Here is a 267,453-nt window from a genome sequence, read left to right on the forward strand (position 1 = left end):
TCGTGTGTCATAACTGCATGAAAACATTCGTGAGCATGTGATTAAATGCATTTTTTTTTTCACCTTAATGAAACCCCAAGTATGATATTTTTTTTTTTCCTTACCACGATCTTGAAATGAAAAGCCTGCTGTGTTTTGTATGTTCTGTTTGGTCCATCAGATGGCAGCAAACACAAGACAATGCTCTTGACGTGACTCTACTGCCACCAAGAGGACAAATGTGAAAATGAAAGGAGTTCTCTTGATTTCAGACACAGTTTGACTTCAGAATAGCAAATAAACTCAGGCTGCCAAAACCCTAATAAATGAAACTAAATTCTAAACTAAATAATATCACAATTTAAAACAGTTACCAGAATTAAGAAAAGACCAGAACCACATTTTTCACGTCATAGTATATGAATATATTTATAAGAAATAAAGGTACACTCTTGTTATCCCTCAGTCAGAGGTGGTTCATGTGCTGGAGCTGTTGTCCCATCCTGCATAAGCAGTTGAAGATGCATGTATGTATTTTTAAGAAATAACAATTCTTTGTAGTACTAGCAGAATTTATTTGTTTTGGACTTTAAGTCCAAAAAGTTACAAAGTGCTCAACATAATAAAACAACTAAATAAAATTCTGCATCCATGAAAACAGTTCAAATTATCTGTCCATTGCAGATAAAACTTCATGCCTGCAAAACTCACAGTAGCTCTAAGTCAAATAAGATAAAACTCCAAATTAATTATAAACAGCAAAAAATAAACACGTTTTTAATATTAACGTTAAACAATCCAAGTAGGAACATGGTAGGCAAATACCCTTGATTATAAATTGTGAACTGAAATGTGTGGTGTGTTTTATAGTGTTCCATGGTCACCTGCCTAAATAAATACACGGGTGTCAAAGTCCAATCTCTTGTCCATGTTGGGACACCTGGGAAACAAATCAAGTAGGGGATTGCCTGTTGGGGTGAAATACAGTGGGAACCTTGGGTGCCTTGTGGATGCGAAAGTAACCATGAAAGCCCAGTGTGAACCCTGAACACAAGACAGCTAACTGGGCAGAGGAGGTGATGGCTCATCCATGTTGGGACACCTAGGTAACAAGTCAAGTAGGGGATTGCCTGTTGGGGTGAAAAACGGTGGGAACCTTGGGTGCCTTGTGGACGCGAAAGTAACCATGAAGGCCCAGCGTGAACCCTGAACACAAGACGGCTAACTGGGCAGAGGAGGTGATGGCTGTGACTCAACGGTTGTGAAGGCGGATGAAGGCTGCAGCAGGTCCTCAGACCCCGGCTGTCTGAGATTTCCCAACCATCAGCCCCAGGACAATGATCTGCCAAGGGCCATGTGTTTGTCAGCGTGTAGCAACATTCCCGTTTTAAACAAACACACACACAGCCGTCTCTAGATCAACCTCGATCAAGAGACAATCGTACTCGCAATGGCAAAATAAATACACACACGTCCATTGTTTCACATGTGATTCACCATGTGTGCAAAAAAATTCCTATTTCAGCATCACGTGCTGACATTTAAATGTGTTCTCTTGGGTGTAGAGGAAAGGCCTTGTCTCATTAGAAATGGGAACTAAAGTTGGTTTTAAGTGGAAATCTGATTTAGCCTAAAAGCTTCAGAAAAATATCCTTTCTGACCTGAGTGCTTTATTCTGAGGGAGAGTACATTTGGCAGAGTATAGACTGAAGAGCATTCAAACCGAGAGCTTTTAGTTCATTTGGTTTTAAGAGGCCTTTCTCCTCCAACGCTTCCACCTATTCTATCAGCATGCATGAAAATGTCTGTGACCTCCACTCAAATGGCTGCTCGTGTTTTCTTAGGAAATACACAATCCTCCACTCTGTGGGTGAACTTAAACCCTCTCACTCATCCAACTCTCTCTAGTTTACTGTGACCCTTAAACCCTTCTCTCGCACAGCGCTGAAGCCACAGAACAGATAGAGAAATGAAAAGCCTCTAAGTGTGAAAAATAAATAAATAAAATATTTTGATGAGTGACAATGGACTTCAGGGAGCTGAATAGTGTATGTGAGTGAGTTATCGAAGAAGAGGAGAAAATCGTGTCTCTCTTTTTAGAAGGAATTTTGTAGAATCTCCAGGAAAGTAAAAAAAAAAAAAAAAAAAAATGCATCCAGAATTGCATTAATTCCCTGATTTTGACAGTGATGTTAGCTTGCTTTAGATTCCAAAGTGAGGTGTTTTAGGATGTTTCCAATTCGTAATTGTAGAAAAAAAAAATGTTTTTCCACGTAAATTAGCATCATGCTAACCGCTAGCACACTCTCACAAGCACAACTAGCTTAGCTTATGACAAGCTAAAAGTGGACGCTCTCGTTATGGCCGAACAACTATTCAGTTTCTGGGTATTCTGTGTTAGTACGCGCCCGCAGCCAATGTGCTTGATGAATTCCTACGCAAAAAGTAGTTCCCAGATAATTGTGATATATACCTGTGAGATAATGAGTATATCTCATCTAAATCAATTCTAAAATTTACCAGTAATAAAGATAACTGAAGTTTTAAAAGTAGCTGTAATAAATATTTAAGAAACTTTAAAGTTTATGAGCAACTTCACCTGTTATTGCTCAAGCACACTGTAAACATTGACACGATGGAGTTTGATGCGGAAGAGTTCAGAAAGATACGATTGGACTGGTTTGATTACCATTTAGAGTTGAAAATGAAAGACTTGGGTGTTAACTTCGTGTTAAAGTCAGAACAAGAAGCTGGACTGAAAGAGATCTATCTGGGAAGAGACACATTCTGTGTGTTGTCGCTCCAACGAGATCAGCTCACTGAGCAGTAGAGGTGGGCAGATCAATCCTAATATCAGTAATATCGATACCAACGCTGGTATTGATATTGAACAATCCTCGTGTAAAAAGATCGATACTCAAGCTTTTTTTCTCTCCTGCACGCACTGACTGCTGCGCACGCAGATTCATCAAAGTCTTCTCTCTGTCTGTAAGAGCAGCACTGCACTGTGTCACACAACACGGAGCAGCGCACCCTTGTATTGTGGTTTGTCAGCCCTCTACCTCAGGAGATTTTGTTTTAAGTTGTGCTGAGTATTTTTTTTTTAAACAAAAATGTTGATTGTGATAATAAAGTATTTTGTTTTCACGTACAATGTTTGGCAAAATTCTATCCTAGGTCTTTTGGATCCTTTGGATCTATGAAGCTTAAATATGAAAAAGTATGGGTATCTGTATCAGTGATACTGGGCCTGTATTTACTTGGTATTGGATCAATACCAAAGTTCCCGTATTGCCCACCTCTTCTGAGCAGGGTGGCAAAAGTAGTCCGGCGACCTCAATCTTTGGGCGCGAGCTATCCCACAATGCCAAAATAGCAGTGATGTCGCTCCAATGAGAGCGACACCCTGAGCAGGGTGAACTGCTAGCTAATGCAATCATTTGAGGTTCTAGCTAATGCTAGGCTACTTCTATAAATATTCATCATTTAGGTACATTGTGTATGTTCTAATTTTTTTCCAGCATGATTGTAAAATGCATTGCTTTTTCGTTGTGTTTCACAGTTTTACAGTCATTCCAGTAAATTTCACCAAAACAGCAAGAGGCTTCCTGGGTTTTTACTGGAGACTGTTAGCTATCTGCAAAGCTGGTTCTTAAACACTAGTAAAGGCAGAATAATGACACTTCTGGATGATCTTCAGAATGCCCTCAGATATAAAACCTCCTCTAACAATACCGGATGAATTCCCAAGATGAGGGTCGCTGAAACACTGTCAAATTCCATGTGGGTCACCCCTTGCCATCTGCAATCAGTCCAACCAGATCACGTGCAAACTCCCACGAAACAGTCCGATCTCGAAGTCGAGCTTGATTTAATCTTGGACCCTTTGCAGATGGGAGTCTGTGAGATTTCAACTGAATCCTTCAGGAATGTACAACAAGTTTGTGGTCAGAATCCACAAAGTGGGCACTTGTACAGACCCTGCAGTCTGCAGAAGTCACTGTGAGAATGACAACAATGATCCATACAATGAATTAACTCTGTTAGAGTAGATTAACTAGCTTCAGCACTTTGATAGAATTTATTGGCTGTCAGAGTTGACTACCTTCTGAGTTGATCGCACATTACTTGGACTGCCATCATAGTCATCACCATTTCAATAGTGCATCACGATATGAATTATGTAATATTGTGAACATGAGAAATCAGCTTTTTTTCCCTATGATAGTACAGGCCCGCAGGCCGGAAATACCTTATTTTTTTAAGGTGGTAGTTTAAAATAACACTGACAAAATAATAAAAAACAACACTACGAGGGCTGTCCGTAAAGTATAGGTCCTTTTTATTTTTTTCAGAAACTATATGGATTTCATTCATATGTTTTTACGTCAGACATGCTTGAACCCTCGTGCGCATGCGTGAGTTTTTCCACGCCTGTCGGTGACGTCATTCGCCTGTAAGCACTCCTTGTGGGAGGAGTCGTCCAGCCCCTCGTCGGAATTCCTTTGTCTGAGAAGTTGCTGAGAGACTGGTGCTTTGTTTGATCAAAATTTTTTCTAAACCTGTGAGACACATCGGAGTGGACATGATTCGAAAAATTAAGCTGGTTTTCAGTTAAAATTTTAACAGCTGATGAGAGATTTTGAGGTCATTCTGTCGCTTTAAGGACTTTTCACGGTGCGAGACGTCGTGCAGCGCTCTCAGGCGGCGTCATCAGCCTGTTTCAAGCTTAAAACCTCCACATTTCAGGCTCTATTGATCCAGGACGTCGTGAGAGAACAGAGAAGTTTCAGAAGAAGTCGGTTTCAGCATTTTATCCGGATATTCCACTGTTAAAGGAGATTTTTTTAATGAAAGACGTGCAGACGGTCCGCGCGTCGGGACGCAGCCGGCGCGGCGGCACAGGAAAAACACCTCCGTGTTGATAACCATTTGTTAAAATCCAGTTGGCTTTTGATGGCTTTCAGTGGAGTGAGTATATGAGAAATTGTTTATCAGCTGGAGATGTGCCAACTTGTCCTCAAGGCTTCCAACAGAGGTGTTTTTCCTGTGACGGAGCGTCGCGGCGGCTGCGAGCCGACGCTGCAATCCGCCCGCAATCACCTCAAAATCTCTCATCAGCTGTTAAAATTTTCACTGAAGACCAGCTTAATTTTCCGAACCATGTCCACTTCGATGTGTCTCACAGGTTTAGAAAAAATTTTGATCAAACAAAGCACCACTCTCTCAGCAACTTCTCAGACAAAGGAATTCCGACGAGGGGCTGGATGACTCCTCCCACAAGGAGTGCTCACAGGCGAATGACGTCACCGACAGGCGTGGAAAAACTCACGCATGCGCACGAGGGTTCAAGCATGTCTGACGTAAAAACATATGAATGAAATCCATATAGTTTTTGAAAAAAATAAAAAGGACCTATACTTTACGGACAGACCTCATAAATATTTTTTTTATTTTGGAAGGGGTTGTGGCCAAGTGGTTCATGCACTTGGCTGCAGTGTGGAAGGTTCCCTGTTCAAACCCTGCCACATTTCTCCGTGTAATGTGGAGTTGTGTCGGTAAGGGCATCTGGCGTAAAAGTTGTGCCAATTCAACATATAGATCTGCTGTGGTGACTCTGAGTCCAAAAAAGAAACAAACACAAGGAAGCACCTTAAGAGACTAATTTCTTTATGTTTTATTTTGGAACTCCATTATCATTTGAGCAGCGCTGAGTCTGTGGTGATCTGAGTTTGATTTATTTCCTGTTCCGCGTACCTTCACAAACGACACGAGTCAAAATACTAGAGGTGGGTGGATCAATCCTAATATCGATAATATCGATACTAATGCTGGTATTGATATTGAATGATCTTTATGTAAAAAGATTGATACTCAAGCTTTTTTTCTCTCCCGCATGCACTGACTGCTGCGCACGCAGATTCATCAAAGTCTACTCTCTGTCTGTAAGAGCAGCGCTGTGCTGTGTCACACAACACGGAGCAGCACACCCTTCCCCCTCTGGTCTTTTGTTGTTGCATAGTCACGTGGCTCAGCGGCGCCAGCCAATTTTGTTGTGGTGTGTTAATTTTGTTGTATTGTGGTTTGTCAGCCCTCTACCCCAGGAGAGTTTGTTTTAAGTTGTGTTGAGTGATATTTTTTTTAAACAAAAATGTTGATTGTGATAATAAAACATATTGTTGTCGCGTACAATGTTTGGCGAAATTCTATCTTTTCTTTTGGATCCTTTGGATCTGTTGAAGCTTAAATATGGAAAAGTATCGGTATTGGTATCGCCGATACTGGGCCTGTATTTACTTGGTATCGGATCAATACCAAAATTCCCGGTATCCCCCACCTCTACAAAATACCTGTTGAAGACTTTTTCTTATAGCTATAACCAACTATAAAGTCTTGAACATATGAAACTATAAGTAACTGTCAGAATGCTCGTAGCACGGGCCGGGGCGGAGGATTAGCAGCAATCTTCCATTCCAGCTTATTAATTAATCAAAAACCTAGACAGAGCTTTAATTCATTTGAAAGCTTGTCTCTTAGTCTTGTCCATCCAAATTGGAAGTCCCAAAAACCAGTTTTATTTGTTATTATCTATCGTCCACCTGGTCGTTACTGTGAGTTTCTCTGTGAATTTTCAGACCTTTTGTCTGACTTAGTGCTTAGCTCAGATAAGATAATTATAGTGGGCGATTTTAACATCCACACAGATGCTGAGAATGACAGCCTCAACACTGCATTTAATCTATTATTAGACTCTATCGGCTTTGCTCAAAAAGTAAATGAGTCCACCCACCACTTTAATCATATTTTAGATCTTGTTCTGACTTATGGTATGGAAATAGAAGACTTAACAGTATTCCCTGAAAACTCCCTTTTGTCTGATCATTTTTTAATAACATTTACATTTACCCTGATGGACTACCCTGCAGTGGGGAATAAGTTTCATTACACTAGAAGTCTTTCAGAAAGCGCTGTAACTAGGTTTAAGGATATGATTCCTTCTTTATGTTCTCTAATGTCATATACCAACACAGAGCAGAGTAGCTACCTAAACTCTGTAAGGGAGTTAGAGTATCTTGTCAGTAGTTTTACATCCTCATTGAAGACAACTTTGGATGCTGTAGCTCCTCTGAAAAAGAGAGCTTTAAATCAGAAGTGTCTGACTCCGTGGTATAACTCACAAACTCGTAGCTTAAAGCAGATAACCCGTAAGTTGGAGAGGAAATGGCGTCTCACTAATTTAGAAGATCTTCACTTAGCCTGGAAAAAGAGTTTGTTGCTCTATAAGAAAGCCCTTCGTGAAGCTAGGACATCTTTCTACTCATCACTAATTGAAGAAAATAAGAACAACCCCAGGTTTCTTTTCAGCACTGTAGCCAGGCTGACAAAGAGTCAGAGCTCTATTGAGCTGAGTATTCCATTAACTTTAACTAGTAATGACTTCATGACTTTCTTTGCTAACAAAATTTTGACTATTAGAGAAAAAATTACTCATAACCATCCCAAAGATGTATCGTTATCTTTGGCTGCTTTCAGTGATGCCGGTATTTGGTTAGACTCTTTCTCTCCGATTGTTCTGTCTGAGTTATTTTCATTAGTTACTTCATCCAAACCATCAACATGCTTATTAGACCCCATTCCTGCCAGGCTGCTCAAGGAAGTCCTACCATTATTTAATGCTTCAATCTTAAATATGATCAATCTATCTTTGTTAGTTGGTTATGTACCACAGGCCTTTAAGGTGGCAGTAATTAAACCATTACTTAAAAAGCCATCACTTGACCCAGCTATCTTAGCTAATTATAGGCCAATCTCCAACCTTCCTTTTCTCTCAAAGATTCTTGAGAGGGTAGTTGTAAAACAGCTAACTGATCACCTGCAGAGGAATGGTCTATTTGAAGAGTTTCAGTCAGGTTTTAGAATTCATCATAGTACAGAAACAGCATTAGTGAAGGTTACAAATGATCTTCTTATGGCTTCGGACAGCGGACTTATCTCTGTGCTTGTTCTGTTGGACCTCAGTGCTGCTTTTGATACTGTTGACCATAAAATTTTATTACAGAGATTAGAGCATGTCATAGGTATTAAAGGCATTGCGCTGCGGTGGTTTGAATCATATTTGTCTAATAGATTACAGTTTGTTCATGTAAATGGGGAATCTTCTTCACAGACTAAAGTTAATTATGGAGTTCCACAAGGTTCTGTGCTAGGACCAATTTTATTCACTTTATACATGCTTCCCTTGGGCAGTATTATTAGACGGTATTGCTTAAATTTTCATTGTTACGCAGATGATACCCAGCTTTATCTATCCATGAAGCCAGAGGATACGCACCAATTAGCTAAACTGCAGGATTGTCTTACAGACATAAAGACATGGATGACCTCTAATTTCCTGCTTTTAAACTCAGATAAAACTGAAGTTATTGTACTTGGCCCCACAAATCTTAGAAGCATGGTGTCTAACCAGATCGTTACTCTGGATGGCATTTCCCTGATCTCTAGTAATACTGTGAGAAATCTTGGAGTTATTTTTGATCAGGATATGTCATTCAAAGCGCATATTAAACAAATATGTAGGACTGCCTTTTTGCATTTACGCAATATCTCTAAAATCAGAAAGGTCTTGTCTCAGAGTGATGCTGAAAAACTAATTCATGCATTTATTTCCTCTAGGCTGGACTATTGTAATTCATTATTATCAGGTTGTCCTAAAAGTTCCCTAAAAAGCCTTCAGTTGGTTCAGAATGCTGCAGCTAGAGTACTGACGGGGACTAGCAGGAGAGAGCATATCTCACCCGTGTTGGCCTCCCTTCATTGGCTTCCTGTTAATGCTAGAATATAATTTAAAATTCTTCTTCTTACTTATAAGGTTTTGAATAATCAGGTCCCATCTTATCTTAGGGACCTCGTAGTACCATATTACCCCATTAGAGCGCTTCGCTCTCAGACTGCGGGCTTACTTGTAGTTCCTAGGGTTTGTAAGAGTAGAATGGGAGGCAGAGCCTTCAGCTTTCAGGCTCCTCTCCTGTGGAACCAGCTCCCAATTCAGATCAGGGAGACAGATACCCTCTCTACTTTTAAGATTAGGCTTAAAACTTTCCTTTTCGCTAAGGCTTATAGTTAGGGCTGGATCGGGTGACCCTGGACCATCCCTTGGTTATGTTGCTTTAGACGTAGACTGTGTTTCATAATTATTGTATGGCCTTGCCTTGCAATGTGGAGCGCCTTGGGGCAACTGTTTGTTGTGATTTGGCGCTATACAAGAAAAAAGTTGATTGATTGATTGATTGATAAGTTAATAGTAATGGAAATATGGTTAAACTGTGATTCTGTAGTGTGAACCAGCAGAATTTTGAGGTGCAAGCTCGTCTTAGTCTTAACAAGCCTTAGTTAAAGACAGCCATGGATGTGTTCAACATTTCAGTTTCCATTCAGATTTTAGTTTTGAATGAGCAGACTGATAATCAGAATAGCCCAGGTTAAACTTTTGCGCAGTAGTAGTTTTATCTACCTGTTACAGTTTCATGTCTTTGAGGTTTAATATTAAACATCTCCAATATCCCACAATTCTATGAGTATTTTCACAGACATTCTCCAGCTTGTTTGAGACCTTTGTAACATATGTAACAGTAACAGTAGAGCCTAAATGCTTGAATTTTGCCTGATATTGTTAAAAGACTACTTTTCACAGTGTTGAGAAGGTATAACATTTTCCCGTGTCTTTCAATTGGCAAAAACAAATTCCATGTAATTAATATATTATCAAATGTTTATGAAAAAAGGAATAAAGGAATGGGACATGCTACTCCTCCCAAAGCTTGGAAAAAACATAATATTGTGATATGCAGTCACCTGCCACTTTATTAGGTACACCTTGCTCGCACCGGGTTGGACCCCCTTTTGCCTTCCGAACTGCCTCAATTCTTTTAGTGGGGCGGCAAAGCAAAACAAATGTGCATTCTTGGATAAAAGCATCAAATTTGGCACACATATTCTAAATTAACTAATGTTTATTTTCAAATATGGGGCCATTCTGGAGCTGACCTCTAATGAGCTACAGGGGTCAAAAAAGTACTACACAAGGGTCAAATTTTTAAAATGCTTCAATCATATTGAAAACTATACCACATTATTTGTCCAATCATAACAATTCCAAAAAGGTATAGCTTTGACTATCTATCTATCTTTGACTATCCATCTATGATGGAATGTTCTGGAGTTATGGGATAAAAACAGCAAAAATGGTGACAGAGGTCAGTTTCAGTTTGTACAGGGGTCAAAAGTTAAAATTGCTTAAATTTTGGTAAAAAGTGATGCAAATTATTGGTTGAAATAAAAGGATTACAAAAAATGTATAGTTTTGACTGTGTTGAATGTTTGGTCTCCAAAGTAAAGGTCAAACAAGGTTGATGTCCATTGGATTCTATGACATGTGATATATGTTACCCCATAACATGATAACTAAGCATGACAGATGGTGCAAACTATTCCTTTTTAAAATGCTATTAACTCAACCAATAATTTGCATCATTTTTTACCAAAATTGGAGCAACTTTAAGTTTTGACCCCTGTACAAATTGAAACTGACGTTTGTCACCATATTTTCTGTTTTTGCCTCATAACTCCAGAACATTCAGTCATAGATAGTCCAAACTATACCTTTTTGGAATTGTTATGATCAGACAAATAAGATGGTATAGTTTTCAACATGATTGGAGCATTTTAAAATTCTGACCCCTGTGTATTTCTTTATTGACCCCTGTAGCTCATTAGAGGTCAGCTCCAGGATGGCTTTATATCTGAAAATAAACATTAGTTCATTTAGAATATGTGTGCCAAATTTGATGCTTTTACCACAAAATGCACAATTGTTCTGGAAATTGTAGTTAAGCTGCTTCACTATTGTGGCATAGATTCAACAAGGTGTTGGAAACATTCCTCAGAAATGTGTGTTCATAGTGACATGATAGCATCATACAGTCACCCATTCAACTAGTCTGTCTGTTCATCTCTGACATCAACAAGGCATTTTCATCCACACAACTGCCACTCAGTGGATATCTTGTTTTTCAGACCATTCTCTGTAAACCCTAGAGATGGTTGTGTGTGAAAATCCCAGTAGATCAGCAGTTTGTGTAATACTCAGACTATCCCGTCTGGCAACCACACAACTGACAACCATACCATGTTCAAAGTAGGGATAGGCCGATTATCAGTGATAATCGGTAATATTCGGCCCAGCCGATTATCGGTCCATCATATTGGATGTGATGGACCAGCTCCAACCGATACTAGATCTATCCCTAATTTAAAGTCACTTAAACCCCATTTCTTCCCCATTCTGATGCTTGGTTTGAACTTCAGCAAGTCGTCTTCACCACGTCTAGATGCCTAAATGCATTGAGTTGCTGCCATGTGATTGGCTGATTAGCTATTTGTGTTAACAAGCAATTGAACAGGTGTACCTAATATAAGTGGCTGGTGAGTGTTGTACTACTTGGAGTGGGATCTCATAGCAAAGTCATTTTAACTGCAAATTTCACTCTATGTCCTCCATGATATTCACCCCTGTTTTGTACATTCCCATCCACTGCCTCAAAAGTCAGCAAAGAAAGGACGGTTGTGATTTGCCTTTGATGCAAATTCACTTGTCCATGTCCACGAAGTTTAATTTGACTCTAACCGCTCGCATTAATTAACATTAGTGGTGGCTCAATAACCTGCAGGGCAAAATCAGGCTGAATACACGGATCACACCAATCTACAATCATTATTACTAATTAAAATTTAACCTGAAGTTCTGATACCAAAATGCAAGTTGTGTTTTTGTTGTAAAACTGCTTTGATTTGCAAACTGAATCCAGCTCTGTTTAGTTCCACAGGCTCTTTCAGATCATGTTTTTAGATCATCCTCTTTAATCTGGTTTACAAAAGACAGAAAGACACACTGTTATTTAATTGTAATTCATCTCATTTAAAGTTTTTTTTTTGACTGTATGCAAAAATTTTGCTTTATCTTCACTCACTCACTCATTCACTCCATGTCATTGTACAATCTGAAAAGACATGTCTCATCTTTGCCTCTTTGGAAAGAGATAATGATGCTCGTTTCACAGCTCAAAGAAGTCATTAATGTGTGACACAGCCTTGAATGTGAGATATCAAAGCGCTCCATCGAGCAGCCCGCCCTCCCTGCCACCCTCCCACTAATGGGCACAACCTAGTTAAGATGGCAGAGACATGAATTAATCATCAGTCCACCCTGTAACACGGCAGGAAATTGTGAGCAGCATCAGTTGTTTGGAGAAAGATCCCTTTTAATCGCTCAAAAGTCGAAAGCGCCTTTCAAATCTTTCAACTCATTACAGGATCACCATCAAATTGACTCCACCAGATAAGATGATGGAGGTGTTCTCCCCCTGTGCCTTCATTCAGCCGGCATTTTGCAAAGATATGATATGACTGCCAAGGTGACAAATGGGGAGATGAAAATTAGTAGCTCAGCTGTGACAAGGGTGAGTTGTAATGCAATTGAAAGCCTTTAACAAGGAATACTATCAGATTTAGGCTTATTAAAAATGCACCATAGTTCAACTTGCATGCACAGGATAATCTGTTAACTGCCAAATTTGATCTAGTATTTTCTGCTTTAACAGGGGTTGGATACATTTTGCTTCAGTGGGAGTATCATAAAAAAATGAGCTTTTGTTATTGTGGACAGGTGCAGAAAAAAATGTGACAAACCCACAAAAATGCCATATTGAGTTATTGTCTTGCTTTTCGTTTTTGAAAGTCTGTTGGAGCATGTTTTCTTCTGTATTTCTATTACACACTTTATTATGACGCAAAAACAGAATTTGGTCCAAGCGGCATCCTCCGGTGTTGAGAAATGAAGCCAATGTGGATAGTGGCAAATCGTGCAGTTCATAGAGTGGCTACTTGAGGTTGGAGAGTCACTCCCCACAGACTCCCATGAAACAATAGCAAACTTTACCTAAAAAATAAACATGCTCATACTCTGGAAATAATAAAATAAATAAATAAAAATAAGAAACTTTTGATTTCAGTTGGTTTTGTTGATAAATAGCTCACCAGTTTAAGCTCTTTTTAAAAGCCATAAAGTTATGAAAACGTCACCTGTAAGCCAAAGTCTAGGTCCGGCTAGCAGAAACTGCTAGCTGCTGTAGATCTGACCTGCAGACCTTGACTGTTTGTCCTTTCTGGGCATTTTATTAAAAATATATGAGATAATATGAATTGATGTGGGATTAATTATACAAATGGACAATTAAAGAAGTCTGTGTTCCAGTATTTCCATTGAGTGAAACCTGAGTATTATTTTCTATGCTTATTTTTAACCAGAAAAAAAATAGCACTGCAATTAAAATCTCTTTTTTAAGAGTGGTTTGGCCAAGGTGAGCAGCATACAAGCATTCTTTTTCACCCTTGGCTTAGTGGTTACCACTGCTGCCTCACAGCGAGAATGTCATGGGTTGCTTCTTGCTCTGTGCGGAGTTTGTAGTTGAGCCAGTCATCAATTTTGACCTAATCGGTACCGCTGAAAGTGACTAAACGACACTTAGAATCCAGCCTCAGTGTACCATGGCCTACACAAAAATGTATGATAGCCATCCCAGGGTGGTAGCTGTAGCCAGGTAGGAGTCAATGAAGAATTACAGAGGTCAAAATTTAAAAATGCTCCAATCATGTTGAAACAATGTCATATTGCTTGTCTGATCATAACAATTCCAAAAATGTATAGTTTGGACTATCTATTATGGAATGTTCTGGAGTTACAGGGTAAAAACAGCAAAAATGGTGACAAAGGTCAATTTCAGTTTGTACAGGGGTCAAAAGTTAAAGTTGCTCCAATTTCAGTAAAAAATGATGCAAATTATTGGTTGAAATAAAAGGATTAATAAATGGAATACTTTTGACTGTGTTGACTGTTTGGTCTCCAAAGTAAAGGTCAAACAAGGTCGTCGTTTATTGGATTCTATGACAGGTGACATATGTTACCCTGTAATGTGATAACTAAGCATGACCATTAGTGCAAACTATTCCTTATTAGAACCCTATTAGAAACTCAAACAATAATTTGCACACTTTTTTTTACTGAAATTGGAGTAACTTTAACTTTTGACTCCTGTACAAACTGAAATTGACCTTTGTCACCATTTTTGCTTTTTTTACCCCATAACTCCAGAACATTCCATCATAGATAGTCCAAACTATATATTTTTGGAATTGTTATGATAAGACAAATAATGTGATATAGTTTTCAATGTGATTGTAGCATTTTTAAATTTTGACCTTTGTGTAATTCTTCATTGACCCCTACCTGGCTACAGCTACCACCCTGGGATGGCTATTATACATTTTTGTGTAGGCCATGGTACACTGAGGCTGGATTCTAAGTGTCATTTAGTCACCTCTTAAGTGGTACCGAAAACCTGCTTGGCCCATGGACTATTGCAAGTTCTCTCTGTGTCTGCATAGGTTTCCTCCCACAATCAAAAAACATACTTATTTAGGTTCTGCTCCTTTCTGCCCCTAACCAAGGCAGCTTCTCAATATGTGGAGTTGGTCCCTGGGCACCTGACTGTGGTTGCCTTACTGCTCCCCATGGCTGGATTGTGTCTAACTGTAATTACACTCACAGAAATATTTAACCCTAACTTTTAAGATTTATGTAATTTTATTACATGACAAATTCCCATTTACTTTTTAATAGATAATTTTAATACTTATGTTACCTATGCCATTTATCTTGTATAGGTAACATAATTATTATACAATTCAGACAATATACTTTATGTATTTTAAATAAATACTGTCGTTATTATTGATTTAGACTAATTATATTTTATTAATACTAAATACATAAAGCTGAGGATTATGCATTTCAAATAAATAGGATTTATTACAGTAATGAATATGCATCATGTAAGGTTTATTTGGTAGGTTTGTATTAAAATTATCTAAAAAAGTAAATGGGAATTTGTCATGTAATAAAATTACATAAATCTTAAAAGTTAGGGTTAAATATTTCTGTGTGTACGATGGGTTAAATGCATAGGATAAATATTGGTGTTTGTATGTACAATGACAATAAAGGTTCTTCTTTTACAAACAAACATCATTATTCAGAACATATTTAATTTATATGTTAGTGTCAGGTTAACTAGTAGCTTGGTGACATTAGGTCCACTGATGGTGCAGCAGCTCCAAAGTCAACATGCGGTCTATACGGTATAATAACCTCACCCAGCCACAGCACAGTTCACATAAATAGGTGCTAATGAAACAACTGAACCAAAGTCAGCTAGTGAGCTTTAGATGCTTCAGGCATGTTTGAGTTTCGTTCTTCCTGCCCAAGTCACGCTAATCTTGTCCATGCTTCATCTTTTGATGGTTGCCCAGAGAAACAAGCTGCATCAGTCAGTGCATCAGTGTCTGTTCTGATGCTAAACCAGTTACAAAGACAGGAGAGTTCCAAAAGCCCACTCCAAAACAGCAGGACCCTATGGTCTTTGTACCTATTGATCTTTAGAGATGATGTGTACCACTGAAAGGACGACCATTAAATTTAAATTCAGCTGAGGTCTATAATCAAAGCACAGCCACTGTGGAAAATATGCAATACTCTGCCAAGTTCTGAAGCACCCTAGTGTTTTTGTAGAAATGTGACAATGTTTAGCTTCTTTACCCTGTCAGTAGAAGGCCAATTTTGCAAGAGAAATAAATAAAAGATTGAAACCAATTATTATTAATTTTTTTCTGATTAGGACAGTGAAAAAGAAAGTAACTAACAGAAAGTAACAGACATTTAAACATTAATTAAAGATCTGATTAACCAGCATGATACTTTTAAAACCATGGAGTAGTTTAACCAAATCAATTAAAAAGGTTAGTCAAATGAAATGCTTGTATAGTTTATTCTTTAATGCTTAGCATGCTTCGTCTTAAAACTTTTGTGTAGTTTCTTCTTTTGTCAGCATCTGGGAATAACATATTTGCACCTAACATTTGCGCACAGTACTGTATTCTTTTTGGTAACCTTTCCATGCCTGTTGTTAAGGCTTTTTGTTTTTGCTGAGAATATCCTGATGCTGTACTGCTGCTCAGCTGTCCTGCTCTGAATAAAATGGCTCAAACCTCATCATGATTTAATTTATGTCCCATAACAGTCATAAATTTAAAATTTGGATTGGTTTGCTGATGGGCACTAATTACTTTTTAGCTCAAAGGCAATGGGCTACCAATGTATAGATCTCTGTTTGATTGTTGGATACAAGTCATACAACCTCTTATCTGAGCATAGGTACCAGCACTAGTAGACCTCAGGGTCTATGTAGGACTATCTCAGGACATTCCTTACTAGTAGGGAGGGGTGTTATTTCAAAAAAATTGGAAATCTATAAATGTTTGCATGGAATATGGAAATATACACAGAATAAACCATAGCAGGATAAATTTTGGGTCATTTGGTTCCAAAAACCCATATGGATGGAGCCAGTGAAGATATCGGGTTCAAAAATCGCCAAAAATATCAACGAAAATGTCATATCTTGAGAACCGCTGCACCTAGAGACTTGAAATTTGGCTCAGAATGTTGCCTGACCCCAAGTTTATATTCAACTTCTATAGTAACAATAAGCCTATCCGGTGTTTTTTAAGAGTAATTGACAAAAAACCTAATTTCAGTACATATGTTATGATCAATTTTAACAAAAAAAATCTATGTAGGTTTTATTTTAGGAACATCAGTTGAGTATAATCACCACATGTAAAGAATGACATGGCCACAATGAACTAATTATAAGCAAAAGAGTGGTTTTCTACGTCAACAGCACATATACGACACACGCGTCACTTGAAATTTTCAAACGCTCCGTCCACATGGGTTATGACCCAACATTTATCCTGCTATGGTTTATTCCATGTATATTTCCATATTCCATGCAAACATTTATAGATTTGTTGGGAAAGTGTAGTGACACGGACCCACAACAGGGGGCGTAAATGAACGGACAATGGAAGGAGTCAAATTATAACACTTTACTGTTGTGAATGTCACAACCAAACACAGCAGATTCAGAATGTGCAACAGTCAATTAATAAAGGTGTCGTGTGGGCAGGCTCGACGATAGGAGACGCCCGTCTGGAAACGAACCGGAACCACACGATTTCCACCGCCACCTGAACCCGAGGAATACTGGAGCCGCCAAGTCCCGGAGTCCCCAGGTGGCCACCTTCCCGGCGTGTCGGATCTGGTACTGCTGGCAGAAAGCAAAAGACAGTCAAAGGGTGGGTGTGTGAACACCCAGTAACAATGGTGGGAATGCCACCTCCACCTCTCACTCAACACGTTGCAGCGGTCTCAGATGAAAAGGAGCGCCGTCTTGCACAGCCTCCGCAAAAACGACCGGTTCTCCTGCAAACACTCACAATAACAGATTTATAAATCTCACAAAAAGGGCTGAGAGTATTACCTCCAGATGAAGATGATATCTCGGCAGTTTGGTGGAGGTGTCTTCCTGCTTTTATACCAGATGTGTTGATTAGTGACAGCTGTCACGGATGATGGGTGACAGCTGTCACCACGGCTTGTTCCTGAGGCGGCAGCGCCCTCTCGTGCCTGAAGCCCGCACTTCAGGCAGGGCGCCTTCTGGTAGTGGGCCAGCAGTACCTCCTCTTCAGCGGCCCACACAACAGGACCCCCCCCCTCAACGGGCGCCTCCGGGTGGCGACGATAGAAATCGGCCAGGATGGCCGGGTCCAGGATGAAGCTCCTCTTCACCCAGGAGCGTTCTTCGGGTCCATACCCCTCCCAGTCCACCAAATACTGGAAACCCCGGCCCATTCGACGGACGTCCAAGAGCCGGCGAACTGTCCAAGCCGGCTCCCCGTCGATAATACGGGCAGGAGGCGGCGCTGGACCGGGTGCACAGAGGGGCGAGGTGTGATGCGGTTTTATCCTGGAGACACGAAAGACCGGATGGATCCGCAGTGAGGCCGGGAGTTGGAGCCTCACTGCGGTAGGACTGAGGACCTTGAGGATGGGGAAGGGTCCAATGAATCGGTCTTTCAACTTGGGGGACTCGACCTGGAGTGGAATGTCCTTGGTGGAAAGCCACACCTCCTGCCCGGGCTGGTAAGTAGGGGCCGGGGTCTGCATGGGCTTTAGCCCTCGTCCGGGCCCTCAACAAGGCCGAACAGGCGGTGCGCCACACCCGACGGCATCTCCGCAGGTGGGCCTGGACCGAGGGCACACCGACCTCTCCCTCCACCAAAGGAAACAAAGGGGGCTGGTACCCCAGACACACCTCGAACGGGGAGAGGCCGGTGGCAGAGGACACCTGGCTGTTATGAGCGTACTCGATCCAGGCCAGATGTTCACTCCAAGCCGTCGGGTGTGCGGAGGTCGTGCACCTGAGGGCCTGCTCCAACTCCTGGTTGGCCCGTTCGACCTGTCCGTTAGTCTGCGGGTGATACCCAGACGAGAGGCTTACAGTGGCCCCCAGTTCCCGGCAGAAACTTCTCCACACCTGCGAGGAGAACTGGGGACCGCGATCCGAAACAATGTCTGTTGGTATCCCATGCAGCCGGACAACATGGTGGACGAGGAGATCCGCCGTCTCCTGGGCCGACGGGAGCTTCGGGAGGGCCACGAAGTGGGCCGCCTTGGAGAAACGGTCCAAGGCACTGACGCTCCCTCCAGCAGGTGTCTCCACTCCTCAAGGGCCTCTTTCACCGCAAGGAGCTCTCGATTGCCCACGTCATAGTTCCGCTCTGCTGGGGTCAACCTGCGGGAAAAATAGGCACACGGGTGAAGAACCTTATCGGTTTCTCCGCTCTGGGATAGCACGGCTCCTATCCCTGAGTAAGAGGCGTCCACTTCAACCACAAACTGGTGACCAGGATCGGGCTGCACCAAGACCGGTGCAGTCGAGAACCAGCGTTTCAACTCCCTAAACACAGCTTCGCACCGATCCGACCAGGTGAAGGGAACTTTTGGTGAGGTCAGTGCCGTCAGGGGGCTAACAACCTGACTATACCCCTTAATGAACCTCCTGTAGAAATTTGCGAAGCCGAGGAACTGTTGCAGCTTCCTACAGCTTGTAGGTTGGGGCCAGTCTCTCACCGCTGCGACCTTGGCCGGATCTGGGGCGACGGAGTTGGAGGAGATGATAAACCCCAGGAAGGACAAAGAAGTGCGGTGAAACTCACACTTCTCGCCCTTCACAAACAACCGGTTCTCCAACAACCGCTGCAGGACCTGACGTACATGCCATACATGGGTCTCAGGGTCCGGAGAAAAGATGAGTATATCATCCAGATATACGAAGACGAATCGGTGCAGGAAGTCCCGCAAGACGTCATTAACCAAAGCTTGGAACGTTGCGGGGGCGTTAGTGAGGCCGAACGGCATGACCAGGTACTCAAAATGACCTAACGGGGTGTTAAATGCCGTCTTCCATTCGTCTCCCTTCCGGATCCGAACTAGGTGGTATGCGTTCCTAAGATCCAACTTTGTGAAGATTTTGGCTCCATGCAGGGGGGTGAACACTGAATCCAACAAAGGCAACGGGTATCGGTTGCGAACCGTGATCTCGTTCAGCCCCCGATAATCAATGCATGGACGAAGACCGCCATCTTTTTTTCCCACAAAAAAGAAACCCGCTCCCATCGGAGAGGTGGAGTTACGGATCAGCCCGGCAGCTAAGGAGTCCCGGATGTAGGTCTCCATCGATTCGCGCTCAGGTCGGGAGAGGTTGTACAGTCTGCTGGACGGGAACTCCACGCCTGGCAACAAATCGATGGCACAATCATATGGACGGTGCGGGGGAAGAGTGAGTGCCCGATCCTTGCTAAAAACGTCAGCAAGATCGTGGTACTCAACCGGCACCGCCGACAGATTGGGGGGAACTTGGACCTGCTCCTTAGCCTGGGAACCGGGAGGAACCGAGGATCCCAAACACACCCGATGGCAGGTTTCGCTCCACTGTACCACCACCCCGGACGGCCAATCAATCCGGGGATTGTGTTTCAACATCCAGGGGAACCCCAGAATCACACGGGAGGTAGAAGGAGTCACAAAAAACTCAATCTCCTCCCTATGATTCCCTGACACTACCAGAGTTACTGGTGGTGTCTTGTGTGTGAGTAAAGGGAGTAGGGTGCCATCTAGAGCTCGCACCTGCAATGGTGTAGGTAGCGCCACCAGAGGGAGCCCTACCTCCCTGGCCCATCTGCTGTCTAACAGATTCCCTTCTGACCCTGTGTCTACCAGTGCTGGGGCCTGAAGGGTTAAATCCCCAGTAAGGATTGTAACTGGGAGTCGTGCGGCAATATGTGTGTGTCCCACGTGATTTTTTGGCCCACCCTAAGCCCAGTCTCTAGGGGCGGGCGTTGGTGTTTAACCGTTCGGGGCAATCGCTCAATTGATGCTCCATTGAGCCACAAACAAAACACGCCCCGCGTGGAAACCTCCTCTGTCTATTAGGTGGCCTAAATGTGGCCCTGCTCGTGTCCATAGCTTCGTCAGCAGGGGGAGCTGTCGCCTCACGGGACGTAGAGGCCAGGGAGCGTGGGAAGGGCGAACCTTTCTCGGACCCGGAAGGAAGAGGGACGGCGCGCCCCCGGCCACGTCCTTCGTCTCGTTCCCGACGGCGTTCCTCCAACCGATTGTCTAACCGTATAACGAGATCAATAAGCCCATCTAATTCCCGCGGTTCATCCTTGGCCACTAGGTGCTCCTTTAGGACTGACGACAGTCAGTTTACAAAGGCGGCGCGGAGCGCAGCGTTATTCCAGCCGGACCTCGCAGCCGCGATGCGGAAGTCGACTGCATAAGCGGCTGCGCTCCGGCATCCCTGTCTCATCGACAGCAGCACGGTTGAAGCGGTCTCTCCCCTGTTAGGGTGATCATTTACGCAATATCTCTAAAATCAGAAAGGTCTTGTCTCAGAGTGATGCTGAAAAACTAATTCATGCATTTATTTCCTCTAGGCTGGACTATTGTAATTCATTATTATCAGGTTGTCCTAAAAGTTCCCTAAAAAGCCTTCAGTTAATTCAAAATGCTGCAGCTAGAGTACTGACGGGGACTAGAAGGAGAGAGCATATCAATCAATCAATCAATCAATCAATTTTTTTATATAGCGCCAAATCACAACAAACAGTTGCCCCAAGGCGCTTTATATTGTAAGGCAAGGCCATACAATAATTATGTAAAACCCCAACGGTCAAAACGGTCATATCTCACCCATATTGGCCTCTCTTCATTGGCTTCCTGTTAATTCTAGAATAGAATTTAAAATTCTTCTTCTTACTTATAAGGTTTTGAATAATCAGGTCCCATCTTATCTTAGGGACCTCATAGTACCATATCACCCCAATAGAACGCTTCGCTCTCAGACTGCAGGCTTACTTGTAGTTCCTAGGGTTTGTAAGAGTAGAATGGGAGGCAGAGCCTTCAGCTTTCAGGCTCCTTTCCTGTGGAACCAGCTCCCAATTCAGATCAGGGAGACAGACACCCTCTCTACTTTTAAGATTAGGCTTAAAACTTTCCTTTTTGCTAAAGCTTATAGTTAGGGCTGGATCAGGTGACCCTGAACCATCCCTTAGTTATGCTGCTATAGACGTAGACTGCTGGGGGGTTCCCATGATGCACTGTTTCTTTCTCTTTTTGCTCTGTATGCACCACTCTGCATTTAATCATTAGTGATCGATCTCTGCTCCCCTCCACAGCATGTCTTTTTCCTGGTTCTCTGCCTCAGCCCCAACCAGTCCCAGCAGAGGACTGCCCCTCCCTGAGCCTGGTTCTGCTGGAGGTTTCTTCCTGTTAAAAGGGAGTTTTTCCTTCCCACTGTAGCCAAGTGCTTGCTCACAGGGGGTCATTTTGACCGTTGGGGTTTTACATAATTATTGTATGGCCTTGCCTTACAATATAAAGCGCCTTGGGGCAACTGTTTGTTGTGATTTGGCGCTATATAAAAAATTGATTGATTGATTGATATTGAATGATCGTATAAAAAAGATCAATACTCAAGCTTTGTTTATCTCCCGCACCGCATGCACTGACTGCTGGGCACGCAGATTCATCAAAGTCTACTCTGTCTGTAAGCACTGCGCTGTCACACAACATGGAGCAGCATACCCTCCCCACTCTGGTCTTTTGTTGTTGCGCCATCACGTGGCTCAGCAGCACCAGCCAACAGCCATGCAGGTAGGCTAAGCCTGGCCCGCCCAATCAGCACTCTCCTCGAGTCAACATGAGTGACACTGTGAACATGATACTGTTCTTAAAAAAAACCTCTAATCCTTTGTTCTCAATTAGGGATGGGTATCAAGAACCGGTTCCTTTCAGGTATCGTTAAGAAATGATTCGATCCACGGACATCAATAAGCTTTGTGCTTAACAATTCTGTTATCAGTCCTTCAGAGTGGCCGTTGTTTTGGGGGGTGTTTGTCAGGAAAATTATAATTTCTCTACATTGATTACAGACCCTGCAGCGGGTCCGTAATCAACTTTTCTGCAGCGCGGATTTGCTTTGAACCTTGAACCAATCAAAGCAGTGGTTCACAGATTGAAGCAATGCTTCGATCTATTGCTTTGTTTATTCTTTCTTTCTTTCACTTAATTTTCCCCCGCTAAAACCCTAAAGAGCATATGTCTGTGAGTATTATTTACCTTTTCTATGTTAAACCGACCTGTTATGGTCTTCTGAAACAGTTGATAGATGTATTTTATAGCTTAAAAATGGGAGCGATGCTAACACGTTAGCATGTCTATGGCATTTTCAATGTTAAAAGTTAGCATTAAGCAGTTGCAGCTGTCATCACGTTCGGGTGCATTTGTTTTCAAATTGTAATGTTTCTTAAATTTATTTTTGTTTATATATTAATAATCTAATGATTATTATATACAATTTTAGAGAAAGAGACAAAAAGAACCTGAATAGAAACACAACAGAAAATACAAAAGCAACTAACAATGAACATACATAAATAAATACATACAGAAATAAATAAATGTTTCCTGTGAACACCTAGTGACTGTTACACCTCCACTTCATCCCTGCAGTGTTGTCAGATAGGAAATATGCAACTATTGTACCAAAACCTCAAAAGTATCGTATTTTGGGAGAAATTATCGTACACAAACAAAACGCATACAGCGTAGCTATTTTAGCTTTTTTTTTTTTTTAATTTCCAAAGAATTTTATGTAACATTTTTTAAACAGTAATTCACAATATCCCTATAGTAATGGGGAAACTATGGCACAAAAAGAACACAAATGCACAAGCAAATGCACTACCAGACTAGAAAGATTTTTTTTTTTTCTTGAAGGGACATAAACATGTTAATTACCAGACTACAGTCTGGACCCAACACGTTGTTTCTATTGGACAGTGCGAAGCTTTGTCACAGTTCAGAGCGGCGAAAGTTGGATTGGGTTGAACTTTGACCATGTCAGCTTGTCGACAAGCAGGAATGTGCACACTCCCGGCAGAAGCGTTGGTTTAGCTCGGCTTTTGACGTGATGCTTCAGACGCCTCTAAAAAGCAATGCGTTTCTTGAAAATAATGCTTTTTAGACCGATTTGTGGCACCTCTGATGCTTCCAAAGCGTGTGGTGTGAAAGGCCCTTTACACAAATGGCAGTGGGTACATAGGATTAATCATTTTTGTCTGATCTGCTTTCACCTGTGTGGTATACCTCGCTGATAACTAACCTGAGAAAATTCTGGATAGGGGCCTGTCCAATAAGGTGTTGAGTTGAATACCAGTTATGACCATGCCGCTCAAATTATACAGTATCTGAACAGTAAAATATATATATAATTGCTTATGATTAATAATGGAAATTTTCAACTTGCAGCTCAAGAGTGCTAATGACAGACTTGATGGTGAGGACAAGGGAACCAGGCACCAGAGGAGTACCCTAATCAATACCTTAACTGCATACGCCCCTGGAATGGAACAAGGGAAGGATACAGTAACAATCATTGTCAGGGGCGGCTTGAACACTACAGCTCTTGTTTATCTTTGGCAGGCAGGACGTCAGGAACCGTCAAAGGCAGCCTTGTCAGGGACGTGCCACAAATTTACAGAGTTGTCATGGCGGCTGCAATAAATATCACATCAATGGACAGTACTACCATCATTTCTACAATTGTGCCATAATCTGAAGATGTCCTATCCAAGCAGAGTCAAAGAAGTATAGACGGGACCATCCTGAACTTTTTCCTGACCCACATTACAGGTTTGAAAAACTAACAATCTTGCAAATCTGTTTTTTTTTTGGGGGGGGGGGGGGGGGGGGGGGGTGACAGCCAGTCACAGTAGAGAGGCACCGTTACGTCTGGTCTCTCTCTGGCTTTGAATCCAACATGGCAGAATCCGCTCCAAAACAGCTTCATTTGTGTGTAAATCTAACATGCCCATCATATATTATGTAAAAGCTACTGAAAAACACTTTGAAAACACTGTAATCAGTCTTTGAGTGAGGAGTCGCCCACCCTCTCGTCGATTTTTTCATTGTTTAGGAATGGCTCAGAGACTGCTGCTTTGTTTGATCAAAATTTTTTCAAAACTGTAAGGTACAACTGAGTGGACACCATTCGATAAATTCAGCTGGTTTTTGGTAAAAATTTTAACGGCTGATGAGAGATTTTGGTCTGGTAGTGTCGCCGTAAGGACGGCCCACGGCGCCTGACGGCTATCTGCGCTTCGAGGCGGCAGCGTCTCGCCGTTTCAAGTTGAAAACTTCCACATTTCAGGCTCTGTTGACCCAGGAAGTCGTCAGAGAACAGAGAACTTTCAGAAGAAGTCGGCATGAGGAGTTTATTCGGACATTCCATTGTTAACCGACATTTTGTAATGAAAGAACGTGCGGGCAGAGTCGCATGTCGGGCCAGACCCGACCGCGGGGGGTCGCGACAGGAAAAACACCTCTGTTGGAAACCTTAACGGGCAAGTTGGAACATGCCCAAACTGTTAAACAATTTCTCAGTTACTCACTTGTTGAAAGCCATCAAAAGCCGCCTGAATTTTACAAATGGTTTTCAACACGGAGGTGTTTTTCCTGTCGCGGCGCACACAGATTTGCCGAGTCGTCACGGAAATGACTCGGCGAATTTGCGCGCATGTCTTTCATTAAAAAATGTCCTTAAACAGTGGAATGTCCGCATAAATTCCTCATGCCGGCCTCTTCTGAATCTTCTCTGTTCTCTCACGACGTCCTGGGTGAATTAAGCCTTAAATTAGGATGTTTTCAGGTCGAAACAGGCCGACGACGGCGCCTGGAAGCGCTGCAGGACATCCCGCTCTGTAGGAAGTCCTTACACCGACAGAAACACCCCATAATCTCTCATCAGCCGTTAAACTTTTCACCGAAAACCAGCTGAATTTCTCGAATAGTGTCCACTCGGATATTCCTCACAGGTCCAGAAAAAATTTTGATAAAGCAACGCGCGCCGTCTGGAGCAGCGTGTGAAACAAAGGAATTCAGCCGAGAGGGCGGGACCACATCTCACTCAAGGCCTGCCTACAGGGAAATGACGTCACCGACACGCGTGAAAAAACTCACGCATGCGCACGAGGGTTCAAGCATGATTGGTGGAATTGCACGTCATTCAAATCCATATAGTTAAAAAAAAAATAAAAGGGTCGGTTTATTGTCTAATAGACCTCGTATATATATATATATATTACACTTAGCACTGGGATACCAATTAAGTAATTATTAAGAAGACTGCACATACGGCTGAGGGTATTTTATATGATATGAGGGTGTTTATATTCTATAATATCAAAGCTTATGGGCAGATTAGCAGCAGCATTTAATTTGCATTGTACATGGAATATTTTTGATAAAATTTAATTTTACTTCCAAAGAAACTTTTTCTCTGGGGATCAAACATTAATTTAAATGAATCATTTTGTATTATTTTTGTATATTTTTTTCATCATATGAGTTTCCTCAGGAAATTTATTGAGAAATAAGTTTGTGTTAAACTGTTCAGTTTCGCTCTTAAAAATGATGTGTGTGTTCAATTGCATTGTCGTATATGACTGTCATACTGATTCTTCAAATCTATGTGATTAAAAACTTAGAATATTTTTTCATAGGAATGTTCTCAGTGAATTTATTGATAGTAATGTTTGTGTTAAAACTCCACAGTTTCGCTCTTAAATATGATGTTTTATTGTATGTAGATGTCTAAAAGATTGTTGTAGTTTTTGTTTCAAGTGGTGATTAAGTTGAATTTATTTTTGCTCCTAAAATGTGTATTACCAGTTGTATGTAGATCAATAGATGATTTTTTTTAAGGTTTCATTATTATTTCTAGAAGATTTATTCTTATTATGTCTAAACTTTTTTTTTTTTTTTGAGTAGCGTCTGTGGTTTACCGCTTAAGAAATCTTTTGTAAAGTTGAAAATTTTTCATTTTATGTGCTTTTTGAGCAATTATGTTTAATTCTGTAAAGATGAATTCCATCATTTAATCTGTTATCAATTAAGTGATTTCAAAAGTTTCTGCATTATTGATTTCATATGTGAATTCCACATTGCAAGTCACTATTGGAATAAAACCTATTGAATTTTAAAATATTTATAAAGTTTGTTTTACTTAATTTTTTTACTTCTCAATAGGAACAATCACAAAAATTGTAGGTAATTGAGCAAGAACATTGCACGAACATCATATGAACAAAGAATGAGGACAGGTAATGTTCACATTCGAACATTCTACAAATGTTCATTTAATGTTCTGCTGCAACTGTTCATATGATGTTTGTGAACATTTGTGAACATTTGTATAATGTTCATTGAGTGTTCACATGCAAACATTAACTGTCCTCATTCTTTGTTAATATGATGTTCATGCAGTGTTCATGCCACGTTTGCAAACGTTCTCATGCAAACGTTCAAAGAACATTCAAAGAACGTTCGGTTTCCGGGTGGGTGGCTGCTAGGCTCAAAAGTTGTGTGTGTGTGTAGTGATGGTGACGGGGGTGGGCTAAGCTACGTATGTGCACATGTGCAGCCAAAACAGTCTACATTACGGGTCAGTTGTCTCGGGCCCAGGGAGGGAGGGGCAGGGCCGAGAATTGGGAACTAATTACTTTGTATGGAGAGGGGGTGGGCTTTCAAAATCCCGAGCCGGCCAAAGCTAGCAGTAGCCCTGTGTGTGGTGTGTCTTTGATGCCGCCTGAGTGCAACGCCTGCAAAATGGTTCTTGGGCGTCAGAGAGAGATGCGTGTTTGGGCAACCAACTGAAATTATCGTACATTTTGGATTTTTTCCCATTATTGATCGTACATAGTACAGAGGGCAAAACTATCGTACAAATACGATAATTATCGTACATCTGGCAACGCTTCATTCCTGTCTTATTTAAGTTTAATGACAGTTTGTTTTGGTCAAACCATATTTTCAATGTGTTAATTTCCTCAGTGATTTCCTCCAGAACTATCTGCCAAACTAGAAAACTGCTGCATCCTAGCAAGAGCAGAATACTACTGGAATGAATTTGAATAAGGAAAATTGTTTTTTTTCTCACTAAATGGATGCTGCACTCACTGCAGTTTATCGTCTGGAATAGTTCCAGATTGCATTTCAGAGCTTCTAGAATTCAAACATTTTCGTGCAGGTGGTGTTGGGGGGTAATTTTGGGTTTCAGCTTTTTTTGTTTTTCACCACTTTCATCCCTGAATGTGTCAATCATGATTCACTTTTGTGCTGATTAAAGTTACTAACTGGGACTCCTGTCTTGTTGCGAGAAAGAAACGAGAATCATCCTCCGTTCTGTTCACACAGCTCCAAACGTTGCGCGGCTCTCTGACGAGTCAAGTTAGAACGATAGAATCCAGTCTGAATTAATAACTTCAAAGCGAAACAGTTTTGTTTATTTATGTCCAGAGATCAAGGATACAGTGACCAATTTCATATTTATTTACTTTAAGACTCAATGAAATACATAGAAAACCTGTAAAGCCTACTTTTAGTACAAAATTCACAAGAGGTACTAAGGGAATCGATAAGGAATCGGATCGATAAGCAGAATCGATAGTGGCATCGATATCGATAAAATCTTATCAATACCCATCCCTATTCTCAATAAGGGGACAGGGCCCACAGTATATGTATGGGCCCTTAAGGTATTCTTTCTTTATTTAATTTTCACTTATTGTTTTTATTTTGTTTAAAGCCAGAAGTGCACTGAAAGGAGGAAATTCCTTATTCTTTATTTTCTTGTATTGTTCGACTTGGAAAAAAAGAGCAAGTTTGAAACTGTTTACAATATTTATTGTGATGTGTTATTTTTTCTCTATTGTGGTTTGTCAGCTCTCTAACCTCAGAAGATTGTTTTAATTTGCTTTAAATTCTTTTTTTTTTTTTTTTTTTACACTCTTTATTTAAGAAACAATGTAGAGAAGTGCACTGAAGGGAAGAAATTCCTTATTTTTTATTATTTTATTGTATTGTTCAACTTGAAAAACAGAATAAGTTTGAAACTGTTTATGCTGTTCGATCAAAACTGTGGCAGATGCAAATTAATGTTCCCTGTGCAGCATTTCCGCAGCTAGATACACCAGAATCATGTGCACATGGAATTTAACTCCATCTTTGCTTATGTGGCCTGTTTATTTAATCCAATTTATGTGTCTGTCAGGAAAGTGGGCAATTTGCAGGCTCTAAGTACTCTTAATATGAAATGTTGAAGTAGGGTGGCTCATTCCCACGTTGCATTCCCACCTTTCTTCCTTCTCTTCCACTTTTGTCTGTTTGGAGTGCTGGCTGGAGAGCTGTAACAGGAGGCTCATTCACTGTAATGGTAGTGCGTCCTCCTCTGCAGCCCTCACTTAGATCACTCATTCCTCTTCAGTAGTCCAGCAGTGTGGATGAACAGCACGTTTATCACAGCAGCGTACACACCAGCTCACACTAAAACACTGGAATATTTGCTTCATCGTGTGAATATGTGGTAAAGGTCATTATTCATGTACAATATGATGTTTGGGGGGTATTAGGGGACTTTGGAGAAGCAAATTCTATATAAAGACTAAAAAATGTGTGTAATTCACCAAAAAAGGATGTTTGTAGTGTTTGAAGGAAGTGTGATCAACCAGCTTTGTCCATTTGTGTTAAGCCTGATAATAATATACAAATAATGTTTATGAGTTCAATGGTGCGAATATTTCATGAGGTGAAAGATGGAACATTCCAACTTTCACCAAATTAAATATTTATTCCATTGAAAGAATGTAAAAACATTCATTATTTGTTTCATATAATGGCTAAAATAGATCCTTGTCATTTGATATTTTATTAATTTATAAACAACAGAAAAGGGACTTACATTTTGGTGTGCATCACTGGTGCTTTGACATCAACAGTCCAACATGAAATTTAAATAGGAGTCCAAAAATGTTCTCAGTCAACTTGGAAAAACAGTTAAGAATATTGACGATGTAGTCTGTGATGCTGTGCACTGACTTTGTGTTCTCCCACCCCCCAAAAGACTTTGTGTACTTCCTCAGTCCATCGAAAAATCATGTCAGAAATTTGTCCAGTTCTTCATCCTAACAGCTCTTCATGCCTCCAGACGGCTTATGGCGTAGTGGATTTGTTTGTTTTGTGGGTGTTAGAAGAATTACCACAGTCAGTTAGCTTGTTCAAATCGTAGTTTGTCAGCAAAACAAACCCTGCCATGGTTAGCTAAACGCTGCCCCCACTAGTATGTGAGTGGGCGAGGTTCACAGCGTGCAATGGTACAAAACATATGGAACCAAATTTGCATGGTAAATGGAACCAAATTGGCATGCTAAATGCAATGCAACACAAATGGAACAAATAATCCATGTCACCTGACATACAAAACGTCAATCAAATGACAAGGATCCACTCAGCCATTATATAATACCCATAAGCACGGAGGCAGTGAGGACTATGGCAATCTGGCATTTTACTCCATTGAACTCATCCTTCCCTGAAATGACTCACCTTTGGCTGATTTTGTCTGGATAATTCTAGAATCCTCTTACGTATGTGCCATATTTGGGCCAAATTGGGTTGAAAATCCAATTGCTTGACCTTGACCTAGTTCTTTAAGGACAATGTCGGGGACAACATTCATTCACATAAAAAATAAAAAGGACCAACAAACAGAGGCAGACATAATTTTGACCGACCTTTAGCAAATTTGTGCTTGCTGGGCAATTCCAGAACTTACCTGTTTATGTGTGCTGTATTTTGCACAAATTGGAGAGAAAACTTAAATGTTGGCCTTGCTGAAACAGAGGGATTTATAGGCTTTGTAGATTTATTGGATTTATAGTTTTAGCAAGAAAATTCAATGGCATGTTTCGGAGACCTCAGAGGTCTATGTAAACCTACTGAATATGTAAGTTGTGTTTATAAAATTCATACTGAGCTGGACTGTATACTTGCATGTCATTTATCTTTCTTTCTCTGTATTATCAGCCATTTACCTGAGTAATTTAGTTTTGTTTAATTAGCTATTTGATTTGCACCAGCTGTAGTCTGCTCGTTTTTTAGTTGCATTGTTACCTCCAAAGTTTGATTTTATGTGAGAATTCTATCTGATTGTGTGCAAGATATCTCAAAGTGTAGATGACAGATTTTTCTCATGAGATGGTCTTTGAGTAAAGAAAACTTGGTCCAAGTCACAGTCAATTCACAGTCCCTAGCCGGGACTGTGAATTGCTGGAAGCTTATAGCCTAACTGTGACTCGGCGACAGTTTCCAGCTGGACCCTTGACTTCGCCGGAGCCTATCAGCCAGGTCTGCTGCAGCGGCAGAGGCTGCCATTTACATCGGCAGTTGTCGTCTCTACAGGAAAGTCGGGACATTTCAGGACAAGCTAAGCTAAGTCATGCTAAGCTAACTGAGCTAGCTGTGCTCAGCTTGGCTGATTATTTGTTGTGAATTTCATTTTATTGTTGTATTTAATTTGATTGCTTTATTAGTATTTTATTATTTTTTAGGAGTGGGTTAAATTCTGTGTTTTTGGTGTTTTAAATTTTTTTTATATGATGCTGGCAGAGAGGGTGGCTCTCTTGGAGAGCCGTGTTCGTACGTTGGAACAGCTTATTAGCCTTGTGGACATTGATGTTACGGGCATGGTTGATGTTAACCCAGCTGTTATGCCTACTGGCATTAGTAAAGAGGGGCCGGCCGGGGAGGATGGTTTTCGGACTGTCGTCGGGCAGAGGAAGTCACGTGGGGCTTGGTGGAAGTCATAGGGCGCCGTGCCCAGTTGTGGCACCCAAATTATATTCGCCTGTGCGAACTATGAACCGATTTTCTCCTCTGGATATGCCTGATGTCAGTCTTATGAGCCCATGGACTTCCACTCCTGTCCCCAGGCTGAAACGTCGGGTGTTAGTGATAGGGGATTCCATCACCCGTAAGGTTGAGTTGCAGACGCCAGCTGATATTCAGTGTTTTCCTGGGGCGAGAGCTCCTGACATTGCCTCTTACCTCAGGGTACTAACACTGCAAAATGGTAAACAGACCAAGAAACATGACATGAAATACAGTCATATATTTATTCATGTTGGCGCAATTGATGTTAAGATGAAGCAGTCAGAAATTACAAAAATGAATATAGGTCATGTCGGCATCGATTAATAGTTTCTGGTCCCCTCCCCTCCCCGGGTGGTGATGAAGTTTTTAGCAGGCTGTTATCGTTAAATAAGTGGCTGGCACAGTTTCGTACACAACACGGTTTTGGTTTTGTCGATAACTGGCCTTCGTTCTGGGGCCAGCGTGATCTGTTGATGCTGGATGGCTTTCACCCTACTAGAGAGGAAGCTGCCATCTTGTCTGCGAATATAGACAGGGCTCTGCAGGGAGGGTAACACTTGGAGTATACAGCAGGTCGCAGAATATGGGATGAATGTGGGTGTTGTGTGGGCCGCCAGAAGAGGAGGTACTGCTGGCCCACCACCAGAGGGCGCCCTGCCTGAAGTGCAGGCTTCAGGCACGAGAGGGCGCTGCAGCCATGGACACAGCCGGGGTTGACAGCTGTCACTCATCAACTCATGACAGCTGTCACCCATCTCCACTTCATCAATCCACTCCATAAAAGCCGGACGTCATCTCCACCTCACTGCCGAGATATCATCTACCTGTGAAGGTAATTTCTCTGCTGACTTAAACTTAAATAATAGTCTGAACTCTTTTGCAGCCGTTTTCCTGTGGTGTGCCTTATCAGATAGATTGGCGTTTGGTGTGAACAGCGACGGCTACGCTTCACACCCAATCCAGATAAGTGGTTTAACAGGAGCTGCACGAGTGTGTGATTAGAGGTGGAGGTGACTTTCCATCTTCTGACTGTTTTGTTACTGGGTGTGCACACCCACATCTCACTGTTTGTGCTCCTCGCCAGCAGTACCAGATCCGACAGTCGGGGACGGTGATCACCTGGGAATTCGGGACTTGGCGGCTCCAGTATTCACCGGGTTCTGTGGCGGTGGAAATCGTGTGGTTCCGGCTCTTCTCAGGACAGACGTCTTCTATCCTCGAGCCTGCCCACACGTCACCTTTGTGTATTGACTGCTATCAGATTCTGTGATTGTCTGTATAATCGTTGTGCACATTCACAACATTAAATTGTTACCTTTTGGCTCATCTATTGACCGTTCATTTGCGCCCCCTGTTGTGGGTCCGTGTCACTACACTTTCCCCAACAGGATATCTCGGCCAGCGTCATGGATCCCGAGGGGCGTCAACCATCTGTTGGACAGCCAATGGAAGAGCAGGGTGCACAGGCGTCGGCTGGAGGCGTGATTGGTGAGTTGCAACACATCCTCACCGCCTTTACCGCTCGGATGGACCTGATGACCGAGCAACACATCATCCTTAATCACAGGATGGAGGCTCTCACCGCGCAGGTGGAAGCGCGCGCTCAGGGCACTGCTGCAGCTCCTCCTCCTGCCGACCCGGTGCCGAATACAGACATTCCACTGGTTATTCAACGAACCCCCCCACCATCCCCTGAAGCATACATAAGCCCCCCAGAGCCGTACGGAGGTTGTGTGGAGACGTGCGCGGACTTTCTTATGCAGTGTTCGCTCGTCTTTGCACAACGTCCCGCGATGTACGCGTCTGACGCCAGTAAGGTGGCTTATGTGATTAATTTGCTTCGAGGTGAGGCACGAGCTTGGGCTACAGCGCTTTGGGAACAAAGTTCACGGCTCCTTGCCTCTTATACTGGGAGCTCAGAACTGTTTTTGATCACCCTAACAGAGGCGAAACCGCGTCTACCGTGCTGCTGTCAATGAGACAGGGGCGCCGGAGCGCAGCCGAATATGCAGTCGACTTCCGCATCACGGCTGCGAGATCCGGCTGGAATATGACTGCGCTCCACGCCGCCTTCATAAACGGACTGTCGTCGGTCCTGAAGGAGCACCTGGTGGCTAAGGAGGAACCGCGGGATTTGGCTGAGCTTATCGATTTGGTTATACAATTGGACAATCGGTTAGAAGAACGCCGACGAGAGCGAGGTGAAGGGCGTGGTCAGGCACAAGCCGCCCCTCTTCCTCCCGGGTCCGAAAGGGAGCCAGCTTCCCCACGCTCCACAGCCACAGCGCTCCGTGTGGCTACAGCTCCCCCTGCTGACAATGCTAGGAACACGAGCAGGGCCACATTCAGACAGAGGAGGCTGGTCCGCTGGGAGTGCTTTGTCTGCGGCTCGAGTGAGCATCAGCAGAGAGACTGCCTCAAACGATCAAAACACAAACGCCCGCCCTTAGAGACTGGGCTGAGGGGGGGTCAGAACATTCACGTGGGTCATACACATCTTTCAACACGACTCCCAGTTACAATCCTAAGCGGGGATTTAACCCTTCAAGCCCCAGCACTGGTGGACACGGGGTCAGAAGGGAATCTGCAGGATAGCAGATGGGCAAGGGAGGTAGGGCTCCCTCTGGTGGCGCTTTCTTCGCCAGTGAAGGTGCGAGCACTAGATGGCACTCTTCTCCCTTTTATCACCCACAAGACACTACCTGTAACCCTGGTAGTGTCTGGGAATCACCGGGAGGAGATTGAGTTTTTTGTAACTCCTTCTACCTCCCGCGTGATTTTGGGCTTCCCATGGATGATTAAACACAATCCCCGGATTGATTGGCCATCTGGAGTTGTGGCTCAGTGGAGCGAAACCTGCCACCGGAATTGTTTAGGATCCTCAGTTCCTCCCAGTGTAAATGCTAATGAGCAGGTTAAAGTCCCTCCCAATCTGACGGCGGTGCCGGTTGAGTACCACGATCTTGCTGACGTCTTCAGCAAGGATCTGGTGCTCACCCTTCCCCTGCACCGTCCGTACGATTGTGCCATTGATTTGGTCCCGGGCGTTGAGTTCCCGTTCAGCAGGCTGTACAATCTCTCACGTCCTGAGCGCAAATCAATGGAGACCTACATCCGGGACTCATTAGCTGCCGGGCTGATCCGGAATTCCACCTCCCCGATGGGTGCAGGTTTCTTCTTTGTGGGCAAGAAAGATGGCGGACTCCGTCCAGGCATTGATTACAGGGGGCTGAACGACATAACGGTTCGTAATCGATACCCTTTACCCCTGTTGTATTCAGTGTTCACGCCCCTGCATGGAGCCCAAATTTTCACCAAACTGGACCTTAGGAATGCGTACCACCTGGTTCAGATCCTGAAGGGAGACAAATGGAAGACGGCATTCAACACCCCATTAGGTCATTTTGAGTACCTGGTCATGCCGTTCGGCCTCACTAATGCCCCCGCGACGTTCCAAGCATTGGTAAACGACGTCTTGCGGGACTTCCTGCACTGATTCGTCTTCGTATATCTGGATGACATACTCATCTTTTCCCCGGACCCTGAGACTCATGTCCAGCATGTACGTCAGGTCCTGCAGCGGTTGTTGGAGAACCGGCTGTTTGTGAAGGGCGAGAAGTGTGAGTTTCACCGCACCTCTTTGTCCTTCCTGGGGTTCATCATCTTCTCCAATTCAGTCGCCCCTGATCCGGCCAAGGTTGCAGCGGTGAGAGATTGGCCCCAACCAACAAGCCGTAGGAAGCTGCAACAGTTCCTCTGCTTTGCAAATTTCTACAGGAGGTTCATTAAGGGCTACAGTCAGGTAGTTAGCCCCCTGACAGCCCTGACCTCTCCAAAAGTCCCCTTCACCTGGTCGGATCGGTGCGAAGTCGCGTTCAAGGAGTTGAAACGCCGGTTCTCGTCTGCACCAATTCTGGTGCAGCCCGACCCTAGCCGCCAGTTTGTGGTTGAAGTGGACGCCTCTGACTCAGGGATAGGAGCCGTGCTATCCCAGAGCGGAGAGACCGATAAGGTTCTTCACCCGTGTGCCTACTTTTCTCGCAGGTTGACCCCAGCTGAACGGAACTATGACGTCGGCAATCGAGAACTCCTTGCGGTGAAAGAGGCTCGAGGAGTAGAGACACCTGTTGGAGGGAGCGTCTGTGCCGTTCACGGTTTTCACTGACCATCGGAACCTGGAGTATATCAGGACCGCCAAGCGGCTGAACCCCAGGCAAGCCCGCTGGTCACTGTTCTTCGGGCGTTTTGACTTCCGGATCACCTATCGCCCCGGGACCAAGAACCAGAGATCGGATGCCTTGTCCCAGGTACACGAAGATGAAGTCAAGACGGAGCTGTCGGATCCACCGGAGTCCATCATTCCTGAGTCCACTATCATGGCCACCCTCACCTGGGACGTGGAGAAGACCGTCCGGGAGGCCCTGGCACGGAGCCCGGACCCAGGAACCGGTCCAAAGAACCGTTTATACGTCCCACCAGAGGCCAGAGCTGTGGTCTTGGACTTCAGTCACGATTCCAAGCTCTCCTGTCATCCGGGGCTGCGAAGGACCGTGGCAGTTGTCCGAAAGTGCTTCTGGTGGGCGTCTATGGAGGCCAACGTCTGGGAGTATGTCCAGGCCTGTACCACCTGTGCCAGGGGCAAGGCAGACCACACGAAGACACAAGGACTTCTGTAGCCTCTACCGGTGCCTCGTCGCCCCTGGTCCCACATTGGCCTGGATTTTGTCACGGGTCTCCCACCGTCCCAGGGCATGACGACCATCTTCACGATAGTGGACCGATTCTCCAAGGCGGCCCACTTCGTGGCCCTCCAGAAGCTCCCAACGGCCCAGGAGACAGCAGACCTCCTGGTCCGCCACGTCGTGCGTCTGCATGGGATACCAGCGGACATCGTCTCGGACCGTGGTCCTCAGTTCTCCTCACAGGTGTGGAGGAGTTTCTGCAGGGAACTGGGGGCCAGCGTGAGCCTCTCATCTGGGTATCATCCTCAGACGAATGGACAGGCAGAGCGGGCCAACCAAGAACTTGAACAAGCTCTCCGCTGCGTCACGTCCGCGCACCCGTCGGCCTGGAGTAACCTTCTGGCCTGGATCGAGTACGCCCATAACAGCCAGGTGTCCTCTGCCACCGGCCTCTCCCCATTCGAAGTGTGTCTGGGGTATCAGCCCCCACTGTTCCCCGTAGTGGAGGGAGAGGTCGGTGTGCCCTCGGTCCAGGCCCACCTGCGAAGATGCCGACGAGTGTGGCGTACCACCCGCTCTGCCTTGTTGAAGGCCCGGACGAGGGCTAAGGCCCATGCAGGCCGCCGGCGTTCCCCGGCCCCTGCTTACCAGCCCGGGCAGGAGGTATGGCTGTCAACGAAGGACATCCCCTTACAAGTGGACTCCCCTAAGCTGAAGGAACATTACATTGGACCATTCCAGATCCTCAAAGTCATCAGTCCGGCCGTAGTGAAGCTGAAGCTACCAGCTTCACTGCGGATTCACCCGGTCTTTCATGTCTCACGTGTCAAGCCATACCACACCTCCACCCTCTGCACTCCTGGACCGGCGCCGCCTCCTGCCCGGATCATTGACGGGGAGCCTGCGTGGACAGTGCGCAGGCTCCTGGACGTCCGTCGTAAGGGCCGGGGGTTTCAGTATTTGGTGGACCCGGAGGGGTATGGACCAGAAGAACGCTCCTGGGTGAAGAGGAGCTTCATCCTGGATCCGGCCCTCCTGGCCGATTTCTACCGTCGACACCCCGATAAACCTGGTCGGGCGCCAGGAGGCGCCCGTTGAGGGGGGGGTCCTGTTGTGTGGGCCGCCAGAAGAGGAGGTACTGCCGGCCCACCACCAGAGGGCGCCCTGCCTGAAGTGCGGGCTTCAGGCACGAGAGGGCGCTGCCGCCATGGACACAGCCGGGGTTGACAGCTGTCACTCATCAACTCATGACAGCTGTCACCCATCTCCACTTCATCAATCCACTCCATAAAAGCCGGACGTCATCTCCACCTCGCTGCCAAGATATCATCTACTGTGAAGGTAATTTCTCTGCTGACTTAAACTTAAATAATAGTCTGAACTCTTTTGCAGCCGTTTTCCTGTGGTGTGCCTTATCAGCTGGATTGGTGTTTGGTGTGAACAGCGACGGCTACGCTTCACACCCAATCCAGATAAGTGGTTTAACAGGAGCTGCATGAGTGTGAGGTGGAGGTGACTTTCCGGCTCTTCTCAGGACAGACGTCTTCTATCCTCGAGCCTGCCCACACGTCACCTTTGTGTATTGACTGCTATCAGATTCTGTGATTGTCTGTATAATCATTGTGCACATTCACAACATTAAATTGTTACCTTTTGGCTCATCTATTGACCGTTCATTTGCGCCCCCTGTTGTGGGTCCGTGTCACTACACTTTCCCCAATAGTGGGTGTGGGATCCACTAGTTTAGCGGGGAATTTAGTGTGGACAATCCAAGGTGCTGAAAGTGTTTTTTTGGGGAGGGAGGTTTATCAGATTGAGATTGTGGCCTGATCCTGTAGACATGTTCGTAGAATTTACAGGGGGATATGTTTTTCAAATTTAGTACCTATTACTACATTGGAGTCGAGGATGGCCAGCTGGTTGTTCCTGCTGTATTAAATATTTCATGTCTGATGCCTGCGATCCGTGTGGAGTGTGTCAGGCCTAAATCTATCTTTAAGTATCTTAGAAATGTTATTTTGGAACTACCCATAAACCCAAATAGTCCAATTGTCAACTCTGCCGAGGTCCTTAGTTTGGGTCTTATAAATGTTAGATCATTGTCTTCAAAATCTATGTTGATCAATGATTTAATTATGGATCACCATTTGGATATGATTGTTTGTGTGAAACCAGGCTTAAACCTACAGTTGTTCTTCCCCTGAATGAAGCGTGCCCACCGGCATACACATTTAGTCATGTTTCCCATGGTATGAAGCAGGGCTGGGGTATTGCTTTCATTTATAAGTCTAGGTTTACGTTAGTAACTGTTGGGGGTCACAGGTATGGATCGTTTGAGCATCTGATTCTCCGCTCTGCCCATGATGTTACATATTGTTCGGGGCAGAAGTATGGACATCAGTCGTGTTATTTTGTTATTGTTTATAGGCCCCCTGGCCCATATTCTGAATTCCTGGATGAATTTGGTGAGTTTATTTCTAACTTGTCAACTAATGCTGATAATATTTTGATTATGGGTTATTTTAACATTCATATAAATCGGCCTTCTGATCCCCTCTGTAAATCATTTATGGAGATTGTAGATGCATTGGGATTTCAGCAGTGTATACAGGGCTCGACACATATTAGTGGTAATACCCTGGATTTGGTTTTGGTACATGGTATTGCTGTCATGAATATTGGTATACTGCCCCTTGCCTCGGTGGTCTCTGACCATTCACTTATTAAGTTTACATTTACATTACAGCGTTTAGTGGAGCAACAACCTGGCCTATTACTGTGGCGATGCATTAAACCTTGAACTAGGACTGAACTTGAAGCCAGATTGCCTGGTCTTTTAGCGTCAACTTTGCAGAATGCTCAATCAGTGGACAGTCTGGTGGATGGTTTGAATTCAGTACTCAAAACTACACTTGATGAGATTGCGCCTCCTTTATTAAGGCCTTGCCTTCCAAAGGTGCAGTCACCTTGGTTTAATGGTTACTTGTGGGACCTCAGGCAGAAGGCTAGAGGTCTGGAACAGAAGTGGCGTAGCTCTAAATTAGAGGTGTTCCACTCTGCATGGCTTGATGCAGTTACCGAATATAACCATGCACTATGGACTACAAAGCGGGCTTACTATTCGGATTTGATCAATAAAAATAAGCACAACTCAAAATTTTCAACTCAAAATCACCTGTTAGTCCTTCTCTGTTTATAGCTCAAGACTTCTTGGAGTACTTTGAGAAGAAAATAGAAGACATTAGATTGAGCATATCTAAATATGCTTTGGCTCAATATCTGCACCCTGCTGTGGAGGTGGGTGTTAATAATGAGGTGACACTTATATTTACAGAATTTGATACTATTTCCCTAGACACACTAGCAAAGCTTGTGACGTCTACAAAAAGCACAACCTGCCTATTTGATCCTATACCAACAAAATTGTTTAAGGACCTGTTGTGAAAGTGTAGGTACACGGACCCACAACAGGGGGCGCAATGAACGGACAATGGAGAAAGGTGAATAACAAGTTTTACTGTTGTGAAACGAGCACAACCAATACAACAATCAATAATTTGGGGTTTAAGCCGAAATCTGCTGGTGTCGTGTGGGCAGGCTCGAAGGTAGGAGACGTCCGTCCTAGTCGAACCGGAACCACCCAGATCTCCTCTGCCACCGAACCCCAGAAGTACTGGAACCGCCAAGTCCCGAATTCCCAGGTGGCCACTGCCTCCGCTCGTCGGATCCGGTACTGCTGGCGGGAGAGAGCAACAAACACACAGGTGTGGATGCGACAGCACCCAGTAAACGGAGAGGGGAGAAGCCGCCTCCACCTCTTGTCACAATAAAGCAGGAAGGTGAGTACTTATCCAAGTAATTAGCTTTCAGTAGTCAGCTGTCCTGAAAAGGTTTAACAAGTTTTATCAGATTATACAGAATATGCTTGCAGAGAAGGTTACCTCAATCTTAAGGCGATATCTCGGCACTGAGGTGGAGACGCCGTCCTGCTGATATACCTCCGTGCTGAGTGGAACAGCTGTGTCCAGTGATGGGTGACAGCTGTCACCCTGGCTGCTCCCGTAAGGCGGCAGCGCCCTCTGGTGCCTGGAGCCCGCACTCCAGGCAGGGCGCCCTCTGGTGGTGGTGGGCCAGCAGTACCTCCTCTTCAGCGGCCCACACAACACCTGTAGCCCGTTCTTGGGCCGACTGTGCTGGAAATTGTTAATCTTTCATTAAGCTCTAGTTCTGGGCCTGGGTGTTTTAAATCTGCAGTGATTAAACCATTGCTTAAGAAATCTGGTCTTGACCCTGGTGTATTGAGTAATTACAGGCCGATATCAAATCTGTCATTCTGTTCTAAAATTCTGGAAAAAGTGGTCTCACGGCAGCTTGAGAATGATCTTTTTGAGCCACTTCAGTCTGCTTTCAGAAAACATGACTCCACAGAGACAACGCCTACCAGAGTGGTGAATGATTTTCTGTGTGCAATGGATTCGGACACCACAATGGTTTTAGTGCTCTTGGATCTTAGTGCTGCGTTTGATACTGTGGATCATCGTGTTTTACTTGATAGGCTGGAAAATGACTTTGGAATTACTGGAAGTGTTCTTGCTTGGCTGACGTCATACTTGTCCAGTTCTTATTGTGTTGTGTATAATAACACTACTTCTGGCCTTGGTAAAATGAAATTTGGGGTTCCACAGGGGTCTGTGTTAGGCCCCTTGCTTTTCTCACTTTATAAAGCGAGAAAAGCAAGGAGTGCAGAGGGTGGAGGTGTGGTATGGCTTGACACGTGAGACATGAAAGACCGGGTGGATCCGCAGTGAAGCTGGTAGCTTCAGCTTCACTGCGGCAGGACTGATGACTTTGAGGATCTGGAATGGTCCAATGTAACGTTCCTTCAGCTTAGGGGAGTCCACTTGTAAGGGGATGTCCTTCGTTGATAGCCATACCTCCTGCCCGGGCTGGTAAGCAGGGGCCGGGGAACGCCGGCGGTCTGCATGGGCCTTAGCCCTCGTCCGGGCCTTCAACAAGGCAGAGCGGGCGGTACGCCACACCCGTCGGCATCTTCGCAGGTGGGCCTGGACCGAGGGCACACCGACCTCTCCCTCCACCACGGGGAACAGTGGGGGCTGATACCCCAGACACACTTCGAACGGGGAGAGGCCGGTGGCAGAGGACACCTGGCTGGTATGGGCGTACTCGATCCAGGCCAGATGGTCACTCCAGGCCGACGGGTGCGCGGACGTGACGAATTTACAGGGGGATATGTTTTTCAAATTTGCGCATATTTTGCAGCATTACGGGATTGCCTTTCATTGTTATGCTGATGATACTCAATTGTACATGCCGGTAACTGCTGGTAATCTTGACCATATAAAAGCCTTGGAAGATTGCCTTGTATCTGTGAGAAGTTGGTTGTCTAGTAATTTCCTACTCTTGAATTCTGATAAGACTGAAATGATGGTTCTTGGTCCACAGCCAGACATCGGCATCATTTTGACCAGTTGGCGCTTAATTTTGGTTCGTGTGTTGTTCATCATACGGTCAAAGTGAGGAATCTTGGAGAACTTTTCGATACTACATTGTCTTTTGGCCCCCACATTAGAGACATTACGAGAACTTCCTTCTTTCATCTGCGAAATGTGGCGAGGATTTGTCCCATCCTGTCTATGGCTGATGCTGAGACTTTGATACATGCGTTTATTTCTTCCAGACTGGATTATTGTAATGTTTTATTTTCTGGCCTGCCGCAGTCTAGCATTCGAGGACTTCAGTTGGTACAGAATGCCGCTGCCAGACTTTTGACACAAAGTAGAAGGTTTGACCACATTACTCCCATTCTGGCATCCCTTCATTGGCTACCGGTTTCTGCCAGATCGGATTTTAAAGTTTTATTGTTGGTTTATAAAATTGTTCATGGACTGGTACCTTCCTACCTGGTGGACTTGCTTAAGCCCTACGTACCTGCATGGCCCTTGCGTTCACAGGGCAAAGGGCTTCTGTGTGTTCCGAGGATGAACAAGACGTCTGTGGGGTATAGAGCCTTCTCCTACCGTGGTCCGACTCTTTTGATCTACCTGCTGTTATTCGGCAGTCTGACACGGTGGAGACTTTTAATTCAAGACTGAAGACCCACTTTTTTTAGACTGTCTTGTCATTAATTTAATCTGTTTGTGTTTGCTTTGTAATTTCTTTTTATTCTACTGTGTTTTATCTTTTTATTGTGCTTTTCTTGCTTTTAATTTTGATTTTAGATTAATTTGTGTTGTGAATTGTGTGAAGCGCCTTGGGGCGACTGTCGTGAGATGGCACTATATAAATTCATAAATTGAAATTGAATTTTGTTTTGATGCTGATCCAGATTTCCCTCAGATTTATTAATTAATTTAATGAACATTGCATAATAGGCTTTAATTTATCCATATTATGAATATTCTGGATATGTGATGTCACAGAGACATGACTGGGATGGGTGGAAATATCAGAATTCTGGCAGCCCTTCTCTGTTGGTTGGTGTAGACAATAATGTGTTTGTTCTTTTAGTGCCATTTGAGTTAGGGAGTTGGTGGCCTGTTTTATCAGAATCCATGTTTCAGCTCTGTGCCCGAGCACGGGACCATTTTAAAATCGGTGCACCACACATTCCAGGACTAATGTCTTCTGTGGCTGCCCTTGATCTGCTGGTGTATATTCAGAAGAACTCCATCCAATTAAATTGAGCTTATTCAAGCCTTGAGCAAACATAACAAAGACCAGGTAAATTGCAACAAGTCCCAATTCATGCAGGAACCCAGTTAAAATACTCTGTGTTCTGTTGCTGATGACCCTTTAGTAGAAGGGAATCAAACAGCTGTCACTGACCTGACTCAGAGTTTCATCACACCCACATCGTTTCACTTTTTATCTCTGCTACAGACTAATGCTGTGTGGATACCCTTCAAAGAAACACAAATCCTCCGTTATCACACAGTGTCACACAATTACTCGTTTGGAAGAGGAATCAGGTCGTCTTAACTGCTGGTAACGTAAAGAAGATAATGTCAAATTAAATATTTTTTAGTTGATGCTTGAACACAAGCTGCTTCTTGAAATACAGTAATTGTTAATTTTTCAACAAAAAAATGGAAGCGTGGGGTTTTTGTACTTCCCAAAATGTACTTTCACTAATATCTCATTAAACCATAGCTGAATGCAAGAAATGTCACTTTAATTAAGTGCTAAATATTTTGTCATAACTTATTTAATTATATCATGCTATAACACCTATTATAATATGGCTATGATGCTACGTGTGCTCTGATTGGCTGATTTCCAGTCATACCAGACCGTTACCATGACAATCGGTCCGGATACGGCGTATCACATTCATTACAAACCAGAAAGCTAAAAACACCATTAGAAAAACTAAGTCGGACAGGAACATACTCAATATCTAAACGGCATCGGAAAAAAACACAGATTGAAAGTTTACCAGCTAACCTGACCATCATGGAGTTCTTCATGGAGGTGAAGCAAACAGGTCTGACTACAACCCCTGCAATAATTATGGAATCACCGGCCTCGGAGGATGTTCATTCAGTTGTTTAATTTTGTAGAAAAAAAGCAGATCACAGACATAACACAAAACTAAAGTAATTTCAAATGGCAACTTTCTGGCTTTAAGAAACACTATAAGAAATCAGGAAAAATAATTGTGGCAGTCAGTAACGGTTACTTTTTTAGACCAGGCAGAGGGAAAAAAATATGGACTCACTCAATTCTGAGGAATAAATTATGGAATCACCCTGTAAATTTTCATCCCCAAAACTAACACCTGCATCATATCAGATCTGCTCATTAGTCTGCATCTAAAAAGTAGTGATCACACCTTGGAGAGCTGTTGCACCAAGTGGACTGACATGAATCATGGCTCCAACATGAGAGATGTCAATTGAAACAAAGGAGAGGATTATCAAACTCTTAAAAGAGGGTAAATCATCATGCAATGTTGCAAAAGATGTTGGTTGTTCACAGTCAGCTGTGTCTAAACTCTGGACCAAATACAAACAACATGGGAAGGTTGTTAAAGGCAAACATACTGGTAGACCAAGGAAGACATCAAAGCGTCAAGACAGAAAAATTAAAGCAATATGTCTCAAAAATCGAAAATGCACAACAAAACAAATGAGAAACGAATGGGAGGAAACTGTAGTCAACGTCTGTGACCGAACTGTAAGAAACCGCCTAAAGGAAATGGGATTTACATACAGAAAAGCTAAACGAAAGCCGTCATTAACACCTAAACAGAAAAAAAAACAAGGTAACAATGGGCTAAGGAAAAGCAATCGTGGATTGTGGATGACTGGATGAAAGTCATATTCAGTGATGAATCTCGAATCTGCATTGGGCAAGGTGATGATGCTGGAACTTTTGTTTGGTGCCATTCCAATGAGATTTATAAAGATGACTGCCTGAAGAGAACATGCAAATTTCCACAGTCATTGATGATATGGGGCTGCATGTCAGGTAAAGGCACTAGGGAGATGGCTGTCATTACATCATCAATAAATGCACAAGTCTATGTTGATATTTTGGACACTTTTCTGATGTTTGGGGATGATGAAATCATTTTTCCAAGATGATAATGCATCTTGCCATAGAGCAAAAACTGTCAAAACATTCCTTGCAAAAAGACACATAGGGTCAGTTTCATGACATAGGGTCAATGTCAACGAGCAGATGTGATTTGATGCAGGTGTTAGTTTTGGGAATGAAAATTTACAGGGTGATTCCATAATTTATTCCTCAGAATTGAGTGAGTCCATATTTTTTTCCTCTGCTTGGTCTAAAAAAGTAACCGTTACTGACTGCCACAATCTTTTTTTCTTGATTTCTTATAGTGTTTCTTAAAGCCAGAAAGTTGCCATTTAAAATGACTTTAGTTTTGTGTCATGTCTGTGATCTGCTTTTTTTCTACAAAATTAAACAGAATGAACATCGTCCGAGGCCAGTGATTCCATAATTTTTGCCAGGGGTTGTACGAGCCCAAAACTATCAGCAACTTTCATATTCGGGCAATACCTTAAGTTGGCATGTTTATATATATATAAACATGCCATGTCATTAAAAAAAATCTCCTTTAACAGTGGAATATCCAGATAAAATGCTGAAACTGACTTCTTCTGAAACTTCTCTGTTCTCTCACGACGTCCTGGATCAATAGAGCCTGAAATGTGGAGGTTTTCAGCTTGAAACAGGCTGATGACGGCGCCTGAGAGCGCTGCACGACGTCTCGCACCGTGGGAAGTCCTTAAAGCGACAGTATCACCTCAAAATCTCTCATCAGCCCTTAACATTTTCACCAAAAACCAGCTTAATTTTTCGAACCGTGTCCACTTCGATGTGTCTCACAGGTTTAGAAAAAATTTTGATCAAACAAAGCACCAGTCTCTCAGCAACTTCTCAGACAAAGGAATTCCGACGAGGGGCTGGACGACTCCTCCCACAAGGAGTGCTCACAGGCGAATGACGTCACCGACAGGCGTGGAAAAACTCAAGCATGCGCACGAGGGTTCAAGCATGTCTGACGTAAAAACATATGAATGAAATCCATATAGTTTTTGAAAAAAATAAAAAGGACCTATACTTTATTGACAGCCCCCGTGTATATATATATATATATAATGAACAAATTATTAACCTCGCTTCCTCAGTCTGTGCAGGAATAACAAACGTAGGTGTTGCGAAAAACACACACACACATACATATATATACATATACATACATATATATACATATATATATATATATAATACAAATAATCAATGTTTATGAGTTCAATGGTACAAATATTTCATGAGGTGGAACTGGGCTTCGTTGAGTGGAACATTAAATACATTCCATTGATAGAATGTAAAAACTTTTATATATATATATATAATATATATATATATATATATATATATATATATAACGGCCAAAATAGATCCTTGTCATTTGATATACTAATGTATAAACAACACACAAACAACACATTTTGTTGTTTGTCACTGGTGCTTTGACATCAACAGTCCAACACAAACTTTAAATACGAGTCCAAAATTGTTCTCAATCTACTTGGAAAAACAGTTAGATGGTACATGACACTTCCACATCAGAATTTGTCCAGCTTTTCATCCTAACAGCTCTTCATGCCTCCAGATGGCTTATGGCGTAGTGGATTTGTGTTTTGTGTGTGTGTTACAAGAATTAGCACCGTCAGTTAGCTCGTTCAAATCATCATCCATCAGCAAAACAAACTCCGCTATGTTTAGCTAAACACCAACCCCATAATTTGTGCGTGGGCGGGGTTTGCAGCGTGCAATGGTACAAAATGTATGGAACCAAATCTGCACATTAAATGGAACCATAAATGCAATGTGACACAAATGGGACAAATAATCCCTGTCACATGACATACAAAGAACCAATCATGACAAGGATCCACTCAGCCGTTATATAAATAGATATGTGTGTTAATTTGCAAAAAAATCTAAAAAAACAAAAAAAAAAACAACAAAAAACCCCCCACTTTTTCACATTGTCATTATGGGTTATTGTGTGTAGAATTTTGCTGAAAAAAAGAAGAAATTATCCAATTTGGAATAAGTCTATATATATATATATATATATATATATATATATATATATATATGTGTGTGTGTGTGTGTGTGTGTGTGTGTGTGTTTGGTTTTATTGGGTTCAAAGGTCAGATTGCTGTAGCCCTGACTGTCCTCATATCCACAGAAATATTGCAAAGGTATTATTACTATGAGTTTGAAAAATGAATGAGTCACAGAATAAATACTTAACTACACATCATTTAATAAAATCCACCAGACTAGAAAAGAGAGCAAAGGCATTTTTGCACTGAAGAGGAAAAAAGCAAAACAGTCAATGAGAAGGTTTCTTGCCACTGTCAGGCTGAATGATTACTTTAAACGTATATATTCAAGAATTCTGTCAACACTCTAGAGTCATGTTAGCCAGCTAACGTTACTACAGTAACCAGGTGAGACGAGTAACGTTCACGTTTGACTTCATCACATACAGCTGAGTCGGTGCTGCTGGATTTTACAATTCATCCAAGAGAAGAAACAGTGCCGTGACGGTGAGGTGAATGAACCAGTCTTTTAATTCCAGTGACTGCAGCATGCAACAGAAATGTGTGGGAGCAATGACAAAAAATAACCTGTGTGACAAAACAAACCCTGCTCATTACACCATCGGATCTCTCAGTGTGGCGTCCCAGCAGTAAATCTTTCACTCTCAGGGGGCTTTTTTCCTCAACACACAACATGCTCTCATTTCAGCAACAGATGCTGATGTATATAACATGGATGACACATCCACCTACAGTACGTTTATGAAGAACGATCAACATTTACATCTTAAGATGTTGCAGGAAGGTTTAAGGCAGATTCGTACCGAGCATGAGCATTGCTTCTCTGCATGTTTTAAAAGTAAAACAGAGAAATAAACCACTAAAAATATTAGGCCTGGCCCATATTTAATCTATTTTAGGGCAAGAAGGACAAGTACTTGGTTGTTGTAGGTAGGAGTGATGGTGTAGTGGTTAAGTGTTGAGCTTGAGACCAGAGGATCCTCGGTTCAAACCCCAGCCTGACCAGAAAATCACTAAGGACCCTTGAGCAAGGTCCTTAATCCCAAAATTGCTCAAAGTGTGTAGTGAGGACTTTGCAGGGCAGCACCCTGACATCATTGTAAAGGACTTTGAGTTTCTTTTTCAGATGGAAAAGTGCTATATAAATGCAGTCCATTTACCATTTGTAGATTTTAATATACAAATTCAGTAAATTGCAAAAAATGAAAATATTTCACAGCTGATTTACATGCCAGTACATGTCACATGAACATTCTTATTGTCTATAAATAATATATACAGACAGAACATTAGAGGTAAATCTCTGGTTACTGCTAATTTATTTATTTATTTAATTAATTTACAAGCTGACCTTTTGTTGTTTTTGCTCTGTGAAAGTAAAGAAGTAAGACCCTTTGGCTGCTCCCTTCACTCAGGGCTGCCACAGCAAATCTGAAGTGGTTCTGCATGTTGAATTAGCACAAATTTTATGCCGTGTGACCAATATGGTGCAACTCCACATTACATGAACTAATGTGGCAGGGGTGGGGGTTTGAATCGGGGACCTTCCACACTGAAACCAAGTGCACTAACCACTCGGCCACCACCGCTGTCCTTTTGCTCTGTGAAAGTAGGAGATGAAAGTAAGAGCTGGAATTGTAAGAATGTATGGTCCGTAAGTATTTCAACAGCGATATGTTTGTAATTTGCATTAGCGATATGTATGCGCTGCGGTGGTTTGAATCATTTATCTAATAGATTACAATTTGTTCATGTAAATGGGGAATCTTCTTCACAGACTAAGGTTAATTATGGAGTTCCACAAGGTTCTGTGCTAGGACCAATTTTATTCACTTTATACGTTTCCCTTAGGCAGAATTATTAGAGGGCATTGCTTAAATTTTCATCGCGCCTTGGGGCAACTGTCTGTTGTGATTTGGCGCTATATAAATAAAATTGATTAATTGATTGTTACGCAGATGATACTCAGCTTTATCTATCCATGAAGCCAGAGGACACACACCAATTAGCTAAACTGCAGGATTGTCTTACAGACATAAAGACATGGATGACCTCTAATTTCCTGCTTTTAAACTCATAAAACTGAAGTTATTGTACTTGGCCCCACAAATCTTAGAAACATGGTGTCTAACCATATCCTTACTCTGGATGGCATTACCCTGACCTCTAGTAATACTGTGAGAAATCTTGGAGTCATTTTTGATCATATGTCATTCAATGCGCATATTAAACAAATATGTAGGACTGCTTTTTTGCATTTGCGCAATATCTCTAAAATTAGAAAGGTCTTGTCTCAGAGTGATGCTGAAAAACTAATTCATGCATTTATTTCCTCTAGGCTGGACTATTGTAATTCATTATTATCAGGTTGTCCTAAAAGTTCCCTGAAAAGCCTTCAGTTAATTCAAAATGCTGTAGCTAGAGTACTGACAGAGACTAGAAGGAGAGAGCATATCTCACCCATATTGGCCTCTCTTCATTGGCTTCCTGTTAATTCTAGAATAGAATTTAAAATTCTTCTTCTTACTTATAAGGTTTTGAATAATCAGGTCCTATCTTATCTTAGGGACCTCATAGTACCATATCACCCCAATAGAGCGCTTCGCTCTCAGACTGCAGGCTTACTTGTAGTTCCTAGGGTTTGTAAGAGTAGAATGGGAGGCAGAGCCTTCACCTTTCAGGCTCCTCTCCTGTGGAACCAGCTCACAATTCGGATCAGGGAGACAGACACCCTCTCTACTTTTAAGATTAGGCTTAAAACTTTCCTTTTTGCTAAAGGTTATAGTTGCTGGGGGGTTCCCATAATGCACTGAGTGTTTCTTTCTCTTTTTGCTCTGTATGCACCACTCTGCATTTAATCATTAGTGATTGATCTCTGCTCCCCTCCACAGCATGTCTTTTTCCTGGTTCTCTCCCTCAGCCCCAACCAGTCCCAGCAGAAGACTGCCCCTCCCTGAGCCTGGTTCTGCTGGAGGTTTCTTCCTATTAAAAGGGAGTTTTTCCTTCCCATTGTTGCCAAGTGCTTGCTCACAGGGGGTCGTTTTGACCGCTGGGATTTTTCCGTAATTATTGTATGGCTTTGCCTTACAATATAAAGCGCCTTGGGGCAACTGTTTGTTGTGATTTTGGCGCTATCTAAATAAAATTGATTTGATTGATTTGATTTAATTTTGACTTTGTACACCACAATGGAATTTGAAATAAAACAAAAAGTGTTTGCAGTGTAGACTTTTAATCAAAGTTGTCATGGGTGTCTTGCTGGCTTCTCTCACTTGTCTCCTTCTTGCACAGTTCCAACTCCAGACAGATTTACAACACAGTACTGTTTGTATTTCTCAATGATTGATGTAAATGGCATCTAAGAGACTTTCAGTGACTTGGAAATGTTCATGTATCCATCCCCTAACTTTTGCAATAAAAAAAAAAAATCTGGCTGTAAAAGTAATGCTATGCCCCTGAAAATAGAGGGATTATTTAAACAAAAGGCTGTATTTCCTAAAGGTTCATGTTATTTTTGTGTAAATCCTTGAATTACAATTAAATGTCTACACATCAAGCACATCTTGATTTTTTCATTTCAAACTCAATTGTAGTGGTGTACATAAGAAAAAGTACAAAATTGTTTCACTGTCTGAATACTTATGGACCCGACTGTACAAAAACCTGCCCTATCCTAAAGCATACAGCCAGTAAATTCTTGATCCCACTAAGACAGTGTTATAATCAGTTATATAACTCAGGAATATATTCAAACACTAGATGTGTTTTTATTAAAATTCCAAACTGTTGAGTTTAGTTGTACACTAGGAACTTTAGGTTAATATTAGCTGCTGCAAGGTCAGGCTAAATGAAGCAAGGGTAAAGGTCTAGAATGATTCTACAACGAACTTTAGGTTTAGGTTAATACCAGTGTGGCAGACCAAACGGTCCCCCTAAAAATTGGCCCCCCCGATGACGCGGTTCACGGATTAACACCTCGTTTCTGCTTCAAACTGCACACCAGTCATCATCTATCTCAGCGACAGATATCCAAAGCTTTTGTTCATCTATCATTTCCACATAAATTCAGCATTATTTCATAATAAAAGGCGGCAGAAGTGATCAGAGCGCCACGGCTAAACGAACTGCTAGCTGATGCGTTCACTGCATCTGACATTTCAAAGCGTCACGGAATTTCACCTCATTTCTGCTTAAAACTGACTTTAGAATGATTTAAGAGGTTTTACCTTGTCATCTGATGGTTAATAACGCCATTAATCCATTTGATTACTTTGGGTGAAGCGACTCCGTCTCAGATGTGCTGCTGTGGTCTGAAATGATGCATGCGCAGATGCAAAAGGCAGACCGATTTTTAGGGGTGGACCGTTAGGTCTGCGACACCAGTATTCAGGACGATTCCTGCGAGGTCAGGCTAATTGAAGGGTGACGATCTACAATGTAGGTAAATCCCATAAGTGTGTTGACAACCATAAAAGCTGGAGTGTTTTCAAATCTTTATGTCTTTCTGATACGTGAGTGCAGATGACCTATGGTGAACTGGGTAGTAAATACTAGCTGCCATTACAAGCAATAAATAATAGTTTACGAGTGTTGAAAACCAAAGCGTTTGTCTCTATAAAAACGTTTGAAAGACATATCGGTCGGGCTCTAGTTTTAAGAATCCAAAACAATGGAAAAGGTAAATTCATATAATAAAAGTGAGAGGTTCATGGTATCTCCAGTTAAGTATTTTAGAGGATTACCAGTTTAGCGTGATCACAGTTAACTTTTCAGTTGGCAGATTAGTGGTTATCAAAGCTAATTTTAAGGTTAGCTGCGCCCACCATGGGGAACTTCCCAAAATGAATTCCCTAATGTCCCATTCATGGTTACGGTCACAATACACTTGAGAACAAAAGCAAAAGTCCAACATGTTTTTGATTTTTGTGTGACAGAAAAGCCAGCAAGATGAAATGGAATAAGAAGCAGGGCAGCAAAAGGCACTGTTATTTCTACAAACCAACACAAATATAAGCCACCACGATGTGAACGTGCACCCCCTCCCCCCATCCCCAACCTTTCATTGAAATGCCCAAAAGTCCAAGCACACAATCCTGCCAGTGAATTCAGGCCAGGTCAACCTTACAGCTCCAATCAAACAAACTGTCGGAAAAGATCCAGTAGAGTCTGAACCGAGGGAGCACAACCGAGATCAAAAGTCAGTCAGCGATGAAGGCAACCTTGTTAGTTTGTTTCCTTGGTGCTCACGTCGCCAAAACATGCAGGCTCAAAATGTGTTGGAATTATCCACCCAAACAGAAAAATGAAATATATTAACAGACAAAATGATATACACCATGCTGGAGATCTTATGCACTGAAAGGACATAATCCACTGGCAGTTGTGTTGAAATCAATGTAACACATATTTTGTTGCAGTTGCAACTTTTACAAATCTTTATGTAAATGGAGTCACCCCCCACCCCCCCAATGTTTGGTTCTGCTTGTACATTTTTATCCCTACCAAGCCAAGAGGTCAAAAGGTCACAGTCCATGAAAGAAAGAGTTTGGTTTGTTCCATTCAAGTCATTTTTATACACATTAACATTTGTACATAGCTGACAGAGAAAGATGGGCCACCTAGTAGATGACCTCGTACACAGTCGCCTTCTTATCTCCTGAGCCGGTCACTATGTATTTGTCATCTATGGAGATGTCACAGCTCAGCACAGAAGACGACTCCTTTGACTGGAAGGACAAAAGCACATGAATGAAAATGTAAAAAAAACAAACAAAATAACAAAACCCATACATATAATGCATCCAGAAAGTATTCACAGCGCTTTGCTTTTCCACATTTTGTTGTTACAGCCTTATTCCAAAATGTATGAAATTAATTTTTTTCCCTCAAAATTCTACACACAATACCCCATAATGACAATGTGAAAAATCACATGTACATAAGTATTCACAGCCTTTGCCATGAAACTCAAAACTGAGCTCAGGTGCATCCTGTTTCCACTGATCATCCTTGAGATGTTTCTACTGCTTAATTGGAGTCCACCTGGGGTAAATTCAGTTGATTGGACATAATTTCGAAAGGCACACACCTGTCTACATATAAGGTCCCACAGTTGACAGTGCGTGTCAGAGAACAAACCAACCATGAAGTCAAAGGAATTGTCTGTAGACCTCTGAGACAGGATTGTCTCGAGGCACAAATTTGAGGAAGGTTACAGAAACATTTCTACTGCTTTGAAGGTCTCAATGAATGTAGTAGCCTCCATCATCTGTAAATGGAAGAAGTTCAGATCCACCAGGACTCTTCCTACAGCTGGCCACATGTTTAAACTGAGAGATCAGGGGAGAAGGGCCTTAGTTAGGGAGGTGACCAAGAACCCGATGGTCACTCTGCAATGCTCTAGCATTCCTCTGTGGAGAGAGGAGAACCTTCCAGAAGGACAACCACCTCTGCAGCAATTCACCAATCAGGCCTGTATGGTAGAGTGGCCAGAAGCCGGAAGCCACTCCTTGGTAAAAGGCACATGGCAGCTCACCTGGAGTTTGCCAAAAGGCAGCTGAAGGACTCTCAGACCATGAGAAACAAAATTCTCTGGTCTGACGAGACAAAGACTGAACTCTTTGGCGTGAATGCCAGGCATCATATTTGGAGGAAACCAGGCACCATCCCTACAGTGAAGTATGGTGGTGGCAGTATCATGCTGTGAGGATGTTTTTCAGCAGCAGGAACTGGGAGACTAGTCAGGACTGAGGGAAAGATGAATGCAGCAATGTACAGAGACATCCTTTCAGTAGGACAATGACCCTAAGCACACAGCCAAGATATCAAAGGAGTGGCTTCAGGACAACTCTGTGAATGTCCTTGAGTGGCCCAGCCAGAGCCCAGACCTGAATCCGATTGAACATCTCTGGAGAGATCTGAAAATGGCTGTGCACCAATGCTCCCCATCCAACCTGATGGAGCTTGAGAGGAATGGACAAAACTGCCCAAAGATACATGCACCAAGCTTGTGGCATCATATTCAAGAGGACTTGAGGCTGTAACTGCTGCCAAAGGTGCATCAACAAAGTACTGATGTGTGAATACTCATATGCATGTGATTTCTTAGTTTTTTTATTTTTTAAAAATCTGCAAAAAAAAACTTTTCATATTGTCATTATGGGGTGTTGAAGTAGAAGTTTGAGGGTAAGAATGAATTTACTCCATTTTGGAATCAGGCTGTAACATAAAATGTGGAAAAAGTGAAGTGCTGTGTATACTTTCTGGATGCACCGCATAAGAGAACACATACATTTATGTCACACTGAGAATATATGCGAGTGTTAAATAATGACTCGTTACTTCATATAATAGTATTCTGAAGCGGATGCTGGTGGTCATCCATGTTTGTTATTCCCCAGTTACCTGGAATATGCTGGCTCCATACGGGGTTCTCCATGCATTCAGCAGATTGTCCTTTCCTGTGCTCACAAACCACTTCCCTGCAGAGGACAGCAAACATTAGGCCATGCCAAGAACAATCTTCTGTTGTACATTTTAAGCATGTCTCTTCTGACTTAGTAATTTAGTTTTATTTTATACCAGCAGTATACCAGTGCATCAACACCCAGGGGTGAGATGAAATTTGTGATATACACCAAGCCCTAACCTCCACCTGCCAAAAATGAAGCCTTAACAGAAATGAAAATTCCAGTTCCCTTCATTTCCATGAATGAACTTGAGGCTGGCTCCAAAAAGAAGCACATTCCTATAGAAGCCCATGTTAAACTGTCTAACTTTAGAGGAGAAATAGATAGTTTCCACCTCCATGACAACTGTATGGGTGAGGGGGGTGAATTTATTTTATAACTCTTCACTTCACGATGTTTTACGCCATAAAGGTATGCATAATTAAGGGCACGGTCGCTTTGAGTGACAGTGTTTGCCATTAGCCAACTCCAGACTCCTAAGGTTCAACCAGCATTGACCAATGTATGGTTTATACAATACTGTAATCACATTACATTTGTCTGTAATGCAGTAATGTTAAGGTGTTACTGTTGCAACTTCAGCAATCACACTACAATTCCCAAGACCACACACAAAAATATAATTTCTCTTGAGCGCAGCATAAACAGCACTGCTACTGCTAACGATGATTAAGCTCACATTGATGTTAGAGCATGGGAGGACTTTGATGGTGTACGTTCCAATGGAAAGTTCAGTAGACAGTTATTTCATGTTTCCGTGGAATAAAAGTCATAAAGTTCCATTTAAATTTAACTTCAATTTATTTCATTCATATAGCGCCAAATCACAACAAAGCTGCCTCAGTGCACTTCACACAAGCAAGGTCTAAACTTACCAACCCCTAGAGCAAACATAGACGTGACAGTGGTAAGGAAAAACTCCCTCTGATAATATTGAGGAAGAAACCTCAAGCAGACCAGACACAGAGGGATGACCCACTGCTTTGGACTTTCTAACAGTTTCAAGGTTGTTACAAAGTATTACAAAGCTGAAGGAACAGAAAACAAGAAATCAAAACAACATAAAAAATATAACGCAATGCTAAAATACCATCAGCCATATGAGCATGAGGAGGTGATGGTCTAATGGTTAGGGCGTTGGGTTTGAGACCAGAAGATCCTTGGTTCAAATCCCAGCCTGACTGGAAAATCACTAAGGGCCCTTGGGCAAGGTGCTTAATCCCCTATTGCGCCCGGTGTGTAGTGGGCGCCTTGTATAAGATAAGATAAAACTTTACTGATCTCACAGAGGAGAAATTCACATCGGGGCGAATGTGAGTCTCATATATATACATACATACATATATATATACATACATATATATATATATATATATATATATATATATATATATATATATATATAAAATGATGCATTTATTGTTATTTACATTAATTATTAAGATTTTATTCTCTTATTTGCAATTTGTACATGTTCAATAAAGCCCTCTATCAATCATAAACAATATTTACATTTTAACGGCATCTGCAGGAGTGCATGCGTGTGTGTAGAAATGAGCTTTTGATGAGTGGAAGTTAGCTTTAAGTTAGCAGAAGTTAGTGTGCATGCTGACGTCCACAAAATGTCTTATAAATGACTACAAACGTATCAGGTTACAAAATCTGTGTTTTCAGTTTTAGAAGTGTTTACTTCTCACAAGCTTTTACATACAATCCCAATTCCAATGAAGTTGGGATGTTGTGTGAAATGTAAATAAAAACAGAATACAATAATTTGCAAATCCTCTTCAACCTATATTCAAGTGAATACACCACAAAGACAAGATATTTAATTAAGTGAAAAGCAGCTGGTGCAACACAGAAGTAAGTGCTGAGTAGGTTCAGCACCTATTTCTGTGATGCACCAGCTGCTTTATTGTTTTTGTGGAAATATTTGCTCATTTTGAAATGGATGCCTGCAACATGTTTCAAAAAAGCTGGGACAGTGGTATGTTTACCACTGTGTTACATCACCTTTCCTTCTAACAACACTCAGTGTTTGGGAATTGACCACTTTGTGAACAACTGCATGAAAATATAATCCAACAGTTTAAGAACAATGTTTCTCAATGTTCAATTGCAAGGAATTTAGGGATTCCATCATGTACAGTCCATAATATAATCAAAAGATTCAGAGAATCTGGAGCGCTTTCTACACGTAAGCGGCAAGGCCAAAAACCAACATTGAATGCCTGTGACCTTTGATCCCTCAGGCGGCACTGCATTAAAAACCGACATCATTGTGTAAAGGATCTTACCGCGTGGGCTCAGGAACCCTTCAGAAAATCATTGTCAGTTAACACAGTTCGTCGCTACATCTGCAAGTGCAAGTTAATACTCTACCATGCAAAGCGAAAGCCGTACATCAACAACATCCAGAAACACCGCTGCCTTCTCTGGGCCCGAGCTCATTTGAAATGGACAGACGCAAAGTGGAAAAGTGTGCTGTGGTCTGATGAGTCCACATTTCAAATTGTTTTTGGAAATCATGGACGCCGTATCCTCCAGAAAAAAAAAGGAAAAAGACCATCCAGATTGTTCCCAGCGCAAAGTTCAAAAGCCAGCATCTGTGATAGTATGGGTTAGGGTTAGTGCCCTTACCCATATGTTATGTGTGTTAGTGCCCATGGCATCTGTGATGGCACCATCAATGCTGAAAGGTACATCCAGGTTTTGGAGCAACACATGCTGCCATCCAAGCAACGTCTTTTTCAGGGACGTCCCTGCTTATTTCAGCAAGACAATGCCAAGCCGCATTCTGCACGTGTTACAACAGCGTGGCTTCGTAGTAAAAGAGTCCGGGTACTAGACTGGCCTGCCTGCAGTCCAGACCTGTCACCCACTGAAAATGTGTGGCAGATTAAGAAGCGCAAAATACGACAATGGAGACTCCGGACTGTTGAACAACTGAAGTTAGACATCAAGCAAGAATGGGAAAGAATTCCACCTACAAAACATCAACAATTAGTGTCCTCAGTTCCCAAACACTTGAGTGTTGTTAGAAGGAAAGGTGATGTAACACAGTGGTAAACATACCACTGTCCCAGCTTTTTTGAAACGTGTTGCAGACATCCATTTCAAAATGAGCAAATATTTGCACAAAAACAAAGTTTATCAGTTTGAACATTAAATATCTTGTCTTTGTGGTGTATTCAACTGAATATAGGTTGAAGAGGATTTGCAAATCATTGTATTCTGTTTATTTACATTTTACACAAAGTCCCAACTTCATTGGAATTGGGGTTGTAGTATATGACAAAGACGTTATATTTACACACAAATGAAAAGGAGTTTGCAACTACTTTGACCAGTCTGTGTGTGACGTCACCACACACACTAACATCCGAAAAATGTCATGAACATCAATTCAGAGGTGTTATCAGGTTCCAGAAGCAGCTTTTTCAGTTTAGAATGTTCCCTGTGAATTTGAAGACTCTGGCAGCAATAGGATTGGACTTATGCTGAGCACATACAGACAGACAAACGGACAGACACACAGACAGACAGTTGGCCAGCCGGAAGCAAAGTCTTCGCAATACCCGAAGGCCATATTTGATGGCCTCAGGTAACAAGGTGCAATTGTTGAGATGGCCACGCAAGCATGTACGCCGCATGCAGTGATCATTCAGTGCCCTGGGGTGCAGGGCCAGTGTTCATTGCTCATGCCATCAATGGGCCTGTCACCACGGCAACATTTATTCCAATGTCAAACTGCAGTGTGCTGCAGCAGCTTCAGGCATGGCATCTCATGGTCAGTTCAGCGTCTTGAGGTTTGCAGCTGTCAGTCTTGTGCAATGTCATCAGTACCTCAAGTAGAGAGAAAAAAGCAGAATCAGTCGACCAGAAAAAAACACAGCTAAGGTATAGTTCACCAGTAGTAAATTGACAGGGAAGCAGAGAGAATACTAAGGTAATCGTCGGTAGCTAGCCCTAAGCTTCACTAATAGACCCAGAATTTAGATAAAGGGGAGGGTCATTGAGGGCAGCAGAGAAGATTATTAGAGCCAGGCTGCCAACCATTGGTGAACTGACAGAACAGTGCTGCTTGTCCAGGGCGAGAAGGATAATCAGGGACACTTCACATCCCTTTAACAATCTTCCAGGGAGCATCTTCATATGCGTTATCCCATGTCCTTTGTTTATTTATTGGATGTGTATACACAGATACAGAGACAGTTATCAATAGGTTAAAAAAATATCACTATCACACAAATTGGACTTGTATTCTGTGCTTTATTCTATGTTTTTCTCTATTTCATTTCATTTCATTTATTTATTTATTTCATGCATTTAAAAGAAAAAAAAAAAAAAACAGAAAAGCAGAAATAAAGCATCTCCATTACCAGAATGAAAAGGAGCAGAGAGAAGAGCAAGTCTTATATTTTCTGCCCCCTTTTACAATACAATCTTTCAATATCCAGCGTCATTTTTCAACATTATTTAACAGATTGTATTTCTTTAACTTGTCACATACCACTGACTTATTTCATAATTATGACCATTATTAAATAGATTACATCTCTGACAGGTTACATTTTTAAACTTAAAACATTTTATACATTATTAACAAATTACTTTTTTTTTTTTTTTTTACTTCCTTACAGCCCACTAACTTATTTTATAGTTTCATACTTACTTAATACATCTAGTTTAATACGTTTTTTAAATAATTTAAGCGACCTTAATTCTTTAATTTCTTTGTTGAGATTGTTCCATAATTTTACACCATTTACTGCAATACTCCGTTCTTTTACTTTGGTTCTGTATCTTGGTTTTCTAAAGACTTCTATTCCTTTCAGTTTATAACTACTTACTCTTTTCTCAAACATATTTTGAATGTTTGTTGGTAAAGCATTTTTATTAGCTTGGTACATTGTTTGTAATATTTTCAAATCGACCAAATCACAAAATTTAAGTACCCTGTACTTAATGAACAATGGATTGGATGGATCTCTAAAACCACTGTTGCTAATCACCCTTAAAGCCCTTTTCTGCAGAATAAACAAAGGTTGTATATAAGTTGTATATGTTGATCCCCAGATTTCTATACAATAAGTAAAATATGGGAAAATCAATGAATTGTACAATGTTAATAAACCATAACTATTTAATGAATACTTTACTTTATGCAAAACAGCAATGGCTTTCGCTATTTTTCCTTTTATGTAATTTATGTGTGACTTCCATGTAAGATCTTCATCAATTATGACTCCTAAAAATTTCATTTCTTTTACCCTTTGTATATCCATTCCATCTATTTGTAATGACACATTATTTTTTTTTTTTGCTCTGTCATTAAACAATATGAAATTTGTCTTATTAATATTTAGTGACAGTCTGTTTATATCAAACCAATGCTTAAGCTTTTCCAATTCTGTTTTTATCACTTGTGCTACTTCCTGTATATCTGATCCAGAGTAAAACAGCGTTGTATCATCAGCAAATAAAATGCTACCAAGCACATTAGATACATTCACAAAATCATTGATATACAAAATAAACAGTTTGGTTCCAAGTACTGATCCTTGTGGTACTCCATAAGCAATATTACACAATTCTGATTTGATATTATTTATCTGAACAAACTGTTTTCTGTTTTCTAAGTAGCTTTTTACCCACTGATGTGCAATACCTCTTATTCCATATTGTTGTAACTTGTGAAGCAATCTTGAGTGGTCAATAACATCAAAAGCTTTTTTCAAGTCAATAAAAATACTTACAAAATAATCCTTATTTTCTATTGTTGTTGATATTTTCTCTATTAATTCCATAATTGCCATAGCTGTCGAATGTTTTGTTCTGAATCCATACTGAGCATTATTTAAAATATGTTTCTCAGTGAATTTATCCAACCTTGTCACAAAAACTTTTTCCATAATTTTAGAAAACTGTGGAAGCAATGATACTGGCCTGTAATTAGAGAATTTATGTTTGTCTCCATTTTTATATAATGGGACTACCTTGGCAATTTTCATTTCATCTGGAAAAATCCCTGTTGACAGAGACAGATTGCAAATATAAGTAAATGGTTCAATAACAGTTTCTATTATACTTTTTACAGTCATCATGTCTAAATCTTCATGGTCAGTTGATCTTTTGCTTACACAGTTTTTTACAATATTTCTTATTTCATCTTTTTCCACATTGTCCAGGAAAATACTATTGACCGTATTTACAAGTGTATGTAATGTATCTTCTACTATTGGTTTATTTCCCACCAGACTTGATCCTACATTTGAAAAATAATCATTAAACCCATTTGCCACTTCTTTTATGTCATATATCTCTTTATTTTCTTTGACAAAGTAATTTGGAAAAGTTGCTTTCGCTCCATCACTTTCAATCACACTTTTTATAATTCTCCATGTTGCCCTCATATTATCTTTACTCTTATTTAATTGTTCACTATAATAATCTTTTTTTTGTTTCCTAATTATTGTCAATAGTTTATTTTTATATTTTTTGTATCTGTGTTCTGTTTCCTTTGTTTGCATTTTTTAAAAGCACCTGTATAAATAGTTTTTCTTTGCACAAGCATTTTTTATTCTCTTTGTCAGCCATGGTTTATTTACTCTTTTCTTACTAATTTCTATTAATTTACAGTTTTATTATATGATTTCATCAATATTTTCATAAATGAGTTATATGCTACATTAACATCACTGACATAAACTTCTTCCCAATTTTGATTTTTAAGATCATATATTAATGCCTCTAAGGCTTTTACTGACTTGTCTCTTTTAAAGTTTATAACAGTTTTTTTTCTTGTACCTATTTTTATATTTAAATATTGAAAAAACTGGTAAATGATCACTAACATCTGTCATCAAGATCCCATTCCTGATAATTTCATCTGTTCTATTTGTAAATATATTGTCGATTACCGTTGCACTTTGCGATGTGATTCTGGTTGGTTTTGTTATCAAGTGGAATAACCCCAAACTATACATTGAATTCACAAAATCACTTATTCTTTGGCAACTGGAGCTCTCTATGTTAATGTTAAAGTCTCCACATATAAAAAGTGTTTTGTTTTTAATTTGATGGAATAACTCTATTATTCTATCTGTAAATTTCACAACACAAGTGTCTGGTGCTCTGTATACACAACTGATTAAAATATTTTTAGATGTTTCATGTACAAGTTTCACTGTTACAATTTCTATGATGTCATCCACAGTTGTCATTTCTTCTACAATTGTACATATCAGATCTGCCTTTATGTATAGAGCAACACCACCGCCCCTTTTATCTCTTCTGTTCACAAAATACAGCTCATATCCCTCTATTTGAACATCATTCATGCAGCACACCGATATTTCATTCTGTGACAGCATCTGTGATGGTTTTTAGTGAATGACAATAAAAACGAATCTAAGTCATAACGCTCCATCGGGTTTAACGGTGGTTAATTAAACAGCAACAGACCTCTTAAATGTTGTAAAAGTGCAAAAATGGAGAGAGAGAGAGAGACAGAGAGAAAACCCGGTAAGTTGTATGAACTTACCCTGACCTACAGATGGAGTTCTAATAGCTCTGAAAAATTTAGACAGGTACTAAACTCACCTGAACTGGACTGAAGAAATCACTAGTTTCAACAAAACGGCTCTCAGCATGACTGTGACATTTCAGAGGCCAGAATAAAAGGCTGAACTAATAAGAAAAACTAAAAAGAACTCAAAACATTCTAATTGCTTTGACGGTGAATGCCAGAGCATCCGAAAACAGGTGAGACATCTGTCATACCTAAAACATTATCAGCCTGAAGACACAGTCCTCGAAGCTAAATACCGTGAGACATTAAAAACCTTCAAGTGTACAATCAAGAGCAAGAAAATAAACCATAATAACCAAATTATACACCATACTGAAGACTCGAATAGCTTGAGCACAACCAAACACAAGAGTCACTCTGACCAATCCAAAATGGACTGAACTTCAAAAACATTTACAGTGAAATACAATTAAACCAAAAGCAGAATAATATAAGAAAAAACATCAAAACTTTGAAACAATTAAATACAACCAAAATCCTCCTGATTACCCCGTTTCAACAGCACAATTGCCACAAAAGTTAAAATCACTAAACCCAAAAGCATGTGGTGCCATCAACATCAGAGCTGAGATGTTGAAACACAGCAGCAGTCCTTCATTCATTCAAAAAAACAAAACTGTTCAATCTCATTCTTAGGTCTGGCTGTTTCCCTTACATCTGGAATCAAGGGATTATTACTCCAGTTTACAACAATGGAGACAAATTGGACCCTAATAGTTACAGCTGTATCTGTGCCAACAGTAATCAGGGGAAATTATTTAGCAGCACAAATCACAAATCACAGCAAAGCTGTCTCAAGATGCTTCACATGAGTACGGTCTAACCTTACCAACCCCCTGAGTAAGCACACAAGTGACAGTGGTAAGGAAAAACTCCCTCTGCTGATGTTGCGGAAGAAACCTCAAGCAGACCAAACTCAGAACGGTGACACACTGCTTAGGCTATTCTTACAGTTAGCTTTTTTTTTTTTTTTAATTTACCAAGCTGAAGAAACAAGAAAGAATAGCATAAAAACAAAGTGCATTATTGAAGTGAGCATGTAGTCTCTGGCCCCATAGGCTCTTGCAAAGTGGTGTAGGGGGCACAATCTTCCATATAATTAAATCTATGTACTCAAACTGTCAGACTTTGGTGTCTTCTGTTATGTTTTTTATTTATTTTATACATGCCCCCACCGCATGTATAAATTCCAGCCCAATCTTAACCACCAGGAAGGATTCAAAGAGTCACATCCAAAAACTATGAATTGTCAACAATCTTCTGCACTGACAAACTCCTCATCACTGACATGCAACAGCTGGAGGAGGAAACTCCTGGTGCAGGTTAATGGGGCTCACCTGTATACTTATCTTGGTCTCATCAGTACTTCATCAGGGAGTGTCTGCATGGCAGTGAACACTCAAAGAAAAAGCATGCAGAGGACAATGCTATAACAAGAAAACCTCACAATTACAATCTGATGCTAAATATTTGCCAGTATAATCCAGGCTATTGCACTATATGGAAGAGAGCCGTGGGGTCCACTCAGTATTTATGACTACATGAAGCGGGGCGAGCATCCAGCTGAAGTCCTTCATGCAGAATTCTGTCAAACTATACTGAAAATCCAATTGAAAACACTCAATAATGCATGTAGGGCAGAATTAAGTTATTTCTCATTGGCTTTAGCAATTTAAAGGAACATTAAAGGGACTCCACCTAAAGTAAAACTGTGTTCTCTCTCTCATACACACACACACACACCAATACCAGGGTGCTGCCATACAAGACCCTCAGAGTCAACAGGAGAGCTGCCTCCATGCTCAGAGGCCCTATCCCCACTCACAACAGACTGTTCACACCTTTGTCCTCAAGCCAGAGGTACAGAAGTGTGAAATACAGAACAAGACTAAAAAACTCTTTCTGCCCCTCTGTCATCAAACTCCTGAACAGATGACAGGAATCACAACCATGGACTATCTCATCACTATACATTTTGTACACACTTGCATTTTGCACAACTGTGTTGTACATTCCATTGTAGGCATCAGACACTTTGTATATACAGTTGTATGCAAAGGTTTGGGCACCCCTGATAATTTTCAGCTTCAGTTAAATATATCACATAGCAGACAAACAGTGATATTTGAGAAGTGAAACAAAGTTTATAGGATTTACAGAAAGTGTGAAATAATTATTTAAACAAAATTAGGCAGGTGCATAAATCTGGGCAACCCAACAGAAAAATTACATCAATATTTAGTAGATCCGCCTTTTGCAGAAATAACAGCCTCTAAATGCTTCCAATAGCTTCCAATGAGAGTCTGGATTCTGTTTTTTTGGACCATTCTTTACAAAACATCTCAGGATTGTTGGTTTCCGAGCATGGACAGCCCGCTTAAAATCACACCACAGATTTTCAATAATATTCAGGTTTGGGGACTGAGATGGCCATTCCAAAATGTTGCACTTGTTCCTCTGCATGAATGCCTTAGTAGATTTTGAGCAGTGTTTCTTTGTCGTTGTCTTGTTGAAAGATCCAACTTCAACTTTGTCACTGATTCATGAACATTGTTCTCAAGAATCTGATGATATTGATGAGAATCCATGTGACCCTCAACATTAACAAGATTCCCAGTACCTGCACTGGCCACACAGCCCCACAGCATGATGGAACCACCACCAAATTTTACTGTAGGTAGCAAGCATTTTCTTGGAATGCTGTTTTTTTTTCCAGCCATGCATACTGCCCCAATTTTAGTTTCATCAGTCCACAGCACCTTATTCCAAAATTAAGCTGGCTTGTCCAAATGTTCTTTAGCATACCTCAAGTGTTACTGTGTAGGCTCTCAGTTGTCCAGGTGGTTTCCATAGTAGAGAAGCTTGAATCTTCGACTGGACTGGGTTGCTTGACGCGAGGGCGTTTCGCTTCAAATCGCAGAAGCTTCCTCAGTTGAAATTCTTGCTCTGGTAGTCTGACTTCTGTCTGACCCTTGTCGAGAAGAATGGTCAGACAGAAGTCAGACTAACAGAGCAAAAATTTCAACTGAGGAAGCTTCTGCGATTTGAAGCGAAACATCCTCGCATCAAGCAACCCAGTCCAGTCGAAGATTCAAGCTTCTCTACTATCAATACCTCAAGCGACTCTGTTTGTGGCGTGTATGCAGAAAAGGCCTCCTCTGCATTACGGCATCATACAGCATCTCTGTGTAAAGTGCACTGTATAGTTAACATGCACAGAGACACTATCTGCAGCAATATCATGTTGTAGGTATTTGGAGCAGGTCTGTGGGTTGACTATGACTGTTCTCACCATCCTTTGCTTCAGGTTATCTGAGATTTTTCTTGTCCTGCCACTTTGGGCCTTAACTAGAACTGTGCCTGCACTCTTCCATTTCCTCACTATGTTCCTCACAGTGGAAACTGACAGCTGAAATCTCTGAGATAGTTTTTTTGTATCCTTCCCCTAAACCATGATGTTGAACAATCTTTGTTTTCCAGTCATTTGAGAGTTGTTTAGAGGCTCCCATGTTGCCACTCATTAGAAGAGATACAAAGAGGAGAAACATTTGTAAATGTGGCCACCTTAAATACCCTTTCTCAAGATTGGATTCACCTGTGTAAGGAGGTCAAGGGTCAATGAGCTTACCAAACCAATTTTGTGTTCCAAACATTAGTGCTAAATGTATTCAAATCAGTAAAATGACAAGGGTGCCCAAATTTATGCACCTGCCTAATTTTGTTTAAATAATTATTGCACACTTTCTGTAAATACTAGAAACTTCATTTCACTTCTCAAATATCAGTGTGTTCGTCTGCTATATGATATATTTAACTGAAATTTCTGATCCAGACAACCAATGATTTATAAAGGACAATCATGCAAATTATCATGGGTGCCCAAACTTTTGCATACAACTCTCAGATATTTTTAGTGATTTTTCAGACTGGCAGGGGTTTGAACCAAGGATTCTCTGGTCTCATGCTTAATGCTTAACCACTAGACCATTACCGCACCCAAAAATGTAATGCCTTACTTCTTTACTGTCTGTGAAAAGTAACTCATTACATTATTGGTTACTATTGTGTTAGTCAAAAACAGATTATAACCAAACCTGAAACCCATGTACACGACACACAAGCCAAGTTCATATTGTTATAAGGAAGTGCTGGTCTGTCTCTGTCTGTCTCTCTCTCTTGCTCTCTCAAATTCAAATGTGCTTTATTCGCACAATTTTGAGTACAGTGTTGCCAAAGTAAAACTGTTGTCCTTTTGACTGCTCCCATCTGTTTTTGTTCTTTTTTTTTTTCTTGTTAGGGGTCACCACAGCGGATACAGCCAGATCTGCATTGCTATTTGGCACAAGTTTTATGATGGACGTAACTCCAGTTTTACCTGGAGAAACACACACACAGGCGCTGGTGTTCCAAAGAGGTCTCCCATCCAAGTACTAACCAGATTCTGCAGTGATTAGCTTCTGAGATCTGACGGGATCAGGCTTACACTGGGCAGACCGGCTGCTAAAATAAACAGTAAATAAATAAATAAGCATCCAGGGTGTATCCTGCCTCGCGCTCTATGACTGCTGGAATAGGCTCCAGCCCCCACGACCCTTAATTGGACTAAGCGTTTGAAGATGAGTGTGAGCATGTATAAATAAATAAACTGGGCAAGTAAAAGAACAATACAATACAAATACAGCAATGTGAGTGTGGTGTCCCCAACACAAACAATGTTGGGGACATTTGATTACAAATATCTGGAAAAATAGCTTTGAACTTCAGCTCGTTTGTTAACTTTGAGATGGGGGCCTGTACGGGTTGCTGCCTAGGTCACGCAGGGTCTTGCCCATGCGCTACCTTCTTACCCATTTACACATTGGCTGAGACTTAGAGAAAGCACGGCCAAACTATTTATAGCCACAACATTGCTGCCACAGTTTAAACAATATGGAAGACAACTGTTAAATGTGCAATAAAATGGATTTTAAAAACGCCCCAGTAATCCAACCATCAACATGGCAAAATTATTGTAGACAGGATCAAAACTGTAAATTTCTATGAGCATCACACACACGCGCACACACGAAATTATTTTGATATTTCGAGTTTAGTTCCACTTAACAGAGCTCTTGTTTAGCGTGGACAGTCTGAGAGATTGACTACTTTGCATTCAAGACAACTGAAGCAGTTATTTTTTCCTAAACATCAATGATGCTCATCTCTTGACTCTGTTATTGTCTCCTCTGAGCAAATAGGCTCATTAATCAACTGAAAATTATTTAACATATAAAGTAATTCAGTCCTCTGTATGCAAAGATAAAGTCTGCTGAAGATATAATTTGATGCATACTGATACACAGCTCCTTGCTGTTTTGAAATGTCTGTGTGTGTCTGTGTGTGCATAAGTTGTGTTTTCATCATTTTACAATTTATATATATGTATATATACAACCCCTGGCAAAAAATATGGAATCACCGGCCTCAGATGATGTTCATTCTGTTGTTTAATTTTGTAGAAAAAAAAAGCAGATCACAGACATGACACAAAACTAAAGTCACTTTAAATGGCAACTTTCTGGCTTTAAGAAACACTATAAGAAATCAAGAAAAAAAGATTGTGGCAGTCAGTAACGGTTACTTTTTTAGACCAAGCAGAGGAAAAAAATATGGACTCAATTCTGAGGAATAAATTATGGAATCACCCTGTACATTTTCATTCCCAAAACTAACACCTGCATCAAATCACATCTGCTTGTTGACACTGACCCTATATCATGAAATTGACCCTATGTGTCTTTTTGCAAGGAATGTTTTCAGTTTTTGTTCTATGGCAAGATGCATTATCATCTTGGAAAAATTTCATCATCCCCCAAACATCAGAAACGTGCCCAAAATATCAACATAGACTTGTGCATTTATTGATGATGTAATGACAGCCATCTCCCTAGTGCCTTTACCTGACATGCAGCCCCATATCATCAATGACTGTGGAAATTTACATGTTCTCTTCCGGCAGTCATCTTTATAAATCTCATTGGAATGGCACCAAACAAAAGTTCCAGCATCATCACCTTGCCCAATGCAGATTCGAGATTCATCACTGAATATGACTTTCATCCAGTCATCCACAGTCCACGATTGCTTTTCCTCAGCCCATTGTAACCTTGTTTTTTTTTCTGTTTAGGTGTTGATGGCTTTCGTTTAGCTTTTCTGTATGTAAATCCCATTTCCTTTAGGCGGTTTCTTACAGTTCGGTCACAGACGTTGACTACAGTTTCCTCCCATTCGTTCCTGATTTGTTTTGTTGTGCATTTTCGATTTTTGAGACATATTGCTTTAAGTTTTCTGTCTTGATGCTTTGATGTCTTCCTTGGTCTACCAGTATGTTTGCCTTTAACAACCTTCCCATGTTGTTTGTATTTGGTCCAGAGTTTAGACACAGCTGACTGTGAACAACCAACATCTTTTGCAACACTGCATGATGATTTACCCTCTTTTAAGCGTTTGATAATCCTCTCCTTTGTTTCAATTGACATCTCTCGTGTTGGAGCCATGATTCATGTCAGTCCACTTGGTGCAACAGCTCTCCAAGGTGTGATCACTACTTTTTAGATGCAGACTAACGAGCAGATCTGATATGATGCAGGTGTTAGTTTTGGGCATCAAAATTTATAGGGTGATTCCATAATTTATTCCTCAGAATTGAGTGAGTCCATATTTTTTTCCCTCTGCTTGGTCTAAAAAAGTAACCGTTACTGACTGCCACAATTATTTTTCCTGATTTCTTATAGTGTTTCTTAAAGCCAGAAAGTTGCCATTTGAAATTACTTTAGTTTTGTGTTATGTCTGTGATCTGCTTTTTTTCTACAAAATTAAACAACTGAATGAACATCCTCCGAGGCCGGTGATTCCATAATTATTGCCAGGGGTTGTATTACAATTTTATTTTTATCTCTATTTATTATTATTATTAGCAGCAGCAGCAATGCCCAATGCATTAGGTGAAAGGAGAAAAAAAAAATCCTGCGACCATATTATATTATTCAGAGAATGAACTGTTTGAATGTACTGTTGCTCAGCACTCTGCTGAAGCAAGCTGAAGAAATGAAAACATCATTGATCAAAATACATGTAAGATCAAAACCAGCGATATAATTAAAAGAATTATAATTGTCTTTCAGACCATCATCATCATGTTCATTCTCTTGTTCACTATCCAACAAAGCTCATACATTTGGGTCACAGCCGCTGTGAGTGAAAGCAAGTGTGTTGACAGTCTTTTTTACATTTAAAGACACACAGGTTAGGTGAATTGGAAACATTATAATTGTCCAGGTCTCCCTTGCAGAAGAGATCTCAATCTCAATGGGACTAACCTGGTTGAATAAAGGTGAAAAAAAAAAAAAAACCTTCCGCTAAGAATGTAATAAAGTCACCTGTGTTTATTTATTTGTCTGTCTGTTAGCAGGATCACATCAAAACTACTGCACGGATTTTGACGAATTTTTCAACACAGATACGTATTAGGCCATGGAAGACTCGAAGACTCCATTAAATTTGGGAAGTAATTTGGATCAGCATCCGGATTCGAGATCAAGATTTTACTTTATATAGGCTTTGAAGGATTACGTCAAAACTACTTCACGGATTCTCACATTTGCACCACGGACAGATATTAGGGCATGTACCTGATCCGGATCCACATTGGCAGATGTGAGAAATCTCGGATTCTAATCCAATTAGATTTGTTCTGATTGGTTAATTGTGTGATATTTCCGACCATAAAATATCGCATTGATGGTGGCAAAATATTCAACTGTTTCACATTTGATGTATTACTCGGCGCCCTGACCGCGTTGCTGCACAGATGACAATAATGGCGCAGTCAGCTGGAACAACGACAATGCAGAAATGGGTGGATTTAATCTATCATACAAAAGTATTGATGTGGACTCAATGCAGTTGATGAGATGGAGAAATCTGTGGGTCTGCTCACAGAATTTCCAGTTTGGCATGAAGACGCTGTTGCTACGATAGGCATCGCTGACTGAATTACTTACAGAAAACTAAAGCGTGCAAACGATGGAATTGGATTAGAATGGCTTGTTGTGTCTGATGATTTGTCGATGCTAATGCTGGATTTTACAGTCGCAAATGGGTTGCTGCTGACTTTACCCGAGCGCCCTCCAGTGGGCATTTTCGGCCGATGAAAACAGCGCCGAACGCAATACAAATACATGTAATTTGGTCACTTTTCAAAAGGACTCAGACTCGTCAGTAAAGTCAATTTAATGAATAATGGTTCATTTCAGCTCAGTCTGGTGTATAAATCTCATCGTTCCAGGCAATGAGAGCGATCGGCTGGCTGATAGAAGCAAGTTAGAGACAAAACAAAATCAGCTGATTTCAACAGACAATCAATGCAGCCTTAGCGCATTTTCATGGGGCAGCCAGTCGTGGAAGTACGAATTCTCGCCTTCGGATTCGCCACTTTGCCGGAAGTGACGTGTCTCCGCGGCAACCCATAGAGTTTTACCGGTGACGTGTTAGCTCTTGCTGCTTATGTGTTGATGCTGTGGTCAGTCAGACTATGCTATAAAGCTCAGTCTTTTTTTTTTAATGAATCTGTAATAATATGGGTTGTTGTGAGGTTAATCCTCTGTAAAGTTAATCTAAGACGTGTGCACTATTTGTGTTGAAGGACATTATTGTGACATAATTTTAAATGCTAACGGTGTTAGCATTTGTAGTGGTTAAGTATTAGTAGCTTCATGGTGTTAGGTCATTAATCCGCAATTACTGAGGAAATAAACAGGTCAGAATTTTTTAATGATCATACCGAAGCAGAACTATTATGACAACCACTGCTCAGTATCCAAAAATATGATTTAACTAGAAGCACTCGGAGAGTGCAACCTCCGCCAAGGCCATAGGGTCACTGACGTCACATGGAATACCCTGTGGCAGAGACTTATTCCACGTCGTTTCACGCATCTACCGTCATGTTTCAGATTCAGTGGTTAAACCCTTAGATCTTCAGCAAATGTATTTATAAAGAGAACCTGCATGAACTACACAAGTTTTTTTATTTTCTAAAAAGTTTATTCAATGAGGAGAAACAAATGTTAAATTATTGTTGTGTCGTAACTTCATTTTTGTTCAGCCTTTGTGACCCGGCTTCATGAAGTTAGATGCAAAAATGTTGAAATTGGCCCTATCCTGCAATGATAAAGAATCCTTAAAAAATTAGTGGATCCGGATCGTGTTCCGGATCACCAAAATTTAATGACTTCTAAGTTAGGCCAAGATACACCCCTGGTAAAAATTTCATTGAAATCCGTTGAGGATTTTTTGAGTAATCCTGCTAACCAACCAACCAACCAACGAACAAAGGGACGCGACTGAAGACATAACCTCCTTGTCGGAGGTAATGAACACCTGAACCGAGATTAACCTGTTAGCTGAGGTTGTCGGTGTTTGAGGGTGGATCCTAAAACCTGGACACATCTCAGAAACATTACATAAATATTATGCAGATTAATGCATTTTATGACATTTGTCTATAATTAAAAATGATATTATGCAAGATGTTTTAAAAGCAGTAATTTAGTCCATTTTAGGAAGGATATAGTGCAGTTTAAAAAAAAAATGTAGTCATTTTTGTTTTGCTGCTGACCGGGTTATGGCCGGAAGCAAAACGATTACTCCATTCTTAAAATTGCACTTTATTACCCAATTTAAAACATCTTCGACAATATTAGTTTTAATTATAGACAGACGCACCATAAAATGCATTAATCTGCATAACAAGTAATGTGTCCATTTCCAAGATGTTTCTGAGATGTCTCCGAATGTTTCTGGGTTTTAGGATCCACTGTTTGGGCTTCATTTGTTCTGGCCAAGTTATTCACAGTGTTACACATGCTTCACCTTTTTACCCATATATGGGCTGTGGACACACACACACACACACACACACACACACGTTAGGCACTTCATACACTCGCCGGCCACTTTATTAGCTACACCTTGCTAGTACTGGGTTACACCCCCTTTTGCCTTCAAATCTGCCTTAATTCTTCATTGCATAGATTCAACAAGGTGTTGGAAACAGTCCTCAGAGATGTTGGTCCATACTGACATGACAGCATCACACAATTGCCCATTCAACCAGTCTGTCCATTCTCCTCTGACCTCAACAAGGCACTTTCGTCCATACAACTGCCGCTCATTGGGTATCTTCTCTTTTTCAGACCATTCTCTGTAAACCCTAGAGATGGTTGTGTGTGAAAATCCCAGTAGAACAACAGTTTTTGTAATATTCATGTAACCCAAGTTCCATGTAGCTATAGTTATCTAGAGTGGGTAGTACAATGGGACCGGGCCTGAGTTCGTTGATGAACTGTTTTATGTTTTATTACCCTTTAATTTACCTCTTTTTGAGTTTTACCAAATCTTGATTTCTGAGTTTTCCTAATAAAATTAATAAGGACACCATACAACGGTACTTTAAATGCAATAATCCTTGTACAGGTATTTATTTACACAATTGAAGAAAGAAAAAAAATACATTTTTTTGTAAAATAAAAATATAAACAAAACTAAAAATGTTATAACTGAAAATGTGCAAGTTGAACTGAGGTTTCTTCTGCTTTCAAGTTTTTTCTCTTTAGTAAACAACAAAAAAATCTTTTACACTTTTATATGAAATAAAACTTTCTTTATGTTCTTGAGCTGCACCAAAATAAAGTGACCTGTCTTTTTATTAAAAAAAATAAGTATCTTGCAACTTTCTTTAAATAAAATAAAAAAAAGTACTCTTGAATTTTGGCTAGAACCCTAAAAATATATGCCAAAAAAAAAAACTCAATAACTCAAAATCATCAAAAAAAAAAAAAAAAAAAAGACGACACTCTGGCTCACGTCACTTGTTCTGCCCCTTTTTATGAAAAGACTTGGGATTGGCTGTTAATTCAGTAAAATCCAATAGCAATACTTAAAACAAACTGACTGACATTAAATTTGTAACAGGTTAGATTGCACAGACTTTTTGCTCAAACAAACTCATATTCTCCTAAATTCTGGATTTTAAAGGACCATTGCACATTTTTATAAATATGTAACTTAACTTTTAAACAGTACATATGTTATTTATGCAAATGTATCTAATGCACCTTTTAACCAGTTTTAATATCATGAACTTTTGGTGTGTCCTACATGTGTTACTGATTTTATGTACTGTAGTCAGTGATTTTAGACAGGACTACACCCTCCCCCTTCTGAATGTGTAGATGTCCTCATCACACCTTTTCTCACTTTGACGTGTGGCTCTTTCGTTCATTCCGACATCCTTTTGAACGTTTTAGGTTTTTGTCTCGGTTCAGGGCCAGTTTGATCTGGTGGGTTTAGCTTGAGTTGAATGACCATACCATGATGCATTATGGTCACTGGCTCACTAGATGGGTAACCAGGTTTGTCATAGGTCAAGCTCATGGCTATGTCAGGATATGTCATTCAAAGTGCATATTAAACAAATATGTAGGACTGCTTTTTTGCATTTACGCAATATCTCTAAAATTAGAAAGGTCTTGTCTCAGAGTGATGCTGAAAAACTAATTCATGCATTTATTTCCTCTAGGCTGGACTATTGTAATTCATTATTATCAGGTTGTCCTAAAAGTTCCCTAAAAAGCCTTCAGTTAATTCAAAATGCTGCAGCTAGAGTACTAACGGGGACTAGAAGGAGAGAGCATATCTCACCCATATTGGCCTCTCTTCATTGGCTTCCTGTTAACTCTAGAATAGAATTAAAAATTCTTCTTACTTATAAGGTTTTGAATAATCAGGTCCCATCTTATCTTAGGGACCTCGTAGTACCATATCACCCCAATAGAGCGCTTCGCTCTCAGACTGCAGGCTTACTTGTAGTTCCTAGGGTTTGTAAGAGTAGAATGGGAGGCAGAGCCTTCAGCTTTCAGGCTCCTCTCCTGTGGAACCAGCTCCCAATTCAGATCAGGGAGACAGACACCCTCTCTACTTTTAAGATTAGGCTTAAAACTTTCCATTTTGCTAAAGCTTATAGTTAGGGCTGGATCAGGTGACCCTGAACCATCCCTTAGTTATGCTGCTATAAACGTAGACTGCTGGGGGGTTCCCATGATGCACTGTTTCTTTCTCTTTTGCTCTGTATGCACCACTCTGCATTTAATCATTAGTGATCGATCTCTGCTCCCCTCCACAGCATGTCTTTTTCCTGGTTCTCTCCCTCAGCCCCAACCAGTCCCAGCAGAAGACTGCCCCTCCCTGAGCCTGGTTCTGCTGGAGGTTTCTTCCTGTTAAAAGGGAGTTTTTCCTTCCCACTGTAGCCAAGTGCTTGCTCACAGGGGGTCGTTTTGACCGTTGGGGTTTTACATAATTATTGTATGGCCTTGCCTTGCAGTATAAGGCGCCTTGGGGCAACTGTTTGTTGTGATTTGGCGCTATATAAAAAAAAATTGATTGATTGATTGATGGCTGGTTTTGGTTCTCTCTCAGATTTTCGGACAGTGGAGGACTTTTCACTCCCACTTCTTGCACTTTTAACTGATTTTTCACTTCTGACTCGGGTTGAAGAGGGTGAGCTTGCTCTCCCTTCTAAAACCTGATCTTCTACAGAATCATAATTTGTCTCTTGGGCATCAGAATCCATCACAGCAGATGTATCACCTATGGAAGATCCTTCACTCTCTGATTCTATAACTGGTTGAATTTCCTCCTCTTCAGAGCCTTCACCGTCTTCTTCAGAGCTTTCCTCCTCTTCAGAGCTTTTACGGTTCTCATTCTCTCGTGAATCTGGGTTTGGTGATGCATTTTGTTTCCTGATCTCATCCACAACAAAACCTTGAGGATTCTGGACAGTATCAAATTCTGTATCTGATGACACAGTGTCACTTTCTTCAACTGGATCAGTAGGCTTAGTTCTTGGACATGGCCGAGGATGTTGTGATCTGGTGACAGGTCTCTGAGTCAGTCCTGCAACATCTGGAGGGTTAGACTTCCTGACCAAGTAACCGATGGGCAATAGATGGTCTTGATGCAAGGTTTTGACTATACCTGGACCAAGTTCTGGTTTAACGTTGTACACTGGCAGGTTAGACAATTTCTCCACAACAACATACGGTGTCGATTTCCAACGATCTTGTAGTTTATGCTTGCCTTTTTGCCCCACATTCTGGACGAGGACTCTGTCACCTTTTTCCAAAGGTAAATCTCTCACTCGATGGTCATAGTAGGCTTTGTTTCGCAGATGACTTTTTTGTGGCAGCATCAGATGCCAATTGGTATGCTTTCTGTAACTCTTTCCTCATTCTGGCAACGTATTGCTGGTAGGAGGATTCACTTTCACCATTTGGTGAAATTCCAAAGCAGATGTCAATGGGGAGCCTTGCTTCTCTTCCAAACATGAGACAATATGGTGAGTATCCAGTGGCATCATTTTTTGTACAATTGTACGCATGTACAAGGTAGGTGATATGCTGACTCCAGCATTGTTTCTTTACTGTGTCCAGGGTACCAAGCATTGCCAGGAGAGTTCGATTGAATCTTTCTGGTTGTGCGTCACCTTGCGGGTGGTAGGGGGATGTTCGTGACTTTCGGACTCCCAGCATGGACAAAAGCTCCTTGATCAGTGACCCTCAAAGTCTCTGCCCTGATCAGAGTGTATCCGTGCAGGCAGACCGTAGTGCACAAAATACTTTTCCCACAGTACTTTTGCAACGGTGACAGCTCTTTGGTCCTTGGTAGGAAATGCCTGTGCATAACGTGTGTAGTGATCAGTCACTACTAACACATTAGCAACGCCTTTGGAATCTGGCTCTATCTGTAGAAAGTCAATACAGACTAGATCCAAGGGGCCATTACTGGTTATTTGGTTCAAGGGCGAGGCACGCTGAGGGAGTGTCTTTCTAGAAATACACCTCCCACAGGATTGAATGTACTGCGCTACCTCAGCTGCCAGCCGGGGCCAGTAAAATCGGTCTTTGATCAGTTCAGTACTTCTTTCCACTCCCAGGTGTCCACACTCATCATGCAAGGATCTTAGCACCATAGGTCGGTATCTTTTTGGCAAGACAAGCTGTCTGATTTGTTTTCCACATGGTCTTTCTTTTACTCTGTAGAGCAATCCATCCTTTGACTCCCGTTTGCTGCTTTCGCGGAGGAGCAGAACAGTCTCAGGTGAGTCATTCTTAGAGCGACTCAAACCTTTATTGCTTTCGATTGCTCTCTTTAAGGGTCCAATGGTTGGATCCATATCTTGTGAGGTCTGGATGTCCTTTGAGCTCAGTTGGTCAAAAGTGGTTATACTGAGGTTGACTGGGAACACATACACTTCAGGTATTACTGTGGCAGGAGCTCCTAACTGATCAACAAATCTGTCAGTTACAGTCAGTACAGGCTCGTTTGCAAAGGACTTTAATGCCAGCAGGTGGAACATTAATCCATTCTTTGTCCTCTTCTGGTGCATACTGTCGAGACAGCAAGTCCGCATTGATGTTGTGTCGACCAGGGCGATACTGGATGCTGAAATCATATGTGGCTAGAGCAGCGAGCCAGCGATGCCCAACTGCACTGAGCTTGGCTGAGGTCAACACATACGTTAATGGGTTGTTGTTAGTTCTTACAATAAACTTTGCACCGTACAAGTAATCATGGAATTTGTCCACAACTGCCCACTTTAATGCCAAAAATTCCAGTTGGTGGACTGGGTAGTTGTGCTCCGAGTCTTTAAGCTTTCGACTTGCAAAAGCTACTGGCCTAAGTCCCTCAGGGTACTCTTGGTTCAGGACAGCACCAAGGCCATTCATACTGGCGTCCACATGCAAGATGTACGTTTTTGTGGGGTCAGCAAATGCTAACAATGGGGCATTCATCAGACAGTCACGGATTCTCTCAAAAGCATGCTGACAGGCTTGTGTCCACCGTTCTCCAAAGGGCTCTGATGATTTTAGGTAGACTTTGTTTTGGCCCATGCTCTTCTTGGATTTGGGATCTTTCCAAGTGGGTTCATAACCTTTGGTGAGCTTGGAGAGGGGACGGACAATGGCAGAGTAGTTTGCAATAAACCTGCGGTAATAACTGCAGAATCCAAGGAATGACCTGAGAGGTTTCAAGTGAGTAGGTGCTTTCCAGTGTTTCACCACTTCCACTTTTCTCTGGATCAGTGGCTATACCATTCATGGAGACAATGTGGCCAACGTACTTCACTTGAGGCTGACAGAATTGGCATTTGTCAATGGAAACTTTCAAGGCGATCTCCTCTAATCTGTCCAACACCTTGAGGAGACGCTGCTCATGCTCTTCAAGTGTTTTGCCAAAGACGATGATATCATCCAAGTACACAATGACTTCCAGGAGATGCATGTCGCCAACAGCTTTCTCCATCAAGCGTTGAAATGTTGCAGGGGCTCCAGTAATTCCCTGTGGCATGTGTTCAAACTGATAGAACCCAAGGGGACAAATGAATGCTGTCTTTTCTTTGTCCTCTTCAGCCATCTGTATCTGGTAGTAGCCACTACGCAGATCTAATACAGAGAACCATTTACTGCCAGATAAAGAGTCCAAGGCATCATCAATGCGTGGCATTGTGTACTGGTCTGGTGTAGTGCGGTTGTTGAGTGTTCTGTAATCAATACAGATTCTTATAGTCCCATTCTTTTTCCGGACTACAACGATTGGTGAGGCATAGGGGCTACGGGACTCTGTTATAAGTCCAGCGGCCAGCAACTGTTGTACAACCCCTGGCAAAAATTATGGAATCACCGGCCTCAGAGGATGTTCATTCAGTTGTTTAATTTTGTAGAAAAAAAGCAGATCACAGACATGACACAAAACTAAAGTAATTTCAAATGGCAACTTTCTGGCTTTAAGAAACACTATAAGAAATCAAGAAAAAAAGATTGTGGCAGTCAGTAACGGTTACTTTTTTAGACCAAGCAGAGGAAAAAAAATATGGAATCACTCAATTCTGAGGAAAAAAAAAAATTATGGAATCACCCTGTAAATTTTCATCCCCCAAATTAACACGGGGATAGGGGAATCTCCCAAATCGAAGAGGCTTGGGTCTACAGTCTCAGCTATGCAGTCGGATGGTTGGATTGAGGTAACTGTGTCAACAGCATACATTTCAGCAATGACAGTTCCCACTGGTATGGAAGTTGTCTTTTTGGACTCATTCTGAATGAGCACAGTGAAACTGTTACTGTCTATGTCAGCATCTGGGAGCACTCCGGGCTGAACCAGCACACCTGCTGGGAGTGGCTGGGCAGTGGATGCGTCAATCAACACCAAATCTTTAGAGGGGGCTGCATGTCTGTCTAGTTTGCATGTTGCGTAATACTTTGCACCTGGAGGGATGGACAGCGGATCGGGTCCTTTCCAATTGATCTGACCCAGAACTTCCTCCTTTTCCAGCTTGTCTTTAGCTAGCTCCTCTTGTGCTCTGACTGGAGCATACAGACTGAATTCTCATTGAGTGAACGGTGTTCTTGTTGCTCTCTATCTTCACAAGTTCCCATAAACGACGGAACAGAGATGTATTGGTGCCAACAAGCACAGGGGTTTGCTGCGGGTAGTTGGGCTCACGACAGATCAAGGCGAGTACTTCTACTTTCCCAGACACGCCAGTGATCTCAGTAAACTCCATCTCTACCGCAACATAGCCTTTATAAGGAAATTCTGTGTCAGAGAGGTCCCAGAGTCCAAGTCTAGAGAAAGGTACTATTGGAACATCTGCCAAGTGCTCATTATACCAACTTTCAAAGATGATAGTCACATTGGACCCACTGTCAATGAGAGCATCGCAAAGTACATCATTCACTTTGATGGTATGAATGAATGAATTGACCCACAAGACCCTCAGGTAGGTCAGCGTCATTTTCTGGGACTTCAACCTTGCGGATTCTAGCCACACACTGCTCTTCTGCAGTGGGCTCTGGCTTCCCCTTGGTGGGATCAGGTGCTCCTCGCACCGAACGTATGAGCTTACTTATGACTTTCTGTGGGTTCTCTGGCCCAGTGCATCTCGTAGCTATATGACCATTTTCTCCACACCTGTAACAGAAATATTCATCGGAGTCTTTGGGAGAGGTTTCTTTGAACAGAGCAGGCTTGTTAACTGGGAGCTGATTTGTATTGGCTGGGCTGTGTCCTGTGTTCTCACGGGGGCGGGGGGGGGGTCGATGTGTATTTCACTGCCATTACACTCATTTTGCTTTCTAGTGCTTTCACTTGTTTTCTTAGGGACTGTAGTTCACCCTGTGACTCAGTTTTCAGTTTCTTTTTTTTCTTTTGGATTGCAATGAAAATCGGACAGAGACTGAGGTTGTGGATTGTTTCTTTCCTCCAACAGCGCTCTCAACTCTTTAACCTGAGCTCGTAGTTCATCCTTAGAGGCTGAATCAGGTTCTTTCTCCTTTTCTGCCTGAATGGTACGTACACGCTGATGGCGCATAGGTGTAATTTGACTGTCTAGCTGACTGCCAACTTTCCTCTTCAATCACTTCTCGCAGCAGATTCAAGAATGGGGTTATCTCTCCGCTCCCTAATTTTCAATTGAAGCAACATGAGGTCTGAGGTGGATCCTTTGATGAGCTGCTCTACTCGGGCTTTGTTAGCATCACTAACAGATAACCCACCTCTCTGCACAACTTTGACAAGAGACCTCTCCAATCTTCGCAGGAAATCAGACATGCACTCACCAGGCTGTTGGTGGAGAGCTCTGAATAACAAATAGAGTTCTTCTCCTGACTCTGCTGTACCAAAAATGCTATCTATGGCCTCTATGTAGTCATGGGGACTAGCATCAGGTTGAGTCATACGCACTGCTTGAATGATCTCCAAGGCGGGCCCTTTGAGACTTTCCAGTATTCGCCTTCGTTTCTCTTTATTAGAGCATTCACCTTCATCTACTACAAGTGAGGCTTGCTCCAGCCAGCTGTCTAGGGACTCCTCTCCAGTAGGGGTGGGACTGATACCAGAAAATGTCTTTAGACGTCTGTAAGAGTGGTTGTCGGGCGGTTTGTTCGTTCTGACCATTATATCACCAACTGCACGGATGATTGCTTCAGGGTTACTGTTCTCTTCTCTAGCAGTGCACAAACCCTGGATATCTTCTAAGGTTTTCCCTTCCTCCTGTAGAAATGCATGTAGCTTTTCTTCAAACTCATCCAGCTGGAGCTCAGTATAATACACTGCTTTCCATCCACTTCCACCACTTATCGGTGTTATCTCTGGGGGAATCTTGGTGGGGTCTACCACTTCACGACATTCACATAACACCATTACAGACTGTAATGAAGGCTTAAAAATTTTGCCCCTAAATACAACTTTTCCCAGGGCTTTGATAGTCTCTGCTCTTCTTTTGTTACACCTTCAGGCACTCCATATAACAGGAGGGCATGTCTTATGTCTACTGATTCTCCTTTGCACCAATTAACCAACCCATTTTGGGATGGACTGCTCATTTGGTTTGCCATTATTGCTATGGTTACAGTTCTTGCAGCACGTTATAACTGTATTATTGCTTTAAAGTTGTGGGGTTCAGTTACTTTTGACTGAAAAATATTTAATTTATTCTAATGCAATCCCAGCGGTGCCTCCATTTATGTAACCCAAGTCCCATGTAGCTATAGTTATCTAGAGTGGGTAGTACAATGGGACCGGGCCTGAGTTCGTTGATGAACTGTTTTATGTTTTATTACCCTTTAATTTACCTCTTTTTGAGTTTTACCAAATCTTGATTTCTGAGTTTTCCTAATAAAATTAATAAGGACACCATACAACGGTACTTTAAATGCAATAATCCTTGTACAGGTATTTATTTACACAATTGAAGAAAAAATAAATAAACTTTTGGTAAAATAAAAATAATATAAACAAAACTAAAAATGTTACAACTGAAAATGTGCAAGTTGAACTGAGGTTTCTTCTGCTTTCAAGTTTTTTCTCTTTAGTAAACAACAACAAAAAAAATCTTACACTTTTATATGAAATAAAATTATCTTTATGTTCTTGAGCTGCACCAAAATAAAGTGACCTGTCTTTTTACTAAAAAAAATAAGTATCTTGCGACTTTCTTTAAATAAAAAAAAAAAAAAAGTACTCTTGTACTTTGGCTAGAACCCTAAAAATATATGCAAAAAAACTCAATAACTCAAAATCATCTGTGGGCCCACACACACACTCAATTTTTACTCCTTAATCAAACGGTTACAGGCCTGAGTTGAAGCTAGGGTGCGATGGGGCCTAAAACTTTAATGGCCGCTTCACTCTGACATGAGCAGAACAAAAAGCACGTGCAGTTCAGTTGATTCAATTAATAATCACAAATCCCAAACAAATTGATAGGGGGGCTAACAGTCACCAGGGCAATGGCAGTAAGACCAGAGCAGCTAGTACCAGGAACCACAGGAGCTGTCTGGACCACAGGAACCACCAGGAAGAAGAAACACGAAACAACACCAGAAAACAGCAGAATCCATCCACTGGGAAGACTGGGAAAACCGCTCCGAACCTCTCTCTCTCTCTCCACGTCTCCTTTAAGCATATTAACTCAGTTGAGCCACAATACCAACACTTATTTCGTGATGAAATAACGTGAAATCTGTTTCAACTAGGAAGCATTACAATACTACAGGAACAGTATGGTATCAAGGCACATGTTCATGGTATGCTACGCTAATTAGCAGGCCGCTAACTAACACCACACATGAATTATCACTATAACTGTTCGTTACAGCACAGAACGGATGGCACACGTTTTTTCTTTACCTTTTAGGTTACAAACAAGTTATTATCAGGCCCACGAGTAGTCGACCGTGCAGATAAAACTTGAACGCTCTGTCACATACCGATTGACTCTTTTCCCTCAGAACTTCAGTACGTCTGCTCGAAAAAAAAAGACGACACTCTGGCTCACGTCACTTGTTCTGCCCCTTTTTATGAAAAGACTTGGGATTGGCTGTTAATTCAGTAAAATCCAATAGCAATACTTAAAACAAACTGACTGACATTAAATTGGTAACAGGTTAGATTGCACAGCTGATTACAGACTTTTCGCTCAAACAAACTCATATTCTCCTAAATTCTGGATTTTAAAGGACCATTACACATTTTTAGAAATATGTAACTTAACTTTTAAACAGTACATATGTTATTTATGCAACTGTATCTAATGCACCTTTTAACCAGTTTTAATATCATGAACTTTTGGTGTGTCCTACAACTATTTACATGTTGTGTTACTGATTTTATGTACTGTAGTCAGTGATTTTAGACAGGGCTACATTCAGAAAGGCTCCTCTGGTGCCAACAACCATGTCAGGTTCAAAGTCACTTAAATTTCCTTTCCTCCCCATTCTGATGCTCAGTTTGAAGTCATCTTCACCACATTTAGATGCCTAAATGCACTGAGTTGCTGTTAACAGGCATTTGAACAAGTGTATCTAATAAAGTGGCCAGTGTGTGTGTGTGTGTGTGTGTGTGTGTGTGTGTGTATATACATATATATATATATATATATATATATATATATATATATATATATATATATATATATGATTATTATTATTAAGCTCATTGATTTCTGAAGAAGTGCTATTTAAAGTGCTATTTAAATGATGCATATAATGGATTCAGGTACATGCGAGAGGTTTTTTTTTTAATGGGAATAGATTGCAATGGGGACATTTTTTGTCTGATGTGAGCGAAAATCTGTTAGATAAAATCTGGTATATACGGTGTTTATTATATGAAAAAACATACAACAGCATTGGGACTTTTGCTTTTGTCCGGTGAGTGCAAATATTCAGTTTATACGATGACGGTTTAGGTGAGTTTTACTGTATTATTATTATTATTATTATTATTATTATTATTATTATTATTATTAAATTTGTCAATTATTCTGCATAACCTGCCACTTTCGGGCAGATCTTTATATCTGTTAGAGTTACTTGCCATGCAGTATTTAACTTCCAAACAAACTGTTACATTTACAGATAAGCTGAAGAAAAAGCCAAACTAACAGAGTTGTTTCTTTATTATTATTATTATTATTATTATTATTATTATTATTTTAATCTTGTGTTAACTGAACCAGCCACACTGTCTGATATGACACTGTGATTCTACAAAAGTGACAGACAAATTCAATTTCTTACCACAGTGGGCAAATCTGAGCGACAGCACACAGCTCTCATGGAGGTGGAGCTGGTACTTATCAGGTTTGGTGACATGTAAAACCTCCACATTGCTGTTCTCCATCCCCACTGCCAGCCACTCGCCTGTGGGACAGTATCCCAGGGAGAAGATCTGAAACAAAGCACAACAGCACCTTTTCTAATGGCAGCTGTATCGGTTTTTAATGCATAAATATATTCTATATACGTAATTACCCCTTACAGCATTTTGGTGTTGTGCAGGAATTTTGAGTGCATGGAGGTTGTTTCTGTGGGGGTGGGTACAGAAATTAACATATCTATGGGGTTTGGCAAATGTCCCCTGTATCATTTTTAACACCATCATAAACACTGACAGCGTAATCTGTCGGAACAGATGGCCATTTCAGTGTCTTAAATCTTATTAAGTGAGCAACATTTCTGTTCGTACCGGCAGGAAGACAGTCCGTGAATTCAGGAAAGAGAGCGGGACTCAAGGATAATTAGTCCCACTAAATATAATAGGAGATGAAATCATGTGAAAAGAACAAAATGTGAAAAATACCTTTTGAAAAGAAGTTGCTATTCTGACAAATGTAGCAACCGCACTTTTTTTGTGCCAGGTTGGGTTAGTAAATGTACTGCATGCTGTAGATAATGAGTAAGCATAGGATCGTCTGTGTCTCTCGCTGCCTGTGCTGTTCTCTCTCTGTGCTCTCTATAATACAATCACCTCATCCTGCCAGATTGTGAAATGGGCCTTTTCTGGGAAATTGCAGTCATGGTCCATTACTGCTGCTCTTCTCCGTACCCAAAGAAAATGTTTTAAATTACAGCTGCTACTGTTATAGTCAGCGTCAACAATATCTGAGGACCATTGTTGGTTAACTGTTCAGAACTAGGATTTCAAATTGGTGTAATAAAGCAATCAATGTCTGTAATAAATGTGTTTACTGATGCACAGATTTCATAAATTATACATGTTACTGTAACAAACAAATAATACTCATTAACCTTTTTTTTTTTCATGCCGAACACCTGGAAGACCACTGTTTTTTTTTTTTTTGGAGCAGGTAGGGTAGTGGGATAGGAATTTGGGTAGCAATATGTAGACCTGGGTTTGATTCCCAGTTCTGCTACCTTCATCTGCTCTGTCCCAGTTCACCCAGCTAAACATTGGTACCAGCCTTAAGCCCCTTTCACACCGGGCCTGTGTAGAGTAGAGGTGGGCGATACCGGGAATTTTGGTATTGATCCGATACCAAGTAAATACAGGCCCAGTATCGCCGATATCGATACTTTTTCATATTTAAGCTTCATAGATCCAAAGGATCCAAAAGATCTAGGATAGAATTTCACGAAACATTGTACGTGACAACAAAATACTTTATTATCACAATCAACATTTTTGTTTTAAAAAATATCACTCAACACAACTTAAAACATAATCTCCTGAGGTAGAGGGCTGACAAACCACAATACAAGGGTGCGCTGCTCCGTGTTGTGTGACACAGCGCAGCGCTGCTCTTAAGAAGAGAGTAGATTTTGATGAATCTGCGTGTGCAGCAGTCAGTGCATGCGGGAGAGAAAAAAGCTTGACTATCGATCTTTATACACAAGGACTGTTCAATATCAATACTAGCATTGGTATCAATATTATCGATATTAGGATTGATCCGCGCACCTCTAGCATAGAGTTGCTTTGTGCTACAACGCAGGAATGACTGCGTTTGTTGCACGTAGGGGAAAAGCTTGGCCTGCCTCTTCTTCTTCTGTGGTTTTGAAGCTTTACTGCCAGCAAAGTTCATCAGAGTCCAGCGGAATGAATAAAATCTAACAATGCATGTATATACTGCTAAAAAACACAGCGCAGTGCTGCATAGACAAGCATAGAGCACTGCTGCTTAACCTCGCTGTAGGGCTGCATAAACTCGGCGTAAAGCTGCACAAATTCGGCATAGTTGGTATGGTACATTACACAACTCTACGATGGCTTGGTGTGAAAGGGGCTCTAGGGGACGTTCCATCCAGGGGGAGTCTGAGTCTCATGTGCATCATGTTATGGAGACCAGGAATAGGTGTTGGCAATAATTTAATAAACTATAATAAAATTTGAATTCCACTTGTAATGTAATCAATCTGTGTGCACAATGTTCATAATGGGTGCATGTTAGTGTAACATGCAATAATATCCACTGTACATACCTAAACCTTTTGATCACAGCCCTAACACATAGAAACCCATTACTTAAACATATACTAATGTTTCACAAGGTACTGGTGATGGCCACCATTGGCTTCCAGGCTATGGCAAATCTGTCATTTTCTTAAAGATGCAAATCAACCCATGTTTTTTCTGGCATTAGGACTAAAGTAGTGCTAGGAAGATTACCTCAAGCATACTGTAGTTATATTGGTAATGCCAGTGCTAGTACAGACAATAGAAGAGATATTACTGATAGCAGCATATTATGCAGTAGTCAGAGTACTGTGTACCTGGGAGGTGAAGTCATGCTGCTGCAGTTGACGTCCCTCTCTCAGATCCCAGGACCGGACGGTGTTATCCAGCCCTCCAGTCCACAGTTTGGTCCCATCATTGGAGATATCAATACAGCTGGCCCCATCGGTGTGGCCCTGGAACTGTCTGCAGAAAAATAATACAAAAGAGAAGTATGCAGTAAATCAGAGGCACTCATGTCAACATTTGGAGTTAAGTACTGTTTATCTCAAGCAAGAACACACACTTGTGCACAGAGTATTGCCTGCCCATGATTTGTATTGTGGAATTATATTGGCAGTGTTGGCTTGATCACTTTGGAATATATATTAGGAAATATTCATGATATAATTTAAGCGTTAATTAATTAAAGCGTTGGGCTTGAGACCAGAGGATCCTCGGTTCAAATCCTAGCCTGACTGGAAAATCACTAAGTGCCCTTGGGCAAGGTCTTTAATCCCCTAGTTGCTCCTGGTGTGTAGTGAGTGCCTTGTATGGCAGCACACTCACATCGGGGTGAATGTGAGGCATTATTGTAAAGAGCTTTGGGCGTCTGATACAGATGGAAAAGCGCTATATAAATGCAGTCCATTTAGTTTCATTTTGTTTTTTTTTAATGGAGAAAAGAAAAAGGAAAAGAAAAAAAAGGTGTTTAAAGTTAAGCTACCAATATGTAGACCTGGATTTGAGTCCTGGTCAAGCTACCTGTCTGGGTCCTTGGACAAGACAATTCATCGGCATTGTCCCAGACCACTCAGCTGGATGCTGGCACCAGTGCCAGCCTTAGCTGGGGAATTAACCTAAAATGCATTGGAGTCCCATTTGATGGGAGTTGTTCTCTCATTTGCTTCATACTTCATTATCTCGGGCTAAGCACCATTACCAGTGGGCCTCAAGAGTCTGGATTGAACTTCTTTCTGATGATGAAAGCTGAGACTGGATGATGTCAAATTCTGACATGACTCGTTTTCAGTTTTCAACCCACCCACAATGCTCATCAGCTTCATACCTAACCAAACTCTGGTTGTGAAGATCCCAGACGGCGATGTTGCCGTCAGAGCAGCAGGAGAAGCAGACCTTGGAGTCAGGACTGATGGCCAGAGCATAACATGCCGGTGCTGATGAAGTTAGTTCTGCCTTGATCCGTGGAGTTGGTGCAGCCAGATCCCAGATTGACAGTGTACTTGCCTCACCCCCAACAATGAGAGTCCGCCCATCCGGAAGTAGCCGGCAAGAACGAATGTAGTTGTCTCTGTTCTGAAGTGACATAAATGCATTTAATGAAAAATATATCTATTAAAAAGAATCAAGTGAGAATGTGTTGTATTTTAGCTATATACGATGTAACATTCTAGTATTCCAAATGCCAGGACTGAAGCACTGAACTCACAAGGCAGTCCAGCTGAGACACAGGAGTCTTGTTGCCAGGGTGACTGATGTCCCACACCTTGACACAGCCCTTGCCTCCGGTGTAAACATGGCGCGTAGGGTTACTGATGGTGACAGCACACACCACCTCCCCGTGGGTAAGAGTATTGATCTGCCTCGCATGGCGCGGGATGCCAGGGCCAATCAGCGCATCAGGAGGAAAAGGCACAGGCTGCATTTGTCCATCAGCGCTCACATGAAAGGAGTATGCTCTGGAGGAAAAGAAAAGGGCCACATGGATGTATTATATGTGACAAAAGGAGACAGAGGGAAATTTAAATACCATATAAAAAGAAGTGTGGATGTTTAGTAAGATTTAGGTTGAAAAACATACGGTTTTCCTCCAGGAATTCCTGACAGGTTGGGAGGAAGCCCAGGGACACGGATGTGATGATGAGGATCGAATCCCACCTAGAAAGCACAATAAGATGACAAAGTTTATTCATTAATTTTCTGAACCCACTTGGTCCTGTTAACCCCCCCATCCACATGTGTCCGGTTCGGTTGCAGTTGGATTCCCGATAGAAAAAACTGCAAATTGACAAACTCACGAGATAATTGCCAACCCCGCCGCAACCCATCTGCAAGCATACATGGTCATCCTGGAGCACACTGGCCACATGATTAGTGGGATAACTGGGAACAATATTTCGGACTGTTCAAAATTTCTACGCTGATAGAAGTCATCAGGAACCCAACCAGATCATCAGCAAACTAGCAGCAACTTAATCAGGCCATCTGCAACAATAAAATAAATATAGTATAGTAAAATAGCAGGGATGATCGGAGAGGAACAGCTGCTTCTGGAAGCCTGGCCACAGTTGCAGCAGACATCAGGACTCCTGTTCTGGAGTTCTGGACTTATGCATTTAATGTTATTTATTATTATTTATTTTTTTTTAATTAAGGAGCACAATTCTGCAGGAGCAGTGCAGAGCACTGTGTCATTTAATTTCATTTTTATCTGTATGGAGTAAGACAGCTGCCAAAAAGATTAGATAAGATAAGAAAAGCCTTTATTCATCCCTCAATGGGGAAATTTCAGTGTCACATCGCAGCATAGAACAGTAGGAATAGACAGAAGGGCATGCAATAAAACAAACAAGTATCTCTTAAAAAACAAAAACTAAAAAAGCACTGAGGCTACCACTGTTCAGTTCAATGCTGCACTGCTGGGATGATATACACTGTCGGGATGTGAAAATGATCAGATAAAGTGACTTCAGCGTGAAATGTACGATACGTTACTCTGATATTTACAATATGGACAGGTTAAAATATAGTAGGTAAGGGTGACTTGTGTTTGCACCATAAGTTAATTTATTGCACCTAATAAATACAGCAGGTATACATGATTATTGTAATGGTTGCTATGGTTACCACAGTACTAGCATTGTTCATTGTACAGTCTTACAGCAGCCAGGAGAAACGATCTGCGGAATCTCTCCCTCACACAGCGAGGGTGGATGAGTCTGTCACTGAAACTGCTCTCCAGAGAAGACAGAACGTGTGCAAAATTCTAACCATTCGTATTTGTACCTCTAATTTCTATGACTACGAAGTCTTCACTGTGAATACGAATTCAAGTTTATGGGTACGAGTAGAAAAGCACTGAAATGACGTCATGTAGGTCACAGGGGAAAGTAATCAAACTGCGATTTCTCCAAACACGCATGCGTCAAAACCAACAATGGTGGACATCAACAACAGTGGATCGGGTGGAGTTGCCGCCTCAGGTGAAGACTCATAGGTAAAGTCAATAATGTATATATCCAATATTTCTTTCATAAAATTGTACTATTTTAAATAATATACAGCATTGAATTTACATACTTACTGCTTTAGCTTGCAAGCTAACGATATGCCGCTGACGCTAAGATAGTGCTAGCATTGCTAGCATTAGAAGTTGGTGTGACGGACCTGTAAAATATGAAATAATTCATTTGAGACAGAACATTGATCAAAATACAGCTTTTACCAATTTATAAATTTCATAATTTAGTGTATAAATCCGTCCTATGCACACATCTTTTTGGCAGCTGTCTTACTCCATATATCTGGAGCTCTCTCTCTCTCTCTCTCTCTCTCTCTCTCTCTCTCTGAGGACTTGCGGTAGGAGTTCTTTGATGTTCCCGCTGTGAGGACAACACACAGTCAGGGAGGAAATATGACATCATGCTTTCATTAAACAGCATACTCCTTTAAAATCCAACTCTTCCACAGCGCACCCACATCTGTCATTAAACCGGGAAAATCTTTCTGGTAAATGCTGTCCAGTTGAAATGCGATGTCATCTGTCCATCAGCGCCAAAATACAGGAGGACAGAGCAGGAGGACATCTGAGACCTGCTGTGGAGACCCCAAATGAAAAAAACAAGGGAACAGCCTAATGGACTTGCAATGTTATTAAGGAATAAGTCAAATCAAATGAAAGGAGGCTCACTCCCAAAGCACTGCTGGACATTGCTGCGTCACAGAGCAGAGGCTGGTGGAGTGGGTGGACCTTGGAGCCAAGGACAAAAGGATCATATAAGTGGGGATTGTATACTGGACAGCAGGGACATTGTTCTGCAAGTTGTTGTATGTGCTGTACACTCCAGTACCCCCCCGTGGACCTATGCTACACTTTGTTATATTTCATTTTTACTATGTTATTATTTATTTTATTTTGTTATTACTGGGTATAGTCAGGGGAATTTCCACAGTCAATTCACATGGATAATAGCAAAACAATAAAAGCTGAACACTGTTTGCAAAACTGTTGTCATTTCAGCTGCGAGTGGTCACTTCAGTGAGATGCCAACTGCAAAACTGTTGCTCGTTCGCCTACTTGGTCGCTAATTCGTGTCTCCAACTGCTCTCCAACAGTTGCGCCCAGTGAGATACTGCCCTGAGGATCCTCGAGAGAGATGCTGCACCAAGGCATCTAATCCACACATTGGGACAGTGGGTGGGATATGCTGTAAGTCTCACAACAATGCAGTAGGACTGGAAGCACCAGGATCTTAAAAGAGTTGGACCTTCATCCTCGCCACCACTGACCAGCAAATTTATGACCCCATGAGGTCTTCCCTACTTTGTAGGCCAAAATCTCAGAGATATGAATATCAATGCTGAGATTAGTGAATCTCTTAAGACATATGATTCATGAAGACTGTGCTGGGATAAAGTGTAGGTTTGGAAGAATGCAGTACCTCAGTTCCTTTGTTAGCAGACTGAGGGTCACTAGACCACAAATGGTGCCACCTGCTCACAAATTCCTCCATTAAATACCTCCATGTCTAACCTCAGTGCCATCACAACCCAGATTATCATTACTATACCGCTATGAAATGCCACCAAGCTATGCACTGTAACTCCTCTGGATGATATTCAGAATGTCGTCTGACATAAAGCATCTCCTCCTGTGAACACTGGCAACACCAATACAATCTCTGGCAGCTTGCAGGGCCTTGTTACAAAAAAGACTAAATTCCATTCAGGTCATTAGTTGTGCTCATGTTTGTAAGCACATTTTGAAGTTTTAAAAAAGTTGATTTCTTTGTACGTAGGTGTACTGCCAGGTACACAACAACACAGATAGTACTCAGTGATCACTGAAAGAAAAAAAAAAAAACTGAAAAATGCACAAGATCAATTTTAAGACATTACATTTTAAGGTGAAACATGGTCACACATTTTACATATTTATATTCATTTACAGTATAAACAAGCAGTAGGTGTAAGTTCACATCACTAAGAGGAAGTCACTAAGTAGAGCAATCTCACTTCAAACTACATGCAACAACTGCTGACAGACATTTGAACTATCAAAACGTCATAATTTACTTCTTTGATTTAGAAGGAAACAGTATGTGTCTCTCACCGACAACCACACCTGCTCCTAATCCATCATCAATCCAGCATTCACTATCCATCCAGCAGGTGGCAGGCATGTTTATGGGATATTACATAGCCAAAACAAAGTTGCATTTTCAGTTGAACTGCTGCACCATAGTTCATGAAATGTGAAAGGCTTTGTCCTCAGTATATGGCTTGGAGTAATTTGACGAGTAACGAAATAATAGCATTGCATTACAGTGTTAATAACCTGGAGGGGGTGGACTCATCTATGTAGCTACCCAGAAAATATTTCTTCTTTGGTATGACATTAAGAAAACATCAGTTTTTGCTCACCATGATGTTACATAGTGGCGATGTCATGACATAATTGTATAGACTCTAAGCTATGTTGCAGCTACATCATGGAATGATGTTGTGTTGTAACCATTACACAACCAAACAGTGACACTGAGGTTTTGTAAGCTTCTCCCCCCTCAGGGCACAGGTTTCACATCAGATGCCCTTCTGGATGCAACTCCACATTACATGGAGAATGGGTACAGGTGGTCTTGAACTGTGAACCTTCTGCTTTGGAATTAAGGGCACAAACCACTTGGCCAGCACTTTGCCCACATAGTGACAGTGAAGATGATGTAATTGTGTAGACTCCCAACTTTCTATTCCAGCTCCGTACATTATAAAACTTCCCTTACAAGAACAGACCCCTGCATACTTATCTACAATATTCCTGCAAACAGATTCACCCTTTTTCCTCCTGGAATGATGCACTACGGGTGACATTTCCCTATGCCCTACCCTTTTTTTTTCCTTTGGCTAAATAAATACAGGACAACCAACCAATCTTGCAACATCTGCTTGATGTCATGTACAACTTTTGTGGAGCACTGTATATATCAGAGATACGGTGGATAGGCAGATAATTTGTGTGTCTGTACCACTTGTGTGCGCCCGTAAGCTGCCACAGCTGCAGCAGCCACCGCGCTCATCTGTGGTGAAATGTTGTGCAGACCGGTATAGGCCGTCCCCGCGCCAGCCAGCTCTCCGTTCATGCCTGGATGGGGCACCATTCCAAACGGACCTGGATATGAGCAGGGCACCGCCAGCGGTGTTCGGAGACCAGCAGCTATGAGACAAAATCAGAACGTTTTGTTTTCTTTTTCTTGTTTTATGAGGTACATCTGTAACATACAGTATCAGCTCAAACTCTCGCCAGCTTTCCACCACCCAAAAGGATGTGACCAGTTATCTTTTTCAGGATGCTTGCTGCGTCTTTAACAGCAAGTAAATCCTGAGTATTGAATCCACTTGTGTGACCAACCACTATTTATCCAGGCAGTAACAGATGAGCACATATTTTTATTTGTGCTATTTATGAAATACAGTATTTTTACGACCACAGATCGTGAAATGCTCCACCCGTCTCCAGTCACTCTCTGTGAAGACTGTAAAACATAAATATCTGGGTAGTGAATATTAGTATTCTGCACCATAAAAAAACCAAGTTTGTGCTTTCACACAGGAGCAATGATTCTGTCAGCTTCTCTTATACAAGCCAAAGGTCACAGGGTTATTGCTGCTCCTGCCTGATTAATGATGGTGCTGTTAAACAGTTTACTCAGCTATAACAACAGATGAAATATGTATATTAATTGCCGTGATTTCTAAATATAATGTTGATTGAAAATCTCATCGAAAATCTGCACTACACTCAAAAAATGGCTCTTTGGATGAACTCAATTCAATTAAGTGCAGGATTTCCATCTAATAAATATATGTAGCGCCAATGCAAATAAAATACATCCATGCAAGATAATGTAATTTAATTTAGTTGGTACTACATACGAGGTCTGTTAGAAAAGTATCCGACCTTTTTATTTTTTTCAAAAACCATATGGATTTGAATCACGTGTGATTGCATCAGCCAAGCTTGAACCTTCGTGCGCATGCGTGAGTTTTTTCACACCTGTCGGTTGCATCATTCGTCTGTGAGCAGGCTTTGTGTGAGCAGTGGTCCACCCCTCTCGTCGGATTTTTATTGCAAATAAATGTTTGAACGATTTGGAGCTTTGCTGCATCAAATTTTTCCAGAAACTGTGAGAGACCTCCAAGTGGACACCATTCAGAAAATTCAGATGGCTTTCAGGGACGATTTTATGGGGATTACACAGATTAAGGAGTGCTCCAGCCAGTTTAAAGACCGCCCACAGCGTCTGAGAGCGCGGCGCACTCCGAGCCCCGATCGACAGGCTGACACCCCGCTGAAACAACCAGATAATTTCCAATGTGAAGGCTTTGTTGATCCGGGATGTCGTCTGACTTCCACAAAAATGGCAGAAGACGTGGACATCAAGACTTTTTCGGCACATTCCACTGTTACAGGAGTTTTTTTCATGGAAAGAGAAGCGGAGGGATGCGCCATGGAGCCACTCATGGCGCGGGACAAAAGCACCTCCGTGTTGGTCTCACAGGACGGCTTTCAGACGGCTTTCGGTGGCTTTTCAGTCGTGTGACTATCCGAGAAATTGTGCATGAGCTGGACATGCCAGAACATGTCCTGTGAGGCTTCATCATGGCGTTGCTTTGTGCCATGTGGCTCCACCGTGACGCGCTGAATTCCTCCGCACGTCTGTCTCAATGTCTTCCACAATTCCTGTGGAAGTCAGACGACGTCCCGGATCAACACAGTGTCCAGTGTGGAAATGAACGGCACATTTCACTGTTACAGGATTTTTTGTCATGGAAAGAGGAGCAGAGGAATTCCGCGTGTCGCGGTGGAGCCGCATGGCGCAAAGCAACGCAGTGATGAAGCCTCACAGGACATGTTCTGGCATGTCCAGCTCATGCACAATTTCTCGGATAGTCACACAACTGAAAAGCCACCGAAAGCCATCTGAAAGCCATCTGAAAGCCACACTGTGGGTGGTCTTTAAACCGGCTGGAGCACTCCTTAATCTGTGTAATCCCCATAAAATCGTCCCTGAAAGCCATCTGAGTTTTCCGAATGGTGTCCACCTGGAGGTCTCTCACAGTTTCTGGAAAAAAATTGATGCAGCAAAGCTCCAAATCATTCAGACATTTATTCGCAATAAAAATCCGATGCGCACGAAGGTTCAAGCTTGGCTGATGCAATCACACGTGATTCAAATCCATATGGTTTTTGCAAAAAATAAAAAGGTCGGATACTTTTCTAACAGACCTCGTATATTTATTAGGTGGAATTCAATCCAACGAGTCAGTAAATAAATGACTCATTGGATGAACTCAATTCAATTATGAGCAGGAGTTCCATCTAATAAATATATGTAGTCACAGCTAAATTAAATTAAATGATCTTGCATGGATCCACTTTATTTAAGTTGGAGCTACATATATTTATTAGATGGAAATCCTGCTCATAATTGAATTGAGTTCATCCAATGTATTTGCAGTATATATTTATTTCAACTCTGTTGCGTTGGTGGAAAGAGTGAAAATGACAAAATGGGTCATTGTCCAATTACTTATGGACTTAACTGTATCTGATGATGATTTGTTCTGTGAACTCACCCAGACTCTCGACTCCTGGTGGTTTACCAGGTGCTGACCTTGGTGCCGGGGTGGACGTGCTGCTGGGGGTCGGGGCATCAGAACGGGATGTGGGAGTGCTGGATTTGGACACAGGTGTTGTGGGCTTCTCATTCTACAGCACAAAACAAGCCAAACAGAATATTCCTCACATCACCTGGACTAAAATTATGTTTATGAAGTTTAGATGAGTGTCCCTTTCAGGTGCTTTTATGTCTGTCTTGTTTGGTCCAGATATTCAGACTTTTCAGCTGAGTGCCAGCTAAAATAGGCATAAAAGCTGCCTTGGACCATAGTCTAAACCAAAGGACCTAAATTTGGTGTGACAGAAAGAGGTGGTCTTGATCTTGGTCAAAATGAACGATGTTCGTTTGCAGTGTGAAAAGACTTTCTGGACTCTTGGACCAATCACAGGAAGCTGAGGCAGGTTATCGCCTCCCATCAAACAGGGGAAGAAAAAAATAAATGAAAGTAGTAACAGTCCATTATTTACTGTAGCAGAAGAAGAAGAAGCAAAAGTGGTAAAAATGAGAAGTGGGTGCACCTGGAGAGTGGAGGAGACAAAGTCTTTCAATTTGGCAGCGCAGTCTCATTTGAGGACGGACGAAGAAGAGGAGGAGAACGTTTCCACAAACAGCTAGAGAAGAAGAAAACTAGAAGGGTGGAAATGAGAGTAGGGACTTTGAATGTTGGTAGTATGACAGGTAAAGGGAGAGAGCTGGCTGATATGATGGAGAGGAGAAAGGCAGACATATTGTGTGTGCAAGAGACCAAGTGGAAGGGAAGTAAGAGCAGGAGCATCGGTGGTGGGTACAAGTTGTTGTACCATGGTGAGGACAGGAAGAGAAATGGTGTTGGGTCATTTTAAAGGAAGAGTATGTTAAAAGTCTGTTGGAGGTTAAGCGAGTGTCTGACAGGGTGATGAGTGTGAAGTTGGAAACTGAAGGGGTGATGATGAATATCATCAGTGCATATGCCCGACAGGTAGGTTGTGAGATGAAGGAGAAAGAAGATTTCTGGAGTGTGTTAGATGAGGTGGTGGAGAGTGTGCCCAAACATGAAAGAGTGGTGATAGGAGCGGACTTCAATGGCCATGTTGGTGAACAGAGGGAACAGAGGTGATGAGGAAGTAATGGGTAGATATGGTATCAAGGATAGGAATGGGGAAGGAGAGATGGTAGTTGATTTTGCAAAAAGGATGGAAATGGCTGTGGTGAATACCTACTTTAAGAAAAGGGAGGAGCACAGGGTAACATATAAGAGTGGAGGAAGGTGCACACAGGTGGACTACATTCTTTATAGGAGGTGCAAGCTAAAAGAAATCAGAGACTGTAAGGTGGTGGCAGGAGAGAGTGTCGTTAGACAGCATAGGATGGTTGTTTGTAGGGTGAATTTAGAGGTAAAGAAGAAGACGAGAGTGAGAGCTCAACAAAGGATCAGATGGTGGAAGCTGAAGGAGGAAGACTGTTGTGTGAAATTTAGCGAGCAGGTTAAAGAAGCACTGGTTGGAGGGGAAGCAATTTTGGACAACTGGAAAAGTACTGCAGATGTGATGAGGGAGACAGCTAGGACAGTACTGTGTATGACATCGGGACAGTGGAAGGAAGACAAGGAGACTTGGTGGTGGAATGAAGAGGTCCAGGAAAGCATAAGGAGAAAGAGGTTGGCGAAAACATTTTGGGATAGTCGTAGAGATGAAGAAAGTAGACGGGAGTACAAGGAGATGCGGTGTAAGGCAAAAAGAGAAGTGGCAAAAGCGAAGGAAAAGGCATATTGCGAGCTGTACAAGAAGTTGAATAGTAAGGAAGGAGAAAAGGACTTGTACCGATTGGCCAGACAAAGGGACAGAGCTGGAAAGGATGTGCAGCAGGTTAGGGTGGTAAAAGATGCACATGGTAATGTGCTGACAAGTGAGGAGAGTGTGCTGAGAAGGTGGAGGAAATATTTTGAAGAGCTGATGAATAAAGAAAATGAGCGAGAGAAAAGGCTGGATGGTGCGGTGAGAGTAAATCAGGAAGTACAAGAGATTAGTAAGGAAGAAGTGAGGGCTGCTATGAAGAGGATGAAGAGTGGAAAGGCAGTTGGTCCAGATGATATTCCAGTGGAGGCATGGAAATGTCTAGGAGAGATGGCAGTAGAGTTCCTATCCAGATTGTTTAATAAAATCTTGGAAAGTGAGAGGATGCCTGAGGAGTGAAGACGAAGTGTGCTGGTTTCTATTTTCAAGAACAAGGGTGATGTGCAGAGCTGCAGTAACTTCAGAGGCATAAAATTGATCAGCCACAGCATGAAGTTATGGGAAAGAGTAGTAGAAGCTAGGCTTAGAAAACAGGTGAAGATCTGTGAGCAGCAATATGTTTTCATGTCGAGAAAGAGCACTACGATGCAATGTTTGCTCTGAGAATACTGTTGGAGAAGTACAGAGAAGGCCAGAAAGAGTTACATTGTGTGTTTGTGGACTTAGAAAAAGCTTATGATAGGGTGCCAAGAGAAGAGCTGTGGTATTGTATGAGGAAGTCTGGAGTGGCAGAGAAGTATGTTATGGTAGTGCAGGACATGTACAAGAATAGTGTGACAGCGGTGAGATGCGCAGCCGGAATCACAGACTCATTCAAGGTGGAGGTGGGATTACACCAAGGATCAGCTCTGAGTCCTTTCTTGTTTGCAGTGGTTATGGACAGGTTGACAGATGAGATCAGACAGGAGTCCCCATGGACTATGATGTTTGCAGATGACATTGTGATCTGTAGTGAGAGTAGAGAGCAAGTTGAGTCTAGTCTGGAGAGGTGGAGATGTGCTTTGGAGAGAAGGGGAATGAAAGACTGAGTACATGTGTGTGAATGAGAGGGAGCCCAGTGGAATAGTGCAGTTACAAGAAGTAGAAGTGGTGAAAGTAGATGAGTTTAAATATTTGGGGTCAACTGTTCAAAGTAATGGAGAGTGTGGTAAAGAGGTGAAAAAGAGAGTGCAGGCAGGGTGGAGTGGGTGGAGAAAGGTGGCAGGAGTGATTTGCGACCGAAGAATATCAGCAAGAGTGAAGGAGAAAGTTTACAAGTTAGTAGTGAGACCAGCTATGTTGTACGGCTTAGAGACGGTGGCACTAACAAAAAGACAGGAGGCAGAGCTGGAGGTGGCAGAGCTGAAGATGTTGAGATTCTCCTTGGGAGTAACAAGAATGGACAAGATTAGGAATGAACATATCAGAGGGACAGCTCAGGTGGGACAGTTTGGAGACAAAGTCAGAGAGGTGCGATTGAGATGGTTTGGACATGTGCAGAGGAGGGACCCAGGGTATATAGGGAGAAGGATGCTGAGGATGGAGCCACCAGGCAGGAGGAGAAGAGGGAGGCCAAAGAGGAGGTTTATGGATGTGTTGGTGGAGGACATGCAGGTGGTTGGTGTGACAGAGGAAGATATAGAGGACAGGGTGAGATGGAAACGATTGATCTGCTGTGGCGACCCCTAATGGGAACAGCCGAAAGACAAAGAAGAAGAGTCTCATTTAAGGACAGGCGTTAAAGGGGTAAAATATGATGCATATGATGTAATTTCTCTACTTCCGGGGACAGAAACATGGCACCTTCTCTGAGATTTTGGGCAAATTATATGCAAACAAAGTGAAAATGCAAAGAAAAAGTGACGATGCGGTGCAAAGTGGACATGTGTTGCAGCTTGTTCATGACCCGGAGCTCAAACGTGTCGAGGCGGTTGTGCAGGCGACAGAATGCAGCTACTCTGGTTATCTGTGTAGGCTAACACTTACCGACATGACCTCTCCCATTTGCCTCGTCTTCCCTTCTCCACTGGGAACCAAAACAAAAACCTGCACTTTTCGCAACTGCTTCAATAATTGCAGCCAAAAACAAAACAGTACACCATTTTCCCGTTAGAACTGACGCTGTTTGTGGGAAGAGATTAATCCCCGGGCGGATTGTGGGAGTGTTGGCACAAACCATTCAGGGGATGGGGGTTTCAGCGGAAGCCATTTAAACCGGCACGTCTTAAACCGGCAGGTCTGATAGGTGGAAGCAAGTATGCTTTTAAGTTTACCGAGCCGGGCTGAATGGTTTGCGCTGAAACTCCCACACTCCACCCGGGGATTAGTCTCTGCCGTGTTCATTCCGGCTGTCCCCAGATGTGGCCAAATCCTGCGATATCACGTAGGGGTTCAAACGAGACTGCACTGCTCTATTGTGATTTTGTCAGAAGAAGAAGTAAAAGTCAATGTGGAAAAAAATATGGATGAACATTTTCTCCATTCAATGGAAATGGAAACCACGTGCTAATCGTAAACACCAGAGCAGGTAGCTCAGTGTATAAGGAGCTGACCTGTCTATAGGTAGATGCGGGTTTGAATCTCACTCATGCCACCTGCCTGTGTCCTTGGACAAGACACTTAATCTGCATGGTCTCAGTCTATCCAGCTGTCATGGGTACCGGCCTTAGTGAGCCACAATTCTCCCTACTGCCTTAAAGAAAAATTGACCCAGAATGCTTTGTGCTGTCAACACCCGGATCTGTTTAGCCCATAAGCACATTTCTGGTAGCATTAATGCAGTGATGATTTTTGCTTAGCAGTGCCTGGCTCATATTTTATTTATTTTATTTAACCTTTACTTAACAAGGTTAGTGCCATTGAGATCAAGACCTCTTTTGGACAATTAGAAAGTTTCACCTATCCCACATGTCTTTAAATGTGGGAGGAAACCAAAGCACCCGGAGGAAACCCACGCAAACATGGGGAGACATGCAAAATTCACACAGAAATGCCACAGGTGGGAATCAAACCCATGACCTTCTTGCTGTGTGGCAACAGTGCTAACCACTAAGTCACCGTGCTGCCCACTGTAGCTGTGTGCAGTGGTGGAACGCACAGACAGTTGCTGCCCATATGCTTTATTTTGTAATTATTGTTTGTGTTTGTATACTGCTACTTTCACATGTGTTATCTCTAAGTCTGTCATCATTGAAGAGACCAAAAATTTCAGGAATTTGATGGTCCCACAGCTGAAAAAAAAAAGAGATCACTGTAAGGAATGTTGCCTGCAGTGGAAACCTATGGCGGGAGCTGGTGAGTATCGCGAAGAAAGCCGCACATTTATCCGATTTTTGAGAAGTATGACCACGAAGAGTCGGAGAGAAAGTGATGGAATGTGACGAAGGTGCATGGCTCTGTTCACGACCTCAACGGGTGAGCTTAGATGTGGACAACGGACTTAAAATGGCTACCAGCCAGTCGTTTGTGCTAGTGATGTGTGTACTAACCTGCTTTTTGACTGTGGACAGAGCAGCACAAACATGACGGCAGCTATCAGATGTTCCACAACATGACAGTCATGTGGAACTTGTAGAACTTGGAAAACACCTTTGTTTACATGCGAAGCTGTCTGAAACTGGAGCAGCACCAGACAGCAGAATGATATTCTACACGGCTGCTGTGTGCTAACACACATATGTCTACAAACCAGTCAGTGTCATGTATAATGACATCGTACTAAGTTCTTTAGTGCTAATGCAAAACTGTAATATGAAACCAAACTAACCAGATCAAAAATCTGAACCTTGGTACAGATCTTGTTCCAGAATTTTATGTGTGAAAACAGCCTTAAAGTGAAAACTTTACAAGAAATCTCCAAAACTTTGCACCAAATGCCATGGTCTTTTTTTCCATTGAGGCTTGTTCTTTTGGTTGTGTTTTTTTTTTTTTTTTGGTTGCAGATTTTTCTGCTACACAAACCACCTGTATGTCCTTTCTCACCACATCCATAAACCTCCTCTTTGACCTCCCTCTTCTCAACCTGCCTTACAGCTACATCCTCAGTATCCTTTTTCTATTCTGACCTTTTTTGTGTTTTATGCACAGAACCATCAATCTCCCCTGAACCATGTGTAAACTGAAAATATTGCGGCATTTATCTGGATGCCTAAAAATAAACACAACACCATGAGAAATGACTAAAAAAAAAGATCAGAAGACAAGTATTGCCCAAAAGACTCACCAAATTAATCTCTTTGGATTTGGATGATGGTGTGCTGCTGGAGGAGGCGATGGAGGAAGGACTCAGCGGTGCGTCCTTCTTTAGCAAGCGATTCTTGTCCAGCCCGTTCTCCCGAGGAGAATGGGCTGGGCTTCCTCGAGGAGACACTGGATCCTAATCAGATGAGATGAGATGGTGAATAGAAGTGTGTGTCTGGACAGATAACATGTAGCGTGATGTCATGATAATCATCTATGTTGTACCTCATTGGAGACATCCACCACCAAGTTATCATCGCTCTTCTCTCCATCACTTTCCTGGGATGTATAGCAAAGACACACAATTGGTGTTCACTGTGGTGAATACACCTCAGTTTGAGCACTAGATTAATACAGACCCATCGACTTTAACTGGAAATAAAAGAAAAGAAAATGAAGTAGTGCATTGCCCCGCGGGGATCCATGGGCTCTAGATTGGGTAGTGTTTATAAAATAGGTAGCTGACATTTTTCAAGGGTGGTAATAAATTATGAAAAGTTTCTATCATGATTTTGAATGACGTGTGAGTCCAGAATTTAATTATCAACATCCATTGTTCACTGTTGTTACGTAATATGTGTAATCGCTCCAAAAAAAAATTGTCTTATCAACGTTCCATTTTGGCAGCGTTCATCCTTGACCCAAAACACATAAGCATACAAACAGCAAATGTCAACACTCCCCTGTTTGTCCATGTTCGAAGGTACACACACGCATGCACTCACGCACGTTCATAGAAGCCACTTGGCTTTTAATATATGGATGATTTACCGCCCCCTGCTGGAATGGCGTGAGTCCAGAATGTCATTATCAACGTCCATTGTTCACTGTTGTTAGTTAATATCCCTAATTTCCCCAAAAATATTAGTCCTATCTAGGGATGGGTATCAGGAACCAGTTCTTTTCGGGTATTGTTAAGAAATGATTCGATCCATCGACATCAATAGCTTTTTTGCTTAACGATTCCCTTATCGGTCCTTCAGAGTGGCCATTGTTTTTGGGGGTGTTTGTCAGGAAAATGATCATTTCTCTACATTTATTACAGACCCTGCAGCGGGTCTGTAATCAGCCGTTTCTGCAGCACGGTTTTGCTTTGAATCTTGAATCAATGAAGCAGTGCTTCGATCTGCTGCTTTGTTAGTTCTTTGTTTTATTTCACTTTATCTTATTTTTTTCCCGCTGAAACCCCAAAGAGCATATGTCTGTGAGTAATATTTACCTTTTTTAGGCTAAACCGACTTGTTATGGTCTTCTGAAACAGTTGATAGATGTATTTTATAACTTGAAAACGGGACAGATGCTAACACGTTAGCATGTCTATGGCGTTTTCAATGTTAAAGTTAGCATTAAGTTGTTCGCATCTCAGCACGTTTGTGTGCATTTGTTTTCTGTATAATAATTAATTTCAGCGTTTCTTGTCATAAGAGTCAAATGCACTACAAATTGTAATATTTTTAAATTTATTTTTATTTATATATTCTTAATAATAATAGCAGCAACAACAACAAAAATAGTAATAAGAACTAATAATGCTACAACACAATTTTAGAGAAAGATAAAAAGAACCAGATAAAACAAAACACAACAGAAAAGATAAAACCAACTAACAATGAACAAAAATAAAGAAATATAGAAATAAACAACTGTTTCCTGTGAACACCTAGTGAAATAACTTTTTTTAAAAACAACTGATAAGTGAATTTTAAGGTATATGTAACTTCAAAACCACACATAATACAGTGAGAAACAGAGAGAAAGGAAAAAGTATCTGTTCTGCCTACATTCATACAACAATCTTTCTGTAGCATTGTGTGGGCTTGTGACTGTACTGAGTTTTAGAATGTATGTGCTATCAAATAATTTTGGCTAATTACTTTAACTTAGCTCTGAGTCCTTTCTTGTTTGCAGTGGTGATGGGCAGGTTGACAGATGAGATAAGACAGGAGTCCCCATGGACTATGATGTTTGCAGATGACATTGTGATCTGTAGTGAGAGTAGAGAGCAAGTTGAGTCTAGTCTGGAGAAGTGGAGATATGCTTTGGAGAGAAGGGGAATGAAAGTCAGTAGAAGCAAGACTGAGTACATGTGTGTGAATGAGAGGGAGCCCAGTGGAATAATGCAGTTACAAGGAGTAGAAGTGGTGAAAGTAGATGAGTTTAAATATTTGGGGTCAACTGTTCAAAGTAATGTGTGGTAGAGAGGTGAAGAAGAGAGTGCAGGCAGGGTGGAGTGGGTGGAGAAAGGTGGCAGGAGTGATTTGTGACCTAAGAATATCAGAGTGAAGGGGAAAGTTTACAAAACAGTAGTGAGACCAGCTATGTTGTATGGTTTAGAGACAGTGGCACGAACAAAAAGACAGGAGGCAGAGCTGGAGGTGGCAGAGCTGAAGATGTTGAGATTCTCTTTGGGAGTGACAAGAATGGACAAGATTAGGAATGAACATATCAGAGGGACAGCACAGATGGGACAGTTTGGAGACAAAGTCAGAGAGGCGAGATTGAGATGGTTTGGACATGTGCAGAGGAGGGACCCAGGGTATATAGGGAGAAGGATGCTGAGGATGGAGCCACCAGGCAGGAGGAGAAGAGGGAGACCAAAGAGGAGGTTCATGGATGTGCTGAGAGAGGACATGCAGGTGGTTGGTGTGACAGAGAAAGATACAGAGGACAGGGTGAGATGGAAACGACTGATCTGCTGTGGCGACCCCTAACGGGAACAGCCGAAAGACAAAGAAGACTTTAACTTAGCAAATATCTAGATGAAAACTGTCTGTGTCACTTTGTTTGTACCCTCCATAGCTCACGACCATATCTCTCACTTTCTTTTTGTGACAGTTTTACAAAATCCTTCCCACATGGTTGTGTGGAGATATGGTATTCAGTTTTTGAACTTAACCACTATAAGCCCAGGAACATGTTAACCTACTCTTCATATTGAATAGATGTGAGTAGACGTATATGCACTGTGACAAAAGTGGACATTTAAAATGAATAAACACATAAAAGTGTAAAATTGTCATGTTTCTGTCCTGTTTGGGTTCCAGTTTGGATTTTGTCCTCTTGTCTTCTTGTGTTCCTTCTGTTTGCTTTGATCTTGACTTTATAGTTTTTTTGTTGTTGTTGTTTTTTTGTCCTCTGGATTGTTCATTCTAGTTTCCGTTCATTCTAGTATTCCAGTTCTTGTATTATTCTGTGGTCCCTGGTTTTTGTTCTTTATTGTATTCTTGGTTCGCTGTTTTGCATTTTCAGTTCAGTCATTTATTGCCTTTCTTTCTGCTAGCTGTGGTCACTGGTTTCGTTCTGGGTTACCTTTTATTTTGTTAGTCATATTTGTATTGTTATCTTCAAGTGTAAGTATGCTTTAGTCACAGGTTTTGCTTATTATTTATCTTCAGTGCTTTGTATCTGATTATGTTCTGTTTGTGATTTATTGCATTCTTTGTTTATTAGTTATTTTGTATTGTCATTGTATTTATTATTATACTTTATTGTGTCAGTTCTGTTCCAGTTTTGTTTATTATTACTGATCGCCTAGTTTTCCACTTTATAGATTAGTCACGTTATTTCCTAGTTTCCCCCCTTTTGTTTTGCTCACTTTAATTATTGTCTGCCTTTAGCACGTCACATTTTCCACCATTAATTTTCCAGTCACTTAGTTCATTTGGTTTGTCTGCATTGCGTTTTTCTTCCTTCACTCTCTTGCATCTGTTCCTCATCTGTCAGCCACGCCCCCCTTTCCAAATCCTTCATCCTCACGTGCATCTTGTTTTCCTGTCACTGCCTTCCTTATTTAAACTGCGTCTGTTCACTCCCTCATTGCTCGTTTGTTGATTATCACTAACCAGCACCTTGTCTCCGTTCTGATTATGCCACGCCCTGTTTTGACTCTGCTCTGTGCACTGGATCCTGCTTTTTGCCTCAGCTCTAAAAATCCAGCTTGCTCATGTACCTACCCTACTTGTTTTTTGACCACGTCTCCTGTCTCGCCCCTGCCTAGCACTTTTGCTCTGCGGACTGCCTTCCTGTTTACCGAACCCCTGCTTGTAATAAAGACCTATATTTTACTCATACATCCTGCACTGAGAGCCTGCATTTGTGTTGAGCCTCTGTCTGTGCCTTACCTCCGCTCAACCTGACAAAAATGTTCAAACAGTATGTGTGTTGTATATATTTTAATGAGAAAAATTGAACAGCCACAAGAAAATTAATGCTTGTTAAATAATTCTGTAAACAAATTAGCCAGAGAGCAACTGTGTGGGCCAAGTTATGTAGTTAGCTAGTGCAGCAACTACACAATGAAAAATACATATTATAGTGGTACAGCTTAGCTAAAATTTCCATAAAAATTGTTCATTTTGTGATAAAAGCATGGAATTTGGCACACATATTCCAAATGAATTAATGTTTATTTTCAGATATGGAGCCATCCTGGAGCTCACTTCTAATGAGCTACAGGGGTCAATAAAGAATTACACAGGGGTCAAAATTTAAAAATGCTCCAATCATGTTGAAAACTATACCACATTATTTGTCTGATCACAACTATTCCTAAAAGGTACAGTCTGGACTGTCTATGACTGAATTCCATGGAGTTATGGGGTAGAGACAGCAAAAATGGTGACTCAGTTTCAGTTTGTACAGGGGTCAAAAGTTAAAGTTGTTCCAATTTTGGTAAACAATGATGCAAATTATTGGTTAAGTTAATAGCATTTTAAAAAGGACTACTTTGCGCCATCTGTCATGCTTAGTTATGTTACGGGGTAACATATGTCAAACTTCATAGAATCCAATGGATGTAGAGCTTGTTTGGCCTTTACTTTGGAGACCAAGCATTCAACACAGTCAAATCTATTCCATTTCTTAATCCTTTTATTTCATCCAATAATTTGCATCACTTTTGATCTTTGTCACCATTTTTGAACATATTACAAGAAGGACGTGCATTTGTCATTTCTGGTGTTGTCTTAAAACAAATTAGAAACTACACTAATGTCTTCTTTTTTTTTTTTTTTTTACTTTTTTAAGAGTTAGCACTTACATCGGGTACACTTTTCTAAATTCAGATTCTTTTGCATGGATCGTGAATATAACAGGCAACATTAGTGGACAGCTGCCTGTGTTACAGCTGCTCTCCTTGTCTTTGAGGTGACCGTGACACTACTTTCTTTTTTAAATCCCTGAAATAGATAACAGAACCTGAAATTTCATCCTGGTCTCATCCTCAAAATGTCAAATACCTACACTCTATCACGGCCACTTGATGTCAACATATACATACACTATCACTCAGCATCTCTATGTGGCACCCAGGGAACTGGCTTTCCTACATTGGAAGAAATACTGTGCTTGTCAAAGTTTTGTTGAAGTCACAAAACCTAACCACAAGCATAATCCTCCCTGCTAATCCTAAAGATCATCATAACCAAAAAAAGTGGAAAAGCACAAGCAGCATCACCAAAGAGTTTCATGGAAAACCCATTCTTGAATTTTCAAAATCACCCCAAAGACCTCAGACAAAGCAAAAGTGGCAATTATTGGAGTAGAATTGCATAAATAAAGTGTCCTGTACATTTATTCTTACTTCAAGAAGTAAAAATGTATCTTTTCTTCAAGCCAACTGTGTCTTAACTCACATAGCGTGTAGAAGACAGCTCCTTATCATCAGTCTTCGGTTTCTTGCTGTCTGACGAGTAATCGCTTGAGCTTCTATGTTTCTCTCCTGTCCGAAAACTGGCCGACGGAGAAACAGATGAGCTCTGGAACAAGTAAAGACAGTCAGTATATTCAAACAAGAAGAAAGATACTTCTTTGTGAGCTTGGCAGTTGTCTTTCATTGTCATGTCCTCTAGCTCTACCTTCTGCTCACTGTAGGTTGGTGTAGATTACATTACTGACAAAAGCCAAGTTAAGTTTTCAGACCTGTCCTGATGTAGATCAAAATCATTCACAGATTTTCTGCAATTGCTCGTGTCTGCCATGCAAAACAATCTGCAGCCAGCAGGTGTAGCCACTGAACATCTTAGTGGCTACCTCAGGACCAATCACACAGCATTCAAGAAACAGTGCAGGTTGTTAGTTTAGTAGAACCGGACGTCCTATTTGAGGATCTATTCTTCCAAGCAACACTGGGGTTTCTTCCAAGAGAGCTAATCACAGCATTCGCTAAAAAGATGAACAGTCCATTACTAAGCTACTATTCCAAGGTTCACCATCTCTGCTCCTGGAGATCACCTGCTCTGTGTGCTTTTCCATGCGTACCAGCTCGAAACAAAGCCATTTCATCAAGGCTGGTGTTTCCTGACTGTTGATTGGTTGAGCACAAATGAATCAGGTAATCAGCAGTGGGGAGAAGAGGAACAGTTGGAAACCATGCAGGGCTGGTGATCTCCAGGAGAAGGGTTGGTGACCTCTGTACTATACTAAAGCTTTAATTACTCAAGGAGAAGGTTACCAAATGAAACTGGTATTGATGGTGAACACTCATGATTGGAATATGACTGGATGTCCTGAGTTGGCTGACTTAGTAAATACAGATGAGCTTGATGATTTATGGAGGCAGAGAAGAAAGCACTGGACAAACTGCTGGACATTATGAACGATGCCAGTCACCCTCTGCACACCGTTATCAGCAACCAAAGGAGCCTCTTCAGCCACAGACTGCTCCTTCCCAAGTGCAAGACCAACAGGCTGAAAAACTCCTTTGTCCCTCAGACCATCAGACTGTACAACTCCTCACTCAGGGGGAGGAGGAGTAACAGGAAGACAGAGGATGGGAATGAGAGGAACAGTAGTAGCCAGTAAACCGGTAGTAATCACTATGTCTGGAATTCTGTGTGCTGCTATACAATGCTGCTGGAACCTCAATTTCCCTGAGGTAGTCTTCCCAAGGGAACAATAAAATTGTATCTAATCTAATCTAATGTAATGCAAAGAATGCCTGACCAAATGAACGGCACAATCAATGCCACTGATATTTGTAAAACACGGATGACACACCACTGCAGATCGTCTAACAAGCTGGAACTTTAATGTGCCGATTCAACACTTGATTTATTGCTGTGGACGAACTGTTTCATCTAAGACTGCCAAGTATTGCAAATCCACAGGAGTTTATGACCTCACTCAGTACTCTTCATACGTTACGTTTTGAGAATATCAAACTGAAATGTGATGAGAGACGGCCACAAATGGAAAAAACAAACATTGACAACGATGGACTAAACAGTTGTGACAGATCCTCCAAAGTGGATCTGCAGAGTGACTCAAGACAACACTTCAAAACTATTTCCACTTCTACGTCTTCTATATGTGTCTTTTTGAGTCATTTGGATGAATCTCGCGCTGTAGAAATAATGCTAATGATTAAACTACAAAAACCCTCCTGCCTGTAGAATAGAAATCGTTTGCAAGTCAGCAGTTTAGCAAGATAGGTGACACTTTGACTACAGCTTTCATGTTTTCAAATCAACTGGCATCTGTTGGAAGCTGCAGGGTGGGTGGGAGCTTGTCCCATTGATGTCTCTCTTTTCTTAATCAAATGTGGTATCTTTTAAATACCATTACTGAAGAATTAATCCTCTTTGAGCAGAAAAGATCAAAGTAAGGTCAAGGAAACACGGCCTCGCTTGGCTCATCAGTTCCTCCTGATCCATTTGTGTGTGTGTGTGTGTGTGTGTATGCATGTGTGTGTGTATGTGTGTGTGTGTGATTTGGAAGTACTCCTCAGCCAGCCAACAAGACGGCCGACAGAGAAAAGAAAAATAAAGCGGGACCTTTAACACGACCTTTCCACTAACTCACGCTTGTAACCTTTTCGCTGCCCTTTGCCGTGCTGCAAGTGTTGATGACAACGATTCTGTGGGGGAGGAGTAAGCGTGCATGTGTGCATGCACGTGCAAGTGTGTGTGTGTCCGTTTACATTTTAATGCTCCATATGTACAACCAGTGCACAAATGAGAGTGTGAGTGCAGGTGTGTGCACTTGTCTCAGTCTGAGTGAGTCGGAGCAGGTTAACCACCATCTCAGTGTCTCTCTCGCTTCCTCTCTCCACACTCATTAGATTAATTAGCCTGCAAATTAGCTCTTTCAGAAACATCAAGGCAAATTGATTTTTTGCTCTACAGACAAATGAAGGCTCCACAGGCAGTAGAAGCATCGTGAGTGTGAAGAAGTACGCAGTGTGACCGGATGAAAATATTCATTTACCACATCATCGTCAGATAATTGTATTTGCTTCCTATTTCAAATTGATTCTGTAAGTCTGTTTGTCTGTCTCCACAAAACACTGCAGAATGTTCAATTGCATCAAGAGGAAAACCCATTACTCATTGGTGTGTGTGTGTGTGTGTGTGTGTGTGTGTGTGTGTGTGTGTGTGTGTGTGTGTGTGTGTGTGTGTGTGTGTGTGTGTGTGTGTGTGTGTGTTATATATGACTATGCGTTGTCCCGTAGGGATCCACGGGCTCTAGATTTGGTAGTGTTTATAAAATAGGTAGCTGACATTTTTCAAGAGTGGTGATAAATTATGCAAAGTTTCTATAATGAGTCGGAATAGTGTGCGAGTCCAGAATGTAATTATCAATGCCCACTGTTCACTGTTGTTATGTAATATCCGTAATTTCTCCAAAAATATTAGTCCTATCAACATTCTGTTTTGGCGGCGTTCATCCTTGACCCAAAATACAAAAGCATACCAAACAGCAAATGTCAGCTCTCCCCAGTTTGTCCGTGGTCAAAGGTACACACATGCATGCACGCATACACCATACACAGAGAGGTTACTCTGCTTTTATATATAGATGATTTACCGTGGGGGAGGTGATGGTCTAGTGCAGGGGTGGGCAACCTGTTCCAGAAAGAGCCAAGAGGGTGCAGGTTTTCTTTGCAGCCACTGACTCCACCAGGTGATTTCACTGATTAACTGATTCCATCTGCTCAAAGTGATATTAATCAGTAAAATCACCTGGTGGAGTCAGTGGCTGCAAAGAAAACCTGCACCCTCTTGGCTCTTTCTGGAACAGGTTGCCCACCCCTGGTCTAGTGGTTAAGGTGTTGGGTTTGAGACCAGAAGATCCTCGGTTCAAATCCCCGCCTGACTGGAAAATCACTAAGGACCCTTGGGCAAGGTCTTTAATCCCCTATTGCTCCCGGTGTGTAGTGAGCGCCATGTATGGCAGCACCCTGACATCGGGGTGAATGTGAGGCATAATTGTAAAGTGCTTTGAGCGTCTGATGCAGATGGAAAAGTGCTATATAAATGCAGTCCATTTACCATTTACAGCCGCCTACTGGAATGGTGAGTGAGTGAGTCCAGAATGTAATTATCAATGTCTGTTGTTCACTGTTGTTAGCTAATATCCATAGTTTCTCCACAAATATTAGCCCTCTCAAAGTTCTGTTTTGGTGAATAACAGTAATTACTCCAGCTAACAAATCCATTGTTTCTACGGGCGGGCTTCTGGGTACAACTCAATATGGCATCATTTGCGTACGTCACAGCTGGCAGACGTCACAACACAAAGCATTATGGGACTGCTCTATTGACTGAATTGGATTGTAATCAACAATAAAGCGCCCATGTAAACGTGGCTGATGTTCCATTTGGGGGACGTTCATCGTTGACCCAAAATACATAAGTATAACAAACGACAAATGTCAGCTGTCCCCTTTTTGTATGTGTTTGAAGGTACACACATGCTCGCACACATGTGCCCGCCACAAGTGCGAGGGGCGGCTGGGTGTATAAATTACGGCCCAATCTGATCCGGTGGGAAGGATCTAAAGAGTTAGGTCACATCCAGATCTGTGAACGAAGAACTGTGACTCGTCCAGAATCGTCCTCACTTACAAAGCCCTGACTGCTGAAGTACAACAGCCCGAGGAGAAAGAAAAAGGTCCCGAACCCAATCCAGATGAAGAACTCATCACCACCCAGGAAGGAATCATGCTTCAAATGGTCAAAACTATTGTAATATGGCAATTTATGATGATTTTAAGTTTTTTTTTGGTCAACCTTATTAACTCATGGTTTCAGATAACTGTCGGCCCGATTTCGTGGACCCCGACTTGCGCGAGTTAACGAGGCTCACCTGTATCAGCAGACTAGATCCTTACCCACTAAACAATCTGAGATATTCAATCTGCTGTTTCAATGTCTTGAATCAATGCCATTTGCTGGTCAAGATCATAACTCAAGGTCAGATGTAAAGACCTTCCCCAGTCCTTTGCCACGCATTTCATATTCATATCCATTGCAGCTTTGGAACAGCTGTTTTAACAAAATACCATCCCTTCAAAATCACTTATCTCAACGTCCCAAATCAGCATCAGCTTGCAGGTCAAAGTCAAAATTAAGTTTGAGGTGTAAAACTACACTACTACTACTACATCTGTCGCCATTTGGAAGTTGTGTTGACAAGATTTCATGTTGGAATGATGGACGGACCCCAATCCTATAAAAATGAAGTAGGCATGGAAAACAGGCATCTTAACTCAACATTTGAAAGCCTTGCCAGATTTTCACTGTCTATTTTCAGCAGACAAGTTATTCCGACAAAAAGGAGCACAACCAGAGGAAGACCTATACCCCGCTGACTTTTCTCACTCACATTTAAGACACAGCGTGAACCTGCAGCTTGAGAACACAGAGTGCAGATGAGCTACACAAAGCTCCACAAGTTGTTGTTTTCTCAGACATTTTACTAGATGTAAGTTATACAAAGGAGACTTGTGAAATCTCTCCTGTGTATCTTCTCCCAGCAGCCACAGGGCATGAGCTCAGCAGACAGCTTTTCAATTATTTTTGGTCAATTAAAAAGGGCTATAATTTGATTTGGATGGAAGTGGATTTAGGATTTGGATTTCAAACATAAGATGCTGTGAAAGGTAACTGAGACAACAAAAATCAAATGTACCAAGTCCAAATTTACAGTATTTTGCAAAAGGTTTAGGCATCCTGTAAATTTGATGATTTTGTTTTCAAACAAAAATCAACACATAAAATAAAATGTCATGTCTTGAAACATCTAATAATGCCTACAAAGCAGAAAAATCAATGCCCCCCCCAAAAAAAATTGATAACAAAAAACTATTCAATTATAGTTATAAACCTCATTTTCAGAAAAAAAATTAAATTGAAAAGAAATGAAACTGTTTAAATACAAACTTTATCTGATGAATTGTACAATAAGTAAGTCCCTTCGGCTGCTCCCTTGTTTGCACTTGGGGTCGCCACAGCAAATCCAAGGTGGATCTGCATGTTGAATTGGCACAGGTTTTACGCTGGATGCCCTTCCTGACGCAACTCCACATTACATGGAGAAATGTGGCAGGGGTGGGATTTGAACCCGGAGCCTTCTGAACTGAAACCAAGCGCATTAACCACTTGGCCACCACCCCTGCTACAAATTATGTATTTTTCAAAGTGTGGTTACGTACTTATTTATAAGTCACATGTGTGCAATAATCATATTGGGTGGATTATCTTGACAAAAGTGAAGTGCTCACTAACATGGATTTCAACAAATGTGTGAACAAAATTTGAGGAAAAAAAAAACCTTTTGTGTGCACAGAAAAACTTAGATCTGTTATTTCAATGATTCAAAAATGGGAATAAAAAGTGTTTATCTGTCAGTCTATCTATATATCTATCTATACACACACATCAAAGCTCCAAAATTCTACTCACAACACCCCATAATGACAACATGAATTTTTTTTTACGAAATTTTTTGGAATAAAGCTGTAACATAACAAATTGTGGAATAAAGCTGAATCGTTGTGAATACTTTCTGGATGCACAGTGCCAAAAACTGAGCCAAATCAACACAGCAGATCTGAGATGGATCTGCTGTGTTGATTTGGCTCAAATTTTACGCTGGATGCCCGTCGTGATGCAACTCCATATTACATGAATAATGTGCACTGGTGCTCTTGAACTGGAAACGTTCTGTATTAAAAGAAAGTCCATTAAAAACCTAGCCGCCACATCCCATATACAGTCCTAAAATTGCAACTTTGTCTTTTTTTTCTGTACATTCAGTTTGTTTCCTCATCCAAAATGTCACGGTTAATCTTACCAGTTACCAGTCCATCCACATTATTAAGTGTTTGCTACTCTGAAATTCTGCTTTTTGTCTTGTGTTATAGCACAATAAATGACCCTGTGCAGACCAAAAATCTTCTAGTCAGCTTGCATCCTTTTTGTTTCTTACAGTATGTCTGGCTCAATTTATTTAATATTTATTTTGTAGTCACCACAGCCTCGGAAGCACATCCCAACATGAACAAAGAGAAGCCAGCTGGAGTTGAAGTCTCATTTAACACTGAATAAAACATAAAAGAACACACACGCACGCACACATGCACACATGCACGCAAACACACACACACACACACACACACACAAAAGACAAATGCAGAGGTCGCTACTCTTTTAATGATAACTTGCAACAATGTTTATTGTCAACAGGTGATTTATTATAAATCATGTCTTTTTACCTGCTTTGCAGAAGGCAGAGCAGGTCTACAAACTACATAACTCCTTGTATACTTCCGTGTGTCTGTCTGTGCTAGCGGTTAATGTGATTTTGTGATATCTTGACAAGAGATCACAAGGTTTCACAGACACAGCACCCTGGTGGCCCCAGTTAGAAACACAATGTGCCCAACACTGACCTTGTTCGAGGTCTTAGTGAGGCAACCTTGTGTACAGAGTTTCCCCTTGAAACACAAAGTATTTGTCAACATATGATACACAAAAGATTCTACAGACTCTGCCCCCTGGCAGCCACAGTTAAATGCACTCAATATTTAACTTGTCCAAGATATTAGTGAGGTGGCTTTGTGTACAAAGATTTCCCTGGATCCACAAAGTCTTTGCCAAGATATTGCATAGAAAATGTTGCAGAGACAGCAGCACAGTGGCTTTGTGGTTAGCAATGCTGCTGCACAGCAAGATGGTCCTGGCATTGCTTCCTGCCTGATCTTTTTTTCTTTTTGAGTTTTCTCCCTATCTTTGCATGGGTTCCTTCCAGGTACTCCAGCTTCCTTCCACTTCCAAAGACATGCAGGTTTGGTATATTGGAAACGTTAAATTGACTAAGTGTGAATGTGTCATGCATTAGAGTGGCATCTTGTCCAGGGAATGTTGCAGAAACTCGCTCTCCTGCTAGCCACAGTTGCAACGGCAATGTGCCGAATATCGAACTTCTCTGATGTCTTAGTAGGTGATCTTGCGTAAAGTTCCTCCCTTGATACACAAAGTATTTGTCAAGATCACATACACAGGGTTTCAGAGTCTCTTCGTGCCCACAACTGAAATCAAAACGCACCCAACATCAAATCTGTCTGAGGTGTTAGTGAGGGGGCTGAGTGCAGGTTTGACATTGGGCTCAGCAATGCAGCTTAGGGTCAGTAGAACCCCTGTTTTACAATAACTGATCAAACATGTAGACACTTTATTTAAATAATTTTGCAAGCAATTCAGACAATTTGTTTCCTGTAGGGTCTGGACACACAGCGATCGCTGGACAAAGGATTAAAAGTCAAAAAGTCACAAATCATTGAGAAAAGGTGGACAAAAACCAAACCAAAAGTAACAAAAGAAAAACAAAGCGAATGTTGACCTCGCCGCTTTAAATGAAATCAAAATGAAACATTCACAATAACGGGAAAGCGGGTATAAAACCGAGCACAGCCAGCCTTGCCATCATGTCCGCAGTACTTGCAGGTGTGGGATTTTGTTTATCTTCACAACAAGTGAGAGATTTTGTTTGTCTTCATAACAACAAGTTTTGTTTGTCTTCACATTCTGAGTTCTCGCGGCGTGTCTGTACCGTGTTGTACACTTTATTTGTACACTTCACTTTGTCTTGGCATCAGCCACGAGGAAATGTCTGTGTCAGACGACGGCTACTCCCGAAGACACGCACATGCAGGCCAGCCACAAACGACTGAAATGTGCGGAAATAGTTAAAGTAGTTGATAAAATGTAAATATTCTTCATTCCAAAAATGAACAATTCATTAGCGATACAAGGTTGTTTTGTTCAGCTCGTCAAAGTGTTAGTTATTGAATCATTCAGATATCGTTGTGTTCATCAACCTTCATTCAATAAGTCAGATTTGGGAGGTTGAACGAAGGTGAACGAAAGTCAAACTAAATGCTAACGTTACAAAAACTAAGCAAACAATCAGAAACCATCAAGAACGAAAGCAAAACAAAATTCAGACAAATTAAGGTTGTCGGCGGTATTCGTTCAGATTTTTCAACAGTTTAAAAATTCTGACAAAGCGCCAGCTGCAGGAACGAAGCTGAACGAAGGTTAAACGATGCCTCTGAAAGTCAACGAAAGTCCATAATTCTTGTTTCGTTTGGGCTTCGTTGTCCTTCGTTAGTGGCGTGTGACCCATGCTCCTCTGAAATAAAGTGGGCCATAATCCAGCTAAAGTGGTAACAATGCACAAAAATATCCCAGACGCAGAAATCGTTGGTTCTGACAGATGGACCAGTGATTAGCTATACTTCATAAGTGTGCTCACACCCGCCAAAAACAATCGACCTGAGGAGGTGCACTCCTTGAACACAGCAGGAATGCATAACAGCCTGCCCTCACAACAGCAGCCGTGCACACGGACGTACGCCGACACCTACATGCACCTTTATCAGCATGCGAGATGCTAAAATCAAGGACATTAAGGCACAGATGTGGATGCAATTCACACCCGCTGAACTGTGTGGACTGTTGCCAAGGCAACTGTAGACCACTGACAAGGGGCTTATTGGTTTCATGAAGTGACTGTTGGTCACCATGTCGAAGAGCAGCTCAGCGTGTGTGTGTTTTCTTGTGGGGCGCTAATGAAAAGCATTCATCATTCTGGTCTCTTCATCTTTTTCGCACCCGTTTCTGACGACCTCACAAACGTGCGCGCCTCTAATCGCTCCCATCGTGGCGCCTGCAGCTCCGAGCGTGTGTGCAGGAGGATATACGACATGGGAGGGCGAAGGCGGTGGCGGATGGGGGAGGGAGTGGGGGGGACAGGAGATAACATATTAAACATTGCACTTGTCTCCACCTACTGCAGAGCACACAGCCAGCGAAAGCCGTGCACGTCCGTGCGTGTACATGACAGGTTCACCAGTCAAGCGCGGCCTGCCAGAATAAAGAAATGCTAATCTGCTCATTGAGTATTCAACAAACCAAATGTTTGCCTTGGGGAAAAAAGCCACGCTTAAGGGACTAATTACTACAAGCACTGGATGTGCCGTTTCTCTCTGCCTCTTTTTGTTCCGTCCATCCTTCCTCTGCTAACCAGACCATTTTAAAGCTCATTTCAGGGTTTCCTTTTCAGCGGTGGCTTCTTTCTTCCTGTCTGCATGTTCACCTAATTAGGATTTTTATTGAACACAAATCAAACAAATACCTAAATGACGACTGAACCCAAAATTATTAATGGGATAGAGCAATATGAATCTGGGAGCAATGGGTGCAACTGGAAGCAATGACCAAACTAATTTTAAAATATTCATATTAATTATATTAACCCTCTGGGGTCCGAGGGCATTTTTTGGACAGTTCACTCGCCTGGCATAAATGATTTATTATTGCTGTTAACAGCTCTCCCTGCATCCCACAATCAAGTTTTATGTCTCTTTTTTTCAGGACAACTGTGCTTTCAGAATATATATGTTTTTGTTGTGTTTTATAAGTGTAATAAAGGTTTACAATCAAAAATAGGCAAGGAAAAAATAAAGCGAAAAATAATTTTCCACACACATTTATTCAAAACACACAGCAAACTATAATAAACAGCTGTTTTGACACTTTATAAAGGTAATTTGAGGTCTTGTGTGAAAGACTGTACAACAAAAAGGCTCAAACAATAAACACAAATGCATATTTTGAACAATATATACAAAATGGTCTATGCGTTTTGCTATTTTGATACGGTAAACAGTGCTTTACGCAGAGAAAGCAACAGAGTTATCCAGTAACATTCACATGCAAACTAGTGGAGCAATCCTGATACTTGCACACTCTTTGTTTGAGCATGTGAGATTGTCATCAGAGCCTCTCCGTGTGCTCCTGCTTTCATTGATCGCTGTGCGTAATGGCGCAGGGCACACTGAGTATGTACTAATAGTATGTACTCATTGGAGCACCCAGGGGGCTATTCAAACGGGCCAACTAGTAAGATATCACTCCTGAAAACGATCTTTGGCTTTTCATGTGAGGTAAATCTGCCCTACGATTGGATTTTGGAAAACCATGTGACGGTGAACCAATTCCGATTGGACACTTACATTGCGCACGTCATCACACAGCTTCTATGAGGAGTACAAAGTTGGCCCATGGCTGGCTCGAAAGTCTGCGGAGTTAATTTTTCAGCAAAAAAAAAAAGTAAGTTTCTAGCTCATATCATTAAAAAGTTATTTATAATTTAATAAAGCTTAGTCTTAGCCGTCATATACGACGGTGTCGGCCGCAGAGGGTTAAAAATATGTTAAAAGTTTTGTTGATATAATAAGGAATTATCGTATCCGTGTGCTGGACCACCCTGGGCCGAGCATCAGCCCACCCTGTTTTTGAAGAAAATTGGTTCAAGTCTAAATTTAAAACATATTTTATTAAAGTTTATTAAAATAAATGAATTTCATAACCCAACACATTGTAAAAAGCAAAAAATTAGTTTTCACAATGTTTTCCTTGTCTCATCCGCGTCTTACCTGTGACGATGTCATTCATTGTGGGGAGGTAATGGTCTAGTGGCTAAGCAGTGGGCGTGAGACCAGAGGATCCTCGGTTCAAATCCCCACCTGGCCGCAAAATCACTAAGGGCCCTTGGGCAAGGTCCTTAATTCCAGAGTTGGCCCCAGTGTGTAGTGAGCGCCTTGCATGGCAGCACCCTGACATCGGTGTGTGAGTGAACGGATGAATGCGAGGCATCACTGTAAAGCGTTTTGAGATTCTGATTCTGATGGAAACAACTCTATATAACTGCAGTCCAGTCCACCAGTGTGCCCTGGTAGCAGTCGCATGACAATGAAACACCGACTGCTTGTATGCACCGCTTCTGGACTCTGGATGTGAAAAGCCATTCATCAGTCCCTACCTCCAGTGGTAAAATTTCCCAAAATGGAAATACAAGAGCACAGACTTCCTAGATGGTCTCTTAGTAGAATTAAGCACACAGTGTGTTCTATTATGTAAGATATTTGTAATACAATACTCACAAAGGACAAACATTGTCAAGTTCCCAACAGCTAGCAGCCAGCAGGCAGTTGCTTTGACCCTATATCACTTAATAATAAAGTGTTATAGGGATGTTTGATGTTTTTCTTTCACCAAAACATCAATCTAGGCTTACATCTCAGATGTACCTTCTGGCAAGTTGTAGCCGAACTTTCAGGTTTTCTTTTTAAGAAAATCCTAATCTATACCACTTCTTCATGAAGCTGTATAACTGCTGATACAAAATGCAAAACATGCACTATGCACAATATCTCCAATCACAACCACAGAAGCCTATAACTTCTTCTGGGTTGTCTGGGTGTCTTGGTGGCTTTCCTCACTCTTCTTCTGGCACAGTCACTCAGTTTTTGAGAACAATCTACTCCATATAGAGTTACCATAGAGTGTCATACTGTTTGAATTTCTTCATAATTCATGTAAATAAAGTCCAAGACATATTCAGTGACTTGGGAATGTTCATGTATCCATCCCGTCTTGCCTGAAGAAAACTGGCAGTAAAACTGATTATTTACAGGTGTTATACCAAAGTGTTCCATTACTTATGCAACCCATCATCTTGGCTTTTATATTTTTAATTAATTTATATGAAATTGTAGAGATTTGTTTCAGTTTGAGTTTAAGGAAAATAATTTTCTATTTTTATATATATATATATATATATTGTTTGTTTTGTATTTGAAATGGCATAAATAAATGAAAATGTGTGAAATACCAAGAGTTACAATATTTTTTTGGGGGGGGAGGGGCACTGTACATCCATTCCTGCATTCCTGCAACACATTCCAATGCTAAAACATTGCACATGATAAAGCATTTACCAATGTGTAATGTTGCTGTTCCTTCTCACAACACTTAAGATATTTTGGCATTGGGGATACCAAACTATGAAGTGTTTCAGGTGCTATTTTGTCCCATTCTTCTTGCAAACACATCATGAGGGGTCATCATTGTTGCATTTTTCCTTTCAACATTCTCCCCACATTGTCTATTGGGGATAGGTCAGGACTGCAGGCAGGTAAGTTTAGTACTCATACTTTTTTGGTTTTGCATTGTCTTTTTGAGAAATGCATGGAAGTCTCTGGAAAAGATGCCGACTTGAAGGCAGCATATTTTGTTCTAAAATCTCAGTGTACTTTTCTGGATTAATGTTGCCATCACAGAAGTGGTAATTACTATACCAGACCCTGCCTTTGGTACTTGCTGATAACAGCTTGGATAGTCCTTTTTGTACTCTGTTTGAGCGCACTGCATCCATTTCTTCCAAAAAATAGTCTATAGAATACTGATTCATCTGACCACAATAAACCTTCCCACTATGTGACGGTCCAATGCAGATGCCTCCGAGCTCAGACAAGTCCATGCCACATCTGAACAACATCAAGCTTCTTTTTTAGCAAAGTAAAATTTGATGTGGTATTTGTGAATGTAACTCTGTATTGTAGCGCTCGACAAAAGTTTCCCAGAGTAATCCTTTGTCCATGTGGTTATATCAGCTATTGGTGAATGACCTGATGCAGTGCCATCTGAGCACCGTTGCCCTCTACACACTGAAATTCCACCAGATTCCTTGAATCATTTCATGATATTATGCACTGCAGAGAAAGAAATATGGAAATCGCTCCCCATCTTTCTTTTTTCACTTTTAAACATTTCAATACTTTTCTCATGAATTTGTTGAAAAACTGGAGATGCACTGCCCATCATTGCTCTGAAAAGATTGATTCTTTTGCAGATACTGATTTTGCACCAAATCAACATTATGACCATCTGATGACATCTCCTGTTTGAAATAACATCTATTATTTATTTTTTTAAGTAGGCAAGCTGTTAGTGCACTTGCTTTGAATTCAGAAGGTTCCTGGTTCAAGTCCATTCGTGTGCATTCTTGACTGGATAGTTAGTTATTTAAGCAACGGGTATCAGTGTGTACATATTAGTGGGACAGATTCTGAGCTCATGAAAATCACTTGTGAGGTGCGCCAGGGTTCAGTTCTGGGGCCATTGTTGTTTCTTCTGTACATTAATGACATATTTTTTTTGGTTGTCGAACTGTGTGCCAAATAAATTCATTCATTCATTCATGTAATGTGTGCAGGCATTCGGTGTAAAGCTTGTTCCAAACTCAACATGCTGATTCATATCATATCTGCTGTGGTGACTCGAAGCAAAAGGGAAGAAACCAAAAGAACATCCTTTTAAATTTCCCTGTTGCAACTTTTTTTGGCCCAACATGTGAAAACACATGAAAAGAGTGACCATTTAATAATTAAAATGATTGTAAAAATCTAAGTATTACAGCATATTTTCCATTTACACGACAATGGATTACTGTAAAGAAGGGATGCATTTTTGTCAACAACAGCAAAAAGAAGATACATTTAACATGAGAATGTGGGAAATTTTAGAAACAGCTGTTAATTCATTCATTTTCTACACCCATTTACTTCATTTAAAGGGCTGGAGCCTATCCCAGGGTGAGAGATGGGTACAACCTGGACGGGATGCCAGTCTATTGCAGGGCTACAAAACAGACAAACACATTCACACGCATAAAGTCAATTTAAAGTTCCCAATTCAACTAATCTGCAATCCCAGTGCTTACTGCTGTGAGGCAACAGTACAAACTACTAAGCCCAGAAATGAGCTAAATCTAAATTATTATTTGATATTCCATTGTAATTTATTATTTTAAAGTTATTCTATTATTATTTTGTGAATTATTTTGAAACATTAGTATTAATGTGCCAGTACTCAGTAAATAGACTATTCTATTCAATTCTAATGTGTCAGTATTCTATAGTTTATCTTCAAAAACAAGAACAGGTTTAACACACTATAACCTTCACAGAAACACAATCTTAAGATTTTGAGTACGTGTCTGCAATAAAAACAGCAAATCAAAGTGAAATTATAAATCAGTAGCTGATAGTGAAATGGGGTGTGGAACTTTACTTTTGCAATAAAATGGCTTGATTTAAATAAACTAAGATGAGGGAGTGGATATGTGGCTCAACAGCAAATATATGCAAAATAGAGCAATCACTTACCTTGACAGAGTCTCTGTCTGATGGCGCAGAGGGCAAGAGAGAGAGAAATAAATTCTGATTAAAGGATTTAATATCTCAGCAACATACAGCATGTTTTTTTTCTATATCAGAAAAAATATTTCCCTTGTAATCAGATCAATGTCATCTGTTTGTTGCATATGATATTGTTTCAGATAATATTATGTCATTAAAAAAACTAAGCAACATTGCAGTGGCAAATACAGTGATTCATCAGTTCATTCAGTGCATTATGAAGAACCAGTTAGCGCACAGACACATTCAGTACCACAGCAGCATGCACACAAGAGCTTTGTGCAAGATGTTTACAGGTTAGTGATCAACGTTGTGCTCCACTGTTCAAAAAACCGAAATGAAAGGTCCGTCTGAAATGACCTTGCCTCTGAGGGAAGGAAAAAGTTTTCCAGTTTCAGGGACTGTGCTTTCAAAAGGCACACAGCAACACTTAAAAGAACTAGAGCACTGCACTCGCAGAGTGCAAACCTCCTCCAACACGAGTTTCCAATTCCACAAAATATTACCTTGGAAAAATTTATCAAGGTCAAAGTCCTGTTAGAAGTGATTTTTCATAAACTAAATTAGATGTGATCAATTGTCACAGGAAGTCTTTTTCAGATAATTTTCACAGAACATGGTTATCTCTGCTATGCAAAATTTGTCATTGCTTTATGGCACTTGGTTTCCGACTGATAGGAAGATAGAAAAACAGGCATAAAATTAGAAGCTCCATCCAATATTGGTGGTGCAGGTAAATCCAACAGAAAATGAGAATGACTGAGGCACTTTTATTGAGATATAATGCAAAATGTACACCAAATGGGCTTTTCAATATTAAATTCAAATGTCCACAAAATCCACAATCAGATCCGGATCAAACTTTGTCAGGTGATAGTGAGTGCCAGTCTGCACCTCACCTTCAAATATGAGAGCAAGTGGGGCAACTGTTTGATTAACTTATAATGTAAATAAAATATATATTAAATGGGATTTCAATGTTACATTTAAATGGCCTCAAAATCTGTTATCTGGATCAGATCCGGATCAAACTTTGTCAGTCGATAAAGGATACCATCCTACATAATGCTCTCAAATATGAAAGAAATTTAATCTTTTGTGACAGAGTTATGAATTTAATATTAATTCATTCAATGTTAAGCATAGGGATTTTTCCAATTTTCCAAGATTTTTCTTGAGTTTGACCCTATGACCTTGAAAACGTAATCAGTTCTTGCCTGTTAGGATATGAATCTTCAGTAAAATTTTCATAATGATATATGAAACATTGTGGACTCCAGGCTGTTCACAAACAGACATACAAATGGGGTGAGAACAAAACCTCCTCCAACTTCAATGGCAGAGGTAAAAATAGTACAACATTCTGCATATTATTTGGTTCCATTTTTCACATCACATAAGTCACATTACACAAGCCTTTATGCACTTTCCTATTGCATAAACCGAGTGAGTGAGTGAGTGAGTGAGAGAGAGAGAGAGAGAGAGAGAGAGAGAGAGAGAGAGAGAGAGAGAGAGAGAGAGAGAGAGAGAGAGAGAGAGAGAGAGAGAACCATGATAAGGCAGCAGAATGGCAACTTTCATTTCAACATATTCTCTCAATAATAAAGTAGCTATAATTGACACTGTGCAAGAACAATTCCCAAAATTCATTTTCAACAAAAGCAAGTGAGTGCAGATCATAGGAAATCAACAAGCATGAATTTTGACTATAGTACGACGGGCAACAATCCAGTAGATCAGTTGGTAGAATAGATTGTTGCGTCACCACAGTATCAATGTTTCGCTTAGGGTTACTCTGATAAAGTGTCCTTCAGCGAGCGATTGAATTCTAATTAGCTCCCTATGCACCGCCGTAGAAATAAACACTAAACTAATGGTTGCTATATAGTAGTTGTTAAATTAGTGACAGATGTTAGCTTTGTAAAATGGAAATTAATTCATCCTCCATAAGTAAGAGAAGTTAACTGTACTTCCATGTTTACATCATTCAGCTGTCAAACATATTTAAATGGTTACACAGTTGTGCTTTTTTATGTGTGTGTAAGAATTACAGCGTATCCAGAAAGTATTCACAGGGCTTTACACTAAAGAGTTTTTTTGTTTCATCAGACCAGAGAATTTTGTTTCTCAAGGTCTGAGAGTCCTTCAGGTGCCTTTTGGCAAACTCCAGGTGGGCTGCCATGTTCCTTTTACTAAGGAGTGGCTTCCATCTGGCCACTCTACCATACAGGCCTGATTGGTGGATTGCTGCAGAAATGGTTATTCTTCTGGAAGGTTCTTCTTTCTCTACAGAGGAATGCTGGAGCTCTGACAGACTGATTATCAGGTTCTTAGTCACCTCCCTGACTAAGGCCCTTCAGCCCTGATTGCTCAGTTTAGATGGTCGGTCAGCTCTAGGAAGAGTCCTGGCAGAACCAAACTTCTTACAGTTGTGGATGATGGAGGCCACTGTGCTCATTGGGACCTTTCAAAGCAACAGAAATGTTTCTGTACCCTTCTCCAGATTTGTGCCTCGAGGCAATCCTGTCTTGGAGGTCTACCTATGATTCCTTTGACTTCATGTTTGGTTTGTACTCTGACATGCACTGTCAACTGTGGGACCTTATATGCAGACAGGTGTGTACCTTTCCAAATCATGTCCAGTCAACTGTGGACTCAGTTAAGCTGAAGAAACATCTCAAGGATGATCAGTGGAAACAGGATGCACCTGAACTCAATTTTGAGCTTCATGGAAAAAGCTGTGAATACTTACTGTATGTACAAGTGTCGTCTTTGTTTGTTTTTTAATAAGTTTGCAAAAAGCTAAAAAACAAACAAACTTTTTCCATAGTCATTATGGGGTACTGTGTGTAGAATTATGATACCAAATGAATTTCATCAATTTTGGAATAAGGCTTTAACGTAACAAAATGTGAAAAAAGTAAAGCGCCGTGAATACTTTCCAGATGCACTGCAGCGTCATCTAGTGCTGAGGTTGTATAACCCCATTTCCAATGAAGTTGGGACGTTGTGTAAAATGTAAATAAAAACAGAATACAATGATTTGCAAATCCTCTTCAACCTATATTCAATTTAATACACCACAAAGACAAGATATTTAATGTTCAAACTGATAAACTTTATTGTTTTTGTGCAACTATTTGCTCATTTTGAAATGATGCCTGCAACACGTTTCAAAAAAGCTGGGACAGTGGTATGTTTCCTTCTAACAACACTCAATAAGTGTTTGGGAACTGAGGACACTCATGATTGGGTATAAAAGGCGCATCCCCAAAAGGCTCAGCAACAAACAGTTCACAAACAAAGATGGGGTGAGGATTACCATTTTGTGAAGAACTGCATGAAAAAATAGTCCATCAGTTAAAAATTGTGTTTCTCAACATTCAACTGCAAGGAATTCAGAGATTCCATCATCTACAGTCCATAATATAATCAGAAGATTCAGAGAATCTGGAGAGCTTTCTACATGTAAGCGACAAGGCCGAAAACCAATATTGAATGCCTGTGACCTTCGATCCCTCAGGTGGCACTGCATTAAAAACCGACATCATTGTATAAAGGATCTTACCACGTGGGCTCAGGAACACTTCAGAAAACAGTCAGTTAACACAGTTCGTCGCTACATCTACAAGTGCAAGTTAAAGCAAAAGTCATACATCAACAACATCCAGAAACACCGCCGCCTGCTCTGGGCCCGAGCTCATTTGAAATGGACAGACGCAAAGTGGAAAATAATCTGTCAATCCAGATTGTTACCAGTGCTAAGTTCAAAAGCCAGCATCTGTAATGGTATGGGGGTGTGTTAGTGCCCATAGCATGGGCAACTTACACATCTGTGATGGCACCATCAATGCTGAAAGGTACATCCAAGTTTTCGAGCAACACATGCTGCCATCCAAGCAACGTCTTTTTCAGGGACGTCCCTGCTTATTTCAGCAAGACAATGCCAAGACACATTCTGCAAGTGTTACAACAGTGTGGCTTTGTAGTAAAAGAGTGAGGGTAATATTTGATTATATTATGGACTGTAGATGATGGAATCCCTGAATTCCTTGCAACTGAACATTGAGAAACATTGTTCTTAACTGTTGGATTATTTTTTCATGCAGTTCTTCACAAGGTGGTGATCCTCACCTCATCTTTGCTTGTGAATGGCTGAGCCTTTTGGGGATGCTCCTTTTATATCTAATCATGAGTGTCCTCAGTTCCCAAACACTTATTGAGTGTTGTTAGAAGGAAAGGTGATGTAACAGTGGTAAACATACCACTGTCCCAGCTTTTTAAAAATGTGTTGCAGGCATCCATTTCAAAATGAACAAATATTTGCACAAAAACAATAACGTTTATCAGTTTGAACATTAAATATCTTGTCTTTGTGGTGTAATCAATTGAATATAGGTTGAAGAGGATTTGCAAATCATTGTATTCTGTTTTATTTACATTTTACACAACGTCCCAACTTCATTGTAGACTGCATTAAGCCGTCACTGATCATGAGTTTATATCCCTTCATGTTTTGCCTTCTCTTGGGATAAGCAATATGATCTTCCATTATTCAAAAATTAAGGTTCTCTAACTTGTTAGCCTGCACTTGCAAGCAGTAGACAGTGTACAGGGGAGCAACCTCATTCCTGCTTCTTGTATCAGCAGATAAACCAAATTAATTAACGGGCTCAGACTAGAGCAGAGCCTAAAAAAGCAGTGAGGATATTCAAAGTTATTAATTGTCGTTTAAACGGCACTGGATGAAATCACCACAGTTCATCTCAGCATTCAGACTGCAGCACAGTTAAATCTGGATAAGCATTATTATTAATGTGTGCTTCCAAATGGGGATAAGTATTGCATGTGTTTGCAGCTATTCACTTTAATACAAGATAAGGTTAACTGCCAAAAGCCTTCAAAGGAAAGTGGAATAATTAAGGGTTGTTGCAAATCATTTCCATTGTACGAGTCTACGTTCTGTAATGAAATGCTTTAAAGTCAGCTTGAAGAAACACCAGAGTCATTCTATGCACAAGAGAAAAATAGTAGCATGTTGGTTACATATTTTGCTCCCTATTAGGCTAGGCTAATGAACTTATTAATGTATTACAACCTCAAATTAGAAAAGTTGGACGTACTGAAAATGCAACCAAATAAATAAATAAATGGCATTTCATATTTTGTATGACCAATTTCATTTGCTCAAAAAAAAGTTGGGTTACAGGCAATTTTGGGCTTGGAATGAGGTAAAAATAAATAAATAAAACATACAGATGATAATGTTATCTCAAACAGGTGATGTCAACAGCTGATTGTAATCATGAGTTGGTGCAAAAGCAGTATCCATTAAAGGCTGAGTCCTTGGGGAGCAAAGATGGGCAGAGAATGTCCAGCTTGTCACCAAGTGCATGAAAAAATTATTGAAATGTTCAGAAACAATGTTCCTCAAAGAAAGAAGGGAAGGGATTTGCATATTTTGTCTTCTACAGCATATGATATCATTATATAATTCAAGAAACTAGAAGGAATTTCAGTGCGTAAAGGGCAAGGGCACAAGCCTCAGCTGAACACCCATGAGCTCTGATCTCCCAGACAGCACAGTCAGCCATCAACAGCTGATTTAACCTCATGAGCACAAGATTACATTGGAAAGCCTTTGCAAAGCTCTACAGCAGGGGTAGGCAACCTGTTCCAGAAAGAGCCATGAGGGTGCAGGTTTTCTTTGCAGCCACTGACTCCACCAGGTGATTTCACTGATTAACTGATTCCATCTGCTCAAAGTGATATTAATCAGTAAAATCACCTGGTGGAGTCAGTGGCTACAAAGAAAACCTGCACCCTCATGGCTCTTTCTGGAACAGGTTGCCTACCCCTGCTCTACAGGATGGAGTCACATTCCCAAATGCACTTTAAACTTTACTGTGCAAAAGAAAAAAAGCCTTATTTTAACCTTGTCCATAAGTGCCTTTATCTTCTTTATACTTGAAGGCATCTAGGTTGTATCATCACAGAGTGGAAATGTGTATTGTGGTCAGACGAATTAGTATTCCAGATCTTTTCAGGAACACATTTACACTGTGTGGTCCAGACCACAGACTAAAATCCAGACAGTTATCAGCAACAAATCCATGGCCTGATATGAGATTGTGTCAGTGCCCTTGGCAAAGGTCATTTACATTTCTGTGATGGCAGCATTAATGCAGAAATGTACATTGAGATTTTAGAGCAACATAAACTGCCTTCAAGACAACAATGTGTCAAAACCACATTCCACACACACATTACAAAGGTGTGGCTGAAGGAGAAGAGCACAGAAGCTTGAGTACTAGACTGGCCTGTCTGCAGTCCTGACCTGTGCCCAATAAATAATGTCTGGATAAATTTTGAAACAAAAAAAAAAGCTACAATGATGATCCCGTATTGTTGCACACCTTAAGGGCCCCTTCACACATAACACGATTGAAGCAGAATGGCACACAAAGAAGGCATCAAATGCCACTCGTGAAAAATCGGAGCCACCTCAAATGCCTGGTACAGCTGTCGCTACAACCATTCGCGCACACCAGCGGCCAAAAGACAGCGAGTGCCCTGCGCGTGCCCATTCGACCCCACTCTCGGCAGGTGTCGGCCAAATTCCAGGTGCCACACACGTACATCCATCACTGCTCGCCCTCCAGACACGAGAGTAGAGAGCAGATGACCACATTCGAGCTGTTTGTGAAAACTAAGTGCCCCACGAGTGTGGCGTCACTCAGCTCAGTCTCACGTTTTTTTTTTTTTGTGCTCCCGTGGTGAATTGAGTCCAATTTTCATGACGGAGATTTTTTAACTCACTATTAATAACCCTACTCCTACACCTGACCCTAACCTTAACCATAACCTAATCTTACTCTTTCCCCCTCACCCTAACCATAACCACCCGACCCCCCCCCCCCCACTTCACTTTTAATTTCGTGCATCCATCACGGAATGAATTAGAACGAATTTGTGCTGCCATGACGAAAATGAGGCGCTTTTTGTCACAATATCACGAACCAATAGATTAATGTATATTTCGTGCTGCTGAATCACGACTTGCCGTGAGACCACGTTGCGTCACCAAGCAACACACATGGGTGTGGCTGTACCTAATCCCCCAACACATGTGGAGTACCAGTGTGTCATCACCTTCCCCCTCAAAACATGTGGCGTGCGTGTGTATCATGCTCCCCCACCACCCCCAGCACATGTGGCTTGCATGTGTATCACGCCCCCTGCTCACCCCAACACATGTGGCATGCATGTGTGTCGTGCCACCCCCGATCTCCCCCAACACATGTGGCGTGCCAGGGTGTTGGCTCCCCCCTCAACACATGAGGCATTCGGGGGGGGTCGAGGAGCAGACTTGCATGACATGCTGATATTTATGTACAGATAAGATCACGTGGGGACCAGCCAGCAACGTCCGAGTGTACACAGCACAGCAAGGTGCCTCTCAGCTGATCACCCGGCAGCACTCACTGACAGCTGGAAATGACGGCTCAGTGCACACGATGTGTTATGTTAAGAACACAGAGAACAGAGCCATGATAAGTATATACAAAAAATACTCCAATAACTACATACACAATTACATAACAAATAACTAAAGTAAATAATCACAGAACACAGAAGAAGAGAGCAACACTTTGTTCTGTGGGTTGAACGAACAGGTGGGCGTGGCCGCAAACAGCAGCAGCTGTTGAGATCTGTGGACCCACGAGTCACAGCTGGAGAACACGTAACGTGTTTTGAAGGACATGACATTACAACTCCACACTGTGTGGTGCATGTGTGTGCTTGCTGTCCTCATGTGGAAATACATAAAAACATATAACACTTTGGCCACGGGCTAGAGCGTGCACAAAGCACACCTCAGCAGGCTTTCCCACGTGAAAAGGACCGTCTGAGCATGTGTACACCCAGCTGGCGATCTGAATGTCATGTCACCCATGTGAGCTATGGTCCACATGACGTGGTGTCTGTCCTTCGATGCGCCACTCGCTAGACATGCACGTGAGGACGGCTGGACACACCAGGCCAGCAGATGTGGACATGATGAGAGCGCACTGCTTCATTCATGTCATTCATGACTATACGTCTATCACTATGGGTGATATACAGAGGAACAGAAGCATCATACTTGTATTGTCTGCTCAATAAGAGGGATTAAATATTAGAAATTGTAGTGTTTTTTTATGGTGTGTGGTTTTTATTTTTCTTCTCCACAGCAGCGACGCAATGTGGTGCCACATGCTCCAGCTGCTCGCACTGTGTTCGTGCACATGCAGAAGCTTTCACAAAACCGTCGCCACTGTATCGTGCATGCATGCCCGACCGTGTGTCCCTCCCAACAGCAGGTAGAATGTTTCACGGCTCCCCATTTCATTTTTTGTTTATGGATTTTCTTCCGGTTTCTGTTTCTTTCGCCCAACGTCGTGTTATGTGTGAAGGGGCCATAAGATGTGTTTGCAGGAAGAATGTGAGAAAGTGGCACAGGTTTTAGCATCCCATCTTTTTTTTATGTGTTGCAGGCCTAAAACTGCAGGAACTGATATAAACAAATGAAATGGAACTGACCACACAAAACATGAAATATGTTGGCTTCATATGGTCTGCAATGAAACAGAAGTGAAAGTAAATGTAAGAATCACAGCATTTCTCCCCTTTTTGTTTCTCCATACGATCCCAAATTTTTCTGATTTGTGGTTGTATTTTTAATACCGATATCAATAAAGAGCCATAATAGTCACACATCATTCACTCAGACACTGACACGATATTGTAGTTGGGTGTGTCTAAGATCTGTCAGCACGGTGCAGCCCATAATCAGTCAATGTATCAATACTGCATACTGAAAATTAAAAAAAAAAAGTTTATTTTGTATCATGTAAAAACTTGCAGCAATACATAATCAAACAAATACAATCAATCCAAGATTTGTGACGTCTGCCAACCCTGATCCGGATCACCTCCAAAATTCAGTGGAGTCTTCCATGCCTGTCTAGTTTTGACGTAATCCTTCAAAGGCTAAAAAAAGTGAAACTTGATCCAGAAACTGGATTCCGATCCAGATCACTTCCAAAATTTAATGGAGTCTTCCATGGCCTAATATGTATCTATGTTGAAAATTTAATCAAAATCCATGCAGTAGTTTTGATGTAATCCTGCTAACAGGCAGATAAATAAGTAAATAACCGTCAATGATTTTATTACGTCTTTGGTACGTAAGAAGCGATGTAAGTGCCCATACACATACAGACCCTGTGCTGACCGTACCCTTTAAATATGACATTCAAAAACAAAAACAGTGTGAACCAAGTTAATTCTCTTATGATTCAATATTTTTCCACACTAAATGAATAGCAACGTTTTGAAGCGTTTGGTTGTAATCAGTTGGTGACTGCAGTCTCATGTGACAAAGTGACAAGTGACAAAGTTTTTATTCGGCACACAAAATATTCAAATAGAAAAAAATGAACAATTCCACAAACAAACACAGACAAAACTAGTGAGTCCGAAAGGGTGTGGGCTGAAGCAAAGCTTATTAGCACCCACCCCTGCTCGTACAAGTCCAACAATTCTTATCAGTCATATTTACATAAATACAAATTCACTACTACATGTCGACACACAGACATACACATCAATACACTATTCACTTATAATTATATTTATATAGTACCAGATCACAAGAAAGTCGAATCAAGGCACTTTACGCCAGTAAGGACTAACCTTACCAACCCCCAGAGCAAGCACTAGGCAACTGTGGTGAGGAAAAACTCCCTATAAGGAAGAAACCTCAAGCAGACCAGGCTCTTGGGGGTGACCCTCTGCTTGGGCTGTGCCATATATACCTATATACTTTACAAACATAAATATATACATACATACATATACACAGTCACTTATATACATATACATATACACCTACCCATATCTATATATCTACATACGCATATACATACCCACACATTCAAATATACAATAAGTCCCACTTATAAATTGAACATTCCATATAAATCAAATTATATTTGCTTCTTTATGATACTTAGACATGATGTTCTTTTTGAGTAGTTTCTTAAATCTTACTAAGGTACTACTCATTCTAACCTCTGTTGAACATTTGTTCCATTTCCTCACCCCAACCACAGACACACAAAAACCCTTTACATTTGTTCTTACTGGTGGTTTCATAAAAATTGCACAACCTCTTAAACTATATCTGGATTCCCTCAATCGGAACAGACTCTGGACATGTCTCGGTAAGGCTTGGTTTTTCGCTCGAAATAAAGTTTGAATTGTAATATAATCGACCAAATCTATGAATTTTAATAAATTTAAAGACACAAATAAAGAATGAGTTGGTTCACGATATTGTTTATTGCAGATGATTCGTATGGCTCGTTTTTGCAAAAGGAATATTGGATTGGTATTTGATTTGTAAGTGTTTCCCCATGACTCAACACAATATGTCATATATGGTACCATCAGAGAATGATATAAAGTAAGTAACCCTTCTTGCGGCAGTAGGTCTTTGGCTTTATACAGAATGGCTATAGTTTTTGACAATTTTGATTTCACATAATTTATATGTGGTTTCCAGCTAAGTTTATTATCAATTATAACACCTAAAAATTTATTCTCTGTTACTAACTCAATTTCCTTATTGTTTATAGTTAAATTTTTACATTTGGGTGCCTGTTTATTTCCAAATATAATACATTTAGTTTTCCCAAGGTTGAGTGACAACTTATTAGCGTCAAACCAAACCTTAAATTTTTCCAGTTCTTTCTCCACTATGTCCAGAAGCTGTTCAAGATTTTCACCGCTACAGAACACAGTTGTATCATCCGCAAAAAGGACACATCTCAGTGAACTCGACACCCAACTTATATCATTTATATAGATTATAAACAACAAAGGACCCAGCATTGAACCCTGCGGCACCCCACATGTGACATCCCTGAGTTCAGAATTTGTATTATTGAATTAAACATACTGAAATCTGCCTTGTAAATAACTAGCTATCCATTCATATGCCAGACCTCTGATTCCATATTTCTGCAGTTTAATTAATAGTATTCCATGGTTAATTGTGTCAAACGCTTTCTGTAAATCAAAAAAAACACCTATTGTGTATTGTTTATTGTCAATTGCAGTTGCTATACTTTCCACAAAGTCCATCAAAGCATGTGATGTAGTTCGAGACCTTCTGAATCCATATTGTTCTTCACAAATGATGTTATGCTTCAGTAAATAATCATTTAATCTTTTAGCAAATATTTTTTCCAAAATTTTGGAAAATTGTGGCAGGAGTGATATAGGTCTATAATTAGAAAATGTGTGTTTGTCACCAGTTTTAAACAGAGGAATTACTTTGGCTATTTTCATTTGAGAAGGAAATTTACCAGTACTTAGTGACATATTGCAAATATAATTGAACGGTTTTACTATACAATCAATAACTTTTTTTAATAAAGCCATATCCAAATTATTAAAATCAGTCGATTTCTTACTTTTTGAACCATGAACCAGATCAAGTATTTCCCTTTCATGAGTACCACCAATGAACATTGAAACAGATTTGTTAAACGTTGAATTATTTACCCAGAAGTTATTAGTTGATGAGTCAATTTTACTGGCAAGATTTTTACCCACATTAACGAAGTATTCATTAAAGTGTTCAGCAATAGACTCGTCGTTATCAATCGTGATGTAGTTGTTACTCTGAAAAAATGAAGGATAATCTCTAGTTACTCTATTCTTTTTTACTATTTCATTTAATATGTTCCTTGTGTTTTTGATGTTATTTCTATTTTTGACAAGTAACTCATTATAATATATTTTTTTACTGAGTCTCATGATATTGATTAACTTATTCTTATATGTTTTATACTTACTTTCAGCTTCCTTAGTTCGTAGTTTTATGAAATGTTTATATAGTACGTTTTTCTTGTTACATGCCCTCTGAAGCCCCTTAGTTATCCATGGTTTGTTGCTATATTGATTTCTATATATTTTGTCAACAAATGGACAGTGTTTATTATACAAACTGGAAAAAATGGAGATGAAAGCATCATATGACCTGTCAACATCATCAACAAAAACATCTGACCAATTCTGACTTGATAAATCCTCCCTTAAATTATCAATTGTTTCAGGTGTTACTTTTCTACTCATGAATTTGATATTGCTTCGATACTTACAACAACCCTCCAATGCAAAGACTGAGAAAACTGGCAAGTGATCACTGATATCACTGACCAGTAGTCCCCCACTAAGATTACCGGATATAACGTTAGTTAAAATATTGTCAATGAGAGTTGTTGAGTCCATAGTTATTCTGTTAGGATGAATGATGGTTGGAAACAGTCCTAAACAATACAAGGTGTTTATAAATGAAGTGATTTGTGGATGATTGTGAGGGTTTAAAATGTTGCACAGCTTATGATGTCTTCCTGTTGATACAGCCTCCAAAATAACCAGGAGCATTGTTTTGATTTCACAGTCACTAATTTGTAGTAGCAACAAAATATTTTGGCACTATCTCCACTCCCACACTTCCTAACTGTGTAGTATTTGCCCCCGTAGTACTTAATGCTGACGAATTATACCTTAAAGGTAATTTTGCTGGCTGACTGATTCTGCGGCTGGTTACACATGCTGGGTTAGATGATTTCTGTAATGGACGTGGAACGGACTGCTGCAGAAACACATCCAATAACACACACACACACACACACACACACACACACACACACACACACACACACACACACACACACACACACACCAATGGTGGACTGGACGCCTGCATGGACTCTCATCAACTGTTGTTGTGTTGTGTTCTGTATTGAAAACCTTTTTGAGTCACAGTCAGTCAGAGCTGCGTGTCGTCAGAGCGAACTGCAAAAAGTTTGTACCTGAGTTTTCAGAGGTGGTGTTTGTAGTTGCCATCTGCCACGCCGGTGTTTGCCAACCCGGACAGTGGGAATACCACCTCAACCGGCAACTTAGCCCCGCGACTGGACAGCAACAACGTCCGAGGCCCGCCCAACGTGGTGAATTCACTGAGGCCGCGCGCTGCGTCATTAGAGCCGCGCGTCACGAGTGCCGCTTCCCCGAGGCCTCGTGCAGCCACCGCGGATCCATCAGCGCGGAAACACCGAGGCCGCGCGGCACCAGCGCAGTGCAGATCCATCCCGGTGACAAACAACGCAGGCTGTTAACATCGGCGATCGACAAGCTGCTCATAAGCCGACCATGGGGCCTAAGAAGGTTCTGACAGCGGAGGAAGGTGACGATATTAAAAAATGTCTGGACTTTCTGTCAGAGGAGATTTCTGTTGTGAAGCAGCAACAGAAATCAATCATGGATCTGGTGGAGGAGGTGAAGGCATTACGGCTCCAGAATGCCGAGAAAGACCGGCATCTGGTGCAGCTGGAAAATAGAGTGGCTGAATTGGAGCAGTACACCAGAATTAACGTCATCATCACAGGTCTTCATATCAAACCACGGTCCTACGCACGGGCGGTAACAGATGAGAGCGGAGGGGAGCCCAGTGAACAGGAGGTCAGCTCTGTGGAAAAACAGGTTGCTGATTTCCTCCTATCTAAAGGTATAGAAATGGATTTAAATAACATTGAAGCGTGCCACCCTCTGCCCCGGAGAAATGACGGTGATAAACGAACCGTCATCATGAGATTCATCAACAGAAAACACAAAACAGCACTGTTAAAACAAGGAAGAAAACTGAAAGGGACAAACGCATTCATCAATGAACATCTCACCAAACGGAATGCCGACATCGCCAGGAAAGCACGCTTCTTAAAGAAACAGGGAAAAATCCAGCACACATGGACTTCAAACTGTAAAATATTCATCAAACTGAACGGATCACCAGAACAAGCAAAAGTCATGGCAATAAGGAACATCGAGGAGCTGGACAAATATGAACAATAGTGTTTCTTAAAGCGAGGATCTGGACAAATATGACCAATAAGGTATGAGGACACAAACACATCACAACACCATGACACAGACCAGAGGAACCTATTCATCTACTACCTATTCATCTACATCTGGAGACAAGAAGGATATAACTCAAAGGATTGCTGATCATGGAAAAGTAGAACTGAGAACATTTAAATACACAGACCACAATGTACTGGACTTGGAGCACGATATAGACCCGGACAATAATTTCTTCTCAAATATCAATGACAGTTGTTGCTATTATACAGATGAACAGTTTAATCGGATCATTAAAACGGATAACAAATTATCAATAATCCATTTCAACAGCAGAAGTCTATATGCAAACTTTAACAACATTAAAGAATATTTAAGTCAGTTTAAAAAAATATTTAACATAATTGCTATATCAGAAACATGGATCAATGAAGATAAAGGAATGGATTTTGAACTGGATGGATATGAATTTAATTGTGTAAACAGAAAAAATAAGAGTGGAGGAGGAGTGGCTGTGTATGTGGATAAGAACATGGATTATAAAATAGTAGACAATATGACAACTGATTGATAACTTATTAGAATGTATAACTATTGAAATATGTGAAGAAAAAAGCAAAAATGTATTAGTCAGCTGTATATATAGAGCACCAGGATCTAGTATTGAAACATTCACTGACTGTATGGGAAAAATGTTCTCAAAAACTAATCAAAAAACTGTGTTCATTTGTGGTGACTTAAATATTGATCTGCTCAATCCAAATAAGCATAAAATAACAGATGAATTTATCAGTATAATGTACAGTATGAGTTTATATCCAAAAATCACCAGGCCAAGCAGAATTACATCCCATAGTGCCACCTTAATTGATAATATATTCAGCAATGATATTGAGAATAACACTGTGAGTGGATTATTAATCAATGACATTAGTGATCATCTACCAGTTTTCATCGTTTATAATAGAAACCATCGGCGGAATCAGCCAGAGGAGAAAATAAAATACAGGCGAGTGCGGACAGAGGAAAACATGAACACACTAAAGAAGGATTTACAGGAGCAAAACTGGGAAAAGGTATACAGTGAAAGTGATGTTGATAGTGCATATGAAACTTTTTTACAAATATTTACATCATTATATGATAAAAATTGTCCAATTAAACAAGACTACAGAAAACAAAAAATCCAAGCTCGACCATGGATGACGAAAGGGTTACGAAATGCATGTAATAAGAAAAATACACTGTATAGAGAATTCATAAAACTAAAGACTAAAGAGGCAGAAAATAGATATAAGAAATACAAAAATAGATTAACTAATATTATACGGGTATGTAGGAAGGAATATTATAGTAACATATTATATAATAACAAAAACAATATTAAAGGAATATGGGATATATTAAATAGCATTATCAAAAATGGTAATAAAAAACAGAGTTACCCTCAGTATTTCATTGATAATAATGTCAAGAAGGAAAATAAGGATGAGGTAGTCAACGGTTTTAATAATTTTTTTGTAAATATTGGACCAAGCTTGGCAGAAAAAATTCCCGATTCCCAACCTGAGGATTGGGATAATAATCTCATAGAAAGAAATCCCTGTTCAATGTTCCTCACAGCAGTGGATGGAAATGAAATTATAGACATTGTGAATAATTGTAAATATAAAACATCTACCGATTTAAATGAAATTGATATGGTGGTGGTAAAACAGGTCATTGAATGGATTGTAGAACCATTAACATACATCTGTAACTTATCATTTCAAACCGGTAAATTTCCCAATCAAATGAAAATAGCTAAGGTTGTGCCGCTGTATAAGACTGGGGATAGACACCACTTCACAAATTATAGACCTGTTTCTTTGCTTCCACAATTTTCCAAATTATTAGAAAAGTTATTCAATAATAGATTAGACAAATTCATAAATAAACATAAATTACTTACTGATAGTCAATATGGATTCAGAGCACATAGTTCAACATCACTTGCATTAATAGAATCAGTTGAGGAGATTACAAACGCCATAGACCACAAATTACATTCAGTTGGAATATTTATAGACCTTAAAAAGGCTTTTGATACAATTAATCATGACATATTAATCAATAAACTTGAACAGTATGGGATTAGGGGGTTGGTGTTGCACTGGGTGAGAAGCTACTTAAGTAACAGAAAACAGTTTGTGAAGTTGGGGGAATATACATCATCATGCTTGGACAATGCTTGTGGCGTCCCACAGGGGTCAGTATTGGGTCCAAAACAGTTTCTAATTTATATAAATGATATTGTCAATGTTTCCAAAATATTAAAATTAGTATTATTTGCAGATGACACAAGCATTTTTTGTTCAGGGGGGGATTTGCAGGAGTTACTGAGGAAGATCAGTATAGAAATGGGAAAATTGAAAATATGGTTTGACAGAAACAAATTATCATTAAACTTAAGTAAAACAAAATACATGTTATTTGGCTATTGTAATACAGACATACAGGTTCAGTTACAAGTCGAGGGGGTAGATATTGAAAGGGTACATGAAAATAAGTTTCTGGGGGTGATAATAGATGATAAGATAAACTGGAAGACTCATATAAAACATATACAAAGTAAACTGTCAAGAAGCATTTCAGTTCTAAACAAAGCGAAACATATTCTGGACCACAACTCACTCCGCATTCTTTACTGCTCACTGGTTTTACCATATTTACAGTACTGTGCAGAGGTATGGGGTAATACTTATAAAGGTACAACACAATCACTATCAGTAATGCAGAAAAGAGCTATAAGAATTATTCATAATACTGGCTATAGAGATCATACAAATCCACTATTTTTACAATCCAAATTCTTACAATTCACAGACTTGGTTCATTTTCAAACAGTACAAATTGTGTATAAAGCAATAAACAATTTACTTCCAGCAAATATTAAAAATATGTTTTTTAACAGATCAGGGGATTACAGTCTGAGGGGGAAATTTAATTTAAAGCATCAGTGGGCACGAACAACATTAAAAGGTTTCTGTATTTCTGTCTGTGGGGTGAGGATGTGGAACAGATTGGGAGTGGGGCTCAAGCAATGTCCAAGCATGAACCAGTTCAAACAGCGGTACAAAAATATGTTTTTTTCTGGGTATAGGGAGGAGGAAGGGTAATGAGGGTTAGGGTGTTTTTGTTTTTTGCTTCGGCTTGTAAATATATAGTATTTTGTATGTAAGTAGGTATGTGTAGGTGTATATTTATGTTTGTGTATATATGTGTGTATATATGTATATGTGTATATATGTGTATGTATATGTGTATGTATGTTGATGTGTGTATGTATATATGTATGTGTATGTGTATATATATGTATATATATATATATATATATATATATATATATATATATATATATATATATATATATATATATATATATATATTGATATCGGTTTAGGTGTGTAGGAATCTATGTGTATATGTGGCAAAGGGTATTACTGGTTGTGGGGAAGAAGGGGTAGAGATAAATAAGCTGATGCTTCACCCTACCCCTTTTCGGACATGTTGGGTACACAGTAGGAACTTTTTTGTTGTTGTCTTTACTGATCTATCTTGTAATTGTTGTTGTATCAAATTTTCGAAATAAACAGTTTTCATTCATTCATTCATTCATTGGTAGCATGGCCCAAGCAGTAGGTCACCCCTCTGAGTCTGGTCTGCTTGAGGTTTCTTCCTCAAATAATCAGATGGAGTTTTTCTTACCACTGTCCCCTGTGTTCTTGCTTTAGGGGTCGGTGAGGTTCGACCTTACTTGTGTGAAGCACCTTGAGGCACCCTTGTTGTGATTTGGCTCTATCTAAACTAAATAAATGAAATTAAATGATAGTCGCTTCATGTTTCTCCCATCTAACCTGGTAGCTGGGTGGACTGGCATGACATGCACGTGACTGTGTCAGGTTTTCAGAAAGGAACAAGTTTCAACCACAGCTATTTGTGATTTTAGACAATTTATCAAACATCTCCCAGTTATCTCTAACTTATTAGCTGATGCTCACTTCTATGGGATATTATACAGGCAAAGCAAAGTTTTTATTTTCATCAAGCTGGTGAATCAGGGTTCATTTTTGTTGTCCACAGCCTATGGTGTTACCAGTGCAGTGAAAATACATCTGTGTCATTTCATTATACTTACTTTTCAGTATTATTGTTCTTCCTGCTTTATTTTTATTGAATTGAACAAGGTAACAACCAAATCTGATTATTTAGCACATACACAGGGAATAACTATGAGTACCAGCACATACTATGCGCAAGCACGCAACCACACTTACCTCTGAGATGCTCACTGTTGCTGTCATGATGTTTCCTCTCGTCTTTGAGTGGCAGCTGGTGACTCAGAGCGGTGGACAGCGCCAGCAGGCTGGCGGTGCTGGCCCCGGGGGCCAGAGGGGGCTGCAGTCCCATCGGGTGGGGTGTGAGTGGGACGGGGAGGGCATGTCCGTGAGAGAGATGCTGAGCCTGGAGCTGCTGCTGCTGAACCATATAGAGAAACACTGATTAAAGCTGGATTTAAAGAGCTGCACGTGAGAAGGAAAACAAGGATTTAATATTTAATACTTGTGTATATTTGTAAAAATTTGCCAATGGTGATCCTTGCACTTTTAGTGTACTTAAATGTATAAATTAAGCTTAAAATAATGAATTTAATTAATTCATTTTAGTCTCATAACAGGTGCTATGAAACATTTCATGCATTTCTCTGTTAGATGAAGTGTAGCGGTGCACATTTGTTATTATCAGCAGTTATTGTTTAATTCTTGTCTTCTTTGCCTTTCTGTTCCTCTCTGTGCTATTTCTTCTGTGTGTGTGTTACACTCACTCCAATGATGGCGTTAAGTTCAGCCATGGTGACCTGTTTGGCCCGCTCCACGGCCTGCACAACCTGCTGCTGATGCTGAGACAAACACAGAAACGATGAGAGTGAGGGAGTGACAGCAAAAGAAGGAAAGAAATTTGTAAACACAAACATCTGGATTTAAATTACCATATCGGCAATTTTGATGTGTAAACGTACATAAGCCTGGCCTGCTTCCGTAGTCGTGTCATATCATAGAGGGATATGCTTTCCAAACTTAATACCCATTACTATATTGGATGATGTTGCAATTGAGGATGGCCCAGTGGTTGTTCCAGCAATAGTAAAGATGATGTGTCTGCTACCTACAACGTGTGTGGAATGTCTCAACTCTAAACCTACTTCTAGGCATCTTATACTCAACAAAAATATAAACGCAACACTTTTGGTTTTGCTCCCATTTTGTATGAGATGAACTCAAAGATCTAAAACTTTTTCCACATACACAATATCACCATTTCCCTCAAATATTGTTCACAAACCAGTCTAAATCTGTGATAGTGAGCACTTCTCCTTTGGTGAGATAATCCATCCCACCTCACAGGTGTGCCATATCAAGATGCTGATTAGACACCATGATTAGTGCACAGGTGTGCCTTAGACTGCCCACAATAAAAGGCCACTCTGAAAGGTGCAGTTTTGTTTTATTGGGGGGGGATACCAGTCAGTATCTGGTGTGTCCACCATTTGCCTCATGCAGTGCAACACATCTCCTTCGCATCATCCGTGAAGAGAACACCTCTCCAATGTGCCAAACGCCAGCGAATGTGAGCATTTGCCCACTCAAGTCGGTTACGACGGCGAACTGGAGTCAGGTCGAGACCCCGATGAGGACGACGAGCATGCAGATGAGCTTCCCTGAGACGATTTCTGACAGTTTGTGCAGAAATTCTTTGGTTATGCAAACCGACTGTTCCAGCAGCTGTCCGAGTGGCTGGTCTCAGATGATCTTGGAGGTGGACATGCTGGATGTGGAGGTCCTGGGTTGGTGTGGTTACACGTGGTCTGCGGTTGTGAGGCTGGTTGGATGTACTGCCAAATTCTCTGAAACGCCTTTGGAGACGGCTTATGGTAGAGAAATGAACATTCAATACACGAGCAACAGCTCTGGTTGACATTCCTGCTGTCAGCATGCCAATTGCACGCTCCCTCAAATCTTGTGACATCTGTGGCATTGTGCTGTGTGATAAAACTGCACCTTTCAGAGTGGCCTTTTATTGTGGGCAGTCTAAGGCACACCTGTGCACTAATCATGGTGTCTAATCAGCATCTTGGTATGGCACACCTGTGAGGTGGGATGGATTATCTCAGCAAAGGAGAAGTGCTCACTATCCACAAGTCTGTCTACTGACTGGGTATTTGTCAAATGTGAAGCTAAGACATCAGGCAGTCTAGCTTCGAGTTCAGTCTTAGTTGAGGAGTTGATGCATCGCTGTAATGATATATAAGGTTGTTGTTCCATTAATCATGGCAGCGAAACTGTAAACTTAATAAGTGGGTGATCAGACACTACTTAGAAAATAGAAAACAATTTGTTCAGATAAATAATACTAAATCAGAATTGTGTAATATTATGTGTGGAGTACCACAAGGGTCGGTACTTGGACCCAAACTGTTTATTTTGTATATCAATGATTTTGTGAATATATCTAATGTACTTGGTAGCATTTTATTTGCTGACGACACAACATTATTTTACTCTGGATCAGATATACAGGAAGTAGCACAAGTGATAAATACAGAGTTGGAAAAAGTGAAATATTGGTTTGATATAAACAGAATGTCACTTAATCTTAATAAAACAAATTTCATATTGTTTAATGACAGACTTAAAAAAAATTATGTGTCATTAAATACAGATGGAATGGACATTCAAAGGGTAAAAGAAACAAAATTTTTAGGAGTTATGATTGATGAAGATTTTACATGAAAGTCACACATAAATTACATAAAAGGAAAGATAGCGAAAGCCATTGCTGTTTTGCATAAAGTTAAATATTCATTAAATAGTTATGGATTATTAACACTGTACAATTCATTGATTGTTCCATATTTGACTTATTTTGTAGAAATCTGGGGATCAACATGTACAACTTATACACAACCTTTATTTATTTTGCAGAAAAGAGCTTTAAAAGTGATTGGCAACAGTCGATTTAGAGATCCATCTAATCCATTGTTTATTAAGTATAGGGTACTTAAATTTCATGATTTAGTTGATTTGAAATTACTACAAATAATGTACCAAGCGAATAACAATACCTTACCAATAAACATTCAAAATATGTTTGAAAAAAGAGTAAGTAGTTATAATTTGAAAGGCATAGAAGTCTTTAAAAAAAACAAGATTCAGAATCAAGATAAAGGAACGGAGTATTGCAGTGAATGGTGTAAAATTATGGAACAACCTCAACAAAGAAATCAAAGAATCAAGGTCGCTTAAATTATTTAAAAACGTATTAAACTTGATGTATTTCGTATGAAACGATGAAATAAGTCAGTGGGCTGTGACAAAGCCAAAAATGTAATCTGTTAAGAATGTTTAGAATGTTTGAAGTTTAAAATGTAATCTATTAGGGATGTAGTCTTTTAAATAATGGTTAAAATTAGGAAAGAAGTCGGTGGCATGTGACAAAGTCACAGAAATGCAATGATGTCAATTGATGATGCTTTGCAAGATTGTATTGTAAAAAAGGGGCAGAATATATGACTTGTTCTTCCAAACTGCTCCTTTTCATTCAATGGTTTGTAATGTTTTGTTAATTTTGCTTTTGCTTTTCTGTTTTTTCTTTTAAATGAATGAAATAAATCCTACTCAAAATATCTGCGTGACCTCAAGCATAAAGCAAGAGGTCTAGAACGGAAATGGCGTCGTTCAAAATTAGAAGTATTTCACCTTGCGTGGCGTGATGCTATCTTAGACTATAAGCATGCATTATTGGCTACAAAGCGGACTTACTACTCTGATTTGATCAACAAAAACAAGCATAACTCAAAGTTCTTGTTTGACATGGTGGCAACACTTTTGCATGGACAACCACCTGTAGGTCGCTCTCCTTTTACAGCACAAGATTTCCTGGATTACTTTGGGAAGAAAATAGAAGACATCAGGTTAAACATATCCCGGCATGCCTTAATCCAGCCACTACACCCTGCTATTGATGTGGACGCCACTACTGAGGTATTACCTAGATTTACAGAATTTGACAGTATCTCACGAGGCATGCTGATAAAACTCATAATGTCAACAAAAAGCACAACCTGTTTATTTGATCCTATACCAACAAAACTGTTTAAGGACCTGTGGCCCACTCTTGGGCCGACTGTGCTGGAAATTATTCATCTTTCTTTAACTTCTGGATCTGTTCCAAAATGTTTCAAATCTGCAGTGATTAAACCATTACTTAAGAAACTTAATCTTGACCCTAGTGTATTGACAAACTATCGGCCGATATCAAATCTATCATTTTTCTCTAAAATTCTGGAAAAAGTGGTGTCACGGCAGCTCGTAGACTATCTTACTGAGAATAATATCTTTGAGCCACTGCAGTCTGCTTTTAGAAAATATCATTCCACAGAGACGGCTCTCACTAAAGTGGTGAATGATCTTCTACTTACAATGGATTCGGACACCACTACGGTTCTGTTGCTGTTAGATCTCAGTGCTGCATTTGATACAGTGGATCATCATATTCTACTTGGTAGGCCGGAAAATAATTTTGGGATTACTGGGACTGCTCTTGCATGGCTGACATCATACTTGACCAGTCTTTCTCTAGCTTTGGAGGCCAGGCGGGGCGAATTGGAGACTCGGCTCCCCACCTTGGAAAATCCTACAGCTAGCCAGGCCCCTGTAGTCGGTGCGGACCAAGGTAGCTTAGCCGCCGTTAGCTGCCCCCCAGCAGATCCCGAGCAGCCGGGAAAGCAGGCCGGCTGGGTGACTGTGAGGAGGAAGCGTAGTCCTAAACAGAAGCCCCCTGTACACCACCAACCCGTTCACATCTCTAACCATTTTTCCCCACTCGGCGACACACCCGCCGAGGAACAAACTCTGGTTATTGGCGACTCTGCTTTGAGAAATGTGAAGTTAGCGACACCAGCGACCATAGTCAATTGTCTTCCAGGGGCCAGAGCAGGCAATATTGAAGGAAATTTGAAACTGCTGGCTAAGGCTAAGCGTAAATTCGGTAAGATTGTAATTCACGTTGGCAGTAATGACACCCGGTTACGCCAATCAGAGGTCACTAAAATTAACATTGATTCGGTGTGTAAATTTGCAAAAACAATGTCGGACTCTGTAGTTTTCTCTGGGCCCCTCCCCAATCGGACCGGGAGTGACATGTTTAGCCGCATGTTCTCCTTGAATTGCTGGCTGTCTGAGTGGTGTCCAAAAAATGAGGTGGGCTTCATAGATAATTGGCAAAGCTTCTGGGGAAACCTGGTCTTGTTAGGAGAGACGGCATCCATCCCACTTTGAATGGAGCAGCTCTCATTTCTAGAAATCTGGAAAATTTTATTAAACCCTCCAAACTGTGACTACCCAGGGTTGGGACCAGGAAGCAGAGTTGTAGTCTTACACACCTCTCTGCAGCTTCTCTCCCCCTGCCATCCCCCCAATACCCCATCCCCGTAGAGACGGTGCCTGCTCCCAGACCACCAACAACCAGTAAAAATCTATTTAAGCATAAAAATTCAAAAAGAAAAAATAATATAGCACCTTCAACTGCATCACAGACTAAAACAGTTAAATGTGGTTTATTAAACATTAGGTCTCTCTCTTCTAAGTCCCTGTTAGTAAATGATATAATAATTGATCAACATATTGATTTATTCTGCCTTACAGAAACCTGGTTACAGCAGGATGAATATGTTAGTTTAAATGAGTCAACACCACCGAGTCACACTAACTGTCAGAATGCTCGTAGCACAGGCCGAGGGGGAGGATTAGCAGCAATCTTCCACTCCAGCTTATTAATTAATCAAAAACCCAGACAGAGCTTTAATTCATTTGAAAGCTTGACTCTTAGACTTGTCCATCCAAATTGGAAGTCCCAAAAACCAGCTTTATTTGTTGTTATCTATCGTCCACCTGGTCGTTACTGTGAGTTTCTCTGTGAATTTTCAGACTTTTTGTCTGACTTAGTGCTTAGCTCAGATAAGATAATTATAGTGGGCGATTTTAACATCCACATAGATGCTGAGAATGACAGCCTCAACACTGCATTTAATCTATTATTAGACTCAACTGGCTTTGCTCAAAATGTAAATGAGTCCACCCACCACTTTAATCATACTTTAGATCTTGTTTTGACTTATGGTATGGAAATTGAAGACTTAACAGTATTCCCTGAAAACCCCCTTCTGTCTGATCATTTCTTAATAACATTTACATTTACTTTAATGGACTACCCAGCAGTGGGGAATAAGTTTCATTACAGTAGAAGTCTTTCGGAAAGCGCTGTAACTAGGTTTAAGGATATGATTCCTTCATTGTTATGTTCTCCAATGCCATATACCAACACAGTGCAGAGTAGCTACCTAAACTCTGTGAGTGAGATAGCTTATCTCGTCAATAGTTTTACATCCTCATTGAGCACAACTTTGGATGCTGTAGCTCCTCTGAAAAAAAGAGCCTTAAATCAGAAGTGCCTGACTCCGTGGTATAACTCACAAACTCGCAGCTTAAAGCAAATAACCCGTAAATTGGAGAGGAAATGGCGTCTCACTAATTTAGAAGATCTTCACTTAGCCTGGAAAAAGAGTCTGTTGCTCTATAAAAAAGCCCTCCGTAAAGCTAGGACATCTTACTACTCATCACTAATTGAAGAAAGTAAGAACAACCCCAGGTTTCTTTTCAGCACTGTAGCCAGGCTGACAAAGAGTCAGAGCTCTATTGAGCCGAGTATTCCTTTAACTTTAACTAGTAATTACTTCATGACTTTCTTTGCTTATAAAATTTTAACTATTAGAGAAAAAATTACTCATAGCCATCCCAAAGACATATCTTTATGTTCGACTGCTTTCAGTAATGCTGGTATTTGGTTAGACGCTTTCTCTCCGATTGTTCTGTCTGAGTTATTTTAAATATGATGATCAATCTATCTTTATTAGTTGGCTATGTACCACAGGCTTTTAAGGTGGCAGTAATTAAACCATTACTTAAAAAGCCATCACTTGACCCAGCTATCTTAGCCAATTATAGGCCAATCTCCAACCTTCCTTTTCTCTCAAAAATTCTTGGAAGGGTAGTTGTAAAACAGCTAACTGATCATCTGCAAAGGAATGGTCTATTTGAAGAGTTTCAGTCAGGTTTCAAAATTCATCATAGTACAGAAACAGCATTAGTGAAGGTTACAAATGATCTTCTTATGGCCTCAGACAGTGGACCCATCTCTGTGCTTGTCCTGTTAGACCTCAGTGCTGCTTTTGATACTGTTGACCATAAAATAAAATTTTATTACAGAGATTAGAGCATGCCATAGGTATTAAAGGCACTGCGCTGCGGTGGTTTGAATCATATTTATCTAATAGATTACAATTTGTTCATGTAAATGGGGAGTCTTCTTCACCGACTAAGGTTGGTTATGGAGTTCCACAAGGTTCTGTGCTAGGACCAATTTTATTCACTTTATACATGCTTCCCTCAGGCAGCATTATTAGATAGCATTGCTTAAATTTTCATTGTTACGCAGATGATACCCAGCTTTATCTATCCATGAAGCCAGAGGACACACACCAATGAGTTAAACTGCAGGAATGTCTTACAGACATAAAGACATGGATGACCTCTAATTTCCTGCTTTTAAATTCAGATAAAACTGAAGTTATTGTACTTCGCCCCACAAATCCTAGAAACATGGTGTCTAACCAGATCCTTACTCTGGATGGCATTACCCTGACCTCTAGTAATACTGTGAGAAATCTTGGAGTCATTTTTGATCAGGATATGTCCTTCAATGCGTATACTAAGCAAATATGTAGGACTGCTTTTTTACATTTGCGCAATATCTCTAAAATTAGAAAGGTCTTGTCTCAGACTGATGCTGAAAAACTAATTCATGCATTTATTTCCTCTAGGCTGTAGTTCCCTGAAAAGCCTTCAGTTAATTCAAAATGCTGCAGCTAGAGTACTGACAGGGACAAGAAGGAGAGAGCATATTTCACCCATATTGGCCTCTCTTCATTGGCTTTCTGTTAATTCTAGAATAGAATTTAAAATTATTCTTCTTATTTATAAGGTTTTGAATAATCAGGTCCCATCTTATCTTAGGGACCTCTTAGTACCATATCACCCCAATACAGCGCTTCGCTCTCAGACTGCAGGCTTACTTGTAGTTCCTAGGGTTTGTAAGAGTTGAATGGGAGGCAGAGCCTTCAGCTTTCAGGCTCCTCTCCTGTGGAACCAGCTCCCAATTCGGATCAGGGAGACAGACACCCTCTCTACTTTTAAGATTAGGCTTAAAACTTTCCTTTTTGCTAAAGCTTATAGTTAGGGCTGGATCAGGTGACCCTGAACCATCCCTTAGTTATGCTGCTATAGACTTAGACTGCTGGGGGGTTTCCCATGATGCACTGAGTGTTTCTTTCTCTTTTTGCTCTGTATGCAACACTCTGCATTTAATCATTAGTGATTGATATCTGCTCTCTTCCACAGCATGTCTTTTTCCTGATTCTCTCCCCTCAGCCCCAACCAGTCCCAGCAGAAGACTGCCCCTCCCTGAGCCTGGTTCTGCTGGAGGTTTCTTCCTGTTAAAAGGGAGTTTTTCCTTCCCACTGTCGCCAAGTGCTTGCTCATAGGGGGTCGTTTTGACCGTTGGGGTTTTTCTGTAATTATTGTATGGCTTTTGCCTTGCAATATAAAGCACCTTGGGGCAACTGTTGTTGTGATTTGGCGCTATATAAATAAAATTGATTTGATTTGATTTCTCAATGTGTTCTGTACAGTAACACTACCTCTAACCTTAGTGACTTGAAATTTGGGGTTCCACAGGGGTCTGTCTTAGGCCCCCTGCTTTTCTCCCTTTATATAGCACCCCTTGGGCACATATTGCGGCATTTTGGGATTACCTTTCACTGCTATGCAGATGATACTCAGTTATACATGCCGATAACTGCTGGTAATCTCATTCACATAAAATCCTTAGAAGATTGCCTTGCAGCAGTGAGAAATTGGATGTCTAGAAACTTCCTACTTTTAAACTCTGATAAGACTGAAATGATAGTTCTTGGTCCAGTGAGACATCGGCATCAATTTGACCAGTTAACGCTCAGCCTCGGCTCGTGTGTCATCACACTGACAAAGTGAGGAACCTTGGGGTAATTTTTGATCCTTCGTTGTCCTTTGGCCTCCACATTAGAAATATTACTAGGACTGCTTTCTTCCACCTGCGAAATATAGCGAAGATTCGTCCCATCCTGTCTATGGCTGATGCTGAGACCCTGATCCATCTATTTATCTCTTCCAGATTGGACTACTGCAATGTTCTATTTTCTGGTTTACCGCAGTCTAGCATGAGGGGTCTCCAATTGGTTCAAAATGCTGCAGCCAGACTTTTGACACGAAGAAGAAAGTTCGACCACATTACACCCATTTTGGCATCCCTTCACTGGCTTCCTGTCCCAGTGAGATCAGATTTTAAGGTTCTGCTACTAACCTATAAAATTATTCATGGACTGGCACCTCCCTACCTAGCTGACCTAATTAAACCTTATGTACCGGCCCGGGCTTTACGTTCTCAGGGTGCAGGACTACTTTGTGTCCCTAAGGTGAATAAGAAGTCTGTGGGTCACAGAGCTTTCTCTAATCGTGCCCCTGTTCTGTGGAATGATCTCCCTGCATCAATAAAAGTCAGATTCTGTGGAGACTTTCAAGTCCAGACTTAAGACGCACTTATTTTCCCCTTCATATGGCTAGCATACTGGTAGTTTTGTTTTATGCTTTTTACTCTTTTAATTCATTTTGTTAGTAATTGGAGCAGCCCGCGGCCTCAACTTTACTTAAATTCTGGGTCTTTTAGAGAAGTTTAGGGCTAGTGCCTGGCGATCACCTTAGTATTTCTCTGTTTTTCTTGTTGTTTAATGCTGACAAATTATACAGTATTTTTGGTGTTTCTGATGTTGGGAAGGTGTCGTAGCATGGACCCACAACAGGGGGCGCTAAAGAACGGACAATGAATTACCCAAAAAGTAACAATTTAATGTTGTGACAACACACAACTAAACACACAAAATCAGTAAAGTCAATTAACACCAGGTGACGTGTGGGCAGGCTCGAAGATAGAAGACCCCCGACGAGAGAAGAGCCGCGTCCCACACGGCTTCCACCACCAACGGTCTGAAGAACACTGGAGCCGCCACGTCCCGAATCCCCAGGTGGCTTCTGTCTTCGGCTGTCAATCCTGGTACTGCTGGCAGAAAACAAGGACAAGATGAATGAGTGTGAATCCGCACACTCAGTAATCCACAGTCTGCACTCAGTTAGGAGGGAGCACCTCCACCTCCAATCACACACTCGTGCAGCTCCTGTTTAACCACTTATCTTGGTTTGGGGTGTGAGGCGAAGCTGTCGCTGATCACACCAAACGCCAATCCCACAGATAAGGCAGAACACCACAGGATAACGGCTGCAAAAGAAGTTCAGATTATCACTCAACGATTTGAGTCAGCAGAGAATATTACCTCTTCGGTAGTTGATTTCTCGGCAGGGGAGGTGGAGTTGCAGTCCGGCTTATATAGTGGTGTAGATGAGTGACAGCTGGTGCGATGAGTGACAGCTGTCACTTCTTCTGGGTCTGGCGCCCTCTCGTGCTTGGAGCCCGCACTCCAAGCAGGGTGCCCTCTGGTGGTGGTGGGCCAGCAGTACCTCCTCTTCAGCGGCCCACATAACATCTGATGCCTGATTCTGTTTTTTCTCTCTGTTTAAGGTGCAGTTCCATCCAGAGATAGGAGTTGTGTTCGTGTTGGCAATCCTCCTGTCCTGTACGCCAATAGCATTTCTTGTATATTCGTCCATGAATCGTTCTGTGAATTGTTCTGTAATTTATGTTTTGTAGCATGGCCCAAGCAGAGGGTCACCCCTTTGAGTCTGGTCTGCTTGAGATTTCTTCCTCAGAGGGAGTTTTTCCTTACCACTGTTGCTCTGGGGGTTGGTAAGGTTAGACCTTACCTGTGTGAAGCACTTTGAGGCAACTCTGTTGTGATCTGGCGCCATATAAATGAAAATAAAATTGAAAATTGAAATTGAAAAAAGCGTGAAGCATTTTCTACGCCATACGATGCAAACACATTAGGCAACTTAAAAAGTACTTTCAAAAGAATTATTTCTTTGTGGATGTACTGCCAGGTACAATACAACTTAAATACAATTCCTAAAGGTCAATAAAATGATCATAAAAAACTAATTTTCATGTAAATTGCAGGTAGCCACAAAAAAACAATTTTTTTAAGTAAAAGGTGGACACACATTTTCATTATTCATAAGTATTTATAAATTATACATATTTTAGTGTTTTATCATTAAATGTTTTAGTTTTTTAATGTGCCTAAAACTCTGGCACAGTACTTTATCTTTCCTGAGTACCACAAAATTAACTTTATTTTAGTTAGGAATTAACATCAAGTCGCTGACACCTGAAACCTCCTTGGGTTAGATGAAAAATTCCAGTGTCTGGGTTTTTTAAATCATAAAACAACAACAACAACAACAATAACAAGAGCAATCTCAGATTTCTGATGTCCGCCAATCTGGATCTGGATCACCTCCAAAATTCATCGGAGTCTTCCATGCTCTAATATCTATCTGTGGTGCAAATTTGGTGAGTATCTGTGAAGTAGTTTTGACATAATCCTTCAAAGCCTATATAAAGTGAAATCTTGATCCAGATTCTGGATCCGGATCCAGATCACTTCCAAAATTTAATGGAGTCTTCCATGGCCTAATATGTATCAGTGGTAACAATTTGGTGAGAATCCGTGAAGTAGTTTTGACGGAATCCTTCAAAGCCGATATAAAGTACAACTTGATCCCGAATCCAGATTCAGATCATATCCAAAATTTAATGGAGTAATCCATGGCCTAATATCCACCTGTGGTGAAAATTTTATCAAAATCCATTCAGTAGTTTTGACGTACTTCTGCTAACAGTAATCCTTCAAAGCCTATATAAGTGAAACTTGATCAAGAATCCGGATCTGAATTCGGAACACCTCCAAAATTTCATGACCTATTATCTATCTGTGGTGAAAAATTTGTCAAAATCCATTCAGTAGTTTTAACATAATCCTGCTACAGAAAAATAAATTAACTCCGATGATTTTATTAGGTCCTTGGTGGAAGTAATAATAATAATAGTATTATTATTATTATTATTATTATTATTATCATGTTTTTCAGTGAAAACTTGCTCAGCAAAATCCCACAGTGTTTCATTTGTGATTCTGCTATAAAATTCTGACCAGATTCAGATTCTACTATGATGAAATTGTATTAGGAATAAACTGGATGACTTCTTCAGTGTTCAACTTCTTGGAGCCACAAGAAAGTTTCAAGTGTCTGAATTAATTAAGGCCAACTCAAAAATGACAGGATAAAGCATAATTAACATCTCCTCTTCAATTTTATGATTTGGCAGTAACATAGTGTGTGTGATAAGTCTATATATTGAGCTGAAACATACAAATAGCTGGTATGGTCCTGAAAGAAGTCTGTGGCATCCACATTAGGGAACTGTGACAACAAATGGAGGCAACATATCAAAAGATTGTGCTGCGTCAGAGAATCATTCCCAAATAGATCTGGGAAATTTGAAAGTCTCAGGGGACATATGAAAACAAAAGAAAAAAGAGCAGCTACTTACGGTGATTACGTGTAGCTCATCCGGTCCAGATGGGGATGAGATTTTGTTAGAATATAACTGGCAGTTTGTGGAACCATCAGTGTTTGAAAAATCAAACATCCGGAGTTCAGCTGTACCAGACTGATCCGCTACTCGAGATCTGTGTTTGTGACTATAAAGTGGTCTATGTGCATCTTCAGTATAATGTAATATCTGTACAAATAAGATCTGGCAGCTGGAAATAACAGCAAGCAACAATCTCAGAGTGTGAAACAACAGCGTATCAATTACAGAGGTAAAGAATACTGAATCTGAAAGATGGGTTAGAACAGGTGTCTTTAAAATGTGGTAACTGCCTTATTGCTTACATTTTCTGTTCAGATGTTCTACTGTAGGATGAGGTTGTGATTACAGATTTGTTGGATGAAGTCTAAAACCTGGGTGAAGATGTATGACAAGACAAATATCTGTTCAATCAGATTCAGGTCTGGTCTCTGGCTGGGCCACTCAAGGACCTTCAAAGGGTTGTACTGAAGTTACTCCTTTGATATCTTGGCTGTGTGCTTAGGGTCATTGTCCTGCTGAAAGATGAACCGTCACCCAGTCTGGGGTCAAGAGTGCTCTAGAACAGATTTTCATCTAGGATGTCTCTATACATTGCTGCATTCATCTTTCCCTCAATCCTGACTAGTCTCCCAGTTCCTGCAGCTGAAAAACATCCCCACAGCATGATGCTGCCACCACCATGCTTCACTGTAGGGATGGTGCCTGGTTTCCTCCAAACATGACGCCTGGCATTCATGCCAAAGAGTTCAATCTTTGTCTCATCAGACCAGAGAATTTTGTTTCTCATGGTCTGAGAGTCCTTCAGGTGCTTTTTGGCAAACTCCAGGTGGGCTTCCATGTGCCTTTTAGTAAAGAGTGGCTTGCCTCTGGCCACTCTACCACACAGGCCTGATTGGTGGATTGCTGTAGAGATGGTTGTCCTTCTAGATGATTCTCCTCTCTCCACAGAGGAATGCTGAAGATATGACAGAGTGACCATCGGGTTCTTGGTCACCTCCCTGACTAAGGTGCTTCTCCCCCGATCGTGCAGTTTAGATGGACAACCAACTCTAGGAAGAATCCTGGTGTATCTGAACTTCTTCCATTTATGGATGATAGAGGTCATTGGGCTCACTGGGACCTTTAAAGCAACAGAAATGTTTCTGTACTCTTCCCCAAATTTATGTCTCAAGACAATCCTGTCTTGGAGGTCTACACACAATTCCTCTGACTTTGTGTTTGGTTTGTGCTCTGACATGCACTGTCAACTGTGGGACCTTATATGTAGACAGGTGTGTGCCTTTCCAAATTATGTCCAATCAGCTGAATTTACCCCAGGTGGACTCCAACATAGCTGTAGAAACATCTCATGGATGATCAGTGGAAACAGGATGCACCTGAGCGCAAATTTGCGCTTCATGGCAAAGGCTGTGAATGCTTATGTACTTGTGATTTCTTAGTTTTTTTAAAATAAATTTGCAAGCAAGTCTCTTTGGCTGCTCCCTTGTTTTCACTCAGGGTTGCCACGGCAGATCCAAGGTGGATCTGCAGGTTGATTTGGCACAGGTTTTATGTCGGATGTCTTTCCTGACACAACTCCACATTTCATGGAGAAATGTGGCAGGGGTGGGGTTCAGACCAGGAACCTTCTGTACTAAAAGCAAGTGCACTAACCACTTGGCCAGCACCACCACTTTTAATAAATTTGCAAAAATAAAAAAGAAGCTTTTTTCACATTGTCATTATGGGGTACTGTGTGTAGAAGTTTGATGGAAAAAAAAATGAATTTAATCCATTTTGGAATAAAGCTGTAACATTAAAAAATGTGAAAAAAGTGAAGTGCTGTGAATACTTTCTGGACACACCGTATAAATTGAATACAGCACTGTCCAGAAGACAGAGCACCTCGCAATATCAGTCTGATACAAAACATACAGATGCACTGACACGGCATCCGATTTAATCATTTAAAATACACACAATTGGTTATTCTTAAAATTAATCTCCATCCTATCTGAAAAGAAAGAAAGAAATCTGAAGCAAGAGATGGACAGACAGACTGCTAACCAAGCAATGTCATCCAAAGGGTGAGAGAAAGTGAGTGAGCGAGAGCAGCGAGACTCATCTCCAAGGGCAAAACATCAAAGCAGTCCATAGATGAAAGAGTTCATCAGGTGTGAAAATGAACCTGACCACAGTTCGGCAACACCTCTGCAGGGTCCAATGCTGCCTACGGACACTGCTTTCAAACACAAGCAAAAGGAGCAACAAGTCTTCCAAGTACTGACCTGTAGCTTTTAAAGAATTGTGTCCACTAATTCCCATCATTGATGACATGGATGAACAGCATAAAAATGTTGAAGATATTTCCAAATAAAGAAAATTTGCTGCTCATTTTAGGCTTTTCATTTAAAATTCATAACAATATTGTTATTTCCGCACACTGGGCCTCATGTATCAATGTTGCGCACTTGTGGCGTAAATTTACGGCGTAAACTTGAAATACACCAAAGTCACCGTGACATGTATCAAGCAGTGCGCACCTGCCCATTTCTTGCGTACGCCTGACGTGATCTTGATAAATGCGGCGGGTGGAAACAATCGTAATTATAATAAACACACCCATAAATATTCAGACTCCGCTTCAGACACACCCTCATTTTACGACATGGAAGTCGGGAAGACGGCAAAGAAAAAGAACTCCACCAATCACGACGCGTGCCAATAGAGCGTCAAAAGCAGCTGTCGTATCAATTGTTTTGTAGTATACGAGGTCTGTCCATAAAGTATAGGTCCTTTTTATTTTTTTCAAAAACTATATGGATTTCATTCATATGTTTTTACGTCAGACATGCTTGAACTCTCGTGCGCATGCGTGAGTTTTTCCACGCCTGTCGGTGATGTAATTCGCCTGTGAGCACTCCTTGTGGGAGGAGTCATCCAGCCCCTCGTCGGAATTCCTTTGTCTGAGAAGTTGCTGAGAGACTGGCGCTTTGTTTGATCAAAATTTTTTCTAAACCTGTGAGACACATCGAAGTGGACATGGTTCGAAAAATTAAGCTGGTCTTCAGTGAAAATTTTAACAGCTGATGAGAGATTTTGAGGTGATTCTGTCGCTTTAAGGACTTTTCACGGTGCGAGACGTCACGCAGCGCTCTCAGGCAGCGTCATCAGCCTGTTTCAAGCTTAAAACCTCCACATTTCAGGCTCTGTTGATCCAGGACGTCGTGAGAGAACAGAGAAGTTTCAGAAGAAGTCGGTTTCAGCATTTTATCCGGATATTCCACTGTTAAAGGAGATTTTTTTAATGAAAGACGTGCAGACAGATTGCAGCGTCGGCTCGCAGCCGCCGCGACGCTCCGTCACAGGAAAAACACCTCTGTTGGAAGCCTTGAGGACAAGTTAGAACATGTCCAGCTGATAAACAATTTCTCATATACTCACTCCACTGAAAGCCATCAAACGCCAACTGGATTTTAACAAATGGTTATCAATACGGAGGTGTTTTTCCTGTGCTGCCGCGCCGCGTCGGCTGCGTCCCGACGCGCGGACCCGTCCGCACGTCTTTCATTAAAAAAATCTCCTTTAACAGTGGAATATCCGGATAAAATGCTGAAACCGACTTCTTCTGAAATGTCTCTGTTCTCTCACGACGTCCTGGATCAATAGAGCCTGAAATGTGGAGGTTTTAAACTTGAAACAGGCTGATGATGGTGCCTGAGAGCGCTGCACGACGTCTCGCACCGTGAAAAGTCCTTAAAGCGACAGAATCACCTCAAAATCTCTCATCAGCTGTTAAAATTTTCACTGAAAACCAGCTTAATTTTTCGAACCATGTCCACTTCGATGTGTCTCACAGGTTTAGAAAAAATTTTGATCAAACAAAGCGCCAGTCTCTCAGCAACTTCTCAGACAAAGGAATTCCGACGAGGGGCTGGACGACTCCTCCCACAAGGAGTGCTGACAGGCGAATGACGTCACCGACAGGCGTGGGAAAACTTGCACGAGGGTTCAAGCATGTCTGACGTAAAAACATATGAATGAAATCCATATAGTTTTTGAAAAAAATAAAAAGGACCTATACTTTACGGACAGCCCTCGTATAATCAATAAAGTGTTACAGTGGTCCCTCATTAATCGCTGGAGTTACGTTCTAAAAAATAGCCTGAAATACGCGAAACCGCGACGTAGTCAGGGTTATTTTTACAATTATTATAGACGTTTCAAAGCTGTAAAACCCCTCACTACACAGTTTATACACTTTCTCAATCAGGCATGAACATTTTCTCACTTTTCTCTCGTGTGTAAACACTCTCAAAGTTCAAACCTTAGTAGGAAAATAATACCAAACTGTTTTCAGGCCCAAACATTTGTTTGAGAAATAAAAATAGAACGTTTTCCTATAAATAATTATGATGGCATTTAGAACTAACAAATTAATTTTAACGATCAACGAACGAGGTCGGACACATAAGAAATTATTAATAGTGACTCACCAGTATTTCACAGATCGGGCCTCTGCGTCCTGATGCCGCGCCTTTTCCCACTCACATCTTGCTGCAGCAGGTGTATGTTTCCGTGTGACAAACACAGTTATGAGTAGTTGTTGGCGCTCTTTTCTCTTCTGGGCAACTCTTATAAACAGATACGCAGAACACAGAACACTGTAAAAAAAAAAAAGGCATGCAAAATTGGACTAAATACTCCGCGAGACTCCGAGGCCACGACAGGTGAACGGCGTTATAGCGAGGGACCACTGTATTCTCTTTTCACATGTCAATAATTCTTGACGTGGATATTTGCTCGCTCAATAAGACATGCCTAATCTGTCAGATTTCTTTATTTTTAAAATGTATTTCTGTATTTATTTTATTGTGACAACCGAATGGAGATGACAAAACCTGATTGCAGCACGGGCGAATTAAGGGAATGACGAAACTACAGTTGTTATTATCAATTTCATTGTCTAAAACGATCACACCACATAAAGTTAAGCTCAGCGCTGCTCTGGCTCCAGGCTCGAAGTCTGGAGAAAAACGCGAGCAGCGCTTTTCTTCCTGTCAGCGCTGTGACCACAGATCGTGCTCCATAACAATCCCTCAAAGGTGGGATTTGTATTGATTATTATGTAGTATAATCAGGAAAGTGTTATTTATGTAACATATGCGTTGATTTGTATAATGGCACTGTTTATCATGTTGATCATCTTCATTTTTATGTGGATTCCAGCGCTGGTTCATTTTGGTGTATAATTTACGCCACCTCTCGACCTGGTGTATATTTTCAGCGCAGCGTACGCCAACGACCACATTGATAAATGCCAAGTAGCGCAGCCGTTTTGGCGTACACCCCATATACGCTCAAATATCGCCGTACGCAACGTTGATACATGAGGCCCACTGAGACTTCACTGTCCCCTCACACTTTAAAGGGACATTTGCATTTTTTTTTCCTGCTGATGCACATCATTTTGTGATGGTAAATGTTTTGTTCTGTGGGGGAAAAAATACTGAATGATTGAGGTGTGATCCCAACACACATTACATAGGCAAAATATGGTCCTAGGCCACTCAGTGCATGCAAACAATGATGATCCCCACAAGCAGCTCTGATGTCATTCTGTCAGTGTCTGAAGGCTTGCGTCAGATAGTTTCTTCAGACTCTGACAGAGAAGATGGTATTATGGCTGTATTAGTCATCAGTCTGACAAGATTGAGCCAAATTAATCTGAAGCAGATGGAAAAAGGAGCAAATATAGTTCTTTTTAACAGGGAATTTCCACCCTTGTTCTTTAAATAAATCCCCTCCGTTCAAACAGGCGGCTGACGTGCATGGAGAGTAGACAGACTGAGGCCACTTCATCCTGTTCCAAGCGGGTGGCTCAGACCGGAACTCCGCCAGCCCGAGCAGCACACTCCATCTATCTTTGGCTCTCCGCGTGCACGGCACGGGCCCCGATTCTCATTTTCAATGCAGGTGCTTTGGAGGGCAGAGCCTTCTCAAGCGGCATAGCCCAGGACACGGCTGTAAGAGTGTGTGTATGTGTGTCTGCGTAATAATGTGTGTCTGGATCTGACCGCAATCCTTCTTCTTTATTTTTGTCCCCTCACCAGAACACATACAACATAAATAAAGAACATGGATCTGCAACAAAACATACTGTTCAAAAACTGAAAGATTTTCCCAAGACTTTTACTTTGCTGCTCTGGGACATTTTGCTGATATTTCACTTTATTATATGGCTGCTCTGATTGGCTGATTTGCAGTCTGATATTTTCCCATATCAGACCGGTTACCATGAGATCGTGGATCACATTCATTACAAGCCAGGAAGCTAAAAACACGATTAGAAAAACAAAGTCGGACATGAACATACTCCATAAATATCTAATTTGCTGGGCAGACACTGTATGATATTTTAATCGATGTACTCGGCTCCAGCTCAAAGTGAACGACAAAACCGCAGGGTGTAAAAGGTCAAAGCGCACGATTTATGTTCTCACACTATATGGCCCGATGCTCTGGTGCAAAATAAGACTTCTCACATTGTACATTAAAAAAAAACACACGTCAGACTCGTGTTTCCGGAAGCAAAACATAAACAGAAGCTGATCTCTCCCAAAGAGATGATCATTGTTTATGCTCTCTCCAATTCTGCATCGGGGTTTGCGCATGCACAGTGCGAGAGGTTGGGGTAAATCGGCTCATAGATGCTGGTAGCGCTGCACGATGCAGGATGCATGATTAAGCTGAAGCTCGGCGCGATCCAAAAAATTCTCGCATGAGTGAAAAATCTGCTCATAAAGGGTCAAAACTTGCATAGTGTAAATCCAACTTAAACAGCATAAAAAAACTCTCAGATCGAAATCTTACCAGCTGACGACTGGACCATCTGTTAGCAAGTTCTTCACCAAGGTGAAGCAAACAGGTCTGACTACGAGCCGTCAGCAGCTTCCATATTTGAGCGATACCAGATGTTTGCGTATTTATATATGTAATACCCATATAATAAACAAATTATTAAGATCGCTTGCTCAATCTGTACAGAAAAATATCAGACCAAGGTGTTAGCTAGGTTAACAGTTTGTTTATTATATGGCTATTATATAACGCTCACTCCATACTGTCAACACCTCTGTCTGATATTTTCCCGTACAGACTGACCAAGCGAGCATAATAATCCTTTAACCCTCTGGGGTCCGAGGGTATTTTTTGGACAGTTCACTCGCCTGGCATAAATGTTTTATTATTGCAGTTAACAGCTCTCCCTGCATCCCACAATCAAGTTTTATGTCTCTTTTTTCAGGAAAACCTGTGCTTTCAGAATATATATGTTTTTGTTGTGTTTTATAAGTGTAATAAAGGTTTACAATCAGAAATAAGAAAGAAAAAAATAAAGCAAAAAATAATTTTCCAAACACATTTATTCAAAACACACACCAAACTATAATAAACAACTGTTTTGACCCTTTATAAAGGTAATTTGAGGTCTTGTGTGAAAGACTGTACATCAAAAAGGTTCAAACAATAAACACAAATGCACATTTTGAACAATATATACAAAATGGTCTATGCGTTTTGTTTGTCTCATCTCAAAGCAATTTCTGTCTGCTATTACACAAAGATTACATCACAAACTTCTACTTCTACTGTGTTTTGGAGTGTTCTGTGCTGCTTCTAAAGCAGCTTTCATTCACACTTTGGCCCACTTTGGCTCCTTACAGTCTGAGGAGCAGCCCTCCCCCTCGCCCCATTGATATGGTAAACAGTGCTTTACTCCAGTAAACAGAGAAAGCAACAGAGTTATCCAGTAACATTCACATGCAAACTAGTGGAGCAATCCTGATAGTTACACACTCTTTGTTTGAGCACGTGAGATTGTCATCAGAGGCTCTCCATCTGCTCCGTCTGCTTTCACTTTCGCTGTGCGTAATGGCGCAGGGCGCATTGGAATAGTATGTACTCGTTGGAGCGCCCAGGGGGCTATTCAAATGGGCCAACTAGTAACATATCACTCCTGAAAACGATCTTTGGCTTTTCATGTGAGGTAAATCTGCCCTATGATTGGATTTTGGAAAACCATGTGACGGTGAAACAATTCCAATTGGACACTCACATTGCGCACGTCATCCCACAGCTTCTATGAGGCAGGGGTCGAAATACATTTTTTAACCTACTTGCACTGGTGCTAGTAACAAAAAAATTACTTGCAACAAAAAACTTACTTGCACAACCAAAAGTCAGTCTTATATCAACCATAAAACTCCTCCTCTGATGTGTCAGACTCTTCCTCTCTGAGAAGAGTTTGAGGGGAGAGCAGCAGCAGCAGCAGCGGCAGTTGTTTCATGTGCGCACGCAAACCAATCATCCGTGAAGATTATTTTATTTATTAACTACACAGATGTATAATAAAACAAATGGTGACTGGTTTATAACACAATTATGACAGAGTTTCAGGGGAGAGAGAGTGAGGAACTACGGAGCCCTAGAAGTGTCATCGCAAAATGTTTTGCATGTGGAGAGAATGTGTGCACGTTTTCTAAAATTGTGCACTCGTTTTATTATATTGAGCACACGTTTTATTATTTTGTGCACTCGTTTTATTATATTGTGCGCGCGTTTTATGATATTGTGCACAAGTTTTATTATATTGTGCGCTCGTTTTATTATATTGTGCGCACGTTTTATTATATTGTGCGCATGTTTTAAGCATCATTTGAGTAAAATAAGGGCACTATACTTAAACGTGGCCACAATTGGTAAAACGTGCACTCAATATTGTCTTGACACATAAATGTTGGCTATTAGCCAACAAACCAGCAGACAGTGTGACAGCATGGCATCATCAGCTACCCAGCATGGCATCATCTGGAGTTTAAGCATATTAAAAAGGATGCTGAGGGCGAAGCATCTCCCCATTGTGAGGATGACAGTTTAGGTGGTATTATGGAGTTCATTTTGAATGAAAGGAAAACGTGCACATGTTTTATTAATTCGGGGGCTCAATTAAAGGAATGAATTATCACAGCCAGGAAAACGTGCGCACATTTTATTAATTTGAGAGCACATTTTATTAATTCGTAGGCTCAATTAAAGGAAAACGTGCACAAATTATCATGGCCAGAAAAAAAAAAAAAAAATCACTTTAAGTGACGTCTCCTTGGGTTCCGTAAGGAATTGCAGCGACAGCCAGTTTTTTTTTTTCACGTGAGCGCATGAACTAATCGTCCGTGAGGATAAATTTATTAACTACACAGATGTATAATAAACCAAATGGTGACTGGTTTATAACACAATGATGACAGAGTTTGAGGGGGAGAGAGAGAGAGGAACTGCAGCCAGCCAGTTTTTTTTCTTTTCTTTGTTTACATGTGCGTGTGCAAACACAACAAATGGAGCACACCAAATCGCTCCGTGTGTGTGAGAGTCATAAAATGCAGGGAAGGACTGGAAATAGTTTTTTTCCTTATTTATTCCTTTATTGGTTCATTCTACTGGTGCCTGTAGTTGATAAAACTTGGATAAAGTTACTTGCACTGGTGCAAGTGCAGTATAAAATTACGTGTACCGCTCGAATAATACGTGCACAAACTAGCACTAGCAAACTATTTCGAGCCCTGATGAGGAGTACAAAGATGGCTGGCTTGAAAGTCCGCGGAGTTAACTTTTCAGCAAAAAAAAAAGTACATTTCTATCTCATATCATTAAAAAGTTATTTATAATTTAGTAAAGCTTGGTCTTAGCCATTGTATATGACGGCGTCGGCGCCCCAGAGCATTAATATCCCTCAAAATGCATATTTTCCTTTGTCTTTGTGAAAAATAGAAGGCATTGTTGCTGGCTTTCAACATGCATTTTTGGGTCATTCTCATTTCAGACAAACGCATGGGACCTTCCACAAAGCAATCCATAGACAAATGCGCTGCAAATAAAAATCTTTTTTCTGGCTGTCCACTTTTTTCGTTAGCTGCACACATTTTTTCAAGCTAAGACTGCTGACATTCTGCCCATCATCTCTCATTTATGAAGCATTTTTCCACACTGAATGGGACCTTTTATGCTCAGTCTCAGAACTGAAGTGTCTGTGCTTTCAAACGCGGAGCTAAGCTAACACTGTGTTGTCCATTCCTGGAGTGATGTCATTTGCACCTTCTGACTCTTTGGTAAATACTCTAGGTGGAATTGCATGGGGGAAATGTTAAATCTTATAAACTTGTCAAATTGTCTGTTTATAGCATGTTTTGTGTATTATTTGGGACTTAGTCCTTTCTGCACATATTGTTTTATGAAGCATCAAAAACCATGTTAGCTGCAGTTTAGACCTGTTGCCCATTTGAATTTGTTATGGTTTAAGTACTAAAAATAATTATCTTTCACCACTAGAAGTAGGGCCAGAAATAAAGAATTCACTATATATGTAGTGTATATATATAAATAAATATATATAATATATAAAAAAAAATTGATTTTTTTTAATAAATTATTTGTATGTTACTGCTGCAAATAAGTATAGTGAGAATTAATATTTGGTCCTTAGTTCCCCTGGCTGTGTGTTTGGAGTCATTGTCATGCTGGAAGACCCAGCCATGACCCATCTTCAATGCTCTTACTGAGGGAAGGAGGTTGTTTACCAAAATCTTGCAATACCTGACCCCATCCATCCTCCCTTCAATACGGTGCAGTCGTCCTGTCCCCTTTGGAGAAGAGCACCCCAGAGTATGATGTTTCCATCCCCATGCTTCATGGTTGGGATGGTTTTCTTGGGGTTGTTCTCATCCTCTAAACATGGTAAGTGGAGTTGATTCCAAAAAGCTCTATTCTGGTCTCATCTGACCACATGACCTTCTCCCATGCCTCCTCTGGATCATCCAGATGGTCACTGGTGAACTTCAAATGGGCCTGGACATGTGCTGGCTTGAGCAGGGGGACCTTGCTGCCCTGCAGGATTTTAAACCATGACAGCATCATGTGCTACTAATGTAATCTTTGTGACTGTGGTCCCAGCTCTCTTCAGGTCATTGACCAGGTCCTCCTGTGTAGTTCTGAGCTTTCTCAGAATCATCCTTACCCCACAAAGTGAGATCTTGCATGGAATCCCAAACCGAGGGAGATTGACAGTCATCTTATGTTTCTTCCACTTTCTAATAAATAATCATAACAGATGTTGTCTTCTACTAAGCTGCTTGCCTGTTGTCCTGTAGTCCATCCCAGCCTTGTGCATGTCTACAGTTTTGTCCCTGGTGTCCTTAGACAGTTCTTTGGTCTTGGCTATGGTGGACAGGTTGGAGTGTGATTGATTGACCTCATGTGAAATATGTCCAGATTTTGACATATTTCACATGAGGTTTTTGCTGGATATGTGCTTGACACACGATCCTCACTCACACATCTGCTGTGTCAGTTGGCAGCGCTACCATTTGTTGTAGTTATAAAGTTTTTAATGTTTGCGAAAATGATTCAGTGAGTAGACTATCGTTTTCTCAGGGCTTTAGTCAAAGTACTTTTCTAGCTGTAAGTCAGAAATTTTGAGTTCCCAGTTATTATCAAAGGCAGCATGAGCCTCGAACCTTGAACATGCACTTCCTCCTTCACGTCATCTGTTAAATCTCACAGAACAAATTCGCTATATTTGCCCTAGAATTCCTCTAATAATTTCAAACAATAAAATTAGCTGAAATTTTGTGAGGTACCACAGAAATAAATGTACTTTATAATAAGTTCAATATGCAGTATATTTTGTCAGCTTTATGAAAAATCAAATGGTTTTAGATGTTTAAATGTGATGTATTTTGTCCATGAAAAAACTTCTTAAAATACTGCTGTGTGGGAATCTGGGACTGTGTTAGTGGTTAGCACTGTTGCCTCACAGCAAGAAGGTCATGGAATCACATCCCGCCTGGTACTTTCTGTGTGGAGTTTGCATGTTCTCCCCGTGTGTGTGGGTTTCCTCCCGGTGTAGCCGACTGAACGGTCCCCCTAAAAATCGGTCCCCCCGATGACGCGGTTCACGGATTAACACCTTGTTTCTGGTTCAAACGTCACTCCAGTCATCATCTATCTCAGCGACAGATACCTGAAGCTTTGGTACGACAATCATTTCCACAGAAATTCAGCATTATTTCATCATAAAAGGCAGTGGAAGCGATCAGAGCACCACAGCTAAACGAGCTGCTAGCTGATGCGTTTACTGCGCGTTGGACATTTCAAAACATCACGGAATTTTGCCTTGTTTCTGCTTAAAATGGCCTTGTTTCTGCTTAAAACTGACTTTAGAATGATTTAAGAGGTTTTACCTTTATCATCTGATGGTTAATAATCCCATTAATCCATTTGATTGCTTTGGGTGAAGACACTCCGTCTCAGGCGTGCTGCTGTGGTCCGAAATTTTTAGGGGCGGTTGTTGCAATAGGCTCCAGACCCCCGTGACTCATGACTGGAGTAAGTGGATATAGAAAATGGATGGATATTGTAATCTGTGAAAGTTAATTCCTCAGGTTGGTTGGATACCCATTGGGTGAATTATTATACCAGTCCAATGATTAGTCAACAGTGAGCAAAATAAAAACAAAAAAAAGAACATTTTCATGAAAACAATGCCTACACAATGTAGTTACTGTATGAACACTAAATGATTGTGTTACATTTTGTCAAGCACAAAAACAAGATGCACAAAACATACACACATACAACATTAAAGGCTGTGCATTCAAAACAAAGCAGTAAAATCTGTTTGCTCTCGCTGCAGGCCTCGGGGCTGTGTAGCAGCACTGCAGTCTAATACCATTATTCCTAATCCACCTTAAACCCTCTTAATCCAGCGCTAATCTGGAGGAGAGCTTTGGAGTCCACGCTCACTCCATCCTGATGTTTTAACACACGCACACTTTCAATTCCTTTGGAGGAAGGATTTATCAACGGTGAACACACACACACACACACACACACACACACACACACACACCTAAAGATTCCACATCAAATATAAGAAACACACTTCTCATTCCCACTTATCTTTATTCCCACATTTATGGGAAAAAAAATCCTAAAACAAAATGAGCATGAAAGTGCACACACATACAAAAAGAATTTCCTCACACATGCTCAGCCTGCGGCTCGTGCATATGTTCGTGGGAGACATTTAATAAATTCAGAGCATATCTGCCTATCCCGAGCAGGGAGGATTAGCCTGGGATAATCTGTGTGTGTCTGTGTTAGCGTGCAGGCTTTGTGTGGCTGTGTCTGCTCGCTTTGCTACAAAATCCACCACACACTTCCTTTCACTGCTTTCCTCTCTCTCACCCACCACCATCTTCACTTAACAGCAGACGTTTGGCTCTTACCTCTTGAGAGAGGAAGGGGATGACTTGGGCACAGATGGCATTCAGACGTTTGACAATCTCTGCCTGTAAGACAGAGAGGTGGGCACAGAAAACAATCAAAATTCAAATTCACTAATACAGCTGGAAGTACTCACATCAAATCAGCACAACATCTGTTATATAACCTCCACCGAGTATACGGTTTTCACTCCCTGTGTGTGTGTGTGTGTGTGTGTGTGTGTGTGAGTTGGTTTTTCTTCGTGATTATTCAGAAATTCCTGTGACTTGATCCCAGATAAGCAGTTGAAGATGTATGTATGGATTATTCAGAAATTAGTGAATTGTGATGGGACATGGGCTCAAAGGGAACTCATTGAATGCAAGTGCTTATTTCAATTTTTTTTTTTAAATTTCAAGACAATCAACAGCAGCCTTAGTGACCACCAGGACCAGGCTTCATAATTAACTTGATTGGTCAAGTCAGGTCCAACTTGGGAGTACGCATTCCACACCTGATCGCGCGGGCTGGCTATGTGGTTGGCATGAAGCTGAACTCTCTGGTGACAGTGGCAGAGAAGAGAACACTGGACAAACTGCTGGACATTATGCACGATGCCAGTCACCCTCTGCACACCGTCATCAGCAACCAGAGGAGTTTTGGATGGAATGTTCCATGACGCTTGTCCTCAGGCCACTTGATGACTTGATGTTTTGTGTACATACCCGAAAATTGTCATCACTTGTGTACAATCTAAACTGATACTAAGGTCTTCGTATCTCCGTCTGGGACAATAGGCGTCATGAAATATTCTGTTCTTTGCTTATCATGCTAGCACAGACACAGGCAGCACAAAGTTTTGATATAACACATACCGTTCAGATGTAACAACGCAACACTCTTCATTCAATCACATAACTGTACTGATCCACGAAGCAGGGCAAGACCCACCCACCTGGGGGTTGGAAGAACACAGGCTTAAAACGTAGGCGGGGCGCAATGTCGGGGCTCTTGCTTACAACGTTGGGTGGGATGCTTGCTTCAAGACCTTAGCGCTGTCGTAATGACTCTCTGTTCATCCACTGAAGGTATCTTTTCAATACAATATCTGGTTTTTGAAGTCCATTTCCTGTCAGTCTGCGAGTCTTCAAGTTCGCTCACCACATAAAATTACCAGGAGGGAATCTGATGTCAGAAAATCCCCTATAGGAGCCTCTTCAGCCACAGCCTTCTCCGTCCCAAGTGCAGGACCAACAAACTGAGAAACTCCTTTGTCCCTCAGGCCATCAGGCTGTACAACTCCTCACTCAGGGGAAGGAGGAGTAACAGGAAGACAGAGGATGGGAAGGAGAGGAACAGTAGCAGCCAGTAAACTAGCGTTAATCATTATGTCTGGAATTTATATTTATATTTGCAAACTGTTTTTTTTTTTTTTTCAGTTTTGATACTCTGTATGCCTCTTACCCTGTGTGCTACTATACAATGCTGCTGTAACCTCAATTTTCCTGAAGGAGTCTTCCCAAGGGATGAATAAAGTTATATCCAATCTAATCTAATCTAACCATGTAACTGCCTCAGATCCTGGTCCATCCAGGTCCATCTCCACAGCTTGAAAGTAGCCATCTATCTGCTGCAGTCAGGTGTAATGTGTATGTGTGTCCTTATCTTTTTTCAGCCTCTGGGGTTCTCAACACTGCATCCTACTGTAGATCATACACCAGAGAAATGCAACACATGGCCAAAATGTCAGAGCTCATGCTCCCTCACAATGCAAGTGAGTCTTGCATCAGCACTGGTTTGACACAAGGTCAAAGTATTGTCATCCATTTGCCACCTTAGGTCACTAGTTTGTGGCCAAGACCTACAACCACATAGTAAGCAGTAAGACAGCAAGCACCAGGAGCCTTAAGATTTTGACTTTTGCTTGGTGATGCTGGTATCTTTGCAGGAGAACAAAGATGCATCTGTCTATCTATACTTTTCATTATGGCCATTTTGCATGTGAAAAGAGGGCCTAAAATAGGAGGTTCTTTAGTCCTCATCTGTATCTACTATATCACAACCCAAAATTTCAACGCTACATGTGCTGTAGTATTTACAGATTTACTGGCGATCCCACTGACTCCACTAATCCGATGTTTGTCCTGTTATTTGCAATGAACAAGGTACTGATCATTTTGGCAATTTGTCATTTATGTGTGAAGCTCAGTGTGCACTTATTTTTTTAGGTGAAACAGGTCCTTCAACACTGCATCCCACACCTTGGACCTATAAACCTCTATGAATTAGTCACAGCCACCTACAGGTAGCTCTTGTAAGTTTTAACTCATTGTCTCTGGATCTCTGGATCACTTACTCCAAATGAAAATATGAACACCTCGCTGCAGAAAATGTGGCCACTTTTGAGAGTAGACAAGGGACCGCTGGTCTGGCTGGGTAGTTGCCAAAGGGGATTCAAGACAGTTCCAAAAGGAAAGGGATGCAGCAAGGAACTGGTGTCAATAAACAGACCAAATAAAATCTCTAATGTGAATGTCGCATCAATTAAGTAGTGAAATAACAAAAGGAATTTTGCTAAAAACAGGAAGAGAACAAATTGGTGTCAGATTTGTCTTTTTGCCTCGAAATTTTCCACTTCAACTTTATTATTATCCTGAAGGAAATCAATGTGCAGCAGGCATCAAGACATCCCACATAAAACAAAGTATAAAACAAAATACAGAAATGTCAGCAACAAATAGACATATAATGCTCCTAGCATGCCGAACTAGAACTAAACAAAGATCACAAATGTGATTTCCGCTTATAGTTTCTATACAAATCTGCCAAGAAAATTAAAATCACACTTTCATTATAAAGACCACAACAGGTACTCAAAGAGCACAATGCCCCCACCATACATGTATGACATCACTTCAACCTAATTAAATTTGTGATTCTGTGATGCCTTAATATATGATTCTGTGTGATCTTGACATTTGATCAATTCTGTTTAAAGTGGAACCACTTAATCCTCAACTATGATACACTACCTTTCTTCCACCAGGTGAGCTCTGGAACCTTCCACCACACGATGGATCTTCCCTAGGTTCTAGATGGTAACCACCCAGACAAACAACCAGTCCATCCCTGTCTCTTAAAAGTAACCATTTATCTGCTGCAGGATCAAAATGCATAGAACACTACCATGTACTGGATGGGAGAGGTGTCCAACTATCACACAGTCGCTATGTGTTGCACTGCATCATACTTAAACAGAATTTGTAGTTTTACAAATGCCTTTTTTAACAAATGACATATTTACAAATACACATTTATTTGACACATTTATTCGTAAAAACCAACTTGTGTGTTGGTTTTTACAAATAAATAAAACAACCAACCAGTGATGCGCTCATTTTCCAATAATGCCTTTTGGCATTTGTGTGTATTCATGTGCAAACCTTCAGAATTAGTGTATTACTTTAAAATTAAAACATATGTGCAATATGTTTTCACTTTTTTCACTGTCCGGAATTACTTTGGTTTATAATCAAACCATAAATTCAAAACTGCTTTGCTTTTGATGCCTTCTGCCACACGTCTGTGCTGTTCTATGTTGAAAGTAAATGACTCTGCTTACATCAGTGGGCAGGGTGCTCAAAGACAGAAACTCTGACTCGTTGTTTGTGTTGGGTTTGTGATCGCCTTTGATTTTACTCAGAAGCGTCGGCGGTGCTTAAACTTAAAACTGGCTTGTCAGTAGCTGACAGTGTACCGGAGTCAATACTAAAAGTTAGCGGTCAGCAGTTAGCTGTAGCTTCCACTAAATTTTTTAGTGGTTTATCGGTTTAGCCTTACAAAAGTTAACTTTTCAGTTTGCGTATTAGTGGTTGTCAAAACTAAATTTTTGGTTAGCTGTGTCCACCAATATCAAAGTCTCACAACTACACAGTAAAACAGGAAGCATCAGGATGCTAAAGCTTAGGACCTTCCGTGTTGTGCTACCTTGGATTTGCTCTGCCCCCCTCCCCTCCTGCATCTCCAGGTGCCGATTCACGAAGCTGATTCATCGCACCTGTCAGCAATCACCACCACCTGTATTTAAACCCCAGTTATGCCTCGCTGCAATCACCAGAAACTCAGTTCTACCTGCATGGTATCTGGCCACTCTGTTCTCTGTGTTCTCTTGTAGTTTTTTTGTGTTTTCCTGGATAATATAACTGTTTGTTTTTTTTTCTTTTGTCATCAGCAATCCAGCCTCCAGTCAGCTCCAATCCAGACACCTTGTCCTGGTTCTGTGTACACCTGCCGTTTGGGAACTCCTCTGTCATCATTCTGGTCCGGTCAGCATCTCCCTCTACTGGGGTCTCCCTCCACGGATTTGTACAGTTATTTCATTGTTGCACAATAAAATTGTTTTTTCACTTTCTGGCTCCCTGCATTTTGGGAGCCTAACCTTGCATTTCTGGTCTCACCGTAACATTCAGTCTCCTCCAATGATACAGACACAAGTGTCGCTGTTCTGAAATCTTCATATAAATTGGAGCACCAAATTTCCACTTAAGGGGGTTTTTGGGTGGAAGGGAGGGAGGTTCAAATAATTTTGTCCACATTGGAGTTCATAATTTCCTACTTTTTCCATGTTTCGTGAATGCATCAATAGTATACTGAGAAGAAAACCAACAAACACTTGTCCTCCCTTGTAAGTCATTTGTATCAGATATACACAGTGAGGAGAGAATACCTAAAACCTGACAAAAAAAAAAAAAACAGATATAGAAGACAATAAAAACCCAAGAAACAGTTACATAGCACAAAGAAAAGAGACACATCCGTAGATGTACACATCTACATCTTCTCTGTATTCATTAGACGTACAGCATTTACTGAACCCATGGGTTTACGTTTACAGATTGCACAGCTCTCTCTCCTTCCCATGAAGTCGGATGTGTTTTAAATCGGAAGTTGGCTTATTCACTGTCCCAAAGGGAGTGCCGATAGTGCAGCTTAAATCCAATGCACATAAAAGTATAAAGCTTTATGAGAATACGCACACACACAAGGACGCACACCACCTGCCTTCCAAGTACTCCTATATACTACAACTGCATTAGTGAAAAGTTTCTGCTCTTCTGATTTACTCTGAGAAACACTTTATCATCACAGCCTGCAGTCAGATAATTTTTCTGATGTACTAATTATTGGCTCAGTGGCCTTTTATTGTAGGCAGTCTAAGGCACACCTGTGCACTAATCATGGTGTCTAATCAGCATCGTGATATGGCACACCTGTGAGGTGGGATGGATTATCTCAGCAAAGGAGAAGTGCTCACTATCACAGATTTAGACTGGTTTGTGAACAATATATGAGGGAAATGGTGATATTGTGTATGTGGAAAAAGTTTTAGATCTTTGAGTTCATCTCATACAAAATGGGACCAAAACCAAAAGTGTTGTGTTTATATTTTTGTTGAGTGTACTTTATCTCTACCTGCTCAGCAAAGCTGAATAACTTTTTTTTTGCTTTATTGATGATTTTACTCTTATGCTAGCTATATTTGCATATCTTATTATTTTATTTGTGAAGTACTGCATATAGACAATGTATTGCAATGTTTTCATATAGGGGAAAATTGTTGGTATTATTCATAGAGTGTATGCACACTGGATAAACCGTGTGTGATGTCATTCCAAGGTTTTCTGAAGAGCCAGGTTGAAGATCAGATGGCGCCATTCCACATCTTGGCACTGAGTCCAGTTAACTCCCGGCCAACCCTAAATGGGTAACGATGTGAAATGTGGGCAAGAACTTGGACAGGATGAAAGAAGCCCAAACGTGCCTCCCATCTTAGAGTTACAAAAGAGGCTAAAGCTAACAGGCTAACCTTGGGTTTTGGTGGTTTACTATCACATTTATTTTGTGGACTGGACAGTTGTATTCACAACAGTTGGCTTCGTATCGGTGTTGGTATTAAAAATTATGAACAGCATATTGTCTCATTAAACGTGGAGTAACAATGGAGATGACTTCAGCAAGATCTCAGTAATTGCTAATTAGTGCTAACAGTGCTCATACACATAATACTGAAATTTCACTCAGAACAAATGCTGGAGCCCAGATGTCTTAGATGGTCCATCAATTAGCAAGCCATATTATGTTATATATTTCTATATTTTTTTAAAAAAAAAGGGACAAACACAGTTGTGTTGACAGCAGCTAGCAGCCACAGCTAGCAGAGGCCTTTGCTAATGGGGCCCTGGGTGTGGCAGCTGTCACTCATTGTGACCACACTCCTAATTATTCAGAATTTTATGGCTTAAAATTGCTTAAACAGATGACATTTGATTGTTTTAACATTGAAAAGCCCTTTTGATCTATATTTTTGAATTATATTTTAGCTTATGAAAAGCCACTTCTAACAGGACATTGACCTTCATTTTTTTTCCAAGGTAAAAATTTGTGGAACTGGGAACTAGGATTGGAAGAGGTTTGAGCTCTATGGGCGCAGTGCTGTAGTTTTTATTGTGTTCCTAAGCATTTTTATGAAACAGTTCAAAAGTGACAGCACTCTCTGTGTGTCTGACTTAAAAGTGTTCTGCTGAAGAAGCTGCATCAGGTCAGACTGGATGCTGTTGAAAAGACGTTCTGACAGGAAGCCGTGCACTTAGCTACACAACAAAACTGAAAACCAGATAAAACCACTTCACGCTCAACCTCATTCAAGCTTCAGACAAATGAATTTGATTGCTAATGTGTTCCACTCAAAGCCTGCAGTGACTAATTCAGTCCTCACCTTGATGATTCATCGTCAGACAATCTGCCATTCACAGATTCTCATTGTAATTTTTATTAAACTGAATAACAGGAAACCAGTCAAATTTTTCCACAGTATGTACTTGTTGTGTGACAAGAAAGCTGTTGTAATAGATTTTTTTTGATTACTGAATGTGTAATAGCTCTCATTTTGACATCAGATTATTCTGCTCTGAATATAGTGCAGAAGATGGAAGTCAAAATTATGTCTTTAGACCTCAGAGTCTTGATGTTTGAGGAGGCGTCTTGAAGCGATGTGTTTGTATTCAAGGTTTTAGAGTATCCCAGAATCCTTTGCACACTGGGGAGGGAGGCTTGATAATGGCTCAGCTTAATGCTAACTTTAACACTGAAAATGCTATAGACATGCTAACGCATTAGCATTTGTCTTGTTTTTAGGTTATAAAATACATCTATCAACTATTGTAAAAGACCATAACAGGTCGGTTTAACATAAAAAAGGTAAATATTATTCACAGACATATGCTCCATAGGGTTTTAGTGGGGAAAATGAAGATAAAGCGAAATAAAACAAAGAACCAACAAAGCAGCAGATCAAAGATCGAAGCACTGCTTCATTTGTTCAAGGTTCAAAGCAAAGCCGCACTGCAGAAACGGTTGATTTTACAGACCTGCTGCAGGGTCTGTAATCAATGTAGAGAAATGATCATTTTCCTGACAAACATCCTCAAAAACAACGGCCACTCTGAAGGACCAATAAGGGAATCGTTAAGCAAAAAGGCGATTGATGTCGATGGATCAAATAATTTCTTAACGATACCTGAAAAGAACCCATTCCCGACACAACCCTAACAGCAACATGTTTTTTTGTTGTTGTTGTTTTTTTTTGTTTTTTTTTTTTATAAAACTCACATTAAAGACTCACGATTATCTTAGTTAAACACCTAAATACATATTTTGGTTGAACTCACCTCCATAATGATGCAATGTTGCAAACAAGTTGCTTGTTGTTTGTTCACTCCACCACCCACAAACCCTCAGGAAATTAGTATATAGACTACCGATAGCTCAAGAATAACAAAAGAGACATTGTTTTGGCAGTGATAATGTGGAACGTAACATTATTGAAACAGCAGGATTTTTTGAAACAACATTTGAAATCCATGATTAACCAACATCATTTGAAAAATAGTGTAAAATGTTAAAGCTGGGATTAAGAAACCTTTTCCTTTATTTCCTTTCCTTTATTTTCTTTTATATAGCGCCAAATCACAACAGAAACCTTTCCTGAGTTACAGAGTTGAACATTCAATTCTGCTGGCATGTTCTTTGACTTTTTTTCCAAGTTCCCAGTGAATGCAGCATTATTTCCATAAAAAAAAAAACCCATCTTCCTTCAGCATTACATCACCATAAATTGCAAGATAGGTATTAGATTTTTTTTTTTTATGTATTCCAGTAAGATTATCACTTAACTTTATTTTGCTGAACTGGTACCAAAGTATAGTGAGGAATAGTTTCACTGGGATCAAAGGTCAAATCCGGACTTTACAGTCAGCTTCAGAATACAAACACTTAATAGTGTTCAACAGAAACTTGAGCTGTTTGTGTAATTTAAGAAGCTCAGAGGCTACTGCAGGTCTGAGTGGGTGGTTTTTATTTATTTATTTCTATTACCGTGGTAATGCTTTAGTTTCTGATCAAGTGTTCCTGATTGATTATTTGTCAAAACATTTATTTTGCAAGTAATCTGATACCATCATTAACTTTAATATGACCGGCCCACCCTCTGATATGGCACAACTTTTACAGAAGAACAAACACACAACAGACAGGCTGAATATAACACACTCTTTAATTTTTTTCCTCAGTTGATGCTTTTTCAAATTTGTCCTATTCGTTGAATCATACATTAGTTGGATCGATACACAGTTGGTTCAATCAGCGTCCATGCAGACATGTTTCATCTACAGACTAACCTGTTGTGGCCTAAGGTTCACCTTACAGCTGTGAATACTGCAGCACTGCAGTTGCACACACAAAAGCATAAAATACTGACATTTTCATTTTACATTTAATGTTTATCCAGGGCAGCCATGCTGTGCACACATGCCCTTTTTCAGCTTGATTCTGATTCACATTCAAACACTTTGTCACACCTGGGAGTTGCCCAGTACATAATGGACTCAAAAATGCCCATAAAAACATGGTTCAGTGTGTTTAAAGTCTTTAAACTTTGTACCATGGACGGACATGTGGCCAAAATCCAGAAATAAGCAGTCAATGTCTAATTACCATGAACCTAAAGAATGTTTGTCCACCTAAATATGTCAATGTTCTTCAATGAAAATGTCAATAAAATGTTAAAATTTGACATAGGTAAGGTGTAATTGGATCAAAAACAAATGAAACAATGATTTTTAGATTGTAATCTATTAAAATGTGTTTTTTCACCACCAGTGAGCTTGTGTTACAACAAGTGTAAGCAAGGGGGGGGACATGAGTGGATTTTCACTGTCATTTGGACAAAGTGTGAAGTCCTGTGTGCTGAAGCAGCATGAAACAAATAGTTTTCCCTCATGCAATTTTATATTAAAAATGCCCACACTGCCCTCATTTTCCAATGCCCAATATTTATTAGGACAGATTTTGTCCCAATAAAGACAGCAGCGCAGTGATGTCACAGCAGCACAAGGATTCTGGGAAAACTGTAACATAAATAATTGCTTACTTATTCTGTTAATTGGACAGTTTTGTGCTGGTGGTCGGGTTCAGAAGGACGTATAGGCATTTTCACAAATAGTGCCATTGCTTGCTGTGTTTATTATTGTTTTTGTTACATCACAGCTGCATTTTGTTGCTCGTCTTCTTGGGGTAAAAACATACTTTGGGCTTCAAGTGCATGTTTGAATATTCATGAGGTGTTTTGCATTGACCAGTTGTGGTTGAACGTGGGTGTGATATGATGCAGATCCATCTGAGCACAATCCTAGGTAGTATGTGAATTCCACAGCCAAAAAGCACAGGTGAGGAGAACAGAGACAAAAGTGGACTGTGAAAGAGAAGGAGGGAGGATGCTTGAGTGCAAGCTTCCAAAATAAAGGCAAACAGACAAGGCTGTCTGGCTGAGACCCAGACACCTTTGCTTTGAGTTGTCACAGACGCTGCCGCTTCCTTCAAACAGTTTGTAGTCCAGTCGTTTCAGACATAAAGTTGTGTTTTTTAATGATTTATTTACAGTAGGTTCAATTCAAAAATAGACAACGAATGAAGGAAGCTTTTATTGAAGCAATGGCAACTCTGATGGAAATACCAGGCTGTAAAAGTGATGATTTAAATGTGTTAAATTAAACAGTATGTATAGGTCTCCTGAATTTAATTACACTGAGTTCCTTTAATTTGTGGTCTGTATTTTCAATATCACTCTTCATAAGAGGAAACACTCTACTCGTCAACTTAAACATAATGCAATTAGTCAGAGATGATACAGTTTTAAATCATTTGACATTTAAGTTATATTCCACAGGGGAGTACTCACCTCTGTTGCATACTGTAAATTAAAATGACATTTGAAGAAATTTCTATAGTAACGTTTAATTCGCAGATGTCCCAGTTATACCATGGATCAACCAAAGAAGGCAGTTGTCATGGGAATCATTTCTTAGGTGTGAAGTACTTAAAAATAATAAATGTCAAAAATGGGCATCTGACATCTTCATCACATAAAAACAACACTGTCTGCATAAGTATGAATAATTCAAGCATTTTCTTACTGTTTTTATTTTAAGAATCTCCATTTCTTCACTTTTCCCCTGACATTCCTAACACTGGCCTATTACATGGTCCAAAGTATCCACTATCAATTCTATAATTATTCTTCTTATCTATATAAAGAGAGTTATTATTATTAAAATAGCACTGCTATTATTGTAACATTATGGGGCATGGTGGATGATACACCTTGAGAAACCATATAAATCAACAAAACTGCTGTCAGTGAACAAAGACAGATGTTTTTGGTGGAGGAAATGCAAATATCTATAGTACTGTGCACTGGAAAAGATTACTACATCAGCTGGAAACGAGTGCTGGCTACAATCAACATCACCAATCACGGGGGGGGAATGTGACAACGGCTGGCTTTGAAACATTGAGACAAAAGTGTTTTGAGCCTATAAATCAGTTATAAAGATGCAGATCGACACTAACAGGTCTACAATGCAAGCCCTCGAGCCATTAATTTTGAAGCGTTGACCCTGAGATGGTCGCACAGAAATGGAAACAAAGGCGCTGAAGCGGAAATGGAAGTGGAGATGCTTTTCCAAAAGGCAAGGCAACCACTTTCAGGTGACATTTCACATCAATCACATACAATTGGGACTGTCAACTACAGTGCAAAGAAGTGACTGCGTACAGCTGGCACCCCCCAGCACGCTGCAGAGTCCAAAGCAAAACCGAGGCAGATTTTTTCCCCCACTCTCTCTCTGTAAAAGCGGCCCATGGTCTATTCTGAGCTGGCTGAATCTCTTTCTACACTGACCTGGTCGAGAGGACAACCTGGACCTGTCACAATCTTGACAGTGAATAAATAATCTGGGGGGGAGTACAGCAACAACTGGCTAGAATCCTTTCAGGCGAAGACCTGAATCAGATCAATCCACGGAACAAGATTAAGGACACTGTGGACAGATAAAGCCCAGTTCCCTCAGGAGGAAGATTATATGAAGAGAATTTAATAATGTCCATGTGTTTCTGGAGAAATGTTCTATCTCCTAAAAATAAAAGGTACACCACTGATAGATTATAAAATGTATTCCACCATTTTTTTTCCATCTACGTGATCATATCAGCAACACGCAAACGAGCTCATTAATGGTGCAAAATTTTACTGCCGCATTCTGTTGCAGCATGCTCCAAACCAACAGGTGGCAGCAACGAGCACCTACTCAGTGACAGCAATCTATGATAATCAAGACAGTTGTGGCAAGACTTTTTATATGCCTTTAAACACCTGTAAAATTTTAACTACTCATTTATTTGTGATTGCAGAAGACCTTTGACAACATTCGTATTAATAGAGGGGGGCAGAGTCTATCCCAGCAGTCCTAGGGTGTGAGGCGGGGTAGAGCGTGGACAGGACGGCAGGTTGTCGCAGGGCCACATATATACAAACAAACACATTCACACCTATGGACAATTTAAAGTGTTCGATCCACCTAACCTGCGTGTCTTTGGATGTGGGAGGAAGCCAGAGCACCCAGAAAGAACCCACACAAACACAGGGAGAACATGCAAACTCCACACAGAAAGGCCACAGGTCCGAATCGATCCCATGACATTTTTAATGTGATGCAACAGTGCTAACCACTAATCCACTGTGCTGCCCAGTAGGGTAGCATGCAAGAACAATTTACAAAGCTACAAACTAAAAATGTCAGGGCGGGGCACAAACCAGGTGGACACAAATGCAAACTCACAGCAGGTGCAGTTTGAATTAAGTTTAATTGTTGAAATAGGCAGGGATTCAGTTCATAGGTGGTCCAGCAATGAGGCAAAGTTACCGACAGATGTGAGACTGAGGCTTGGTCGAAAAAAACAGGCTGAGGTCAAAATACAACGCGTGGTGGGAATCAAAGGCAGAGACAAAAACGTGGTCAAGGACAAAACAAGGTCTAATACCGGACTGCTGAATATAAGACAAAATGAGGCAGGAAGTGAGAGCTGGAAAGTGAAAGACATTCAACAATCGAGCAAGGGACTGTGAGACTGTGAGGGCTTAAATAACTGGTGATGTAATTAGTGGAGGTGTCAGTGAAGGTTCTGGAAGGGGGCGTGACCAGGGAAGACAAAGGTAAGTGCAAGAGAGTGAAGGCAGGAAAACACAGTGGAGTGATAGACGTGAGCAAGTGCAAGAGCGGGAGTGAGTGGAAATACAAAGCAGACAGAAACAAAGTATGAGACAAAAACACAATGGCTGGTGCAGTGATATGGAGTGGGAACATACTTGGACAGGCAGGAAGGAAACATTGAACTATGAACAAAGCTAAAACAGAATAATATATTAACCAGACCTGACAGAACTAAGTAAGTGGCAGAAAACAAGGAAATCAATGATCTTAATCAAAACTAGAACCGGAGTGAGACGGATAAAAATATAATAGCGAATACAATAACCAATGGTGAGATGAAAGCATAAACTAAGACTAAATAATGAACAGAACAACAACAACCAGTGACTACTAAATAGTGCAATAAATAAAAGGAATTAACTGATAAGCAATAAATAACAAACAGAACATAATCAGATGAGACACTTGAAGATAAATAATGACCAATACCTGTGACTAAAGCGTAATACAAAAATGTGATAAACAGAACTAAGCTAAGAATACAAGATGCTCAAAAGAAAACCAAATTGGTGACCAAAGCATAATACAAGAAATGAAATGAACAGAATCAAACTAAGACGGAAGTGACAAATATAAAGAAGATGAACGGAAACAAAATCAGTGATACTTGAGCGTGACAAGACAGAAGAGTCAGAGCATGAACATGGATACAAGACCATAATTATGACAGAAGGCCCTAAAGGGCTGGACCAGGACAAAAAAAATGCGGTCATGTTGGAGCAATTGACTAGAAAACACCCAAGCAGCAAAAAGTCAATGTGGTTAAGGCAGAGCTAACTAGCTAAATTTATACTAGTTAGTTCATGTGGACCATGTTTAGGACAAATGGACTGTTTTATCAAAATGTATGTTTTACTTTGACATGCTATGATTTCTAATTGTGGTAGCAAGTGTCAATGTGTTCACCTTTGTGTGTTACTTTTGTGTGAAAACTCCGCCAGACCGAGTGTGGATTTCCATTGGATAGTGGATATCCCAAGCAGTGATGTGTCATTTCTCATTGAACAAATCTTAATCCCAAAATCTTCAAATGAATGTGAAATTCAGATTAACAGCATCTTCTGAGTCTATATGTTTCCTCCAAGTTTATAAAAACATTCACTGCTGTAGCATAGAGACTAGAAAGTCAGCACTGCATGCAGGTGCCAAATAAGACCATGCTTGGTAGCCGGTGTCATGATGCCTTTGTCCCAATTCAGAGGCTGTATTCAACCCCAATTCCAATGAAGTTAGGATGTTGTGTAAAACAGAATACAATGATTTGCAAATCCTCTTCAACTTATATTCAGTTGAATACACCACAAAGGCAAGATATTTAATATTCAAACTGATAAACTTTATTGTTTTTGTGCAATTATTTGCTCATTTTGAAATGGATACCTTCAGTGACAGCGGAGGCCAGAACAAACCTTTCTGAAATGTGACGCCCACAGAGCATTTTGCTATTTCGTCATTAGCATTTTCCACCCCTACCGTCTGGCAACCGTGACAGCTGCACACAACAAACTAGTATACGAGGTCTGTGAGAAAAGTATCCGACCTTTTTATTTTATGCAAAAAATATATGGATTTGATTCATATGTTTTTACGTCAGCCAAGCTTGAACCTTCGTGCGCATGCGTGAGTTTATTCACGCCTGTCGGTTGCGTCAATCGCCTGTGGGCAGGCTTTGAGTGAGCACTGGTCCACCCCTCTCGTCGTTTTTTCATTGCGAGGAAATGGTGGAATGATTTGGGCTTTGTTCCATCAGAATTTTTTCAGAAACTGTTAGAGACAGGCAGCTGGAAACCATTCGGAAAATTCACATTGCTTTCGGTGAAAATTTTATGGGCTTCACAGAGATTACGAAGTGTTCCTACCGCTTTAAGGACGGCCCACAATGGCACACGGCGCGCCGCGCTCCGAGCCGCGATCGACAGGCAGAAACCACAATTTCATTTCTAAACGGATGGCTGTGTCGATCTGGGACCATCGTGTGCAATTTCTCTGGTTATCAGAAGAGCTGGACATCAACCATTTTCCGGCAGATTTCACTTTTAACAAGAGATTTTGTCATGGAAAGCCGCGCGGAGGCTTCGCGCGTCACAACGGATTTGCTGATGGAGCGGGACAAAGAACACCTCCGTTTTGGAGTGTCAGAGGAGAAGTTGGGATATGCCTATCTTGGCTTTCAGTGGCTTACCAATCAAGTGAGTATAAGAGAAATTGTGGAGAGCTGGGCATGTCCCAACTTGTCCTCTGACACTCAAAAACGGAGGTGTTCTTTGTCTCGCTCCATCAGTGAATCCGTCATGACGCACGAAGCCTCCGCAAAGCTTTCCATGAAAAAATCTCTTGTTAAAAGTGAAATCTGCCGGAAAATGACTGATGTCCAGCTCTTGTGATAACCAGAGAAATTGCACACGACTGTCCTGGAGCCATACAGCGATCCATTTAGAAATGAAATGGTGGTTTCTGCCTGTCGATCGCAGTGCGCCGTGCCATTGTGGGCCGTCCTTAAAGCGGTAGGAACACTCCATAATCTCTGTGAAGCCCATAAAATTTTCACCGAAAGCCATGTGAATTTTCCGAATGGTTTCCAGCTGCCTGTCTCTAACAGTTTCTGAAAAAATTCTGATGGAACAAAGCCCAAATCATTCTGCCATTTCCTCGCAATGAAAAAACAATGACAGGGGTGGACCAGTGCTCACTCAAAGCCTGCCCACAGGCGAATGACGCAACCGACAGGCGTGAAAAAACTCATGCATGCGCGAAGGTTCAAGCTTGGCTGATGTAAAAACATATGAATCAAATCCATATATTTTTTGCATAAAATAAAAAGGTCGTATACTTTTCTCACAGACCTCATAGTGTATGTAATCTCACTCACTCACTCATCTTCAATCGCTTATTCCAATTCACGGGGGGCTGGAGCCTATCCCAGCAGTTATAGGGCGTGAGGTGGGGTACACTCTGGACAGGATGCCAGTCTGTCCCAGGGCCATGTATAGTCAAACAAACACATGCACACCTACAGACAATTTAGAGTTTCCAATCCACCCAACCTGCATGTCTTTGGATGTAGGAGGAAGCCGGAGCACCTGGAGAGAACCCACGCAAACACAGGGAAAACATGCAAACTCCACACAGAAAGGCCACAGGTGGGAATAATCCATGACCTTGTTGCTGTGAGGCAACAATGCTCACTAATCCACCATGCTGCCTAGTTTACTGATCTTTCAGTACTAATTTGCACAGTACTTATACTTATTCACATTTGTATACATGCAGGGGTGGTGGCCAAATGGTTAAGTGCGCTTGCCAGTTCAAGGCTACCCCTACCCATTCTCCATGCAATGTGGAGTTGCGTCAGGAAGGGCATCCGGAGTAAAACTTGTGCCAAATCAGTGTGCAGATCCACCTCAGATCTGCTGTGGTGACCTCGAGTGAAAAACAAGGGAGGAGCTGAAGGGACTTTTTTATTCACATTGGTTGTTTTGGGGGAAAGAATGTTGCATTCGGCAGCCACAATTGTGCCACTTTTGACATATGCGAATTGGGACACAGGCTCTGTTACCCGTATTTGTTTGTTCGTCTATCAGTGCAAAAAGTGAAACTGGGCCCACAAGTTGAACTCATTAAGACCTCCAGAAAGTTCAATGTTGAGCGCATTTTGATTCTAATTGTGGCCACCATGGGGCAAAGTCTCTGAAATGTCATGTACGCAATATCTTGACAAAAATGTCATGTATCCAGGTGAAACTTGTATACAAGGTCATCGAACAGCTTTAACACTGGGCTCTGTGACACAGATTAGGGAACATATTGCCCATGTTTTTACATAAATTATTAAATGTTTTTGCAAGTTAAGTTTATTCAAAGTTCAAAGTGCAGTGAAAATTAACTGCCCAATTACACGGTTAAGCAATGTGATTATTGTTAGTGACGGATCTTTATTTGGAGCATGAACTTTTACATAACATAAGCCATACTGTCACACAAACCCAAAGGACAGTTGCTGTGCAACTGTCTACTGAGTGGTTAAATGGTCTCTCGTTGCCATCAGTTCAAACTGCAACATCACTGCAAACATGCATGAACTCACACTGCGACACGCTTGGAATTTAATCTTCCCCACATCCACCTAGAGGAGCCAACTGTATTTGCCCGGGAAGGAGGGGGTGGGGGGGCAGGAAGTATTATCAACCATCCTTCATCTCCTTAGCAGGTTCATGGTGAGTTTACACAAAAAGACAACAAGTCACAAATGCTATGAAGTATACATTCTTGGCCGCTGATCACGAATGTGATGATTCGGGGCAGAGGGGTCAGGAACTGTTGCAACCTGTTAACACATGTGACGATTAATGGCAGCTATCACTGGTGAATTATCAGGAATCATTCCACACAGTCAATAATAATGTCCCGCACTGTTGCGCGCTATTGCGCGTAACAGTGCATCGTTACATTCTGTCATCTTGTAAATCAGTTGTCTCCACATACCCCCTATATTCATGCTTCCGTCAGCTACTAGTTCACATCGCTCCAGATGAATCCACAGTAGAAGAACTTTGTGAATGCATGCTTAGTTGGGCTCTGTGCCATGGAGTTGTGCAGAAAGGAGGAGGAGCAGACGGAGAGAGCCAGATGTCTGGCTGCACGTGGCTCTCCTCTGGCTCGTATTCCCAAACATCAAGCACGACAGCAGGTGGAACACCTGCAGGTGCGCGATGAGGAGCATCGGAACAAGACTTAGCCGACTTGGCATCACTGTCCTTCGGCATACTGCAGCAATGAAATCTGAATGCTGTGCAGCAGAGTTTAATTGTGCGCACGTGAGAGAAGTGATTCGTAGTGGTGCGTGGTGAAATGTGACACCACATTACAATGAATGTCAAATTCTTAATGATGCGTGACAGTTTGGGCTCCAAGAACCATCACAGGAAACACTACGAACGCGGTCACGCTCTGTTAAGGATCACCACTAATCAACATGCTCAGTTGTGAACTCCACGACATGAGGCGAAATGAGGGTGGTGCGTGACATTTGTGGCAGATTTTTTGACAGCCAAAAACATGCTCCATGAAGATCACAAATATCAAGCACCAACACGCACTACTAAGAAACCTATTCAGATGAGTTAAGAATGTCAGGAATGTGCCAAGAATGACAGAAACATGACATTCGTAACATGTCCTGCCTATGTGTAAACAGAGCAATAGGTGTATGCCACAGGGGGAGAGATGAGGTCAACACTTTCCCACTAAACAGTCTCAGTTTATGTCACTCTGGACTTTCAGAAATAAACTATTCTACAGGTTTTCTAAATGGGGTGCAGCCATCTATAGGATGAACACAAATAAACAAAAGCAAACAAACACTACAGTAATGGTCTCATACACCAACTGATGTCACCAAAAAAAAAAAAAAAAAAAAAAAAAAAAAAAAAATATATATATATATATATATATATATATATATATATATATATATATACACACACAGTAGTGGTCAGAATAATAGTAGTGCTATGTGACTAAAAAGATTAATCCAGGTTTTGAGTATATTTCTTATTGTTAGATGGGAAACAAGGTACCAGTAGATTCAGTAGATTCTCACAAATCCAACAAGACCAAGCATTCATGATATGCACACTCTTAAGGCTATGAAATTGGGCTATTAGTACAAAAAGTAGAAAAGGGGGTGTTCACAATAATAGTAGTGTGGCATTCAGTCAGTGAGTTCGGCAATTTTGTGGAACAAACAGGTGTGAATCAGGTGTCCCCTATTTAAGGATGAAGCCAGCACCTGTTGAACATGCTTTTCTCTTTGAAAGCCTGAAGAAAATGGGACGTTCAAGACATTGTTCAGAAGAACAGTGTAGTTTGATTAAAAAGTTGATTGGAGAGGGGAAAACTTATACGCAGGTGCAAAAAATTATAGGCTGTTCATCTACAATGATCTCCAATGCTTTAAAATGGACAAAAAAAACAGAGACGCGTGGAAGAAAACGGAAAACAACCATCAAAATGGATAGAAGAATAACCAGAATGGCAAAGGCTCACCCACTGATCAGCTCCAGGATGATCAAAGACAGTCTGGAGTTACCTGTAAGTGCTGTGACAGTTAGAAGACGCCTGTGTGAAGCTAATTTATTTGCAAGAATCCCCCGCAAAGTCCCTCTGTTAAATAAAAGACATGTACAGAAGAGGTTACAATTTGCCAAAGAACACATCAACTGGCCTAAAGAGAAATGGAGGAATATTTTGTGGACTGATGAGAGTAAAATTGTTCTTTTTGGGTCCAAGGGCCGCAGACAGTTGGTGAGACAACCCCCAAACTCTGAATTCAAGCCACAGTTCACAGTGAAGACAGTGAAACATGGTGGTGCAAGCATCATGATATGGGCATGTTTCTCCTACTATGGTGTTGGGCTTATATATCGCATTCCAGGTATCATGGATCAGTTTGGATATGTCAAAATACTTGAAGAGGTCATGTTGCCTTATGCTGAAGAGGACATGCCCTTGAAATGGGTGGTTCAACAAGACAATGACCCCAAGCACACTAGTAAACGAGCAAAATCTTGGTTCCAAACCAACAAAATTAATGCCTCGCAGATGTGAAGAAATCATGAAAAACTGTGGTTATACAACTAAATACTAGTTTAGTGATTCACAGGATTGCTAAAAATGCAGTTTGAACATAATAGTTTTGAGTTTGTAGCGTCAACAGCAGATGCTACTATTATTGTGAACACCCCCTTTTCTACTTTTTTTTACTAAGCCCAATTTCATAGTCTTAAGAGTGTGCATATCATGAATGCTGGGTCTTGTTGGATTTGTGAGAATCTACTGAATCTACTGGTACCTTGTTTCCCATGTAACAATAAGAAATATACTCAAAACCTGGATTAATCGTTTTAGTCACATACAACCCCTGGCAAAAATTATGGAATCACCGGCCTCGGAGGATGTTCATTCAGTTGTTTAATTTTGTAGAAAAAAAGCAGATCACAGACATGACACAAAACTAAAGTCATTTCAAATGGCAACTTTCTGGCTTTAAGAAACACTATAAGAAATCAAGAAAAAAGATTGTGGCAGTCAGTAATGGTTACTTTTTTAGACCAAGCAGAGGAAAAAAATATGGAATCACTCAATTCTGAGGAAAAAATTATGGAATCACCCTGTAAATTTTCATCCCCAAAACTAACACCTGCATCATATCAGATCTGCTCGTTAGTCTGCATCTAAAAAGGAGTGAACACACCTTGGAGAGCTGTTGCACCAAGTGGACTGACATGAATCATGGCTCCAACACGAGAGATGTCAATTGAAACAAAGGAGAGGATTATCAAACTCTTAAAAGAGAGTAAATCATCACGCAATGTTGCAAAAGATGTTGGTTGTTCACAGTCAGCTGTGTCTAAACTCTGGACCAAATACAAACAACATGGGAAGGTTGTTAAAGGCAAACATACTGGTAGACCAAGGAAGACATCAAAGCGTCAAGACAGAAAACTTAAAGCAATATGTCTCAAAAATCGAAAAATGTACAACAAATGAGGAACGAATGGGAGGAAACTGGAGTCAACGTCTGTGACCGAACTGTAAGAAACCGCCTAAAGGAAATGGGATTTACATACAGAAAAGCTAAACGAAAGGCATCATTAACACCTAAACAGAAAAAAACAAGGTTACAATGGGCTAAGCAAAAGCAACTGTGGACTGTGGATGACTGGATGAAAGTCATATTCAGTGATGAATCTCGAATCTGCATTGGGCAAGGTGATGATGCTGGAACTTTTGTTTGGTGCCTTTCCAATGAGATTTATAAAGATGACTGCCTGAAGAGAACATGTAAATTTCCACAGTCATTGATGATATGGGGCTGCATGTCAGGTAAAGGCACTGGGGAGATGGCTGTCATTACATCATCAATAAATGCACAAGTTTATGTTGATATTTTGGACAATTGAAAGGATGTTTGGGGATGATGAAATCATTTTTCAAGATGATAATGCATCTTGCCATAGAGCAAAAACTGCAAAAACATTCCTTGCAAAAAGACACATAGGGTCAATGTCATGGCATAGGGTCAATGTCAATGAGCAGATCTGATTTGATGCAGGTGTTAATTTGGGGGATGAAAATTTACAGGGTGATTCCATAATTTTTTCCTCAGAATTGAGTGATTCCATATTTTTTTCCTCTGCTTGGTTTAAAAAAGTAACCGTTACTGACTGCCACAATCTTTTTTTCTTGATTTCTTATAGTGTTTCTTAAAGCCAGAAAGTTGCCATTTGAAATGACTTTAGTTTTGTGTCATGTCTGTGATCTGCTTTTTTTCTACAAAATTAAACAACTGAATGAACATCCTCTGAGGCCGGTGATTCCATAATTTTTGCCAGGGGTTGTAGCACTACTATTATTCTGAACACTACTGTATATATATATATATATATATATAAGTGCTCAAACTTCAACTCCTAACAGCAGAGAAATTAGATCAGGTTGGAGCTCTGGAGTCAGATTGGGTCAAATAGAAGATCAAATGTCCATGTCCCCTGTGGAGCTTTGTAAGCACCACATCAGCACCACTTTTCAGCACCAGCTAATACACATAATGGAGCACCGCCGTATAAAGCCTGTATTCCTGTGGGTTCCTGCATCTATGTGGATGTTTGAAAAGAAAAGCAAAGCACACTATGCGACCAGTATCAAGCTGTAAGCCAACTCCTTACTTCAGAGATTCAGTTTGCTATGAGACTGATGAAGTTCTGAGAAGTGTCATGAAATTTTTCTTCACGCAATCAAAGCTGGAGTTCGTTCTTAGGTAACACAGCACATCCAGAGACTAGACAACTCAAATTTCGTGGTTCACCAGAAGCAAAAGTTGTCTCTCAGTCATCACTCATACTTGCAAATTACAACATGGAGTAAACTTATAACACCAGACATCTTCCATCCATCCGCCTTCTACATCTTTTACAGGTCCAGGTCACGGTGGCAGCAGACCAAGCAGCTCAGTCCACACTTCCCCATCCTCGGCCAAGTCCTGTAACTCTTCACAGGGGATCCTGAGGCGTTCCCAAGCCAGCAGGGAAATATAATACCTCCAGCGTCTTCCCTGGGGCCTCCTCTCAGTTGGCTATACCTGGAAGACCTACTCACTAGATACCAGGACAACCTCAGCTGAGCTGAGGACAACCTCACTGATTTTCACCTCGTTTCTGCTTAAAACTGACTTTAGAGTGATTTAATAGGTTTTATCTTGTCATCTGATGGTTAATAATCACATTAATCCATTTGATCGTTTTGGGTGACGAGAGTCTGTCTCAGAGGAGCTGCTGCGGTCGCAAATGACGCATGTGTAGTGGAGGCAGGGCGGAGCAATTTTGCAACGGTGGAGCTGTTTCACCCTATAATAGAGTGTATTTTACTCTATTTAAACTGGGACATATCTTGGCATAATATATTTTACTCAGCAAAATTTACTGTGTAGAATCAGAAAAGTATTTTGAATGCAGCATGCATTCATAAAGCTTGAGAACAATACAACTTTATAGGGCAGTTGGAATCACACACACACATTTTCGAGCGGTGGTAATATAGGAAATGATTATTTCACCATTTTTTTGCCCCTACTTTACATCGGTTGCTCCCAGTTCTTGATTTGCTTTACCTCTCTTTCAGCCTCCCTAATTTACAATTGATGAGTTGTCCTCTTGCAGCTCAGTTACATGCTCTATAGTCCTCATAACCCTCCTCCCCTCTTAATCCTCCACTATCCCCTACCTATCACCCTCCCATCTGCGAGTCAATTTCTCTTTAACAAGCGTTGGTACATTTCACTCCCTGGGCACCAGAGGCCTTCTGTGTAAATAAAACAGAGAACACAGCCAAAAATCAATACCCCTATTACCCTCACAAAATGCTTAACAAGCAATATTAGCAATTCTCCCGCTGGTGGAGGCTTTAATGTGACCGGAGGCCGACACCCACCCTCACTCACCACCACCCGTTCAATCTCCGCTTTCGCCCTGTGAGCCGTGCGTGTGGCATCGTCACATCAGATGCTGCAGATGGAAAAACCACATCAATGCCCCGCGTGCTACTGTGCGCACACAAATGAGCCCATGTCATTCTCTTCCGATAACTACAAACACACTCGGCCAGGCATGCACAGGCGCACTGCTGGCACTAATTTAGGATTTACACTCCAAAACTGTCTAACTGACACAAATCACTGGCTGTCCCGCCGAGCCACAGGCCACATTTTGTTTTTGCCCATTTGTCCTCCATATAAACACGCACACAAACACACAGTAGGATTTTTCATCCAAACCCAACATTAGTAAACAGAAACAACCATGCTGGTGTATAGTACAACCCCAATTCCAATGAAGTTGAGACGTTGTGTGAAATGTAAATAAAAACAGAATACAATGATTTGCAAATCCTTTTCAACCTATATTCAAATGAATACACCACAAAGACAAGATATTTAATCTTCATCTGATAAACTTTATTGTTTTTGTGCAAATATTTAATCATTTTTGAAATGGATGCCTGCAACACATTTCAAAAAGCTGGGACAGCGGCAACAACAGACTAGGAAAGTTGATGAATGCTCAAAGAACACCTGTTTGGAACATTCCACAGGTGAACAGGTTAATTGGAAACAGGTGAGTGTCATGACTGGGTATAAAAGGAGAGCCCCCAAAAGTCTCAGCCATTCACAAGCAACGATGGGGCGAGGATCACCACTTTGTGAACAACTGCGTGAAAAAATAGTCCAACAGTTTAAGAACAATGTTTCTCAACGTTCAATTCACCCTATTGACATTTCAAATCCTGCAAAACCTTGGAGAAGTCGCTGCGCTGTGAGATCTCAGTAACATTGAGAACTGCATTGAGACGCTCTGATCACGCTGCACTTTAACCGCTGCACACAGACAACACCATTAACATTGCAACATAAAACTATTTTTATATTGTGCCTAAAACTCTTATGAATATATTCTTTGGGTTTATAGACGTTGTTACTGTGTTTATTTTATGTAAATGTGAGAATCACAGGCTGTCTCTCCATTATTTTCAATAGGAGCTGCTGTGAGCTGCAATCGCTTCCTGATCATGTCATTCTGGGGGAAAGTGAAGTTTGCTCTTTAACGTCTTGATTATTGTTCTTTACAACACTGTTTGTCCTCTTTGTTCGAGACTAATATTACATGTCTGAAATTCGGTTTGCGTTTATTAAATTCCACCCAGATTAAACGTAACAGACACAGATTACTTGTTATAATTGTTTTAGCAAGTTTTCAGGGTATCATGCAGCAGTCTCTTATTAACATGACGAAAAGCATAAAAAATACATTTTTGTAGTATAATATTAATTTACAACTGTCATCGTGTTGATTATCTATATGTTGTTTGACTGCAGCGACTCTCTGGCATGCAAGGGATTATGGGATACGTCACTAGGGCGAATTGCAAGAAATTTAGGGATTCCATCATCTACAGTCCATAATCAGAAGATTCAGAAAATCTGGAAAACTTTCTACACGTAAGCGGCAAGGCCGAAACCCACCACTGAATGCTCGTGACCTTCGATCCCTCAGGCAGCACTGCATTAAAAACCAACATCATTGTGTAAAGGATCTTACTGCGTGGGCTCAGGAACACTTCAGAAAACCATTGTCAGTAAACACAGTTTGTCGCTACATCTACAAATGCAAGTTAAAACTCTACCATGCAAAGCAAAAGCCATACATCAACAACATCCAGAAACACCGCCACCTTCTCTGGGCCTGAGCTCATCCATTTCAAAATGAGTAAATATTTGCACAAAAACAATGAAGTTTATCAGTCTGAACATCAAATATCATGTCTTTGTGGTGTATTCAATTGAATATAGGTTGAAGAGGATTTGCAAATCACTGTACTGTTTTTATTTACATTTTACACAACGTCCCAACTTCACTGGAATTGGGGTTGTAGTAATTTCTATGTGCATGTGTACTTGGAAATACTCACAGTTTATGGTATATCACACAAAATGTGATATACCATCACTCACCTTCATAATTTGTACACACAACAACAAGTACAGTGTTAGCACTAAACAGGCTGTGCACATAAATTAAGAAAAACTCTGCAGCCAAACTGAAATTAATCCATTTGAATGTGGAAGTAAGTAGTTCTGACTAGTTTCAAACAGCTTCATTTAAACTGTTCTTTAATGACTTCTACAAGATTCTCTCTCACTGGATCTAAATGGCCTTAAAGTGAAAGTTAAACTCAATATGTCTGTGATCTATTAAAATTAGGAAAAAACACATTGTAAATGTAGATATTTGAATATTTGAATGAATGAATGATTTATTCGGCATACAAATTCAGCACAAAAAAACTCCTTATCAAAAAAAAAAGATTTTAGATTTTATAGTAGCACACGTGGCCAAAAGAAGCAAAAGCTTATATACACCCACCCCTTTACCATATACTGTATTGTGTGTGTGTGTATATATATATATATATATATATATATATATATATATCAATCAATCAATTTTTTTATATAGCGCCAAATCACAACAAACAGTTGCCCCAAGGCGCTTTATATTGTAAGGCAAGGCCATACAATAATTATGTAAAACCCCAACGGTCAAAACGACCCCCTGTGAGCAAGCACTTGGCTACAGTGGGAAGGAAAAACTCCCTTTTAACAGGAAGAAACCTCCAGCAGAACCAGGCTCAGGGAGGGGCAGTCTTCTGCTGGGACTGGTTGGGGCTGAGGGAGAGAACCAGGAAAAAGACATGCTGTGGAGGGGAGCAGAGATCGATCATTATATATATATATATATATATATATATATATATATATATATATATATATATATATATATATATATATATATATATATATATAATGCATCCTCATAACAACAAATATAAAAAGGAACAAATTACGGACATTTGAGATTAATCAATGAACTGAAATTTCTCATCACGACAAAATAAATAATAAGGCACAATCCAAAAGAAACAATACCAAATATTATTGCACTGTATATATTTCTGCACTGCATATTTTTTCTTTAATTGTCAGCTCAATAGCATTAGTTAATTTTCTGTTATTTAATGGTGCCGTTACATATACGATGACATTCCAAACTCTGTGATTTTGTTGTGCAAAATTCCCTGCCTATATGGTGGCTAGTTAACTTCAAATTACATCACTTCATTTTCAGTGTCTTTTAGATTTAGTTAGGGCCCCATCGCACATAACATGATTGAAGACAACTGGCACACAAAGGAAGAATCGCATGCCACTTGTGAAAAATGGGACCCTCCTCGAATGCCTCGTACAGCAGTTGTCCAAAACCATTCGTGCACAGGACATGCACTCTACATTCAGGTGCTGCTCGCACCTGTAACCCATTCCAACGGCAGGCAAGATGAGGTCACATTGTCAGCTGATTGTATTCATAGCATGTCATATGCAGGTCAGACATATCTTGCCGCGGCACGATATGCTGCATGAAATCATCGGCCATGTTGCACCACGGCTGAATGATACGATCGAGGCAGCCTTCACACCAGCGACTGAAACACAGCGAGTGCCCTGCAAGTGCCCATTCGACAGGTGTGACTGAGGTGGTTGGAGTGTGATCGCTGTTCAGCGCACATCTGGACAGCTGTAATGTCCAGCTACAACTATAATGTCTGCTGTGTACTCGCAACTCAGCTGGAGGACATATGTCATGCCATCAACAACATGAAAAACACTCCACTCAATGCACATGTGTGGGCGGGCTCTCATGTGCTCATCAGTTCCACCTGGCTCAGTGCATATGACGTGTTAAATTAAAAACACAGAGAACAGGACAATTAAATAAATACATACAGTAATTACATACATAATTACATAACAAATACTTGACATAAATAATCATATAACAAAGGAACAGAGAGTACCACCTGCCAGTGGAACTCTGAATATTTATAAGAAATCTTTCATCCCCTCCTCTCTAGTAGCCCTTAATAAGACCAGATAGACGCTTGTGCTGTCAATTTGTGTTGTCAATCAATTATTTATTTATTTATTTTTAAAGTTTTGTGTATTTTTATGTGTTTTTATGAGCCAGTTATTGAAGAAGAATTTCTGTGACCTTTGTGGGATAAACAATAAATTTTATTCTATTCTATTCCATTCTATTCTGTACGTTTGTTTGGTAAGGTGGCGTGTCTGCACCAGCCACTCCTGATAGGATCTATGAACCCGCAAGTCACAGCTGGAGAACACATACCGTGTTATGAAGAATATGACCTGACAACATTCCACTGTGAGATGTGTGCTTGAGTGTACTGTCCTCACGTGGAAATACATAAAACACTGTTAGGGTGATCAAACACAGTTCTGAACTCCCTCACAAACCCAGTGTACGTGTGAAGGAGCCGTGAATTTTGCTCCCAAAGCGCTGTAGCCCAAGCGCGTGCCTCTCCCCGAAGCAGAGTGATCACATAAGCTATTTTGCTTGCGTCTGACGCGTAAATGACGGGACGTTGTGCGAAGACGAGCGAACACTGCATAAGAAAGTCCGCGCACGTCTCCACACAACCTCCGTACGGCTCAGGAGGGCTTATGTATGCTTCAGGGGATGGTGGGAGGGGTTGTTGGACCACCACTGGAACATTAATATCTAGCACAGGATCAACAGGAGGAGGAGCTGCAGCAGCGCCCTGACCGCTCGCCGCCACTTGCGCGGAGAGAGCCTCCACCCTGCGGTTCAGGAGGATGTTTTGCTCGGCTATTTGATCCATTCGAGCCGTAAAGGCGGTGAGAATATGCTGTAGCTCACCAATCACGCCTCCTGCAGATGCCTGCGCTCCCTGCTCTCCCATTGGTTGTTCAACAACCTGGTGACGCCCCTCGGAGTCCATGACGCTGGCCGAGATATCCTGTTGGGAAAGTGTAGTGACACGGACCCACAACAGGGGGCGTAAATGAACGGACAATGGAAGGAGTCAAATTATAACACTTTACTGGTGTGAATGTCACAACCAAACACAGCAGAATCAGAATGTGCAACAGTCAATTAATAAAAGGTGCCGTGTGGGCAGGCTCGACGATAGGAGACGCCCGTCTGGAAACGAACCGGAACCACACCGAGGAATACTGGAGCCGCCAAGTCCCGGAGTCCCCAGGTGGCCACCTTCCCGGTGTGTTGGATCTGGTACTGCTGGCAGAAAGCAAAAGACAGTCAAAGGGTGGGTGTGTGAACACCCAGTAACACTGGTGGGAATGCCACCTCCACGTCTCACTCAGCGCGTTGCAGCGGTCTCAGCTGAAAAGGAGCGCCGTCTTGCACAGCCTCCTCAAAAACGACCGGTTCTCCTGCAAACACTCACAATAATAGATTTATCGATCTCACAAAAGGGGCTGAGAGTATTACCTCCAGATGAAGATGATAACTCGGCAGTTTGGTGGAGGTGTCTTCCTGCTTTTATACCAGATGTGTTGATAGTGACAGCTGTCACGGATGAGGGGGTGCAGCTGTCACCACGGCTTGTTCCTGAGGCGGCAGCGCCCTCTCGTGCCTGAAGCCCGCACTTCAGGCAGGGCGCCTTCTGGTGGTGGGCCAGCAGTACCTCCTCTTCTGGCAGCCCACACAACAAACACATTGCCTTTGCAATGAGCGGGAGCGACCATGTCAGTGCACACATCACCAGGCTGTACCATGTGAAAAAAAACAGTCTGATAATGTGGACACTCAGCTGGTGATCTGAATGTCACGTCACCCACGTGAGCTATGGTCCACATAATGTGGTGTCCTTCGGCGCACCGCTCGCTGGACATGCAGGGAAGGCTGGACACACAGCACCAGCAAATGTGGACATGATAGGAGCACATTCATGTAATTTCATGAGCGTACGTCTATGACCATAGGTCATATACAGAGGAACAGAAGGATCATACTTGTATTGTCCACTCAGTAAGAGAGATTAAATATTAGAAATTGCAGTGGTTTTTTTGGGGGGTGTGTGTGTGTGTGTGTGTGTGTGTGTTGTGTGTGTGTGTGTGTGTGTGTGTGTGTGTGTGTGTGTGTGTGTGTGTGTGTGTGTGTGTGTGTGTGTGTGTTTTTATTTCCCTCACAGCAGCGGCACTATGTGGTGTCACATGTTCCAGGTGCTCACACTGTGTTCGTGCGCACACACGAGCGTGCATGAAACCGTCACTGTCGTATTGTTCACGCCTGTCCAACATTGTGTCCTTTGTTTTTTGTGTTTTTTCGGCCGGTTTCTGCTTCCTTCTCCCAACTCTGTGTAATGTGTGAAGGCCATTAGTTTTTAGACAGCTTTATATTCTGTTAGAGTCCCTTACTTTTAGCTTTCATTATCTTCATATTCTGTGGGTTCATAATCACATTATTTTATATTCCATTATGTTTATATTAGATTCAGGTGGCTTTCAAACTGTTTTTTAATCCACTAATTTTATAGTCAGTGAATTTTTTTCTTCATTTCGCTTTAGCATCAGTCGGGGTACTTAGCATGATATTGTGTTTATATGTACTTTTTTTCATTTGGCGTTATAGTCGCTTAGCTTTGTATTCATTTGACTTATATTCACTTAACTATATATTCATTTGTAATTTCCATTAGCTTCAAATTATTTTACCTTAACTTTCAGTTAGTTTTACATTCAGGGACAGCTCAGGTTGGACAGTTTGGAGAAAAAGTCAGAGAGGCGAGATTGAAATGGTTTGGACATGTGCAGAGGAAGGACCCAGGGTATATAGGGAGAAGGATGCTGAGGATGGCGCCACCAGGCAGGAGGAGAAGAGGGAGGCCAAAGAGGAGGTTTATGGATGCACTTGTGCTGAGGGAGGACATGCAGGTGGTTAGTGTGACACAGGAGGGTTCAGAGGACAGGGTGAGACACGATTGATCTGCTGTGGTGACCCCTAACAGGAACAGCAGAAAGAAGAAGAAGAAGAAGCAATCCCAATACATTTTTTGCTTAAAGTAGACAATCAGTTTAGACGATAAATTACAATAAGCCCAGAATGGCATCACTTTTTTTTTTTTTTACACACATGCAGGACTAGGTGGAGAGATTATATCTCCAACTGGCCTGGGAATGCCTCGGGATCCCCCAGTCAGAGGTGGTCAATGTGGCCCGGTAAAGGGAAGTCTGGGGTCCCTGCTGGAGCTGGGAAAGCGGTTGAAGATGAGTGTGAGTGTGACATTCATGAAGAGGCACGGACCTCTTTCAGGTTTTTACTACTGAGCTGCAACACATATGGGCTGCATCTACTCCCCAAAAATTTTGTTCACCACTGGGGGCAGCACCAAATAAAGTAGCAAAAAGCACAACATATAAAAGTCCAAAAGAAGAAGCCAGCTGTTGTTAGCATAGCGTAACTGTCCTTTCAATGTAAACGCATCTCTTACTTTAAGAACCTTTTTTGATTAGTATCGGTTAATCTTTGCACCCCTAGGAGATACTATTCAGCATTATCAGCCAAAACCAAGATATAGCAAGGTTAGTCTTGAATTGTGGATTGTTGTGTCGTCATTCCCCCCATTTCAATTTCAATTTCAATTTATTTCATTTTACATAGCGCCAAATCACAACAAAGTTGCCTCAAGGCGCTTCACACAAGCAAGGTCTAAACTTACCAACCCGCAGAGCAAACACACAGGCCCTCATTTTGTTCACTAAAATAAATAGCAGTTCAATACTATAAAAAACTGGCTCTTCAATAAAACATATTTGTAGCCATGTGCAGTATACAGGCACGTGCACATACACACATGACAAATATAGTTATGCATACATGCAGCACTGATACACACAAACAGACACAAAGCACTTCTCAGCTCGGCGTGCACGCACACACCTCATTGCTCTGTAAATGAGTGTGTAGCTGGTTAGCTGTGGCCCATTTAGCCTGGCAGCTGATGTGTGGTTAATACACACATTTATGCTAATGACCTTCCAAAAGCAGCAGTCATGTAAAAGCTTGTTAAAGGCAAAACACCAATTTGCATGAGTAATTTTTCTGGGCATTTTCTTCTCCAATTAAACTGATTCTACCAAATGGAGACTGACATGAATTTCAAACATCAGATCTAATAAGAAACTAGAGCACCGCGCTCTCCACCGACACTAGTTTCCAATTCCACAATTTTTTTTTTTTTTACCTTGGAAAAAAATTTCAAGGTCAAAGTCCTGTTAGAAGTGACTTTTCATAAGCTAAAATATCATACAAAATACAGATCAAAAGGGCTTTTCAATGTTAAAATCAAATATCTGCTAAATCCGCAATACGGATGAGATGAGAATCAAACTATTCATTGAGAGCGCCAGTTTCCACCTCATTGTCACGAATGAGACTGGTTGAGGCACTTTTGATTGAGATACAATGCAAAATGCACATCAAATGGACTTTTCAACATTATATTCAAATGTCCACAAAATCCACAATCTGGATCAGATAGTGAGTGCCAGCCTGCACCTCATTTTCAAATATGAGTGACTGGGGCATGCTTGATTATGATATAATGTAAATTATACATTAAATGAGGTTTTCAATGTTAAATTTAAACGGCCGGAAAATCTGTAATGTGGACCAGAGCTAGATCAAACGTCAGTAGATAAAGGATACCATCGTACATAAGACTCTCAAATATGAAAGACATTCGATCTACTTTGACAAAGTTATGAATTTTTGAATATTTGTTCAATGTTAAAGATAGGACTTTTTCCATTTTTCCAAGATTTTACATCATGTTCTCATATATAAAGTCTAGATCCTGTAGTCAGTGTTGTGTACATGCTATCTACATGGTAACATTGACTATACAGTGAATATCAAAACAAAATTTCTGGATTATATACCCCTTTCTGTTGTGCTGTCGATAAAATTCAATATATGATTCTTGAAGAGAATTATGTGAGGAACACATTAAAAAAATTTGCATGATAGGACAAAAATTGAGGGAGATATGGACCAAAACATGACATTAATACATGTGGTACCGAAATTGTAGAGGTTCCGAGATCGTATGGTTCCGGGGTCTCCAGACACCTTTGAACCCAACCATTCCTAACAACCATCCATTCATGGTATCACATATTTCTTAATTTAGACATCACAATCTCTTATGGATAAAATTTAACAAGCTCACAACAAGAACAAGCATAAAACTGTCCAATTAACAGAATAAGTCTAGAATTATTTACAGTTTCCCAGAACCCTTTGCACTCCTGTGATGTCACCATGTTGTTTTATAGAAATAAAACTTCCCATATTAAAATTTGAGCAATGAAAATAACATGCGGCCATCTTTAATATAAAACAGCAGGAGGGAAACCATTTTCTCCATGCCTTGTAGTAGCAGGTGGTGACCACGGTGCTTGTTGGTGTTGTAGACTGTGATGTCAGTGAGACAACACATCTGTTTGTTACTCCACAATTATTGTGTAGCAGTAGCAATGCATTCTATTTGCATTTCCCCTGTCCTACCACTAGATGCTGCACATATGCACAGTCAGAGTATACTTGCACAGATTTTATAAGTCAAAATGAGGGTCCAGGGACCTTCTTCATGTTTTAACTCCTGTTCTGCAGCATATTGGCGTGGCCCTACTTGCCTTTTGTTCACCACGTACAGTAGAAGAAAGCGTATCGTAGAAGCCCATAAGAAGTAGCTATTTTTTGCCTGTTAGCATAGCATAAATTTCCAAATATATGCTATGCTAACAGCATAGCATAAATTTGACAGTGTCTTGTCAGTTTGTTAAATAAGTTAATATTCTGACATAGCAGTTTGTTAAATAAGTTAATATTCTGACATAGTGTCTTGAATCAGTTTTGCCTTCAGTGGTATTCTTAAGAAGCTAAGAATACCACTGAAATTTGTCTGCGTTTTTGACATTTGCATTCCTCAAATTACTTCTTCATTGTGGTATGATTCAAACCCTTTGTGCAGCAGTGACATGCAGCAGCATGGATTTTTTTAAGTGCATTTAACAAATACTTAGACATTTTGGTTCAGAATCCATGCTGACCTTTACTCTCTAAAAAGTAATTCAGTGGCTTTGTATATATCACAGTAAGAAACAGCGATACTGACTTAATAAAATCTCTGAAACACATTCAATTGATTGTTTGAGTTGGATATACCAAATGAAATGTCTAAAAATTTAAGTAAATTTTTTTCTTAACTTTACATTTATTATTTGAGTTTATTTCACTGAAATAAATTAGCATTTGAATAGAATAGAATAGAATGCCTTTTATTGTCATTATACAATGTACAATAAGATTAAAAGCCAACTCCAAAATCAGTGCAGGCAAGTAAGAAGAAAAGCAGCGATATCAAATAATATGTATCAAAAAAATATATGTACGATGTAAACATTAGAAGGTAAGGTGCACGGTCCTGGATGGTATGTACATTGCAGAATAAGTATGTTATTATTATTATTTGCTTAACAAATGATATTTTATGAAATATACTTAATTTGTTTGGTAAATTTCATTCAGAATATTTGGAAATGACTAATAATACACATAATATTTTTACTTAGATTTACCAAAATCATCAAGTATACTTAAATGATTTCACAGCTTTTTAATTTACTCAATATTTTTAAGTGTAAAAATGTTTCACCAAAAAAAAACTGAGTACGGCACAGTAACAGTTTTTAGCGATCGGGTTGCATGTACTAGACTACGAAGATGTAGATGTAGCAGCATAGCAGATTCACTCAAACAATTCATCATGTTAAAATCTGGCCACATTTAGTCATATGTTTTGCTTTAAAACTGTTTTCTAATTCATGTCAGCCAATTGTTACATGCAGACTAAAAAATATTTAATGATGAGATATTTGCCTCTTTAAATATTTTCGGAGCATTTTTTCAGCCTTTGCTTTAGAGACCATGAGGGGAAAAAAGGTCACCAAAATTGTGTCCTGTAGCATGAATTAGAACAACGAATTGTGTTTTTCTGAACACACACACAAATAAATGGAACTGAGAATGTGTATGGTGAAGCAGCAGCTGGGGGACATATTTCATTTAAAAATTGAAAGCAGTCATCAGCTGACTGAAGGTTTGTCATTCTAGACTCAGCCTTGTAGCATTTGTGACAGTAAATCAGTTACCTCCAAGTTCACAACGCTGTACACTAGCATCAATACACAAAAGTGCTGCAGACACAAATGTAACTATGGATTTAAAAATCAAAATATGAAAAAAGTGCTTATCTTACTGTATTTTCAATTTGTTCTCCTCTACCAATACAACACTTGAATCAGTTTTGCCGTATCGTCATCATCAGCATAATCAATCAGCAGTGGCAGCAGCAACAAATATTTCCTACCTGTTTGTGCATCTCGATGTTGAGTCCATATGACATCTCGTAATACTGAGGGAGGAGAGAAACACAGATCACAGTCAGGCCAGTGAAAGGTGTCCCATGTTGCTCTTTTTGTTCTCACAGAAACGCACACACAGTGACAACGTGCACATGACTCACCATGACATAGTGTCTCTGCATCTCTGTTTTCTCACTGGCCAGTTTCTCACACTCCAGTTTCAGACTGCAAACAGAAGGAAAACCATCACTAAGCTCTTACGGTGGCACCCCCCACCCCACCCCGCCTCCAGGGAGCTTTGGCATCGGGGGACACGACCAGTTGAACTTCGTTAAATGAGTCCTGCACAATTTGTTTCACCTCTGCAGTTATTAAATAATTATTCAATTATTCAAGTTTTCTTGTATGGAGTTTTTCAACGGCTTTTGGGTAATTTGGGGGGTGCTGAATCTGAATCTGGTGTTAGTTTTTGCCAATCACACATTTTTGAGATATGAAAACATATTTCTCATATCAAGCATTGAAGCAAAAGCCGCAGTCTCGCACACCTCTTTGGCACCATAAATGATATTACAGCTCTTGTTCACATTTGGCGAACGTGTTTAAAAACTATGCTTTTGAAACTGCTTTTGTGCAGGATTAGTGGCATCAAACTCGTGTGTGAATGAACTGAGCTCAGATTTGCATTCAGCACCCCAAAATTACCCTAAATCATTTCTCAAAGTCTATGAAAGAAAATGTATTTATTTATTAATTTATTGAGCAGTGAAATCAAAGATTACAAAATTTAACAAACTGACAATTTTTGGACACAAAACAAAGTTGGCACAACTGTGACACAGAACATCAAAATCAAAAATGCCATCATCTTATTCTGGGTTTCTCTTCTTACTGCTTGAAAAACATCTCAATTTTTTTTTTAATTGCCCCAAAACACTAATCTGAATCTTGATGGATTTGTTAGTGCACTTAATTAATTGATTACCGACTGACTGAAAATTCTTAACTGTTTTAATTAGTTTGACATCATAAAATTTATTAAAACTGTCTTGTTTTTGAACACCAATTATGAAACATAATGTTGCTTTTCTCTGTTGGAAATTTAAATTGTTCCTGCTTTGAAAAATATTTTACAGACAACACAACTAATTGCGTAAATAAGCAAAAAATTTAACAAAATCATTACTCATTACAGCCCTAATACTCCCTCCCTCTCTTACACACACACACACACACACACACACACACACACACACACACACACACACACACACACACACACACACACACACACACAAATGAAAAACAGTTTCTATCCAACTTTTGTTAGAGGTAAGAATACCACTGAAATAAAATAACCATGTCACATGGCCAACCCAGTCTCACAGATTGTCGTGATTCACCAGCACAAAATATACATTAATCTATTGGGTTGTCATATTGTCACAAAAAGTGCAAACTTTTCGTCATGGGAGCACGAATTCATTCCAGTTCATTCCGTGATGGCCGCACATAATTAAAAGTGAAGCGGGGCAGGGTGTTGGGGGTGGTTATGGCTAAGGTTAAGGGAAGGAGTAGGGTTAGGTTATGGTTTAGGTGAGGGTTGGGGGTAGGAGTAGGGTTAGTAATAGTGAGTTAAAAAAAAAAAACCCATCACGAAAATTTGAATCATTTCGTGACAGGAGCACGAAAAAAAACGTGAGACTCGGCTGCACGTGGCACACTGAAATAAGTACAATATTTGTATAAATAAGTATGTAATATCCACTGCCACTGTGAAATATCCACAATTTTGTACTTACTTTTCTCTCTCACACACACACACACATATATATATATATATATATATATATATATATAGCTCCTACGTACTTATAATGTTTTAATTCTTTTAACTTGCGCTTTGAACGTACCTTTTTCATTCTTATTAAAATTTCTGTTTATTTTCTTCTCTTCCTGAGACTTTTTAAGTCTGTATGTGACTTGCACAGGTTTATATTTGCATTGAAACACTTGCACCTTACTTTTCATTGTACCTGTTACAATGACAATAAAGAATCTGTATCTGTAAATCATGATTTCTCAAACATCACTTGTTTTACTGTAAGATTCACAGAAACACATGAAACTGCCAAAATCAATCTCAGCAGATTATTTAATGTAATCTGTTTTAAGTAATCTGTTATCAGGTGATTATTTAGTGAATAGAATGTCATAAAAATGCTTTTAAAAAATTACAATCTCAATTTCCGACAGACTAAAGGGGCGTCATAAAATTGTTTTGTCCAGCAAGCAATCAAGAAATAAGAAGTATTAAATTCATAGCAATAAAAAAGGAGGAAAAAAACAAGTCTTCATATTTACGAAGCAGCACGCTTTCAAAGTTTCACATTTGCTCTTAATAACTTGAAACAAGTTAATTATTAAAAGTTTCCTGTCAGCCGCAATCTCACTCATCGACTAACTGTTTTGCCACGTGAAAGTAGGATTTCTAAAATGTGAGTGCAACACATAAAGAAGACAGAGTGCTTTGTGACGCTTGGATCACACCGGTTTTCTCTACAGACACTTACTCAGCAGGTGCAGCTCTGTAATTAATGGATCAATAAACAACCACACAAACCTCATCATGTATACTTACAGGGCGAGTGGACACCCAAACTGCACCATCAACAAAAAGCAAACACATAATGAGGATCCATAAATCAACAGCGGTTTAGGAAAGAAAAACCTTTAACTTTGCCAAATGTCAGCGCTTCCTGCACTGCTTTTGCCAAAGCATCTGTCAGATAAGAACATCATCAAATGTGCCGTCAGATCCATGAAGGCAGGTAAATTTGATGTACTGACGTTCTGGATTTAATGCATTGCTTGCGTGCACGTCTGATTGTGTATACACACACAGAGACACACACATATATATATATATATATATATATATATATATATATATATATATATATATGAAAAAGTATCTCCAACTCTAATAATTATTTTGTTGCATTATGTATATTAAGTATATGCAAAAATGTAACCCATCCTTTTTTCTATTTTTTTTTTTTAAACCAAATCAGCAGTCCTTCAGTGAGGATTTTTCCCCTCTGGGATGGGGTTTGATCTGGTCTGCCAGAACATTACACATGCAGCAAACAGTTCAGGTCGTTCCTTTCCAGGATTGGACAGCAAACTGTGGGCTGCTGTTTCATCTCACTAGATGATTGGACAATAATTACAAGGTGGCCAGAGGTGGGTGATTATTATGCATTGGTATCGTGCTTATGGTTCAGCCTGCAGCAATGTATTTCACACTTCATCATGTCAGGTAAAATGCATTTCACACCACTTGCACTCGGGAGTGAGACATGCACACCAAGGTTGATGGGTTTACCTGAGGTTAGTCGCCACTGACAGATTGGTCTGAGACAAAAGACGACACTAGCTCTGAAGAGCGTTAAAATAACTTTTCTGGATTTTTTTTTTTTCTTTTACCACCAGTACCTGGTACTAAACTGTAGGATTCATTTTTATGTTTTATACCCATAACCAGCACAACAAACAAGACACCGCTTCAAAAGCAACACACCTCTGACAACACCCCACACATATCTTAGATACATTTTACCAGGTTTACGCAAAAACTGCTAAATTGGTTTTCTTGAAACTTGGTGTAAGGGTGGGGTATGTGCCAAGAAAAAAAAGTTTCTATTTTTGGAGTGGATCCAATGAAGAGTACAGATCCATCTCCCCCCCCACTTACTTTAACACTGCAAGATTGGCCATTTTCAATATTTTTGGTAATTTCTCAAGAGATAATGTAAATATTTGCACTCTATACACACACACACACACACTATATATATATATATATATATATATATATATATATATATATATATATATATATATATATATATATAAAAGATCTGTGCATTATCTCTTCAATAAAGTTGAAAAATAGCTTGCAAAGTTAAAAAATAAAATAAAATAATTCTGGATCCAACCCTTTAATTGGATCTGCTGCAAAAGGTAATGGTTTCTTTTTTGGCCTACACCCCATCCTTTCACCAACTTTCAAGAAAATCGGTTTTGCACCTGCTAAAAGTCAGACAAACTGCACCAAATACCTCAAACCAAAATTCCTGCTTTACATGTTTCTACTGGTGAGCTGTTTCAATGCGTGTCATCCGGTTACCTGTGATACTGGGCCTGCAGAAACTGAAACTCCTCCTTGATCCGGTCGCAGGACTCGGTGACCGTGAACTTGAACGGCTGTCCCGGCTGGTGGGGGACCTTCAGGGATCAGAAACAAAACAGAACAGAAGTCAGCCAACAAAGTTCTGCGCCACGACACAAACGCAATCGACTTTTGGCTCAATCAATCTCCTTGTGTGCGCGCGCGCACACGCACACACACACCCACGCACGTACAAATACATTAACCCTCGCATACGCGCACGCACAACTGCAGCCTGAAGCAGTTTAACAATGAGCGCATCTGTGCCATGTGAGCGCGCGGTGGAACGGATACTTGCTGTGATTGCGCATCAGGTGCACGCCTGTCCGCGCAGTTTTGACAGTCGGTACTCACCGGGTGCCGCGCCGGGGGGTACATCTTTGCCAGATCTCGAATCATTAAAAACGTAATTCAAAGTTCATCCAAATGAAACACAAAAACAAAGGCGCCGGCACCTCTCTCCCCCGTGCGTAAAAGCTGTGTGAGTGGTCAGCGGGCTCTGCGGATTCCGCTCACACTGGAAACGTCTTCGGACCTTTTACTGGCCGTCATTGTTGCAGACAGTGTTTTACAAGTCCTCTCAGTGCGACGATATTCTCCTACAACCTCCAACAAACTGAGTCTGTGCGCACACGGATGAATATTTATCCTGACAACTATCAGCGAGTCGTCTTTTTTCTCATTGATTCTCCTTCCAAAGCGTCGACCTCTGGCACATCGTGACCCTGTGTGTCCGCTGGCATCCCGTCATCACGCATTTATCGCTTCCCTCCGATAACGTTCACATCCCAGCGGAGCGACCACCCCACACACACTGTAGACCCCAACCTCCACTGAGCCAAATTTAGGCGCAGCCAGTCGCGTGGACACAATTCCAATTACGAGCGGTTCGCATCGTGACGTCGGGACGTGTAGTTTAATTCACACGAGTTTATAATAAGCACTACAGATGTGCGCCTGCTGTGAAAAACTACAACTTCCCTGCTCCTCCGCAGAGCCCGCGGAGCCAATGGCGCGCGTTCCGAAGGAGGAGCAGCTATTAAATCCAGCCAATTGCGACGCTCCAGTATACGTAAATCAGACCGTCCTCGTGCCAGTCACGGACATATTGGCCAACCACCTTCACCAGCAGACGATTTACGCAGACTCCCCACGTGGGGCCCCGTCTGGTACTAAAAGATGTCACAGGGATTACTGTGGAAATTATCTGTTGACTTATGTGTTTTCATATCGACTTCCAGGAAAAGGCAAAATATGGCACGTAGGTGTCTTATGTTCTCCTTATTTTATTTCACTTAATTGCCAATTAAATGGTCTGTTGCTAAATGCCTGCAGAATGCACTTACAAAAGTGCAATTAAATTCTCATTGAACCTGCTCACAGGGCCTCATTCAAAGGGCGCAGAGCATGAAAGTGGTGGAAAATGGTCTGTTACCAAACTTCACTGTAAAGGTGCATCACACCTGAAGTGCTTTCCCACAGTTATGATGTTGGGCACATCCATCCATCCAGCCATCTACATCCATCCACCCACATCCATCCATCCAGCCATCTACATCCATCCACCCACATCCAGCCATCTACATCCATCCACCTACATCCATCCATCCAGCCAGCCATCAACCCACATACATCCATCCAGCCATCCATCAACCCACATCCATCCATCCAGCCATCTACATCAATCCACCCACATCCATCCATCCAGCCATCTACATCCATCCACCCACATCCATCCATCCATCCAGCCATCTACATCAATCCACCCACATCCATCCATCCAGCCATTCATCTACATCCATCCACCCACATCCATCCATCCATCTAGCCAGCCAGCCATCTACATCCATCCATCCAGCCAGCCATCTACATCCATCCATCCATCCATCCATCCAGCCAGCCAGCCAGCCAGCCAGCCAGCCAGCCAGCCATCTACATCCATCCACCCACATCCATCCATCCATCCATCCAGCCAGCCAGCCAGCCAGCCAGCCAGCCAGCCATCTACATCCATCCACCCATATCCATCTATCCAGTCATCTACATCTACCCACCCACATCCATCTATCCATCCATCTACATCTACCCACCCACATCCATCCATCCAGCTATCTACATCCATCCACCCACATCCATCCATCCAGCCATCTACATCTACCCACCCACATTTATCCATCCAGCCATCTACATCTATCCACCCACATCCATCTATCCAGCCATCTATATCTACCCACCCACATTCATCCATCCAGCCATCTACATCCATCCACCCACATCCCTCTATCCAGCCACCTACATCTACCCACCCACATCCATCCAGCCAGCCATCCACATCTACCCATGCATATCCATCCATCCAGCCATCTACATCAACCACCCACATCCAGCCATCTACACCTATCCACCCACATCCATCCATCCATCCATCCATCCATCCATCCATCCATCCATCTACATCAATCCACCCACATCCATCCAACCAGCCAGCCACATACATACATACATACATTCAGCCAGCCATCTACATCTATCCACCCACATCCATCCAAACAGCCATCTACATCAATCCACCCACATCCATCCACCCAGCTAGCCATCAACATGGCACCCACATCCATCCAGCATTCTCATCTATCTATCCACCCACATCCATCCATCCACCCATCTACATACATACATACACACATCCAGCCAACCATCTACATCTATCCACCCACATCCATCCACCCAGCTAACCAACTATATCTATCTATCATCCATCCATCCATCCATCCACCCAGCTAGCCAACTATATCCATCCATCCATCCATCCATCCACACTGTAAATAAAAGGAAACATTGGGAAAATTTAAAAGAAATTAAGACATTTAGTTGCAGAGACACTTTGGTTTTACTCAGTTAATGGTAGCTATGGTTCTCTTGAATTAACAGTTTTATTTAAAGTTATATATGAAGTTTTACAAGCAAGAAAATTCTATTAAAATCAATTCACAATCTCAAGTTCAATATACTTCAAATAATGTTTGCTGAAAATAAATAAGTATTGACTCTATTAATTGCCTGAAAAGCAATTAATAGAGTCACATTATCAGTCAACAAACAGCACCAGATGTAGTGGAAATATTGCTGTCTGCATCAGCACAGTGTACACAGAAAAATAAAGGCACTACCTGGAACCAAAAAAAGCTTCTTCGGACTGAGAATCATATTAGGTTCTAGCAAGAACCTTTCAGTAAGATGTTCTTTGAAGAACCATTTTTTTCAAATGGTTCTTTAAAGGACTCCCAAAGGTGCCTATAAAAAGCAAAAAAATAATTGTTGTTTTGGGCACCATAAATGGTGCTCCAAAGAACTTCAGCAACAATTGGTCCTTTAAGGAACGTCTTTGAATAAAGATCTTTGTGAACCCAACTGGTTCAGTAAAGAACCTGTTTTAAAAGGATCTTCAGACGTTTAACAAAATAAATGGTTCTTCAACCATTTTAAATCAGACTTTTAAATGTCACTTAATATAATTGAATACTCATTTCCATCATGCATGAACATATGATACAACTCAAAGAAATCAAAAAGATATGATCTACATTTATTCATCATTATAATACTAGTGACCGTGTTTGCTATAAAGGTCTGATTGAAACTCCCACAGTGCACTTCCTCAGTATGATGTCCTTTTTAATAGACAGAAGAAAAACAGTAGTGGAAGATGGTGTCCACTGCTTTCACTTGTTGCAACAATATCTACAAACTAGTGAAAAGGTACAATGCAACCAGTGGTGGGTACAGTTCCGCTAATCCACTAACTGCTAATTATCAAAGCTAATGTTTTCATTAGCAGATTAGCTTTCCAGATAACTTTGAAAACTATCAGCAGACCAATTAGCTTCTGATAAATTTAGTTCAAATAACGTTTAGACCACTAACATATTTTTGTGGGCATAGTGAATAAAGCTTAACAGCTAAAAACATTTGTAAAGTCTGAAATCAAAGATTTTAGTGCCTACTTATTACATGTTATGCAGCAGACAGACAGCCATGAATGGTAGAGCTCTATCCTCTGCAGGCAGAATAAAAAGATAGTTTATCTTCACACCATACAGACATCACTAGAGTCATGCAAGGCAGACAGTTTTGACTTATGGTTATAATTTTAAACAAACTAATTCTGGACAAGTTATTGAAATTAACATCACATCTGTCATTTTACAGAGTGAAAATATTAGTTATATGTTTTAGTTTTAAAGTAATGCACTAATTTTGAAGGTCTCCAAAACTGTTCCAAAAATGAGCCTCGGTGCACAGCCATTTTCAGATCTCTAGAGATGTTCAATCAGATCCAGGTCTGGTCTCTGGCTGGGCCACTCAAGGACATTCACAGAGTTGTCCTGAAGCCAGTCCTTTGATATCTTGTGCTTAGGGTCATTGTCCCGCTGAAAGATGAACCATCGCCCCAATCAGAGATCAAGAGTGGTCTGGAGCAGGTTTTCATCCAGGATGTCTCTGTACATTGCTGCATTAATCTTTCTCTCAATCCTGAATAGTCTCCCAGTTCCTGCCCCTAAAAAACATTCCCACATCATTATGCTGCCACCACCATGATTAACTGTAGGGATGATGCCTGGTTTCATCCAAACATGACGCCTGGCATTCACACCAAAAAGTTGACCAGACCAGAGAATTTTGTTTCTTTTGGACTGAGGGACCTTCAGGTGCCTTTTGGCAAACTCCAGGTGGGTTGCCATGTGCCTTTTACTAAGGAGTGACTTCCGTCCGGCCACTCTACCATACAGGCCTGATTAGTGGATTGCTGCAAAGATGGTTCTCCTTCTGTCTTGGAGACCTACAAACAATTCCTTTGACTTCATGCTTGGTTTGTGTTTTGACATGCATTGTCAACTGTGGGACCTTATACTGTATATTGACAAGAGTGCATTTCCAAAATATAACCAGTCAACTGAATGTACCCCTGGTGGACTCCAGTTAAGCTGTAGAAACATCTCAAGGATGATCAGTGCAAACAGGATGCACCTGATGTTAAGCACAGGCTTTGAGGTGAAATACAACCCATATAACAGACTCCAAACAGATAAAGGTTCAACAAGGAGTTTATTGCCAAAAGTAAGGGGGTCCCCACAGTGAGCAGGGAAGGAGCCATGCACAGCCCGGCACACAGACCTGCACACAGAGACAGGGAAAACAGAGGGAGAGACAGGACAGAACCTAAAACCTGGGTTCACTTTGGAGCTTCACTGCAAAGCCTGTGAAAACTTATTTACATGTGGTTTCTTATTTATTTATATATATATATATATATATATATATATATATATATATATATATATATATATATATATATATATATAAATTTCCAAAAACGTTTTTCACATTATCATTATGGGGTACATTATCATTCGGCAGTCGGATACTGTGGAGACTTTTAAGTCACGTTTAAAGACTCATTTGTTTTCCCTGTTTTATCATTAGTGTTATGATGTGTTTTTATTCTTATATTCTTTTATGGTCGTCTTTTTATTGTGTTTTAAATTTTTAATTCAGTTTTTTGTTTGTTTGTTTGTTTTATGTTGTGTGAAGTGCCTTGAAACGATTTCATCGTGAATTGGCGCTATAGAAATTAATAAATTTGAATTTGAATTTGGGTATTGTGTGTAGAATTTTGAAGGAAAAAAATCAGTGTTGAAATAAGGCTGTAACATAACATAATGTGGAAAAAGTGAAGTGATGTGAATACTTTCCAGATGCACTGTACAACACCATTCCCTCTGTTTCCCTTTTCTGCAAAAGCTTATTGCTATCTATACCCCTAAGAAACTAGTGGACGTTGACACGGTCACCACCTACCACATTATTTACCACATTATTTTTTCCTGCCTTTCATTTATTGTACTTCTGCAGCAGAATAACAACGGGAGTTATAAGCCTTTTAAAACATTTATTTGATCTGTAGGTATTATCGATGTTACGTGTGAGAGCACAGGGCTACATTTTTTTTTGCCACTGTTTTTCTGCCAGTCTATTCAAAATATGATATACTGAGCTTGCACTTGAAATGGCAAAGGGGCTTATCCTCCATTATTGTTTAAATGAAGTGAAAGGAGCATTTGGTTTACTGTCTGCCATACACTGCAACATGCGTCTGCTCCACAAAGGTGAGTTCACATTATCACAGTCTTGTGTTCTGCGGACCACGGCAGTTCACATAAAGCAAAGCCCTCTGTCTTTGGTGTCAAATCTCACTGCCACTCCTCCGTTCACCCGAGCGTAGTGCACAGTGCTGTTAAAGATTCACCAATTTGAGTGTTTCTTGTTGTATGCCCCCCACGGTGTATGTTGCATACTTCTACACAAGACTGACACTCAAAATAACAGCTCAGAATTTCATTGTACATTGGAACACTGTGTTTTCACTGTGAATACAACAATAGAGACTTTTGATCTCTTGATGTTGAGATGCACAGAAAGTATGTTTCACCATATTAACATGGAACACACATTGATAGTAAAATTAAGTCCCTTTGGCTGCTCCCCTGTTTTCACTTGGGGTCGCCACAGCGGATCCAGTGAGGCTCTGCATGTTGATTTGGCACAGGTTTTACACTTGATGCCCTTCCTGACACAGCTCCACATTACATTCAGAAATGTGTCAGGGGTGCAGTTTGAATCAGGAACCTTCTGCACCAAAACCAAGCACTAACCACTTGGCCACCACCCCTTTGATACATACCTACTATAACCCCCACATTGCACCCCAGAGAGTGTATGCATGAATGGGTGAATGTGAGGTATCTCTGTAAAGAGCTTTGACCATGAAATTGCTATATGTTTTGTATGTGTGTGTGTTGGGTAATCTGTCGATTAAAAAGTTGGTGCATTGAAACTTGGCTATGTCAAAATGTTCTTGAGAAAGATGCCCCTGGACCCACGCTGATTTTTTTTTAGTTATTATTAATTATTATTATTATTATTATTATTGTTGTTGTTACTGCTGGGATAGATCCAAATATATAGCGCCAAATCACAACAAACAGTTGCCCCAAGGCACTTTATATTGTAAGGCAAGGCCATACAATAATTATGTAAAACCCCAACGGTCAAAACGACCAAGCACTTGTGAGCAAGCACTTGGCTACAGTGGGAAGGAAAAACTCCCTTTTAACAGGAAGAAACCTCCAGCAAAACCAGGCTCAGGGAGGGGCAGTCTTCTGCTGGGACTAGTTGGGGCTGAGGGAGAGAACCAGGAAAGGTAAGTGAGTATAGAAAATGGATGGATTATTATTATTATTAATTATTTTATTTTCACCAACACAAATTTTCAAGGAAACTGTATTTAAGTACATTGAACTTAAGATGGTGTGTTGAATTAAACTACAATTTTAAATTGAACAAATTTTGTGTAAGACAGCACAGTGGCTTCTTGTTTAGCACTATTCCCTCACAGCAAGAAGGTCATGGGATCGCGTTGCACTTCACTCTACATTTCATGCCCCATCACGAAATGAATTTGTGCACTTGTCACGAAAAGCGCCCCATTTTTATAACAATATCATAAACCCATAGATGAACTGACTTTTCGTAATGCCATCACAAAGTGCTGTGAGACTGTGTTGAGTTTGCATGTTCGCTCTGTATTCGCAAGGGTTCCCTCTTGGTGCTCTGGCCTCCTCCCAGTTTTAAAGACATGCAGGTTAGATCAAGTGGTGACTGAATTGGCTGAAGGTGTCTGTTTGTCTGTCTGTATGTATGTTGCTGTTATTTATTTATTTATTTATTTGCTTTTTACACATTCCATCAACACCTGATTATCCTGTTTGGGGCTGAAGGCTACTATTTGCCTCATGTACTGCAAAAACTGTCCCTCTCAAAATAAGACAAATAATCTGAAATCTAGCCAAATTGTCTTATATTAAGCAAAAAAAAAAAAAAAAATCTGCCAATGGGGTAACAAAAATTTACTTGGTTAGAATTCTCAAAACCACCAAAATGTCTGGGCACTGAATAATCAAAATGTGCCTTAAAACTAGGCAGAATTCCTATTTTAAGATTAGCCTCTGTCTTAAAATAAGGAAAACAATCTTGTTCCTTTGCTTGGATGATTTGAAATCCATTGTCTTTCGTTAGTACTGGTTGAATACAGCTTGATATTAGCTGGAAAAACTTAATAAGAAAAAGTGAGATATTTTTCCCAAAATAACACGTTTTTTTCTTATGTAAAAAAAAAATGCTTGAGAAGACTAGTTTTCTATTTAGACAAAAATTAAGTCAAATTTTCTTAAAACAAGTCTTTTTTACTTTCTTAGATATCAGTTTTTGCAGTGTGATTTTCCAGATTATTGTTGATGGCATAAGCGTTTTACTGATGCTGCTGTATTTTATTTTCTTCATGATTGTTGGCATATCAAAGTAGTGGCTGCTACTTATTAATGCAAAATACCCCAATTTGTTTCCTACTACATATGATCCACATCCCACACCCGACCCAACCAAAGCCTACTCAGATCATTTTGAATCTCACTGCTGTAAATTTGAGTTACAGTGCTGTTAAAAAAAAAAAAAAAAAAAAAAAAACCCTCTTCCTATTTAGAAATAATGATCATGACTAAGACTGGTGCCAGCTTGGGTGACTGTACTAACAATTGCCAGTTTTCTGCCGTGAGTTCAGGAGATGAAGTGCAATGTTGCTGCATCAGTAGCTCACTTAACCACTGTGTTCAGTCATTTAGCTGCACTAATTAACTGTGTCCAAAACCTTAATTATCTTGTGCTGCACATTCCATCTCTCCTCTCTGAATTTATTATCACCTGTCACAGCCCTCGGGTAATGCCATGCATTTATAAAAGTCTCGATTCTACATTAAAAGTGTTAATATGATAAACAAGGACATCTACCACTGTAACTGGTTGCTCCTTGTATTGTCTGTGCTCCTCAAATACACAGGAATAAAAATGGTAATCCACACTATGACACCACATCAATCCTCCCTCCAGGCCAGCCTGCCTGTCTGTCTGCGTCTCGGTCCTCCTCTCTGGATTGTGCACACATACGCACCAGCTCAGCCATTCAAATATGCGTCTCTATCTAGCACACATACAAACTAATATCTCAGGTAAGCACAGGGCCTAAAGTGACCGGCTGTCGTAGTGCGTGAATCCACTATGGCTCAGAAAAGGTAATATCATGCCCTCCCTCTCCCCCCACCTCTCCAAGTCTTGAGCCGTGATGTGGGCGAGCGGGGAAGGTGCCGGGCGGGAGGAGGGGGCAGGTGAGGAGGAATAAACAGATTTATTTGCCTGCACCCCTGTCTGATTATTTTGCCCCTGCCTTTTGTTCCAGACCTTATGAAACCCAAATGTCAAGTGAGGCGAGGGCCTCATATCAAGCCCTGTCAATCACAGTCCTCTGTGCACCTGAAGCTCTGATGCCGGATTATTGGCTTCAACACAAGCACTGCCTTCACTCGCAGCTGCGATGCCTCAGACGATTCAACAGACAAGGTTTTCTCTCTCTCTCTCTCTCTCTCTCTCTCTCTCACTGTAAGAGGAAGTTCATTTGCTAGCTGATGTGGGGGGAGATTGCACAGGGGCAGATTTTGAGGGTGGATGGTAGGATATGTGCATACGGTCGGACACAGTGCTTATCCAGGGAGGAGGAATTAATCGGGAGGAGGTAGGCTTGACGTGGGGATGTGATGGAGAGTGGGTGGCGAGGAAACGAGGCTTTAGCATCTTGCTGAGTGTGCTGATCCCTGTTGGCTATCTGCACATACAGTGCGTCTCCTAAATTTGCTGCACCTTGCTCTTTTCATTCCATGCGTCTTATCACTGTCTTTCACAAACATGAGTATGGCTTCCTGTGATCCTCCCTCACTGTTAGTAACTTACTCGTGCAGGCATGTGCACATAAAAAAACCCAAGCAGTGTTGGCTGCAGTATTTACATTCTCAGATGGGCTACACAAAAGACGATAGGACCACCGACCCGTCAATCAAATCCTTTGGTAATCTACTGTTGAATTAGAGAGAAGGACTTTAAAATTTAAAGCCTACCCGGAAGTGATGTAGTCAAGAAATGATGCTAAATTTTAGCCTGGAGGCTAGGTTGTGTTTTTGTTGTACAGTCTAAAATATAAAAGCCTATATTTACTTAATCCAATTATGTCAAGTGGTCCCACATGACTTGCAATTGTTGACATAGCAAATATAGGATTTCATTTCTTAGTGTGTATTCACTGTATATTGAGTTTGCATCACTGAAAAATGCTGTACTTGGTCTTAATTTGATCCAGAGAAGTAACCTTTCCACAGATATTCAGACATTTGCACTAATTGTGAGTGTCATGATTGGGTATAAAAGGAGCATCCCCAAAAGTCTCAACCGTTCACAAGCAAAGATGTGGCAAGGATCACCACTTTGTGAACAACCGTATGTAAAAATAGTCCAACAGTTTAAGAACAATGTTTCTCAACGCTCAGTTGCAAGGAATTTAGGGATTCCATCATCTACAGTCCATAACATAATCAGAAGATTCAGAGAATCTGGAGAACTTTCTACACGTAAGCGGCAAGGCCGAAAACCAACATTGAATGCCCGTGACCTTCGATCCCTCAGGCAACACTGCATTAAAAACCAACATCATTGTGTAAAGGATCTTACCGCGTGGGCTCAGTAACACTTCAGAAAACCATTGTCAGTTAACACAGTTTGCTGCTACGTCTACAAGTGCAAGTTAAAACTCTACCATGCAAATCAAAAGCCATACATCAACAACATCCAGAAATGTCGCTGCTTTCTCTGGGCCCAAGCTCATTTAAAATGGACAGACACAAAGTGGAAAAGTGTGCTGTGGTCTGATGAGTCCACATTTCAAACTGTTTTTGGAAATCATGGACGCCGTATCCTCCAGACAAAAGAGGAACAAGACCATCCAGATTGTTACCAGCGCAAAGTTCAAAAGCATCTGTGATGGTATGTTGTTGGGTATGGTATGTTGGGGTGTGTTAGTGCCCATGACATGGGCAACTTACACATCTGTGATGGCACCATCAATGCTGAAAGGTACATCCAGGATTTGGAGCAATACATGCTGCCATCCAAGCAATGTCTTTTTAGGGACGTCCCTGCTTATTTCAGGAAGACAATGCCAAGCCACATTCTGCACGTCACGCGTTACAACAGTGTGGCTTCGTAGTAAAAGAGTGCGGATACTAGACTGGCCTGCCTGCAGTCCAGACCTGTTGCACATTGAAAATGTGTGGCATATTATGAAGCGCAAAATATGACAATGGAGACCCTGGACTGTTGAACAGCTGAAGTCATACATCAAGCAAGAATGGGAAAAAATTCCACCTATAAAGCTTCAACAATTAGTGTCCTCAGTTCCCAAATGCTTATTGAGTGTTGTTAGAAGGAAAGGTGAACACAGTATACTCACAGTATAGTCTATTAGAAAAGTATCCGACCTTATTATTTTTTTCAAAAACCATATGGATTTGAATCACGTGTGATTACATCAGACGTGCTTGAACCCTCGCGGGCATGCGAGAGTTTTTTCACTCCTGTCGGTTACATCATTCGCCTGTGGGCAGTCTTTGAGTGAGGAGTGGCCCACCCTCTCGTCGATTTTTTCATTGTTTAGGAATGGCTCAGAGACTGCTGCTTTGTTTGATCAAAATTTTTTCAAAACTGTAAGGCACAACTGAGTGGACACCATTCGATAAATTCAGCTGGTTTTCGGTAAAAATTTTAATGGCTGATGAGAGATTTTGGTCTGGTAGTGTCGCCATAAGGACGGCCCACGGTGCCTGACGGTGATCTGCGCTTTGAGGTGGCAGCGTCTCGCCGTTTCAAGTTGAAAACGTCCACATTTCATGCTTTGTTGACCCAGGAAGTCGTCAGAGAACAGAGAACTTTCAGAAGAAGTAGGCATGAGGAGTTTATTCGGACATTCCATTGTTAACGGACATTTTGTAATGAAAGAACGTGCGGGCAGAGTTGCATGTTGGGCCGGACCCGACCGCGGGGGGTCGCGACAGGAAAAACACCTCCGTTGGAAACCTTAACGGGCAAGTTGGAACATGCCCAAGCTGTTAAACAATTTCTCAGTTACTCACTTGTTGAAAGCCATCAAAAGCCGCCTGAATTTTACAAATGGTTTTCAACACGGAGGTGTTTTTCCTGTCGCGGCGCACACAGATTCGCCAAGTCGTCACGGAAACGACTCGGCGAATTTGCGCGCACGTCTTTCATTAAAAAATGTCCTTAAACAGTGGAATGTCCACATAAAGTCCTCATGCCGGCCTCTTCTGAATCTTCTCTGTTCTCTCACGACGTCCTGGGTGAATTAAACCTTAAATTAGGATGTTTTCAGGTTGAAACAGGCCGACGATGGCGCCTGGAAGCGCTGCGCGATGTCCCGCTCCGTGGGAAGTCCTTACACCGACAGAAACACCCCATAATCTCTCATCAGCCATTAAACTTTTCACCAAAAACCAGCTTAATTTCTCGAATAGTGTCCACTCGGATATTCCTCACAGGTCCAGAAAAAATTTGATAAAGCAACGCGCGCCGTCTCGAGCAGCGTATGAAACAAAGGAATTCAGCCGAGAGGGCAGGACCATATCTCACTCAAGGCCTGCCCACAGGGAAATGACGTCACTGACACGTGTGAAAAAACTCACGCATGCGCACGAGGGTTCAAGCATGATTGGTGTAATCGCACGTCATTCAAATCCATATAGTTAAAAAAAATAAATAAAAGTGTCGGTTTCTTATCTAACAGACCTCGTACAAATAATGAATGTTTATGTTCACTCACTCACTCACTCATTTTCAACCGCTTAGTCCAGTCAAGGGTCGCGGAGGGCTAGACCCTATCCCAGCAGTCATACAGCGAGAGGCGTGTACACCCAGGACAGGATGCCAGTCTGTCGCAGGGCCACAAACAGACAAACAAACACATTCACACCCACTCGCACACCTATGGACAATTTAAAGTTTCCAATCCACCTAACCCGCATGTCTTTGGATGCGGGAGGAAACCGGAGCACCCGGAGGAAACCCACACAAACATGGGGAAGGCCACAGGTGGGAATTGAACCCAGGACCTTCTCACTGTGAGGCAACAGTGCTATCCACTAATCCACCATGTTGCCTGTTTATGAGTTCAGTGGTATGAATATTTCATGAGGTGAAAGCTGGAACATACCATTCAACGAGGCAAATAGTCCAGCTTTTGTTCTTTCTTCTTGCTAACAGCCTCTAAGCAGCACAGTGGATTTGTTTTGTGTGTGGGCGCGTGTGCATGTGCGTGTATGAGCATGTGTGGCATGCACGAGCACACACACGTATGCATGCGCAATCAAGTGTGCGCACGTGCACGGGGTATGCACGTGTGCACGTGAGAGTGCAATGGTACCAAATGTATGGAACCAAATTTGCACTCCAAATGGAACCAAGCCACACTCTAAATACAATGCAACACAAACTGGATAAATTAATCCATGTCATGTGACATACAAAGCATCAATCAAATGACAAGGATCCACTCAGTCGTTATGTAATGGTAAACATACCACTGTCCCAGCTTTTTTGAAACGTGTTGCAGGCATCCATTTCAAAATGAGCAAATATTTGCACAAAAACAATAAAGTTTATCAGTTTGAACATTAAAAATCTTGTCTTTGTGGTGTATTCAATTGAATGTAGGTTGAAGAGGATTTGTAAATCACTGTATTCTGTTTTTATTGACATTTTACACAACGTCCCAACTTCGCTGGACTTGGGGTTGTACGTGTATGCGCTTGTGCGTGCATGATTTTATTTAGTAAGTTCAATGTAAGTACATTAATTTTAAATAATTGTCAATACATTGCAGAGGGAGGATGAAGTCACTGTCAAGTCATTCTCAAGTCATCAATCTGCAAGTCCCAAGTCAAGTCTCAAGTCAGCTTGCAAACAATTGGTGATCATTATGACTTGGGACTTGACTTGGGACTTGCTGATTCATGATTTGAGAGTGACTTGATGGTGACTTCATCCCACCTCTGATACATTGTAATTGTAAATACATAAAAAATACATGGATGACACAAGAAAGTGAAAACACTCATTTACATTGTGGTCCATAATCAAATGACAAAATAGAAGTAACAATATAATTAAATAATAATAATATAATGATAATAATAATAGTGTATATATGATAAGAAGGAACCTAAATGATTTCTAAATACATTAAGACAGTAAACTAACATTAAAAAATTACATAATTAACAGGAAACAGAAGAGTTGGGTTTTTCTTCTGAAAGCTGTTGAGGTCTAAGGTTCTAAAACATTCTGGACTCACACACCATTCCAACTCATTATAGAACCTTTGCATAATTTATTACCACCACTGAAAAACGTCAGCTACCGATTTTATAAACACTACCCAATCTAGGACCCGTGGAGCCCCACAGGCAACGTGCTAGTATAACTGCATACACATACAAAATAATTCATATTTATGAGTGCAATGGTAAGAATCTTTTTACAAGTTGAAACGAAGAATACATCTTTCAATGAATGAAAATATTCTTTCCATTACATGAATGGAAAACATTCATTATTTATTTTATATAACACCTAAATAGATCTGCATAGTCAAGGCAATGTCCATGTACTATAAATGGCTTCTTCGTATCATGGACGCATTTTTAGAAAAAAAGGCAGTGGAGTCATTCAGTGGAGTAGAACATATGGAACAGAAATGAATGGTAAATAGAACTGAATTACGGTACACAAAAATAATGTGACTCATACAATGGAATATTTTTCTACACAATGAGACAAATAATCAATGCCATGTGACATACAATCTCTCAAGAAAATGACAAGGATCTATTTAGGTGTTATATAAAGTATGATCCACCATTATACTGTAATATTATAACACTGTAATGCTATGTTATAGTGTTGTAAAAACTACATGATCACATGAATAAGAATGTTTAGTTTGTGACAGTGTTCCGGAAAATGTTTGATGGTATAAGACAACAAGGTTACCGTGAACCAACATGGTGGGATTGTCCTTTAACCACGGGAGCTACAGGTTCATAACACCTGTCTGTCTGTGTGTGTGTTGGGGGATTGATGCCTAACCAATCATTCTTCACTGAACCCTAACCACTGGTTCTTCTACTTAAATCTTCTGTCCTTACAACAACCTGCATCTAAATCCCCCTCGGTCGCCCCTTTAACACGTCATTAATCCCAGGTGGCCGCCTCTTTGAACAAGGAACGTGTATGAAGGGATAAGCAGGCCTCCTCAGCCGCAGAGACAGTAAGGCGGAGGCAGCTGGATTTACTCCATGATCAGCAGGTTAATCCTGCCTCCACACTGAGTCAGAGAGGGAGTGGATGTGTGTGTGTGTGTGTGTGTGTGTGTGTGTGTGTGTGTGTGTGTGGTGTGTGTGTGTGTGTGTGTGTGTGTGTGTCTTTATTGGAGACTGTTAAGGATCGGCTCCATCACAGTAACGACTCTGGGGGAACATCAGCATCTGGTGCTCAAAGTCATCCAGTCCCCCAAAAGGAAAGTACAGATTGCTGCCATTTCTTTATTAGATTACAAATGGATGGATGTGAGCATTTGTACTGATAAAAAACAAAATAGCATAGAGCAAATGACAAACAGAGCAAGATGGTGACAGCAGAAAAACAAGACAGACCCAGATCAAGAACAATTCACTGACATGGAAGTGGTGACATGAAGACTGAAGAAGAAATCCAGACGGTCTGAATGAAGCCGCTAAACAGAGATAGACTTTACAAAAATATCACATTCTGCAGGAATTACAGCCATTTTTATACACATTTTCAGATGACATAAGTAGTAGGACAAACTAACCATTGTTATTACAACTATTAATAAACATCACTTTTACAGGCACTTTTCTTGAGACAAGTCAGGGGATGGACGCTACAAACATGTCCTCTATGCTAAATGACAAAAAAAAAAAAAATCACAGTTTCAGCACATGGACAGCTCCTGCCAGCCCAGTCTCATGTTTTTTCATGCCCCCGTCACGAAAAGTGCCAGATTTTCATTTTTTTTTTAAATTTGCTGTTTAGAATCTTCCCCTTCTCCAAATTCTAACCATAACCATAGCGTTAGTGTCTACCCTCTCCTAACCCCCATCACCCCACATTTCGTGCCCCTGTAACGAAATTAATTCGTTCCCTTGTTACAAACGCTTTGATTAATGTACTTTTAGTAACCCGGTCTCACGACAGTTCGTGAGATTGGGTTGCTCCTGCAGGGGTGGTGGCAAAAGGGAAGTCTTTTGTATTCCTGCCACATACACACAACCACCCCACAATAATGTTGCCACCATTGTGCAGTTGTGTGCCTTTTGTAAAAGAATATTATATATGTGACTAAATCCTTTCTTTTTTCCACAAAGTCTGTGATCATATTGTTGAGGACGCTGTGATGGACACTCTCAGTGACTTGCCTAAATCGCAGACAGTCTGGTCTCTGTGTAACTGGGGCTTTATCCACTCATCTACCTTCTTTATGCTGTGCATACATATGGTTGTAATTCCTAAATGGTAATGCGATATTTTGGCAAAACATATTTTGATGTCATATTTCACCTTATTTATTGGTGAACAGATGCAAAATTACAAAAACTGCATCACTGTCCAACCTGCTTATGAATTCATTGTAGATGACAGGAAACAGTGTGAGGTTCAGAGCAGAAGAAAATATAATGCTTCAAATTGCAGTGATTAATAGGCTTGCAAATTAATTTATTCAATATGAAAACTGCACAAGACCTCTTCTTATTATTCATGTGTGCACCATTGTAGGAAAACGATCTGAGGGCATGCATGTATTTAAAAAATAAAAACTCTATGGATATAAAACCACTAAATGTAATTATTATTATTCAATTTGGTGTTTTGCACCGTTATTCATACAAGACTCACAAAAATAAGAAACCAACATGTATCTTTTCTCTTGTATGTGAACACGCTTGTCTTTTGTGTGGTGGAGAGAACAGGCTAGCAAAGGCAGTTGGACTTTAACATTCCATCTCGTCTCTCGACTAAAAGACTAATTCAGCCACTCGGCAGGACTCTGGCTGCTAACCAGGACTAATTCTGCCTCCTGCTGGCTGGTGACACACATGGGGACAGCCATGATTGCTGTTTTAGCACCGGGGGGTACACCTCTGATTGTCTGCTTAGCATACTCTCCCCACTCTTTGCGATGACACATGCTCTCATCCTGCACAGCAGAATGCTAAGGATCCAGGAGAAAGGTATAACTTCAGTAGGTGAACTCTGAGATGTGTTTGCGTCTCAGAGTATGCACATGTTCCACATCACAGCCACAAGGGTGCGGTTGGGAAAGCAACAAAAAAAAGCCTAATTCCATCATCACCCAGTTCCTCCTCCTCCTCCTCCTCCTCCTTTCTCCTTTATTATTCCTCTTTCCCCCCTCTCTTCTTCACAGCCGCACCGATCAGCATAGAATGTCACCTCTACAAACTGCCGTGAGCTAATTAAGCTGTTAGCCATGTTGTGGTCTTGACGTGATGACAGGATCATTTACTCTGGTCTCCAGCTGCTCTGTTTGTTGGAGCCATCTCATTAGCATGGCAAATTAGTCCCGCTCAGTCAGGGTTCTACCTCGCCCAATGAGAGCTGATTTGAATGCAAATCAATCAAGAGGGCGGGTTACGAAAATCACTACATTTTTGCAGAGTGGGACACATTGCCGATGTATTCTTCAGCAAGTCCACTTGTTTCTGGAAATTAGAATTGGGAAAAGGTCAAGCTTGTGGAAACTGGCTGAATGGGTGATGGAAGCGGGGGCACGCATGCACGCACGCACCGGTTGTGCATACTATCAGAGGAAACGTGAGTTTCAGTGGAGAGCTGGTGCTGCATGTGACGGTAATTAATGTGAGAAATCAACTGCAAATTGTCAGAACATTATGCTGAATTTGTGAGTTTAATTCGCTTAAAAAGTCAGCCTCGTCTCTAATTCCAAAGCTAATAATTAATTAACAAACAGACATTTATCAAATCAATAACAGGCCAACCTGTAGCTCCATCTCTGACTGTTTCTCTGATGTAAACAAAGTAAATCGTTGTTTTTTTTTTTTTTTTTAAGTATCAATAAATAAACAATGCTGCTCAGCATATTAACAAGTGTTTGCCTGGCAAAGGAACATTGTTGTCATCATTGCTTTCTAATTCTGCTAAGTGAGCCATTAATACATTCACAGCGTAAAACAATCTCTTTAATTTAATATTCTGTCATCTGATTTTCTCTTCATCAGCAGGAAGCTATCGATCACACTCGAGGCTGCTTCACAACAACACAGCTGCTTTTTCTCGGCACGTCATTCAGCATCAGTGACGGGCTTTTAGATTATAATATTTCTTAGCCAAGAGTTGAGATGTTGAGTTGCATGAAACTATGAGGGTTTTTTTAAGCTCATCTCATTGCCACGTCATCACGCTGGGGCACTTCATAGGTGTATTGGTGTCTTTACACCAGCAAGGTTTGCCTTCCATGCAAGTATGGAATGAGTTGGGAAAGAGTCTGGTCATAGGTGGTGGGGGTGGGAGTAGGGTTGTAATACTGAGTTAAAAAAAAAACCCCGTCACCAAATTTGACTCATTTCGTGACGGGAGGATGAAAAAAATGTGAGACTGGGCTGGTAGTCCAGTAGCCCACTTGGACTTCACCTCATTATGTAGCACATGCATCAATCAGTGTTGATTGGTGGTGTGAATATGTTGCTGTAAGACAGGAGATCCTTGAATGAACCTTCACTGGGAGATGCCTTTGCTGTTGGAAAGCTGAGTATTCTGCTTTATCTTAACCCTCCCCCACTTCCAAAGACATGACAAAAACTAACCAAAGTCAGGTAGCTCTATATAAGCATTGTGGCCCCTGTGGTACCATCACTACACTGCCAACAGTCCAATTCAAGGTGTGTTTGCAGCCCTACATGAGGGTGCCACCCTTATCTGTCACCATAGTAGTGACTTGAACCCTGAAAAGGCATTCATTATTTAGTGATCCACAATGAGAACATGTCTGTTCTTTTCCAGTTTTCCAGAGTCCAAAGGGGTGCAGGATACACTGAATCCAAATGGACAGTAAGCATGACGGTGAGAGTGAATGACAGTGTGACTGTTTGCCCTCTGATGAGGTGTTAACCTGCGCAAGCTGTGCTGCACCTCTTGCCCAATACATTATAGACCACATCCCCATCATGATGATGGATGGATGGATTGATTTATCCTGCTGACAGAGGAGCAGGATGTTCACACTTTGATCTTTGAACCTACGCAGTGTTTTTCCAGCACAGTACAACAGACGACTGAGCCACCGGAGTATTCAAAGTACATTTATGTAGTCGGAGGCGCAGGAGGTCTCTGTCTTGTGCTGTCTTTTCTGTGTATGTTTTATTCCCTTCAAGTCAATCTCTGTGAAGCTGCCGCGATCTCCAGTTTCATTTGTCGACAGGCCTGGCAGCGCGGAGGGAGGGGGAGGCAGCAAGGAATGATGGAGGTGGAGAGTAGGAGGGGAGCAGTAATGTAAGAAAATTGGAGGATTAGACGGCGAGCCCTCTTCCTGTCTGCTCTAGCACTCCCTCCTCCTCTTCCTCCTCCTTCATGCCTCCATCCAACCCTCAGACTATAATAGCACAGCCTGACATGATGATGGCAAGCCTCCCTTCTTCTCTCCCTTATCCCTACCAGATCTGTCCTCTCCTTTCTCTCCCTTGTTTGTTTGCCTCCTCTTTCTGCTATCTGGAACGCTCTTTCTCAAATCAGGATGGCACTGCTGTCGTGTCACTCTCACCCGCTCTCAGTCACTGCAATTCTGCGTTACTTTGCTTGCCCACTTGGATGGCAGTGGTTCCATAAAGTCCTGGTTATCAAGGATTTGTAAGATCTGGAAGTTTGAGTCAGAGTTTCTTTTGCACATGAGGAGCAGAGAGTGCAGATTTGGTGTTGACACCGACACAGGGCGAAAGAGGTTGGGGAGGGAGTGAGGCAATGAGCAGGAGTTTCAGAGTGTACACGGAAGGGTCTGAAAGGGCCCTAAATGGATCTGCGATTGAACTCTCTGAGGTCGTCATCAGCCCAGATTGGAGGCCATTAGGGCCTATTTAAAAGAATTACTTCCAGATGCAATCAAAAACCCTGATAGGTAATCAATGGCAACTGGATCAAGGCACAAAGGCAGTCCATGCGTCTCAATCAGCCACCATTCAGCGGGACAGAGAGGATCACTACTGGCCAGATACTGCATTGCTTGTAATACATGCTCTTGTATACGTGCGCACAGCGGCACGCAATACGTGGCCATGATTACATGAAAAATGTGTATATATGCACGCACTGCCGTAAACGTGCACAGACAGCAGAAATACGGTACGGTTTGCCAGAATATCTACACAAGTGGATGTATGCGCATGCATGTGCATGCACGTGCACATAAAACAGTAAGCTGATCTGCAAGACTGCTATACGCTAACTCCGCTCTGCTCCCAGACAAGTGATTTATCAGGAGGCACATAATGCCTCCAACACCACCCCCTGAGCTTTAAAAGAAGAATTACAGGACATAAAGTCGAGAGATGGAGTGAGAGAGCGAGCGAGAGTGAGAGAGAGAGAGAGAGAGAGAGAGAGAGATTAGCTAGAAGGAGAGAGAAGGAGAACAGAGTAATGGGGAGAAAACAGTAAAAAGCGAAGGAAGGGAGGAGATTGTGGACAGATAGCTTGATTTATTAGACCTTCTGGTTAACGCAGCCCTCTGCGCAGACACACACTGCGCACGGAGTGAGCATGCGCGCACCTGCAGCCTCCAGTGGCCGTGATAAGTGGGGAGAGGCTGGTAATGCTGTTCAATGATGTGTGAGCCGTTTAGTTCAATCTGAGTGCGCCTGTGTCTCTCAACATGCGCGCTCGCAATATGGCCCAGCAGAGAGGCAGGCAGAGAAGGAGATAGAGCAGGACAGGCGCACGCCAAGGCCGCCAATTAGGTCAATATGCCTGCTTCATAAACAGAGCAGAACCTTCAAAGTGGCCCCGGTGCACTGAGGGACAAAATTAGCACCCACAGTTGTTGCAGCAAGGCCTCCTGGACCGTGCACAGGGTGCAACACGCATACATATGCAAACAGAAGTGGGCGCTCAAAATGTGCAATAACTCCATTTATTAGGTTATATACGCCAGTGCATATAAATGCAGAAACACATATACCAATAGCAACAATAATAGTCTTGACATGATAAAACCCCATCAGGATGGGGATATGAAACACACGGCGCCCCCTGCAATAAGATTACAGGCGATCAACCCTCAGTAGATTTGCCAGCGGGAGTCCCCAGTATAATAAAATCAGATTAAAGGACAATCATATTTATTTCTAGTATATACAATATATCAAGGTTGCTCAGTCGCTCTTATTATGATAGGCTGTGAAAAGGCGAGCCGCTGTGTACTTTCCTCTTCTAAGTTGACATTAGGCTATGTTTAATGAGCTTCAGGTGTCAAGGAGTCGGAGATGTAACAGGATATGTTGGTGCGGCTTATTGATTTATTGTTTTTCCGAGAAGTTTTAGTACTTTTGTTATTGCCTGGCTGTCACCGGTAATGTCATCTCACAATCATTTCAGATGAATAAAATTTGAGGGATGGTTACTCAATGTGGGTGTGCGGCAGCAGCTCTGAACTTGGAAAATATTAGAAATAAGACTCATGAAGGTTAATAAAACTTTTGCCAAACAGATTAGGGAAGTGTATGTGAATATACAAGTGGTTTTATTTATAGGGATTCCAAAAATTTGAACAAATCATAATACTATATAGAAATTATAGCAGACAGTGTCTTATAGTACCTTCATTACAGAAGATGAAAGGTAGAAACACTTTTAAAATAAACAAATTGGTAACAGAAGTTGTTTGTTGCTCGTCCTCCTGGGAAAGTCTTGCTGAAATTTTATATATTTTTCTTTACTTAAAAATAAGTAATTCTTCTCAGTCTTATTGCATTTTGTATGATTATTGAATATTAACCTTGGACAGAGCTGTGTAGTCTGCTGCCACCGTGACCTGGACCCGGATAAGTTTAGAAATGAATGAATGAACCTTTGTAATAAATTATGTAATACATTAAAAATTCATGACAGAGCAGCAGGCTTTTTGCTTCCTCCAGCAACCCACTTCGTCTTTCCTTCCTGTGTGAGCACTGTTACTTTTCAGTAGTACACAATTTATTTAAAACTAACATAATTTCAAACATGCATAGTAAGACCCTTCGGCTACTCCCTTATTTGCACTCGGGGTTGCCACAGCAAATCCGAACTGGATCTGCATGTTGATTTGGCACAAGTTTCACGCCGGATGGCCTTTCCTGACGCAACTCCACATTACATGGAGAAATGCGGCAGGGGTGGAGTTTGAACCGGGAACCTACCGCACTGAAACCAAGTGCACTAACCTCTTGGCCACCACTCCTGCAATTTCAAACATGCATGAGCAACATAAATGTTGTCAAACTGCACCATGCAATTCAAGGCCTAAAGGGGTCACTGTCTTTGTACAAGAGTAGAGTCCAAGCTGGATAGATTTCCAATGTTACAGACCGAGGTCAAAATTTTAACCCAGTACTTACAGTATATAAAGAGGAAGACCTACATATTTCTAGGAAATGGTTAGAGGGGAATTCTGGTATTTTTCAGATATTTGTGAAGTTATTTGGTGCAGTATTGATTTACAATGTAAACACAATGACAGCTAATTAATGCAATGATGTGGGGTAAGCGAAAAACAGTCACAGTAAACTACTTCTTCTTACCCCTGAATAGGCAAAAATGCAGTGCTAAGCACTACGTCTCCTCCAATATTTAAACTTCGCAAATAACACTGGTCTACAGCCAAAACGCTTCTGAAATAAAGATAGTCAAACTTTACTAATTTTGGGCCACGGAGAATGAAAATGTTGTTTGAAATTGTTGATTGGCTGTAGTTTTACGAAATGCTACTATTGTGCTACTAAGGATTAATATATAACTCTTTTGCTGATTTTTAAAGTGTTACAAAAAGAAAACAGGTGAAATATTTATACAAACAGTCAGAGAAACATTAAAAAAGACCTATGTTCATGAAAACTCTACTGTTAACACAATACATTAGACGCAAAATATAAAACCTTGGAAACAGTAGCCAATTAGCCATTGTTATTGTCATGTTTGAATTCAACGTGCCAAAATCCATACTATATAGCACATTTTATTTCTGAAGCAGACAACTTCTAAATATTTGTACACACAGCCCAGTCTCACGTTTTTTTTTTCTCCCGTCACGAAATGAGTCAAATTTTCGTGACTTTTTTTTTTTTAAAAACTCACTATTACTAATCCTACTTCTTCCCCCAACCCTAACCATGACCACCCCGACCCTCCAGCTTCACTTTTAATTTCATGCAGTCATCACGGAATGAATTAGAATGAATTTGTGCTGCTGTGACGAAAATGAGGCGCTTTTCATCACAATATCACAAACCAATAGATTAATGTATATTTCATGCTGCTTAATCACGACTTGCAGTGAGACCAGGTTGGTATACCAGTGTAGTCTTCATACGTGTCGGAACATGGGAGGCATCCTTATGGATTATGGATCAGCTATGGTTCCTTACTCCACTCCTCAAAATCAAGTATGGTTCTTACTTCAGGTTCTAAAAAAAAAAATGGATCTTGTCCTCTTATAGAGGATTATTATTCACTGGAAAAAAATAACCTGTTTCCCAATTTTGCAGCCTGCAGCATCACCAATATGCATTTATGAGACGCTGTGCCTAATAGTTGTTAAGTAGCAGCCTAAAAATGGAAAAGCGAGAGGCGCAGACTTTTCAGTAGCCTACTCGCCACATTCCTCGATGTCCCCTTTACTTAAATGCCACATAATTATGAGTTGTCTGGGCCTGGCGGGCCAATGCGGGTTGAGGTAGTTGAAGAGTGAGATTGAATGCGTGTCCGTGTGTGTTTGTTCACGTGTACATTGTGTGAACAAAGAAGTCATCTTATTTACCCGCCTTGGTGTTAGGGGTAGCCATCACCCGCCCAGCTAAATGCCATGCAAATGCTGCCGCTGCCGTCAAGCTGCCAATCACTGCCGCTGTTGGCATTCACGGCATGCCGCCGGAGCATTTATGGCGGCTGTGATCTTTACTAAATGAGAAATAACCCTAGCCTGTCCACGCCGGCCACTCTGCGTTTAAACAATGCCATAGCCAAATTCCCACTGGAGGAAATGCTGTGCGGTGAAGACATCATATTGTGTCATGGGAACGATAAAGAAAACAAAGGCCGTGGAGGGGAGGTGGGTGGATGTGTCTTACTCCGCAGTACAGCCTCATTATGATGATGTGATTTGCTGAAACGGCAGCAGCGACTCTCGTCACTAATACCAGCTCCCCAGAGCCAGGAAACAGCGTTTTATTAAACTTTAAGGAAGGCTTAGGTGTCCAATTTATGAGTGTGCCTGGTGAGAGCACGCAGTGACAGAGGAACGGTCGCACCGTCACATCAGAACAGATTACACGCCAAAGTTTCAGGCCTGACAGCGCTATTCTCTTGCCTTGCTTTCAAAGAAAGCAAACTCAAGGCTGATATAAATTGTTTTAATGCAATAACACAAAGATTCTTACCAACACAATTGTGGAAAGATTCACAATTCATTAAAAAATAACCTTTTTTCTTTTTTTTACTTCTTCATAGTACAAATCTTAGGGGGAAAAAACATAAAAATACCAAATTAAGCATGCTAATTCCCCCCCGCCTTGCTTGTCACCCTTTAATATAAGGCCATGGTGGGCCTTGTAACAGCTTCTATGGGTGAACTGTCCAAACAGGGTTTTTATAGTACTTTCACAGATTTCATTATAATTTTTTAGTGCCTTAAAAAATAAATTATGAAATATTTCAAACCAAGATGACAAGCCTGAAAGAGATTTTGTATTTTATTATTTTATTATTATTCATTTATTTATTTTTAATTCTGCACAAAGTATGAAGCAACCAGAACGGTCTGGATTTCTACCCAAGAGGTCAACATTCGACCCGATTCTTGTTCTGTGCTGCACTTTTTCGACATTTTGTTATGTTACAGACTTGTTTCAAAATGGAGTACATTAATTTTTTCCCCTTAAAATTCTACTCACAACACCTCATAATGACAACATGAAAAAATTTTTTTTAATTGTTGCAAATTTATTAAAAAAAAAAAAAAGTAAATCACATGCACATAAGTATTCACACAGCCTTTACTCACTAGTTTGTTGATGCACGTTTGGCAGCAATTACAGCCTCAAGTCTTCTTGATAATGCCACAAGCTTGGTGCACTTATCTCTGGGCAGTTTTGTCCATTCCTCTTTGCAGCACCTCTCAAGCTCCATCAGGTTGGAAAGGGAGCATCGGTGCACAGCCACTTTCAGATCTCTCCAGAGATGTTCAATCGGATTCAGGTCTGGGCTCTGGCTGGGCCACTCAAGGACATTCACAAAGTTGTCCTGAATCCACGCCTTTGATATCATCTTTCCCTCAATCCTGACTAGTCTCCCAGTTCCTGCTGCTGAAAAACATCCCCACAGTATGATGCTGCCACCACCATACTTCACTGTAGGGATGGTGCCTGGTTTCCTTCAAACATAACACCTGGCATTCATGCCAAAGAGTTCAATATTTGTCTCATCAGACCAGAGAATTTTGTTTCTCATGGTCTGAGAGTCCTTCAGTACCTTTCAGCAAACTCCAGGTGGGCTGCCATGTGTCTTTTACTAAGGAGTGTTTTCTGTCTGGCCACTCTACCATACAGGCCTGATTGGTGGATTGCTCCAGAGATGGTTGTCCTTTTGGAAGGTTCTCCTCTCTCCACAGAGGAATGCTGGAGCTCTGAAAGAGTGACCATCGGGTTCTTGGTCACCTCCCTGACTAAGGTCCTTCTCTCCGATCGCTCAGTTTAGACAGGCGGTCAGCTCTAGTTAGAGTCCTGGTGGATCTGAACTTCTTCCATTTATGGATGATGGAGGCCACTGTGCTCATTGGAACCTTCAAGGCAGAAGAACTATTTCTGTACCCTTCCCCAGATTTGTGCATCGAGACAACCCTGTCTCAGAGGTCTCCAGACAATTCCTTTGACTTCATGTTTGGTTTGTGCTCTGACATTTACTGTCAACTGTGGGACCTTATATGTAGGCAGGTGTGTGTCTTTCCAAATCATGTCCAATCAACTCAATTTCCCCCAGCTAGACTCCAATTAAGCTGTTGAAACATCTCAAGGATGATCAGTGGAAACAGGATGCACCTGAGCTTAATTTTGAGCTTTATGGCAAAGGCTGTGAATACTCTGGAAAGTATTCACAGCACTTTACTTTTTCCTCATTTTTTTTTTATATTACAGCCTTATTCCAAAATAGATAGAAAAAATAGAATAGAAATTCCTCTTTTCCTTTCAGATTAGACACACAATAGCCCATAATGACAATGTGAAAAAGGGTTGTTGTTTGTTTTAGGACTTTGCAAACTTATTACCAAAAAACAAACAAACTATGAAATCATATGTACATAAATATTTTATGTTGTCATTATGGGGTGTAATGAGTAGAATTTTGCGCAGCAAAAATGAATTTACTCCATATTGGAATAAGGCTGTAACATAACAAAATGTGGAAAAAGTGAAGTGCTGTGAATACTTTCCAAATGTACTGTACATGCAAATACTTGTTCTTGGGAATATTTATTTTTTTTATAAATTAGCAAAAATTTCATAAAAAATATTTTTGATACTGTTATTATTGATAATATTGATATTATTATGGGGTATTGCGTGGTGAATTTTCAATTTCAATTTTCAATTTATTTTCCTTTATATAACGCCAAATCACAACAGAGTTGCTGCAAGGCGCTTCACACAGGTAAGGTCTAACCTTACCAACCCCCAGAGCAACAGTGGTAAGGAAAAACTCCCTCTGAGGAAGAAACCTCAAGCAGACCAGACTCAAAGGGGTGACCCTCTGCTTGGGCCATGCTACAAACATAAATTACAGAAATAATTCACAGAACAATTCACAGACGAATATACAAGAATTGTTGTTGGTGCACAGGACAACACAACACACTCCCATCTCTGAATGGAGCTGCACCTTAAACAGAGAAAAAACAGAATCAGGCATCAGAAAAAAAAAAAAGTATAATTTGCCAGCATTAATCAACAAGAAAAACAGAAGAAATACTAAGGTGCTCGCCGGCTGCTAGCCCTAAGCTCCACGAAAAGACCAAGAATTTAGGTGAAGTTGAGGCCGCAGCCCGCTCCAATTACTAATAACATGAATTAAAAGAGTAAAAAGCGTAAAGCAAAACTGTACCAGTATGCTAGCCATATGAAAGGGAAAATAGTGCGTCTGAAGTCTGGACTTGAAAGTCTCCACAGAATCTGATTGTTTTATTGACACAGGGAGATCATTCCACAGAACAGGGGCACGATAAGAGAAAGCTCTGTGACCCGCAGACTTCTTATTCACCCTAGGGACACCAAGTAGTCCTGCACCCTGAGAATGTAAAGCCTGGGCCGGTACGTAAGGTTTAATTAGATCAGCTAGGTAGGGAGGTGCCAGTCCATGAATAATTTTATAGGTTAGTAGCAGAACCTTAAAATCTGATCTCACTGGGACAGGAAGCCAGTGAAGAGACGCCAAAATGGGTGTAATGTGGTCAAACTTTCTGCTTCGTGTCAAAAGTCTGGCTGCAGCATTTTGAACCAACTGGAGAGCCCTAATGCTAGACTGCGGTAAACCAGAAAGTAAATTTTGAGGAAAAAACTAATTTTATCCATTTTGGAATAAGGTTGTAACATAGAAATATATGGGAAAAGTGCAGCACTATGAATACTTTCCAGATGCATTATAAATCGTGATGATTGATGACCATAAGCAGAGGCTGATCCTGCTTTTGCAGAGTGCTCTCTAAAATGAGGTGCAGTATCTGGTACTCTTTAGACTCTGGATTATTTAGCATGCTAATGATGAATGGGAGTATCCATTCTGATGCATCATGGGAGCAGCGTTTGAGTAGAGGGATGCAGATCTCATTAAGTCACACACATTCCGTTATCACAGACACACACACAGGAACATGGGCTTTAAATATTAACTAAAGTGTTTACATTGGCAGATAAACATGCACATGTGCATACTCACGTCACGTGCACACAAGAACAGCTCCCCGGGCAGCATTTTATCTGGTCACATTAGAGCTTCCTTTCTCATTTTACCTTGCTGCAGGTGCAAATTAAATTTGTGTTAATGCACTGTCAGTGGTCACAGATCACTACAAATACATGTCAGGGTCATATAGAGACAAAGACGGCGCACGCTCACCTCCACATTTCACACCAAAAATCATAATTACACATCTTTTTGATAGTTCTCGCTGTGAAAGGCGGACTCTCAAGAAGAGAACAGCAGGGTTCTGAAAACAGTGTCGGATAATCAAGCACACAATTCAGCTGCAGTCTGCAACTGGGAAATGAAAGTTGTTAGATAAATGTGGAACACCGATGTAGTCAATATGCACTGCATTCTGTTCACAGGAACACATCAGCAGGATACATTGCTTTTAATTATAAAGTAATATTGTGAGGAATTGGCCTTATTTTAAAGGGTGTACAGCACAGAGCAGGATATAAAAATTGACTGAGGAGGTGATGGCCAAGAGCATAGAGATGGGGGTTCAATTCCACATTTGGAAAATCGCTAAGATACCCTTGAATGTGATCCTTAACGCCAATGTTGGTCCTTGCATGGTAGCACCCTGACATCAGTATGTATGAATGATTGAAAGCAAGGCATCACTGTAAAGTGCTTTAAACTTCTGACTGAGATGGAAAAGCGCTATATAAATTCCAGAAATATGATGATGATGGCTCGGTCTGCTTTCAGATTACCATCAAAATGTACGTTATTCTTCCTCTCATAAAAATATGCAATTCTGTGTCGTCTTGACATTTGGTCAATTCTGTCCAAAATTGAACCACATCATTGTTGAACATATAGCCCTTCCACCAAGTAACCTACACAAAGATGATGTTTGATTTTATGATTGTAACCATTGGTGTGTTTCTCACCAATCCCTCAAATCAGCCATTCTAGATAACCTTTATTAGCATTTGGGCCAAATTTTGACCTTGGCCTGTGACTTTGACTTTTGTTTGATTTTTGTCTAAATCAAATCATGACTGGTCCAAATGGAATCAAAAATCACCTAGTTGTTTGGGGTTCACACACAGATGGGTGGAAACACACATTATTTTGAATCATTTATCATGTACAAGCATATTCATACCTGGAATATTTCCAACATTCGTAAAGTGAACCATGCCATTTCTAAAAGGTAGTTGAACATCTTGTCTGTCCGCCTCATTCTCAACTTTGCAATATAATGTTAAAGATACTGTAGTATCGCGAGTACAATCGGCCGAGATGAGTTTCCTCTGCAGGGTGGCTGGGCGCTCCCTTAGAGATAGGGTGAGGAGCTCGGCCACTCGGGAGGAGCTCGGAGTCGAGCCGCTGTTCCTCCACGTCGAAAGGAGTCAGTTGAGGTGGCTCGGGCATCTTTTCCGGATGCCCCCTGGACGCCTCGCTGGAGAGGTGTTCACGTGGGCACGTCCCACTGGGAGGAGGCCCCGGGGAAGACCCAGGACACGCTAGAGGGACTACATCTCTCGGCTGGCTTGGGAACGTCTTGGGGTTCCCCCGGATTAGCTGGAGGAGGTGTGTGTGGATCGGGAGGTCTGGGCGGCTTTGCTTGAGCTGCTGCCCCCGCAACCCGACTCCGGATAAAGCGGAAGAAAATGGATGGATGGATGGATGGATGGGATGGATGGATGGATGGATGGATGGATGGATGGATGGATGGATGGATGGATGGATGGATGGATGGATGGATGGATGGATGGATACTGTAGTAGGTTAATGTAAGTAAGAAGTATGGAAGATGTAGCTGGCATAACACAAAATCTAATTCAGTGGCCCTGAATTAGATGTTGTCAAGTATCTACAGATGAATGCTAATGTTAGCTCATTTCTAACTTTTGTTTTAAGTTCCTGTATTTTCTGGCGTATTAGTCACGTTTTTTCCCCCTACTTTGGGAGGCCCTGTGACTCATAATCCGGTGTGACTTATATAATGAAAAATCACGCAATAATTGTGAACAATAATAACTGTAATGACTATTTATACAGGTCTTTCCCAGGAATCAAAGCATTAAAAACATAAACTCTAATAAAAGAATAATTGCCAATGATAAAAGGTACACAACAACAATGCACAAAAATCCCAAATTAAAGAGCTGATAACACAGAAAAAAAGGTGTGACTTATACAACTGAGTGATTTATGCTCCAGAAAATACAGTACAGGTTAACTAGCTGCTAGCTAAAAGAAAAAAAGTGTGACTTATATGTCGGAGTGACTTATGCTCCGGAAAATACAGTACAGGTTAACTAGCTGCTGGCTAGCTAACAGAAAAAGGTGTGACTTATATGCCGGAGTGACTTATGCTCCAGAAAATACAGTACAGATTAACTAGCTGCTAGCTAGCTAATAGATAAAAGGTGTGACTTATATGCCAGAGTGACTTATGCTCCGGAAAATACAGTACAGGTTAACTAGCTGCTAGCTAGCTAATAGAAAATGTGTGATTTATATGCCGGAGTAATTTATGCTCCGGAAAATACAGTACAGATTAACTAGCTGCTAGCTAGCTAACAGAAAAAGGTGTTACTTATATGCCAGAGTGACTTATGCTCTGGAAAATACAGTACAGGTTAACTAGCTGCTAGCTAGCTAATAGAAATGTGTGATTTATATGCCGGAGTGACGTAAACTCCAGAAAATACAGTACAGGTTAACTAGCTACTGGCTAGCTAATAGAAAAAAAGGTGTGGCTTATATGCCACAGTGACTTATGCTCCAGAAAATACAGTACAGGTTAACTAGCCGCTAGCTAGCTAATAGAAAAAGGTGTGACTTATATGTCGGAGTGACTTATGCTCTGGAAAATACAGTACAGGTTAACTAGCTGCTAGCTAGCTAATAGAAAAAGGAGTGACTTATGCTCCGGAAAATACAGTACAGGTTAACTAGCTGCTAGCTAGCTAGCTAATAGAAAAAGGTGTGACTTGTATGCCGGAGTGACTTAAACTCCGGAAATTACAGTACAGATTAACTAGCTGCTAGCTAGCTAATAGAAAAAAGGTGTGGCTTATATGCCAGAGTGACTTATGCTCCGGAAAATACAGTACAGGTTAACTAGCTGCTAGCTAGCTAATAGAAAAAGGTGTGACTTATATGCCAGAGTGACCTATGCTCAAGAAAATACAGTATAGGTTAACTAGCTGCTAGCTAGCTAATAGAAAAAGGTGTGACTTATATGCCGGAGTGACTTAAGCTTCAGAAAATACAGCACAGGTTAACTAGCTAAAGCTCACATTTCTTTATGCCACATTAGCTAACTAATTTTAGACAAGGACCCATTAATAGGTAAGGAACCCACAATTGTCACTGTATAATTCACACTCTGGCCCATCTTATCTCAAAGTGACTGGGATGTAGCCTACACGGTGCATGTTTTGGAAATACTGACTGGTTTCTCCGACTTATCGGACTCCTGCAGATCACAAAGACAAAGAGTGATATTGAAAGAATGGGTGTCAGCAGTGGCAAAATGACAACACACTCAAATCAATGGCCCTCTGCTGCTAATGAATGACAAGGCTAATTGTGAGAATGGCTTGTTGCTCTTTGGTTTAGATAAATACTCTGACAAGTGAAGTGCTTTAATTATCCCCAGTGTGTTTGTGCCTGTGCGCTGTCGCCACCGCTTCGCTCGAGATGCCTGCCGAATGAGACAAGCTAATTAGGAGTGATTTCCCCACTCTCCACTCATTAATAACACAGTGGCAATTAAGACGAGCTAGCGGAACATGGTGCTAACAAGATTAGCCTCGTGGAGAAACGCGTTTACTAGACACACACGTTCAACAGGAAAAAGTAAAGTGAGGAAAAAAGGGTGAGCGAGCTGGTGGATGGAGGAAAATACTGTAGCTACACAAATAAGGGAGCTGGAAAGAGTGATGAGAGAGGAAACAGCAAATTAGGCTTAATGAGGAAGAAGACGAGGGTGCAGACAAGCAGAAAGAAATAGACATGAGACAGAATAGCAAGCCAGAGCTAAATGCGTTCCAGTTTCAAGCAGAACCTTTTTTTGCTTTCATTTTCCTGCATGAATCATCAGAGTGGCCTTTAGATGAGTTGTTCTATAAAGGGACATTCACTTACAGGAGCCCAATGAATAATGACAGAAAGGAAGAAACACTCACCTCTGATTGTGAAGGCGTTTCATTACTAACAAAAGCTGAGCTCATATGAGAGGCCATGAATTTAAAATAAATAAATAAATAATTTTTAAAAATCCACACGTAAAAAGCCTCTATGGACTATAGAGGCACTATTTTATTCGACAAACACGCTGAATCTCATCTGATTCATAGCCCGCACTGGCTATACAACCAGTAAGGGCTGCTAAATGTCACGGTCTCACAGAGCGAGCAGGGACAATAAATGCCTGCATCTAAATATATACTATAGAATTTGAATATTTTATAGCCATAAGTGAGCAGTGTGCTACTCAAATGGCGATGATGCACATGGAAATCTTGATAATCAGTTCTTTAGCTCTAGCTCTCGACAGATGGAGATGGGACACATAAGCAGTGATAGACTTTATAGGGCTTCTTTCCAGATTAGGTCAGGTCTGGAACGTGAGCGAGTCATCGGCACATAGCACCACATATCTCCACACATCACCGCATACACCACATGACAGGACTGCCTTAGATCTTGCAGGTCAACCAAGCAGCATACAACTGTTTTATCCCTGCCTTTCAAAAGCAGCATCTATCTCCCACAGGCAACTGAAATGGAGGTGTCTGCTTGGTCATCTCCAGTAGCAAAGGTCCACATTTCATGCTGGATCATACCCAGAGAAACATGCCACATGGCCAAATGTCATACCTGACAGTCCCTCACAGGGAACGTGATACTTCTCATCTCACTTTCCCTATTTACCTGCTTGTTTGACACAAAGTCATTCCAACGGCAACCAAGGATCCGCCGATGAGACCCGCTAGTACCAGAGACATCTAGTCATCACTTTAGGTCACTGGTTAGCATCCAAGTCCTATACAGTAAGACAGGAAGGACCAGGATCTTAAACACCTTTGTCCTTTTGCAGAGGAACTGGTATTGTTAAGCACCTGTGACTCCATAAGCTGTTCTTAGGTGTCTTGATATCAAAGTCTGAAGTCTCAGAGACATGAGCATCACTGCAGATATAACTGAATATCTCTACAAGTTTGACACTTTCATCACATACAGATGCATTTCTGATGGTCGAGTCTAGGACATCAAGGAAAGCCTGGATCTTAGTCGTGATAAATAATATGATTATAATATGACTGAGGCTGATTGGTAGTTTCACAAATTTTTATGAGCACATAAAAACACAAATATAAGAAACATCCAGCTGCATATTTGTACCAGGTGACAGAACAACCTTAACCCTCAAACAACCGAGTGGAGTCAATTACAGCCCCAGGCATTTGTGCACCATTCCTCTAATTCAAATGGGCAAAAAGATTTCCTCCCACAAATTTGTCAGTCTGTTTGTCCTGCATGTGCTCATAGAATATTGCATGGATCGGCCGTTCCGTGTGGCAACTATAATCCAAGAGAGAGAATGATTGTTGACATTATAGCTTCAGATGGTATTGTAATTTGACTACTCAAATTATTATATGTTACTGTTTTGCAGGGAAGCATAGCCAACAGACCTTGAACAGCAAGATTTGCAGCTGCACAAGCATTGAAACTGATTCTTGATGCCCAGAGTGAGGGTGAAAATAGCTTCATTGATGGAGATGCGTGCTGTTCTGCGTGTTGGCCTCACACACTCACGCTCCGTAGCTCACACAAACATTTTTCCTGTGTCTCCATGTAATTTCCAGCCATCTATAGTATAATTTCTTTTCTGTGTTCATGTTGTCTGATGTGACGTCATGGGGAACTTCTGCTCAAAGGGCCTATTTACATAAAATTGCATATTTAAATGGGGCGTGGCCAGGGAGGAGTTTGGTTTCACACTCAGTTCCACATTCAGTGGGATGTACAAACGGAACGTGCATCAATTCATGCCTACACACACTTTCATACATCTGAATATTTTTGTGCTTACACCAGATTCAGGGTTTTGGTGTACGACAACTTTAGTAGAAAGTCCACATTAGTCATGTACATGAGGCCCCTGGTGTTGGGAAGGTGTCGTGACACGGACCCACAACAGGGGGCGTTAATGAACGGACAATGGATAAGCCAAAAAGTAACAGTTTAATGTTGTGAAGCGCACAACGAAGTACAGACAATAACAATAGTGCGGAATGTCAATCATACACAAGGTGGCGTGTGGGCAGGCTCGAAGATAGAAGACGTCTGGTGATAGAAGAGCCGGAACCCACACAGCTTCCACCACCAAAGGATCTGAAGAACACCGGAGCCGCCAAGCCCTGCGCCCCAGGTGGCCACTGTCTTCAGCAGTCAGACCCGGTACTGCTGGCAGAGAACAGAAACAGTTTGATGAGTGTAAGTACGCACACTCAGTAATCCCACAGTCTGTGTTCAGTTAGGAGGGAGCACCTCCACCTCCAATCACACACTCGTGCAGCTCCTGTTTAACCACTTATCTGGTTTGGGGTGTGAGGCGAAGCCGTTGCAGTCCACACCAAACGCCAATACCGCAGAATAAGGACACCGTCACAGGAAAACGGCTGCAAATGAGATCAGACTATTACACAAGGTTTTTAGATTCAGCAGAGAAGTACCTGTATGGTAGATGATTTCTCGGCGAGGAGGTGGAGTTGCAGTCCGGCCTTTATGGTGATGGATTGACTGAGTGACAGCTGGTGCTGATGAAGAGCGACAGCTATCACTCCCAGTGGCTCCGGCGCCCTCTTGTGCTTGAAGCCCGCACTCCAAGCAGGGCGCCATCTGGTAGTGGTGGGCCAGCAGTACCTCCTCTTCAGCGGCCCACACAACACCTGGAGCTCAAATATCTCGAGGCGGTTGTGGTGGCATCGATGAGAGACCGCAGCTACTCTGTCCAACTTCAACTCACACCGGACCGGGCTCTGTGTTCTCAGGGTGCAGGACTACTTTGTGTCCCTAGGGTGAATAAAAAGTCTGCGGGTCATAGAGCTTTCTCTTATCGTGCCCCTGTTCTGTGGAATGATCTCCCTGTGTCAATAAAACAGTCAGATTCTGTGGAGACTTTCAAGTCCAGATTTAAGACACACTTATTTTCCCTTTCGTATGGTTAGCATACTGGCATAGTATGTTACTGTGCTTTTTCCCCATTTTAATTCATTTTATTAGGAAACAGAGCGAGCTGCAGCCTCAACTTTATCTAAAGTCTGGGTCTTTTAGTGAAGCTTAGGGCTAGTGGCCGGCGATCACCTTAGTATTTCTTCTGTTTTTCTTGTTGCTTAATGCTGACAAATTATACCTTATTTGTTGTCTTTCTGATGCCTGATTCTGTTGTTTTTCTCTCTACGTGTAGCAAGGTGAAGTCCAGATTGAAAAGATGTTCCTGCTAGCTTGGCTAATGGGGAATTCCCCTTTGGCTGACCTGGTAGAGTTCTGGTCTTTAGTTTGAGCAGTCCAGTGTTCGATCCCACCGCCGTCCCAGCCACAAAGGTCCTCTAGTCACAATTGGCATTGTCGGCAGGATGTGGGTAGTCACAAAACATGCTTAAATGCACCCGTGACTTTGTGATGAAGTCAATCCCACCGCCGTTCTGACCACAAAGGTCCTCCGGTCACATATGTTTGAGGTGCAGCTCCATCCAGAAGGGCAGTGTTTGTGTTGCACAATGGCAGGCTGTCCCCGAAAGTGGTCAAATCCCACAATATCACACAGGGGTTCAAACGAGACTGTGCTGCCCCATTAGTCGCTAAAATAGCTTGGTCAGTTGAGGTTTAAGCAAGCTTGTGCCACATATTTTTAATCTTGTGCTTTCACTTAAACATCATTAAGTTGAATGAAAATTTCAGTGAAGTCTGGCGGAAAAAAGCATCTCTGTCCTCCTCAGGGTCTCTGTCCTTAACATTTCTTGTTTTGTCACTTCGGAACTCATTAAAAAGTTTCAAGATATCCTCAGTTGATTCAAACATCTGCTGCCACCTCATTACCACAGAAGTGAAGCAAATTTAATTTGTGAGGCTCTTGGTGTTAAAGAATATCGAATCCAAACAGCCACATGGTGTCTTTGCAGAAAAAATGGGTGATCTTAACATGACATTCCATTCATCCTTGTCATGTTGTGTTTGTTGTGGTCTTCAACCTCTCCTGATACTATTGTACAAACTCATGCAGATGCTCTCTGGTCGATTTCATGTTACTTTCAATATATTATTTCAAATACACAGAAATGCCACAGCATGTCTGGTCGGATTCCATTAATGAATGAATCCTTAACAGTCAACAGTCCACCTCATTCAAGAGGGTTGTTCACATGGGTCTGCACAAAACGTACAAATTAAAGAGCTCATAAAAAAGCTTGTTTGATTGCCTGAGACAAGTAAAGACTCATATCGGGTAAGACAATCAACTATTTTTTTACAGTTTTAGGAGTTGATTCTTACGCTTGCCCAATCAGGAAAGTGGAAAAAAAATCTTAAAACATACCAATAAGATGGAGCTGATGCACAGCTGATGAAAGTAAGCAGGAGTGAAACATCTTGCTACCTTCTTTTTATTAAGAGTTGCACATGCTCAGTTCCATTCTGGCAATGAAAAAATGGGAATGCTCAAAGTGCTGAAACCATAGACTGTAGATATACGGGACAAAGCCTGTGTGAGGTCACCCAGTGGTTTTCTGGAGACCCAGTGCCGCCTATCAAACAGTCCTGCTGCCTTCACTGCGCTTTCACTCACCATGCATCTTTTTGGAGCGTCAGCAGCAATTCACCGATTATCGCCTCAGCGATAGATATCTGAAGCTTTTGTACAACAATCATTTAAACATAAATTCAGCATTATTTCATAATAAAAGATGACTGATCACAGCGACACAGCAGTGCGTCCAAGTCTGACTCTGTACACCCAAAGCAGTCAAAGGGAATAATGTGATTATTAACCATCAGATGACAAAGTAAACTTTCTTAAATCATTCTAAAGTCAGTTTTAAGCAGAAATGAGGCTGTTTTAAGCAGAAACAAGGCGATAGTCAGTGAATCGCTGCTGATGCTCAGAAATGACACGTGCAGTGAAGCCAGGGCCTGACAAATTTTTAGGGCGACCATCCAGATATGAAGCCTTTGTCTGGGCATTGCCACGTTGACAGCAGCGGGATGATTATTTCATAAATGCATAAAGGGATGGAGTGTGGGTGGCTTAGTGTGTGACCAAAGTAGCCTGAAAACGCCCCTCCCTTAGAGTCTGAACCAACTAACAGGCTTGCCTCAGTTCCGGTGTTTATTCACTCATACTGACAGGGATTGTGCTGAGGTTCTCCTAACAATTCATTTTGGAGTAGACATTAAAAGTTATGAGCCGCTTATTTTCTCAGTAATTGGACATTAAGTGGACCTAATAGATGAAGCTCCCAACAACTGCTAAAAGAGCTTACACCATTAGTATACAAATAATGAATGTTTATGAGTCCAATAGTACAAATATTTCATGAGGTGAAAGACAGAATGTTCCATTCGAGACAAAGCCGAATTGAATATTCATTCCATTGAAAGAATGAAAAAAAGATTTGTTATTTCTTTTATATAACATCTAAAATAGATCCCTGATTTGATATTTTATTAATTTCTAAACAACAGAAAAGGGACTTACATATTGTTGTGCATCACTGGTGCTTTGACATCAACAGTCCAACACAAACTTTAAATAGGAGTCCAACATTGTTCTTAGTCAACTTGGAAAAACAATTAACGATGTAGTCCGTGATGCTGTGCACTGACTTTGTGTACTTCCCAAAAAATTGAAAAAATTAAAAATACTTTGTGTACTTCTTCAGTCCAGAGAAAAATTGTGTCAGAAATTTGTCAAGGTTTTCATCGTAACTTCATCCTTTTCATCCTAACTGTTCTTCATGCCTTCAGACGGCTTATGGCGTAGTGAATTTGTTTTTTTTTTTGTGTGTGTGTGTGTGTGTGTGTGCGTGCGTGCGTGTTAGAAGAATTAGCAACGTCAGTTAGCTCGTTCAAAGCGTTGTCAGTCAGCAAAACAAACTTCGCCATGTTTAGCTAAACACCGTGTGTGCGTGAGCGGTGGTTGCAGCGTGCAATGGTACAAAACATATGGAACCAAACTGCACGGTAAATGGAACCAAATTTGCACACTAAATGCAACACAACACAAATGGGACGAATAATCCATTTCACGTGACATACAAAGTACCAATCAAATGACAAGGATCCACAGTCGTTATATAACATACAATATTAAATCCAAGGAGAGTTTCACTCGGCACAAATATAGTAGAGATGTCTTAGATGATCACACAACAAGCCAGATTAGTTCAGATGTTTGTAATAAAATACTCCAAACTAACAGACATAGTAGCAAGTAGCCACTTCATGCGATCTCTGAGTTATGGTCGAACGCTAGGAGAGGCAGAGAGGCTCGGCTCAGCTGCTGTCACTCGCCCAAAATTATACTTTATGGCTTATCCTTTATGGCTTAAAACGTCTTAAACGAAGAAGGTAGAAAAAGTTCACCCCTTCTACAATTATTGTGGAGGAGGAAACTATCTTTGGAGACCAGAGCTGGTTTTTTTTTTTTTTTCCAGACTGTAAACATTTTTATTTATTTCCGCTCTAAAGATGGACATTTTAACACAGAGTCCTATGGGAATGGTCTCTGTTTTTGTGCCAACCTCATGCAGCGAGTCAAGGAACTGAAATATTTTTGATTTCCTGGAAGGCTTCATCCGACGCCATTGAAGTTTACTGCTTGGCTGAAACACAGGGGAGGATTTAAATGATTTGGGGAAAAGGTTTTATGAGGCTGTAGAGGAGGCAGGCGAAATGACAGTTATATTTTGTGTAGTTTGTCACAGGTCTGAGAGCAAAGCAAATCTTTTGTTTTTCACAAGAGGCAGATTTCTGCTGTGCACAGTATTTGCAGCTCTAATGTGCTTGACATAGAAATTTGCAGACATCAGGGTGACTTTTTCAGGCAAAGTGCTACATGAAAATGAGCTACTCTAATTATTAAGATAAATTATCCGAAAGCTGTAGTTTATAAACTTTCAGCATTATTAGACTGAGAAGTAGGATTTTTGAAGCACTTAATTTGAACATTTCTGAAGGTGGACTCTTTTCAGTTCTTGTTAAGTGTCATTTCAGACAGTTTTACAAAAGTTTTCTCCAATTCTTCAATGAGGTTTTCAAATGCAAAGCCCTGAATGGGTTTCAGATTCACTCAGTCAAGTCAAGGTTGATGAAATAAAGTGTGCTGATGTTTGATTTATTTGATGTGTCCTTTCTGAACAGAATAAACCTGCCAGCTAATGAATACCCTATGTTTCACTTTAGGCCACAATTGAATGTTTCACATTCATACTGTCCACAGAAAATGCCTCAAAGGTGTTTTAAACCATCTGATTAATGGATCTCCAGAAATAAAGTCATTTTGTGAATGCAGGCTTTGTTTGGGTCATTTCTTCCAGGGGCGGGACAGAATAGTTTTTTTTTGTTGTTGTTGTTTTTTTGATGTGGTGGTGTGGGGCACATTTAAATAATATGTAGAAAGTAAAATAAATAGTAATAAATAAATAAATAATACAGCTCGAGATTCTAAGTAATAGCAATGGTAATAAGCATTTGCCACCATAGTGGTATTTATACATCATTTCTTAAAACATATCAAAAGCTTTTTTTTTTGTATTTGGGACATTGAAAATGAACTGTGAGTACAAGTTAATGTAGTTAACTGTTGTACTGTGTTGTATGGCTGTGATTTAAAATAAAAAAATAGAATTTTTATTAAATGTTTTGAGAGAATTTTATATGAATTCATGAAAGCCAGTTATTTGTCTAAGTTCTGCCACGGTAATATTTAACAGTTTTTAGATCCATTTAACTTAAATCTGTAATTTGATAGCTGTTAATGAATAAAACAACTTATATTGGGGCAAAATATTTTGACTTTAAGGTTGACCCCTGAATTATATACAAACAAATCAAAGCATATCCTACTGATAATGTAATAAATTAAACCAAACTCATGAGGAGGAAACTGAACCATCATGACCACTGACTTAATTATTAAATAAAATGCACAACATTTTTAGTAAAAGAATTATGTAAAAGCATGTTAATTTAAAACTATTCAACTGAGCTTATCGTCTACTTTAATATTTGTTTTTTGTTTGAATTACTTGAAGTAACTAAACATAAATGCTTTAAGGGAGCTGGTTTCCTGAAACGTTTTGAGTTTATATAAATCATCAAGTTTTATATTGTTAGCAGGGTAACAGTTCACATGGTTAGTCAAACTGGAAAATTTAGACAAAAGGGTTAATATTTTAGCATTTTTCTGATTTTTACCCATCCATCCATCTGTCCGTCTGTTTGTGCTCAGCATATAAGTCCAGTCCTTTAACTCCCAGGGTCTTGAGATTCACAGAGGACATTCTTGGGACACAGACCTTGTGCAAGTTCAAAGATGGCTAACCTTGACGCATTCAGGTTAAAAAGTCACATTCTGTTCTTATTTTTATGGTATGATCTCGAGGACGTTAGCGTGGTGCCGCCACTTACTGGTGTTACTAGCTGCTAGCTTTGCTTTGTTTTGGGGTAAATATAACACCTATGTCATATATTAAGTAAAGGTTAGCAACAAATGAACACTTCTAAAACTGAAAATGCTGCTTTTGTAACCTGATAAAACCTCCGGAAGGATTTACAAGGCATTTCACAGACGTCAGTGTGCAGGCTAACTTCCGCTCTTGTCAAAAGCTCATGTACACTTACACACACTCCCTCCTACAGATGTTGTTAAAACTTATATATTGTTTATAATTGATTTATTAATTGATAGAGGGGATTTATTGAACATGTACAAATTATCCGTAAGACAACAGGATCTTAATAATTAATTAAACAACTGCAAATTATATAGAAGACAATGCTCATACGGCCAAGGGTATTTTAGCATTGGATTTATTTTCATACTGAACTATATACTTTAACGGTTCTATTACTGTGGAAAAGAATCTGTGGAATTGGTCACAATGGCTGCTTGGGTTTCTATAGAAAACATTTATTTTTCTCAACAATAAGCTAAATTAATGATCTTTAATGTTAACAACACAGATCTGAGGAAAATAAATAACCCAAAAAGTCAAAATTCAGCAATTTTCACTTTTGAAATACAGCCAATAATGTGTATGGCAAAGTGCCAGTGTGGAATGGAGTGTATAAAGGACATCAGGAACACTAACTTTTTATGCTGCAGGCACAGAGCACTTGACAAGAGACTCAATCAGCAGCACTAAAGCCAGCCTCTGCTTCCGCCACCCTACTCTGGTGTGGGCTAATCTCCACTGTAGGATGTAGAGGAGCCGTTTGATATTGTCTTCCCCGGTGTTTTTCATTATCACCGTCTTACTGCAGCCTGCCGGTGGCATTACCTTGACATTAGTGGGCTTGACAGAACGAGAATCACCACACAATCCTGTCACAACCTCCCATCTCTGCTGTAACCCTTCTCACATTTCAAAGCCCATCTCCCTCTTCTTATCTTTCACTTACATTTTTATTCTACCCTTTGAGGTGGAGAACAGAAGCTGAAAGGGACATTATTTTCGTGGAAAATTACTAAAAGGTTGCCTAGTTTTTCAAAATACAATCTGAATTCATGCAAAGAGGTAAAGGGCACATTTCACTCCAGTCAACACCATCTTATAAAAAAATTATATACCAGTTTATAAATCATTTCTTCCAAATCTTTAACTTGCATTGGCCCTGATAAAGATGATAAGAGTAAAATAATCCAGAGTGCCTTTGAAAAAATACATGACAGATTAATTGCCATTTTGACCCAGAATACAGATACAGATTCTTTATTGAATTGTAAAGTGTACAACGAAAGGTAAGGTGCAAGGCTTTCAGTGAGTAAACCACACACAGACTTGAAAGGTCTGGAGAAGAAAAGAAAAATAAACATAAAATTTAACGGAATGAAAGAGGTATGTCCAGAGTGCAAATTAAAAAAAGAAAAATATATACAAGAACATAGTAGCAAAAAAAGAGACTGCATTTAAAAAAGAGAAAGTAAGTACAAAACTGTGGATGTTTCAGTGGCAGTGGATATTGCACATCAACAAACACTGCACTCATTTGAAGTGTGGCATGTGACCTGGGTATTTGGCTCCAGTGGCATTCAAAGCTCTAACAGCAGTTGGGTAGAAACTGTTTTTCAGTCTATTTGTACTTGCTTTAATGGCACTGTGTCGCCTGCCTGATGGCAGCAGCTCAAACAGAGAGTGGCCAAGGTGGGATGAGTCTTTTAGGGGCCCTTCACACATAGTGCAAAGTTTGGACGAAGTGCACACTTAGTGCACATGACGCAGGAATCGTGTGCGAACTGTGTAATGTCATCCTTGCCTCCAACGCCTCATACACCTGTTGCTACAACTATGTGTGCACACAAGCGCCTGAAACACAAAGTGTGCGCTGTGCAAACCCATCGCACCCTTTCGTGACAGCTGACGGCCAAATTCCAGGTGACACGCACGAACATCAATCACAGCACTTAAAAAATGTGTGGCCAGTTGCACTCTTCACACGACAACAAACTGCAGACAACCACTGTCATACTGCTGTGAAATTTATCTAAGTTCCCCACTAGTGTGACTTTGCGAACACACACTGACACATGGGTGTGTGCGCTCCACTCACGGGAGGTGTGGCTTCCGATAAAAGCAGCTGTGGTGATCTGTCATGCTGGACATTCCAGCTAGACAACACCTACTGTGTTTGGACAGTTATGGACTAACAACTGTCCACTGTGAGGCACATGTTTCTGATTGCTGTATTTACGTGGATATATATCGCCGTGGTGGCGACAAGCTGCAGCAAGGAAGCACATGCACGGAGTGGACACTGATAACCCCCTAGGTTGAAACGGACCGTCAGATCAGAACATGCAGTGGGCGATCTGACCTTCGCGTCAACCCACGTGAGCTCTGTTCCACATGATACCACAATACCACTGATCCACAAGACACGCGTGTCAGGCAGAACACACACGCAGCCAACTGGATGCACCTGATGACCGGACATGATCAGAGCACACTGCTTCTCATTCATGTCATTTCATGACTGTATGTCTGTGACCATGGGTCATCACGGATCATATTTGTACTGCTCGCTTGATAAATGTGGTGTTTTTATATGGTGTGGGATTTTAACTTTTTTTTGTAGTACTTCCATGTCCTTCCTGATATGAGGCAGCTTCCTGCAAGCTTTCAAAGAACAGCTCTGTAGCTCAGTGGTAAAGTCTCTGACTGGGAATCAAAGGTTTTGAAAGTTCATGTCCCGAGTGGTGTGTGTGTTTTTTTTAACTATTCCACAAAAGCGGCGTGATGTGGTTCCACACATACCAGCTGGTTTTTATTTCCTCCACATAAGCGCCGCCATGTGCTGTACCTGGCACTGTTCCTGCTCAACGGACGCAAACTCACACCGGGTTTGTGCATGCCTGCCTGTTGGTGCGCGTTTCTTTCACTCTCTTTCGCCATTTTCATCCAAACACCGTTCAAACTTCGCACTATGTCGTAGCCTCACAAAATTTGGTACACATACACTATTTACCATGCTGGGACACACAAAAAAAGTCTGCTACCGTCATGGTGAAATGTCGACAGGAAGTCGGCCATTTTGATTTTAAGTTAAAATTTTGAGGTAATTTTTGCCATTTTTGGCCATTTCCACTACTTACATTTGAACAAACTCGTCCTAGGGATTTCATCCAATCGTCTTCAAATTTGGTACACATCATCATGACACCATGCTGATCAAATGTTATCAAAAGAATTTCTGTAGGTTAAAAGGCGTGGCTGCTAGGGTTCATCAAACTTTGGAGAGCGTTTCGGGGCACGCCATTTCACTTCGAATGGCTGTCACGCCCACATACTTAATCATACATCCTTCAAACTTGCTGGACATGATGAGGACTCCACCCTGGATGTCTGCATATATTAACTTCCCACCTCTGCCATAGTGCCCCCCGGTGGTAACAGGAAATGTCCTATTTTTGCTTTAACAGGTTCTGATGTCACATAGTTAATCCAATCAACTTCATTCCACTTCTAAAACATGCAGAACAAGTTGGTGAACATAGGCGATGATCGTCATGAAGTTATGAGTAACAGCGGCTGTGTGGCGGCATGCCGAATATCGACCCTTTGCCATGAAATTACATTCTTCGTTTTGCCTGCTTTAATTTTGTAATATCGTCATGAAAATTGATACACAGGTCAAGCACGACAACCTCTTACAATTCATAGGGGCGTTGCCCATGGGCGGGTTAAAATGCCTCGATAGCGCCCACCTGAAACTTTCAAAAACCCCTCCACGTAGGGTTTTTTTTTTTTTTTTTTTTTTTTGGAGTAGGGAGATGAAAATTGATACATATGTGTGACTTGCATAGACGTACAAAAAAGTCTCTTGCACCATTGGTCTACTCCAGCAGGAAGGCGGCCATTTTGAATTTCTGTGTCATTTTGGAGTGATTTCCACACGTTGTATTTGAACAAACTCCTTCTAGGGATTTTGTCCAATGCACTTCAAATTTCTTTCAGATCATCCAGAGACTATACTGATCAAAAGCTATCGAAAGCTTTTCTCTAAGTCAAAGGGTGTGGCCACTATAGCACCGCCATTTTGACCCTTCGCCATGGAACATCAAGTCAAGATAACGCCTTCATGCTTTTGCCTGATTGACTTGAAACTTCACGTGTGATGACGGTTGGCCCCTGAACACACATGGCCCCTCTGTTTGTGCTCTGAGAGCCCCCTAGTGGATGAACCATCAACTTGTCATAACTCCTTCATTCATTACCTGATTGACTTGAAACTTCACGTGTAATGAGGGTCAGCCCCTTAACACACCTAGCCACTCTGCACACTGAGCACCCCCTAGTGGATGAACCATCAACTTCTCATAACTCCTTCATGCATTGACTCATTTGCTTGAAACTTGAACTGTGTGATTATTGTCTGCCTCGTACACACCTGACCCTTGTATTTGTGCTCTGAGCGCACCCAACTGGATAACCCATCAACATGTCATAACTCCTTCATGCATTACCTGATTGAATTGAAACTTCACATGTGTGATGACGGTTGGCCCCTGAACACACCTGGCCCCTCTGTTTGTACATTGACCACCCCATAGTGGATGAACTATCAACTTGTCATAACTCCATGCATTGTGTGATTTGCTTGAAATTTGAACTGTGTGATGAGTGGTTGCCCCTCTATGCACATGCCCACATCTGATCACAAGTGGACGCGCTGGCCTGGGTAGGCGGTCGCACAGAACGAGGGCCCGTATATGACTGCTTGCAGTCCTAGTTTGGCTTGAATTTTCTTTCAACAAAACATCAAATCTAGGCTTGCATCTCAGATGTACCTTCTGTCAAATTGTAGCTGAACTTTTAGGTCTTTTTAAGAAAATCCCCCTCTGTACCACAAAATCATGAAGCTGCATAACTGGGGATACAAAATGCAAAACATGCATTATGCACAATTTCTCCAATCACAGCCAGAGAAGCCTATAACTTCTTCTGGGCTGTCTGGGTATCTTGGTGGCTTTCCTCACTCTTCTCTTTCTTGCACAGTCAGTTTTTGAGAATGGTCTACTTCATACAGATTTACCATAGAGTGCCATACTGTTTGTATTTCTTCATAATTATGTAAATAAAGTCCAAGACATATTCAGTGACTTGGAAATGGTTATGTATCCATCCACTGACTTTTCTGTAGAAAAGTGTTTTTTTTATGGCATAAACAAATTAAAATGTGTGAAATACCAAGTGTTCCAATACTTTTGGAGGGTGCTGTATGTACCACCTGTGGTTGGAAACAAAGACTATACCACATTTTACTTTAATTGCCTGCTGCTGGTAAAAGGAAGACAGAAATTCACCTCAGCACCAAGTGATTGCAAGTACAACATAATAGGAAATGCTACGGTCCTGCTGAGGGTGAGTATTACTTTTTATTCTAATCACATTTTTTCCGCAAATGTGATTGGTTAAGCGTGTGAGATTTCAGACCTTATAATATCGGGGTAATAAATTCGACCATTTCACATGCTGCTGTTAGCTGACAGCAAGAGAAAGTTGCGTACCGACACCGCCCCCAAAATGGGTATTGTTGTGGATTCTGATACAGAATTACCATTTCACATTTTATGGATTTTCACATTTGATGGATTACTCTGCACCCTGACCGCTGTTGGAGCAACGCTGCCTCAGCTCGACGGTAAGCCTCGACGACCAAATTACCTACAGAAAAATAAACCGTGCAAACTCTGGAATTGAATTAGAGTGTGAATAACCCCCTTGTGTCTGATAGTTTGCGGGTGTTCATGCTGTTATACGGTCGCAAATAGCCATAAAACTCCTTTGTACCGGTTCCACTTACACGTTGCCAGTAAAGCTCTATTTGTGACCATATAACCAGCATGAATGCACGCAAATCATCAGACACAACAGGGTTATTCCCTAATCACCATACATTATTATAAGGTAGGCAGCAGCTGTTTATTGTCATTGAAACAAATCCCATGCCCAGGCTTTCTCCAGGCTTGCATGGTCTGGGGTTCCATGCAAGATCTCACTTTGTGGGGTAAGGATGATTCTGAGAAAGCTCAGAACTACACAGGAGGACCTGGTCAATGACCTGAAGAGAGCTGGAACCACAGTCACAAAGATTACATTAGTAACACATGACGCTGTCATGGTTTAAAATCTTGCAGGGCAGCAAGGTCCACCTGCTCAAGCCAGCACATGTCCAGGCCTGTTTGAAGTTCACCAGTGATCATCTGGATGATCCAGAGGAGGCATGGGAGAAGGTCATGTGGTCAGATGAGACCAGAACAGAGCTTTTTTGGAATCAACTCCACTTACCATGTTTAGAGGATGAGAACAACCCCAAGAAAACCATCCCAACCGTGAAGCATGGGGGTGGAAACATCATACTCTGGGGGTGCTCTTCTGCAAAGGGGACAGGACAACTGCACTGTACAGAAGGGAGGATGGATGGGGTCATGTATTGCGAGATTTTGGTAAACAACCTCGTTCCCTCAGTAAGAGCCTTGAAGATGGGTCGTGGCTGGGTCTTCCAGCATGACAATGACCCCACACACACAGCCAGGGCAACTAAGGAGGGGCTCCGTAAGAAGCATTTCAAGGTCCTGGAGTGGCCTGGCCAGTCTCCAGACCTGAACTCAATAGAAAATCTTTGGAGGTAGCTGAAACTCCAAAACTCCTGAAAGATCTAGAGAAGATCTGTATGGAGGAGTGGAACAAAATCCCTGCTGCAGTGTGTGAAAACCTGGTGAAAAACTACAGGAAACATTTGACCTCTGTAATTGCAAACAAAGGCTACTGTACAAAATATTAACACTGATTTTCACAGGTGTTCAAATACTTATTTAGAGCAGTAACAAATAAATTATTTAAAAATCACACGTGATTTAAGGATTTTTTTTTTTTTAGATTATGTCTCTCACAGTGGACATGCACCTAAGATGAAAATTTCAGACTCCTCCATGATTTCTAAGTGGGAGAACTTGCAAAAATCACAGGGTGTTCAAATACTTATTTTCCTCACTGTATATGGACAGACTGCCAAAATGTCATGGTGCAAGGTCAAGCATGCACCCACTTGAGTCATGCAGTTTATTTATTACCGTGTTTTCTGGTTCCTTCTTGTGTTCTTTCTTTTATACGTAGTAGTAAATTCCCCTGTGCTCTACGATTCATTCTTCGGTAATTGGCATTTTCTGAGCATCTTCTATCCATCACAGCGATGTAGCTGCTTTGCTGTAGCCCACAAAGTAAATCCTTGTTGTTTGTATCATAGTCTGATGTCTATGCTTTTTAAAGTGTGAATTGAATAACGTATTCAGCCTCCGTGATATGGATTCCATTACATTATCTTTTCTCTGCAGTTCGGATCAAGTTTGGCACCCGATGACTTTGACACCTGGAAAAAACATTTATGCTGTATTGGTTCCCAAACCTGGTCCTCAGGGAACCCCTAACCTGCATATTTTCCATCACTCACTGCTTTTGGAACCATAAACAGCCAAGATTGGGTCCCTTGTGTCCTCTGATTTCTCCATGTTGCCAGGCAGAAATTAGTGAAAGTTCTTGCAGCCTTAAAAGAAAGATTTGTGATCATAAATGATCAATTAGAGCGTTACTGCATGTAAATGAGACTTTAAATTCACAAGCACAATATTTACAGCATGTTTGATTTATCTGGCCAAAATACATGCAACTGTCAAACCCATGTGTCTTCATTGTGTAGCAAAAACAAATATAATGGCTTTGTCATTCCAATGCTCTCAGAAGGGAGCGTGTATCATAAAAGAGCTCTGTCATTGTCACAGTGACAAACTCAATGAATCAGTTTCTCAAATAAGCAGCAGAGACAATGTGCTGTTTAGAGTAGGGAAATGCTACGTGTTAGCACTTTTATGATTACCTATAATTCTTCTGTATCACCCAGAGGTTGCAAATATGTGCAGTTGTGCAGAAATAAAAACCTGCATTAGAAACTTTTTAAGGAGAGTCCACATTTGGACTCCTGTTGGCAAACAGCAGTTCTTTTCCATTTAAAGCAACAGTCACAAAAGCATGCCGTTTCTTTATCTAAATATGTTTGACGCTTTTTTGGGAAGGATTTTGTTCCACTTAAATGGAAGAAACTATTTCATTTGTTCTTTGAGAACACTTGGTGAATAAAGGCTATTCTGGTTGATTCTGAGACAGATTACCGCTTCCTCTAGTGGCTAGCGCAGCTCACAATAGCTGAGCAGTTTCATAATTGCGACTTTTTATCATTTTCATGGGTCATTTATGATGTTTTACCCATCTCCTTTTAGGGATTTTTGATAGATGGTCACGTATTTCAGGTATATATATATATATACACATACATACACACACACACTGTAGTTTAGGAGGGTCTCCATCTGACTCAAAGCTGCTTTGAGCTCTACATGCATGCACACATTTTGCACAATTTTCCAATATCCAAACTTGTACTATCTGATCCTCAAGCAAAATCTCAGATCATCTAGTTTCTGTGCATTGTGACAGCAGAGCTTCTTTTCCTCGTGCCACAGGAGCTGCAAAAGAGGATGTACTGCAAGATAAAGCGGGAAGTCACTGTCCTCTTTGTTCTGGATATATGTGATTATGTATCTACAAAAATGATGTAAACAAAAAAGGATGTTTGTGTAAATAGCAGTGGATAGGATGTGCATATATCTGAAAACAAATATGTTATGTGTACAATAGCTATACATGGTCTGAACTGCTGGGACAAAGGGGGATTTAGGTACAAATGTTTATATAAGCAGACACTTTTATGTTTAATTTGCAGTTTTATTTCATTTTCAGATTTTCCCCATGTGTTTTCTTGTTTTTTGGTTTTGAGGAGAAGACGAATAAAAAAGTAAGTAAGACCCTTCAGCTGCTCCCTTGTTTATCACTTAGGGTCACCACAGCAGAGGCAAGGTGGACCTGCATGTTGATTTGACACTGGATGCCTTTCCTGACGCAATTCTCCAAATTACATGTTGAAATGGGGTTTGAACCATTAACCTTCTGCACTGAAACCAAGCACACTAACCAATTGTCTAACTAAGCCACAAAAAACAAAACAACAAAAAAGGAGACCAAAATACAAAGGTGCATCTCAAGAAATTACAATATCTTGTAAAAAAATATTTGTTGTCACTTATTTCGGAAAGTGAAAATTGTATATTAGAAAAAGGATCTCGAAATATTTGACTATTTTGTAAGATCAATAGAAATAAAAGATTTATAACAGAGAAATGTCAAACTTATGAAAAAATGTGTCCATTCATGCACTCAATATTTGGTAGTGGCTTCCTTTGAACTAATTACCGCATCACATGGAGGTGATCAGCCTGTGACACTGCTAAGTGTTATGGAAACCCCAGGTTGTTTTGACGTAGACTTTCAACACATCTGTATTGTTGGTCTTCTGTCTCTGTTTTCCTCTTGACAATACCTCACAGATTTTCTATGGGGTTCAGGTCAGGTGAGTTGACTGGTCAATAAATCAACATCTCCATAAAGCTGGTCAGCGGATGAAAGCATGAAGTGCTCTAAAATCTCTTGGTAGATGGCTGCATTGACCTTAGACTTGATAAATCAGAGCTGACCAACACCAGCAGATGAAATGGCACCCCAAATCATCACAGACTGTGGAAACTTCACACTGGACTTCTAGCAATTTAGATTCTGTGCCCGTCCACTCTTCCTCCAGAATCTGGGACCTTGATTGACAAATGAAATTCAGAATTTATTTTTATCTGGAAAGAGGACTTTGGACAACTCAGCAGTTGTTCTACTTAGCCCAGGTCTCTGGTTCAGGAGTGACTTCACACTTGAAATGGGACACTTATAGTTAATTTCCTGGACACGTCTGTGCATGGTGGATCTTGAGGCACTGACTCAGCTTCAGTCCACTCCTTGTGAAGCTCCCCTTGTGAAGTTTCTGAGTGGCTTTGCTTGCAAATCTCCCGTGCTTTCCTACCACACTTTACCCTTCCAGTCAACTTTCCATGAATGTACTTTGATACAGCACTTCGTGAACAGTAAGTCCTTTCAGTGTGGCTTCTGTGGCTTACCATCATTGTCAATGAGTGTCTTCTGGACAACTGTCAAGTCAGCAGTCTTCCTCATGATTGTGATTGTGTGTGCTGAAACATACTGACAGATTCATGTTGTTTACTGTGCATCTGGAAAGTATTCATAGCACTTCACTTTTTCCACATATTGGTTTGTTACAACCATATTCCAAAATGGAGAAAATTCATTTTTTCCCCTTCAAACTTCTACTTACAACCTATAATGACAACATGAAAAAAAGTTTTTGAATTTTTCACAAATTTATTAAAAATAAAAACTAAGAAATCACGTATACATAAGTATTCACACCCTTTGCTCAATACTTTGTTGATGCACCTCTGGTAGCAATTACAGCCTCAAGTGTTCTTGAATATGATGCCACAAGCTGGTGCACCTTTGGGCAGTTTTGCCCATTCCTCTTTGCAGCACCTCTCAAGCTCCATCGGGTTGGATGTTGAACACCGGTGCACAGCCATTTTCATAGCTCTCTAGAGATGTTCAATTAGATCCACGCCCGGGCTCTGTCTGGGCCACTCAAGGACATTCACAGAGTTGTCCTGAAGTCATTCCTTTGAATTCTTGGCTGTGTGCTTAGGGTCATTGTCCTGCTGAAAGATGAACCGTCGCTCCAATCAGAGGTTAAGAGCGCTCTGGAGCAGGTTTTCATCCAGGATGTCTCTGTACATTGCTGCATTCATCTTTCCCTCAATTCTGACTAGTCTCCCAGTTCCTGCTGCTGAAAAACATCCCCACAGCATGATACTGCCACCACCATGCTTCACTGTAGGGAAGTGCCTGGTTTCCTCCAAACATGATGCCCGGCATTCACACTAGAGTTCAATCTTAGTCTCATGAGACCAGAGAATTTTGTTTCTCATGGTCTGAGAGTCCTTCAGGTGCCTTTTGGCAAACTCCAGGCAGGCTGCCATACGCCGTTTTTCTAAGGCCACTCTACCAATAGGCCTGATTGGTGGATTGCAGCAGAGATGGTTGTCCTTCTGGAAGATCATCAGATTCTTGGTCACCTCCCAGACTAAGGCCCCTTTCCTCCGATAGCTCATTTTAAAAATGCTGTCAGCTCTAGGAAGCATCCTGGTGGATCCGAACGTCTTCCATTTAGGGATGATGGAGGACACTGTGCTCACTGAGACCCTCAAAGTAGCAGAAATGTTTCTGTTCCATTCCCAAGATTTCTGCATTGAGACAATCCTGTCTTGGAGGTCTACAGACAATTCCTTTGACTTCATGCTTGGTTTATGCTCTGACATGTACAACCCCAATTCCAATGAAGATGGCACATACCACTGTCCCAGCTTTTTTGAATCGTGTTCCAGGCATCCATTTCAAAATGAGCAAATATTTGCACAAAAACAATAAAGTTTATCAGTTTGAACATTAAATATCTTGTCTTTGTGGTGTATTCAATTGAATATAGGTTGAAGAGGATTTGCAAATCATTGCATTCTGTTTTTATTTACATTTTACACAACGTCCCAACTTCATTGGAATTGGGGTTGTACTGTTACCTGTGGCACCTTATATGTAGACAGGTGTGTGCCTTTCGAAATTATGTCCAATCAACTGAATTTACCCCAGGTGGACTCCAGTTAAGCTGTAGAAACATCTCAAGGATGATCAGTGGAAACAGGATGCACCTGAGATCAATTTTGAGCTTCATGGCAAAGGCTGTGAATATGTACATGTGATTTCTATTGTTTTATTATTATTATTATTTTTTTTTTTTAATAAATTTGCAAAAATCACAAAACAACATTTTTCCACATTGTCATTATGGGGTATTGTGTGTACAGTTTAGAGAAATAAAAATGAATTTCATCCGTTTTGGAATAAGGCTGTAACATAAAATATGGAAAAAGTGAAGCGCTGTGAATACTTTTTGGTCACACTGTATATTGCATACAGTAGTGTTCAGAATAATGGTAGTGCTATGTGACTAAAAAAATTAATCCAGGTTTTGAGTATATTTCTTATTGTTACATGGGAAACAAGGTACCAGTAGATTCAGTAGATTCTCACAAATCCAACAAGACCAAGCATTCATGATATGCACACTCTTAAGGCTATGAAATTGGGCTATTAGTAAAAAAAAAAAGTAGAAAGGGGGTGTTCACAATAATAGTAGTGTGTCATTCAGTCAGTGAGTTCGTCAAGTTTGTGGAACAAACAGGTGTGAATCAGGTGTCCCCTATGTAAGGATGAAGCCAGCACCTGTTGAACATGCTTTTCTCTTTGAAAGCCTGAGGAAAATGGGACATTCAAGACATTGTTCAGAAGAACAGCGTAGTTTGATTAAAAAGTTGATTGGAGAGGGGAAAACTTATACGCAGGTGCAAAAAATTATAGGCTGTTCATCTAAAATGATCTCCAATGCTTTAAAATGAATTTTAAAAAAAACAGAGACACGTGGAAGAAAATGGAAAATAACCATAAAAATGGATAGAAGAATAACCAGAATGGCAAAGGCTCACCCATTGATCAGCTCCAGGATGATCAAAGACAGTCTGGAGTTACCTGTAAGTGCTGTGACAGTTAGAAGATGCCTGTGTGAAGCTAATTTATTTGCAAGAATCCCCCGCAAAGTCCCTCTGTTAAATAAAAGACATGTGCAGAAGAGGTTACAATTTGCCAAAGAACAACTGGCCTAAAGAGAAATAGAAGAATATTTTGTGGACTGATGAGAGTAAAATTGTTCTTTTTGGGTCCAAGGGCCGCAGACAGTTTGTGAGACGACCCCCAAACTCTGAATTCAAGCCACAGTTCATAGTGAAGACAGTGAAGCATGGTGGTGCAAGCATCATGATATGGGCATGTTTCTCCTAAATCAAATCAAATTTATTAATTTATATAGCGCCAATTCACGACAAAATCGTCTCAAGGCGCTTCACAACATAAAAAACAAAAATTTAAAACAATAAAAACAACCATAAAAGAAAAACAGCAGTAAAAGAATACAAGATTAAAAACACATCATAACACTAATGATAAAACAGGGAAAATAAATGAGTCTTTAAACGTGATTTAAAGGTCTCCACAGTGTCCAACTGCCGAATGTGTGCCGGCAGATCGTTCCACAGAGCTGGGGCACGATAGGAAAAAGCTCTGTGACCGGCAGACTTTTTATTCACCCTGGGAACACACAGAAGTCCTGCACCCTGAGAACGCAGGGCCCAAGCTGGTACATAGGGGCTTATCAAGTCAGCCAGATAGGGAGGTGCAAGTCCATGAACAATTTTATAAACTAAAATCAGTACTTTAAAATCCGATCTTGCAGAAACAGGAAGCCAGTGCAGGGACACCAAGATTGGCGTAATGTGGTCAAACTTTCTTCGCTATATTTCGCAAATGGAAGAAGGCAGTCCTTGTAATGTCTCTAATGTGGAGATCAAAGGACAACGCAGGATCAAAAATTACTCCAAGGTTCCTCACTTTATCCGTATGATGTATAACACACGGACCTAAGCTAAATGCTAGCTGATCAAATTGATGCCGATATCTCGCTGGACCAAAAACCATAACTTCAGTCTTATCAGAATTTAAAAGTAGGAAGTTACTAGACATCCAACTTCTTACTGATGCAAGACAATCTTCCAAGGATTTTATGTGAGTAAGATTACCAGCAGTTATTGGCATATACAATTGAGTGTCATCAGCATAGCAATGAAAGGGAATCCCAAAACGCCGCAATATATTCCCGAGGGGTGCTACATAAAGAGAAAAAAGCAAGGGGCCCAAAACGGATCCCTGAGGAACCCAAACGTCATGTCTCTACGATTGGAGGAGGTTCCATTACACAATACACAGTAGGAACGACTGGACAGGTACGACGTCAACCATGCAAGAGCAGTTCCAGTAATCCCAAAGTGATTCTCCAGCCTACTGAGTAGAATATGGTAATCCACAGTATCAAATGCAGCACTAAGATCCAGCAGCACCAGGACCGTAGTGATATCCGAGTCCATTGCTCGCAAAAGGTCATTCACTACTTTAGTAAGTGCTGTCTCTGTGGAGTGAAATTTTCTAAAAGCAGACTGCAGTGGCTCAAAGAGATTATTCTCAGTGAGGTAGTCCACAAGCTGTCGCGAGACCACTTTTTCCAGGATTTTAGAACAAAATGACAGATTTGATATCGGTCTATAATTCTTCAATACACTAGGGTCGAGATTAGATTTTTTAAGTAATGGTTTGATCACTGCAGACTTAAAACACTTAGGAACAGATCCAGAAGTTAATGAGAGATTTATAATTTCCAGCACAGTTGGTCCAAGAATGGGCCACAGGTCCTTAAACAGTTTTGTTGGTATAGGATCAATTAAACAGGTTGTGCTTTTAGTAGACGTCACAAGCTTCGTCAGTGCGCCTAGCGAGATACCATCAAAATCTGTAAATCTGGATACCACCTCAGTGGGCGCATCCACTTCCACAGCAGTATGCAGTGGTTGGGCCAAAGCCTGCTGAGATATACTCAACCTAATATCCTCAATTTTCTTCTCGAAGTAATCCAAGAAGTCCTGTGCGGAGAAAGGAGAGTGAATAACAGGTGGCTGTCCATGAATAAGAAGTGCTACAGTTTCAAACAAAAACTTGGAATTATGCTTATTTTTATTAATCAAATCAGAATAATAGGCACGCTTTGTAGCCAGTAGTGCCTGCTTATTAAAGACAGCATCTTGCCATGCAAGATGGAACACCTCTAACTTAGAACTACGCCATTTCCGTTCAAAACCTCGAGCCTTCTGCCTAAGGTCACGCAGGTAACCATTAAACCAAGGTGAGTATGCCTTGGGAAGGCGTGTCCTTAAGAGAGGAGGCGCAACCTTGTCCAGTGTGGCCTTGAGCGCTGCGTTCAAGCCATCCGCAAGACTATCCACTGATTGAATATTCTCTAACCCCAAGGCTAAAATTTCAGGCAGTCTGGCTTCGAGTTCTATCATAATTGAAGGAGTAATGCGTCGCTGCAAAGAAAGACAAGGCTTTCGATCCACTAGGCGCAGCAACATAAATGCACACCTAACAAATGAGTGGTCAGAGATCACCGAGGCAAGAGGCAAAATGTCAATGTTTGTGACAGCAAGGCCATGTGTGAGTACCAGATCAAGGGTATTTCCAATAGTATGTGTTGAATCCTGAATGCATTGCTGGAATCCCAGCGCATCCACAAGTTCCATAAATGACTTGCAAAGGGGATCAGAGGGCTTATTTATGTGAATATTAAAATCACCAATAATCAAAATGTTGTCCACACTAGCTGACAGGCTAGAGATGAATGCACCAAATTCATCTAAAAATTCAGAATATGGGCCAGGAGGCCTATAGTGACAACATGGCATGACTGATTTCCATACTTCTGACCCTGACAATATGTAGCATCATGGGCAGAGCGGAGAGTCAGATGCTCAAACGAATTATATTTATGCCCCCCAAGTCAAGAAGGTAAACTTGGATTTATAGATAAACGCAACACCCCCGCCTTGCTTCGCACAACGAGACATGTGACTGAATGTGTACCCTGGTGGGCAGGCCTCATTCAGAGGAAGAACAGCTGTGGGTTTGAGCCAGGTTTCACATAACCCAATCATGTCCAAATAATGATCCATAATTAGATCGTTAATCAACAGGGATTTTGAGGACAAAGATCTGATGTTAATAAGACCCAAACTGAAGACTTCTGTCGGTTTGACAGACTAACATCTTTGAATAGGCGTGGAGTATCTTAAAATCCACTCCACGTTTTCCATCCAGCGCCCGGAGTGTGTCAGGAACCGCTGTCGTCACATCAGGACTACAATTCCCAGAAGCTGCAGCGCTCTGATGACGTGGGCGCCGAGCGCCGATGCGCTCAGCTGACCAGATGACCGGCACAGACGATCCAGTTCGATGGAACACAAACTTTCTCCGGGAGCCTCTGTGGACACAGCGACGTCGGCGGAACAAGCCAAGCTCTCTGATAGCGAGAATGTCCCGAGGGACATTGTTGTTGTTCAAGCTTCGTAACTCAGCTACAGAGTAGCTTAGCATCACGCCAGCCGAGGGAGTGAAATGCGGCGTCGTACAGCGCAAAACAGGCAATAAACAATCAAAGATAACTAAAAATGCACACTGAAGGACCAAAAACCATGTTAAGTACATATCCAAAATAAAAATTACACTCAAGCCACTAAAAACCGAATTACACACGAGAAAACTGGAGAAAATCAGACGAGCGGCGAACACACAACGCCAGCAATATTCTTTTGATATTGATATACCATATCCTACTATGGTGTTGGGCCTATATATCGCATACCAGGTATCATGGATCACTTTGGATATGTCAAAATACTTGAAGAGGTCACGTTGCCTTATGCTGAAGACGACATGCCCTTGAAATGGGTGGTTCAACAAGACAATGACCCCAAGCACACTAGTAAAGAAGCAAAAAAATCTTGGTTCCAAACCAACAAAATTAATGCCTCGCAGATCAATCAATCAATTCAATTTTTTTTTTATATAGCGCCAAATCACAACAAACAGTTGCCCCAAGGCGCTTTATATTGTAAGGCAAGGCCATACAATAATTATGTAAAACCCCAACGGTCAAAATGACCCCCTGTGAGCAAGCACTTGGCTACAGTGGGAAGGAAAAACTCCCTTTTAACAGGAAGAAACCTCCAGCAGAACCAGGCTCAGGGAGGGGCAGTCTTCTGCTGGGACTGGTTGGGGCTGAGGGAGAGAACCAGGAAAAAGACATGCTGTGGAGGGGAGCAGAGATCGATCACTAATGATTAAATGCAGAGTGGTGCATACAGAGCAAAAAGAGAAAGAAACAGTGCATCATGGGAACCCCCCAGCAGTCTACGTCTATAGCAGCATAACTAAGGGATGGTTCAGGGTCATCTGATCCAGCCCTAACTATAAGCTTTAGCAAAAAGGAAAGTTTTAAGCCTAATCTTAAAAGTAGAGAGGGTGTCTGTCTCCCTGATCTGAATTGGGAGCTGATTCCACAGGAGAGGAGCCTGAAAGCTGAAGGCTCTGCCTCCCATTCTACTCTTACAAACCCTAGGAACTACAAGTAAGCCTGCAGTCTGAGAGCGAAGCGCTCTATTGGGGTGATATGGTACTACGAGGTCCCTAAGATAAGATGGGACCTGATTATTCAAAACCTTATAAGTAAGAAGAAGAATTTTAAATTCTATTCTAGAATTAACAGGAAGCCAATGAAGAGAGGCCAATATGGGTGAGATATGCTCTCTACTTCTAGTCCCCGTTAGTACTCTAGCTGCAGCATTGTGAATTAACTTAAGGCTTTTTAGGGAACTTTTAGGACAACCTGATAATAATGAATTACAATAGTCCAGCCTAGAGGAAATAAATGCATGAATTAGTTTTTCAGCATCACTCAGACAAGACCTAATTTTAGAGATATTGCGTAAATGCAAAAAAGCAGTCCTACATATTTGTTTAATATGCGCTTTGAATGACATATCCTGATCAAAAATGACTCAAAGATTTCTCACAGTATTACTAGAGGTCAGGGTAATGCCATCCAGAGTAAGGATCTGGTTAGACACCATGTTTCTAAGATTTGTGGGGCCAAGTACAATAACTTCAGTTTTATCTGAGTTTAAAAGCAGGAAATTAGAGATCATCAATGTCTTTATGTCTGTAAAACAATCCTGCAGTTTAGCTAATTGGTGTGTGTCCTCTGGCTTCATGGATAGATAAAGCTGGGTATCATCTGCGTAACAATGAAAATTTAAGCAATGCCGTCTAATAATACTGCCTAAGGGAAGCATGTATAAAGTGAATAAAACTGGTCCTAGCACAGAACCTTGTGGAATACTCCATAATTAACCTTAATCTGTGAAGAAGATTCCCCATTTACATGAACAAATTGTAATCTATTAGACAAATATGATTCAAACCACCGCAGCGCAGTGCCTTTAATACCTATGGCATGCTCTAATCTCTGTAATAAAATTTTATGGTCAACAGTATCAAAAGCAGCACTGAGGTCTAACAGAACAAGCACAGAGATGAGTCCACTGTCCGAGGCCATAAGAAGATCATTTGTAACCTTCACTAATGCTGTTTCTGTACTATGATGAATTCTAAAACCTGACTGAAACTCTTCAAATAGACCATTCCTCTGCAGATCAGTTAGCTGTTTTACAACTACCCTTTCAAGAATTTTTGAGAGAAAAGGAAGGTTGGAGATTGGCCTATAATTAGCTAAGATAGCTGGGTCAAGTGATGGCTTTTTAAGTAATGGTTTAATTACTGCCACCTTAAAAGCCTGTGGTACATAGCCAACTAACAAAGATAGATTGATCATATTTAAGATCGAAGCATTAAATAATGGTAGGGCTTCCTTGAGCAGCCTGGTAGGAATGGGGTCTAATAAACATGTTGATGGTTTGGATGAAGTAACTAATGAAAATAACTCAGACAGAACAATCGGAGAGAAAGAGTCTAACCAAATACCGGCATCACTGAAAGCAGCCAAAGATAACGATACGTCTTTGGGATGGTTATGAGTAATTTTTTCTCTAATAGTTAAAATTTTGTTAGCAAAGAAAGTCATGAAGTCATTACTAGTTAAAGTTAATGGAATACTCAGCTCAATAGAGCTCTGACTCTTTGTCAGCCTGGCTACAGTGCTGAAAAGAAACCTGGGGTTGTTCTTATTTTCTTCAATTAGTGATTAGAAAGATGTCCTAGCTTTACGGAGGGCTTTTTTATAGAGCAACAGACTCTTTTTCCAGGCTAAGTGAAGATCTTCTAAATTAGTGAGACGCCATTTCCTCTCCAACTTACGGGTTGTCTGCTTTAAGCTACGAGTTTGAGAGTTATACCACGGAGTCAGGCCCTTCTGATTTAAAGCTCTCTTTTTCAGAGGAGCTACAGCATCCAAAGTTGTCTTCAATGAGGATGTAAAACTATTGATGAGATACTCTATCTCACTTACAGATTTTAGGTAGCTACTCTGCACTGTGTTGGTATATGGCATTAGAGAACATAAAGAAGGAATCATATCCTTAAACCTAGTTACAGCGCTTTCTGAAAGACTTCTAGTGTAATGAAACTTATTCCCCACTGCTGGGTAGTCCATCAGAGTAAATGTAAATGTTATTAAGAAATGATCAGACAGAAGGGAGTTTTCAGATGTGAAGAAATCATGAAAAACCATGGTTATACAACTAAATACTAGTTTAGTGATTCACAGGATTGCTAAAAACGCAGTTTGAACATAATAGTTTTGAGTTTGTAGCGTCAACAGCAGATGCTACTATTATTGTGAACACCCCCTTTTCTATTTTTTTTTTTACTAATAGCCCAATTTCATAGCCTTGAGAGTGTGAATATCATGAATGCTTGGTCTTGTCGGATTTGTGAGAATCTACTGGTACCTTGCTTCCCATGTAACAATAAGAAATATACTCAAAACCTGGATTAATCTTTTTAGTCACATAGCACTACTATTATTCTGAACACTACTGTAAATAGTGAGTTCCTCAAACTTGAAAGGAAATATTTTGAGATGCTTTTTTTAATAATTGTCAGCCATAATTATCCAAATTAAGACATAAAATGCTTGAAATTTTCAGTTTATATGTAATGAGTCTACAGTAGAATATATAACCATTTTCACTTTCTGAAATAAATGACCAAATATTAGACATTTTCACAATATGCATTTTTTTTAGATGTGTGTGCTCATGATGAGCCACCAAATCATGTGAAAATGTTACTGCGTGACCTCAGACGTGCATTTACATCCAACAGGAGGCTTCAGTATGAAATTCAGGTACACTGCAGTGAGTGCGAGTCCAGAATTCCTGCAGCTCATAGAGGCAGGAACACCGCCAAGGTCACAGATGAAGGTGAGACATCTGGAGAAATAAGACTTCAGGAAAAGGACAAGATGGTGCAGCATCTTATCATACTAACAGGAAATTCATCCGTCTTAAAAGTAATAAGTCACTCTGGCAGAACCTTTTTACCTCTCAGCACACAAACCGTTGCAGAAGGTCCCACATTTCCTGCCCACAGGATCCACAGTAAACAGCAGTATTCAGTCTGCCTGTCCTGCTCTGGCTGCTCATATTTGCAAACAGCCAAAATTACTTTTTTTGGTGGTGTGAGGGGCATTTGGGATGTTTTATATATATATATATATATATATATATATATATATATACACAACAAAAATATAAATGCAACACTTTTGGTTTTGCTCCCATTTTGTATGAGATGAACTCAAAGATCTAAAACTTTTTCCACATACACAATATCACCATTTCCCTCAAATATTGTTCACAAACCAGTCGAAATCTGTGATAGTGAGCACTTCTCCTTTGCTGAGATAATCCATCCCACCTCACAGGTGTGCCATATCAAGATGCTGATTAGACACCATGATTAGTGCACAGGTGTGCCTTAGACTGCCCACAATAAAAGGCCACTCTGAAAGGTGCAGTTTTATCACACAGCACAATGCCACAGATGTCGCAAGATTTGAGGGAGCGTGCAATTGGCATGCTGACAGCAGGAATGTCAACCAGAGCTGTTGCTCGTGTATTGAATGTTCATTTCTCTACCATAAGCCGTCTCCAAAGGCGTTTCAGAGAATTTGGCAGTACATCCAATCAGCCTCACAACCGCAGACCACGTGTAACCACACCAGCCCAGGACCTCCACATCCAGCATGTTCACCTCCAAGATCGTCTGAGACCAGCCACTCGGACAGCTGCTGAAACAATCGGTTTGCATAACCAAAGAATTTCTGCACAAACTGTCAGAAACCGTCTCAGGGAAGCTCATCTGCATGCTCGTCATCCTCATTGGGGTCTCGACCTCACTCCAGTTCGTCGTCGTAACCGACTTGAGTGGGCAAATGCTCACATTCACTGGCGTTTGGCACGTTGGAGAGGTGTTCGCTTCACGGATGATGCGAAGGAGATGTGTTGCACTGCATGAGGCAAATGGTGGTCACACCAGATACTGACTGGTATCCCCCCCCCCAATAAAACAAAACTGCACCTTTCAGAGTGGCCTTTTATTGTGGGCAGTCTAAGGCACACCTGTGCACTAATCATGGTGTCTAATCAGCATCTTGATATGGCACACCTGTGAGGTGGGATGGATTATCTCAGCAAAGGAGAAGTGCTCACTATCACAGATTTCGACTGGTTTGTGAACAATATTTGAGGGAAATGGTGATATTGCGTATGTGGAAAAAGTTTTAGATCTTTGAGTTTGTCTCATACAAAATGGGAGCAAAACCAAAAGTGTTGCGTTTATATTTTTGTTGAGTATATATACGTATATAAAATTATATTTTATATATATTATATATTAATTATAATTATATATTATAATTATATAATTGTCCCGACAGTGGAGCCTGAAGCGGCTCATCACTAAACAAATTAATATTTTGGTATCTGTAAGGCTCTTAGGATCGATACTAAATTTTAATATAACTTTTGTATGATATATTATTTTGAGCCTTGGCAATGATATAATATGGCATATGGCACTCTTCTGTGCTTTGGCAGTTTTACATTTTAACATTGAGTTTTAAAATTGATTTAATTTGAAATTAATTAACTGACCCTGTTTACTATACAGCACAGTGATTGACTGTATAATTTCTGATCAGATTTCTTGCTGAATGCTTCCACCTTGAGGTGATTTGCAGCAACACAGCAACAAAAGCACACGCCAGAGAAATAGATTTTCTTAAACGGTAAATGGAGTGCATTTATATAGGCATTTTCCATCTGAATCAAAGCTCAAAGCGCTTTACAATGATGCCTCACATTCACCCATTGACACACCGATATCAGGGTGCTGCCAGGCAAGGTACTTACTACACACCAGCAGCAACTAGGGGATTAAGGACCTTGCCCAAGGGCCCTTAGTGATTTTCCAGTCAAGCTGGTGTTTGAACAGAGGATCCTCTGGTCTCAAACCAAACGCTTAACCACTAGTCCATCACCTCCCCAACAAGATGATTTTTCACCTGCTTTCCACTCTGGAGACTCAGCCTACATTTGTTCCATTTTCCCATTGTGAAAACTCTTCACTGTTCTCCATCAAGCTGTTTAATTGTAACAGAAAAAAGCTACACTGTGCAGTTTTTCACAAACACAACCACAAATGTTACAATCCTAGTTGCTGTGGGTGTTTTGTGGGTGTTTTCCCTCACTTGTCTCCTTCTTGTGCAGTTTGTTTATGGGAACTGCCTACTTCAGACATACTTAATATACATTTTATTTTTCTTAATGATTGATGTAAATTAAGCCTAAACCATATTTGCTGACTTGGAAACATTCATGTATCCATCTCCTGACTTCTCTGAAGTGGCTGTAAAAGTGATGATTTATCCATCTATAAAGCAAGAAACGTCTGTGTGTGTGTGTGTTATATCTCCGTTTGTCAGATGGACCTCAGCTTTCGGATATGGCTTGCGCATGGCACGATGATGTGCATCCTTTATTATGAAGTTTTTGTGGGATTAATTTTTAAAGCCTATTATTTTGATATTAACTCTTTATTTTGACATTGTAACATTTGTACTTCTACGATGGCACACTCCATGGCATCTCTGTTCTGCAAAACCTCCGTTTCTATATGGATTTCCGTCAAAATTTGTTTTATTATGTGGTAATGATGTGGTGACTTTTTTTAAAAAAAATTTTAGCTCCAAATTTGAAAGAAAACATGTCGTGGACATGAATGAGCGAAACTCATCAGCATCTCACCATGTCATTTAGGTCCTTCAGACTTTATTTTGAGTAAATCCTTCAGGGGAGCATTAGCATGGCAAAAACCTTTCAGCTTCTGAGCCTCCGCCTTTAAGCATTTTTCTTTATTTGCCTCTCACATGCCTGGAAAAGCTCCTCGCCATCTAACCATGTCCTTTAGGTCCTTCAGACTTTTTTCAGTAGAATAGTTCTTGGGAGCATGAGCATGACTAAAACATTTCAGCTTCTGGGGGGGCTCTGCTCCCCCAGACCCCCCGCCTTTATAAGCATTCTGCTTATTTTGCCTTTCAGTTTGTGGCGGGGCTCTGTCCCCCATACTCTCCACCTTTTTAAGTATTTTTCTTTTTTTTGCTTTTCAGCTGACCCCCCCCCCCCCCCCCCCCCAGCCCTCTTAACCCCCTGCCACTTTAAGCATTTTTTTTAATGTAGATGTAAATTAATATTCAAAGTTGTCAGCTAGTTGACAATAGGGCTGTACAATATGGCCAAATTATTGTATCTCAATATTGTCATATAAATAGTCATGTAAATGTCACATATACATGCTGTCCATATTCTTGAGCCTCAGGTGGGTAGGGAGAGTTCCCATGGGATAAAAAAAGCTTTTCAACCTACCATCCCTGGTTCTCAACACCAGGCACCTAAGTGGCTCTA

The 267,453-nt window shown here is 40.9% G+C and overlaps 1 protein-coding gene across 2 annotated transcripts; it reads right to left on the reverse strand.

The window, feature by feature from the left end:
- Positions 1-52,083: 52,083 nt before the first annotated feature.
- LOC117511041 (transducin-like enhancer protein 4) lies at positions 52,084-203,529 on the reverse strand. Of its 2 annotated transcripts, none has more exons than XM_034170987.1 (20): positions 203,262-203,529; positions 202,866-202,963; positions 198,835-198,898; positions 198,679-198,723; positions 164,650-164,712; positions 139,395-139,469; positions 138,847-139,045; positions 120,521-120,537; positions 105,858-105,980; positions 100,450-100,503; positions 100,208-100,360; positions 94,191-94,323; positions 91,580-91,767; positions 87,136-87,212; positions 86,764-87,013; positions 86,383-86,630; positions 85,373-85,520; positions 82,880-83,030; positions 54,042-54,118; positions 52,084-52,363 (listed from the first exon to the last, which is right to left on the reverse strand). In XM_034170987.1, exons 1-20 carry the CDS (start codon positions 203,304-203,306, stop codon positions 52,256-52,258), a joined length of 2,316 nt encoding a protein of 771 aa, XP_034026878.1. In that variant the 5' UTR covers positions 203,307-203,529; the 3' UTR covers positions 52,084-52,255. The 2 variants fall into 2 exon arrangements, with proteins under 2 accessions (XP_034026878.1, XP_034026877.1); XM_034170986.1 differs by having other exon boundaries at positions 138,847-139,048.
- Between the last annotated feature and the right edge of the window lie 63,924 nt (positions 203,530-267,453).

Source organism: Thalassophryne amazonica, chromosome 5 (assembly GCF_902500255.1).
Source record: "Thalassophryne amazonica chromosome 5, fThaAma1.1, whole genome shotgun sequence".
NCBI classification, from domain to species: Eukaryota; Metazoa; Chordata; class Actinopteri; order Batrachoidiformes; family Batrachoididae; genus Thalassophryne; species Thalassophryne amazonica.

Excerpts from the sequence above, each read along its gene's own strand:
- LOC117511041 (XM_034170986.1), bottom strand. The coding sequence starts at position 203,306 with ATGATTCGAGATCTGGCAAAGATGTACCCCCCGGCGCGGCACCCG. Across the intron at positions 202,964-203,261 it reads ACCCCCCGGCGCGGCACCCG|GTCCCCCACCAGCCGGGACA; the intron begins GTGAGTACCGAC and ends TGATCCCTGAAG. Across the intron at positions 87,213-91,579 it reads CTTACGGGCGCACACAAGTG|GTGGGATTCGATCCTCATCA; the intron begins GTACAGACACAC and ends TGTGCTTTCTAG.